The sequence below is a fragment of the Centropristis striata genome, chromosome 11 (assembly GCF_030273125.1).
Source record: "Centropristis striata isolate RG_2023a ecotype Rhode Island chromosome 11, C.striata_1.0, whole genome shotgun sequence".
Lineage (NCBI taxonomy): Eukaryota > Metazoa > Chordata > Actinopteri > Perciformes > Serranidae > Centropristis > Centropristis striata.
Window position 1 is genome coordinate 15,147,115 of NC_081527.1, and position 288,358 is coordinate 15,435,472.

Consider the following 288,358-nt stretch of genomic DNA (forward strand, 5'->3'; position numbering starts at 1 on the left):
GGCATCAACGCCAGACAAGATCAAGTTCTTTATTCTCAGCACGTGTGTGTCAATTAAAATTGATCTACTATTATTTTCAAATTTCAATTAGCAATTAATTAGTTGCTGTCAATGAAAATCCTAGGGCCTCAGGCAACCTTCAAAAATTCTCATTAAATAACTGTGAAAGGAAAATCATGCAAGTAAAAGAAAAATCTGAAAGAGACAAAAACAAACAACAACAACAACAAAAAACAGTGCAGGTTAAATATTGGCCAAAAATATATTAAATATAAAGAACGTTATATAATTTTGTGTTGACAGTATTGTTGTATTGCAACTGAAGAGGCTGCCCTACATGCTAGAAACGTTTCTGTGCACTGGTGCCTGTTTAAAAAAATATTTGTTGGCCCTTTTTTTCTTGCCCTGCCCCCCAAACAGTTACAGAAGAGGATTGGGGCCAAGCAGGAGAAAAAATAATGAGAGGAGGTTTTTTTTCACTATGCAGTTTGAGAAAAAAGTCGAAATGTCGAGAATTCGGTTGTCTGCAAGCTAAAACCTGATTTTCATTAATGTCATAAATGAGCAATAACCACAATATTTAAGGGTGTAGTTGTGCTAAAATCCTCCTACACATAAATGAGCTATTCTTGGTAGTAAGCTACCATACATGTTTTGGGAAAATCTGCTTTAATGTAATTTATGTTAATATTATATTAGTCATAATAGTGAATATATCAGACATATTAGTAGTAGGAAAATCAGATTGTAGCTTTCAGTCTACCTTACCAAACTCAAAAAGTTTACTTTATTCTCAAAATTTAAACTTTTTCTTTCTCAACATTGTATTTCAAGTTAATCCTAATGAAAATTTTCCCCTTCCTACCTGGCTCTAATCCTATTGAGTCCACCACTGCCTGCACTCTCTATATTTCCACCCTAAAGGACTATAATAAACTGAAGCAGCTAAATGGAATTCAGTCATTATTAATTTCATTATTTACACCTGTTTTTCCTACTGTGGCAGTCAAAATGCCTCTGTGAGCCTATTGTTCTCCTTCATGAAAACCTAATGGTGATTCTAATATATAAATGTCACATACATTGCTATTTGAAGCAATCAATTACTTATCTAGATAAAAAAAATTCACGATTGATGCTTAAAGAATTGAATATGTTGTTATTTTTCTTTCATGTGAACCTCATTAACCCTAATGGAAATAAGGCAGGTTGATGTAAGACGTGGGGCACAGATGGGAATATTCTCCACACACACTCTCTGAGCTGGGGTCATCGGGTTTGATGAGTGTGTTTAAGTAAGTAACGGGTCTACCAGCCTACTGTATACTGTAGGTTTGACGCTGCATCATAATTATGTAATGCTCATGCTGGCAACAGTTACAGTTATATCAGTGACGGGAAGTGGAGGAGCCATAAAACGTCTTCGGATCAGGATTTTAAATTGCACAAAGAGGCTGGAGGAGAAAAATATCAACGTTTCTTTGCTTTTTAAAACCAGACTCTGGCACTCTGGATCCGGCTGGAGATGCGGAGAATAATTTGCCACAGATTCCTCTGCATAGTGGAGGCACTATCACAGACCACGTGAGAGGAATATTCAATGACGGTCCCCGACAGACCGGTTCATCTCCGCTGGCACTCCTCTGCTGCTGACATGGACTCTTGGACACTGTATTTTCTCAGCTTCCCACTAACGGACGCGGAGGGAGGGCGACACTGTGTCTGAATGTAACCTTTGATCTTTTCTCTTCTTTTTCTGTTCTTTTTCTTTCGTTTTCTTCTTCTCCTCCTCCACAAGTCAAACAGTTAGGAGGGGGGTATGGCTTGGCCGTGCATCAGCAGAGTGTGCTGCCTGGCTCGCTTCTGGAACCAGTTCGACAAATCGGACCTGTCCGTCCCGCTCACCATCCAGAACTACTCGGACATCGCCGAGCATGAGGTGCGGTCCGTCACCAAACAAGTCTCCGCCTCGGAGCGCGCACCCGGGAATAACTACTCGACTCCGGACCCGCGTGCCGCCGGCGCCACTCATGCGCCCACAGATGGCCCGGGGACCCGAGGATCCTTCAGGGCACGGAAGGAGCCCAGTTACAAGCCCCGGGAGGACTACCACCCGCCCGGAGTGCCTTTTCCCAGCGTTACGCAGTACAAGCAGGACTTCAAACCGTGGCCCATTCCCAGGAAGGAGAATTTCCCTTGGATTAGTAACGGGGGCAGCAGGGCGGACAGTGTGTCGGACAGCCCGGTGAACAGTTACCACAGCCAGGCACAGCCGGGGGAGAGAGAGGAGCGGAGGTGGGGGGAGCAGCAGGTGACGGAGGACAGCAGAACCAGCTCCTACAGGTAGGACATGTCCCTCTCTGTTACTGCTTCAGCACCTGTCGCTGTCCACTCTGCTGGAGCACCTTAATAAGATGCGTTTTAATACTTTATTGACTTCAAGAGTCGACCCAGCAAGCCTGCATGGAGATAGGGCTCATCAATAATTCCCTTACACATTTCAGAGAGATATATGTATGAATATTTGATTTTCTTATTTTCTTTATTTGAGGTTATGGCAGGACGTTTTAGAGCAGAGCAGAGATTCCCAATGCAAGAATAAAGGTTTCTATAAAGTACAAGCAGAGCAACTAAATAATGATGCCAGATCGATAATTTAAGTAGATTTTAGAGACCTTAAGAAGTAAAACTGTGCAGTACTTCATAGTTAAAAAAAAAGAGGCATAAATATAATTTGAAATGTTTGATATTATTTTGTTAATCATCTTGTAACCCCTCATAAAAAAGAAGCAATATTACTTACAATTCTCTGCCATATGGGTTCCATTAAATTACCAGCAGTGCAACGAAAGATTGGTGACACTCATTTTGGTATATTTTAGAGACTTAAAACAGTATAACCATTAAAAATTCTCTCTTGGTAATCATCTTGCAACCCTTCAGATTTTTCTTCTGATCACTTGGTTGGTCTTAACGCCCCAGGTAAAATTATACAAATACGCTATAATTAAATAATTAAAAGTGTTTTCTGGCAATTTAGTGTGTAAAGTTGCTCGGGACACATTTTAAAAAGGCTGAGGTTGAGATTTCTGGACTTGTTCAAGCTCTAAAAACACTGGATCCTAATCCATTTCAAATAATGCAGTGCTTCCCAAACTTTGGGCAGAGGACCCTTTAAAAAGAAGCATAAGACAACTGTATTTACAAACTAAGCTCTCCTCATGACAACTAAACTGATCATTGTGTAAAATCAGTAGGAAGCTGCTTTAAGTCACACTTGCACAAACTTTTTCCTGTTCTGAGCCTCCATCAGACACCTGATGCATCTCTCTTCCTCCAGGCAAGAGTACAGGCCGTGGACTGGGGTGAGACCCGCCAAAAGTGCGAGGAAAAATCCCCCAGCTCAATACTCCAGCCCGGGGACAGAGGCCACCCAAGTCCCGCGTGAGACCAGCTACCAGGCAGCCTACAGCGGGGAGGGCCACAGGTCCATAGGGCTGCATCAGGGGGAGCACAACATCGCATCTGCTGCCTCCAACATCCAACCTGCTGCTGTCCCCCAGCCCATCCCCGCTGCCCTGCAAGCTGGCACTTCACCCATCGCCCCCAGCCTCCAGCAGAGCATCCCGCCTGAGAGGAACGAGCTCAGTAGAACGACCAAGGGAGAGGTGAGAAAAGACAGCACAATATATTGAAGCTGGAGGAATCTTGTAATGTGGGTCTCAAGAGCTTGTTGGAGGAGCTACAGGTTTAGATTGCAGCATGCTCCTCCTGAAAGTCATCTTCTCTCGTCTCCCTGGTGGCCTGTTGCTGTTGGGGCGTTTCAGAAAAAGTGATACAGCATTCTGTCCCTAAGCAGCTCAAAGTGACCCAGCTGTTTAAAACAGGCCATGTACTGTGTTAGGTAACACTCTGCTGGTGCTACACTCATTACCTTGACCTGAATAGAGCGGGCTTGATGGGAATGAAAAAGTAAACGGGTAATTCCTCCATCTGTTGTCCATTTTGGACAGAAAAACCTGTAGACGAATATACTGATGTCTGTATAAAAATAAACAGCTCTTATCATGTTATTCCAACAAATAGAAGGAATCATTTCCAGTATACTAAAAATCTGTATTTCTTTTTTGTTTGTTTTTGTTCTCACATTCACTCAAGTTTTTTAATCAAGTGCTAGAATGTCACATGACCATCTCAGTGGGGAAAAAAGCATATAAGCCCTCCAAAAAACTGTTGTACAGTATTGAAGAAATACCACAAACTGCAAGTGACCTGTGTTTTTATAAACCATATAAATAAATACATTTACTAACATATTTAGATTAAATCTTAATGTGTAAGTTGTATCTGGAGTAGAGTATAAATTATAGAACAGTTTTCTCTTACTACACTTACTAATGTGACTGATCAATCATTTCCTAATTAAAAAAGACTTTTCCTTAAGGGGCAGAATGACAACATTTGAAGAATCCCCCAAACGTTCACACAATTGTACATTTTGTCCCAGATTTGTGCTCTCAGATTTAACGAGACCCAAAGAGAGGCACACAAAGATCCAGATGTCTGATTGAAGCAAAACTTACTGGGAGGAAGCCGAGAACTCACCAGTTCAGTCAGGTTGTTCCAGATTATGGCAGGATAAACTGGGTGAGGGGGCACGACACGTCCCCCTCTCGTCTGTCCCCTCCCTCGGTGCTGCGGCTCAGGTCAGCTGTTTTGCGTGACAGTAAGTGAGACAGTTTTTGGGAATCTCCAGAGGTTTAGTGCCATCCCTCTTCCCCGCCCACGGCCCTCTGTGCCATCTGCCAGTAGATAGCTAGAGCTGGTCTGTGCTGGCCCGGGTCAGGCTGGTTTGTCTGTTTGCACACTGTGCAGCAATAAATCTTGCACTGAAAGGTATCTGGGAAGGTTACGAAATGTGTTTTTGTAGGAAAAGCTGCGTTTGCAGGGTTGTAGCTAGCACAGAGGACACTGAGGTCTTCCATGGGGTTTTAGAAACCTGGGGGAAATGTACAGTCTACTTTAATGGAGATTTTATAGACTGATTCCAGTATTTTGTAGACTCAATATAGTCGAATTTGAATACTTTTGTGATATTTGTGCTTTGGTAAAGTGTGGTACTGCAGCATGGAATCTTTCGAAACAAAAACCCACACATTTACAGTTGCATCCCAATAAATTAGAATATCATAGAAAAGTTTATTTATGTCAGTAATTCAATTGAAAAAGTGGAAATAACACATTATATACATCCATTACACATAGAATGAAACATTTCATGTCTTGATTGATTTCATTTCTTCTAATTATAACGATTGGCTTACATTTAATGAAGACCTTAAAATCAGTGTCTCAATTTTTTTTAATATTACAAAAGACCAATTTTAAAAAGTATGTTTAATATGGAAATGTTGGCCTTTTTAAGTATGTCCATCTATATGCACTCAACACTTGGTTGGGGCTATTTGACTTGAACTACTGAAAATTGACTTTTCCATGATATTCTAATGTATTGAGATGCACATGTATAATAAATTCCAGGTTAGGTTTTGTAAGAAGTTAATGAGGAAAAAGCTGTTAAAATCAGGACAACACCACAGTAACTCTGAAACCACGGTGGTGTCTAGTGAGAAGAGGGATGAATACCTGGGTAGTATTTAAACAATAAAGGTGGATTATGAGTTTGCCAGATTATAGGAGATGCTTGGACATATTCAGAAAAGCTGGTGAATCTAACTTTATGGGTACCTTTGATCTGTAATTACAGCTGCATTATTTTCCTAGCTTTTTCAAATGGAGTTCTGCTGATACAGACACTGGTTTAGAGCAGGACTGTGCAGCCAGCTAGTTGTTCATGGCCGCTTTAAGCTTATTTTCTACTTGATTTGTGTACTCTTTTGTCCTGGTAAGTGCTTGCTAAATTCTGGGACCCACAGTTTATTTTTTTGGACAACCCACTGCAAAGTTAAAACCATCTACTCCTGCAAGATTTGTGTTGTCCATCATCCAAATCCCATGCAGTCTCATATGCAATTCATGCATCCACCCCATGATTCAGCTCTGCTGTGAAGTATAATGGGATCTTCAGTGGCCTGTGCTACACCCCCCTACCACAGAGTTTTATGAAAGTCAGTCAAGTAGTCGGCCAACCAGACAAATCCAGCTTAAAACATGACCTCCCTGGTGGAGGTAAACATGTATTTTCTTTGCTAATGAGAAGGTGAAAGTTAGGAGATACACACTGTCGTTTTCATAAGAAAGAGACATTCAAGTTGGAAATTAAATTTACAGATTATACACGGTCGCCCATAAAGTTGAAATAATTTTGTTTTCAGACACAATCCTGCTAATTGTGGTTTAATTTTCAGTGTGGTATGTTTGAAAGAGATTGATGTTGTATATTCACTTTATCTGTCAAGAAAAAAATCACAATCACACAATCACATTATCATTTCATGAAAAGAGGTTCAAAAAATATTTTATCCCAACTATATGGCCGACTGTGTATAAAGTGATGAAATTAAACAAATAAAATGTGAAAAAAATCAAATCATTAAAAAAAATCTGATTATTTTTTTTAATTTTTTAATTTCTAGTGGAATAGGGACTTCCAGACTTCCTCTAGAACTAGGAACTTCTGACCTCAGTATTTCTTAAGTCCTATCTACTGCCCTGTTTGTCTGCCCTCGAAAAAGTGATTCTTACATGAGAGAAAAAAGACGTATTTGCATAATATATGGAACCATCATGTCCCTCAATATCCCATGTGGTGGTGATGGAGGTCGAAGTGAGAGATGTCAATGGCGGGACACAGACTCTATTAATAACACTGGCCCAGTTGGAGTGAGAGTTCATGGCACATTAAGAAGGGATGTGCTGCTGGCAGTATGTTCGGCTGTGGGACTGAACACTGCAGTCAATATTACACAAACACGCACATACATGTGCAGTTTTCATGCAGTTCCATCAGCTGTACCACAATCTGCCAGTGCGACACAAACCAGCCTGGCAGCAAATCAAGTTGATCTTAGATAATCCACCCCGGTCACCAGCGGCCCACTCACTGCCGACTCATTATTGACTCACCAGCCCCCTGCAGAGGTGTCTGACCAAGCATTACACATCCCACTCCAGTATGCATTACACTGGGTCATGGCGCTCTGCTGGTTTTTGTCTTTGAGGGCATTCTCAGCTTGTGATGCCACTCTGTAAAATACATGACTGAACCGAACTGTGTTACCACCAGCAGGCAACACTGACTGTATCTATTCATTAAAAGATTTAACAGTTAATTCCCAAATAAGCTGCTGAAATCAAAATAAATCTGCTCTTGATGATAAAGGACTTGGGCAGCCATGAAATTCTCATTATTGCTCAAATCAATCTGTCAAATTGTGCGGCAGACAAGTGACCTATTAGGACACGCTGATGATTTTCATGATGAGAGAGACGTGTGTTGTGATGAACTCACTGAACTCACAAACCTAATTTAAAGCATCCCAGTGAGAGGTTGTTGCGAGCTGTCGGATGAGAGGACGAACCTCTGTTAAACCTGAAACTCAGCTTGTCCCACTTGTCTGGTTTTAAATGCATGCAATGAGTGCAGTGTGTGTTAGGAGTCAGGCCCGGCAACTGCAACACAAGGCAAACAGATTTGCAAGGACGGGCTGTATAATCCGGTGAGGGATGAGCAAGACAAAACAGCTGAATGGGGAACACATTTAGGATGCAGAGAGGAAACTTAAGCGGAAATATCTTGTTATGTCATATTCTTGGTTGTTGTATAGTCAGCTTAGAAGCAGCAGCACCCTGAGATTTGGCTAACCCTGCTTAAAGGGACAGTTCACCCCAAAATCAAATATACCCACTCAACAGCAGGGCTTCACAATAAGGGATGCCAGGTTGAAACTGGCATCATTTTTGAGAACTTGGCAAGCAATTTTTTATGGAAGAGGAGTTTGGCCAGGTAGGAGAAAAAAATAATGAGGATTTTTTTTCATTATGCAGTTAGATTTTTTTTTTTAAATAAGGCAAAATGTAAAAAATGAATTGTGCACTTCGAGAAAAATGTCGAAATGTCAAGAAAAACGTAGAAATGTTGAGGATAAAGTCAACTTTTTTGTTCAGTAAAGTTGGAAAGATGTTCACAGATTTGTTGTTCCCGTGTCAATAAGTCATCAGAGGAACATTGTTTAAGAGAAACGGCGTTTATCCCAACAGTTAGGTAGACTGCAAGCTACAACTTGATTTTCGTCAATGTCGTAAAATGAGTTTTACCACAATATTTAAGGGTGTAGTAGTACTAAAATCCCCCTACACATAAATGAGCTATTCTTGGTAGTAGGCTACCATAACTATTGTTTTAGGAAAATCTGCTCTCATGTAATTTATGGGATGTTTTAAGACTTACGTATATTAGACATATTGAGGAAAGTCCGGTTCCGGTCCGAACTCAAAAAGTTGACTTTATTCTCAACATTTCTACGTTTTTCTTGACATTTTGACATTTTTCTCGAAGTGCACAATTCATATTTTCTTCTTCCTCTCATTATTTTTTTCTCCTACCTGGCCCTCATCCTCTTCCGTAATTCTTGGCCTGATGACAACCACTTTTTAACAACTAAAGCTGAATCTGCACTCCAAAACAAATACATTGTATTGTTTGTTGCATTGGTGATATTTAAATATTGGTGATACCACACTGGTATTTTGTACACCAGGAAGTGAGAATGTAAACTCATAATGAATAGGATTAAAATTCTGTAAAGTATTAGACAAACATCAAAGGATTTTACACATTTTCATGCATAACGACGTATAACTGCATATCATCTGCTTTCTCAGCAAAAAGGAGACCATAATATTAGTTTTCTCGACAAAAGGTGATGTCTTACCATTGAGTCCTCAACAGCAATGTCTCTTTTCCAGGAATCATGAGCTGCTTACTCAAGATAATCCACAGACTTTGTTGTGAGCAGTTTCATGTAGGAACTAGACTAGAAAGGAAATAGTTCCTACATGAGGCTGCTCACAACAAGGTCTGTGGATAATCTTGAGTAAGCAGCTCATGATTTCTGGAAAAAGAGACATTGCTGTTGAGATTTTCAAATGTTTTTTTGGGGGGATGCTTTAAGCACCACAAGCCAGGTGCCATCTGGTTCCGTTATATTTGAGGGAAGACAGACATCTCTACAGCCGATAACTCCAACACTCAGCAGCTCACAGCAAAACAATCAAGATTTATGAACAGAATTATATTTGTGTTTCTGTGTTAAACTGTCACTTTAACATGTAAATCCAGGACATAACAGTGCTTTGTTTTCGTATGGCGGTAACAGATGCACGGTAGAGGGGCTGAAATGCTGCCTACAATGGCTTTAAACTGCATAAAGAGGATAGAAAGCCTGCAGGGACAATGCTGCCTACGTTTCACATTCCAGTTACCTCCTTTTTCTCCCTTTGGGGTCTTACTTCTAAATATAGTATGACGGAGGGATGGATGAGGGGATTTGGCTTTCATTTGTTACACTGAATTCACAACAGGACTATTAATAACATGTTAACACATTTTGAAATATTTATGAACGCCCCCCTTCTATAAAACTGAACCCCCATCTAATTTAAATGTTTCTAAAGCAGCTGCAGCCCTTCATTCCTTCATCCATTGTTTTTTTCTCTTTCTCCGACTTTCTCTTTCCTTCCACCTCTTTTCTTTTTTAAATCCCCAAAGCCAGGCTTTCTCTTTGTATTTCTCTCCACTCGTCTTTCACTTGGACCTCATCCCTTTTCCCACGCTGCCCGGGACTACAGAGGGAGAGTTCTGTGCCAAGTTGGCAGGACTGTTGCAGACAGGAGAGGAGAGGGTTGTATTAAGAGTCGGGGAAAGGCAAGAGAAGGTTGAGCGAAAAGAACCAAAGCCAGGGGGGAAAAGGATGAGGAGAGAGGAATGAGATGCAGGTTGTGATAGATAGGTGATAGAGAATGAGAAAGGGAGAGGGGGGGGGTTTAGTGAGCACCATTTGATGGATTATCTGTTAAAGTGCGATGTTGCACCGGGTTGCAGTCTTCTTTGGCACCAATCTAATTTAGGAGAGAGGCAGACCTGGCTGCTACACAGAGCAGAAAAGCCGGAGTATGTGTGTGTGTGTGTGTGTGTGTGTGTGTGTGTGTGTGGGAGGGGGAGGAGGTGAATACACTCACACACCAATATGACTTGCTGAACAACATGAACTGCCTTCCCTGCTGCCACCCACAGCACTGTGCAGTCACATTCAAAGAGGTGCTGGTACAGCAGGCCGTCAATCTCTCCCAGGACTTGTGCTCCAAATGTCTGAAAAAAAAACTGCCCCACTCCATGGTAACACTTATAAATAACCATGATTAACAGTGCAATATAGACCCCCTCTTAAAATAATGGCCCATGTCATTTTTTTTCCAGGTTTTTCAGAAAATGCAAAAAAACTGGTGGTCAGCATCGCAAGGAGATGATTTAGGCAGAAAAAAATCATTTTTGTCAAAAAATGACTTATTTTAGGAAGGTGACGATACGTAACATTTTTGTAGTGAAACGTCTGAAAAACAACTCGTACTTCCCAAATAAATCTATTATTTTAATCAAGGTCACAGGCTTTCATTACTAATTATTTGCAAAACACCTATAATCATGACATAGATAGATGAACCAGATATTTGCTATTGAATGTCAAAATACTGAACTGTTCATTTGGTTGACTCTGGAGCAAACTGTAGAGCTGTGTTTTGGTAACAGGGAAATGGAGTATACTATATTTGTTAAAGAAATGTCTACATCTTGTCAGAGGCATTCTCCTCAGTACAAAGTGACCTTTGCCCGATTTAAATCAGCTGGACACAAACTCGACCTTTCCTCCAATTTACGAATAGCTCTAATTGTTTGGGTTTACCAGACAATAACAGCCTCCAAGGCTGTTTTCTGTGCAGACAGAAAGGTGCTTCCTGGTGCATGCATATTCAAAGACTAATCCAAAGTGTGCATAGATTTAGGAGCCATATTTAGTAATACTATGACCAACTTGACCCCCGTGCCATGCGCAAGAAACACACACAGACACACAGACACACACACACAGACACAGACACACAGACACACACACACACACACCTTGCTTATATAGAGGGATTATAATAAAAATATAATAATATAATAAAAAGTATTACCCTCACCCCACAGTAATACAAGTAAATTATTGATCATTTTCATGACAGATCCAGTAATTGCTGGATAGAACAGAATATAGGCGACTTTTTTTATTCGCCACAACCCAGATTGATTCTGGTCAGACTTTGACAACAGCTGGCATCAGCAGAACAGAGCAGCATTAAGCAGGAAATAGCAACACAGTGCAGGATGCTAGCCTTCTGACAGCAGACCTGATGCTTCTTGACGGCTCAGCCCAAACCAGTCTCCTCTCATTTCATGGGTCCAGTGTGAGCACCACAGCTGCTGGCCTCTCTGGTTACATCTCTCGGATCACCTTTAAAGCTGCCTCTCTCTCTCTTTTCTCTCTCTTTCACTCTCATTGTCTCAGGAACATCTGGTGAGGACCAAGTTCCCTCCGAACTCTTCTGCCGTCTTTCAAAGCGGACCGAGGGTCTTCAACATCTGACAGCTTCTCCGATTTCCAACCATTCCACTTTGACCGGTTTCAGTTTTAAGGAATCAACAGGGGAATGATCCAAGTCCATTCCACAACACAAGAATCTATGCAAGGGAATGTATAATGTTGTGAAGCGTGCAGAGCTGCAGCCTCAGTATCCCGAGTGGACGCAGATAGACGCCCCCTCCTTTTACACTCCTTCCTGCCCCTGTTGCTATGAAAATGAATATGCATGTAACTAAATAGTTTTAAAACAAGCTTTTTTTGCAGTTATAGATGCCCAAGAAACTGGCTGCTCTGTGTGTTTCTAAGTGAGTTTGTGTGGGCGTGTGCACCTGTGGATTTGTCCTTTCATTGTACATAATGTCGAGTCTTCTCCAGTAATGAATGACACAGCTGGTCATTCAGTGTGTATGCTTTAGATTACTATGTTGCCCTTTGGTGTTGTGCTAGAAATCTGCTAGAAAATCAGCTATTTATTTCCTCAGTATTCAATTAGTTAACTATTTTGAGAAAGTATTGTTCGGTCGATTATTTTGTAAATCTATTGTTAAAGAAAAAGAGCAAATATATATAATGGAAGTCAAATTACAATAAAAGAATATTAGGTTCTTTTTATGAGAAGTGACTTGACTCCTTTTCTGAGCTGTATTTTTTTTTTTTTTTAATAGTTTGACACAGTTCTGGGTGTTATTAGTCATTGAGAGGGTATATGAATAGAGTACTGAGTTCAATAACAACTATTATAGCTTAGGTCAGGGAATGTGAAAGACGATGTTCAAAAATGTTGTGTTACCAAGCAAAGTAATTAGGCTAATAACAGCATACTTATGCTCTCTTGGCTGGCTGGTTCTCCTTATAGTCAGTGCTCAAGGGTCAGTTCACTCAAATTACACACACACACACACACACACACACACACACACACCAAAAGTCTAACTATGCAGATGGTTTGGTTTAAAAGATTTCTGCCTCCAGCAAAGACAATGGAGGTGAATGCAATTTATGTTTGTGGTGCCACAGCACTGAAATTTAATAAAAAGGAGTAGTTTAAGTGAGCTATTTTGGTAAATAAATATTCTTGTTTGCTTGCTTTCTGAGAATTAGAGGAAAAGATCTACACCACTCTGTCTGTTTGTTAAATATAGAGCAAAAGACAGAAAGTGGTTAGCTAAGCTTAGCATAAAGACATCTCGAAGGGTTTTATTTCCTGAGATGGCAAGTCTTTCTTTCAGCTTTGGTGTGTTCATGAGCTTTAGGCCACAATGTGAAAACACCACAGCTTCAAATGTGTTGTATTTTATTCTCCGATCATTTAAATAACATGAACATTCTCTAAAACAGCTAAAATATTGCTTTACCCGACTTATTTCCTCTAATAATAACTCTACGTAGACAGCATCTAACACCCCATGACAAACTACATGCAAGCAGAAGATTAATATCTAATACATGAATTAGCATCAAGCCCACATTTACTCTTGTCTGGTATGTTTTTGCGCAATATGACATCAACACGGCACATTACGTACCATCATTTTGCAGATTTTCCATGTTGTTGTTCCAACTTTAGGGGGTGTACAGATTAGTTTTCCCAGTTGGGAACAAGTTCTCCCAATTATTTTGACACCACATGAATGCAGGGTTAACACAAGGACAAAGGGCTTGACTAGTTCTGTCCCAGATAGTTGTTTTAGGGGAAAGCAACATGCTCTGACAATTTTTCGGTTTCCATTCACACAGCACTTCCACGAAGCATCTCCACTGGCTTTACTGGGGAAGTTACTGACTTTACTTCCCCTGAACTCCAAATTGTCATTTTTACATTTTGTTGTGATACACTGCTATTCGTACGAATTACAGTCATGGAAAAAAATGATTAGACCACCTTGTTTTCTCTAATTTCTTGTTCATTTTAATGCCTGAAAGGTATGTTTGTTTGGACAAATATGATATCAAAAATAAAAATCATCAAGAAAACCATGGAAAATGGCTAGATATCAGCTCTTAAATTAAACTCTTATGAGCCATTTCTGTTATTTGTCCAAACAAATGTACCTTTAGTTGTACCAGGCAATAAAATTAACAAGAAATTGAAGAAAACAATGGTATAATAATTTTTTCCATGACTGTACGGTGTTAATTAATAAGTTTAAAAGTGGTCGGCAGAAGAAAATGTGCTTTTATGTAATTTGGGTGAACTGGCCCTTTATATTGTGCCTGCATCACTGCAGTTGGGATACTACAGTTTATTATTCACAATCTATACTAATTATGTACAAAAACACAAAAACAAAAAAACACAGAAGACAGAAAGCAAACAGGTTCAACACGACTCACGTTTTCAAGAAATAATTCAACTAGAGTTTTTCTTTGTTTATTACAAGAATATTGATTATATTTTTGGTTTGCACTGAAACATGAAAATACAATGTTGGGGTAACCTTCTACACTAATTTGGTTGAACAGGCATCACAAGCACTCAGGCCAAACACTTCCACTCGTCCAGTCATCCACATATTAACATAATGCAAAGCTCCACGAGAAACAGAATTACCAACACGAAACACACACAAGCACTCACTTACCATCAAATTCATTAAATTTTGAGGACTACTTCCACTATCCACACATATTCATACACACATACATACACACACACAGACACACACACACACACACACACACACACACACACACACTCACTACTGTTAGGGCATTATTGTTTGCAGTTATTAGATAAAAAAATAAAACAGGATTTGAAAACACCATCTATTTCATATTGGTCATATACACTGTGTACATCACATGATTGACACATTATGGTTGTTAACCAGAACACTAAAAAGCACAACTGGCTATCAAATCTGTTTCGTGAAGGAAAGAAGATAAATATTGAGAGGGATGTCTTGACTGCGCAACGATAGTGTGATTTGTTCATTAGCTGTGTTTTGTGAGAGTCAGACATTTTTCATAATCTGTCTGCAACGTAGAAATAACAAACATGAATCAGTCATGTCTCCTGAAGAACCTTACAAAACAGGGAGACTGTAAGAGCCGTAATTACCTCTGTCAGGTAACGCTGAAATACATCAAAGGATGTTCGCAGTGACGAATCATTGGTTGCCATGGCAATGACAAGGGCCTGTCCGTTTGCTTTGCCCAAAGTACACAACAGACATCAAAGTGATTGATGGAGAACTCTCAGACGTTCATGAGTGTTTTGCGACTTGCTGTAAATGTGTGTTTCACCTCTGCTGGTGAAGCGGCGTGAAGAATGAGTGAGGGGACAGCTGTCTGATGCTGTTTTTTAGCCCTGTAAGTCACTCAGGCTTCATTTCCCTGATGACTACCTGGCTGTCTAGCAGGAAACACTTCATCATTAAAATAATCTTGTTATGAGGTAAGCGAGGGCACAACAGCCTCTCAAAATCAAATAACACGAGTCCCACAATGCTGCTTCTCGATAAATTAGGACTAAAATGTTACAATAAACCCAGAGTATTAGAAACATTTGTTATTCCGCTGCTGTGCGGCTGCTGTGAGAAGCAAGCTGAGCCCTTCTGTGATAAAGTTAATGAATACAGTACATTAGTTATTACTGTGTAACCTGAGGCAGCAGGACCACAACCAGGTGTGAATATTCACACAGACAGTCTCTCTGTTGAGTTCAAACAGTCCTCAGTTCTCTGTGCGTGTCAGTTACCAGTCACTCTTGTTATGCCTCAGTTGTCCTTCGACAGGTAACCCATGTGTGTGTTGGTGAGGAAGTCACAGGTGGGGATGCTACTGACCGCCTGGTGGATGTTCATGGCTGTGATCTCTCTCGGAGTCCTGCAAAACCAAATGTTACAAAGTTTTGAGTATGGCTCAATCATAGACTGTATAATAAAGATCAACCAGGCGTATCAAATTCCTTCAACTGTATAAAAATGAAGCCAAACATGTTGGATGTAGGCCCTGCCATATTGTGCTGTTGATGCCATTTGAGTCTGTGCAGTAGTGATGGGGTCTAGGAGCTGCAGTATCAGGGTCCTGCCTATACGTCCTGACTCAATCACAGTTTTATGGAATCAAATAACTAGCAGCTGTCATACCCTCCATCTTCATATACAGTCTATGCCCTGAACATACAGGGAATATGTTTCACTCTGCCTCGGAAATCACTGGTCGGCCCCTTTAATATTTATGACTGTAATTAACTTCATGCTGAATATTCAGCTCTCAATCAAATTCAGATACTGAGGTCGGTTATATCAGCTCAGTGGTGCCCGGTGTCTGTACATGGCACAATGAAAACAAAATACTGAGACAAGCACAGTTGAATTTACTATTTAACCACAGTATATAATGACAAAAAGATAAAACAACTCCTTGGTTTTTGCAGGTGAGGTAAGCCGGTCATAAAAATGGCATAACTTATGAGTATCTGTAGGTTTATTACAGAGTGCAAAACTCATAAATTTTACTTTGATGAGTCCTTTTCCCCTGCTGCTACTAAAATAAATCATAATTACTTTTATTTGACATCTTTATAAAGTGATGTCATTGGAGCATATGCAACCACCGGGTCTCTTTACAGTATCTGTAAATGTACATTATTGATTTGAAGTTGCTGTAAATTCTTTATTTCAACACTATTCTGAAACAACCAATCTAAATGAATTTTTTATTTAAATATTTTCTTGAGGCCGAGTTAAGAATAATATGAGTAGCAAACTAGTTGTTTAGACAAACTTTAGATAAAATGAATGAAATGAAAAATGGAGAATTAAGCAGGTTGCATGTTAGAGAGACTGAGAGAAAAAAAAAAGAGGCTGACCTGTTCTGAGGGGATTTGGCGTAGGCCCCAGCCAGAGCTTCTCTCAGGATGTCACTGGCAAACTGTTCAGTAGCCTGCAGGGTACACACACGCACACACTCATTAGATCAGAAACCCACTCGCTCATACAGTAAAAGGTGAAACACGCAATACTGTGCAGGTGTATGCCTCAAACATACTGTATATTTATCATTCTAGTCAAGGGTAGGCTGAGGTAATGATGAGCTACTGTAAACGGCCAACTTTTTTTTTTCTGTTCTGGCCTGTATAGTGACCGACCTTCAGAATCATGGCTTCCACTACTGGAGCGAACACATTCTTCTCCACCTCCACGGGCTGGAAGGTTACCCCGATCTGAGAAGAAATGAGGAGTCATCATATAAAGATTGAGCAAGTGCTGCAGCTTCTTCCAGTTAAAAACTCAGTTACTGGAAGCGACACAATAACAGGATGTTAATAGTTAAATTAATCAACTCTCAGTGAGTTTTCACTTCCAAAACCCCAGAGAGGTTACTGACCTGCTGCGCTGTTTCGCCAACAAACTGGGCAGACACGCAGGGGCCCAGGAAGAACTTGGGCTCCACGTCAGCCTCTTGCTCTTCTTCTTTGACCTTTAGTTTCTGGCAGGGAGGGGTCACAGTGATGATGTCGACTATTTTGTCATCTGCCTCTTCTGGTTCGGTCTTGAGCAGAGCTTGCATCTGCTCCAGCCGCAGCACCAGCTCCTCGCAGCTACTCAGGGTCGTTGGGCACTCTGCGGAGCGATTCACATGTACATTTCACACATCAGTTCACAAGCAGCAGCACCCGAGCCAAGCAGTTAAAGCAACTGCATCAGCATTTCATTCAGCGGCTTGTTGTGTGGCTGCGTTTAAAGAAAAATTGTTAGAGAACATAATGACTCATTTTACCAGTTCAACAATGTGGCAATTAAAAATCAAGATATTTGTGCAAGGAGGAGGGACGAGGACAACACAAACACAGATTATAATATTGTCTGGCTCAGGCAAGTGTGTGACTCACTCACTAAGCAGCCACGTCTCTCACCCTTTAGAGACAAAAGACGGAATTAATGAGAACTCTCTGTGAATAAAACAACACGGCTGAACAAAAACACTGAAGCTGCACACTGGCCGCCCTCAACACTATTGGACTGCAAACACATTACTGGACCAACTGGTATCTGCAGAAGCACTACACCCACACATGCAACACTGAAGGGAGAATATTGATCCACTTTGGAAGAAAGAGTTGACTGTGAAATCGCAAAAACAAGTTATCCCTGTGCAGGAGCTGCAGTATGCAGCGAAAGCACACACAAACTCACCGGGCTCGTTGTCTATCTGCGTGAGGATGTCTTCGATGGACTCGTCATCAGTCTTGCGTTGGGGCTCGAGGTCAGGTGGCGTGTATCCCCTCTGTCGGCACCACTGCACAACCTCTCTGGTCTTTGGGGGAGTGAGGGCCTGTAGGCGGGGCGAGCGGTCCAACACATCCTGGACGACGCGCTTTACTGCCACCGCTCGCTGAAGCTACACAGAGACAAACCAACATCTACAATGTGAAACTGTACATTTGGCGTTAAACCAACAGCTTCACACTGAGCAACATTTTCTTTAGTTTGAACTATTTGCAGAAGTGGATTCAAATGGGGACTGTGTTGGATTGTTTTCTGACATGGTTATCCTTATTTGTTGGTGTTTAGCCACGTGTGTGTTTGAAGCATGTGTATGCATGTGTGAGGAGTGTGCGCACTTAAGCGCGCGTGTGTGTGTGTGTGTGTGTGTGTGTATCTGTAACTGTAATCACATCAAAGATCAAAGGCAATCAGATCAAAGCAACCAACAAAATTTGCTGACACCTGTTCCGGCACAGAGACAGCAGAGGTGGACTCTGCTGGTGAATTTCTGGCCTCGAACAGAAAGCATTTTTGGCAAAACCATAATACCTATTATTGATCCGACCGCACTTTGAGCGTTCCAAGTTCTTCCTGAACATCTACATATGATTTTTTTTAAGAAAAATTAAAAAATAGCTTTGTTAGAGCGATCTAAAAAAACTGTTCCATCTTCCTTTTTTCCAAATTCTTCCTGCGTTTTTAATATGGGACCCAATGAGGCTGTTGGTGGTGTTGGTGGCGCATCTGTGCGTCGTACGCCCAAACTATAACGCCTGGATTCCACTGGATGCGTAACGACTCCGGCAGGGGTCTGTCTGCAACGGCTGCGTATCTACGCAGTCCGTCAACACCCACCGGATCCGTCTGTGTCGGAGCTGTTGCAGACAGCAGAGTCCCGAGGACGCACGAGATCTCGCAAATTCACGCCTAATCAATTGATATAACTGGAAGATAATCAACATCTCCTCGTTAATGACTGGAGACAAATCCAGCGACTCCGTCTTAACGAGCGCTAACGAGGTCGGCCGGCTTGTTAACGAGCCGGCCGACCTCGTTAGCGAACCCGAGGTATTTTATTTTGAAAATATACCGGTGTTTTATTTTGTGTCTGTGCAAGACTTCCTGTATCGAACGATCTGCTCTGTGCTGAATTTATGCGTAGTGCTCCGTCGCCCGACAAAAATAGAAGCTCTGCGCAAGTGTTGCGAGGGCTGTCGGATGGCCCTGCGTTGTCGGACTCATTACGCAGTGGATCTGCAGTCGGTGGAATCTCACACATTGATTATAATGGGTGCGTAACGGCTCCGACGACGGATCTGCAGCCGTTACGCATCCAGTGGAATCCAGGCGTAACTCTGACAGCTTTACCAGAGGATTGTGAGTGAGAAGACAAATTTTCCTACATTTCTATGTATAAATTATTTCTGTAGAGTGGAATTTGCGGCCTGGAGCACAGTTTTCAAATTTATTTATTGAAAATTTTTTCTCTCCCTCTACACTCAGGCGATGATGTCACACACTGTGACACGAACATTCCGTGCAATACACACCCATTATAATCTCAGAATTTCTCCAAAAATGATCATGGTCATTGAACAGGGATTGATAAAAAACTATATGACCTATCGAAACGTGGATTAATACACCGATACACAAGACTTGTGTCTACTGTTTAAAGTTTAAATGGAGTCTCTAGGTGAAATTATGCCGGAGAAGTAGACGTTTAAAAATCTCCAATTATTGTTCTTTTTCGCAAATTTTTTTTCGGCCGTCCCATTCATTTCAATGCAAAATTTTGGGCAGTTTTGTATTTTGTATTCTGTAGAGAAAAGTAATAGCACACCGATCCCGATCAAACCGCACGTTTTGATATATAATTTGTCCTGCAACTCTTCAAGTTGTAGGACTAGTAGCGGGACGAAATTGCGTCCGGAAGAGGAAGAAGAAGAAATCCACAGTATAACAGTAGTGCTCAGGGCGAAGCTATTGCTGTATGGGACCAGTGCTCGGTGCGATTGCCCCGAGGCCCTAATTATGTATGTGCATTTGCTTGACACTCAATCAAGATAAGCCTAAGGGGGCGACTATTATTTTATCATAATTTCATGCCCTTATTGGATTAGCTTGCTGCCCATATGCATTTATGTTCATGAAACTTAGGAGTTAAAATTGAGGATTTTGTTCAAGGATTTTTTAATGTTATAAAATATGACTATGATGACAGACATGTGTTCCCTCATTTGAAAACCTCAACAGAACCTTTGAATGTAAAACAATAAAAAATAAATTGGTACAGTCCTACATTTGGCTGCACACAATCTCTCCAGTCCAGCAAAGGCTACCTTGCAGCCTTTCCCTTGTGCTCATCTAACGATGTGCCTTGAGTCCCCTGTCCCCTAAGTAAATTAGTGACCTGTAAGATATAAATATCCAAGCCTGGGCTCGTCTGAGAGCCTTTTATAGTCGTAGAGAAAGAGAACAGACAGCTAAGACATGTGCTGCTCTGTATGAGCTATTGATGAACCCATTAGGACGAGATGAAAGGAGACAACCGGGCAGAGATACACATCTGACCAGATAGATAGGAAGACATGAGGTAAGCAGAAAGATCGCTGAGTCAGGGGCCCCAGCACCGAGCACCAAGACAGATTACACGGACAACAAAACTGCTAACAATGCAAATTATCACTGATATTATAGACGCCCTCACTGTGGAATCTGGAAAGTAACTGTTAGTAAGTGGGTGATGTTGCTCTGAGATATTAGTCTGAATTCATAAAGTGCCAGAAAATACTGGGGGGGGGGGAGTCACAAAAAAGGCCAAAATGATGACAATTATTCTTCTCTCTACTAATCGCTGCAGCTGTCATTTGCATGATTTTCTAAAATATAGTAAGATATTTTTATCCTCTCTTTTTGCCCACAAACTTATCTTCCCAAATAATGCTAATCTCCAATGTCCTATCAGCAGTTTGACTCCACTGACACTTTATAAATCACTCAGAGGCACAGATAATGTACAGCATTCATTTCCTCATTGTTCACATACTCATGCACAAAACAACAAAAAGTCACCTCTGATGCTCGGCGCTTGCCAATGGTCCAGGAATAATACTGTTCTGTTGAAGAGGCACAGAATGGATGGGAGTCTTCAGCTGAAGAGACAAAAACAAAGAATTAAACATCTTGACAAAACCCCAGAGTATGAGCTTTCAGTCTGTTTTAATATATGGAGCTCACTTACTCTTATCTGGCACAATAAGAGGGAACTTCTTCACCACGGCTGTCAGCAGCTGCATCATGGTCTCTATGTGCTCAGTGCTGTAAAGGGAATCACAAGTGTCAGGGAATAACCAAAAAATATTCACTGAAATGACAGCTGTAGGGAAGAGAAAAGTATTCTTAAATCCTTCCATTACTATCCTGGTAGCTATTTGATAGCTTTAATAAAGGGGCATACATTAGTCTTCCCTGAGTTCGTCGAGTTAAATATAGAGATTTACACTTACAGATAAATATAGATAAAAACACAGTTGATGACTCAGTGTCACTGCAGTTGCAGAGAGTTTCTTCATTTGCACCTTTCCTGTTAGGATTCAATAAATGTGCTGCAAGTTATAGCAGCATTGTGACTCGTTTCTGAACTTACTTGATGAGGTCGTGAGCAGCATTATCTGCCCCTTGCTCCTGCTTGACTATTGTAGCTGCAGAGGCAACGTGGACAGAAGTGGGAACAGGAGCAGTCACCGGGGGAGATGGACCAGCTGTGACAGCTGTGCTTGCACCTGGCTCGGTCTTCACTGTGGCAGCAGAGAGCGACAACAGAAAAGCAAGTGTGAGAGAAACATTCATTCCATTGAATAATTATATACTATTAGTTTCAGGCTGAAGTTCATCTTTGTTATTGGTATTAAAGGATGGGTCCATTAGTTTTTGCGTTTTTTAATTTTTTTATTATATTATTCTGTAGCTTCCCAGTGAGGTTCCTTATGTATTCATATCCAAACATTCACATTTTGGTCGTAGTATGTATGTTTTGTGTCAAAATTATACTTTCCCAAGCCCTTTTTAAAAACCTTTTTCCATGTGACCAGAAGGAGGTTTTTGGATGATTATGTTACTACATGTATACACTTGTGTACACAGCAGAGTACTGGCACGGAAGGTTAGCAACATACTGCTGTGGACACCATGGTTTTTCTAAATCTAAATGTTTGTTCTGCATGGAAAAATTATTGTTTATGTCAAAGGAGTCTGGTGGCTTTGAGGAGACACAAAAAATGTATTTTAGCCAGTTTAAATCAATCTACATCAGTTTAAGTGCAAGCTATAATTAGAATATTTACCATAGTACCTTGACGTCAGACAGCCCTTTCAAATGGGGAACTGAAGCAGTTTTCTATGCTTGCTTTAAAGCCACCAGACTCCTTTAACAAAAAGTACTTTCCCTTGCAGAACACAAGTGTTGCTGGTCCATCGTAACTGCCGTCTTTTTCAGTTAGTTAGTTTGTGTTAGCTAGCGCTAGTGTTCTCAATATTCATAATCTCAACAATTTGCTATGGTTGAGTGAGTTTTTCTATTTCAAAAACCTGGTAAAGAATGCAGATAGAGCTGACCTTTTAAACATTGATGTATTTGAGAAGAGTAACATATTTTGTCCAAGCTAAACTTGGCAGAATGGAAGAAAATGGAGGTTGGGAGTAAAAGACAGAAACAATGAAAGATGCGAGGAAAGTGGGCCGAGTGGGGATGGACCCCTCTCACCTTGTGCCAGAGGCAGGGCAAGGGAGGGGGACGCCTGTCTGGCAGGACTTGGGGAGGCGCCAGCTCCAGCTGCTCCAGGGGTGGTGGAAGAGGAGGAGGAAGGAGTACTGGAGACTGGGCCTTTAGACACTACTACACACAGAAAACACATGTGCGCAACACGCACACACGCACACGCACACGCACACACACACACACACACACACACACACACACACACACACAGAGGATGGATCAATGACCCATTAGATAAATGGGCTTAACAGTTAGATGAAAAATGAGAAGGGAGGAAGATGGTTTACTGCAGAGAGAAAATAATCTACAGTTGATGTTCGAGCATCTCAAATAAATCACACCGTGTAATCATGTACAGGCAAAATGAACTCAGTTCAGAGAGACATAAAGCAGCTTTTCTGCAGTGTCTTACACTCTTAAAATCATTTCTGGAAACAAAGTGCTTCATTTCAACATTTACTCTTCAGAAAATTGTTGTAAAAGATGTGGCACACCAACAAAGCGATCAATGTCAGTGATGCTTCATGTTTTATTCAAATGCAATTGCTACTACCTTTTATCTACTTTAAGAAGAGATTAAAGTAGATAAAAGAGTACACAGCCTTTTTATCTGGATGCACTTTGGTTGTAAAGACTATATATAAACTAGTGATGACCATGGAAGCCCATTTCCATGATGAAAAGAAAAACATTCAGCAAGCCAAACTTTCTCGAAATAATGACTTCGTTTTTTCAAAATAATTACTTAGTAATTTGAAATAATGACTGAATTGCAAATAATTGCTTAATATCACAAAATAATGACACTATCTCAAAATAATTACTTTACAGATGGTTTATCATTATTTAGAACTACAAAGTCATTATTTTGAGAAAAGTAAGTCATTATTTTTAGAAAGCTTCTCATTATAACAATTTGCAGGATAATTTTTTCTCGTCACACAGCAAAATTTTCATATTATTTTTTTTCTTTTACAAGCCAAAAAGGCCTTCCATAGATGAGGCAGACTGTTTTGCTAGCTAAACTAACGTTTCAAAGGGCTGTCTCAGGCATGCTTACCTTTCCCAACAGGCATGAGAATGGTCTGCACCCCTCCAGACCCCGTGCCAACCCCCAGCTGTTTAAGCTGGTTGGCGGGGATGGTTAAGACTGTCTGCTGGGAGCTGGAGCCTCCAGAGTGAATTTTCAGCATACCTGGACAAAACACAACATAAATGTAGAATGATTTGTGGTTGGACCTGGACTGCATTTTGTCATGTAATCGAACTTGTACACATTTAAACCAGGTGAAAAATGCAGTACTGCATACCTGAGAGAGTGGCACCCGTCTTTCCTCCTCCTGCTGCCATTCCACTGACCAATGAGGCTGCAGTGACCAATGACGTGCCGCTACTTTTGGGCACACCCACCACCGTCCCCACCCCTGCACCCTTGGACATGCTGACGACAGGCATGTTGGTAATGCCTTTGGCCACTGTTACTACAGCTCCAGTTGAACCCGCAGCACTCTTTGTCATTGTGGCAGTGTTGCCAGCACCCTTGACCAAGGTGGCCACGGCCGCCTTCGACAGGCTGCCTCCCGCAGCAGCACTGGCGCTCTTGGCTGCGCTGATTACTGCCGCCTGGTTGGCTGCTACCAGGAGTGAGTGGTGCTGAGAGGCAGACTTCCCGCCATCGGCAGCCTGCACAGAATACACAAAAACACAGCTGTCAATCATGGAAACTATAAAAGAAGGAAGGGTCGTTACATCATTTAAATGTTGCAGTGGTGCCAGTCTTTGGTTCCGCTTCGGTTGAAGTTAATGGGGCCGACATGGCAAGGCCCACTATAACCCATCAAAGCTGTGTTGTTTCACCTTGGAAAGAAAAATGCTTCCACACAATAAAAAATAAAATCATTATGTTTGTTCTAGCTCTATGTGCGCATTTGAGTTCTGTCCAGCAGTCTTGACTTCACTGTATGCCAAAACTCCTTGCAGTTTGCATCAGTGATTTATGTGGCCTAGTCTTCATGCTTATTTTATTAGCTAGCACACCAAAGTCATGACAACAATCAAGCCTGTAGAGAGGCTGTAACACTTGCTCTCACTGACACCACAGCTCCGTTTGTTTCTTTCACAAGGATTGTTTCTTAATAACATTAAAAGGGTCTATCTCCAAATGAATGTAGAACATCTCAACAAAGATATTCCTGATTAACAATAGCTATACAAAGTCTAAATGCTAACTAAGTTCATTGACTAACAAATTAACAAGTACATGGGCTGTAAGTGATAAAGACGCAGATTTATAGAGGCAAATAAAATTTGGAACTTAACACCTGACAGTAATAGGAAACATTATCTTCAAAACATGGCACCAATGTGTGTTTATGCACTACATAGTGACATAATGACCCTTCCTTCTTTTATAATTTCCTTGCTGTCAATCAGGAAGTAAACAGAAAGATGCTAAATTTGGACACACAATATCGGAACAGTATCTTTTCAATCTTTGCTATCCTTTTTATAGTGTGTATGACATGTTTCCATTGCCAAGTGAGAAACAACATGGGTACGTTACAATGATATATGAATTTACATAAATCATTCATTACACTTGTTTTAATACTTTATAAACCATAGCATAGAAAAAGCACTTTATGGGTCGACATATCTCATTCTTCTGCAGTTACATGATGAGAGTGTTGACAAAAAATTATAATTATCAACGTAATGAACCTATTTAAGTATGTCAAATGGTGTTTTGAAGGAACAGATGGAGAGTTGGGAAATGTTATTCCCTGTGGCAGGACTTTAGAGTTAGTGCTAACTGTCTTTTCTTTGCTCTCATCACATTTGTTTCCAGTGCCGTGCAACTCACAGAGTGAGATGTGGCGATCAGGTCACTGGTTTTATGGAATTCTCAAAGACAAAAGAGTCAATTTCTCTCACGGAGACATCTCATAATTCAATTAACAGTCCTGAAAGGGTAATTTATCCAAAACAGGAAAAGAAGTGATGTATTCTTCTTTGTATTTGCGTCAACATCTCCAGAGCAATAAGTGTTTTTTTTCTATTACATACTGTATACATATTTGTTTTTGCTTGTTGAAGCCTCCAGAAAGCCTTTTTGTGCGTTTCCATTTCTCAAGTTAATGAGGCCTGGCCACTGACTCTGAAGCTGTAATCACCCAAACACAGAGCGCTGCTGATGGACTGCTCAGGGCTCTTCACACACCATCTAAACTCTCTGCTCTCTCCGACAAAAACACTGACCTTGCTACTGCACTCACATTGGGTCAGTCCTGTTTTCCATCTATTCATACTGCAGTGGCAAATCACCAGAACATTTATTTCTTGTGCAAAAGTATAAAAAATAAAATGGGATTATTCCTTCTTGCAAAAGCATTCAACTTCAGCATGAAAAATATTCCTAAAACCAACAAAAAAACTATTAAGACAAATTACTTTCATAATTGGAAAAATATCAAATTAAATATTTCACATAAAACTGGATTTGATGGACATTTAAGTTAGGACATCTAAACGATATAAAAACAAAATAACCATTTCACAAGCATTATAAAAAATACTTCAAAATCCATTTTTAATGTAACAGCTGTTTGGTTTGAAATGACTAAAGATGAACAGCTGTCAGGCAGAATAAAACAGCAGAATATGAAGAATGTGAAACTAGCCTGTTGTTGACTGGCTGCCGTTGCTGCAGCGTTGACAGAGCCGGGGCTGGAACTAGCAGCAGTGATGACTCCGCCTGTCATCCTCAATGTGGTCGTCCCCGGCTTGGACAAGTGGCCTGCTGCTGCCGCTGTGACCGTCTTGACAGAACCGTCAGACAACTTCACCTGTGCACCCTGGGAGCCGCCCACCACCTGTCAATCCAAGAAATCACAATGGTCAATTTAGGATCTAAAAAGAAGAGGAACCATTCAGTCTTATCTTAACGCAGAAAGCAAGTGAATTAGCTCAGTAAAAATCACAAAATCAAAATTCCAAAAACATTGTTGGAAACATTTGGCATGTTAGTACACAACTCAACAAAGCATGTAATAAAGATTAATTTAGTAGTTTAAATGCAGAAATGATACATAGTATACCTTTAATATTATTTTTCTCTTCATGAATACCATATTAAGCAACATGGATTTAATACAAATAGTTTGGTTGGGTGAAATATTAAATTATCATCTAATAGAACTCCCTTTGATCATTCCTGGGCACCGTTTCAGTAACTTGCTTTTAATTAACATCTCATTGTCAAAGAGATGTTTACATAGGTAAGCCTTTCCACCATCAGTTTGGCCTGTAAAATCTGAGTTAAGATAGGAGGGAGTTGTCAGACTGCAAGGTCACATACTATCAGAGTTAAGAGGAAAGCAAACAGAAAATTACTAAAGCGGTGTGAAGCATTGAGAAAAAAAAAATCTATAAGTACTGAAAGTAAACAGAACAGCTATGGGTGCTCAGTAGGAGCCAAAGTGCTGGCAAACACCACAGAATGTCTTGTCCTGGGGATCCCTACTGATGTACGACCAGAAGACAAGCCAGTTTAGATCAGACGGTTTGTAGCTCTTTACTGTATAGAAACTGGGCTTTAAGTGCTTGTGAAACAAACATACAGCAGTGATTACAGCAGCTTCCATTAGTATCAGACATTGTAGAGGATCAGTTCTGGCCTCAGTCTTGTTATCCATACTGACCTGAGCCAGGATAGCCGCCTTCTGTCCAGCTGTCACCCGGATGGCCTGCTGGGTTACAGTTGCTGGAGAGGACGCTGCATGACCTGCTGAACTTGAACCTCCCTGCTTCCCCGAACCCTGTGCTGGCTGGCCGACCAGGAATGTTCCCTGTGGACAAGCAGGGTTAGAGAGGGGAGAAATCCAACAACATATAACTTTGATTGAATTGAGACCATGAATGCAGCTAGGAAAACCACACAGCATATAATAAAAAAATGGGTAAAAACGGGACAAAGTAACTCAGGGAAACTCAACTTGTGTGGCCAGTGGGCGAGGGGGGCATTTCATAAGCAAACATTAATAATATTTATCAGTTAAAATGAATAGAATTTAAAAGTCCATAACTCATCTTTCTTTGAACGAAGTGCTCCCTCTGTCCCTTCTAAATAATTTTACATATTAACTAATAAACTTTATGACCAATACATCAGCTATTTTACTGCATTGAATAGCTGCAACTGCACTTGGTTTAGTTGCAGTTTCAATAGTTCATAAAACAATAAACATAGCTGGTCACAGTCACAGCCCATCCTTCAATGTTTGAATGATTCACAAACATAAACCATAAACACAAACATCTCCTACCAGGGACAGAATAAATAGAATATCTATCTTTCTTTCAGCATGAAATACATTTATGGGATCCAAATTCTGTTGGGGGATCTTCCCCTGGCACTTTTTGTGGATAAACAAGCTCTACTTTGCTGTTTTTATGCTTTTTTGGGCACCTTATTTACATTCAAAGTACAAAAAAAGATTCCCAGTGTGAATCCGTTTATTTTCAATGTGTAAATTGTAAGCTGGCCCCCAGGCAACCTATCTGGCTAGCAGGACGTAAGTTGTTTATCACTGATTTAACCAATATTATGCCACACAGTACATTAAGGAACATGCTCATCACATGCAAGGTACAACAAATCCAAGCATGTAAAATGCATCAACTTAAATATTTCAAAATACCCTACCAAAAACGTAATTGACATCTGAAATGAATGTATCATTCTTTTATAGCACCTAACTGGAATGGAGAGTGCACATTAGCTTTTTAGCTCTTAAACAAGATATACACAATACAGTAGTGTTCAAAATAATAGCAGTCCAATGTGACTTACCAGATAGCACACTAGCTATTTTTTTTAACACACCCCTTTCAACTAATTGCCCAATTGCACAGCCCTAAGAGCGTGCATATCACGAATGCTGGGTCTTGTTGGTTTTCTGACAATCTACTGCACCTACTGGTACCTTGTTTGCCATTTAGCAATAAAAAATATACTAAAAACCTAGATTAATCTGGTTAGTCATATTGGACTGCTATTATTTTGAACACTACTGTATATGTAAAAACATTTGTACACATCACACTTAGAAAACACTATTAACCTTAAAGATTGATCATTATTAGGAAACACCGCCCAGATTCATTATTTTAAATGTAGGTGGAAACCTCTGCAGACAACTTCATTATATGCTGTTGGCTAAATGCACCGACAGCACTGTTCTAAAGCTGACTGCAGGATCAATGCTGCTGTAATGAATGTGTCTAATTAGGAACACACCAGGCTCAATGTCTCTACTAGAATACAAAAATGTGAGATTCACAGAGGAAAAGAGACCCCATTTGCAGACTGTGCATGTCCTATCATGCCATAAGGGAATAAAATCTAAAATCTGTTTTTTTTTTGTGGCTGTGGTGATGAATATTAAATGTGCAAAGCACCTTCATTTTCCTGCCGACTTTGATGAAGTACTTCACATTCTGCTCAAAACATGCCGGCAAATAAATACTGATGCTGAATCCACAACACCACAAGAGACATCAAAGATATGTTTATAGTATAGTATATGTCTCTTAGGTTTGTATTGTAGTGTAGTGTAAGTGCATTTCTACCCACCTGTGGGGTCTGTTTAAGGATATAGGATGTGTAGGAGAGGTTGGAAGGCAAGCTGCTGGAAGAGGAAGAGGAGGAGGAGGAGGTCTGAGAGCCCCCAGCGCCTGCAGATGAGCTGCTCTGGGACTGCTGACCTAAATTACAGACAGCCACATACACATCAGTCTCAAATCTGAAAAACAATTCTTTATCCCAGATTACAGCTCAGCTTCTGTCCATTAAATAGGTAAAAGCATATTTTACTTCTGATAAATAATTCTGAAGCAGAGCTATACAGGGTAATGTTGGTTTATTGGTTTAAGATAAAATATGGAATGCTGCTTAATCTATTTAATCTCATTGCAATTTGACAGGAAGTTTTCTGTGTGAGGGATTCAAGCCCCCAGTACACATTAAACAAACAGCAGAAGGAAACAGATGACTATGACTGACTCACTGTCCAGAAGGTAGTGTAGCAGCCAAAATCTGTTACTGCCACCAGCATGCCTCAAATTGGAGAGTCACTTCGGAAGTGGATTTCCTGCTCTTGCCAAACTTTATGATGAGCCAAGAGCAATAACATTTTTTATACAGCTGTCTACACCTTGAGGCATTGAGAAAAGAGTCGGGGCGTAACTTATTTGGCCGGGACACTAACCCCGGATTCTATACACTTTTTAAAGTGGAGGTTGGATTACATTTGAGGTCATGATATTTTGTCAGTGTGTCTGCTGGAGTTCATGAGTCCCTTAAAGTGTCCTGGAAGCTTAACTTAACCCCATGGAGTCATCTGCTGGCTCCACAAAAAAACAGACAGTGGCAGGTCCGACAAAGACGTTTTTAAAACTTCTAACGCTTAAAAAGGGCGGCTCAGTTGGTTGAGTGGTCGCCCACTGATCAGAATGTCGGAGGTTCGATCCCTGACGATGGCAGCCTACATGTCGAAGTATCCTTGAGCAAAATACTGTTACCCAAATGGCTTCCGATGCTGTGTTCATCGGTGTGTGAATGACCTCAATGCCAATGGTGGCAGGTGGCACCAGTATGTGTGAGCGCAGTCTGTAGTGAATGGTAAATGGGGTGCACTTATATAGCTCTTTTACCCAAAGCGCTTTACACTCCACACTACTAATTCATTCCCAAACCGATGCACACAGCATCAGGAGCAATTTGGGGTTCAGTATCTTGCTCAAGGATACTTCAACATGTAGGCTTCAATGGTCGGGGATCGTACCACCAACCCTCCGATCACTGAACGAATGCCACAGCCGCTTTGGATAAAAGTGCTATATAAAGGGCAGTCCATTTACCATTTAACTATTCAAACTTCAAACTTCCTTGACATTAGTATGTGTCAATATGTGACTGAAAACCAGTATGAAGAGTATGAGAGGAGGTCATGGCTAAATAACTATTAACCAACACTGAGTTCATAAGACAATGTCTGTTTTTAAACCTGCCTGTTCCCAACAGGTCAATTGCCTGGCCTCTGGTATTACTGCTTACAGCCTTCTCATGATCCGCCCATCCAACTTCACACTGAACTTTCTTGGATCCTGAGCAATACACCTGTCATGCCATAGTTTGCGTCCCTTAGCAATGCTCGAGTATACATGCTATTTGCTCACAGCTAGCTGTTTGGGACCTGGCTATTTCTGGGACTACAATTTAACCTTTCTGGTCTCTATTTCTTCATCTGCTCTTGAATGCACTGTAGCCCTCAGTACACTACAGTTCGTACGTAATGCACTACCAATAAATATGTCCAGTAGAGCAATTCCTTGGTTCCTCAGCAATTAACCCGCCCAGTATGAAATTGAGCGGAGGACATACAGTCAAACAGAGACTCCCTGAGTCTTATAAAGATTGATATAGGATGTCTCACTTGAACTTGAGGCTCGGAGAATAGCTCCTTGTGGGATGAGAAGCAGCTTGCCCTTTCCCGAGGGGTTCTTACTGTTGGTGGTCAGGTAGAGCTTGGTGCCTGGAGGCAAATTGGCCAGATTGGCCAGGTTGTTGGCTGGCAGCTGAAGAGTGGCCATCACTAAGGATATATGCAAAAATAAATGTATTATTATTCACCCACCTCTGAAGTTGTACTGCAAATACATGTATAACAATAGATAATAAAAAATTGTGGGTTGAAGCTTTTGTAAACGACAGGTTCTGTACATAAAAAAATTGTTAGTAGAACTATTCAATTACTGGTACTATCTTAGTGTAAAGTGAACCGTTGCATCATGTGTATGTGTGTGTGAACTCTGACCTCCACTCTTGCCACTTGAACCACCGGCTGCCTTGGCAGCAGCCTGCTGACCGGTGATGCCACTGGCTCCGCTGACAATGGCTTTAGCGACGCCCTGAGCCAAAACCTGCTTCCCACCCATCACCTTGGCGACAGAAGGGTTGCCCTTGGCCACAAGAATCTGTCCGCTGCTGATAGCCACCTGTTTGACTGCAGACTGAAGTGTTGAGCTAACAGGGATGCCTAACATCTAGAAGTGAGGGAAGTGTCAAATATAGTTTTTGAATGACTTTTGACCACACATGTAAATTAACATGTAAATTGTGTTTTGTGTTGCTGTATGCAGGAAGGACTGACCTTGCTAGTTGTGTCCCCTTTGGCCCCTCCTGCCTGTTTTTGGGCCGACATGGAGATCATGTGACCTCCTTTCACTGCGACAAACTGGTGTGCTGTTGTAGCAGCAGGTTGCTGCTGGCTGGTTACTGTGGAAACCATCTGCTGCTGCTGTGTTGAAACTTCCCCTGGCTCCTGCTTGATAATAACCTGCAAAAAAGTGAGTTCACATGGAGAGAAGGACTGTAACAGGAAAGTCCATCTACCTCGAAAGTACAACAGGTTGTAGATGCTGTAGCTGTAATTGGTGTAAATTTTACTCTCGAACAAAAAAAACCCAGCAGAATTTAGTAATAAATGATACATTTTGACTGATTAATATCCTTATTTTTTCAAACAGGCAGCAATGTGCAAAGCAGTGGGAAGAGCTGTGTTGCCTAAAAGAGATTTTTGAAAATCAGCATCATCATTTATTCATCAGAGAGATGTTTTTATATTCCCCATCTGTCCCCATCTGCCCTGGCCTTTAGTGCCCCAGCAGGCGCCAGCACTCTACAACTGTGGAATCTGAGCCAATGAGAGCACCACTGTGATAAAACAGAAATTTTAAGTTAAATCTTATTATGTTCTTTGTAGATGGTGATGGGCTGATGAGCATGTGGGAGTGGGAGGATTTTACAGCGGCGTATTGACACAGAGTGAAACAGAACCGAGCATTTCTCTCTGTAAAGCTCCCTGCACCCCCTCCTATCTTTAGAGTGATGTCCCATTTAAATAGCTTGCCAAGGCACTCACATCTGCTGAAGATAGCACCCTGGCCTACTATTAATACCACCCTGCTTTATTAAAGATACAGATACTACAGGGATAGACACTTCACAGTAGTGGGAACAGATCATTTTAAAGAGATGTTTTAGCTCATAATGATTCTTGTTAAAGGGTGACACCATTCAGACTCTACCGACTCACCTTCACTCCTGAGGAGAGGAAGGTGCCAGTGTGAACTTTGGGGGCTGGAGAGCGAGCGCCTTGAGCAACAGACTGTTTGGCTGAGGGGCTTCCTGTGGAGTCATTTACAGAAAAAAAAACACAATAAGTCATGAGGGAGATGACCGTACTGCTGATGCTTCACTGCAGTTTTTGCCATCCGTTCCACAGGCATCAAGGCCATTATGGTGCAAGGTGACAGTCTCTGTCAAAAGTTGCTCAGTGTGGGTGTTAAAGGAGAGCAACCAAGTTCTGTACCTTACCGACTGCATTAAAATTTGTTTTAACCTAGGATTGGTGAATTAGCCACAACACCCACATCATCCAGCTTGATAAAACATCACTTACTGGCACTCCAGCTTTGCTGCCAGATCTGGTTGAGCTATGCATTTGTGGAGGAAGAGTGGGAGTGGCTGAGTGGGCGAGAAAGAGTGAGCAATCCAGGGGAAAGAGCTCCTGAGTGGAATATGAACTGATGCTGCTGATGCGAGCAAGTAAATGCAATAGCCTTGGTGATGTAAGATGACTCTGCTCCATGATGGGGTGACGCACAGATAAAGTGCACAATTGCTGCACCTGACAGTGCACTCATCTTTGCATGTAATTGCATACCTTGTTCATGGTGAAATACACACACAAACACATACAAAACATGATGTGAGCATGGGGTCTCATCTTCCTAATCTGGCCATTGAACACAGCAGCTCAGTCACCATGGTAACCTCTCATCCAGCAACCATCCTGCTGGCTCACCAGACGTCATACTTTGTGAGTTTGAAATGGGAACAAAAGAAAGACAGGAACAGATTGAGACAGAGGGAAAAAAAGGAGAGGAAGGACGAAGAGCCCGATAAGAAAGTGTTAGGGGGTGAAAGAGGACAAGCAAGAAAAAAGTACCAAAATAAAGAGAGAAATAGAGAAAGAATAAGGTAGAGTTAAGAGGGTATTGTTCATCATTTGTTCTGCTATAGAGTGCATTCCTCATAGCCATTTTTATATTCTATGTGGGTGGCTCAGACACCGCTTCCCGATTTTGCTGCAGGTCCACTTCCGATTTCAAGCAGCACTTTGACACCGAGTGGGAGATGTGTACCTGTGGAGGCTGTGGATGAGGAAGCCATGCCGATCACCTGACCGGGCTTGTCAACAATGATGTAAGGATTATTGAGGACTGATGAAGAGCTCTGCTTGCTGTGGACAGGGGTGGAGGTGGTGGGTGTGCGAGGCAGCGGGGAGTGGCTCGGGGTGGAGATGGGAGAGCCTGCGGGGGAGAAAGTACACAGGCTTTTAGATGGATAATTGAGATGTTAACTCAAAATATATAATATAGGAACATGTAAATTATGTCTATTCCTTCCCCTTTGTGGCCTTTCTTCCACCAGCCTACTAATGATGTCACTGGCATTACTGCTGGTCAAGTTGACATTAACGGAATTTGTGGCAATTTATCCCAGTCTGATAAGCCAAAGTCAAATAAGGTAGAAGCATTTTTTTTTTCTGCATTCTGCATTTTTTGCCTAGAACAGCAAATGTGTGCCTGAAGGAACTCATGAGAAGTCTTGTTCCCTGCGGAGTAGTACAGCATATTCCAAACAATGGCTGTATTTGAAATAATTACACCACATGAAGAATGAGCATCAATGCCAGGGAACATAGTGCGCAAAAAACACTAGACAAAACAATGGTGCTAATATTGGAACTCTGACAAACTTCATATGAGGACAGTTAAGGGTTCGCTGTCAGCGTTTCTTGGTGGAGTGCATTCATATTGCACAGAACCTGCTATAAAATAGCTTTCTAAAAGCCTACTTACTTTTTTTAAACATAGGTTTTAAGCAGCAAACAAAGCTATGAGGAATTTCTTAAATGGCCACTGGGTGGAGGCATTTACCTGAAACTATTTTACAGCTCATGGTTATTGGTTGGAACGATTTCCCAGGAGACTCAGCAGGGCTGGGTGGCTGTCCTTGTGGGACGATCTTACAGCTGGCTGTGATAGGCTGGAAGGCAGAGTTGCCATGGGATCCCAGGGTGATCCTATCGCTGACTTTAGGTCGGGTTGGGGTGCGTTCACCAACAGTGAGGCTGGAGCTATGGCCACCTGCAGACCGCCCCATCTCTGCTTTGATGAAACCTACAAGGAAATGGAAGAGTATTATTTCATTTATACTCCCTTTCTTTGACAGAGTTAAATACGTAAAACAAAAACAATGTGTCCAGACCATGACATCACTGAATCCTGGTCTGGTTTAATTGATCAAAAAGAACGTCAGTGGGGTGGTCCGTAGTGGGTTACACAGGCGCCCCATGTATAGAGGCTACAGTCCTCGCTGCGGTGGAGCCGGGTTCGAATCCGGCCTGAGCTCCCTTTACCGCATGTCCTCCCCTCTGTCATCCCCTTTCTATCTGTCTCTCGCTTTCAATAAAAGCATGTAAAATGCCCAAAAAAAAAAAAAAAAAAAAAGAACGTCAGTTGATGGGATCAAACACTTTCTGGGCAACGTTTCTTGTAAATAAGGAAACACAGCGGTCTACCGAGTGTTTAAAAAAAAAAATGTTGTCTACAATACCCCAATACACACCAACAGGCTGGTGCCGTAGAGTATTCAGTGGAGTTTTCTTGCAAACAATCAAAAGTTATGTTTCACACTGAGTTTCTCACCAAATCGAACTCTGTGTCCTTGAAGCCTAACAAATGCATTTAATAATGGATCAAACATGTTCCTCAAAGGTAGAGCCGACTTAAAAATAGTTTACACCCAAGATTTCTAGCCTGCAGTTTTCTGCTGCACTGTTTTTATTCGTGCAAATTAATGTTGTGTTTCTTTACGTTTTACAGCAAAGCAGGATGAAACCAGTCGCAGGACTGTGTATCATATCAATTGCATGCTTGTGCATGTGGGTTTTCATACAAACAAAAAAGGGACCCACTTGTGAAAACATTGCTCGACAGTGTTCCTAGCGAGACCTTTAGTCACTACTATGTAAATATATGTTTTCATGATGAATGTTTCAGTGTGTGTACCTTTGTCTACACTTGGATCATGCAAGATGGGAGAACTGGAGAGTCCATAACTTTGGGCAAGGGAAGTGGCCGACGTGGGGCTGGCTGCTCTGTGAGTCACCTTGGAGGAAGAGGGCTGAGGGATGTAGTCCTCCCCAAGAGAGTTCCTATAGAGCTCCACGTCAACCACCTGGAACAAATATAGGCTCACTTTCAAGGTAAAGCTCAGAGAGAGAAAAAAAATCACTGCAGGAAACAGAGCGAACATTTATAACTTACAGTTTCTGCCCCGAGTGTCTGCAGCCCAGTGTATGTTCTGTCCAGCTGTAGGAAAAGAACAGATAGCTCAAAATGAAGACTTTTATTGAGTTTAGGTTAGAAAGTAGAGGCAGTAAACTGGATAAATAAGTTATAAGCACTACTTATAGTCCAACACTTTATAGATGATTACTCACAATGTTATTGACAATAACTTTAAATTCTCTGGATGTTTTAAAGTCATAATTCACAGTGTGCCTACAGCAATGCAGCTACCAACTGTTAAAGTATTTTGTTAAACAATATATATGTTTTCCTAGTCCTAGGTCTATCTTTTCTGAAGCGCTTTTTTTATTTATGGTAATGTGTCCACACCAGGGACAATAAATGATCATCAGTACCTAATTTGCAATTTACAGTTCAGAAGTCATCACAAACACAAAGGACATAAAACACACCAGGATATAAAAGGCTTGGTTAAAACTTAATGTGGAAAAATACTGTCTCTCAGTCTGAAGATAAAAACAAGCTGATTGATGGTGTGTGGTTGATGATGTGGTCTGACCTTTAGCTGGTGGATGATGTCAATACGTTTGTTGCGATGGTCTTTGAAGTGGATCTGGATCCTCACAGGAAACTCGCCCCAACCACGACGTGTTAAATGAAAGGGAGGCTCACTGAGAACAAACACATGCATAAAAAGCCCTATTTAGAGTCAACAAAATAAAAAATCTGGTGGGAAAACAAATCCATGGAGGATGCAGTAAAACAACTTTAAAGGAAAAAAACAAAAACAAAACAAAACAAAACTACAATTAACACCTTGTTTGTACTTGACTTGTATGCCTCTGCAAACCAGTCAAGTTGGTTGAAATTATACGAGTCTGTCCAGATAATGCTTTAAATTATGTTGCTGCAAAGAAGCTACACTCTAAAACAAGGATTCTTCACACATGTTAAACGGGGCAGCTCAGAAGACCTTTAGAATCATCACAGTTTCAAGATTGGTGTCACCAATTCAGTATCCAATGAAATGACTCCGGTCATTGGGTTATGGAGCTGAATAATGGTCAGAAATATGTTTCTTACAGAATATCATGATTTCACAGAGAAGTTGACCTTTTGAATTTGAAATGTCACTATTTTATCTAATTAGATGTCTGTGTGAAAATAGAAAATAGCCCTTTCTACTATTTTATATGGCTGAAAAAATTGCTAATAAGATCCACTTAAAAATAATCTTGAAATGCCATGGATTCACTTGAAACTGCACTGAGGGGTTATGTAAATGGTAATGGTAAACTATCCCTTTAAAGGAACACTCCACCGTTTTTTCATATTAAAACATGTTATTCGGGTAAGTAAGACGAGTTGATACAGACCTCTTGCGTCTCAATGCGTGCACTCAATCGCCCTGGCGTGCGGCGCCACTTGGCTAGCACTTAGCTTAGCCCAGTTCATTCATTAGGATCCAAACAGATGGACAGTTAGAAGCGACCAAAGTCCTCCACGTTTTCCCTATTTAAATACAGCTACACGAGTAGTTAAACGACCAAGTATGGCGACACAAAATAAAACGTGGCGCTTTTCTAAGCGGATAAAAAGGAGAACTATAATGTATGGCGGAATAGCACTTGGGAGCACTTCGACTCGGCGCAGTAATATCATCACTCCTGAGGGGAGAAGATTTTTCAGGAGTGATGATATTACTGCGTATTACTAACTCGTCTTACTTGACCGAATAACATGTTTTAATATGAAAAAACGGTGGAGTGTTCCTTTAAGAATCAGTTAAAATCAATGACTTGAAAGTCTCTTATCTTCTCCTCCTTTTGAAGTTTGAGGTGTTGATCCACACACAGAAACTGATCTGGCTGCCTTCATTGCCAAGGGCATGTGTATGTGCATTCATATTATGTGTCTATCTTCAAATAGCCTATGAGCAATGCATTGTTGCTTTCTCATGCTTTCATTCATCCCTTCATCTACATTCCGGCTGTGTCGAGAGTCAGCAGAGAGCACTGGAACTGTGTGGGGCTCACTGGGAATGAAGACTTGAGTCAGTCAGAAGGAGCTTATGAGCGGCTGCTACGGCAACATGAGTGCCTTGTCAGCTGAAACAGCCAGGAGGCTACAGCTCAGGATAAGGATTGCTGACTGATGAAAGAGATCATTTATTCAGAAGCCATCGGCAAACTTAAATCCTTTGCCACTTTTAGAGGATGAAAAACTAAAATAAGAAATCTTAACCACAGAACCCGGGGCAAAAAGTTCTGTTCCTTCTAGATGTCTCCTAAATGAACTGTGCGACGCCAGTCTACACTAGAATTACTCCTAGTAGCACCACTGCTTCAAAATCTCTCCAGAAGCAATAAACTTGCTATCTCTACTTCAAGCAGCCAGATCTGGGGACGAGAGAGCAAGCCTATAACAATAAATACTCTTGTTGGATGATGTATTGACCCAGAAGGAATTGCGATTAACAATCATATTCTTATGAAATCAAATTAGTATTTTACAGCTGGTCCCGGGGTAGAAACCTCAGTATGAATATTATGTCTAGATGGTATGGGTAGTTTGTAATGTGTCAACAGTGAATAATGTTTGCTACTTCAGCGTTATCTTAAAATAGGGACATTAATAATCTCCTATACTAATTCTGAATTATGTCAACATTTTCAACACAAGGTCATTAAACATCTAACAGAGCTCAAACATATTTCAAATCGCTTATTCATATCATTTTCCCAAATGTGATCACTGTACATACTGCATATATTTAAATATATATATATATATATATTATATATATATACATACATACATACATACATATATATTCATACACACACACACACACACAATTAAAAAATTAAGAGCAAGAGAGGCTGGTATTGTCTCCTGTATGTGAAATGTGACAATGCCTAGCTGGACTTATTTGATTTAATTCTTGCAGGTTGCTTAATCGAGTACTTTACTTCATGTATTCCATTATTAGAGAACAAGCAAGTGGTACAAATGAGAGTATTGAAAGAAAGGTGAGGAGGACAGGAGAGCGGAGGACAGCCAAGAAGTCTGGAAGCATTTCATTAAACGTAGTTCTACATCTACAACTGAGTACAAATACATGTCTACAGCCCTTCTGGTGCCAGAAAAAATGCTCAATATATTCCTGCGGCGCAGAATAAACTACCGGTAATATGCTTCAGCACTGCAGTCGGAAAAATCCAAGGGGGAAAACTGTAAACATACCTCAGTGCTTTGGGCTACGGCAAACACATAAACACACATGTTTTTCTGAGTGACTACACGTGTAGGTGTGACCACTATTAGTCATATTAATATTGACTTGTAGTCTGACTCATTAAATGACGTCACAGACCCCACCTAATGCTGTGTGTGTACAATCTGCCTTTTCTTAGATTGACAAAAATATTGCGTTTTTTTTTAACTTTCGGTTGGGATTGATTGGAACCAGGCTGGATGATCTGCATTATCATCTAGCCACAAAGGGGCGCTGTTTAATAAAGGATTTTCTTAACAGTCTGTTTACTGCTGAGCCGGAGTTACACAATGTGAACATCAACAGGCTGTTTTTGTACAAGGCTGATCTGGAAATTGTTTCATTAAGTGTCAGCTGATGATAAGGACAGTCGCATCCAGGTGTTATTATCCAAAATTGTTTCCTTACTTCCTTCAGTTTGGCAAGTGGTGTGTGGAAAGAGGTGGGGCAAACTACTAACCTTGAATAAAAATAAAAGGTTATAAGTAAACAGTGTGACTATGGGCAACACAATACATGACAACAAACCTTATTGGAGCCAGTTTGTCGCGATCTTTGTGACTTGTATAGTTGCCAAAGGAAAACCACAAAAAAAAAAAAAAACACACACACAAGTGGCTAATTCTTATGACGAGGAGCGTTTACACACACTTTGTCTGTCTCAGATATAAAGAAAACAGTCACACACTAACCTGACTTCCACAAGGTCATTGGGTTTGTAGCTGGGATGTAAGAAGAACCAGACTTTCTTTACAAAGTGATCGATGCTGGGTTCCCTCCTGGAGCCTCTGACGTACACCATCCACTTATGGGTGGATTGGTCATTTTCTTCCCGCTTATCTGGGGGAATGTATCTGAGGGTGAACGAAAAAGAGGAAAAACAACCAGGGGGGAATTAAGAATTAGAGCAAGAACATAAAGGGATGATGTATAGTGAAAAGAAGTAAGAGGTCAAACAGAAGATTTAAGGGAGGACATGCTGCATGAGTCACAAGCAAGAGTTCAGTACAAAACATATTGACACATGATTAAAATAACTTAATGCAACAGCTTTACAAAGAACCTGTCAGGATGAAATAAATTAAATTATACATTAGCTGACAGTCTTAATCACTTCACCACTCATCATAGTATTTATCTTTAATTACCTGTCTGTGACCGTTGTGTCAGGTTCAACCCTTTTTATTTTGTACTTTTAACTGTAGCACGTGAGAAATCAGTGTCCCCTACACGTTATATGGACCATGTCAATCAAGTTTCCTAGAATTCACATGTGCTTCGTGTTACACTGAACCATAATGTCTTGAGGAACTGTCAGTTATCTGGATCATCTCAGGCCCGGGGGGAAATAGATCAAGTAAAATGGTATTTTTCTTGATGCAACTGCATCAAGACTGGGCTTGTAGCAAAAAACACGAATTGTGCCTCAGCTTCTGAGTGCAGTCACACAAAAACAAGAGGGGGTAAAAACAAGGAGCAGTAACCTCAATAAAAACAACAACCCCTTAGTGCATAGTGCATCTAAGATTTAGCACTAAACATTTAACATATATAAACATGTTATTTCCCTTGTAGTCTGGTCAACTTAATACAGCAATACATTCTACCACCATACTGAGTTATTTACCCTGCCATACCTGTAACTCTAAACATTTTTATACTTAAAATCATTTGGCCTTGGTGTTAAATTACACGTGTCTGCGTAGACACAAAGGATGCAAGTTGCTTCACCCATTTGAACTAATAACGTCTAAGGTAACTAGATTACTATGGTAAACAGAGCTGAAGTCAATGTGTGGCTAATAACTCATGAATAGATTTCATATATTGACAGACCTTTCAAATTCCTTCTGAAAAAGCTAAGACAAAAAATGTGGCTCTCATTTAAGTGATATCAGTATCTTTGACTAAAAAAACATTGTTGTTATCAACAGCCCATTGTTTTTAACAAGAGTAAATTTGGAATATCGACAGACTTTTGCCAAACAGCATGTCTCAGGTTTTCAGTTCAACTGATGAAAAAACAAACTTTGATGTTATGGCTGTAGATTTCAAACATACTGACTAGTGACTCGTCAAAATAAAAGAATGTGTGTTTGTGATCTGACACCTTAAACCTACAAAACCTACATAGCATTCCATAAAAAACATTTGAAGGGGAAGAAGAAAAATATACAAATGTGATGTTTCTGCCATCATATAAAGTGATCAATTACTCCCTTAAAGTCTCCTAGCCTCGAAAGACCTGCTCTACTACATGCTTAGTCAGAAATATGAGTGACTACAACTTTTGCTTGGTTTGGTAACTCACCTGGACACGTTCCCCACTACGATTGTCTTTTTTGCATATAGTCTAGAGGCTTCATTTCCAGTGGTGTGGTAGGTCACCCTCTGCTCTGCTCCTGAGCACAATGGCACGCCAAATGTGTCCTACGACAAAAAATGGAGAACATTACAGGCTTGAAGAAAGATAAAAAGATGCAAGATTAATCCTGCAAACCACTTTGTGTTAAGAAAGAATTTGCATAATCAAATCCCCCGCTTTATTAGCTTTATTATTATTATTAGGCTGATATTTATTCCAAAACAGACAATATATTCATTCATTCATTATTTATCCTTTTCCGCTTATCTTCACTCGCAGGGGGCTTGAGCCTATCCCAGCTGACATTGGGCGAGAGGTGGAGTACACCCTGGACAGGTCGCCAGACTATCCCAAGGGGACACATAGAACTCACCTTGCCAGTATTGCGCCCTGGTCTGCGCTCCTGCCTGCTGCCGTCCTCTCGCCATGCTCCCTCGCCATCCCTCTCAGCTCCCTCTCCTTGTTGTGAGAGGGACTCAGACTCCGAGTGGGCCAGAGAAGGAGTCTCAGAGCCCTGGTTAAGAGGAGAAGAGGACCGGGATGGGGACTCCAGGAAGCGACGGATGGCTGGATGGTTCAGCACGGCAGGGTCACTCTTTGAAGCATGCTAGGACACAGAGGAATGGGCCATTGCTGCTACTGTCCTATACCACTGCATCAGAGCAGCTGACTAATATCTGAGTGTGAATACATGGGAATTTACCTCTGGGAGCTTTGTCAATCCAGCATTGGCATAGTAATTGGCCACTATGCATGCCCTTAGCTTGTCCATCATCCTCCTGGCTTCATTGAGTCGCTGCAAAATAATGGGAAACAATTGACCAAAATGCTCTGCTTCGTACTGTAAACATACAAATAAAAATGTGTAAGTTACTCTTAGCATCATCACAGTTGTTTCTGCATTACTGGTATAAAACAAGACAAATACATATTCATGAAATGAAGAAAAAGACACTTCTCCAGTATCCTCAAGATACCTGACTTATCACATCAATCTCATGCTCTTTGTTCTTCATCTCCAAAGAAAACTGCTCTCTGATGATGGTTTCAATCTTCTGTATTGCTGCTTCTCGGGCTGACAAGACAGGAGGGACACATAAAAATCGCCCAAGCACAGTTACCTGTTAGCTGTCATAACATGTAATGCAGGTGTACAGTCTCAGGATTAAGATCATGAACTTACCATTATGTTCAGCCGCTTTGTTTCTCTTACTATTTTGGACCAGCGAGATGTCATCATAGTCGGGATCATTGCCTTCTATTTTCCTTTTAATTCCTGACATGGCTGCCTGCAAAGAATATATCAGCAAACATGCATATGAGGCAGCTACTGTTAGCTAGTCACATCCATACTCCCATGACCAGTTGTGATGGTACTTAGCATTGAATTAGCCGGCTAGCAGTGAAGCTAATGCCCACAGCTAACTTTAGCACAGAATAGCTAGCTGACTAGTTTTGCTGCTACAGCTTAGCAGACCGTCCACACTAACCACCGCTTCAAACTGCCGGCTCATTATTTAATAAAACCATAACCCCCAGCTGGTTTAAACCACACCATTATACGTTAAGCTACCAGACTGCTTCATGAAGTCTGTGTTGGAGAAATCCGCACCTATCGCCAGCACCACAGTTACTTTAGCCAACCGTTATCCTTTGCTAATTTAGCTAACGTTAGCACACATTTGTAGACACCGATTTAATCCGTTTCAAATGCAAACTTACTGGAGTGCCCTGTGCTGTGGAGCAACGTTTCTTTGTGATGCGTGTGTTTTAATTCAGTGAGAGCATATCCTTTGCGTTATACTATATTCATTTTACACACTTGTGTTTAGTAAATTGCTAAATGTCGAGGTGGAACAGTAAGCTAAGTGGTGGATAGTTAGCCTTGTAATTCACCAAAACAGCCGCCAGGGTCCACTAATGCTACAAAATACATGGTGAGGCTCAAGAGCACGCTGGGAATAATATGTATTTTCTCTGTATTTATTTTCAGACTAATTATCCCTATTTTTTTATTGAGGTTCAAGCAATCCACATATCATCCTTTACATATAATTTCTGCAGAACCATTTTTTTTTTTTACAACAAAACCAGGTAACATAGCTTACATAGACATACACAAACATAAACATACCACCAGATTGACATCCTAATTCTAAAATATGTCAGAGTCATCCATGTTACATCATTTATTGAGGAACATTGAAGCTCAGTCCGGAGGGGTCCATAATATCTAAAACTGGTTGCCATACCCTTGTGAAAGCTCCCACATTGTCATGAAGGGTATAAGTCAGTTTTTCCAGAGGAGCTATGCTCATTTCCTCCTTGTACCAATCATCCAGTGGATGAATGTCCTTATGAATCCAGAACTTGAGAATAGTCTTTCTTGCCATATACAAGAGTATACTGATGAGTTTTGCGTTGTGATTGTTCCTTGCGCTCGGCACCTTGGCAACACTGAAGAGGTGATAAGTCCAAGTTATGCCCAATCAAAGTATCCAGCTCTTTCTTGACCTCATTCCAAAACACTTGTATCTTCAAGCATTTCCAAAACATGTGCGCATAAGTACCAATTTCTCTATCACATTTATTACAGTTAGAGGAACTGAGACCAAGCCTGCCTCTCAACAAAGGTGTATAGTGGAGCCTATGTAATATTTTAAATTGTCTCTCTGACTATCTGACATTCCAAATCAATTTGCCACTGTCTTCGTACATGCTCGGTGGAATAGTTTGAGTTTACATCAAAGGCTTCATACATACAAGAAATAAATCTTTTTGGCAGAGGTTGAATAAGTAAATTTTCCAAGAAGGATGAGCTGTAGGTTTGTATGTTCTTGCCTATATAATGACGAATTTGTAGGAATCGAAAGAAAATTGGATTAATTATCCGTATTTTAATCATCAGTGTCTTTTCTTTAAATATTGAATATTATATATTGAGAAAAAATCAGGTAAACAATAACAACATTTAGAGAATGCAAAACAAGTTATAAAAATAAGTATAAAAAGGGCATATAAAAGACATATAAAGTCATTTCAAAGGCAAAAATATAAGTATATTCATTCAGAAGTGGGAAAAAAGTTCTGTAATTTCTGAAAAGCATATTACTTTTTTGTCATCTAATGAATGATGCTACACAACACCTTTATGGACCAAAAAAAAAGCAGATAAATACAAAAGATCCTTTGCTCCTACAGCCACCAGGTTGTCTCATTCTTCCAGAGTTAACTGAATTTCCCCTTGGGGATAAATAAAGTAATTTTGATTTGATTTGATTTGAGTTATTTAAGCAGAGAAGAGGTAAGAATATATAATATTGAACAAGAAAATGTCTCTGATTTTTTTTTAAATTGCTCATAGAATAATAAAATTAATCAGGTATTAAAACGTACCACCATCTGGATTATAATTTTTTTTAAAAACCAATATCTTTACAGTTAAAAGAATATACAGAGTTAGTAGTTTCAAACAAGTGAGAGTGCAAAACAATCTAAAGTTGTTTAAAAATAGGTGAAATGGATTTATTACTTTACTTATTTATTATTTAGTCTTGTCTTTTTTATGACAGATTCACTGAAAAACCCACGAGTATAGCAAAATTATAACTACAAACAGGAAATGATTTCTTAGATATATGCACAAATTTACATATGTTTATTTTGAAGTTAGGACAGTAGCTATGGCTATTGACTTAGAAGTATTACTGCTATTAATCTCACACAAGTTTACTTTATTTCATTCATTTAATTGATTCATAATTCTTATACATTTGTAATTAACAAATTTCTGTTCGCTTAAATATCTAGGCATATCCCTCTTAAGAAAGACAGTAAAGACTAATCTTGTGTTTTCTTAAACAGGGGTCCAAGCCTTACTTTCCAAACCTTGATCTGCAGTTAAAAAAAACAAAAAAACATCAAAAAACCTCTCTTGCAGCAGTGTACAGTGTGGCAACATTTTTAAAAAGGGCTTATTTGCCAAGAGATACTTCACATAGACCACATAGTTTCCTTGTCGTGTTGTACGTGCATTACTATATGGCTGCATGGAAGTTTTGCAATTCAGAAGTAAATCATTGTTACACAGTCAAATCCATCCTCTTTATCAAGAACATAAGAATGAAGCCTTCCACTGTACCCCGCTTATTAAGTCATGTCTGTAAGAGGCCCGCACCAGGATGAGTGTGGGCGTGAGGTGGCAGTTTGTTGCCAGTGCCAAATGTCTTATAAACAAGATTAATGAACTGACATGTACTAAGATATACAGTGTTTTCCTGTCTGTGAGCCTGTATGTGAATAATGTGTAATTGAAGAATGCCAAATTCTTTTCTACATTGTTTAGTGTCACTGCAGAGACATTGTGCCCATAAGAATCGGCGAGAGGAATGTTTGTGGTTTTCATGAAACCGAACCATAATATGTAGCATATAAATCACCACATAAGACAAAAAGGCCTTATGTTGTTTATTGCAGCATGAGTTGCTCAATCACAGCTTGAAGCAGTGTGGCTGGTTTTATATACTGTTTTCATGTTCAACACAATGGCTCGTTAAAATATCAACAACATGATTGATTCATCCCTTGATGAAATAAAAGATTCATCAGACGTATGGCGCAGATTGCAGATAAGAACTCATATTGCATTTCTTGTTGTTGGTTGTTAACTAAAAACTGTGACGTTTTCATTGAAATCTGCAGCGTGGTTGGTGGTGCTGTGGGTTCATTGATTTTGTGCAGTCACTTCTTTACCATCTTCCACAGCTTTACGGTGTGGAGACCAATGTTCTGATGCTAATTTAAAGGAGAATATCCGGTAATGATTGGGTCAGCTACATCTAATACATCCAGTGTAACAGCTGCTTTTTGATCTCAATCCTCTGATTTCTTTCATTTTGACTTGAAACTCAAAGCTCAAAAAAGAATTTATAATCAGGACATCTCTGAGTTCAAAAGGATGTCGCTGTATGAGGTTCTTATTCATAGTTAGTGTATTACCGCAGTAGATGGTGGTTGACATGCCTTAAGTTTGAGGAAGCAGGCAAAATGTATTTTAGCCACCTAAAAATTAATATTGAAGTTTACACAGGGTACAAAGCTGTTAATAAAGCTTTCTTCAAAGCCAGCACACTCCTTCAACTGAAAAGTATATTTATGTTATTGTGTGACTATGGTAATTCACAAAATAACACAAACTAATTGATTGAGGCAGTGGTAACTTGTGCAGTTCATGTTTGCATATATGCAATTTAAAAAAAGAAATCTTGCCTCTAAACTGTTAACATCATACCTTTAAAAAATGTCAATTTTATTTTATTCTCAAACAGTAATTTCAATGATGAGACAGACAACAAGTGTTGGTATGGAAAGAAAAACTTTATTGATGTTTCTCTTACACAAGTCATCCATTACATTTCAACATACTGCAGTTTACAAAAATCCAGAGCTTTCTCGGAGTTAGACAAGGAGCCTTTAAGGAGAAAGTAGTGTTAAAATATCACATCATACATACAATAAGAGAAGTTTATATCAAAATTGAATTCCCCACTCATCATTCTGTTATTAAAGGCACATAGGGCAGCATTCTGCAATTAACACATTAAAGCTCCCGTCTTGCATGCAAGCAAAATTTACCCATTGGCATTTTTCAGCAAAGTAACCTTTGGGATCGAATCTTAACCACTTTGGCTTATTTCTGCATTCGTATCAAAATCCATAAATCAATTTTTATCACTCAACTTCTCGGGGTTTGATTTAAGGCATGCCGTTTGCATGTGGGAGTCAAATTATCTCAGCAACAAACAGTCCCACAACTCACCACAACAATCAAAAATTTAAAAAAAAAAAAGTCAATACACAAAATCAACAATCTTATCAAAGCAATGTATGAAGGCCTCTACATAGCTAGTAATGAAAATCAATAAATCAACATAACATGTCGTCATGTGTAAATACTCAGTGAAATCACAGACGCACACACACTCAAATTCTCTCTCTCTCTCACTATTTATCTAACTCCCTCTGACTCTTTACCACATTCTTGGCCCTCAGCCTCCTCTTGTTGGCCTCCTGAGTTACCCCTAAGTATGCTACCTATGTTAAGGACTGTGGACAGGCCTGAGGATGTTTTGTTTTCAGCCTGCACTTCTGTTGAAGGAACGATACTGAGCTCATCTTTCTGAGAAAATGCCTGGAGGATGGTTTAAACTCAAAATCCCCCTACCGGTTTTTGTCAGTGTGACTGACCGACAGAAGCAAAATCTTTGATGGTCCACTGCTCTGTAGTATGAAGTTACATATTGTTTGGCAGTAACAAACGTAAACATTCATTTATCCATACCTTTCCAAGCTAAAATGGAAAGTCAAAACTCTCTTACTCAGTCTTGATATTGGTCTCTTGTAGCACTTCTTGTTGTTTTTGTTTGACTATCAGAGCCATAGCAGGTAGCGGCCAACAGGAGGAGCTGACAGGTCTTTTTACTGTCTCTTCCATACGTCACATGAAAGCAAAGAACATTTACTGATACAGTAAAAAAAGAAAATCATCGTCATATAATTCTACATTTAACAGGATTCTGTCAAAGTGCACACTTGGGGCTCTCAGTTACAGAAAAAACTCAATATGCAACCAAGAAAAAGATACATTTAAATACACGTTAAACAAAAGAAAACATATTAAAGTTGTATTCACAGCAATATCACTAGTCTATCAATGCCTACCGTAGTAAAATGTGACTTTTATTGACCAAGAGCCACACCATCCAAATTCCTTGTCATTCACACTTTTAACACCCCGTGTGACATGTAGCACTGCTACACACACCACCTTAGCTGACAAGTTAACACACATACACACACACGCTGTGTCTAAATTCACGTTCTTCCGTACTAAAACTTGCTATTTGAGTGCATCACCCGTGGCAAAATGCAGCGCACTATGAGTACCCAGACACTGTATTCATGAATAGGGCTGCACACTTTTGATATAATTGTGGTTATTTGACTGATATTGCAATTTAAATATGATCAATCAAGACATTGGAGGGACTGACCATTTTTGCATCATTATTTGTATTTTAATTGAAAAATATATATCAAAATGAGCATGATGTGATTTTTTTGTGAGGATCTGTACCAAACAAAAACATTTTTTTGCTCAAAATTTGAAGCCCGGGACATGTCTAGTGCATCACAAGACTTTGTAATTGCTAATTTACTTTCAAGAGCGTCTCTGAGACATTACAGCAATTTTTTTATGTTGGTGGAAATGATCCATCCAATTGCAATTTGCCATGCACAACAGCTGTTACGTGTACTAATGGAAGTTTCCGAATTGAGACACAGCAACATACACACCTGGAGGTTTCTATGGTTACCCCGAGTTACAACTTTTACATGTAAGGGCACAGGTGAGCGGTGCCACCATCAGTGTGAAAACCTCTGTCAATAGAAGTTAGCAGTCGTGCAATGCTTACACTTGAACTCCTTGATAAACCTCCTTGGCTCCAACACATCCAGACCAAGTCGTAAAAGTCACATACATACACACCAAACATGCACACCACTTATTCAGAGCAGTCTTCGAGTTTGATCTACAAAGGCTTCTCACATCTACAAAAACCACCCGCAAGCCCAGTACACCAGGGAACTAACATTGATATGAAATAGACACACGAAAGCTATTTATAATACAGTAAACATCCAATTATAAAAAAAAGACAAACAAGTATAACTTAAAAAGTACAAAATAAAATGTCAGTAATGAGTGTAATAACAATAATTAAAATGGAGCAAAAATAAAGCTTAAGGGAGATATCAAATGTGAGGTGATGACACAGCTGGAGGATGAAAAGGGAAACGCACAGGGGAAGTGGAACTAGGTGATAAGTGGAGGGAAAAAAGGAAGTAAGAGGGCAGAGCTAACAGTGGCTATGATCCAATATTTTTGTACGGCCTCCGCTATTTATCTCTCCTCTTCGCTCTGAGTCAATGGGTGAGAGCAACTTGTACCTTTGACCACTGTGGAAGAACAGCTGGCTGACTGTTTTCCATGTTTTATCGGGTCATTCTAAGTATCAAGGAAAAGAGTAAAAAAAAAGGAGGACTTTTTAATGATCTTTACCAGTACTTTGCTGTACCGTGTACGAATCCGCATGGAGTGCAGTGGCTGCAAGGCCCTTCATCTGTCAAAAATAAATTCATATAGTTTTTCTTCTGCTGGCAGATCATTTATGGCTCACTTTTGTAGGGGATTTTTTTTCTCTTTTTTGCCCAAATGGCATTGTTTTTGTTCATCAGCACTATCGGAGTTCATTTCAGCTCATCAGCAACCTCGATCTCTAGGTGAAGTTACTTTGCACAGTAATAAAAGCACAGTGTTGGGAAGTTCAAGTTTGTAATCACTATCGTAATAAAATGAATTATCAAAGCTCAATAATGTTATTAGGAGTTAATATTTAATCCCTCCATTATGCAGTTAGGAAAACAAACAATTTACTGATTGTTATTTAGAAACTTCAGTATTTTTTTTGACAGTGTGTACAAATATTAAAGTTTATGCTGAAAATGTTCTTCAACTTTAACCTATTTGCCTTTACATTGAGATATCAACCATATATGGTTTTTTTTTCAGTAAACTTGATGGGATATGGGTAAAACCTCTGTGAAAAGCTCAGTTTATGAGTGATTGATTTCAGAATATTGTTACCACAGATATGTAATCCTAACGTTAAGAATGAATCATTAATCATGTGTGTATTTTTAACATTATCATAATCAGTTCCCTTTACATCTGTCTTAAATGATCAATGATTGTGGCCTTACCTCCCAACCTTGTGCAGTTACTGCTAATACAAGGCACATCAGCCATGTTGATCTGACTCCACTTTAGCTCGGGTTACAGACAAGTCAATAATATTATCAACCACTGGGCATTTCCACAGACGGGCTATAACTATGGTACACAACAGCATAAGATTCACAGCACCATAAGGAGTATTGCTACATGATGCTGCGAGGAAATAAATGAGCTCAATCTCACCGTGGACTGAGCTTCTTAATGTGCCTAAAAAGAAGTGTGTTGGGGTAAACTTGAAGAGATGTAGTTTCAAAGAAGAGAAGTTCTTGAGTGCGTGTGTCTGTCTGTGTGCTCTTTCATGGTCAGGGCTTGTGGTACTTGTCGTTGTAGCGGTGGATGGTTACACAGCCGTGGTAGGAGATCGGCCGAGGCATGGCGGCCACTCCTGTGATGATGCCTGAAGAAGGGTCGTAACACAGGATCGTGTCTGTTGCTTCGCCGTTCTCCCCTCTGCCGCCAAGGATGAAGATCTTGCCGTTGCACACTGACATGCCACAGCTCTCCTGCAGGGAGAAAGAGAAACGGATATTAGAGGTTGCCGCTTCAGAGGATTCTTGCAGCAAAATTAAAAATGTCTGTTCCTCAAGTGCTCATTATCTGCATTTAATCTGTTACCTGTTTGTTGAAGGTGTGAACCACATGTATCCAGTAGTCCTCTGCGGGGTCGTAGCAGAATATGGACTTGGTGAGGCCACCGCACACATAGATCAGATTGTTGAGGGACACTGCTGTGATACAGCGCTTGGCGATGGGGATGTTGGCCCGCAGTAACCAAGAGTTTGACTCAGGATCAAAGCACTGAACCTGTGACAATGAGTTATATGTAGTTAGTTTTGTATTGTGGTAAAAGAAAGAAAAAGAAAGACTCCATGTGGTGGTGGGGGAAATACTTGCTGAAGAGAAAAAAACCTGACATATATGTAGCTCATTCTGTGGTTTAACCGAGTGTCTGTCCTGTGGGTTGACTTGAGCTTGACTCTATGTGGTTTCGCGTACAATCCAAGCATTCTCTCACCCACGTCTTTAAAAAAAGCCTCCTTCCCAACAGTGTTGTCTCTGACTGCAACTAACGTTAACAACACACTCCAACAGACCAAAACTTTACGGATCAATGTGAGACTTCAGAGATAAGTACGTAGCTCAAAGGAACGGGAGCCAGCATGAACTCTAGTCCCTTTAGGCCATGTAGAGTCAGGTTCACATTGTCAGTCATAATGTGTTAACTCCTATCAGACTGCCTCTTGGCATGTGGATGCATGTTCTCTAGCCTGCAAAGACATAACAAACATACCAGCTTTTTCGTGGAAAAGGAGCTTCTACTGAATTTTGGGTTCCCGTGAATACAACTGGCTCCCTGTTTGCTACAAGCAACATGCTGTCAGTCAAACACGACAAGCTATCCCAGTGTAGTCCTGACAAATTATCTCACCTTTCACCCAGTTTAGTAAATGTTTGATCTGCCTTATCCTGCCGTCTTCATTTTATTCCTGAGCCATTCCCTATTTCCATCAGCATCATGCCAGGGCACCTCCCTGTCATCTTATAACATGAATGCATTTCCATTAATTACTCATTGATGTGAAATTAAACCTGAAATACTGCACAATTAAAAAATTGGCGTGGGCATAATGATCAGGATACTGTTAATGCAGTAAAACTAGCTTCATCAGGATCAACCAGACTGGCCCGGGAATGGCTTTAATCATATCAGTTAAACTGCCAGAGGCTAACAATGTTTTGTCGTTTGTTCCTGGTGACTAAGAAAGATATTTTTAATTAATGAAAGTTTTATCTTTAAGGGATAGGCCACAACAGCTGACTTGGTTTACTTTTTTCTTCCGTTGCCAGTAGAAAGGAGTGTAAATGTGTCATATTAATTTTCATTCTTTGAACTAGCACATTCTATACATGTTTAAGTTTTATTTATTTTCCTATAAAGTAGAGAGGCTTAAATTTTCCGTTTTCCGCTGTGAAGTTTTTTATGCTTCTTAATTATTAGCCCAAACAAAAAACTTCAGCTTGTAATTTATAAGCCTTGAGAGGCTACTGTTCAAACAACCCACCAAATGCTTTTCACAACCATTGCATCTAGAAAGGTATAATCACTGAAAGACAGTTATCTGAGACAAAAAGCACCTCCGCTGTCAACACTATGTGCTTAATTGTGTGGTTGAGGGAGAGGCACCCATCTGTTTCCCACCTTGTCTGAGCAAGTGTCATCGTCAGGCCCTCCTCCAATGACAAAGAGCTTTCCAGCACAGCTGGCCACGGCCGGAGAGCTGACCGCCTCTTTCATGGGAGCCACCTCTGTCCAGCGGTTAGAGAAGGAGTCGTAACACTCCACACTGCTCAGGCGGCTCTGCCCATCATAGCCACCTACAGCATAGACCTGAGGGCAGACATACAAACACATATGGATTAGATGAGGCGTTCAGATTACTTACAACTGATGTGCGCCACAAGCTGTTTTACACAAAGCAAAAGTATGAAATTGAGAGTGAGGGGAATTATTGCTGTGATTACATGTGAAATACACACATTTACTAAAATAGAGATGTGTGTTTTCAAGTGCACAAGTTCATGAACTATAAACAATAGTTTCTACGTCAGCACTTACAGAACTGGTTTATCAGGTGTAAAAGAAACAGATGACATACTGCTTGTGAACAGTCCGTCCTTGTTGCTCTTATATCTGTAAACACTGCTCTGTATCAAAATCTGTTTATTCCCATTATAATTTACAATTCAAAATACTATTATTAATCAGCAGATTTGATTTCCAAGTTGGTTGATTAAATGCTGCCCCATGCTGTTATCTGGATAATTAAATCCGAACCACTAACAATAACACAAACATAAACCTTACTGGGATCTAAAGCATTACAAACTGGAGAATGGTGTTGACATGTGAAATGCACTGTAAGAAGTGCATTGTGGTTACTCATACTACTCTCCTGGAGTGCAATGAATGGCAAAATAAGAAAAAACAATGGGATCACAAAGCATGAAGAATGGGGAAAAGGCTGGTGACAGGTAGAGAGTTACGGCAAACTTCTATTTCCCCAAGTAACTGGAAGCAGATCACGTGTCAATGATAGATTACTGGTTATGAGCATAACACTGCTCATCAACAACGGAAAACCTTCAGGCTGTTCCTGTCTCCACAAAATCTGATGCATAAACAAGTACAGAGGAGAACAAGTGAGAGAGAGAGAGAGAGAGAGAGAGAGAGAGAGAGAGAGAGAGAGGGAGACAGAGCGAAACAAAGAGAAAAAGAAATATGGAGGGAAATTGTGGAACAAAAACACGGAAGTGGATGCATATTTGCATTTAACACCTGTGTCAATTGAAAACACTACCGCCTTTTTTAACTGACAAGGAGATACAAAGAAAAAAAACAACCTTGATGAACTTGTTCACTCTTTATCTCACATCTCAGGTGGTGGTTCAAAGGAATTAAATCAAATGCAAATTGTTGCTACAAACGAAAGAAGTTCAAGAGAAAGAATCGAGAGATAAGAGGAGTGTGTGACACTGAAGATACAGTTAATCAAGTTGTCAACATTGTGGGGTGAGGTAATGTATTACTTTCCTGTAATTTTAAACCAGGAAAGGTTGGATTCGCCAAGTTTTCTTCTTCTTCCATAATTCAATGGAATACAAGTTTCGTTTGTGGTGATGAAAGTGTTGGAAAATTAAACATTTTAATATCAAAGCGTTGTTCCAGAAGCAAAGTCCTGCTTATTTTGGATAACCCCGAGACCTTGCAGTGAATTGGAACTACTTTTTAACAAAAGAATAACTCCAATGAAAACTGTGGACAGTCAGGGCTGTGCTTTACCCAGAATAAAGGGCCATTCACACCAAGAATGCTAACTATAACATCTACACTGATGAATGATAACGTTCTGTGCACACTTCAGCCGGTCCCTTGTTTCCTAAATGCCATCAATTAGCTTCCAATAAAAGGGGAAGTCAGTAACGGCAGATAAAAAGCACTTGATTTACATTTAAGAGGTCACCGTTTTGATTCCGCCCTGCAAACATGTGGAGTTTGCATGTTCTCCCCGTGTCAGCGTGGGTTCTCTCCAGGTCCTCCGGCTTCCACCCACAGTCCAAAGACATGCAGCTTAGGTTTAATTGGTGACTCTAAAATTGCCCATATGAGTGAATGAGAGTGTGAATGGTTTTCTGTCTCTATGTGACAGCCGTGCGATAGTCTGGCAACCTGTCCAGGGTTTACCTTGCCTCGCCCAACGTCAGCAGGGATTGGCTCCAACCCCCCCGCAACCAATATTAAGGATAATGGATGGACTACTGTTAATAATAACAATATAAATAACAATAATTCTTGGGTTTTAACTACGGTACACAGCAAGAACAAAGTAGTCGCTAATATGCCACAGCGTTGTGGTGCAAGGAGAGTGAGAGAGAGATGCTGTTGATTTCATTAAGTACACTTTAATTTATTATATATAGAGTTTGAAAATGATGCGCTGTAAATTTTGATGGATTTTGATTGGCTGTCAGTGTTTCTTTCATTCTCCAACCTTGACCCTATCATGGCATTTAATGGGCATACTTAAGGCAAATGAGAAGAGATGTTTTCATAATTTGGGTGAACTGACCCTTTAACGTGCCATTGAAGCTATCCAGATACTAGTTTGTTTGAAGAGTTGAGGTTGAGGGAAGTTGATCAAGCCCTCTCCATAATGCAGTCACTCGATAAAACAACCCACATGGTTTCGATACATCGTGATAGTGTAAGTATATCAATATAGGCGCATTCCACATCAGCTCGATGATGGTAGCACATACTCTTTACCGACTAGTGGTATGTGGCTATCACATAAACTCTAAGCCAAACATGATTCATGACACACTTGCAATCCACTGAACAAGCACATTCGCAGCTTATTTTATGACCACATTCAACAGCTAAATGATTAACTGTCCTTAACATCCAGAGAGGTGGGAAGTCACCACAACAAGGGAAACACTTCAGGGGGAAAGTGACATAGGAGAATAGAGAGAAAGACAGAGAGGTGGACTGACTGAGAGACAAAGAGAGATAGAGAGGTATTATGATAGACTAGAACAGCCGTCACCAAGTGCAGCCATAACAGCATGAGGAAAACAAATGGTGACCTATTTTTGCTTCTACTCTTGGAAACAAGACCCGTTCAACAGGACATCACTGATTACACACTTAGTGTGTGTTCATGTACATATATCTCTGTAAGAACCAGCTTTAAAAGTTGGAAGGTGTACACATGTATAGTAAGACAAATGAGGGTGTGCTTACGTGTGCAAGACAGTGAAAAGATGTTTGATTTGTCAAGAGAATATGCACATTTTTTGTGGAAGTCATAGTTGAGGTCTTTGCACGAAAGCATGAACATGCATACATGCTCATTAGACAGCCTGTTAATGACACTCAGCCTCGTTTCCTCATTCTTGCAACTAGAGCCGAAGTGATGCACATCAAAAGGGGAAATTACAGACATAATCAGGAAATTACTGGGTATAAAATCAGGACAAATGGTAACTACATTTCCAGGGAAAATGAAAACAGAGATAAATCCTAAAGAGATTCTGTGGAAAAAAAAGCTTACATCTGAACAATCTGTGATAATATGAGGAAATGAAACATGATAACTACCACAGACACCAGAGTTCTAAGGAAAAATGATAAAGCAAAGAATTGCAAGAGATAAGAAGCACACATAAATAAAAAGACAGAAAAGAGGAAATGTGAGAAGGGAAGGACGAAAGGAAGACAAAACCATGTGTGTGACAGATACAGGAAGTGGTCGCAGACAAGAGCCTCTCCTGGGATATAACATCTCAGAGGAATGTGTTTTTCCACCATCTATGTATCACTGACTCTTCTGTGTTCTGTGTGATGCACGGTCAGTTTAACTTCTAAGTTGCAGGCCTCAGATGCAAGCATAAAAAATAGAGTTTTGAAAAAAAAACTTTAAGAAAACATTAAGTAAGCTGCAGATCAGTAAGTTTGAACTGGGTTTCCTTTAATTTTCTGTAACTTTTAGAGTCAACCAAACAGGACATGCTCATACTAGTATATTGGGTTTCCACCAAAAATATGTTAACATAATTTACTATAAAAAAAAATTTTTTTTCACCCTCATCCTTTCAAAGTGGCTGTAAACACAATTCAGAGCATATTGATACATTGCCTGCACACAGCACTCAACATGGTGTTGGCTGAGATGCCGGCACGCAGCTAACGGTGCTAACGCAACTGTGAACACTCCTAAAAACAGCAACAGTGGGCACAGAGCTTGCAGTGTAACCTGAGGGGGAACTGGCAGGTGGCTGCTACACTTCTACGACAAAGCTGTAGGTCGGATAAGTGTTATCAGCAATAACCGCTGTACGAGAGCTGTGCAGAGATCGACATTGGCAACAAAGATTATAGGTTTCCCTCATGTTAGCATGTTGCTATATGTACCAGTGTATAATGTAAACACTGCAGTAACATGCCTGGAGCAGATGACCTTATATAGGTTTGAGCTGACATCAGAGTAGAAAAACAGTTGGAAACGAACTGTGAGCAAATATACACATCATACATTTCAACATTATATGTATGAGACAAAATAAGGAAAAGTATAACAGGGCCCTTTAAATGACAGCAATTCGTCCCATCTTGTTTTCACCAGAACTCGATACATGACTCACTTTGGAGCTAATTACTGACTTTTATAGCCAGAGTGTGACCCTCCTGCTGATTACCTCACTGTTGTGGAGGAACTGTGTGTAGTTCAAATGCACGCATGTGTGTTTGTTGTTTCTGTGGCAAGGCAAGTCAGCATTTTGGGTGTTGTTTGAAGGTCATAGAAAATCCAATTCAGACTTGCCACAAACAGAGCTCCAAAAACTAAAAAGTATGTTTGAAGAACTGCTGTAAATGAAAAGAACCTCTCCTGAGTCAGGCCCTTTCTGACAAAGTAAACAAAGCGCTGTTTTAGCCCAGAGCTTTCCAAGAATACTTCCATGTCCGTGTGTGTACTTGGACTCATCATGACTTCAGCACACATGTGAGCGGTGTGTTCGCGTGAGTCATCTCTGCTCTGCTTGCTTCAACGAAGATAATCTATGGCTCCTCTTTTTTACGCAACAATAATAACAGATAATTACAGTTCAGAAACTTTCTGTGAGGTACACATGCCATTGTTGTACAAGTGATCTACATTTGTTTTGCATTATGATGGTCCTTATGACCAAAAATGCTACAAAAGTAAACGCTATGCTGTGAAGACATTTAACAACACAACATGTAGTTACATACATTTCATGTGTTAGGAATATAATTATCATAACTTCTTGTAAATAGACTGAAACATGCTGTAGGGAAATGAACAGCCTTGTACTGTATTTACAGAGTAAGTGTGCTAAATGATACCTATGCATGCAAACCCAGTGTGTGTTTACAGGGTTATCAGGGCTTCTTACAGCTATGTATGGCCACTCCAGGCTTATGTGATTGTGCAGAGGCAGATAGAACATGATACGGGCAACTGGACTAAGATAGTCCTTAACTTGGAAGTGTGAGGTACTGGCACACGTCCATTAAACTCCCACTGCCCTCAAACAAGAATGTCCACCTGATCTCCTACTACAGACTGTAAATAGTAACAGCTGAAGAGCAGAAGCAGTGATCGAGGATTAATGATCAGCTCGCATGTAGACACTACATGTACTCAAATATTATAACCAAACTGGCGTCAGATCACTTTTTTTAATCTGACCCTTGAGATACAGCATATTTATGTAGCTCGGGTCACATGTGTATAGAAAAGAATGTGAAAATGCTTAACATTTCTTAATGAGAAATAAAAATAGAGTAGCAAATTCATAAGAAAAACTTCAAATGATGATTTTCCATTGTTTTACGGTAGCTAAGGAACTTGTTTATGGCCGTTTTAAATAAAGGCAAACTTCCTTCTCTCTGTTGAATCTGCTTGTATGTATCCAGGATGTGTGAGACGAGCTGGCACCAGTCGTTTACAAACCCTGGGGCATCGCACGGATGCGTCATACACAAAAATAATGCACGCTCCTTGTCATAAGGAGGATCACTGATGAGCAGAAAGCAGGCAACTGTCAAACATGACTACAATTCCTTCATGTTTCTGTCACTGACGAGTCACTTGGGTCTAAGTGATGATTGACACAAAGTATCAAGTCTTAAGTATGTAAATACCCTGTGTTTAAAAAAATCCTTCAAGCCTGCAGGTAAGGGAATATGTCTAACAGTGGGATGAGACATATCATTGTGTAAGGTATGAAACAAAAGCAGTCAAAAAGCTTGATGCAGTAACAGAGCCCCACGTGTAGCCTCTGTAGCTGCACTGCAGTTTCTGTGGTTTAATAAAAGTGTAACTAGAAGATACCTTGTTTGGACTGCTAAAACTGTATCTGGCCAACTTTGGTGGGTGTGATTTCTTCTACTCATTCTCATATATAAACTAGCAAAAAATATTTTGAAAGGAACCTTTTACGCACAGTGATTGGGGCTCCATAGTCTTTCTCGATCATATAGTAAATGAAAGGCTTTAACCTGACTACTATGGGTAGCTACCTAGATTTATCGAGGGCAGTGTCGACAAGTGAAATCTGACAGTAAATTATAAATGAACTGCTACAACAGAGGCATCAGTGGTGGAGTAACCAAGCACCCTGATACATTAATCGGGCTTGAGGCTCCCTCCTTACCTTGCCCAGTAGAACGCCCATCTTGTGTCTCCAGCGGCCCTTGTTAAGAGAAGCCACTCTGATCCACAGGTTGAGCTGGGAGTTGTACATCCACACATCTCTGCTGTTGATACGACCACCTGAAAGCATGAGGGACAAACATGCAAACAACAGTCAATACTAAGGACAATAGCTGAAACTATTTTGGGTACAGTATTTTTAGCAGTGGACAGATTGTTTTCAATTGTAATCCATTTGATCCTACATGAAAGAGAAGTTTATCTTGTGCCGAAGGTGAAAACAAAGCAGCTGTGATGTCGCTGCTGATTAAAACAAATAAGAAATGCTTTTCGTGAAGAGCCAGCCTTTGTGTGTTTATGTCAAAGTAATGCTTTATCTTCTAAGTGGGGCAGAGTTGTAAGTGTCTTATCTGACTTTGACCTAAGCTGGGTCTCAACAGTTCACCTAGCAAATAAAAGGTACACACACACACACACACACACACACAAAGCAAGCTGGCTATTTAAAGGTAAACACAGAGACACACACTCAGTAGTATCATGTGTCATTATGAATAGCAGGTGTCCATTGTCCGTTTTTTAAATATTTTCTCAAGTAAACACACTATAATCAGGATCTTCTGCAGCTAATAGAGTGACTCCTACTACAGCAGTATAACTGTCTGTTGTCTCTGAGTAAACATGCACTGTAAGACATTTTTGAGAATAATACCAGGCACCCGACCAGGTTACGGTTTGACACAACACATTTTTAACAAGCCCTGACATGTACTCTATCCTTCTCTCAATAACCCCACCATCACTCCACCACCATCAAATACTTACACACACCTGTCTTTTGATTCTCCACAGACTAAAGAAAACACTAAGGGAAAATCCAAACTGATCCCTTAAAAATACTATGAGTAGCACATGCTCAATTTTAAGCATAGAGGACAGACAAAGATGTGATTAAATGTAGGTTAACCAGTCAAAAGCTAAGAATCTATGTCAAATTTAGGTTAAATAGGGGGAAATGTAACATTATTGCAAAGCCATTTGAAAAACAAGGGGAATTTTGTAGGCACTTGACTGTTATTAGATTCAGTAGCAGTTATTTGCTGGCTTTTATCCAACAATAAGTTCAGAAGAAATAGGGTGAGGCATGGATACGGACAAGGCTCAAGCATATAAACAGAAGAGTCAGTGACAATCTGTTTTATTTCACATACATGTTGGTGGTATGAGTTAGTAAAATACAGATTATGAAAATTAATAAGAAACCTCCTGCCTTTTATACGCTGTGCCATTCAGAGAAGAGCAGAGTTCTATTTAACAACAGGGATTAAAACATGACAATCTCTTAAGGCTCGAATAAAACCATTTCTCAATACATTGCATTTTATTGTGGTAGTGCCAGCAATTTGTCTAGGGGTGTTTTCTTTGTACATGTGGGTGGTTATATGGAGCAATGATGAACGCATAAATGAAACCTGCCAGGGTAAACAAAGGTGTCTAGGCCTCTTCTTTATATGCAAACAAAGCAGCATTTTTTTCTGTATTGTTAGCTGGCTGACAGTCAGACTAGACAGGTGGGTTTAGCTATTGAAAGCTCCTTGAAAGATCATCAGTTAATAAACTAGTGGCTATGCTGGGGTGACATGTGGTAACTAATGTTCAGTTTGTTGTAAATTATACTGGAGCACACAGATGAGAGGAGACAACCAGGAAGTTGGTCGCAGCATGTGTCTGCTCCATAATCTACTGGAGAGTAAAAGAGCCAGACAGTCTGCTGCCCCGAGGATTTGCATAAAGCAAACGTTTACGGGGGACGATCAGTTCAAAGACAGACTCACAAAGCTAGAAAGCCTTTTGAAGAACTACTTCCTTTAGGGGCATCATATTTTCACCCAAAACTCCAGTCCAACTGGCTATGATGGAGTGCTGCTGCAAATCACTGTTCTTAAGCAACAATAGGCAGTGTCTTTGGGAGGCACAAATATGATTTATGTGACAGCTGTCTGAAAGTTACACATTGATCACAGTTGCAAATGATCTTTTTTTATCATTCCTGTCGTCTGAGAAAGCAACTAGGGAAGTCAGGTTACTAGGAATTCTAATGCTCACCCCTCTGTAATGTGTGAGGCAAGCATGTGCTTTGCCCCTCATTAGCTCATATGACATTATCCAAATGTGTAGCAAACAGAGGTTAATTATATGCTTCTACATTAAATCAAGTATGATTTAACTTGTGAGATCAGATCATAATTGAGATCATGCTGACTGTAATCTGACTTAAAGTACTGCTGAACTCAAAGCTTCTCTTTGTTTTTCAGTATGCACACTCTGGATCTGACAAAGAGGCAGGGCTGGTCAACTAATTGAATTTCATTTTTAAATATAATTGTGGCTTTCAAAGAATATGAAAGCAGGATAATTATGATGAAACTAATTATTGTGCACATTCAGTTTTAGAGCAAAGGGACAATTATTTCCTTTATATATGATGGTTGTTTGTCTTTATCATTTGCTGAGTTACTGACTGGAATATGCTGAATTTGAGTTTAGTAGACCTGTCTAAGGTGTACCCCGCCTCTCGCCCAATGTCCGCTGGGATCGGCTTGAGCCCCCCGCGACCCGTTTAAGGATAATGAATGAGTGAATGAATATGTTGAGGAGTTTTCAGTAGGTTGAGGCAGTGTATTACAACATATTTGGTGTAAGTTACTTCGGCCTATACCAATAGGAAAGGAAGGAAGAAAGTCCACTGTTAAAAAGAAACAAGTTTTACAAGTTCAATAAATGTATGATGTCTACAAAGTAAATGAAAAATTGCATGAAATAATAATGATCTCGTTATTGACAAAAATAATTCTGATAATGATTTTTGCAAAAATTGAGCAGCTCAAAAAAGAGGCTCATTACAAGGCCGTTGATGTAAAAAAGTCAATGGTGGCCAGAATCCCTCTCCACTCAATTGAGGCACAACCTATTTAAGACCACAGCTAACTGCAGCTGTGCTGGAAACTGGAGGCCCTCCAAGGTATTTGCACCAGTTCCCAGTGTGAGGAGAGGGGCAGACAGACAGACAGACAGACAGACAGACAGACAGACAGACAGACAGACAGACAGACAGACAGACAGACAGACAGACAGAGAAAGAGAGAGAGACAGACTGAAGGTATGTGTAGGAATAGAATTGCGAGTGCAAGACAAAAAAAATAAAGCTGAAACAACTGGATTAACTTGTATCTAGGCAGATTGGGCAACAAAGAAAGAACGTGGGGCAATATAGATCATAATATGACATAAAGCAGTGGTGTCTATGTGTGTGTGTGAGACAGAAAGAAGGGGGGAGGGGGGTGTTGACTTTTCCAAGCAGCGCTTGAGGGCAGATTGATAGCAAACACGTGAGGACTTGGCACAGCGAGAGCATAAAAAAGCAAAACACTGCACACTCTTTGCTGAAGGGGAGAACTTTTTTTCTTTATATCTCCCTTATTTTTTTAATCTTCCAACTGCTCTTTTTGTCCAGTAATGTTTTGCAGCCCATATAAAGCATGTTAGAGCATGAGCAGTCCTGCAGGCACATTTGAACTTCTGTCGATGCATATTCTTGGCAACAATTTCACAAAAATATAAGGGAAAACTCAACCTCCATGACCTAGATCCAACAACCATATAAGAACTGCATGTTGTTTGCAGCTCATATTTATATCAGTGTTTGCCTTTAGAAAGTACCTTCAGCCTGACTTCATCAGTGAAAATAAAATATGTAATACTAAAGTCTTGTTTAATCTAGAACTTTTTTTCACAGAAGGGGTCTTACGCCACACTTGGCCCATGCTAAGTTCCAAAAATGGAGCAGTTTTGCCAGGAAGAATTTAGAGTTATAATAACTTAGATTTGGGATTATTGTAAGCTAATCACATCATGACCTACCGATGCATTCTAAAATCAAAATGGGATGCTAGATTGTTGCATACAGAACATCCTAGAAAGCTGCTGAACCGAGGTAAAAGGTGGTGACCCCTGGTGATTGGCCAGTAGGAAGAGAGAGGGACTGAGCTGGCTAATAAAGGCCTCTCTCAGCATTGAGCCTGGAGACTGCGTCCAGATGTTACTGTCATATTTTCCTCCAACTCAAACAGGCTGTCGCTGTAAAAATAACACAGGGCAAACAGCCACCATGGCCTTTCCTGCCACTCCACTGGGGGATTAGATCGCAAGGCAAGCCAAGAAAGACACTGACCATGTTCCTTAAGAGTGTACTAGTGTTTTTTTTCTTCAGGGTATGGCACAATCTTAGTATAATTAAGAGAAACTGGACTTTGTAACAGCCAAGATCATGAGTCTAACAATATAAAAAAGTCAATGTAATGTTATCGGTGCAATGCTTGAAATAAACCTTTTTAAAGTTACTAGTCATTCTAAATTTTCAGAAGCCAAAATGATATGTTAGGTAATTTGTGACACACAATAATCTGACGATATCCTGTTAAATTTATTTACCAAAAACAAAAGCTGTTAAAATTCTCCTTGCCTACCAGTACATCTATGTTATGTTTCAGAACAAGAACTCTTTATTTTCTTTAAACTTAAGCATTCAAGAGACTCCCAGTTAAACTTCAATGTAGAGACATTAAATGGGTAAACATTCAGGTTCTCTCCACTGTCTATGCATCTTTCGTTTGTTTTCTTTTTGAGATGATATAAATACCTGATAATGTAAAATTGCACATCGTCAAAACAACGTAAACAATATTACCGTAGCTTATATACATCGGCCACTTCTAATCAATATTATGAATTTCATTAAGAATCTGTAACTTGCATGATTTGCCTAAGTTAATGGATACCTGTACATTCTAGTCAAAGTCCTGTGTTTGTTTGACCTGCCTAACCATTTCGACCTCCCTTGTTGGACTTTGTCTCTCTTTACACTATATCACCTGACAATAAAATATTGCTTCCTAACAATAAATGTATATGGGTTGCAATAAGCTGCTTGCACAAACAACCAATAGGGTTGTTTTTTGGGGGAGGACTGTTTCAATAATTTCAAGCCTTGAAAGAACCACGTTATTGAATGATTCGTAACAAATGTAGCATGGTCTTACCTGACACGAGGATGTCATTGCGGAGGGCGCAGACAGCATACTCTGACTTGGTGAACTCAGGTAGTTTGGCCAGTGATTTCCACTCTCCTGTGACTGGATCATAGCATTCAGTGTAGGGCAGGTTGAACCCCCCTACTCTCTCACAACCCCCCACCACAACGATGACCTCAGAATAGCCAGTCGTCCTGTAAAAAAAGGGAACAGACAAGGTAAGGCTGAGGGAAAGGCATGGAAAATTTAGAGATGGAGGGGAAACAAAAACACAGCTGAAACTGTTATGAAAACATAAACACAAGATGAGCATGTATAAATTAAAAGGCTCCTTACAAGAATGTACAGGTTACAGACATAGTATCTGATGAAAACACTGTATGTCTGTAGAAGGGATCATAGAGGACATATAAACATACACATGTCAACACGAGGAGGGATTTCTAATTACAGAGGCCATAAATATGTGCCAGGGTAGGAACAGAGGGGTGGTTTCCACAGGAATTAATTCACTAATCTTAAAGGCAAAGTTCGAATTACAATGAAGGTATCAATCAATATAACAAAAACACTCCGGGCTAGACTTAAGCTGTATTTCCATGATCACAAAGCTTTCCTATTTGGCTGTTCAACAAATGCCGTAGATATGACCACATTTCCTTGGGGGAGCTAATTAACTACAGCTTCTTTTCATATTGTCCTATTCTAAAATACTTATGCCAGATAAAGACTACTAGTGATTTATCTGCATAAAAAATGCAGTACATTCTGGATTGACGTCAGTACAAATCTGATGTAAAATATGTTTCTTTGCACTTTCCCCTGCATTTCTCTGTGTACTCAGTAGTAGGTCAGATGCAGGTGGGAGATTAGGGCTGTTACACGTGCTTGTATACATTCATGAGGCAGTCTAGCCCAGAAGCATTTTAGCTTAATATGTGTGTTTGCATGCGATGTGTGTGTGCATGTGATTAATTATATTCTAGACGCTTCCCAAGAGATAAAAAGGTGCCGATGTAGACACAGAAAGGGGAGAACAAGGCATCTGTTTTGAGCAGGAGCAGATTTGGCCCTCAGGGCAAACGAAGTTGACGAACTGCCTCATTGGCTTTCTGAACAGATCTGCCTGGATACTGACACAATACACCTCAAATACACGTCACACAGCCTTAATAGCTGACAACTGGCACTTTTGTCAGTTGTCTAAGACACAAAGGCAGCTGTCCTGTTGTTTGTTGTACAGCAGGCTGGCATATGGTCCTTTTCAAACCTCATTCACACGTTTTCAGTGTGTGCCAACTTTGTCCTTTATCAGACACTACTTTATAACATCACACTGGACACTCTTGAAACAAAAACAGCAGAAATAAGAGAACTTTTGGTAAACAGGTAAAAAAAAAAAGTGAACAGGTGCAGATACTCAGAACCTGAAACATGAGCAAGGTGAGTTACACTGCTGATAGGATGACAAGACTAAACATTTCATGATTGCAGTTTCTTGCATCACATCATTTTTTTTGTCTTTCCAGCCAACCGGTCTGTGTAGGAACATGCCTTGCCTCCCTCATTATCATTTCCATTTCAAAATAGGGCTACAAAACACTGCTTAGTCAATGACACACTTGTCTGTTCGGTACAATAACACTCCCTGTCTTTCTCTCTCTCTCACACAGACACGCGCACAGACGCAACAACAACAATTCCAAGTGCAGCAGGTTCATGCGCAAGTTTTGACTTCTGGCTCCACAATGGGGATATAAGATTGACTACCTGCATAAAAAGACAGGTTTTCTTATCTCACTCTGACCTGTCATTACAGTGAAGGGTGTTTTAACTGACAAAATGGCTGTCAGGAAAGATTAAAAACTTTATGTCTAATTCATGTATGACAAAGCAGAGATAACAGTCATTTATCACTCATTTGACTACACCACAGCATATACTAAGAGTTTAATTCAAGCACTTTCAAGTTTCCTAAACCAAAAATGTCCAGCCCCTTTAAGCCTTTATCATCACATCTAAATTGTTACAATAAATGATAGTTGAAAAACCCACCCAAGATGCCGCAGAATTGAGAAATACCTCTTTTCATTTCAGTACCCACTCCCACCCAGTCTGCTCTGCCTCTTGTGTGAGATGTCAGGTGAAAAAAACAAATGTATCAGATTTTTAGTGAACATGAGTTATTGTGTAGATGAAACACCAGATTATGTTAAAAATAAAGCTTTTTTCAAGGTATATAAAGTATATTAAATTCAAGCATATTCCTACGTTGGTCATTAAAATGAACCATTTGCCTGACTTTTCAGACTTTGTAACCATGATTTCATCAGAATAACAAGTTGCACTACTTCCACAAGCCAATGCTTTGACAGGATAAACTGATTGATGGATCAGCGTCTGTTTCCTGTTGTGACATTAGGTTACATTTTCTGTCACCTTCCTCATAACTAGACAGTTAAAATTTTAGTTACCTGCGTGGACGAGTTCTGGGTGACATCATTTCATTTCCAAGCACGTGGTAGCGTCTGGCCTCGTGGAGCAGCTGGTAGCACTCTGGTGCATTCTGGATGAGATGGTCTCCCTCCACTGTCTGGACAAAGTAGTTGGGGTGCAGAAGGGGCAGGCGCACATGGTGCAGCAGGTCCTTCAGCATGGGCTTCCTGAGTTCCACATTGTGGTACACCCATCTCATCACCGCCTCAAACACCACCTCCTCCTTACCAATGGACAGCTCATCACTTTCAGTGTACTCTTCCAGCTCTTCTTTGCGTAAGTCGAGGAACTCCTCATGCTGAGCCACCTCCGAGAAGCTGGCCAGGGCAAAACTGCGGCAGCGGCTGGCTAGCTGCTTCAGGGAATGGGCATCTGCAAAGCGCTGGATTCCCAGGCAGTTGCAAGGGTCCAACTGATCCTCCAGGAACTTGGCACAGGCATCACGCAGTGTGTAGATCTGGAAGAGACTTGATGTTTCGAAGAGGAACTGGACATTCTCTGTGGTGATTTTGGCGCGGCCGGTGTAAACATAGGTGAGGAAGGAGTCCATGGCCTCAGCCAGGATGCCGTTGATCTCGACCAGCATCTCGCGGCTCTCGCGGTGATCGTTGCAGAACATGGCTCTGAAGTAGGAGGAGCAGGCAGAGAGCACAGCACGATGGCAGGGGAACTCACGACCCTGCACACTGATGATAACATCAGTGAACAGGCGGCAGTCGCGAAACTCATTGAATACCTGCAGGATGCCCTCTGAGTGGGATGAGCCAGAGCAGAAGTCAAAGACATCCTGGCTGCCTAAGGTTTTGGAGTCAACCTCGAACACCTTAGGAGACAACACGTATAAAGGTTTGTACAATTTGTGACTTTAATCAGTTAAGTCAAAGCTGGGAGATAAAAAGGTGTTTGACAGCACCTTGCGTTTAACAGCTGGTGAGTCTTTGATCCCAGAGTCCTCCCTGTTCAACCTTCTTCCCAGAATCAACACCATGGCTGCAATGTTCAACGTAGACCTTTTTTTTAAACCTTAAGATGACCTGAAGATGAAGAACAGGCAAGAAAGTTTTATTACAAAAAATGTTTGCATTAAATATTACAATATACTATTATCATGTCATCCTATCAGATGTGGTAGGAGGGAATAGCCAGTTCATGATTTCATAAATAGCAACCTAATTGGATCACTGTAGTGCAAATTAAGAACATTCACCATGAACAAACAAAGCTCTCACAGAGCAAAGCCACAAAGCATGTGAACAGAAGAGGGAGAAAACTCGTGAATTCCAAGCCCATGGGGATGCACTAAAATGTCTTGCAGCACAGTTTAAGAAAAGTAGTTTCAAGGAAAAAAAATCTGAGCAGCACACAAATCTGCGAGTCAGTTCTTCTAGCGCCTCATCACTGCTGCAAAACAGTTGTACCCTACAGCATAATGAACTGCATGAGACGGATGATGACAAAGAGACAGGCGGGAGAGAAGTTGAGCAACGGTAGGAAGGCCAACCTACATTTCAGTCAGGTTTGTTTTGAATGAGAGTGGGGGAAGGGATGCTATCAGACACCACATAATCACTGTTTGAACAACAAGTGCAAAGTCAATGCTTATGATAACCTTGAGTCATATTCTTGGTTTTAGTTAAACCTGTTGTCTTAAGACATTTGTCTACTTATAGCAAACAACCAACGTGTCCCATGAATTATGCTCTGTTCACATCCACAAGACTGTGTGTATATTTAGGACAGCCAATTCTCAAGTTCTTGAAGACAATTCATCAGAACATTGAACCCTCATATCTATGACCATACTGCGTAAGTTAACGTTGGCAGCAGGTCTTGCCTTTCCTCCTATGAGGTCATTTATCTCAGGTTATTTTTAACTGTGGCTCAGCCTCGCTAACCTATTCACGTGCGTTATTTGTCTGTAGCAGCACATCCTTGAAGTCATGTAGACCGGAGGACAGGTTAAGCCAGAGGTGTCTGACGCACGAAATCTTTACTTTGTGACTAATACCTACTGGGGAGGAGTAAAATATAATGATATAATATAAAAACAAATGTCATAAAATCAAAACAAGCTATTTTGTAAAAAAAAAAAAAAAAGAAAGAAAAAAAAAGATCTGACCATTTGCTGCTATGCATATCCATATAAGACAAATAGAAATTGACAGAGGCTTATGAAAAAATATTGATATTTTAAAAACACTGAAATATGGCATTATATTGCACTATTTAAATATTGATTATAGACAATCAAATAAAATGCATTTATGTAAAAATTTAATAAAGTCGTTTTTTAAAATCTGACAATTTTCTGTTATCCATGTGATATAAAGTAAAATAGAAATTGACAGAGGCTTTTGAGAGAAAAAAAAATACATGGTATATTTTGCTATTAGAAAAATAATCAACAGTTAAACTATGGCATTATATAAGTGTAAATTACAGAAAATCTGATCAAATATTGTTGCTGCCAGGTAACTAAAAAGGCATACACAGACAAAGGCGACTTGCCTCGCGCCGACCACTAGCCCTTGACAACATACTAAAAAAAACAACAACAAAAAAACGAGCTAGCTGAGCCGTAGCTTTACTCAACATACTGTGACAAATTCAGCTAAAAAAGTAAGAAATAACTGTTAATTCAGGACCCATAAGCTTATTAACAACACCCTTTGTTATTAATAAAAGTTGTTACCTTGCGCAGACGTTTCCAGATGAAGCTTCCTCTTCAGTTATAAGTGGACAAAACAAAACAGAAAAAAAAGTATGGACAAAGATAAATCTCTATCCTGAAATAGTTTATCAATATCTTTTACAATATCTGCCCTCGAAGAGTTATGGCAAACAATGTAGGCTGTAATATAGTCGGGACATTTTGACTTTCAGGTGATGACAAAAACAAAGAGCTCTAACTAGCTAACAGTAAACACAGAACCTATATATACTTGCCAGGCAAAAAAAAAAATCCAGCCCACTGCGCCCACTCAGCTGGTGCTGCCGGTGCATCATGGGTAATTGAGTTCAAATGGTTGTTTTGGCGTATGCTTTTTGCCGAAGGAGAAACAACACTTCCCGAGTGCCCATCGGTCTCCACGTGGCTGTCCTTTGTTTGCAAACAAACCCAACTTTTCGTGGAGAAAAAGTTCACAACAAGAAGTGACAGCGGTTGAGCAACACAGGCAAAAACAAAAACAGCTTTATTGCGTTACTTTTATGAACCTTTAGAGGACAGCTAGTACGACCATGTTCATCGTACATTTTATAGGAAACGCCGTGAAATAAACTTTACTAAATTTTTTTTTTTTTTAAACTGTGTTACGAACGTGTATTTACGTAGTTACATCGACATTAAATGTCACAGAAATATACAAGGTTAAGCGTTGTGTGCTTTTCAAAAACATATATGTAATGTGATCCTGTAGACACGTGAAAACAGGATGAAACGCAGCATGCTACGTTTTTTTCCAGGTGAGGAGGAAGGAGGAGTTCAGTTGAAACAAAGGATGTCACAACTTCCTCACCGAGTTGCAAAATATTTCTGAGAGCTCCCAACTGAGTTCCCTGAAAGTGTTGACGATGTTATCAATGGCCCAGTTTACATTGTTTAGAAGTATGTGCGTAGAACATAGGGGAATTGTACTCTTTATACATCATACTTCCGCTGTCAGTGAGAGACAGAGTTACCTGTGTGTACTTCAAAATATACACATATCTATATATTTATATTTTAGATGATAAACATACAAATAAGTGAGAGAATTCTGAGCATCAAATTTCCCATATTCAGCTAGACAATTCACTTTTGTAAAATTTAAAGCTTCAAGTTTTACATCTATCTATATGTCTGACTCATCTGTGCATATCTATACGTCTGATTTTGAGAACTTTATATTAAATATATTCTGGAAATACATTTTTGGAATTGCACAACCTGAAAGTGACTATTGAAAATTCAGAAAGATGGTGTTCAACATCAAGTATTCAGTAGTGATTAAATGTGATAACATTCCCTGTCCAGTTATTATGGCAATCATTTTCATCCAGACAAGTCTGAGTGAGGATTTCTCCCATGTTTACTGTATGGCCAACAAGAGGAAATATATTTATCAAAGACATACAGTGCTATCTTTTTTTTTTTAGTCACTAATTTATCTTCCAGTCGGACCAGTTAAAGGTCTCCATCTCCGTCATCTCTCCATCCGTCAGAGAGGCACAGTGAAAATCCATCAATAATACACACTAACTGGAACATTCACAAGTTGAGACACATCAGCAACTCAATGACCAACTTCAGAGAATGGATGAAATAGGCACAGCTCAGAACAGGTGAGAATACTGCACATGACAGGTGTTTAACCCTCAGGCATGTCCTCTACAGGTTCCACGAAACGACAGACTATGAGGAAAATAGAGACTAAGTATCACTGCCAGGAGCAAACAAAAAACAGGTAAATCAGTCAACACAGGAAAGAATCAAACATATTGTATTATTAAAGTTGTGTACAAAAATGGCAAGCAATATCAAATGTGATATTTGGACGTTCCTGATCCACCTCCAGTTGTTGAAACGATGACAGTGAGCACCAGGAGCACATGTTTAGTGGATGTGTGAAGAGAGCAAGGACCAGTGGCTTTATACCAAGCAAACACACTTAAACTAACTGCAGGAAAAAGCAGTGACGCAGAGCCAGCGGACAGACGAATGTGTCCCTCTGCTGTTGAGTTGTTGTACCGGTTACACATGACGCACAGCGGAGACAGAGATAAGTCCCTGCAGCCAGGATGTCTGACTCATCATTATCCACCACACCTTTCTTAATGAGGGATGGTGCTCCTTTCTCTCCTCTGAGGCTTTAAATTGCCAAGTCAGGCAGCCATTTGTTAATGATCTTCTTGGACATCCATTTTTAGACAAACACGGCTTTAAGGACAAATGGAGTTAAGTGCTTTGTTACTACAGTGAGCTCATAAAACTGAGGCTGAGTGTCATGTCGGTGTCAGTGGCATGGCTTTTACATTACATAATGATGATAAAAAATACATGTTTTGGTTGTATAGTTTATTCTTTTAAAATTAAAAGATTAAAATGTCTCAACACTGGGACATAAACTTGGAAAGCAAGGGGTTTTTTTTGGATCCTCACCATAGTGAGAGCTCTTGTTATTGAACACACAAAACATCAGACAACAGTTGGCAGGGATGTTGAAATACCAATTTACTGTAGCCATGGTATGCATTATTGAGAAGAAAAGACCAGAATGACTGAGAGGTGAAGCAATGGAAAACATTGACAGGGCAGCAACAAGGACTGAGAACGCAATGGACATGTCCTCAGTATTCTTTCTGGGAATTTGGGGGTTTTAACGAGCTGAGGAGGAGTTTATGCTCCAAATTTAGACACAAATTACACGTGGTGTTTTAGAGTGACTATTCTTAAATTTTCCTGCAGTATGCCAAAAAAAGCAAGACAAAAAATGAAGGAATTTCAGTGTTTCTCTACCAGAATTAAATGGTATTTGGGGGAAGCTTTTGAAACATTTAGACAATATACAACAACATAACTGAACAATCAGTCAACGATTAATGCCATTTTAGAGATAATCTGCATCGTCAAACACATATTGGTCGACCATTAATCCTGGAAACTGCCCTTGCAGGTACATTTGTGTTTGTTGTAGGGCAACCACATGTAATTCCATTGCAGAAGTTTAAATAATAGGCAGTTCATTAGTGTCATCATTTAACTGTGATCGGGCTGAGTTTTGTGTGCTGCTGCAGCAGCTGCATTAGAGTGTCAGAGATCTCCCTGTACCTCAGCCCATACAGGTATGGAGCAAATGCTCTTGGCAGCAACATTAACACGCACATATTGACTGTGCTGACCCACACACGAACATCCTGACTTTTGTGGTTCTCTGTTGTGGTTCTGAACAAGAAGAGCTCCAGGGTGAAAACGAAGCCGGGGACAAAGTAGAGCAGAAGAAGAACCCCATGGGCCAGCAGCGTGACGCGGGCCCTCGAGAAGCGACTCTGCCAGATGCCTTGGGTCCTTGTTACCATGTAGAGCCGGATGTAGCAGAAAAAAATGAGCAAAGCACAGATAATCGCAGCTACAAAGAAGTAGATGTAGATCGCCACTGTGTTCTTGAGCTGAATGAAGCCAAGGGAGATGAGGACCAGACACACAGACACACTTTGATGGGGATTTCCCCTCTCCACCTCCATCATGATCACAAGGCTGAAAGGGTACATGGCTGCCAGCACCCACACTCCCACAAGTATACAGTGGGTGCGGGCAGGTGGAAGAATATCATGGTAACGGAGCGGCCAGCGAACCGCAGCGTAGGTGTCGACCACCATGAGGGTGACGGTGAGGATGGCACAGCAGTAGGAGGTGACAGTTATAGCTGTGAGCAGTTCACAAACCAGCCAGGGAGTCTGAGCTCTGACGGTGTTACAGATCACTGTGATCAGGTTGACGATGAGGAAGAGCATGTCCGCTGCCAGGGTGTTGGCCACCAGCAGGTAACGTGTCTCCTGACGCAGGGCACGGGACATGAAGATGCACGTCAGGAGAACAGGGTTGGCCACCAACGTGGCCAGAGTGATGATTGTGGTAGGGATGAGAAAAAAATCAAGCTGCCACCTCTGCAGACTCTCCACCCAGTCCTCTGTGAGGTTTGAAATGAGCACTGATGGTGTCATTTTGTCTGTTAGAGTTAGGGCGGCACAGACGCTCCAACTGAGGTGTGTAGACTATTTCCTCCAGCAGCTTCCTGTTAATGAAAGGACTCAAATTTACATAAAGCTACACATGAGTCAGTGCACACAAAGTAACTCTGAATTATGAACTTTGGTCATACAACATTATCTCTCAAGCTTTCCATATATCCATCACTATGATGATGATGTATTACAAGCTGTGCAAACCTGTAATACATTTTTCATGCATTGCTTTGGCTGACTTAGTCTTAATACGCATTTATGCACTTTTATGTGAAGCATTTTGGTATGGCTCAGCCGTCTGTAAATGTGCTATAGAAATTAAATTGACTTGACTTGACTTAATCAAAATGACATTGATGTAACTTTTATAGTGTTCCTCTTAGTTCTAGTACAGCCGATGTAAGCCCAGATCATTAGGAAAATGAGAGGCTGAAATTAAAATATGCCCATACAGTAATGGACTATGACCTTTCAGTGTTATCTTGCAAATGAAAACAAATGCAAAAGAAGAAGCTGAAGTTGTTAATTATTAACTGCTAAAGAGTGGGAAACACAATTAAAATATACATAGACAATGTTAAAAATGACTTTGGTTGCAGTTTGGATAAAAAAATATTTTGTGAATATTACTATACATAAATGTACCTACAGTAAACATTTGTTAATAATACAAACACAATAATTATGTCACCACCACATCCCTAAATTACTCAAAACACTTGAGACAAAAACTGAAAATCACTTGGTTCTGTTCAAACTGAGCATACACTTATTGACAAAATATTGATTGACCAAAGGTACGTTTTCTTACTTGATATCCAGAGTAGAAAAACCTCTCCGTGTTCCACATCCATTAGGCTCAACGCTCCGATAAATCAATGGATGTTTTGTATGACTCGTCTCACCCGCTGGCCTTATCTGATCAACCTTTTGTTGACTCATACAGATAATATAGGGATGGAGAAAGCTACAGCCACTTTGCTGTCACATAGTAACGGGGTGGAGCTTTCATCCCCTTAGCTGCTCCTCACGCTGTAACTTTATCTGCGTTTTCTGTCCAGGATGTTTCAAATCAGATTATCTTTAAATCATTTGAAAACCATGTAGATTAAATTGATTAGATTCACAATTTCCTTTTAATTTACTGCAAGCATCAAAGCAGTTAGGCCTCTGAAATCGCCTTTACTTGTGGGGTCACTTAGAGGGGAAGTTCAGTTTTTTAAGTGGGATTGTATGCGGTACTTATATATAATCAGTGTATTACCTACATTACCTACAATAGTTGAGGTTGACACTCAACTATTGCCATGACTCCCAGCCCTTCACAAGGAACTGAATCCATTATGTTCTCATTAAAGCCACCAGACACCTTTGACAAAAACAGTAATTTTACCTTGCAGGACACAGGTGTTGCTGTGTAACTTTGAGAATCTGAACTAACCCTTCAAAACATGAAAGTTGTACAATAATACAAACTAACTAACTAACTGATTGAGGCAAAGGCAGACCAACAACTACCGTGTTTTGTGAGGTAAAATGACTGTTTGGTTAAAGGAGTCCGGTAGAGCCTGCCCGCTTCTCTAAACTGGGAGCGTATTGTTATTACACTGTGGATAAGTAAACAAGGTACTTATTACTTGCAAGTTCACCTAAAAAAATCTAAGGTAACCCTTTAAGCAAAGTTGAAAACAGAATCTGAACGGCAGAACGTTTACTTTGCAGAAAATATTCAACATGCTCACACATGACAGTTATAATTCTTCCATACATTGAACTCATCAGCCTAACCTCAGAGGGCATCAATGTGTGGATCCCATCACATCTTACGGCCTGAGGCAGCCACTTATAAAAACACAGAAATCAAATTCAAACTGGAGAGTTCAGTCAGTTCAATCCCTTGGTGTCATGATGAGTTTCAAAAGAGAACGAGTAAACAAGTGCAACATAGTTTCCACGTGTTTTAGATAAGAAATTACTATAGAACAAACAGGTAATATGACACAGTTTATTGTTTCATTTATCACCATCATCACTCCCATGATCATGTAATTTCCTCTTTCAATAAGTTCACTCAGTCCCTCTCACATTGTCAAAGTCATTTCTTTCTCCTCTTATTGTACCCACTTCTCCCTTCAGTCTCCTCATCATCTTCATCATCATCATCATCATCATCACCACTATCATCATCACTATCAGCTTCAATTCTTCCCTGCAGCTCCTCTTCCTTGCACTCTCTTGCCAACAGTTTCTTAAAAACCTCATACTCCTCTTCTGACGCTTTGGCCACACGTGTGAGGAAGCTGTCCTGGTCCACTTTGAGGATGCTGTCCAGTGCGGGGTTGAGGATGCTCGTCTGTCCTTTCTTGTCTGGGGTTTGATACAGACCCCTGCGCTCCAGGAAACAGTGTCGACAGCGCACCTCGTCCAGAGTGAAACGGAACAACCTGGACTTCACCATCGCCGCCTGTTTGACACCCATTCGAAAGTAGACGTACTGTGGAAAGATGAGTAAATATATGCTGTTATAAACAACAACAATTGTAATATTAGTTTTTTTAGATACAGTGTATTTACAGCAAGAGAGTAACTTAAGCTTTGAGTTACTGACTTTAATAAGATGAATATAGTTTACCCAAATGTTGAATATATGTTTAGGAACTGTGGTAATTACTACAACTACAACATTTCATCAGATTTGTTTTGGTCCAATTTATTTTTGTTTTATATACTGAATATATGTTTAGTAGTTTTCAGTAGGCTGTGGCAGTGCAATAACCATACAATTAGAATAGGATAGTATTATAATTATTGCATGATTATGACCTAGTTCTATGGCACTAACATTACAACAGTTTCTTTCATAGTATCTTATTTCATTTTTTATCTAATTTCTTTTCGTTGAGTATTTTTTATATTATACATTTTAATGTATACATATTTCTATATTATTTATTCATCTTATCTTTTAAATGTATTTTTTAAAACTTACTTTTCAATTTAATTATATCTGAAGTAGGAAGTTCAAAAGAGAACATTTTCATATATTATTTTAAACTAAATTCATGATGTTTCCAAAGTCAATGAGTAATCATGTTAAATAATTGAGATCTCAAAAGTGATAACTGATCAAAAATAATTGCGATTATGATTTTTGCCATAATCGAGCAGCCCTGCCACTTAATAACACTGCCACTAATGCCCAAGAGATGTAGTTTAATGTAGAGTTTAATTATGGCCACCAGAGGGAGTAGGGTAGTACAGAAGTGTCCCAATCACATACTTCTCAGCAGGTAAAGAGCATTTGGAGCATTATTACTGAAAAAAGTCAGTATGTATACTAAACATGGTTTTAACTGAGCTATTAATGAACAGCATAGTTCCACAATGGAAGAAAATAAAAAATAAAAAACAGCAAAAAAATAGTTAAAGCAATGGTGTTGAAACAGCTACAGGAACCCCTCTGGAAAACTAATATATATATATATATATATATATAAAATACTGTCCGTTTGTGAAGTTTAAATAAGAGACTGACGAGCAAGTATCATTTCCTGTTGGAGTAAAACGATAAAGTATGTTGATTCCTTGTACACTAAGTGGAAAAGTAAATAGTGTATACTGTATGTAATTAGTGTCTAGTTTGAACTGGGACAAAGGCTATGTGAACTGTTATCTTTTACAATGAGTGGCCTTTGATGTGATGTTTGGTCAAGTTTTGAGGAAGTCAATAAATCTACAGTCATACAGAGATAACAGCGCTGTACCATGGGAGCTGTTGCCTGTCTCTGGAAATATTGAACTTCCACATATTTCGTTTAGGCCTGCATCTAATTATTATTTTAGATTCTACTTTGATTTATTGATTAATCAACTATTCTATAAGATGTCTGAAACCAGTAAAAAATGGTCAATCAAATATTTCCAGAGGTTATTCCTTTAAATTGCTTGTTTTATCAAACTAACAGTCTAAAACGTGAAGATCACAAACTGAGCTGGAACCAGTGAATGACCTGAAATACTGACCTGAAACTTGTACTCCAGCTGATCCATGTTTTCCAGTACTACGGCCGGACTATCTCTGAGGATGTCCGTCACCTGCTGGACAGTAAAGAGGCACTTCTCTCTGAGGAACGCCACCGTATGATTTACTTTCTTCACATGCACAGTCAGGATCTGGGGGTAATAGGACACAACTCTCTGAAGACTGCCTAAGGGGGATAAGGGGAAATACTGGTTTGATTATTATAGAGAACATCACATTAATGTTGAGTACTTTGAGCATGAAGTATATAGACCTAAAACAATGCTTCAACAATGTTGTGATAAACTTTGCTGCAGAGATCATCATCTCACCTTCAACTAAACCTAGTTTCCGCATGTTGGCTATGCGCTGCTGGAGCTGTGATTCTTTGACAGTGTAAAGTTCAGGACATTTTCCCAGCAGTTTCACCACACTAGAAGGATTGAGGCCCAAGATAAACAGCTCTGTGAGAGTTGACAGGGCATTTGTGGCAGCACGTCCTCCTTTGAGTTTGGAAATGGCTTCAGATATGTGCTCTGCCTGGGAGTCTGTGAATCCCATATCCAACAGAGAGCTCAGGGACAGATGAGTGACTGGCTTCGTGGAGAGAGGATGGAGGTCATGGTTGTGTTGTGTGGACTCCAGAGTACTTTTGCTGCTGGTTGAGGAACAGAGCAACCTGCACCCGGTGCATAGAGGCTGGCGGTGGCATCTCCTAAACTGAAGTGGACTGAATACATAAGAGGTCCACTGAAGAACCTGTGGGGAAAAAACACCATGTTACGTCCGTGTTTTAATCTAAATTGAGGATTATGGTCAGAGCAGAACAATGGTCACTGTTAAGGCCGTACAGCAATTACAGAAGATAAGTTGGGCGAAGACATGCTAATAAGACATCCCTGATATCATTAGCATAAGTTAGCAAACATGAAGGTTATAGCGAAAGCTTGTGGGCTGTCAGTACGTTCTTTGGTATTTTAAAAGTATTTGACTTATTAGAATAAATGTTTTACAATTTAATTATTGTATTTTAAGTTGAATAAATAGAAAATCGTCATGTTTTGTGGCATTCTCATTCACCTGACGCGCAGCAAGTCGAGTACCCATGCTTGTCCGTCGTACATATACTTCCGTCTTTCAGCCGAAACAGGTTAGAAGACAAAGGTTCCGCTTGCTCGAAGAGAACTGCATATACTAAGTAAGAGGTTGCACGGCAGAAGTGAAAATCAATCATTTGAATAATTCATCTTTAGACGGTTAGAAACCATTACTGATGGTTTTACAAAAGCGGAAACGACACGTTTTAATGACATTCAATACCATTAGATGGATTTGGGATTCCCCAGAGTACTCTGTATACTCTAAAAAGTGGACCACTGTAGCCTGACAGTTTTTGTTGATTCATTTTTGTGATTTGTGAGCAAACGGACTAGAATAAACAGATTCAGATCATTTGGGTTTTTTTAATCAGAATTTAATTACACATCTATTGCTTTATTCTAACCCAAACCTTACATTGTATTAAGCAAAGAAACACAATATGCTTATTCTACATGATATACAACAATCTCCTTATTTATAAGGGTATAATATACCAAGACAAGGCAGGTAGGCAGAATATTATCAATTACAATAGTTTTTTTCAGTAATTTTTCCCCTCAAATTTCTGACAAATTAAATCCAATATAGAGCTGCAGTTTGAATCAGCCAGGTCAAGCAGCTGCTGTGTTAGCTATCTGGTACTTCACCATGTTTGAAACAGCAACGTGACACATTTTTTACAGCACCGTCATTTAATAATTTACTGTTTACTGATTGCATGAAGAACATAAAATTAAAATACATTAACAGCATTAGTGTTTGAATGACCAAGGAACCTTCTACAGTTCTGATCAACAGGTAATTCCTTAGTCATATAAAAAGGAAAAGTTTTGGTCAAATATTTTTTAATGTAAAAAAATAAATAGATAAAATATTGTAAAATATACTTACAATTTCTAAATAAAACACTAAAGACTAAAAACATGAACATAAAACTCTTAAAATAGTGGGATCAACAGAACATTTCCCTTCAATCAAACCTAATTCCCCATGTGGTTTCTCTGAGGTAAACAACTCAAGGTTGTAGTCACTTGTGTGTTTTGGTGGCAAAGCTGAAACAATTACTGAAACATTTACTATTCAAAATTTGCCTCCATCAAAGAATAAATAAAATAGATTACATAAAAGGAAAAAAAACTGCTACATTATGATGCTTTTGCTTTCACTCAAGTAATCATGAATATGTCAAACACGCACATTTTGCCTGACATTGTTATTCATTACACCTGATAGCCAGTTGTGTAAATTCATAAAGGCAAAGGTACATTTGTCTCTGAAACACTCTACTCAGTAGAGCTGGGTTATGGCCTTGGACTAAGACAAGCTTCCCTTTCCTTATTTAGCACTGTATGTCCTCTTAGTACTACCACACAATACACGTTGGACGGATGGTTGGGCTCCACTTCCTTTAAATTCAGTTGTTAATCTTCATGGAGATACTTCTGAAGCTCAGATTCCAGGGCAACCATTGACAACCTGTCATCCTCATCTTCCTCCTCCTCCTCCTCATCATCATCAGGAAGAGTCTCATCATGTTCATCTGGGAACAAGCCTTGCATGACGAACAGTTTAGGACTGGACTCCTGGGGCTGTGGTGAGCCTGTTAAAGGAAGAGAGGGTCCTGAGTACATGATGAGCAATCACAGCCTTTACTTTAAAAACAGAAACTACAGATCGTACAGATTCTTTATGGTAGCATTAACACAAAGAAAAGGGTGGCATAAAAAAACACTCATTAATGAGTTATATGTATTTAAGAACCACTAAAGTTAAACCAATCAAAACAAGCCTGGCCAAGGCACATGGCTGGTCATTATCAGTCGATTACCACTGCATGGTATGGCTTTGCTCAACTTGACTCAGCTCACTTCAACACGATGCTGAATCCTTTTTTATCTGCAACGATGTCTGTACTTTGAAGTTCTGCAGGCTGTCAATTTAGAATTATGAATCTGAGTGATTTAAAATATATTGCAACCACTATCGATGGTAGTTTGCAGAATGTACAGTGTTATGCTAGTGAAGATTCTCTCTGACATATCAGTGGTTAGTGGTTAGCAGTATTTTAACCGTGTCTTCTACAAAGAAAAAAAGAGTACTCACAGAAGCTCTGAGTTGCAGGGACCACCTCAGTCCAGCTGTAATCTGCCAGTGAAATGGGCTGACTGATCCAGGACTGCAGCAGCAGCTGGTCCAGAGTCATTCTCTGAGTGGGATCCGGGTGCAGCAGCGCACTTAACACATCATTCAAGTCTGAGAGTGCATACAGATAAAATTTCAGCACATACAATTTTGGAAAATAATGACTAATTTGTCACCTGAGTGACAGTAAATAAAAACTATTAGCTGCCAAAAAACCTGCAGTATACCTGGAGAGAGCGGGAACGGAGGCTTTAGTTTGGCATCCAGGATCTCCTCAACACCACAGAAAGGGTTCTCACTGAACAGCAGAGTGTACAGCAACACCCCGAGAGACCACATCTCCAGCTCTGGACCCTCATAGCTAAGACCAAACATGGAAACAAACAATCAAAATAAGTTTATAATGATAACATTGAAGCATTTTATTTGTCTGTTAATGATTTTACGATCAATATATCCGTGAATCTACATATAGTTTAACGGTACATTGTAAAAGTACAATAGGTCATAAAAGTCATACAGGAATATAAACATTTCTTTGACCTTAATTCTGTTTTCCCTTGATTGAACTGTGCAATTACTTTACCACCTATAAAAAGGGGACCAATATGAAATTTCTTATTTGTTGCTTTATGAAAAGGAACAAAAAATACCACGTCATTTTCAGGTATTATGTACTTACGGATTTCCCTGAAGCACCTCCGGGGAGCAGTACTCAAGCGTCCCACAGAAATTGTAAAATAGCTTCCTGGGAGCCATCATGGCAGCAGAGCCGAAGTCTATTAGTCGAATATGGAAACATTTGTCAATAATGATGTTCTCGTCTTTTATGTCCCTGTGAAGGATGTTCTTAGTCCTCAGATAGAAGACAGCGGCCACCAGCTGGGAAGATAAAAAACATCCAGTTTAGTAAGGACCAAGAGAACGCTTCTCATTTTAAGAAAACATTCTCCGGTCAGATGCATTTTCTTTGCCATGTTCATACCTGTCTAAAAATGTAGCTGGCTAAGGGCTCATCCAGCCTTGGCTGCATGTCTATAAACTCAAAAAGGTCCAGGCCATCTCCATGTTTCTCCATCACCAATTGGAAGTAACTCCCATTCTCAAACACCTCCAACACCTAGTAACACAGAAATAAGATGAGCTTAATAATTGAGCTTGATGATTTTTTTTACAATCTTTTGTCTTAAAGGGACAATTCAGAATTTTGTGTGGGCTGTTTGAAGTACTCATCCGTAGTGTTATACATTTTGCTACTGCCCCATACACAGCAGTATATCGCTTAGCTTCTGTGTCGGTACTGCTGCCTGCTTCTCTAAATTAGGGACCAAGGATAAGTACCTCTTATACAACTCCATTTCAAAACTGAACTATCCCTTTAAGAGGCTCTGACGCCATAATGCAGTTACCTTGACTATGTTGTGGTGCTGTACTCGTGTCAGTATGGCAATCTCCTGGCTGACTCGTCCCAGCATTGGATCATCTACCCAGCAGTCACTCACTATCCTGGACTTGCTGATGAACTTCACTATAACCTACAAATATACAGCAAGAGGCCACTTCATCACAACAGTCATATCACCCTTGCAAATCTAATGGTTTATCATGGTTTTTATACAATAACAACCGATGTCAAATATTTCTACATAGAAAATTGCTGAATATCTTATCTTCATTAATGGGATAGGTTTCCGGATTAATGTTTCTTACTTCCATTCCATCACAGCGTCTTAGTGCCTTCCAGACAAAACCAAAGGCTCCTTTCCCAACAGCTTTAAGAGGCTGGTACTCTTCTTCAAACTGCCCGTCACAGGCTCGAGACTGCTCCAGGTCCATGGTGGAGCGCAAAACCTCCCCATGACTGGCCTCACCAATCCTCTAATGTAGGAAAGCAGAAAAGAATTAAGTTGAACATAGAAAAACACTTTTCATATTTGATAAATAAGGATTAAGTGCCATGCTAACATATTACTAATGACTGCCACTGACCTCTCCTAGACTGACTCCTGATTGGTTGTGCAGTGATCGATCTGTTTGAAACAGTGCCCCCTGCTGGCCAGGCCTGCTCATCCACACACAGAACAGGGAGCTTCCATCAGGGAGCTTCGTCCTGCACACATCACACTGTACACCTAGAGAGAAAAATAGGCACTGGGTGAAGTCTTTTTGTGTACATTTTTGAGGGAAACAAACGTTTTCAGTTGTTGCAGTACCAACCTACTCGTGTGCCATCTCTGTGGTACGCGCTTCCTTCATATCGACCCTCCAGTATCTGTGTAGTGTCTGAGGACTGGGTGTGCCCATTCACCTTCTGTTTCTTGGGAGTGGATGTGGCAGGAGCGTCTGTCATTGACTGAATCTCGCTGTTGGTTTGCATGCAGAACTCTCTGCTCTGTTCTTTATGAATTGAAGAGACAGCTGTCCACTGACCCTGCTCGCCCTGGTGGTTGTTTTCTATTTGCTCTTCACTTGAGTTTTTTAACTCTACCACAGCGTTCCCACTCTCTACAGGCTCTGCTTCCTGGTCAGACTCTACGACACATGGGGAGGGAGTACGCAGGAGCTCAGCTGTATCGCAGGATGTCATGGAGTTTTGGTTATCATCATTGTACCCTCCACCGCTGAGAAGCTCCACACTACCACTCAGATCTAGATCAGCCAGGGCCCGGGTCACCAGATCACCATTACTAATAAGGTCCAGGAAACAGCTGGCAGAGTCCACTACGTGTGCTGAACGAGAGTCCTCTGTCTGGCCTGGATCAGAACCACCATGCCCAGCAAACTTTTCACAGAAGCCAGATGATGACCTGGGAAAATGAGTTTCAATAAATTGATGAAAAAGAACAACTGATGGCACTAGATTGGCAAAATGTTTCCCGATTAAACAAATCCAGATGGTATTAGTTTATCAAAAGGAAGTGGGGAAATATGATCATTTCTGAATAATGTTTGCAGTTTTTCTTCCAATCCCTGGCATGTCATTGACAATTATAGCTGCACCACCATTTGCATCACTAAAAATTCTGGCCTATTTCAGTGGCTACTTGCCTGTAAATGATGCAAGTCAAAAAGTGATTCAGTCCAAATAAATCCAATGGCAGAACTTCATGCCAGGACAGATACTTTCTCTCAACTTCATTTTAGTATAACTTTAGCCACCGAAAGAGCCTAAACAATTTGAAGGCACTGACACTCAAATGAGCAGATGGAGAAAAATATTTTATTTTCTTCAAAGATGTAGTGTGCAAAGCAGTGCTAATTTCCCCTCATCTATTAACCACTGTTGAAAATTAGGTAAAGACAGTGATATATTTGGTGCTTAAAATGTGGTGAGTAAAATGTCTCATGAGAAAAAGAAATGCAACTTTCCCCTCACCTGCTCTCCAGTGAGATGACCTCATAGCTCGAGTCCTGGAGGACAGAGGCACATGAGCGTTGGTCTTTGCCTAGATCAGGTGCGGTGCCAACAGCACGTCCATTTTGATTAGGAGTGTCTAAAGAGGGGAAAAAAGAACGCAAAAAATACATTTACTCATTTAAAGCCATTTCTCACTGTAAACATTAAAATCCCTCCACACAATGTGAAGTTTCAGTTTCAGAACCCATTCCAATATAAGCTGCAGTTTAGGTTCTGTTTCACAAGGAAGGACTACAAATATATTACAGTAAATGAAACACAAAAACTACAACAGTTTATACCTCATCATACCTGGGATAATATTGATGGCAGATGGATTCTTTTTATCAACTCTACTGCCAAGCGGCTGTTCTTGGTTGTGGTGTAGTGGCTCGGCGGGAACCATGCAGTAGGTCTCTTCCTCTGGAGGGTCCACCCAGGCAAATGTCTTGAGGAGTGCCTGAGTGGTATCAGCACTGTCTAGCTGAGTAGCACAGGGAGCAACCTGGGCTGCCTCCTCCATCAGCTCTGTAGTGTCATCAGCCCTGAGGAAATAATGGCTGGATTATTGAAATCGCAATCAGGATCAAATAGGAATGAAAAAAAAATCATACTCAAGAGCAGGATTCATACCGCTATTTAAGAGTAAAGTATAATCACTTTTGCATGTTCAGGGTACCAAAACCAAAAATGTCCAAACTCTTGAAGCCTTTATTGACATTGTTTTTTTACCTACTGTTTATAGTATTTGTTGATCATTGTTATTTCTTGCCTGCAAATTTTCTGGATCAAAAGGAATTATCTAGCAATGAGCTAAATTAGCTTGCTTGGTGTGAGACACCAGACACAAAAAGTAATATTTGTTGTTGTAATATTCATTTCAGCCACAAGAGGCTGACGTTCCCCACTACTCCATGTTCTATAAGACTATAAGCTTTCATGTTTTCTTTCAGGTGAGTTTTATTTTCTCCATGCGCTCTTGTGTGCTAAATATAAAACCTGTACTACATAATTGTTTTAGGACCTTAATTACGTATCATTCATCAAAATGTAAGGGAGATTTTATCAACACTGTGGTACATTCATTTCTCTTGGTAGTGTTGTAAATGACAAAAATACATACATAACACAACAACAAGTTTTTTTATGGGGGAAAAAACTTTCTTCTAAGCACTTGATGTCACATTCACCTTCTTCACTAAATCTAAAAATTGGTAAGTCACTATAAAAAAATACTGTAAATCAAGATGTATTTTTAACCAAACATGCTGTGACATTATTCCTCCAACAGATGGCAAAAGAGGGGAGTATTAATATATTGTAAATTCACATCTGAAATCTTAATATGACAACATTAATGAATCCCTTAATGATCTTTGCAACATTTTTTTTTTTAAATTTGAGAAATGTTTGCACAATTAGTAACTGAAAGACTGTTTTAGTGTTTCTACTGGCTGGTTATATACACGGAGAAGGTAGCAGGGACGACCTTAGTGTTGTTATGTTTTTATATATACTGCAACTCACATTAAATATACATGCAGTTTGCTGCTTTTAGGTCTCTGGATGTGGCTACTGCAGCTTTTGTCTGGGCCTTTTTTTGTGAAAATATAAATCATAGAAAGATTTGTTCTCCTTTTTGCTCGACATTTCTGCTGACATATACATTTCTTTGCAGGTTAAACATGGTCACATTCAGGAAGACTATCCTTTGGTAGCTACTAGGAAGTCATTGAGTTCTTGAGTAAAAACATTCAGGTGGCTTATGACAAGGACACAGGGATTGCTACTTACATAAGCACTCTTGTGGAGGTGACAGCAGGAGGAGAAAGTGTAGACAAAGCGGTGCCCTGTTTCTCCAGCCTGGTGCTGGTTCCAGTGAATATCTTGCCCCTCCCTGTGGAGGTTCTCCCCTGGACAGCCCGATTCACCATGGCCATATCACCAGCCACCAGCGAGGAAGGGTCTTAAGATTGAGAGGTAGAAGGAAAAGTAAATTAATTTGCTGTATGACAAGACAGGAACAAATTTAGAGGAAAGTAACAGAATAACAGCACTGGCACAAAAGGACACCATTGGGGGCTGGATATTTGGAATAAAAGCTTGGTTGGACAGATATGACACATCACATATTTTTTTGACTACATAAACCTGTGTATTTTTCTTATTTTTACCACAGTTTAGACCAGATGTTTTGAAAGACTGATACTGTGCTACCTCACTTCATAATGTGAAAACCTCTGGTTTAGACTAATCACTGCAAATGGGTTGTGAAAAATCATGTACAAATCACAAATACAAAAGAAATGCTCACCATATTTCCCTGACATTTTGGATGAGGCTGCACTTCTATTAACCTCTGCTTGAGAATCACAGAAGGAGATGTTCTTTCTGTCTGACTCAGACATCCATCTATAGAAACCGGGCATCAGAAAAGTGACACTCTGTTGATGACAAAGCAGCAGAGACAGAAGTGAGAGTTGGCACTGCTGTCATTCCAAACAGCCCTGTTCAGCTGGTCATGCTGGCTAACCTTTCTCAGTAGCTCGTCCTTGTCGTAGCCAAACAGACTGAGAGCCAGGTGGCTGTGGATGCTGTAGATTGAACCATCAGGGTGGAGCAGGAGGAGACCGCTCACAGGAGCAAACGCCCAAACTGTTCCGGAGTACTCCAGTGCAGGGCTCTGGGACAGGACAATGCTGCCCACTTTCACTTCTGTACAAGTTGAGACATACAAGATAAGTCACTACACTACAATATATGATGAATAACACTTTTTAGTGTACATTATTTTACCCTATAGTGATCATTTTGCAAATGGGATTGGTAAACCAAGCGTATGGTTTCTTCAGATGTAGTTACATTTTCATCAGGGCTTTACATGATTTATTTTTCTGAATATAAAAGGCTGAATGTTGTAAAATGCAGGATGTTTAGTGCTTGAGCAGCATCACACATACAATGATAATGCACCAGAATAATATTGAGTGTTCTTTAATCCCTCTCTGACCTAGCATTAGGGTCTTTTTAAAGAACAAGTGAACACCTTACCAGAGGATGGCTCTTCAGGGTTAGCGCCTTCTGACTTGCACACAGAGGAGGTGAGAGGAGAGCATGGCTGATTGTCCTGAGAATCTGATCTTTCAAGACTCTCTGTTGGGCAGGTGCAACCAGTCCCATTGTTCTTGTGTTGGGGCCTCCCACATACCACTGCCCCCTGAAGTTTGATACACAGTGGGACTAATGCACTCCATCTGCTTTTGCCATACACTCTCTGAACCCTTAGCATCTGAAAACGTGAAGGAAAAGCAAAGTTAAAGATGAGGGACTTACAGAAATACCTGAACTTAAAACGTTTCAGGATATAATTTCTTTTTCCAACTGTCTAAGAAGCATATTGGTAAACAGAAACTTGAAAGCAAAGCTTAAGAGAGGGAGCTTTCCTTAGCTGAGTGGGACAGTTTTGGCTGTAAAGTGTGCTTACTTTGGGCAATGCATTACTGTGCAGGGGAATTTGTAGAGAGGGGATTAGCTCCTTCACAGACACGCCTTTTAGTTCGTCAGGATGGTGGTATCCGTGGAGATGGGCTAACGCTAAGTCACAGGTTAGGACAATGCCCTAGAAATGACATCAAAAGTGTAAAAAAAACTGTTCTAATAGGTTAGAAAATAGTAATACTACCTAGTAGCATGTGCTGGAAGATAGGATAAGAGTAATACCATTAAGTTGTAAAAACATTTTTTGAAAATGACAAGAAAGCAGGAATTCACATGAAAAAAAAAATCACACTACTGAGGCAGCTTAATACCGACATACTTACGTCTTGTGAAAAGGACAGAAAGGCTGATACTCTCTCTACACTTTCCATCATTAGAAGCCAGTGCTCTTCATTTTGTGGCTGTCTGTGGGTACACACAGACACTGGCACCTCTCCAGATAATGTCACAGCATCCACCTCCAGAAAAAAAGCTCATTAAACACACAAGGCAAACTCTTTAACTCAATTTAAGTCTTTTAGTCAGCATATTTCATACCACTTTTCCAGATATAGCTGCAACAGTTCCATCTACAAGTGCAAAATCTTCTACCAATGCTTCTTCCAGGACCTGACTGGTTTTCTTCAGGAAACAGGAGAGCTTTTTTCCAATCAGCTCATTGGTGGTGCACTCAAACAGTTTGCAGGCCTGTTCATTTGCTGACAAAATCTGAAAAATTTAGATAATACACACTTACAGCATACAGTCTAGTTGCAGGGCTGTTTGATCAATTCTGCTGAGCATTAAGTGCACTGCTTACACAGTACCTCTCTGGTTTTATGGTCGACAGTAAGAATGACTTTGTTTGGGTTGAGGGCATATGGAGATCCCGATAGACAAAAATCTCCCGAGGTCAGCTGACTGAACAAGCTTTCCTCTGCCTCTGACATAGTGGGCGGGTGTGGCAGGGCGACAGCAGAAACTTGGGAGGCAGGATGTAAGCTAGAGATCTGGAGGTTTCTCGCTGCCACAGAAGTGAAAACATCCAAACTTTCACCTGTAAGCAAACAAAGTCAGGGACATTTAGAAGGACATTTAAAGAAACAAAAACACTTTATTTTCCCCATATTCTGCAGTGACATGTTTACACAGCTAGTCCCAAACTCAAATGTCAACTTACTAAACAGCAAAAACACATTAGGTCTTTTGACTGATGACTCTTCATTTCCAACCAAATCAGTTACACTTACCTCTCAAGGAGCCAGGGTAATAACGACGTTGCAGTGCCCTCAGGCCCCTCTTGTACAGCGGTCTCTGAGTACATGGGTAGGACTTATTCAGGTCGAAGTCATCCTCAAGGCGATCAGAGGTGATGTCGTCAACCACACAAATAGTGCTACCTTTAACTCTGCTGCCTTGGCTCATCCCAACCTGAGCCTCAGTCGACAGCGACATTGCTTTTGGTTATCCAGCTGGGATTGACAATGATTGACCCATAGAGAGATAATTAATGCATTGCAGCATTGTAACAAGAGTGTTGCCAACAGGTTAACTGATTATCACAGGTTCAGAGGGATAATTAATGCATTGCAGCATTGTAACAAGAGTGTAGCCAACAGGTTAACTGATTATCGCAGGTTCAACTGTTATTATGCGTTATTAGTACGTTGAGTCTGATTTGAAGATTAATTACCAAACAACTCACCCCAAATCACAGTAAGAAGCTGCGCGGCTTGTTTCCTACCAGGGCACAACAGTTTCAGTTGACGCTTGTTGACAAGGTAACGTAACCTCCCCTGCGCTATCTGGCTAGCTAGCCATCTGCTAACGTTCCAGCCGCTACAAACAAAACGATGCCGTGCTGTGTTTGGTTCTAAAACTGAAGTTTTGAAACACTTTCAACGACTTTACTCCGAGCTGACGTTACTGTGGTGTTGGCACGACTTCAGCATCACCCCATAAGGCTAGTGAAAGTTAAAAAATAAGGTCTTATGTTTCCTTCTTTCTTGCCTCGTCCAGCAGTAGTTTTTGTAAACCGCGGGCTTCGAGCGGCATCATAGGAGATTCAAGGAAGTCCTCTGGGGCCAATCAAATATCACCCCTCTAAACAAGAACACCTCATTGGATGATTTGCCGGAAACACCCGCCCTTGTTTCCATGGAAACCATGTTACAAAAGCAACAAAATAAAGGGGCCTAATTTAGTAGTGGAAAATGTTTCGAAAATAGTCTAGAAGTCCTGTCAGTCAAAATAAGTGTCTTGACATTATCAATGTATTGACTTATAATGAGAAATATTCTCAAATAATTACTTTCTAATTGTCTAACAAGTTATCCATTTATAAGATAATACAAACTCATTATTTATAGTTAGTTATATACCATACAGTAGGCTAATTAACGTTATCTCAAAACAATGATTTTGTATCTCTCAAGATAATCAGGAACTAAAAAAATACCAATTATTTTAAGAATGTTTTTCATTATTTTGATATACTGAATTATTATTTTGAGGTACTCATTATTTAAATTCAGTCATTATTTCTGGAAATGTTCTATTATAATAACAACAGGAATTTTTAGGCAAGTTTTCCTCTTATTATTTTCTTTTACTGGTGGAAATTGGCTTCCATACAAAAGAGTACATACATTTCACACATCAAATAAATAATTCTCACATTATTTTATTATAAAACAGGAAGACACAGACAAACCCCAACAGCAAACAGCATTAACTACAGCAGAGTGTTTCAAGTCACAGGTTTTTACTGCGGTTTACAATGTACTCAGCAAACAAGAAGTCTGCTCTAGCTTTGTTATTTCAATCCATAAGGGGCGAAAATTAGAAGGCATCCATTACATTAATAAAAAAATTACTATAGTCTTTCTAAAACGTATAACATGAAAACTAAGGTCTTTATTTGTATGTACAAATCTGATGGACACCAAAATACACATTTGAACAAACAGAACATAACAAAGGTCATCCTATTATGTAAAACTGGCATCTGAGAGAAGTTGGGTAAGAGTTCCAGGTGCAATGATGGCAGGGGTCCATATGGTTTTATTTATTTATTATTTATTTTTAACTGAGTCTCTTCATTAGCTACATGGCTTTGTTTGTTAAATTCACAAGCTCCCCCTCAGGAGGATCATCTCCCCAACTTCGACTAGACAGAAGTTTTAGCCACAACACAGACTAAAATGAAATCAATCAGACATTATCGTTACTGACAGAACGTCTGGCATAGTCCAAATTAAAATAGGTTAAAAGGGGGCACAATAGGGAAGTACATTATGCTGTACTTTTGCATAAGTCAAAAAGAAAAAAAAATACAACATGAGGACATGAGAAGCTCATTCTGACATAGCTGCTTAATAAGGAAAATACTGTATATATAACAGTCAGTACAGATGTTTTTAAAAAATATTTTTTTAGTTTAACTTAGCTCTCTTGGTATTAGCGGCAACATTGTGAGAAGAATTTTAGTTAATCCAGTACTGAAATAATTTATCACATTGACAGGCCAGCTCCTGCTGCAATGGGAAATGTAAGCATATCATCCAGTCTGCTGAACAGGCCCAATAACACATCATCATTGATTTTTTTTTTCACATCACAAACAATTAGTAAGGTCTGTAACATTTGGTGCATTTTGATACACCTAATCTTTTTTCATGTATTTATTGCACTTCCGTGAGCTTATGTGATAATTTGTTTCTCAGGTTTTCTTTTCTTGATGCAATGACACCCTTAATCATAATTGTAAGCAGCACATGCTAGTGGTCAATCAGCTTGAGCTTGAGCTTGAGCTTGATCGTGCAGTAATCTATGTCACCATAATGTAATGTGATGCTTCTTTAAATTTGTGGCTCAGCAGCTTGACTTTGCTCCAGAAATCATCTTGCTGGATCCTCTAACTGTTGTTCCGTCCAGTGGCCGGCTGCTATAGCTGTAACATGCATGTTTTTTTATCAAGTAGCTCACTTTACAACAATGAGTACTGGTTGATCTTCATACAGACAGGGAGCCAAGCAGAACACTTTACACAGTCACACATACAGTCATACGCGCACACAAGCAGAGTTGGGCACGCACTTATGGTGCCATGGCTGTGAGAAGTGAGCTTTGATAAGCTTTTTTTGAGCATAGTTCACTAAAACAGGGTCCATCCTAATGGTGGTAGTCCTTTTTATTGTGAGGACGATTTCCCAGTATATGATCCACTTCTGTGGCAATGCCTGCTGTCATCTTTGGAATTACCTGCAGTACACGAAACAAAAGAAGAACACACGATCAATGCTTATTGACTAGACCAAGTAATAAATAGTTATACAGGTCTATTGAGGCGTAGGAAATTGTTTTTATACCTGAATGGCTCCCAGGTTCTCTGTTAGCTGGGTTGGATTGGAGGATCCCAGCAGCACTGAGCTCACTCCCTCATTCCTCAGGCACCAAGCTAAAGATCAGGGAAAGGACAAGTTTTTGACAGGCACTATTATGTTATCAAAGTATCAGACAGTATGTGGAGAAACACAGAATTTGGTTGTGAGGTACAATTCTTTGTGAGTGGTTGGAGTTTTTAAACCCTTTAAAATTTCATGGAGATTTCATGGAGCTGCAGGACTTATTTATGGTCACACATAAAGTTGCAATAATTTTGTTTTCAGACACAATCCTCTGTTAATTGTGGTTTCATTTTCATTGTGATATGTTTGGAAGAGATTGAATTCTACACTTTTGAGAAGATATACGCTTTATCCGTCAAGAATAAATCACATTGTCACAGTGTGTACATGGAAAGAGGTAAAAAAAATGTTATTCCAACTTTATGGGTGACCGTATACATTGCAGTGAAATACAGGGCCACAGTAAGCAAAATGTAAAAACAAATGGCTTGGGGTTCAAAAGGTTAAAAAGCTTGTTGGTATTGTTCTAAAACAGAATTACTTGGTTTTGTTTAGACACCGAAACTATTTGGTGGAGGTTAGGAAAATAAGATCAGGGTTTGATTAAAGAAACTATTTCCAGACGTAACTACTGGATGCAGTTAGTGACATAGATGTAGCTACGTATGGACGTTAATTTTCAGGTTAACTTGAAATAAGAAAGTTGACTTTTGGTGTCAAAGGTGCACAAACAATAGTCTTCTGGATCAAAGGACTGTCTTAGTTTGACAAGTATTACTTTTCATACATATAGCTACAAACAGTGGATAAGAACAGCATGAGGATGTTCATAACGTCTCTTACCTATGGCTAGCTGCGGCAAAGTACATCCGAGCTTCTCTGCGATATGAGCCAGGTCCTTTAGCTTGGCTTGTTGTTTTCTCCCATCCTCACTCATTACTTTCTCCCTTAACCACTGGTATGGCTAAATCAGCAGGAAATTAAAGTAAAAACTTTAATTATTACTCAAAATAAGGCAGAAAAAAACTTGATTAACTTTAATTTTTGGTATTGTACTTGGATAAGACGGTTTGGCAGGTGGTTAAAAGAATTTAAGCTGTACCTTCATTGAGGCCCTGGAGGATTCTGGGACGCCGTTCTCGTACTTCCCAGTGATGATTCCACAGGCCAGAGGGGACCAAGATACCACACCCACACCTGAGATACAACAATGTCCACTGAGCAACAAAATCTCCCAAATCTATCACAGCTCCGAATCTATTCACATGAAAATCTAACTATAGACTTACCTATCTTATGGTAGAGCTCTGGCAGCTGAGTTTCCACTTTCTCCCTCTGGAAGAAGTGATACTCTGCCTGCTCACACACTGGTGGAATCAGGTTGAACTGCCTGGCCACAGAGTATGCTTCCTAATTGAATGTGAAGAGGGAATAAAAAGATTGTGAGAAATGTTCATGAAATGAGGAGCACTGACCTTTATGTTTCAAGATGTTTCTTTTTTTTCTCTCCCACTGCTCGGTATGTCATGAAGCATTTCAACATTTCAGGTCATTTTGGAATTCAATGTCCCCTTCTAAAGTACAAAAAAAAATACTCTTTATCATTATAGATTCATTTTAATAATTGTTTAGCCATTTGAAATTACATGGGAAGATGTTAAGCAAATTAAACTGTGTAATAAAGTAGTAGTGATGATTTAACCCTCCTGTTACGTTCATTTCTCAGGAAAAGCAATCATCTTCATGGGTCAGTTTGACCCGCGGCATGTTTGATTATTGAAACCAAAAAATCACAATAAACATTGTTTATATTTCCATAATAAATCGATTACTAACCATTTAAATCAATATTTAGTGCAATGGTGTTCTCTCACAGATCATGGTTCAATGAGAATAATTCATTCGTTTATCATAAAAAATGCATGTTAAAACTTTTTTTAATGTACATTGGAAAGACCTACATATTAAATATAATGGTTTTACATGACATTGACTTTTTAAAATGTATTTAAAACATTTTTTTTAGATTTTTAAACTTTGGAATGGGCCAATTTGACCCGCAGCATAACAGGAGGTTTAAACAGCAACTTTGTTTCTAGGTGTGTTCCATGCCATTAAAAAAGGTTCCAACACTATGATAACAGGGTCGTAGAAAAAACGATTATAACTATATATTTTCCAGTCCTAAAAAGATCCCAGTTTGCTAAGAACTATTTGTTTTTTTCTCTCATTCTTTGTGGATTGTTAGAAGAAGGACAAATACTTTCTCAGTCACTCACCATGATCTCCATGGCAGACCACCGGGATGTCCCCCAGTACATGGACATCCCCTGGTTGATCACATGTGTCATTGCTCTCACTATTTCTGTACAAACAAAACATGAAAGAACAGATATGCACATTGTCAATGATCAAACAGTAGGTGGCGCCACAGGTGCAACTTATATAACATGCAGGGAAGAGCTTTTTAAAAAAACTCTACTTACATTTACATTGATTTAGACCTTCTTAACTTACATTATTCAAGTCACAGTATACACAAAAAGTCCAGGAGAATTTCATATTTTCTTAAATTATTGGATTAAAACCATTCTTAAACAAGACTTAAACATGGTTTAAAGAATACTACAATAAATTTAAAAAAAGCCTTTGGTAAATCTGGCACCTTCAGGAAAGTAAAAACAAAGATGATGCTAAAAAGGTATTCAGCCTCTTTGTGAGAAAGGCTTGGATCCTTTCAAACTAATGTGTAAGCAGACTTTCATTGGCGGGGATCATACGACTTAACATGGCCCAAACGCTGCAGGGTTTAAATAAAAAGGCTCAGCCATCCTTGGCAGAATGTTGCTTGTGCAGTTGATAAAAGCATCGTTACAGCTGTAGGGGGTGAAATCAGCCACAGTGGCCTTTAGTGGTTTGTGTATTTGTGCCTGACGAAGTAATGCTGGGTGGAATAATGGATAAGCAAAATTATATTTGATGAAAACAACTGTGAAGTTTTGTCTCAAAGGAGATTTTAACTGAGGACATCTCACAAAGGGGGAGGCAACACGGCTATTATTTTGAATGAGGGTCTGTTTTATGCCGTGCACAAACTCTCTAATTACTGAAGAAAACAACAACAAGGCGGCAATAAAGTTAGTTATGTGTTTACTTTGGATTATAATTGCTTGCTTTAGTCTGTAATTGTACTTAAAATGCATTAATGAAACTTCTACGAGAGCAATGTAAATTGTGAATGCAGAATATGAAGCATGCAGACTGAAAACGAGGGTAAGGAGATGAGACCACAGCAGAGTGTGATTAAAAAAGAGCGATTCCTTTTCATCAGTAGTTCTCTCTCTGGACCAAAATGTAGCTCAGTGAGAGACAGAGAGCAAGTGTGTGTGTGGGTGTGGGTGAAGCAGGTGGGAGGGTAGAGGAATAACAGTGCATCTGCTCCGTAAGCAAGGGAGGGAGGAAGAGATTTTAAAGGGATGTAAGGACACGAGCAAAAGAATTATGAACCAAGTAGGCACCTCAGAGGCTCACGCAGTTCAAAAGAGTTTGTGAATAATCCACCTCAATGACAACTTGACAACTTGATCCACAGCAACATCCGCGCTTACCCACTGGCCAGTCTTAACATAAATTTTCTCCTCACGAGGCCGCAGTGAGTCATCAACTCCAACACCAGATGCCACACCGAGGGAAGTGCTCAGGTGAGATATCCAGCGAACACCCTCAACACCCCACTCACATAAGCCCACTGTGGGTTTTCAAGGAGGATGATGTGGGTGAAGTTGTGGGCACATGCAAATGGTGTGCATGTATGAACAACATGTACAGTTAATAGGCTCTTGAATGCATTAGAGTGGTGCACAATTTAGATGAGATCTGTGCAGTAAACACATGGATTCAGCCAGCAGCTTAGCACAACGTATAGAAACAGGGTAAACAGCAAGTTTGGCTCTGTGTGAAGCCAACAAAATTCGCCTACCAGCATCTCTAAAGCTCACTAATTATCTTCTTTTAAGACTTTGTGAAGCTACTGCCCTCACCAAAAAATACACATAACCCACCATGTCATTCTGACTCTGATTTGTATATCACATTAAACAAGCAAGATATAATGTCTTAAGTAGTAGCTTAAAAGTTAAAAAAAGTAGCTTTTCTTATTTACTTATTTAATCAGGTAGGTCTTGTTGAGATCAACTATATTTATTTTACAAGGGAGACCTGGTCAAGATATCAGCTAATTAAGTAACAGGCAACAACAATAATCACAAGAAAACATGTGGAAAATATTAAAATGCCTATGCACACTGACAAGTACCAACTGACTATTGCACTTATAGGAGCTTAAAAATCAAGCAGGGAAACCAAATGTCTTAGTTTCAAGTCATTTTAAAGGCTATTCCAAGTGAGGGGAGTGGAGCACATGAAAGCTTTCTTTCGCAGTTAAGCTTTAGAAGTGTTGGATGGTATATTTTGTAACATTTACATAGAACTGGGCTAGCTGTTTCCAGTTTTTACATCAAAGTAAGCTAAGGTAACTGTAGTTTCCAATGCATGTCCAATGCTAAAGTGCCTTAAACCTGCTTTCCTTTTAATGGCCAGCTGGGGGCGACTCCACTGGCTGCAGAAAGAAGTCACATTGTAAAGAATGACAAAACAAACCTACTTCTCACTTCATTCATTACCTCAGTGAACATTTTCCTAATGAGTTCATGGCCTGAATCGGTAGTTTCACATTATATTAATTTGGTAAATGATGTTCCCATTTAAGATAAAATAGACAATAATGAGGGTTTGCTTTTTAGCGGAGCGCTACACATTTTTGTGTCTCTGTATTAGGACGTGGAGCCTTTCACAGTTCATTTAAACAAAATGCTGAACAACCTTGCTGATAATTTTGCAACATCTTTTTGTCCAAATATGGTCACGAGATAGCCAAGTGGGCAAAATGCCAACCTTGAGGGGTCAAAACAGTAGCACACAAACCAATGGGTGATGTCACAGTGACAATATCCACTTCATACATACAGTCTATGGTAGATCTATATTAACCTACAGACACTGGAGTGGTAAACATATTCTCATCTAATTCGTAAGTAAGTCAGTAAACTACAGTATGTGTTTTTCTTTTGTTTTTGTGTGAGAGCATGCATGAAATGTAGGTCAAATTCTGTTTGTGCAAATATCCGCCCGTGCTTGAGACCTCTTACAGCAGCAGCACTCCACTGAGTCGGGAACATTTGGTCAACTTCAGCCAGCAGGTATCACAGCGCCCTTCTGCAGAGTGCAGCAAGGAATGTGGAATAAATCACTCAGCATCACACACTGATGTCCACATTTATTTGGATGGATGTTTATGTAGATATTTATAGGTTTATTTGACAGTTGCTTCGCAGAGGGGTTGTACTCATTTAGAAGCTGATATTGATCCTCCTCATGCATACAAACAAGGCGGTGATCAATATGTCACACCACAAGAGATTTTCAATGGCCAATGGAGCCCTTTCTTAGTTCTCTGATCGTGGGAAAGAAGGTTTTGAATGTGCAGCCAAAAGGAGGATAAGTATTGAGGTACTGAGTGGGTGAGCTCATCCTGCATGCTGCTTTTTATTGCTGAACATTTGAGGACAGAGGTGATATTCTGGCACTTGAAGGAACATCCTGAATGGATGGCTTTAGGTTTGTGTTCAGTATGCTGTGACAGTACCATTTCATTTTCCCCTGGCTAGAGGGATTGTTATAAAGTTTATTTATTGATGCCATGTCTGGTCTTTTCCTCCGCCTGTGTATCCCATTCTTTATTCACTCTGTCTGTGGGATTTTCATATTCAGTTGATTGAATGGATTCAATTTGCTGCATATTGCTCTGTCAAATAAAAAATGATGTTGAGTGACTGAATAGTAGCATTGTGCTGAGATTTGAACAGTTGACTCTGCAGGCTATAGTGTGCCCATTAAAACAATGAATTGACAATGGCACAGATGGCTCTCCTTAAGGCACATTCTCACCATATACGCTTTAATGTGGGCGCTTTATGAACTATGCTATTTAGCCACATGTGAGACGATATTGCAAGTAGGCCTTTGAGGGGATTGTTCCGATTTTTGAAGTGGAGATTGTATGAGGTATTTATCCAGTGTATTACCTACAGTAGATGGTGGTCGGCATGCCCCCAGTTTGGAGACGCAGGCTGACAGTTCTGACATGAAAGCTAAGCAATATACTGATGTGGAAAAAGGCTACAGCAAAACGTACTTCAGCCACTGGAAAAAGTTCCACCCAAAATAAATCAATATCAGTTTAAGTGTGGGATATACTGTATTTACAATATTTTCACTGCTTGACCTTCTGTCAGAGAGCCCCATCCAACAGAACTGAAGTCATTATCAATTTTCTCTTCTAAATCACCAGACATCTTTGACAAAAATAAATGATTTTACCCCACAGAACACAGCAGTTGCTAATATACCACTGCCTCGATTGTTAAGTTTGTGTTACTATCCCTTTAACTCCTCAGGGGAAAACGTCTACACAGTGTCATCACAATGAGTGACAGATGCAACGGTAACAGAGCTGCTAATATATGTGGAAATGAGAGGGGAGCCAAATTCACGAAAGGATGGAGGATGTTGGATATTTGTGACACAAGAGGAGTCTGTTGAACTTGATTTTAGCCATAAGACAAAGCAAGGAGAAGTGTGTATGTGTGTGTGTGTGTGGGACACACACACACACACACACACAATGAGAAGGACGAGTGGATGAGAAAACGAAAGCGATGATGGTAACAAAGGGAGACTCTGCAGCCATGACATCACTTTTTAGGTCCCCAAGGGGACACGCGTTGTCTCACAAAAAGTCGGAAGCTTTTAAAGTCACAGGAACACGAATTCTCCGCCAATGCATGCACACACACCTGTTAGTTAACATTGCTATAATACATCATTTTGAGTTATGTTTTTTTGTGCACTGAAATGCTGGTTAATCTTGCTTTAAGTGTCAGGAACATGTGGGTGTGTGAATCAATATCTTAGACATGTGCATAACAAGTCCTATGAACTGCAAATGCCCACAGAGATGTAGAAGTTAGCATTGCTACTTCATCCCCAAGAGAGGCTATTTAGAAACTCTTAGTTTCAGTTTTGTAAGAGTCTGTACATGCAGTCCCACTCTCTCTTGTGATGTGAGAAAAGTGACTGACCCTCTGCACAGTGATTTATGGGAGTGGCCTTGCTCCACTGTAATGAAGGATGAAGAAAATGCGCACAATGATTAATGGAGTGACTGTGGCACAGAGTTGCTGAAAGAAAAACAGCCTATCTATCTTGATATGTAGCTTTTTTTTATCTGTCATGTCTCTGTGCAGTTTTGATCATTCTATAAGAATCTCAATCAATCAATCCATCAATCAGATTAGACTTCCCTACATCAGTTGTCAATGGTGAAGTGACTTTATCTGCAGAGACTGGTTACTAGATAGTTTGACAGAGCAGGCTGCAGGGTCTGCCTGCCAGTCTCCAGTACCACCAGTGACAGCAAGGCCCCGGGAACGATAAGTATGACAGATTGGCCTCCCACTGGCACACAGGGGAGGAAGCATGGGGGGCAAAGGGGAACTGGAAAATATTTTAGTGAGCCCAGTCTGACTCCATCCTCTCAGTCAAATACTACCCTGTGGAGGAAGTTAGGACTGGATAGAAGACAGGCCCAAGTATCGGTGATGGCAACCTCACAAAGAAGTAATTAAGGAAAAAAATGGAAGTGTGTAAAAGAAATAAATAGTCACATAAGGTAGATGTGTGGGAAAGGCAGCACTCCAGCGTTGAAGGAATGGAGCGCACAGTAGGGCTTGTATCTAGTGAGACCAGCCCAAAAATACACCAGCTTCCCCCTGGGGGGACCAGATAATCCTGCTTCTGAAGAACAGGGAGGGCTGGGAGCCTGTGCAGCTCGGAGACCCTGTGGAAACTAGCGATCCCACAGAGACGGAAAGAGAAAGACAGGGAGAGTGGTAGACTAAAATAGAGGATGAGAGATGAGGCAAGATTGTCAGATTACTTGTAATGTGTTTGCGTGTGTGTCAGAGAGATACACACGCACCCCAGACCACAAATACAAACCCCTTTGGTCAAAGGCAAAGAGTCCATTGAGGGCAGCAGTCATGTCTGTATCTCTCACCTTCTCATGTTACAGAATAACATGCATTGTCCCCACTAGCCCCCCCGGGATCTGGTCAGCCATCACTCACCCTCCATGGGAGTGTTGCTATCCGGCCGGTTGGCAAAAACCACATCAACATACTCAAGTTGCATCCTCTGGAGGGAGCCCTTCAAACCTGAAGTGAGATGAGAGAAGAAGTTGAGAAAGATATAAGTAATTCAGAGAAAACAGTACATAGGAATCATGAGCATTGAGCATATTGGTTGTAGTGCTGGAATAGATGTGATACCAACCATAGCATTAACACATCGATAAATATATATATATAATTTCCAAAAGGGTGATTTGACACACTCAAAATTAGGATTCAACACAGCCCACATAAGCTCCAAGTATCATCCTTCTACTAATATATATTCTGCTAATACCAGTGGACCAAGGGGACTTGTTATGCTATCATTTAGACATGCTAGCAAATCTTGTCCCTTGATAGCTTTGGACATGGACACGTTGGCCTGGATTTGCAGAGGAAGAGTGATAATCGGCATGTGCAGGCATCATCCTCCACTTCTCCTTGCTGTTTATTTGACAGTTACTGTATGTTGATAAGCTAAAGTGATGACTTTAAAGTTAAAACTGGATAGTTTGAAGCATAAATAAGCAATAGCTCATTTTTCTTGCCACCATTCATTGTAAATATATAGATTATTCTTCTTAACTTAAATATTTGTGAAGGTGCCCCGCTCAGACTACAATGTGCAAAAAAAATTCAAGTGTGCTCTTTTTTTCATTTAAGCCATGACATCAGGTAAAAGGAAAAACAGGGTGAGTAAGATCCTGGGGGACTGTTCATAAACATGGCAAAGTGACAGTTGACCACATGTGACTCAAGGCCCAGCAGCTGCATCTGGCCTGGCACATCTTTCGATGCAGCTTGCACACAAATCTGAGTTGTCATATTCCGTCTTGTTTAACTACAGTAGGAGTCATGGTTATGGGACTGCAAGTCCCATGTACCAGACAACAAAATACTGCATTGTAAGCAGAGTAAATGCAGTCTTAATGAGCTCAAATACGTATCTAATGTCCCTTTAAGCGGCACATATTGCTGTTTCTGACCATTTAATTTAATAAGAGACTGAGTTTATGATGAAGTAAAGACAGTGTTTCAAACTCTAGGCTACAGTATATGATGGTTCTGAATATGAGGAATTGCTATTCCACTCAGAGTTACGCAGATTAAAAGTCTCACGAGTTTTCCTTTTTCAGTTTAACCACCGAATTCTTATCGGCTTTATGGCCAGCAAAAGTAAAGCTGCCATTAAGCTGCAGAACATGGTTCATTAAGATGAGACAGGTTTTGTTAATAGACCTTTTTCAAAGGAGACATTTTGACTTGTTGTAGCAGCAAAAACCACAGGTGTAAGTAATAACATTAATCATGGCTCGACTCTGTAGAGGAGTCACAGTAAGTCACGACATGGTGGAAGGGAGCATGCATGCACAACAGCAGGAACAGCACCTGATTGGAATTCAGCCATTGCTTATGTAATTAATGCAGTATATTCCATTCAACACTGGTGAAAAATATCACAGAATAATCAGTGGTCTGGAGTGTTGTAACTCCACTTAGTATCGGCTCAGTTCGGTTGGAAGTACCTAAAAAAGTGTAGCCACCAGTGGTGGAAGAATTATTCAGATCCCTTACTTCAGTAAAAGTACTAAGACCACACTGTGAAATTACTCCACTACAAGTAAAAATCCTGCATTCAAAACTTACTTATGTAAAAGTACAAAAGTATCAGCATCAAAATGTACCTAAAGTATCAAAAGTAAAAGTGCTTGTTATGTAAAATTGACCCACTCAGATAGTTTTATATATTCTAAATATATTATTGGGTTTTTTTCTGCATTTATTTAAGCAGTGTTTTAATTTAGAAAAGACAGGGCTCATTTTAACTACCTTATATACTTTTATGAGGTATCATTTAAAAATAAATGTCTAATCACTTTAAATTTATGATGTTTTTCATGTTAAATCTTGACCCAAAAAGTAACTAGTAACTAAAGCTGTCAGCTAAATGTAGTGGAGTAAAAAGTATAATATTTGCCTCAAAATGTAGTGGAGTAGAAGTATAAAGTTACATAAAATGGAATTAATCAAGTAAAGTACAAGTACCTCAAAATTGGACTTAAGTACAGAACTAGAGTAAATGTACTTAGTTCCACCACTGCTAGCCACAACTTTTGCAAATGGAAAACCAAAAAGGAGTGAGTTGAGTTGAGTTGAGTAGACCCATGCTGTGGAAATATGGCAAGTCTCCCTTTAGTCAATTGGACTCATTTCTGACAGTAAATGTGGTTGACCCACTTACACATACAAGAAGTGACTCAAAGTATTAAATTAAAATTGACATTTTCCCCCCTTTTAATGTTTAAATAAGTTAACTAAATAAAGGACCCTTAATATTCCTTTTCATTAGAATAATGGAACTGTTTGGATAATATTAGATTTTAGGCTACTGTAAAAAAATTAAATGATAAGTTGTCCCCTTTCCACCGCTAAAATAACATATTTTTCAATGCAGAAACACTCATCATATTTAGTTGATGATGAATTTTATAAGGTTAATCAGTATCAAGCTGAGTTCACACCACTATCTCCTGGTAAGAAGATCTAGATGGAAAAATCCCTGCATCTGTGGAAACTTTTATCCTTGTCACATAAATGAATGCTGTTTTGACAGGTAGTGGAGGAACTAAACAACTCAAAGCTGAGAGGATGATTAGGAAGGTGAGGGATCAGGAAAAGTGTTCTTTCTCTCTCGCTTAGCTTTCAGTATTTGAATGAAGTGAAACACTGTATATTGAGGAGAGGACAAGAGGCGGCAACAAAGTAGTGTGAGCAGATCAGGCCCCATTCACACACAGAGAGAAGACCAGATGAAAGATGAAAAGCGTACATAGGAGACTGTCACAAAGGAGGACAGCAGAGTAATAGAGAGACAAGGCAAAAGACACTCTTGCGTTCTTGAGTATGTGTGAGTGTGCATGGCAGATTAGTGCCAGAGGCTTCATCACTGCCCGCTAATCCCAGCTGAGAGTTATGCTCTCCCCACCGTCGTTCCAACCACTTATTCCTTCCTCTGTCATCTGCACTCCCACGATCCCAGAAACCCCCATTACATGGATCCTAATCTGAGCCTGCACCGTCATCACCAACAGTTTCCGCTGTCTCGTAGATTAGCTGGAGTTTTTTTTGCTGTGAAGGAAGTCTATTTTTGGAGCTGGGAAAAGATGTTGAGCAACAAACTATTCCACAGGCATCTGCTATGAATAATGCATTTAATTATGTCTTCTACGAAAGTCTCTTTGAAATGATGAAATTGTCAAGGAGTTTCTTTGTCCTGCGAGGAAACACCCGTGCTCGTTGCTAGTTGACGTTTCCTTGCACCTCAGAGCTCATCAGTGCTAATCCCTGCTATTAATCATCACATTTGACATCCCATCATTCCTAGTAAATGTCACTTAACCAATCAAATGAGTCATTGACTGGCCTGTGGTGGGGTGTACAAGCAGTAGTAACGATGATGGTGTCAGCAGATGTTTAACTCAGCCAATTTATTACCCTGTGGTGACATGTGCCACACCACTAGTGACAGGGACCCTGCATCCTCATGGACCCAACCTATCATCTGGGCTGTAGCTAAGTGGTGGAGGCACCTCTCCTTCCACTTTTCCAGTCTGTGCCCTTCTCCTCCAGAAGTATTATCCCCCCTTGTTTGGGGGGAAAGTTGCAGAGGCTGTGCTGAATGTTAATAACGTGGGAGAGAGCTGAGTCACTGCTGGAGGTGCATTGCGCTGTGGACCGGATGGTGAGTTGTTAGGGAAGTGGGGTGGAGCGGGCCAATGGGACGAGAGAGGCATGTCATTAAAAGCTTGAGCCACACCATAACTCTTCTAAAAGAGGAGAGGAAGAGAGTATGAGGATGTCAGATAGCTTGTAGTACACTGTGATGCCACACCTTCCTAAAAAGACACCCGTGGAGGTATTACAACTGAAAAGACTAAACATCTGTCAAGGTTTGATGTACAATTGGCTAATACGACTTTCAGATTCAGCTGGGTACGCATGTTGATAAAAAAAATCAAAGAGCGGAGACAAGATGCAGACAGGAAGAAAGAGGGGCGGAGGAAAGAGATAAAAGAGGGAGATTACAGGAGTGCAGCGGGGCTCCGAGTGATGGGGTGATGTGAAGGACAAAGCAGCGCAGAGGAAATCGACTTGTTACCTTCAATGATGTGCTTTCTGTTGAGGCCTCTCTCTGTCTCTGCTCTGCAACAGGAGGGGAAGAAAGTGCATGTCAGTGCACATGCATTCGTGCACATAGACACAAGTCTCACGAATTGAAGCAGATCATTAAACATGCCAAACAAGAAGCTGCATAACAAACTACCTACAAATCACTAAAAGAGAAAGACACCCACTCGACGCTCTGCAGTGTGCCCGCAGCTATAGAACAAGCTGTATCTGTGCAGCGGGCAAACACAAGGCTTGTCGTCACTGTCTGTCCTGATCGTCAGTGATTTGCCAATGGCCTGCAAGTTATCAGGGATGTGGTGATTTGCAAGTGAAAATAAATCAAGCAAAAACTGGACAGTCCTTTGGTTGATAAGAATGGAACTTGGAGAATGCAGACCTCCGCCAAGGCTTACCTCATCTCACAATGTTAACTGACTTGAGGGGGGAATTACGGGAATTTTTCCAATTATTCCAACACCACATGAATGCCACACAGATGCCCTATCTTGAAATGTTAATGAAAGTGAAAATGAATTAGTTCATCCGCCCCGTGATTTGGATCCATTCCAAAAATGTAATGGGTTTCTTGCCGTGGCCCATGCTACACCCGTCTACCAACTTTTGTGAAAATTGGGCCAGCATTTCTTTTTTTTGGGATAGCTTTTGAAAGACATACAAACCAGCCTGAAAACATGATCTCCTTGGCATAGATAAATAATATATAGCTTTAAGATGCAAGTTAATTTACTCAAGTACTTATGTTTCTATTCAGTGCAGTAACTTAAGTAGTTAAGGAACATATTTCATGCTCAAATGCATGTATAACAGTATAAATAGGAATACAAAAGGTTTGAAGCAAATAAAAAATAACCACTTACTGTGATTTCTTTTTTTTCAGTGCAAGAGCAGCAGACCAACATTAATTGCAAGAAGTAATTTTGTGCATTTTTACACTGCCCTTTAAGATTTCATGCTCAAATGCATGTAATTGTACTGAGCGCCACCTCAAGTGAGGCTGCGGGCCGTATGCGGCCCCCGGGCCTCCAGTTGCCCATCCCTGATCTACAACATAAAATGTATTTTTCAGGTCAATAATTGAAAGCCCTTTAAAAGAAGCCATTTAGTACTTTTGATATGCACATGTTGTAGCTAATACGTCTGTGTTTTTACTGAAGTACAAATGTGAATGAAAGATTTTTACCTGTAAAGTTATTATGGTATTTTTTAGATAGATATATTTTAACCAGCTTTTTTACTATAAGCACACTTTAGGGTTGTCAGACTTTATTCTTTTAAAAGTCTGTTAGTTTAAAAGTCTTCTGGTTAATAGTAGACATATAACCCCCTTATAAAGTTGTTATGTTGACGGAGTTAGCAAATAATTGCCTGTTTGCACATCTAGCCAATACAGAGCAACATTAACATTCATTTGAAGTGTTTCTGTCTGACAAATGTAAATCAATATTCACTCTCCTTTTTGATCTGGTTTGGTCTCCACCAACTCCCAAGGGAAATATCTGACTCACTAGCTGTGAAATTCTCCACTGTGTTGTTGTTAACTTTGTCTGTCTGACATGTAGCGATGAACATATAGTTTACAGTGGGTTTATGAGAGCTGTTTTTCTGTAAAACAAGTGCAGATTGATCTAATAATGACCCTGTTTAGAGAGTTAAAGTCAACCAAAACAGGGAAATTGTGAGCCATGAAACCAAAAACACCTGCAAAACTGTGCATCAGCGATTTGTCAGTAGCCCCACCTGTGCTTTCTCCGTCACTTTCAGATTTTCCCCATGCCTGCATTTTCCTTCTCCACCTAATTCCTTTTCTTTTCTTTCTGCTCCAGTGTTTCTCTCGTTGCTCATTCGCCTGCTATTTGTCTTGTTCTTGCTTCATTTCACACTTGCTCTTTCTGCCTCCCTCCTTCCTGCGGTGTTCCCGCCTGCTTTGGGTTATAATAGTGTAGTACAAACACAAAAACATGCTGTCCTCATCATGGCTTCTTACCTTCTGTGCAAAAGGGTAGGGAAGTGCTATGGAGAATAAAGTGTGCAAATTTCTATTATATGTTTGGGTGATGATGTTTGACAGGCCTCTCAGGCAGTCTCACAGCTCGCTCAGCAGGGGGTTAAGTAGTTGTTCTCTAAATCCATCCGGCGTGGAGACCGATTTTGTATGATGTTTGATGATCGTCTGAGCGGATGAGCTTAAATTAAATTTACACAATCGCACATGGGCCCTACTCTAGTGATCTACATCAGATACCTTAAAAAAGACGAGCAGAAGAAGAATAAGGATGTACTAATGAAGCTTCTACTTCCCTCGATACGAGCCTAAAGACTTTTAGAAACAGAGGGATTGTGACTAATGCAGATTGAGAGCAGAATACTTCAGCATGACAGAAGAAGCAGATATGACTCTTGGCAGTTTGGCAATAAGGCTGACGAAGGGTTTGAAGGGAAGTAAGAGGGGGTGAGAACACAGCCATGTTGAAATCTGTGTCTGTGTGTGTCACTCATTTTTGGAGTGTGTCCTCCATGTCTGTGTGCCTGTGGGTTTCCCAAAATGGTTGATGCCATGTCACGCTTTGTAGCCTGTTGTTGGTGAGATAGCCCGAACATCTGAGGGGAAAACCACACATGCTGGACGGCGTACACATGCTTGCAGGCACAGACACTTACTTTCCTCCCCAATAGAGCTTTGTGGTGATCACCAAGCTGGATCTCCTAAGGGAAGACAGATAGACAGAAACATCAAAAAGTCATAAAAAGGACTTTAAATCCACCATGGTGTGCACCATGCAAGTGTATACATATCCTCCAGTGTACGATGGCAGATTTATCAAAAATGTAACTTATTTATTACAAAGAATCACAGATAGACCTTTTTCTCTGAACTCTAACAAGACATCTCCCTCCATAGAAAATCCACCATGCTTGTATGATCAATAATTTACACAGACCCAAAAGTTGAGGTGAGGACAGGCTGAGAGCTGCAATGACTTGTCGAGAAGAGCACTAGACATAACTGAGTCCTATCACAGTGTGGCAGGGCATGCAGTATAGATGTATGAAACTGATATTTTCTGTGGTGCAGATACAAGCTCACTCTCACAAGCATCTGCTGGCCACTATTCATTTGTGAGTCTCACAGGAAAATTACTTTAAGCTAAGAAAGGTGGGGTATATGCACAATATGCACCTTCTACCACCTTGACCCACCATATACAACGCATGAAAGCAGACATACATGACAAGCATCTTGCACACAAAACACCATGAGGCCAAAACTGGTTCAAGACAGTAGCAAATGCGGTAGTGCCATGAACCTGTAATGGCCAGCAGGGGGCGACTCCATTGATTGCAAAAATAATCTGTATTTTAAACTATTTAATGGATTGGATGTGCAGACATTCATGGCTATCAGAGGATGTAATAACTTTACTTATTTTTTAATTTTATTCCTCCTGCACCATCATCAGTTTAATTATGGTTTGAATATCTGCAGAAATAATTACATTTCCATCTTTCATTCATTATCCTTAACTGCTTTTCAGAACTGGGGTCGCTTGGGGCCAGAGCCAATAGAAGCTGACATTGGGAGACATATAGAGAGAGACAACCATTCACGCTCTCATTCACACTTACGAGTAATTTAGAATCACCAGATCAACCTAAGCTGCATGTCTTTAGACTGTGTGAGGAAGCCGGGAGCACTGGAGAGAACCCACGCTGAGACGGGGAGAACATGTAAACTCTACACAGAAGCTGCAAGCCGGATTCCAACTTGCTGTGAGGTAGTGTAGCACGTTCCCATCAGCTTGAGCTAATTTGTTTTTAGTGCTAATTAGCACATATGCTAAACATTAACATGCTAGCACAGGTCTAAGTACAAGTTCACAGAAATTTCTTCATTTGATACGACAAGCCAAAAAAGGATTTGGACACCCATGTTAGACACTAGAGCCCTTCCACATTTAGGGCAACAGTTTCCTGAAGGCCCTCTGTTGTTCAAACATGACAGTATCATCATTCACAAAATTTGTCATGAAGAAATGCTTTTCTAGATGGAAGAACGTTTCAGGCTTACAGAGATCCCTGACCTCATCCCCATCCAACACCTTTGGGATGAATTGTAATTGCAACTGTGAGCCAGGCTTTATCACCCAACATCAGTGCCTGACCTCAGTGTCCCTGTAACAACAGAAGAATGCATGTATTTTGGAATAAGATGCTATGGAACATATAGCCATATATTTTGTTGGCCTTTCAACATACTTTTGCCGTGTAGTGCACACAAACATACACTATCTAAAATCTATTCATGGATACATTTAGAATCTTAAGAGACAGTACTTTACCTCCAGCATTTTTTCTTGATGATGTTTCCGAGGATTATCTCTGCTCTGTAAAGAAGAAATAGGAGATGATGAGATTATATCTCAAGCTGCCAGTTTCTCTGAGAGCATGTAAGCGTGACTGTTATCTGCCACACATCTACAGCATGAATATCTGATTAAAAATCAGTAGGAGTACAAGATAAAGGATAAACGCCTGCATTGTGTGCTTGAATTTCACCAGCAACCTTGAAATTAATATTCATCTCCCCATACAGCCACATCCTGTCCCGCAGTATTCAGCGAGACAATGTCCAAGCGCATAAAGTTAGATTGAGCTATGAACATAATAGGGAGCCTCCAGTGATGAATAAGATTATGTAAATCACTTTAGAGTCAAGCTACCTTTCGTTTTTGGCCTCCTCAGGTAAATAATTCCCTGTTTGGGGCTACACCTTGTTAACATCTGGTTTCCTATGGGGGAAAAAGCTGACAAGGCCAGAAAATTGCTCTGATGGTGGGAGGTAGATAAGAAATCTGAGACAGCACTCACTTCCCCCCAGAGTAGACTTCAGCCGTGTCGAACAGGTTGACCCCACTCTCGTAGGCGATAGTCATCAGCTGCTCTGCCACCTGACCGGGAAAAAGAAAAATTTCCCTTCATAGACTCCAGGGTGGTATAAAACACGACTATAAATATTACCCCAAATTACACTTCAAAAAGGATGGGCTGGGGAAATTCCCACAAGAAGCTCAAGGAGAGTAAATCTCCTTTTCACTGAGAAACACATCACCAGGAAAAACTGTTCTGGCCGCTTGTTGATTAAAGTTGTTTACTGCTCAATATATTTCCCAGACTATTTTGACCTAGTTCTTGTGCTTGCAGTTTATTTAGAGCCATATACGGGAAGACCAGTTTGGTCATGATGACTTTGCCTGTCTGTACTCAGATGCTGTTTTGTTTTGGTGAGTTTGTTTGTGTGTCAGTTAGTCCCAGTGGTCATCAGGCAATGATGAGCTGTGTCCAATTCAGTGGCTTCCCCCCTTCCAGGCCAGATCAGGGCACTGGAAGAGGTCTTCTGCTTAATAACTTGTGACAGGTAGCAATAAGACCGGACCACTTGGCCTTGGTTGAGCCACCAGGGACTTAACAGCCTGCTGTGATATTGGGAAATTGATACCAGAATGATTACTGCGGTCTACTCACATTCATGCCATTATACAGCCAGTTACACTAAATTGCTCCCATGGGCGCTACAAATTGGGTGTTGTAAACTGTCACTAGTTGTTTTTGCAGGGTCTGAAATGATAGAAGCCAACATTTGCTCACGAGCTGTAATGACTGAATGATGGATTTGACATGACGTCTTACCTCATCAGAGATCTGACCTCCAAATGTTACCCACGTGCCTGTTGAAGGAAACATCAAAATCAAAATTTTGGAACAAACTAAAAAACATACAAGACCTTTTAAATGGTAAACCACACACAAAACCATTAATTATGACTTTGACATTTTGGCATGGACACATGAGAAAACATCCCTGTCCTAAAGCCATCACAGCCAAATGTCAGGGTTGAGCGTTCAAAAAAATGTTCACTGCTATAAAGGATTTGTTCTGTTGATGACGGCTTTCATGACTTTCTTAGGTGTGAGCTTCTATGGGCAAAATTGTTTAGAGCAGTAAATATAATAGTAGCTTTCTGTGTTTTATGTTTGTTCCTGGGGGGAATTTTTAGCCTGTGCATACATTATATTTGTGCTTGTCAAAATACATTTCCTCATTTGTCCCAAAGGTTGTCCCAGCTCCTGTCATTTGTTAAGTATTAAAGGAGGCTGTGTCAGTAACAGCAGTATTGAAAAGCTATCAATAAACATTAATGCATTAAGGGTCAAAATATTTCTCATTATTTTCCCGTTCTCGCTTCCCTCGTTTGACACTGGTGTGCCACAGGGATCTGTACTGGGAACACCTCTATTTGATAAAACTTTATATTTGGTCATTTTTCTCAGCTCATGAGTTTTTGTTGATATTTGTTCAAACATGTAGGTGCTTTTTAAACATATTTTAGTTAAACAGATGAAAATAACCTTTAAGGTCAACTCATTTACATCAATTTGTTTCTATTGAAGGATGACTTCTGTCAATAGAGTAAATCCATACACACAGATTGCACAAATGTATTGTATTCTTGCATATAGATACAGTCCTAGTGTCTGCTCCTTTGTCAAGCACAGCCTGGACACTGTTTTTGTTAGAATTGTATTCTCCTCCAAATCTCTTGTTGCCTAATCCTGCCACAGGCTGTTTATCATCATCTCACAATAATAGGAAATAATGCAGTGAAGTGTAGCAGCAGATTGGTGTAGGTTTAGTCTGATTTTTCTAAGCTGGCAATGGTCAAGCAAAAAATGAATCTACAAAATCATTAGGTGCTGCCCAATTTTAAACATTTTAGAAACCCACATCCTGTTTTCTTGCTTCACTCTAAGGGGCAGAGGGGTGGAGAAGAATCACTGTATTGTTAGAGTACACAAATCAAAGTTTGTCCTCTCTGCAGCTCTCTGATGACAGGTACTCCGGTTTTATATTTATGTTTTATTTTTTACTTCCTCATTTTCCTCTCATTATGTTTAAATCTCAATTTAAGAAATACCTCTCAAGGAGGCATTTTGTATATTTTGACGCCACCTTTCTTCTCCTCATTCTTTCTTTCTGGTCTCAGACAGGTTGGTGCAGCCTGACAGACAACACCTGTCATGTGTCAAAAGCTAAAAGAGACATGATAAGTAATAGCTGTATTGAAGCTATCAATAAACTCCCCTCTATCAGGGTTCACATTCAGTCTCAGGTCGTGCATGTGACAGGTCCTCTTACAGTGCCACACAAGTGAATACAAACACAACTGTGTCTACATGCACAAGCACAAACTGCAATGGTGCAGGGTATTATTATACTTTATTTGTCTCTGTTCGTCCTCCAAACGGCTTAGGCTGCATTTTTAGATTATTTTTATATTCTGTTGTCTGATCCTGTCATACGCTGCTCGTTGTCATCTGTTAAGAAATAAAGCAGGTTCTGGTGTGAAATCTATAGCCAACTGCACCAGAAGTGTAGCAACAGATTGTTGTAGGTTTAGCTTGATTATTGTAAACTGGCAATGGTCACGTAAAAAAATAAAATAATTATTACATGCTTCCCAATTATAGAGAAGACTATACAGCAGAGACAGTGCAACCCTGAAAGCGACATAAAACAAATCCTAAATTGACCAGTTTTGGGTGAAAATCTGTTTTCCTCCACTACAGAGCACAACAGTTAATTGGGTTCATGTTTTTGTTCTTTTACTTTCATATTTTCCCCTCATTATTTTTAAAAGCTCAATTTCAGAAACATCCCTAAGGTAAGCATTTTGTTTCTTTTGTCTTAACCTTTCTTTTCCACATTGTTTCCTATTGGTCCCAAACAGCTTGGTACAGAAAGACAGACAGATAACACCTGTTATTTTTCAAAAGCTAAAAGAGACTTGATAAGTAAAGCAGTATTACAGCTATCAATAAACTCCCCTCTATAAGGGTTCACATTTAGGTCAGGTGAGAGGTCCTCTTACAGTCGCCACACACACGACTGTGCATACATATGCATGGACTGCAATAATGTACTGTATTATAATACTTTCTTCAGAAAGAAGCAGTTGCAGCCTCTGTTCATCCTCCAAACAGCATAGCCCGAACACAGTCTTTGTTAGAAATTCGATATTCTTTTTACACTCTTTTTTTTCCCCTGTTGCCTGATCCTGTCACATGCTGCTTGTTGTCATCTCCCACTAATAAGAAATAATGCAGAAGCTGGTGTTGTCTGTAGCCAACTGCACCAGAAGTGGGAGCAGATCCGTGTAGGCTCAGCCGGATATTTCTAAACTGGCAATTGCCAATTAAAACTGTATTTTCTTTGAAATGAGCTGCTTTATCGCCATTATAATCAGTTACATAACTTGAAAGGATTAATTTGACATTTGGGGAAATTGCTTGATTGATAACACCACTAATATGTAGCTAGAAACAGAAGCTGGTTATCTTAATTTAGTATATAAAAAAACTGGAAATGGGGACTTTAATGTGACTTTAACAAAATCAGCCTCACAAAACCATTTAACCTCACTTATTTACACACCATGGTGTATTTGTATAATCCGTTCAAATTCAGGTAGAGGCTAGAATTTACCCACTGAACGTGAATATAGAACGTTACTGGTACACTGTGCAGGTGTCAACACATAGACGATTATGAACCTTGCTATTACGTGGTTGAATAAATATGAGGCCAAATTCAGCAATTATCTACTTTATAATGATCTAATTAATTGTGCAAGAAACGCTGTCTTAACCTAAGATGACACATTCAAACATAAAAAATAGCCTGGATTCTTGTTTTCGCCGGTCAAAATAATACATTAGTCTCCATTTACAGATTTAAAAAAAAAAAAGTTAATTATTGTTAAAAAAGGATATACGTATCACCATTTCTGACAGATTTTGTGACCCTTGAACAGAATTTGGTGAGCTGTTCCCCCATCATTGTGCTAAGCTAAACTAAGCTAGCACTACTGAGGGTCGTATCTTAAGTCTCATGAAAGCAAGTTAAACTACAGTTTATTATGCAGTTGAGATGACACCCACATAGATCTGAACTGTGTTGAACTCCACCATGAAATTCTCATATTCTTTGCACTCCTCCTGAAAATTAGAACAAGGAAGAATCAATGTTTTGCTCAAGGGCACTACTGCATGGCTGAGGCTTGCCAATATCAAGGCTTGAAACTAATTCCTTTAGGTTGAAGGATGGTTACCTCTTCACTATTCCTCCCTGTTGCTGAATGTGCTGGGGCTAAATCTTACTACAGGGTTGATTAAGTCACTCATTCACAGATTTTCCGTTGCACAGTATCTGCTGGACCTGGACAACACTCATTCCTTTGCTCTGTCAAGTTGTTTTGTCTTCAGAGACACACTCCTATCATGCAACACACACACACACACACACACACACACACACACACATGCACATACAATGATACAACCAGCACAAACACAAACAAGATATTAACTAAATTAATCCGTCAAGATGCATGAGGGTGTTTACCCTCTAGTGTGCATTGGATATGTGCGATAATTGAGCAACTTGTTTGCTGAAACCAGTGCTATTGATTAAATATTAACAGGGAAAATATTAACACTCTGCAAACAGCTTTGTGCTGCCTGTCGTGACTCTCCATACGTATAAAAGATGCATGAGTTTTAGAATGGGGTGAAATAATATAATAACATTTAAATTACTCCCCCCTTCTGCTCGGCTCTCCCTCTTTAAAAACACATACACACACAGATGAGTTGAGTTTGCACTTGGATGCTTATGAAATCATTAGACAATTGCCTCTAATGCTAATTAAATACTCACCCAGCCCCAGACAGGAGACACGCAACCCAGATTTCCCCAGGTTCCTGTGAAGAAAAACAGACAATGATTTAAAAGGAAAAACAGCATTGTTTAGGCTCAAGATGTCATCAGTCAAATGTGATTGCAATTAGTGTGCAGCTGTATTTTTTTGCTCGGGGCAAACAAAGATTTTCTGCCAAGACAAAGCTAAAATCTATCTTGTTTCCACATCATAACTCCAGAGACTGAAAAGAAATGACAGCAATTTTTCTATTGAGCTCACACAATAGGCAAAGAAATCAATTGTGCTTGCAGTATGCAGTGTTAAACAATAACAACCGAGGTTAGCTTTCATGTTTGAACGAGAGGAGAATCACTGAATATGAGGGTCACCTCTATCACACCTGCAATCATGAATAAGAACTGAAAGATTACAGGGGGAGAGGATACAGTTGATTTATTCCATCAATATGGATCCCACCTTCTTTGGAAGAAGAGGATCGCCCTATAAACACCCTGAAATGAATTCTACTCATGATAAAAAAAAATCTAATAACTGTTTGTACTGCTGCACTGGGGATTGTGTAACATATGGAACAGTATTAGGGTCATTTATAAGGGAATGAAATGAGGAGGAATCTTTTATTTTATTTTTGTATTACGAGAATAAAGTCAAAAATTTAGTATAAGTTTCAGGTATAAGAAAATATAAGCGTGAGATTTTATTTTAAAAATGTTTTTAAAATGACATTTCAACATTAAAATCAAACTTTTTTAAAAAGTTGACTTGATTGTGGACATTGCAGCTTTATTATCAAGATTTTGACATTTTATTGTGAATGGTCGGACTTTATTGTAACCATTTCTACTATACTCGTATGTCAATCGTAACACTAACTCAACTGAGATTATACTGTAAAGATAATGTCAAGGAGTTCAATGTTTTATGTTTTAGCCATTGCTTTGTGCTTCAATAAGTTTAGGATAAAATTAAACTTAGTAATTCATGCTAGCAGGGTTTGACACAGTAAGCTAGTTTTTCTCAAATAAATACTCTTGTATTTCTGTGTGTTTTATAATTGTTATTGCAGCTTTCAGTTTGCACACTGTAGCTTTATCCAACTTAATTCTAAGCTCATTGGCTTATTTATGTAAGGCCGCATAACTGAACGATTGGCCTTGTTTCAAGTCAGTCAGTACTGATACCAGTCATAGATAAAATTTAAATTAAAAAATATGCAGATCGATTAAAAATTCCACGTGATTGACCAAATTCTTAACGACCACAAATCGATCATCGAATAATTATTCCCATCCCTAGTAGGTAGACTACTTTTTAAGTGTTGCCTTGTGTTTCTTTCCCCTCAACCCTCACTCAATGACCTCTTCTTTTACTCTGAGCCCTCAACATCATCCTGCTGCAGGGAGCACTTCAGTCCTGAGGCTTTTTACTGTTATTGTCTTACCCACAAAATGCAGACAACCACGCTCCCTCTCAAGCACTGAGGTTCTATCATATCAGCATTTCTCAAGATAGCTCCTGAAACATCCACTCTTTCTTTCTCTGCGATCACTCTTCCTATTAACTGTGTACACCTCCTGATATGTCTCTCCTCAATAACAGTTAATTTATATCCAGCTGATCTGGGGCAATCCAATACAGCACTTCTGACTCTCATTAACACAATGGAAGATAAAAGGCGTCAGAGTTCTTGCCACCCTCGACTCAGAGTCTCAGCGCTCCACTTCACATCTAGATTTTACAATCTGTGCCACATCATGTCCAACTGAGAGGGGGACTCGTGTTGTGCAAGTGTTTGATGACTTAACACAGTCGATAACAGTTAAAGCAGATTGTTCTCCCTCCAGCCACCACAGGTGTCTTCCCACAGAGTGATGCACATGGACCGTAGGTGAAAGAAAACTGCGTCAAGGTGATGCACAGCCCTGCGAGGGCAGCCATCTGATGCAGGAAACGATTTGAAGCACAACACTGTGAAATTAAGACACATTCGTTTGACAGAGCCATCAAGGCCACATGCACACATACAGAGCCACACACTTCATCTTAAGAGAATATGTCTTAACACTTATTTCTTGACATAGAAGCAACCTCCAATTATGGTCCACGGATTGTGCCTTCTGCTTGGTTTTGCAGGCATTTACTCATTACAACGAATGAGGATGTTAAAAAATGCCAGCAGTGGTTTTTCTCGTGCCTGACAACTAATGGCCTGTGCCCGTCGAGCTGAGGGCGGACTAATCCGAGCCCGTGCTATGTAACTGTGCCCTCAGCCAATTCAATTAGGTGTTTAACATGGGGAAGCATCAGTCATCGTGGCAGTAGTTCAGCTGAGCTGCCAGGAATAAGGAGGAACACGTATAAAGCAAAGTGTTTGCATACAAACATTTGATCTGGTATGGATTCTTTGATGTGTCGTGTAATTAAGGCAGTGATGGTGACATGACAGGAGACAGATCTCTCTGCAGTCACAAACCGTGGGATGCGTTCTTGTCTCTGATATGGTGGAGGAGTTTGGATATTGTGTCCTCCGTCTCTCTGATGTATTATAGAGTGGGAGCTCTGATCCATGAAAGTATGGGGGAGGGGCTGTACTGTAGGTTAGAAGTGTGAAACTGACTGAATCTGTGTGTCTGTTCGGTCGGGGGGTTATCGGGGACAAACCGAGCTGATGATGGGGAATGTTCACTGCTGCAATTATTGCAGGGAGAAGCACACTTAAAGGGACAGTTCAACCCAGAATACAGCAATACCGACAGTGCTATTTATTCTATCTAGATACTATTTATTAATCTAGATCAATAAATAGTTTTAGAGATATTGACTTTAGAGATGTCTGCCTTCTCTCAAATATAATTACTATTATGAAACAACCTTGTTGTGAGCAGTTATAATTCTTGTAATTCATTCATTATCTTTCATCTCTTATCCGCACTCGGGTGACGGGGGGCTTGAGCCGAGAGGCGGGGTACACCCTGGACAGGTTGCCAGACATATAGACAGACAATCATGCTCTCATTTACACCTTTAGAGTCACCAATTAAACCATGCATGTTTTTGGACTGTGGGAGGAAGCCGGAGTACCCAGTAAGGACCCACACTGACACAGGGAGAACATGCAAACTCAACACAGAAGCACCGGAGTTGAACAGGCAACCCTCTTGCTGTGAGGCAAGAGTGCTAACCACTACACCATCATATACGCTAAACTATATCTTGACTGCCATATTATTGTGCAGAAAGAAGCGTGCATGGATGAGAGGCTAGCTCCGCTAGCTCCAGCCAAGGAGGATGTTGCTGCATGTTGCTGCCTCTCATCAAACTGCTCACAACAAGGTGTGTGGCTTATCTTTAGTAACTGGGTCATGATTTCTGGAAAGAGACATTTCTGCTGAGTTTTCCAAATGTATTTTTTGTGGCAGTTTGAGCACCACAAGCCGAGTGCCATGTAGTTTCATAATATTCACGAGAATGCAGACATCTCTGTTGCCAATATAATCTCACACCAAAACAATCTATAGTAAGTTGATAAATAGCACTACACATATAGATTTTATTTTGGGAGGAACTGTCACTTTAATGCCCCAGTTGTAAATTAAAAAGTCTTCATTGAAACTGTTTCCATGTTTACAGTGGCGTGTTCATGCACACTATCTACACAATTTACAAGCCTGCAGTTGCATGAATGTTCCATTTCCAAGTAGAGCTGTCTGTCTTGGACAATTGCTAAGTTGTTTTTTGAGATCCTCCATAAGCTATATTTGCTGTGTTTGTGTGATGCTTTAAATGCATACAGGATGTCTTAATGATAGGAGAAGAACAGAGCTGACGTTCAGCTGGCAGAGAAGCCGCCTCGCTGCTGTATTCTTGTCCCCAGTGGAGCAGCAGCATCGGCCATACCTGATTATTAACCACTCAGGCGACTATAACACATTAATAGATCTGCCCAGGTCTGGGAAGTGGGTGCCGGGCAGCGGAGGCACGTTGCTAAAGAAGCTAATGATTCAGGGGATTACAGGATGTCATTTGCAACAAAGGGACGAAAATGAACAACTTTGTGTTTAAGAGAAAATGGGTGCTTGTGTGTGCATCCTGGAGAGAAATATAGGGCTGCTAGGATGCAGAGGCGCAAGATCTTTATATTGTATTGTAAACGATAAGATAAATACACCCTGGAAAGGACAATTTGTCTGTACAAACCTGCACGTAAACAACTTTGCAAGCCAGTGAGTGTGGCTCGGTCCCTCATGCTTGGATGGTGCCCAAAAGAAGCCTTGAAGTAAAATGACAAATGAGTCATTTGAAGACGCCCCCTCACACAAACCTGTCACCGCTTATGAACATCCTGCGAGCTGCTACTGTATGTAGCTCGTTTCTATTCTTAGTGGATCCCCAGTTGAAATAAAAAAAAAAAAATCAAATGAACATCTGGCTACATTTATTGTGCTTAAATCTTGGGAGGAAAGACCTCTTATTGTGGGAGTTTGTTTTCTCCCTGGAAAGCACCTATACAGTTCTCAAGTCACACCCGGGCATTTCTTATATTTTATTGCCTGATATTGGATTGCTCAAATCAATATTTGTCAGCTAGCACTTGTCAAGGTTGTGAGTAAACAGATAAAACTCCTCACTCGCAGGGGATTAATGTAGACTAAAGTAAACCCACACAAGCCAACCTTGATGGGCGGAGGGATTAGACAACGCCCACCTCCTCGGTTCACACCGCTCTCCTGATGGCAACCATAATGTTGTTATCAAAATAATTCAGTGCAGGGGAGATAGGCGGGTCATATTCTAAATATATCAAAGCCAGGGCCTGCGTGGGCGGGAAGAAAGAAGGGAAGTGAAATCAAGCACTTTGAGGGAAAAAATGAATAGATTAAGTTTGAAGGAAAAGCTTCAGCAGAACTGCTTGGGGGGGGAAACTGATGGAGCCGGAAGCAGGGCTCTTGGTTGAATCTTGGCCAATGCCAGGCGAAGGGAAAGGGATGGAGGAGAGAAGGAGAAGCTATAAAGAGAGACAGAAATCAAGAGACACTTGCAAGCGACCGAGGCTTGCAGAGTTGCAAGTCCAAGCCCCAAGTCTAGGCAGATCAAACGCCCTCTACAGATAAAGCATTCTATATGACACAGAATGGGAAATAGGAAATGACAGCTGGCTCCCTACAGGCCCCTGCACAATGCGCATGTTTGCATGGTGTGTGTGTGTGTGTGTGTGTGTGTGTGTGTTTGTGTGCGCAATAAAGAGCCAGAGTCTGGACATGACTTTTTGCTTTGTTTTTCCACAGGGCCGAAGTCGACATTGTTTCAACTCCTTTTCATTTTTATGCACACTAACTAGGGCAAACACTCTTATGTGCTCACACACTGTTATTTTTACAGTGATATGGAAGGCTATTCAAGCGCTCGGACATTTGTTTTTTTCCAAACCAAATCTCACACACAGTAACTGTGCTTTTCGGCAGAGACACATGATTGAAGCTAGTGGCCTGTGGGTTGATCCTGTATTGAAAAACATGTGGGCAGATCTGAAGTGGTTGATTCAGAACGTTGGAGAGCTTAGCAATGTGGGGAAAAAAAATCATGTCATGATAACTGGAAAATCTTCATACAGTACTGATAGAAAGTATATCACAGTATTTTTTTTAGGTTAAGTTTCTGTTCACTGGCATACAATTGAAAAAAATCAAACTAAAACGTTGTTTCAAATTTGCCTTGTAGTGTTAATGCAACACCACATATCAATTATGATAAAAAAAAAAAAAGTATTTTGCCAAGCCTGAATTTGTGATGCAAACTGTCTTTTTGCTGATTTTGCAGGATTTCTGTCAGTGCTGTCTCCTGAAAATGATGCTCCAATACAACTGCATTGTCAATTACATTTTCAGGGAAATGTCTGTTCTCCCAGATTACATCTGTTTTGTTTGAGTATCTTAAATATGTTTCAAATCAAATGTTTCGGGAGGAGATCGAGAATTGGTCAAACAAACAAGGGACTTTCACCTGCTGTGTGAAACCAAACGTCAACACTGACTTATTTTAAGTTATATACATAGAACCACAATCTTTCCCTAAAATTAACCAAGTGCTTTTGTTTAATTTCACAACATTTTTCATGTAACTGTGACTATAATCTAGGAGAAAATATGCTTTCCTCAAAACATACTTGAGAAGCAGTTTTGTTGGATGGGCTGTTTCTGTGGGGTCAGGTTCAGCAGTGTTGCCTGATAATAAGTGAATTTGTACAAGATGTTTTCCCTCTATATGATGAACGATGAATGATGCCAAAATTGTATGATAATTTCACCCCTTTATCTGGCTCACGGAGGATGTGGAAGCCACATTCAAGGACTCGGAGGTGGAGCTCAAGTTTTTCAGTGAGGTATCCTATGCTATTTGAATCCACCAGAATCACCAGAACTGTGTTGATGCAAATTAAAATAGGACTAAAATTATGCAGTTGAAATTGAGCTTTGTAATAGTAGGCAATTATAAAAAATCTGATGAACACATACGGTTAAAATATGTGTTAAGTAAAATTACATTACATTTCTCTCGGTTATAACTCTTGTATGATACTTTTCCTCAATATACAATAATTTTTATCCACACTGATACAATAGCTTAACATTTCCCCCATGGCAAATGACAAGCTTACTATAATAATAAAGAGAGATGGGGATATCTCAGATTTCACAGGTAATGTTTATCTCATTATTTCATGTTTTGCTTTTTTCAGCCCAGCCAGCAAGAATGTGTGTGTTTTTAATTTAGTAATTTTATTGTAGTAGGGCCACTGTTATGCACATGCAGCAGTGTTTTCTTTCACTTTTATCACTTCCAATGATCTTTGTGATTACAGTCTGTTTACGGAGGCCACTTAAGGAGAAAGAGCCAAGATTGCACTTGCAAGGCAACACTATTATAAAACCATTATGCTCAGGGATAACCGTTTTAGTTGTGACCTTTAATTAAAATGCAAAATCCATGCAGAACATCCTGGCTGTTTAACTGAGAGATTGGGCGTATCGTATCCTTGGGGGCTTGTTTGGTCTTTAGGCAGAGTGCAGCTACATGCCACAAGGCTCCTGTTGTGCAACACCCTGGCTCATATTATTAGATCTACACATCTTATAAGGACGGCCAAGAACTGAACTCAAGTTAATGATGTTGGAACATAAAACACATATTCTGTTGTGGGGTGATAAGGGTTTTAGATGAAAAACTGGGTAAAACAACAACCAAAAAAAGCAAGTGAGAGAGCTGGGTACACGGTGCCAAACAGTGTGTCTCTGAGTAAAAGCAGCATGATGGGTTTATTTGAGTGCAGACACGCATCAAGTCATGCGAACACACACGCATGTATGCACACGCAGGCACCTGCGCATGCACACACTGCGTTCGCTACGAAACACAAACATAAACACACAGAGAGCGACAACAAAGCAAATTATGATTTATGTTGCAGCCTGACAAGTGCCACAGCTGCAGAATATCTAACGTCTTTCTGTGGACAGGCACATAGAGGTTGAATCAGTCGTCACAATGCAGCGGTTATAAACTGCAGCCCTGTGTATAATCTTCAGTCACATAAGCCTCACCTTGTCTAATTGCTGACTTAAAACACACCTGCAGTGTATTGCCTATCAAACAACTGTAATGGAACTGAACTGATTAAAGGCAAATAATAACAAAGTACCTACTGACAAGAAAAGACTGCATCTTCGACAAAACGATAGCGACTCACACCAGTGTTTTTGCTTTAAGGTTTGATAGCCCATTGGTTTGTTAAATTGAGGGACTGAAAAGAGGAAATTATTTTTAATTAATAAAATCAAGCTAGAGGCTCAGCAGAGTCATCCATGGCTGCAAAGATGGCATTAGCTGTGGGACTGCTTCACTCAAACAAACAGGATGGAAACTCTTCAGGTTTCTTTCAAAACTTTCATTCACTCAACTCTGTGTAACTGTGCAAGGAGACAAAGAGTGAATACCCCAAAATGGCCAGTATGAAACACATACAGCACTGATTAAAAATGACTGTATCTTTTCTTTTTTTTTTTACTCAAATTTTATTAAATGACTGTAAATTTTCAAGTAGTAAGTAGTAAGCATCAAAATTAAAGTTAAACTGACAAATGTTCAAGTGCATGATTCTGGAGGAAATCACGCTTTGTAGTGTTCATGTGACACTATATACCAATCGACATACAAAGAAAGTGAAACGCTGTGCAAAATATAATAAAAATCCAATGCAATGATTTGTAAATCCTTTGTGACCTACATTAATCTGCATATAGTACAAAGAAGATATATCTAAAACTCAAACAGTGATACATTTAGTTTTACAAAATACTATATGCGCTATACTATATGCGCTGATGCATGCAGTGCAAGTTTTTTGGAAGTCAGGGTTGTAAAAACACCTCTCTAGTGACAAACTTTGTACACATAAACATCAGTTTAGGCAAGGTCAGACATTTTAGGGGTGATAAACATGGAGGAGGACTTTCATATGGCTATCAAATCTTGCCAAACCCTAATTTCTGATGCAAACAAGCTATTTCGTGTGCACTCAAACCCACCACACACACACGCTCTATATGCCTGCTCTGTGCATTACTCACACTGTCAACACACAGATGTATACACAGCAGAGAGTGCCTCCCTCTCTGCTGGCCGCTGATAAGCCAGCATCCGAAGGAACGGACAGAAGGGATTTTTGCATGCCCATCTGCAGCGCAGCCCTGAACCAACAGAGTGGAATCTTCTCCAAACCTCCTGGACTGTCAAAAGGCCTTCTGCTGCCTAATGACCGTTATGAACATCAATCCAGACGACCAGGGGCTCCCTACCAGGAACCAGAAATAATCTGCGCAATTTGTGAATCCTGCAACAACAGCATGTTTTGTTGCATCACATATTTTGGCGAGCAGTGGGTTTGTGTATTATTTTAAGAGCCAAAAAAGAGGTCAAAAAGCATCGGAAGGCTGCAAATAGGGGACACCACAATTCATCAGACCTACACTATATTTGGCTACACTATACAGTATATCACCATGACAACTAAAATGCTGCGGATAGTGGTATTATTAGTTTATGCTCGCTCGCTCTGCACACTACATCTCCTGCTTCAACTTGTTACGCCTTCAGATTTTCCCAGTGCGGAGCCTCTACGCCGAACACTTCTAATGCATACATGCACTCATGTATGTAACGCAGTGTGCCAATACATACGCCCACAAACACACAAACGCTTTGTGCAAAGGCGCTTTCATTTGTTGTCGCACAGAGAAAACTTCAAAGGGTTTGTACAACACAGATTTACTTGTGGACTTGGCTTCTCCTCAAGAGAAAGTGATTCCCTGTCAGCAGGCAATACAAGCATCTAAATCAACCAAACAGCTTTTTGTCAGTGGTTTGGAAAAAGAGGGAGGCAGAAATACAGCACTGGAAGAGAGAGGGACATAAACTATCAGACAAAAAAGAAGCAGAGCGATTTCACCCAACATGTGCCTCTCTGTGGTGGAAATAAGGGATTTGCTGAGGGCTTGCAGGAAGCTTTATCGCTAACATCCTCCACCTGTTTTTAGAAAGAGCTACAAGAACGAGCAAATCCTCATGACACAAACCAAAATAAACACTTTTTTGAGGCCCTGCACTTTTGCGTCACTCCTGCATCTGTACTGCAATATTTTTGTATCAGTTGCTCTCAAGGCAAACAGAAACAGCACTGAAACAAGTATGGCATCTAAGTTAAAATGAGGGAGTTGAAAAATGCAATAGAAATTAAAAATGTATCTTCTCAGTTAATGGAAAAAATCTTTTGTGAATGTTGAACCAGTCAGCACAATGGAGTCTTGTTTGGTGCTGGGAACCGATTGAAGTTGGCCATTTCAATGTTGTTATGGAAACGAGATGAGATTGTGTGACAAGCAGACACTTATCACATTTAGCTGCTCTGCATCCAATCTGCTGAGATTCTGCTAATTGCCTCTTTTATGTGAACTGACCCGCGTGCCCCAATTTTCCCTTTCATTCACTCTCTAGTCTTTCTTTCTTTCTTTCTTTCTTTCTTTCTTGCTTTCTTTCTTTCTTTCTTTCTTTTCTTCTTCCTAACTCCGTCCCTTCCCATCATCCCCTCTTTCTCTCCTTGTGTCTCACTTGATCCTGACACTGTAAGCGATGATGTCACATTCTCCAGTGTGAGGTGAAAGCTACTATTTTGCTCCTGCGGTCTGGGTTAAGAGCCCACTCACTGAGATAAGAGAGCATTGTTTACTTGGCCCAGCCTTGTTACTACTCCCACACACACACACACACACACACACACACACACACACGCTCACACACGGAGAGCTCTACAGCACAATCTGCTTGGCTTTTCTGTGACACTTTACAGAATGTACTGTACAGTCGCGACCAGTTATGGAGAACTGTATGTGGCGCAGTCGGAGTCTTAAACTCATGCTGGTGGTGTTAAAAAGACCTTAAAGAGTAAACTTTGACACAGTGAGGTGTTGTGCACCTTATCGGGTGATTTATTCAGCTATATGCAGTGTAATTCGCCATAATATCACTTATACATTTCACTTTTATCTATTTATCTATTGGTTATCTATCTATTTATTGTTAATTGCAATACTCTTTCTTGTGTGCATTCAAATTGTTTTGCTTCTCCTGATTAAAAAAAACAGCATTATGTTAATTTTACCATACCTTATGGTATCCATACTGTACTGCAGCATCAATTATGCTCCCACATTTGCCACCAAACTCATCAAAGCCATTTATAGACAGATTCTGTCAGTGCAAACAGCTGGCACAGATGTTCACCACCACTATTTTGGTCATTGCTATAGAATCTCATATTTGTATTTTTCTTTTATACATACATGTTGTTAAGACTGCATCAAACTATGGTGTGTTATGATTAGCATGGGTAGAATTTTATTGTTTATTTGTTGTAGGGCTGAATGAATAATCCTAATTTTATCAAAACTGCAATATGGACTAAGTGTAATATTCAAATTTATTTTAAAGGAAAAATATGTTTCAAAATACCTGAATGAAGTATTTTAGTGCTACAGAGAAGTCCCGGCCTAAAAACCATATTCTACAGACTTAAGAATACTAAATAAATAATAATATTTATATTAAGGAATATTGATTTAAATATTTGTTTGGTAGAGATCCTTGGGAGGGAAAAATAAGTTATTATTGCGATTTAATATATTTTCCCAAATGATTCAGCCCTAATTTGTTGGCCATTCCATTATGTATAGAATAAAGTATTTATTTTTTTAAACTCATATGCCCAACTTAAAAAACTTTTCCTTAAACCTGAAAAACACAATCTCTGTATTTTTATCCATCACCAAATACTCTTATCTCTCTTTTTAAATTGCATTTGCAACAGTCCCAGATCCTCGTTTGCTGTGGACACTATTAATTGAGGTTTAATTAAATTGAGGTGCCAATAAATCTGCATCTTGGAAAGATGTATTTTTTCTTGACACAAACACACACAACATCCCACTCATCACCTGTCACTGCTCATGTATCTCCATCAGGGCTCTTTTAATTTGGCCTAACTCTTCTCAATTTGGGCATCTTGTTTTTCTACCATTTTCTACCATATTACATTGTGTCGCCATATTCGCTTATTATTTTTCTTTCTCTCACTTGCAGAGTTGTGGCAGGTTTTCACAGCATATGCTGTGCAGAGGAGAGAAAGAAAACTTTAAATACACCTCCTCCTTTTTTTCCTCACTCCACTTTCTCACACAGTCTGCACCATCAGTCTACGTACCGGTACTTCATGCCGGTGAGCTTGGCGGTGGATTCCTTGAGGTTGTGGTGGTAGCGGTGGGTGAAGGAGCCCAGGCTGCGAGCTATCAGGGCCACAGTGCGGAAGCGGGCGCGAGCCTGGCTGGCTGTGTTGGGGCTGGTGGCATTCTGCTTGCTGTGCTCGCCGTTACGCGGGGCCTTCAGCCCGTGGTCCGTACATGCAAAGGACACCTGCATGGCTGTTGGCAAAGGCCACTAGAGCTGCTCCGAGACAAACAAAGGCTTGTTTGTGTCCTTAAAGCACTTAACAGTCCTTTTTTGTTTGTAGATTTTGATCTTATGTGAAGTAGAAAGTCAGTGATCCGGGCCAGTTCTGCCTTGTGCTGCTAAATCTCATATGGAAATCACAGGCAGGAATGATGGGAGCATAGGATCTGTTTCTTTTAGGAGAAGAATCTCAAGCTGATGCCTATGTCAAGATCAGACATAGCAGCAGTGCAGTCCTGGTCAGTGTGTGAGGAGCTGAGACGGGGATCCTGTGCCGGTCTGACTCCACCTGAATATATGAGAGAGGATGGAGATGGAGGGAGAAGGATGAAGGAGAAGAGGCAGTGAATGAGTCGCTGAAAGAGTCGCCCACTTGGGTTATTGGGGGGAGGGTTAAAGGTGTGAGAAGAAGAGGAAAATGTCCTGCTTAACCACAAAGATGAGAAAAACCTCTACTTTCTTATCCCGGGCTTTTGTCTCTAGTTTTCTGTTCACATCTCTATACTGCTTCGACGAGGCAATATGAAGAATGAGAGCAATTCTGCCCTAGTTTTTCTTGCCTTTTCTCTTTCTTCTTTCCTTACCTCATGCTATACAAACTGCTGTGCACTTATTTTGGATTAGTGAATTTCGGTTCCAAATCCTTGCCTCTAATTCCTCTTTTAATGCGTTTCTCTTTAGGGTGTCTGGAAGGTTTTGTCGGCGGCCAGGAGTTGTGAGTATCTGGGGAGTCTTTCATGCCCTCCAACCGCGGCTAAGCCTTTTAGTCAAACACCTGGAGTGAGGAGAGTAACACTGCACCACAACACTGGGCTGTTTGACACTGTACACACTTTCACAACCCCACACTTAATCACAGACACCCTCTAACTCCTGCCACGAATCTAACAATATAAGGTCATGCTTTCACAGAAAAGCAAATGAACAATCACAAATCTTGTCTGGCATTTGCCTCCACTGAAAACACACACAGTTAAATCTTGACTGATGCAAGTGTTCTTACACACAGTGAGTTGAAACAAGGATGAGATTCTTGATTGACGTGTGCCCTCCTGCAACTTTGAGAGGAATCAAGCGTTGTTACACAGCAAGCAGAGGCCCCGCAAAGATCCGCATCCCAACAGAAAGCAGCAGCAGCGTTTCCAGCAGCTGTCCTCAAGACCCGGCAAACAGCCTTGTCCCGTCTCCAAAGTCCTCGGACGAGTAACACAGCTTTTATGGTCCCCGGCTTTGCAGCAAAAATGCCCTGTTTGATAAAGGGACCCTGGAATGGTAAGAGACAAGCGGAGAGGAGAAGGAGGAGAAAGCAGGATGCATGGTACCTCACTTCAGGGAGAAGAGGAGGACAGATGCAGTGAGGAGGCGAGGACCAGCGCGTGCTGAGCGTAGGGAGAGTGAGCCAGGCACTGAATGAGGGAGAGAGGCAGTGTGTATAGGCTACTGGCTCTGACTGACTGGCTGAAAGAACTGCAGTGTTTTTCACTATGGCGCCACACACTCACAGAGAGAGAGAGAGAGAGAGAGAGAGAGAGAGAGAGAGAGAGAGAGAGAGAGGAAGAGGTTTATTCTGAATGGGAACCAAGGGAGCTGAGTTGATCTGTGTGTTTGTTTACTTCAGGCATGATGTTAAACTAGCATATGGTGGTTGATTACAGTAACCTACATGTGAACATCACAGGCACGCTTCACTTCACTGGTGATGACTTATGAGGCGTAATACTCTTTGTGTTGTCTGCCATTATAGTCAATACGCTCTTCACACTGCAGTTACATTTACAATCATGTAATAATCACTTACTTCCAATCTAACTGTTGTGTAAGGGTTTACACAACAGCAATTCATGTTTTGTACTCTGGTGAAATTTAAAGCTACAAAGAACCAAAAGGAGACCGACGCTGACACTAACGTCTCAGAGCAGATGTTAAGCTGCACAGTGAAATAAAGCAAAAAACCAGTGTTCAGGCAGCGCAGCTTCTTACTTTCCTCCCCCACTGAGCAGTAATGTGACAATGCAGGATTTCATGGTTCATTGAGCATCCACGATCCTCGAGGCCAGCACAGTTTTATTTATATCCTTGTGATTGCATCTGATAACAGCGAAAATCAGTTCGGCAGGGAGGGCCCCGTCATTTTTGATGCCGAAGTTGGCTTCTGGGTCAGTGCGGGGTGATTCAACTAAAAGGCTGTGTGATAAAATGTAATGTAGCCTATCTGAGTTCAAGTTATACCTTATTACTGTCTTTACAGACACTGTAGACTCAATGGTATGTTATGCTGCTAAACCTCTTTGGCACATGTCGTCCAGAGATCAAAATATGTGAAATTTGAGCTAATATCATGACTGGCGTTGACTTGTCTTTTTGGAGCTACAATAACTATTGAATTTTAAGGGATACTGCTCAATTTAACAATTCATAAGTCGTGTATTTAAGGCCCCAGGTGGTTTTTTTATGCTACAAGACATTAACATTTCAAAATAGGCAGCACAGATTAAACATGCATCAAGACTTCTGCACTACCTTTTACACTGCACCTTTCAGCGTACTGTTTAGCTGTAGTTAGAGCTTTAGTCTGATAGTTTTAGTCTGGTGTTAGTAGTCTAACAGAAGATGCTATAAAACTACAACTGTTTTCACAAGTACACTGATCTTGATGTGTAAAATCCTTTTACAAAAACTATAAAAAAGCAGTGTGCTGCCATTTCCACATCTTCTAAAGTGTCTTTGCCTGCTGGTAAACCCTGCTAAATCGTGTTCTGCAATGGTCTGCAGAGATATCCGCACAGTTGGACAAAGTTGAAAAAACATCCATATAATGTCAGCTTAAAGGCTACAACTTTCCTCCTGTCGATCCCATTTAAAAGTGTGTCAGTCAAAAGCGTCAACTAGAACTGTTACATTCTCGGCTGGAATCCCCAACAGGCGATAGCGCTGTTACCCTGAGGCAAACCTCTCTGCTTTAATTGCTCCAGTAAGAAGCTATAATAGAGTTCTGAAACTCTGTTGCTAAGACACAAACCTCCATACGGCGAGTGTGCACATGTTGAAATAGATGAGGCACCATGACGCTGCACTGAGGAGAGATAAAAACCTCTAACCTTACCCTGGATTCCCCACAGTGTGAACATCTGTCAGCTTGATAGCACTGACAGTGATGCTTCTATACATATGCAGAGAACAGTGATTGTTCCCACCTGTAATAGCCACTCTCAGCAACATTGCATCCCATGTCACACAATTACAGCTCGGTAAACTCAAAGTCTGCTGTTTGACAGAAGACAGTGTTGCACATTTAGTCTTGTGTTAAAAAGGCTATTCGATGTCTGAAAGATGCTTGTCCTTATCAGCACTAACCTCCTGTTGAGAGAATGAGAGATGATGAGGGGGAAAACCTTTCCAAGCTGTCTCTGACGTCACTGCTGCAGTCTCTTCTTTCTCTATGTATTTTCCTCTGCATTCCCCTCTTTTCGCTCACATCTTCTGTCCGTCTATTATCTCATTTCCCCCCCACACCTCCTCTCCCTTCTCTCCTCCCTAAATCACAATTTAACACAGCACGCTCCCTCACTCCAAGTCCATAGTCTTCCCCCCTGTGCTGCAGATTAGACCGGCAGCGCATATGATTGTGATGCACTGTGCGTACAACACCACAGAGGAAGAATTGGTTGTTTAATAAGCCCTAATAGGGTGATACTGACTCTGTATAGACGTAATGGTCACAGTTATTAAGCGCTACAAATTTCACTCCGGGCCAGCAAACATGCATGAAATATTGATGCAGGAGCTTGACTCTGAATCTGACGGGAGGGGACAATATGAGAGGGATTTGCCTGAAAATGCAAGGTCATCGTCATCACCGCCATCCTTCACCAAGACCACCACATTTTTGTCAACTACTTAATATATAACGTCATCCACCATTGTGGCATTTCCCATTATCACCATTGGCATCATTATCAGCTTCTGCCACGACCTCAGTTTGAAAGCGCCGCATACGGTGACACTGATGGAGGCTGACATCTGTATTGTAGCAGCCCCTACAGAAGCCTGGTGACCTTATGCATCTGCCCAGCAGGCATATGGCCTCACAGAGAGGGATATTGAATGATAAAGGAAGGTGGATGCAGAGCTATTTATTTTCTCATGGTGAAGCACTTAGTGGCTCATAGATTACATATTGATGGAATGTTTATGTTCATGCAGATTTTTAACCTCAGGAGAAATGGCTTAAAAGACCACATTGGAGTTTTAGCCTTTAGATTAGATATAGATTTACTTTAAACATGTAAAAAAAAGGCAATTTTCCACCTCAGTGCCCTGATACACACCTCAAGTCTAACAGAAATGAAACATGAAAAACAAAAACAATTCAATCAGTTCCCCTTCTCCGAACCATCCATTTCATATCTATTCAATATGTTGTATTGCATCTTATAGGTTTACTTTTTCTTTTACAATCAACTGAAATGTGCAGAAATTGAAAAAGCTGCAGAAAAAAACCTCCACTGTGGAAAACAAAAGTTTGGGATTTGCTGTGATTAGGTTCAAAGAGATATACGATATATGATTGAATTTATAAATTGACAATTGATTTATTAATTTCTGAAAAGATCTGAAAACAAACAACGCTTTGGTTTTATATGGATGAAACAAATGAGATGTTACATGTTCGTTGGTAAAAAATAATGGTAAAAGCAACAGATTCATTTTAGTAATGTTGGATGGAGCAAATCCAGCTGTTCCCCCCTGCTGCCAGTCTTACGCAAAGTTAAGCAAATAGCCTACATCTGTTTTCTTTAATGTCAGTATATTGAACAAAATATGTGAAAAATTAGTGTCAAAGGAAGGTAATTGAATGACATATCTGATCATCACTGCTGAAAGCTTTCTGTCTTCCTGCTTTACCATGACAATTAGCTCAACCATTAGCCCTATACTTCATTACTTATTCAAATCCTCAGTCTATCCACAGCACTGAAACCTGCCGAAGGTTTGGTGGCCTCATGTGCCTTAAACGTCAAGTCTAATTGCAGCTGGGAATTAGTGCTCAGTCTCGCTGTGCTAAGAAGGACTCTTTCTTATCAGGAGATGATGAAAGCATTAGGTATTTAACAGGACAGGGACCCCACTGAGCAGAGTTAAACTTTAATCCTTACTTCCAGTGGTTTATAAATGACACAAATTGGCAAACAGACTGCTGTTTACCCTGATTGGCCTTAAGTGCATAGTTTGGATTTTTTAAGTTAGATTGTTCAGAAATCAGAGTATATTTATAATATACATTACTGTGCAAAAGTTTTAGGCAGGTGTGAATAAATGCTGTAAAATAAGAATGCTTCAAAAATAGAAATGTTAATAGTTTATTTTTTATATATTAACAAATGCAGGGTGAGTGGCAGAAAAAAAATCTAAATCAAATCAATATTTGGTGTGAGGTTTTTTTTTTACACCTGAATATGACTTTTGCACAGTACTGTATGTATGTTGTATAACATTTATTTAACAATTACGGTTGTAGTAGACCATCGTCTCCTGTTTAATGCAAGTTAGAATTGCTGTTTTACCAATGGAGTCTGGTGGCTCTGACGAGGGCTCCAGTCTCTCCTGTGTAATAAATGAAAAATAAATTTCTGCTGTCCCGGTCCACAGCAGTACATTGCTTAGCTTTTGTGTCATTACACCGTACGCCTGCTTCTCCAAACTGGGGGCGTGCTGACCGCCATCCACTGTAGGTAATAAACCTACTATGGGTCAGTACCTCTTATAATGTCACTTCAAAAAATCTGATATATCCCTGTAAATTCTAATTAATCATTTAACAGATCAATTAAATTTACAGTTCATTCAGCAGGATCAACATGATGCAAGTAATGTAAAACTGTAAATCTCCAACTCATAATGCATCCTGGCCTGAATTTATGGCATTTATGCACTGAATCCATTTGAGTTTTTAAACCCTTCTTCAGAACATAATATCCTACCTGAACACCATGCTGGCTCTAGGTTGGGTAGCTGCCTGGAAAAAATGGCTGTGCACTTGAAGAAGCTCCTCCAAACCCTGCTGCTCTCGAGGTCTGCTGGCTTCGAAGCTTCCTGGAAGGCAGCTGGTGGGGCTCGAAGGGTGCACCCTGGTCCCTGCCCCCTGCCTCTGCTGGATGGAACTGGGGCAGCGATCCAGCCTCGGCCCCCCTCTCTGTCGGGGCACGGGGATCTCACTGCATGCTGCCTTGAGATACATGTTTTAGAAACAGCCTTGTCTCCCACAAGCTGATGGGAGACTTTCTTTAGTTAGCAAAGCCTTTTCAATATATTTAGTAATCCTGCGGAGAGAATGCAGCCTAAAAACATCTCCATGTAAGTACAATGCAATGCTGGTCATGCGGGACCACAAAGGTTACCCGAGGTTTGCTGGAGAGTTTTTTTGTCATGGGTGATTTGGAGTAATACCACAACATAATTTCCACAAATATATCAGACAAAGTAAACATGTTTAAAGACAGCAAGACGAGCAGACACAGATGCACATAAATAAAATTAACATACTAAAAGTATCAAAGGAGACAAAAGAGAGGGAGCCAGAAACTCTGCGTGCCATACCTGTGATGTCAACTTTATTCTTAGATGATTGACAAATTAAAAGACAAAGGCAGCTTTTGTTTGAGCTCCTGGCGGCTCCAGCGAGAGAAGCCTGTTTGTCTGTGAGGCAAGCCGAACAAAGCCAGAGGGATATTTCTGTCTACTTGTACTTGTCAGGAATACTTTCTTAATACATTTGTTGCATGTCCAGCTGATTCAAGTTACAGCGCAGAGCAAAATCCTACTCCGGGAATAATCAGTCTTAACAAATAATTACATGATGACAGAAATGCAGCAGGTCTGTTGGGTTAATTCACTGTAAATACACAGATACCACAATCTTTTTTAAGAGACACATGAAAATAAAACACCATGTGTATTACCAACAATACAGATGTGAGATCTAATGTTTGGTATACAACATTTAATGTACTCCGGTGCGATTATATCCCTTTCAGAAGCATTATAATCCAGCATGGAACAGCCTTTTTAGAATCTCAATAAAACCAATACACTTTTGTGAATATAAATCAAATATTTCATATATTTCAAATTAAAAGGAGTTGTTATTGGCAGAAGATAACCCGTGATGCATTCAGTTGACTCTGTTGACAAATCAGAGACCATTTATGTATGTCTATGACCAGAACGAGAAGTCAAACTGCAGTCTTGTATGCAACACGACACACAGCCCTTGAGGTAAATTCTGGGATAACATACTTATTTTAATCCAAACCATGATCTTTTCCTAAACCTAACCAAGTGATTTTGTCCCTAATCCTGGCCTGGACAGTGCAGTGGTAATGTGCAGAAACAAAAAACCTCAGCACCTCTAGTACTTATAGTCAACAGGTTTTTGTTACATGCCTGAAATAAGATCTGTGGTTAACACAACTTTAAGAGTTTTTCACGTTTTGTGCTATGCCAAAAATAGGTAAATAAATAACTAATACATTTTTAAGCCTTCAGTCTTTTACATTGTCCAGCTTCTATCTCACACTGACATGCCGTCACAGTTTTTGTATGCTCCAAATATAGCATAATGATTGTTATCAAGTGATGTTGCTAATGGCAAACTTGGCGAGAGCAAACCACACTTAAAGTCAGGTCAGCATTTTTATTGATTTTTATCGACTTCTTGTTCTGGAACGCGGTAAACTTAGAGGGGACGTCATTCCAAGTTCTGATTTCCAAGATAAAGGGAACGCATAATAATAAATCAAGACTATGTCACTTTTCAAACAAGAAATTACAATAATATTGGAAATATTCCTCTTACGAATAAAAGTTGAATTTAAAAGCATTAAACTGACCGTTGTTCATTTCAATATATTGGAGGATTTTGCTGCTAGGGGCTTATGTGGTCTACTATGACCAGAAGCTTATGGCAGCTTATGTTAGAAAACATGAGAAAAATATTGATTTTACTGATTTTATGACTACTGATTTTATGACTCTTTATCTTAATCTTATTTGTGCACTGTTACACCACTTTTAAGCAAGTCACGGGTAACATTTATATTTATTTTAACTCTTTACTGTCCATAAAGACTTCATAAATCTGGAAGTTTAGGCAATTTTTCGGGTAAAATGCTTTCTATGAACACATTTTTTTACTTTAATTATCTACTTAACAGCTCTCTTATTGGTAGATTATGTCACACACTGCTGTCACTTATAAACTGTGTAAATATTATTATTATTATATATAAAAGTGTCTTGTTATTCTCTGACCTCTTTGTGGTCCTAGTTTAAAGTTATATTTTTTTTTAAATTAAAAAATAAAGACATATTTTAGCTTTTAGCTTTTATCAACCCCACGTAAAACCATTTGCTTGCCTCGTGAATGCATGAATTTTGTAATTTGTCTGCATTATTTGTGGGTAAGGAAGTGGTAGAGTTAATTTTCTAAATGTAAATATATTAATGTAAAGCATATGCCTACAGTATATCTTACAAGTTAAGTTACATGTGAGTACCCCCTCCTCTTATTGAGTTGTACCGGTCTGCCCTCTTGTGAACAGAGAGAATACAGCAGCCTGATCTGAGGAAACATTCAGTTTTTCTTTCCGATGCAGTATCAAGCCCGAAGAGTCATATTTGTAGATTTTGTACTTTGCTAATCCAGAAAAGGAACACACAGCATTACAGAAACAATCAAAGATTAAAGTGGATCCATGCACACACAGGCCTACCAACAGGAAACACACTTCATTCATTCACAGGCCCAGGCGTACAAGTAAATAGGCTAAAAAATGGAAATAAAATGTGTGGGGGGGGAGCTGAGAGCACCTCTGTGTGTCTGCTGTGTCCTCCCACTCAGCGTGCAGTGTGAGAGGCAGAGCATTTATTCCATTTCAGTCCCTGGATATGTGAGGTCTTTTCTTCACTGTTCCCTCCAAGACCATCATGACTTGGTTACAATCTGACTCCTGCAGGCAGCGAGGCAACGCTACGAGAAAAATCAGACTCTAGAATCGGAAGCAACTGTGGTCAATCACGTGCAAATGCCTTCACTTACTGTCAGGGATCGGCACTTGTCACGTTTTAGTGTTGATTTATTTGCAGCGTGTTGTATCACATACTGTCTTATCTTTCTCATAACCTCTTATATGGTTATTGTTTTATATCTTGTTTTTCCTTCACTTACTGTCAAGGATCGGCATTTGTCACGTTTCAGTGTTTGTGTATTTGCAGTGTGTTCCTGTATCACATACTGTCTTATCTATCTAGTAACCTCTTATATTGTTATTGTTTTTTATCTTGTTTTCTACCTTATCTTAGTGCCACCATAAAGCACCACGTGAAAGTTATAAACAAATAAATGCTAAAGTTCAGAGACGAATATTCAAAAAACATCCTCTTCATATTGTTATATGTGAGTAATACTGAGTAAGATACGATTTAATTGTTCTGAACCAACTAATCAAAGCAAACAGAAATAACTGAATAATAGCCTCTATATGTCGCCGCTGCAACCTCAGTTAGGAGAAGCAGTTATGGATAGTTGAATGACTGTTGATGAAAGCAGATCATATGGTCTAGAATCAGTGCAGGTCAAGAAGAATACCTGTGATTATTGTGTAAATTGAAAAAATGTTGATTCATTGATATATTGTTGACTTTTATAGTGTTTTGATTAATAAAGCAACAGAGAACAGAAGGGAAATTTGTAAAAAAAATAAAAAAAATTAAAAAAAAAGATAACCAAAGACACCTTTGGTCAGCTACTTTCTTACCGTATCCTTTATAGGAGATTGTTTTTTTTGGTTCAAGAGCAGAAATGAACAGCTTTTGTTTTCTTGTTAATTTAAGGGTATTTCCTTGTTCGTGTGGTATATAAAGCAAAGTGTGGAGGAGGAGACAATGGCACAGAGATCCCCACCATGGAGCCGGCCTGTCCCTGTGCTGATGACATAACTGGGAGCCAGAAAAAACATTTGACCACTTGTTGTCATCTGAAGTAAACTGGAGGCCGAACTGAAAAACATTGAGAACACTGAGAAACAAGGATCTGAGGGTAGAGGTCCAAGGTAAGAATATACACTAACTAAGCCATCATTTTTTATTTTGCTGTGTTATTTCTATTGTTTTCAGCTTGGATCAGTTGTCTCTCAACAAAATACACAAGTTCTCTCATCCATTCTTCCAGTCCTCTCATACCACAGGACCGTTTCATATATTAGTGCCCCCACCAGTTCTCATACCTAAATGTAAAGGTTGCTGTTTTAAACAAGTGGTTAACATTGTCAAATTGTTGGGTTAGGTTTAACAACACTACATGATTAGGCACAGGAAAAGATTGTCTGGTGTAAAGTAACTGATTCTGGATGCTGCTAGCAACAAAAACAGTCCTACTCAGGCAGCCACAAATCAGGCAACTTTACATACAGAAAAGCCTTGATTTTAATTTTTTGGGTCAAGCGTTGAATATAAATCTTGATGGAAGCCAAAATCCTAACTATGACTCAAGAGTTACTAAACTGTTAAACACAATAGTAGCATAATTTCATTTGGTTTATTAATCACTCACTTTATGTTTTTTTTTGTGTGTTTCTATCTATCTATCTATCTATCTATCTATCTATCTATCTATCTATCTATCTATCTATCTATCTATCTATCTATCTATCTATCTATCTATCTATCTATCTATCTATCTATCTATTTAAGAGTGACTTGGTACCATTTCATGTTTTTACGGCATGACCTTGTACATGGTCTTATCTGAATTTAAAACAACTGTATGATTAAGAAGTTATAACTGGAAAACTTCATATGCTTGAAGTACTAACCAGGATGAATTTTGTAATTTAAGTATGATACAAACAGTAATAGACCAACAATAGTCCCCTGTGGCACCCTGTTTCTGAAGGGAAGAGTTTATTTTTATGTTCAATAAATATTAGCAATATGTACTGATGAAGAAACAAACTTTTTTTTTTTCTGAAATCAAATAACCTTGCAACAAACTTGTTTTTATCACTGTAAGTTAATTCAACAACTTAAAACGTACATTTATATTACACTATAAACTCTACACTATTTATTATTTGGTGACACTTCATACTAGGGGTGTTGCACGCAACATACAGATATACAGTTATCGATGCAGACTCTCACTTTACCTCTCTATAATCTTATTTATACTCATATTTTTTTTGCCAAAAAAAGAAACAACAATAAAGTTAAGTTAAATTTGACGGCTTCTTTTTTTCCAAATTACATAACTGTTATTATGATTTATTTTATTTATTATAGAAATATATATTATTTTTCCTACCAGGACGCTTTTTTCCCTACTACTACTACATGGTCATTTCATGTAATTTTGTGAGATCGGGTTGGATATTTATTTTTTTTTGCAATATCATGCAGTGTCAATCTGATCATCAATCATGACAGGCCTACTTCACATACATCAGTTTTTAGTTTGAAGAGCTTGATTAATTGTGGTGTACATGTAATCACCTTAGATCTACAACTGCAAGAAAATCCTGATTGATGTGTAATTAATTGTAAGCTATTGGTATTAGGGTTGCAAAAAAAACTTTCCCTGTAAATTAACTGGAATTTATCAGAATAAATGTGAATAAACCGGGAATTTACTAAATTGAAGCTTGGCCCTTAACAGGGAATTTAAATATAGACGGGGAAAAGATATTTTAACATAATCTTGACTGAAACAGCCAGATTTCATGCAAGTACACTTCTGTGCTATTACTGCAGTACTACTGAGGCCACGCCCCTATAAAGGACACGCCCCCTACATGCAGTGTGCATTCCTCTATCTCATGTTCAACATTTACATGTTCAATTCAACATTTACATTGTTAATTAGACTTTTTTGGAGGGAGAGGGGCTCCTTTCATTTGACATTTTAAATGGTACTTTTCTGGGGATTTTTGGAGGCGGGAGTGGGGTCATTTTACTTTTTTAAAGGGGTGGGGTTCAATGACAGAATTGATTGTTCAATAAAATAATTTGAACTTGATAAAGTTCTACTTACAAATAAATCTGTTGAAATGTCTTTTTTTATTTTTTATTTTTGAATGTTTCCAAAATTCACCAGCTTAACTTCCCATTTTCCACCCCTTTGCAACCCCAACTAGTATAAACAGGACTCCATATCCTTATTTCTCCTCTTCAGCTGTACCTGGCTGCCCCCTTGTAGACAGAGAGGCTACAGTAGTCATATCCAAGGAAACATTCAGTTTTACATCCACATATTAAGCCTTAAGAGTCTATAGTTTTATTGGGTAACATTTGTTAATTATATTTCTCAACATGTAAAGAAACATGCAGCCTTTCAGAGACATGAAGGGACCTCAAATCATGAAGATGGACATGGATGCATGCACACACACATACACACACACATACACTTATTCACAGGCCTAAGTGTATATGCTGAAAATGGAGATAAGATGTTTGATGAATGTGGGGGAGCTGAGAGCACCTCTGTGTGTCTGCTGTGTCCTCCCACTCAGTGTGCAGTGTGAGAGGCAGAGCATTTAATCTATTTCAGTCCCTGGATATGTGAGGTCTTTTCTTCACTGTTCCCTCCAAGACCATCATGACTCATCCACACTTGTACACAATCAGACTCCTGCAGGCAGCGAGGCAACGCTACGAGAAAAATCAGACCCTCAAATCGGAAGCAACTGTGGTCAATCACGTGCAAATGCCTTCACTTACTGTCAGGGATCGGCACTTGTCACGTTTTAGTGTTTATTTATTTGTAGTGTGTTGTATCACATACTGTCTTATCTTTCTCATTACCTCTTATACTATTATTGTTTTATATCTTGTGTTTCTCTTCTACCTTATCTTAGGGCCACCGTAAAGCAACATGTGAAAGTTATAAAGGAATAAATGCTAAAGTTCAGGGAAGAATATTCAAAAAAACATCCACTTCATATTGTAATATGTTAGTAATACTGATACAGTTCTGATCCACCAGGGCACAGAAAAACTGATAAATAACTGAATAATATCCATAATCTCATTTTCATGTAACTTCTCATGGTAAGTCGGTGGCATTTTGGAGTCTTTATCTGTATGTTAGATAGGATGGGCCTTTTAACACTGACATCACATTGACCTTTCTGACGTCTGTCAGCTGGGATTGGCTCCAGCACCGCAACTTGAGTTAGGAGAAGCAGTTATGGATAGTTAATGATTGAATGTTGATGAAAGCAGATCAGCGGGTCTAGAATCAATGCTTCAATCAATGATTAATGTGTAAATTGAGAAATGTTAATTTATTGATATAATGTTGACCTTTTAAGTGTTCCTATTAATAAAGCAGCTCTGATTGCAACCAGAAAAATGCTGCAATCATTAATAAAATAACTTGCCTGATAAACATTCAGCCCCTATCTTTTAAGTGAAGAGAAATTTTTAGCTTTTATATAACCAAAGACACCTTTGGTCAGCTACTTACTTATCGTATCCTTGATAAGAGATTATTTATTTGGGTTCATCAGTGAAGAAAGATCAGTGCAGAGAGCCGATCAAGACAAACAGAAGCCAGTGAAAGATAAAGGTAAAGGTAACTTTATTTGTACCCGAGGGTAGATTTGGTTGCAGTTAAAAAGAATTGGCTCCTTACACACACACGCAGACAACATTGACAGCATCGACAGACAGTGACATGAAAGTGACAACAGTATCCAGACATGGGAACATGGATTAAAAGCATACAAAAAGGTATTACTATCAAAAGATAAATAAATACTGAATACAAGTCATCATGGCAGATACAAAAAACAAGGTCAGAATAAGTAAGTAAATAAATAAATAAATAAATAGATGAAGAAGGCTGTACAGTCCATAGGTTAATAAGTTAGTGTATAGCTTAATTAATTACTTACTATTTAATGTTTTGACAGCTGAGGGAACAAAACTGCCTCTGTATCTCTTTGTTTTGCAGGCAGGCATTTTGTACCTACGGCCTGATAGGAGAAATTGAAATTCACCATATAGTGGGTGGGATCCATCTTCTAAGATAGACCCAGCTAGTCTCTGTAGCTGCCTTGTATGCAGGGATTCTGGGTTCAGCTGTGGCTCTCCAATCAGCCTACTAGCCCACCTCACAATTTGGTTCAGGGAATTCTTATTTTTTAGGGATAGGTTACTGAACCAAGACACCAGGCTAAAGGATATGACAGATTCAATGAAGCAGTGGTAGAACATGTTTAGCATTTTACTGTCAATGTGAAATGAGGAGAGTTTCCTCAGACAATATAAACGCTGAAACCGCTACGAGACAGCAACCAATGGCATGACTGGGGACAAAACACTCCCTGAGGGGAGCCAGTGGAGGAGCAGATCTGGTCAGACAGTACTCCATTGTGTCCTATTGGTTAAAAAGTCTAAAACCCAGCCAACAAGATTTTTACTCAAATCAAATTGCTCTAAAAGTCTTTCTGTTAAGATGTGGGGTTGAATTGTATTAAAAGCAGAAGAGAAATATATAAATAAAAGCTGAGCATGTGTTCCTTTACCTTCCAGATGTTTAAAAAGCATGTTCATCAGAGTGACTGTGGCATCCTCGACACCTCTGTGTGGCCTATAGGCCACATATCAGACTCTGTTTTCTTTAAAATTTAATTTCTCACTAATTTTTCAAAAGCTTTCATGACAATAGATGTCAGAGCAATAGGCCTAAAATCATTCAGAATTTTGGGGCAGCTTGTCTTGGGAACTGGAACGACTACCGCATCTTTCCAACATTTTGGGACATGCTGATTTTGAAGGGATTTATTGAAGATGTAATGAAATATTGGACTAAGTTCTCTAGAACACGAAGATGAAGACCTTCGTGGCTGTGTTGACTTTCTCTCTCGTCTACCTCAGTGTGGCTGAGGTTCAGCAGCTGGATCACCAATTTGTTGTCATCTTGAGAGAACTGGAAGAACAAACACTTTATTTTTTTCTGTGTGTGGGTTTAAAAAAAAATGTTTTCAGCTTTGATCAGTTAACTTTGAAACAGGTTAAACAGGTTTGTACGATATATGAAAAATGCTGCCATCGTTAATAAAAACTTGCCTGATAAAAATCCAGCCCCTATCTTTTAAGTTAAGAGAAATGTGTGACTTTTTTTGACCAAGGGTAATAAAACAATAACCAAAGAAACCTTTGGTCAGGTACTTGCTTATCGTATCCTTGATAAGAAATTGTTTATTTGGGTCAATCAGAGCAGAAATAGCAGCTTATATTTTCTGGTAAATTCAAGGGTATTTCCTTCTTCATGTGGTATATAAAGCAAAGTATGGAGAGCTGATCAAGACAAACAGAAGCCAGTGAAAGATGAAGACCTTCGTGGCTGTGTTGACTTTCTCTCTCGTCTACCTCAGTGTGGCTGATGTTCAGCAGCTGGATCACAGAGCAGGAGAAGACAATGGCACAGAGATCCCCAACATGGAGAAGGCCTCTGCTTGTGCAGGTGGCCTTACAGGAAGCATTTTGAGAGAACTGGAGACCAAACTGAAAAACACAGAGAAACAATTAGAGGATCTGAGGGGAGTGGTCCAAGGTAAGAACATACACTTACTAAGCCATAATTATGTTCCTATGTGTGTGTTGTTGTTTTTATCTGGGGTTTTTTGTTTGTTTTTTAGTTTGGATCAGTTAGCTTTAAACAAAATACACAAGTCCTCAAACTCATTATTCCTGTCCTCTAATACCACAGGAGTGTTTCATAAATTAGCTGATGCTGCATGTGACAAATAAATGCAAATACACATTGTAATAACTTGCTGTACAAACAACATGGTGTAATTTTTTTGGGAGTGTAGTCTCTCTCAATTAATAAACATTTTAATAATTCCTCACTTTCATATTCCTTCGCAGGTAATCGCGTGGCATTAGAGGATCTGAGGGGAGTGGTCCAAGGTAAGAACGTACACTTACTAAGCCATAATTATGTTCCTATGTGTGTGTTGTTGTTTTTATCTGGGTTTTTTTGTTTGTTTTTTAATTTGGATCAATTAGCTTTAAACAAAATACACAAGTCCTCAAACTCATTATTCCTGTCTCCTAATACCACAGGAGTGTTTCATAAATTAGCTGATGCTGCATGTGACAAATAAATGCAAATACACATTGTAATAATTTGCTGTACAAACAACATGGTGTAATTTTTTTGGGAGTGTAGACTCTCTTAATTAATAAACATTTTAATAATTCTTCACTTTCATATTCCTTCGCAGGTAATCGCGTGGCATTTGGAGCATCAATAGACAACAATGGAAATATTGGACCTTTTAACACTCACATCATACTGACCTACAAGAATGTGTACTCAAACACAGGCTCATACAACCCTGCAACAGGTAAGCTTAAACTGTAAATAAATACTGTCTTTAACTCTGGATGAAATTGAAAGTACAACAGATGTAACTCTCTGTTGATCGTCCACAGGCATCTTCACTGCTCCAGTCAGAGGAGTTTATTACTTCAGCTACTCTGGCCATAATAGTTCATCTAGACCAATGGGGCTGCACCTGATGAAGAATGGAGCACATATGGTTATGGTGTACAACCATGCTGCAGGAAACCGCTGGGAGACAGCAACCAATGGCATGACTCTACAGCTGGAAGTTGGAGATCAGGTGTACATGAGACTCATTGCGAACACCTGGATTTTTGATAATGGTAATCGCCACAGCACCTTCATTGGCTTTTTGTTATTCCCTCTGTAAGTGAAAGGGGAGTGCAGTGGTTTCTATCTAACCTGATGGTGTTAAATGAAACATTCCATTTCATTTTAAATGTGTCCAACATTTCCAGCAAGATGCTCTTGGCTGTGTTCACCAGCCACTCTGTAACCTTCTCTGTTAGCTGTTTGGTGCTGGGCAGATAATGTTGAGTGTCTTTATCCAAGATTTGTGTAAGTAAATGTTTGCTTAAGTGTTGATGTTGAAGGTAGAATCATTGTAAATATAAAAAATAGTAATGCATATCAAGAGGAATTCCTGTTGAAATGTGTACATTGAGGAATGCATATTCATTGATATTATGTTTGCATTAAAAGTGTTTTTTATCCATAAAGCTACTCTGACTCCAGCCTTTCATTTGATGTTAGCTAAAGTCATGATATAATTGTAATTAATAACAAAGCTCCAGTTTGTGTTTTCACTGATACACTCTTGTCAACTTCAGAAAACTGGAGACCAAACTAGAAAACAATGAGCCAGAGACTTGACTGAAAAAAATATCCAGCCTGACCTGTCTATCAGGGAATAGATAGCCTTCTTCCTTCTTCCGGAGTGTGCAGAGATCTGATCAAGACAAACACAAGCCAATGAAAGATGAACAGAGCAGGAGAATGCAATAGCAAAAACTTGAAATAGTACAAATACAATAACAGTTAAAGCACTTAACTCCTTGTAAAATCACAGAAAATAACCTAAATTAAAGAGAGTTTAAAGAGTTTAAAATAGTTGTGTCAGGCTGACGTTTCAAGCCGCAAAATTTACGCCTCTGTGATGTTTCGCCTGATGGGGGGTCCAAGTGATCCCGGCACTGAAAGGCCTTCGGAGGTAGAAAGAGAGTTAAAATTGGTGAGACTGTTCAATAACCTAATAACATAGGTAATACAATAAATTAAAGTGTTCTAATAAACGGGTTTGTACGGTATATGACCATTCAATTCACAATATTGATGCCAGAAAAATGCTGCCATCATTAAAAAGAAACTTGCCTGATAAATATCCAGCCCCTATCTTTTAAGTGAAGAGAAATGTGTGACTTTTTTTGACCAAGGGTAATAAAACAATAACCAAAGAAACCTTTGGTCAGGTACTTGCTTATCGTATCCTTGATAAGAGATTGTTTATTTGGGTTCATCAGTGAAGAAAGATCAGCTTTTATTTTCTGGTAAATTCAAGGATATTTCCTTCTTCATGTGGTATATAAAGCAAAGTACGGAGAGCTGATCAAGACAAACAGAAGCCAGTGAAAGATGAAGACCTTCGTGGTTGTGTTGACTTTCTCTCTCGTCTACCTCAGTGTGGCTGAGGTTCAGCAGCTGGATCACAGAGCAGGAGAAGACAATGGCACAGAGATCCCCAACATGGAGAAGGCCTGTCCTTGTGCAGGTGGCCTTACAGGAAGCCCAACAAACTTTTGCCAATTTGTTGTCATCTTGAGAGAACTGGAGACCAAACTGAAAAACACAGAGAAACAATTGGAGGATCTGAGGGGAGTGGTCCAAGGTAAGAACATACACTTACTAAGCCATAATTATGTTTTTCTATGTGTGTGTGTTGTTGTTGTTGTTGTTGTTGTTTATCGGTTTGTTTGTTTGTTTTTTAGCTTGGATTAGTTAGCTTTAAACAAAATACACAAAAAGTCCTCAAACTCATTATTCCTGTCTCCTAATACCACAGGAGTATTTTATAAATTAGCTGATGCTGCATGTGGCAAATAAAAGCAAATACAGGTTGTAATAACTTGACGTACAAATGACATGGTGTAATTATTGAGGGAGGACAGTCTTTGATAAACATTAAAATAATTCCATATTGTCATATTACATCTCAGGTAATGGTGTGGCATTTGGAGCATCTATCGGCAATGTTGGAACTATTGGACCTTTTAACGTCGAGATCACACTGACCTACAAGAATGTGTTCTCAAACACAGGCTCATACAACCCTGCAACAGGTAAACTTACTGTAAATAAATACTGTCTTTAACTCTGGATGAAATGGAAAGTACAACAGATGTAACTCTTTGTTGATCGTCCACAGGCATCTTCACTGCTCCAGTCAGAGGAGTTTATTACTTCAGCTTCTCTGGCCATAATGTATCATCTAGACCAATGGGGCTGCGACTGATGAAGAATGGAGTGCAGATGGTTACTATGTACAACCATGCTGCAGGAAACCGCCCTGAGACAGGAACCAATGGCATGACTCTACAGCTGGAAGTTGGAGATCAGGTGTACATGAGACTCAGAGCAAACACCTGGATTGTTGATAATGGTAATAACCACAGCACCTTCATTGGCCATTTGTTATTCCCTCTGTAAGTGAAAAAAGAGTGCAGTGGTCTCTATCCAACCCGATGACAGTAAATGAAACATTCCCTTTCATTTTAAATGTTTTTAAATAAATACATTTGCTGGAAATGTAAACATTTACAGCAAATTGCTCTTGGCTGTGTTCACCAGCCACTCTGTAACTTTGTCTGTTAGCTGTTTGGTGCTGGGCAGATAATGTCGAGTGTCTTTATCCAAGATTAGTTTAAGTAAATGTTTGCTTAAGTGTTGATGTTGAAGGTAGAATCTTTGTAAATATAAAAAATAGTAATGCATATAAAGAGGAATTCCTGTTGAAATGTGTACATTTAGGAATGCATATTCATTGATATTATGTTTGCATTTATAAAGTATTTTTATCCTTAAAGCTACTCTGACTCCACACTTTCATTTGATATGAGCTTAAGTCATGATATAATTGTAATTAATAACAAAGCTCCAGTTGATGTTTTCACTGATACACTCTTGTCAACTTCAGAAAACTGGAGACCAAACTAGAAAACAATGAGCCAGAGACTTGACTGAAAAAAATATCCAGCCTGACCTGTCTATCAGGGAATAGATAGCCTTCTTTTTCCTTCTTCCTTCTTCCGGAGTTTGCAGAGATCTGATCAAGAGAAACACAAGCCAGTGAAAGATGAAGGCCTTGTGGTTGTGTTGACTTCATCTCTCTTCTACCTCAGTGTGTCTGAGGTTCAGAAGCCAGTTAACAGAGCAGGAGAATGCAATGGCAAAAACCTGAAATAGTACAAATACAATAACAGTTAAAGCACTTAACTTGTTGTAAAATCACAGAAAATAACCTAAATTAAAGAGAGTTTAAAGAGTTTAAAATAGTTGTGTCAGACTGCCGTTTCAAGCCGCAAAATTTACGCCTCTGTGATGTTTCGCCTGATGGGCGGTCCAAGTGATCCCGGCACTGTAAGGCCTTCGGAGGTAGTCGAGGCATAAAATTGGTGAGACTGTTCGATAACCTAAAAACATAGGTAATACAACAAATCAAAGTGTTCTCATAAACGGGTTTGTGCGATATATGACCATTCAAGTTAACATTGTGAAACTGACACTGTCACTGATTTTGTTAACTTGTGAGATCTTCTCGGTAAGCCAACAAAACAGTGAAGTAAAGGTTATTAAAGAAAAAATAAAATATACAAACACACACCCATGTTTGCTTGTAACATAAGAGGACCTTTGTTCAGAAAAATGCAGTCATTATAAAAGTATTTGCCTGGAGCCATGCATGACACTTAGCTACAAAAAATAGGTCACAGCTTCTAACAGATATTTCATTGATCATGGGTTTGTTACTCATGTAAACCCAAGATTGCTTCGGCCATAACCAAGCGTCTGTATCTGACAAGTTGGGGTGACGGTGCGTTGTCTCTCACATCGCTTGACTTTGAGAAAAGTAGTGGCGGTACACTGTACACCGTACATCGTCAAGTCTGTCAGTGCCTCGCGTACACCCTGACCACAGTTAAAAACAGTAAAAGACAAAAATAAAACTTACTCAACATTAAAGAATGTAAATTTATAGGGGTTGCATCGGCAATCTCTGCCTCAGAAAGTACTGTACTTGAGTTGTTGTTAGCAGACAACTCTGTAGAGTTGTGTAACTGTGACATCATGACATTTAATGAAATTATGAAGAAGCAGTGGTGCAGATATGTTGCTATAAAGGCGACAACTTGCAGTTCACTCAGGTCCTTTATGAATATTGCTCAGGAAGCCTCATGCAGAGAGTGCAGAAGCGCAGATGGGTTATAAGAAATGCTGCTACGCAAGAAAAGTCGGGATACCGCTTATCCTTAACCTCTAATCCAAACTGCAGGGAGCTGATCCCAACTGACAGTGGGCGAGAGGTGGGGTACACCCTGGACAGGTCACCAGACTAACACAGAGACAGACAACCACTCATGCTCTCTCTTCAGGTGTTTGGGGTTTTTTTAAAATATATTTTTGGATAAACTATACTATTACCATGATCAACGTACTATTATAAATAGTTTTTAGGCATTTTAGGACAGCATCACTAGTGCCATTTAGTTTGAGCGAATGCTGAAAACTTCAACCAAATGAAAAAATGGTTATGACACTTGTCAATCCTGCAGACTTGGTATGTATTTCCTTGTTCCTCGTTCCAAACGTCACAGGAGCATGCAGGAAAACACAACATAAATCAGCAACAAGATTAGGGCGAACAATGGGGACATGTTGTCAAGGTCAGTGAGAGAACATGTTCAAACTGCTTAAATGAAGAAATGGCATCCTTTACAGCAAGGATGCATCAGTTTAAACCTTTTTAATCATTTAAAGGTCTCTGAAAGAGCTCACAGTTGTACTTCCTATGTCTGATCTATTATTTACATTATATTTGCTGTCACACAATCCTCTGTTAATAGTGGTTTCATTGTTAGGAACTATGTAAGGTCTGGACCCAAATCCACGACTCAGAAGGCAGGTATCAGTGCAACCACAGTCTTTTAATGATAAAGAATCCAACATCAGTATGATATCCTGAGGCGAAAATCTAGCACAGCTCTTTATGGCAATAAAACGGGACATTCGTGGGACCACACTCTGAAAGGGGCTTATGTGTGTGTGTTTGTGTGTGTGTGTGTGTGTGTGTGTGTTTTGTTTTGTTTTGTTTTGTTCTGTTTGATTTTACAGCATTAAACGTGTTTAAAACTGCAACCCAGTGTGTCAGGAGTAGGGAATGAGAACACACAGTTTAGAACTGTTGAGACTATCTGTGGTTAGCAGTAACATACAGCGCTGACATTTATTCAGGTCAATTGGTTGACAAATAGGGCGACAAAGTGATGTAGTGGTTAACTACACAGCAAGAGGTTGCTGGTTCGACTCCAGCATGTTTGCACATGGTTTGTCAGCCTGGGTTCCCTCCAGCTTCCATGCTGCTTAGGCTTAATTGGTGACTCTAAAATGCCCGTAGGAGTGAATGAGAGCGTGAATGGTGTACCCCGCCTCTTGTCCAATGTCGGCTCCAGCCTCCCCGTGACCTGAGTTCGAATAAGCGGTTATGGATGGATCAATGGTTGACAAATATCCAGCAACCCTTATCAGAAGACAATGGCACAGAGATCTCCAACATTGTGACATTACAGAAACCCTGATAAACATTTGCCAACTCGTTATCTTGATAAATATCCAGCCTGACCTGTCTTCAAAAAATGCCGTCGTTTTCCTTAAATTCAAGGGTATTTCCTTATTTGTGTGGTATATAAAGCAAAGTGCAGAGAGCTGATCAAGACAAACAGAAGCCAATGAAAGATGAAGACCTTCGTGGCTGTGTTGACGTTCTCTCTCTTCTACCTCAGTGTGGCTGAGGCTTACAGAGCAGGAGAAGACAATTGCCTGATAAACCAACGCCAAATTGACGCATTCTCAAGAGAACTGAAAATCACCAAGAAACAACTACAGGATCTGAGGGGAGAGGTCCAAGGTAAGAACATACACTAACTAAGTCTAACTTTTGTATTTGTGTATGTATGCTTTTAATTGTTTACAGGTTTAGTTGTTTTCAAACAAAATAAATAATTTTCCTCATTTTCATTTTACCTCTCAGGTAATCGTGTGGCATTTGGAGCAGCTATCGGCAATGTTGGAAATGTTGGACCTTTTAACATTGAGATCACACTGACCTACAAGAAAGTGTTCTCAAACACAGGCTCATACAACCCTGCAACAGGTAAACTTACTGTAAATAAATATTGTCTTTAACTCTGGATGAAATGGAAAGTACAACAGATGTAACTCTTTGTTGATCGTCCACAGGCATCTTCACTGCTCCAGTCAGAGGAGTTTATTACTTCAGCTTCTCTGGCCATAATGGATCATCTAGACCAATGGGGCTGCGACTGATGAAGAATGGAGTACAGATGGTTACTGTGTACAACCATCCAGCAGGACACCGCTACGAGACAGGAACCAATGGCATGACTCTACAGCTGGAAGTTGGAGATCATGTGTACATGAGACTCAGAGCACACACCTGGATTGTTGATAATGTTAATAGCCACAGCACCTTCATTGGCCATTTGTTATTCCCTCTGTGAGTGAAAGGGGAGTACAGCTGTTGCTCTGTAACCGGATAATCATTTTGCTTTTGACTGTTCTTCAGTCGCTCTTAAGTTTTCTCTGTTAGCTTTTTGGTGCTGGGCAGATATTGTAGAGAGAGTTTATCTGAGCTTTATTGTTGGGAAGGGTTGCATATAGGGGTTGCTGATGATAGCAGCTAAGGAAATTTAAATCAAAGTAATTATTTTAAAAAATGCACATTAAGAGGAATACCTTTCATAATTGCATATGTTACAACTGCATATTAATTCATATCATGTTTGCTTTCATGTTTTTCATTAATAAAGCTTCTCTGATTCTAGCATGAAAAATGTTGTCATTAGTTAATAAAATGCAAATTGCCGTTTTCTTTTTGTTTTCAGTTGATACGAGCTCAAATCATGACTTTTTAAAATTCAAATGCAAAACAGAATTAGCATTTTTACTTCCTTGTTCACTGAACATATCCACTGATTTGAAACTGTACTTCTTGGTACACTGGAAAATCCATAATTTGTTAGTGGACTTTTACTCTTATTCACTTTATGGTAGTGAGAGCCATTTATTTTTACAGTCATAATAAATAAGTCAATAATAACAACAATAATACTGGCAGTTCTGAACTTCCATTAGCCTGGGTATACCCAGACTGCCTTGCGCGCTCGAATTTGATTTCGAACCTCCAGGCGGTCTGGAAACGAGGCGATTATCTTAGCCCTGTTTTAGGGATCCAATCACAGAGCGGGGAGGGACGGTGAGACGATGACGCGTACTACTCGGCACTTGGAAGCTTTCCTGATCCAACATGGCTGCTGCGGACGCGAAACTCTCTTTAGCTGTAGATGGTGTTTTAAATAGTTTAGAGCGAAAGTTGAAAGGCGAAAGGTCTCTCGGCAGCTCCGCTGTCCCCCGGCTCGTAACGAGATCACCGGTAGCGGGGCTATTAGCGCCGCACGGGCGGTTTCTGCGGCTCGTTGCGCCGAGCCGGTGAGACCGCCGGTCACCGCCGGTGATCTCGCTCCGAATCGGGGGACAGCGAAGCCCCCAGAGACCCGCAGCAGCTTGTTTATTGCCCATAAAATCAGTGGATGTGTGTGGCTGAATGACATGAGGGGGAATAAAGCGTGAAAATAAATAATCTTGCAGAAAGCGAGAACTGGAGAAGCAAAGCAGCAGCAACACTCTCTCACAGACACACACACAACAAACATCCATCTCTGTTGCTCTACTACGTCATCTGGTATAACTGATCTGATTGGCTAAGAGCTACCTACAGACGCTTTGATAGACATTCTAAGCGTCCAATAAACGGCTCTGGAGGATCGTAAACCACACCTCCTCTACGGAGAAATGCATTGTAGGTGTCCAGACCTAATCTCCAATGAGATTTGGTCTGGTGTTAGCCAGGCTAAACTTCCATAGTTATGGACAACAAACATTCTTTAATTGTGAACTATAGGTTGATTTAAGGTTGACTGTATAGGATTCAGTGGCCTTTTGTGGCTTTTCAGGTCTCTGAAAGAGCTCAAAGTTGTACTTGCTATGTCTGATCTATTATTGACATTATATTTGCTGTCTTTGTTGCTGAGTTTTGCTAAGTACTTCAGTCACTCAGCTACAGAAGAAACTGAGGTTTGTCATTCTGCTCATCTAAAGAAGACAATAACACTGGGCATTCATGAATGAGTCTATTTTGATATATGAAAATGACTTTGGAGAAAGGACTAAAACAAAAAGGAGTCAGGAAAATCCCTGCGGGGATTAATAAAGTATTTCTATTCTATTCTATACTAATCCAGTGGTTACTGCCTAAATCATTTTTTACTCAAACCCTTAAATTCTTGCTAAACTTAACCAAGTAGTTTTGTTGCTGAAACTTAACTGTGTAGCTTTTGTTTGTTTTTACAGCATTAAACATGTGTTTAAAACGCAGCAGTTTAGAACTGTTGAGAGTCATTGTCCCTCATTTATCAAACGAGCGCAGATCTGTGATTTATCAAACGATTGTATCTCTCCAATCACAGCGTGAGAATGATCGGCTATTGATAAATGTGGCTGCTGGAAACAAGCGTCATTTAAATGTCACGCCCTAATACACTGTAATAAACTATTCTGTAGTCATTTCGTTTTACTTAATATATTTGATAAAATGTATTAAATATAAAAGCGTACTTGATTTTGAGGCAGTTGTTGAAGTAATTTTAATATACCAATGTTTGAGATAGAATCTACTTATTTTGACCACATTAAATATAATCCTTGTGTGTATGTAATTCTAAATCAAGAGAATTTTGAATCAATCCAACACAATTGAATAAGTCCGTTTTTAATTGACAGGCACTTCCTGTTAAGTTGTTATTAACTCAACTTGTAACGTAGTTAGATTTAATTAATAATTTTGCATGCAATCTGTTGCCTCAATTTTACTGAGTAGCTATTGTTTATCTTTTTTTACAGTGTATATATCCGATTCAGATGGCTCGCATCCAGAGTTTACGACAGTGAAGGGCGCAATACGGCCAAAAATAGTTTTTTTTCCTTTCCTTTTTTTAAGTCATCTTTATTAGCAAAGTGCAACATCACAAATAACAACAGGAGCAAAATAGACATTTTACAGTGATACACAGTGATGGAGGTTTATTAAATAAAAGTACTTATAGCTATACTCAAACAAGTTCAGTGAATATTTTACATTTGGTTGCAACCAGGAGGTAAACAATATTTTAAAGTAAGTTTTAATTCCAAAAGAAGAGGAATTTCTCAGAGGCAGAAAGTCCAACAGCAGCAACAGAACAAATTGGTTTTGTTTGGCAGCATAAAAAGTGAAAAGAAGGGAAATCAGTGCCGCGGTCAGCAGAATAGCAGTGGACTATTCAACTCCCAGTGAGGTTGACATATTTCATTTATACATCGTGATATATGAAGCGTAATAGCCTGTATCTTATCCAAATATTGTTGCTATTATTATGGTGGAGAGATATTATTCACTTCTTTACATTTACTAATAATTCTGTCCCAGTCAGAGGAGTGTGTGGCAGGGCTGATTGGAAATGTTTCTATCAGGGCATAACCGCTGGTGAAGGAGACGCTGACTCTCCGGTGTCCGAGCCGGATAACGATAAATAGCAGAAGACAACAACATTTAATAGTCTCGCCAAGTATTCTGTTTTAAGAATTTCACGGCCGCAGGGTGTATTTATTTTTAATCAGGTTTTAGTGATAAATGACGTAACCTAAACATGCTTTGGTTTGTCGCCATTAAATATAAAACACCACAGAGTTTTATCAGCTCCAGGCATCGATACAATAGTCTAAGATCAATTCTCCATCTCAGACGTGTGGACTTCACGCTGACTCAGATTTGCGTACACGAGCTGAGAGAAGACGTGAGATCTGACCGTACCCTCCGCTCAGGTCCAAATTGATAAATGCCGAGCCTTGCGTGGAAATGATCGTGCACCCACTTTACACTCACTTTCTGTCATATGCTCGTTTATAAATGAGGGCCATTGTATCTGTGGTTTGCAGTAACATACAGCGATATCATTTATTTAGGTAAATTGGTTGACAAATATCCAGACACCCCCATCAGAAGAGAATGACACAGAGATCCCCACCATGGAGCTGGCCTGTCCCTGTGCTGGTGACATTACAGGGAGCCTGAAAACTTTTGCCAATTTATTGCCATCTTAAGAAAACTGAATGCCAAAGTGAAAAACACTGAGCCAGCAACTTACTTGATGGCGTTAAATGAAACATTCCTTTTCATTTTAAATGTGTCCAACATTTCCAGCAAGATGCTCTTGGCTGTGTTCACCAGCCACTCTGTAACTTTCTCTGTTAGCTGTTTGGTGCTGCAGATAATGTCGAGTGTCTTTATCCAAGATTTGTGTAAGTAAATGTTTGCTCAAGTGTTGATGTTGAAGGTAGAATCATTGTAAATATAAAAAATAGTGATGCATATCAAGAGGAATCCCTGTTTAAATGTGTACATTAAGCAATGCATATTCATTGATATTATGTTTGCATTTATGAAGTGTTTTTATCCATAAAGCTACTCTGACTCCACCGTTTCATTTGATATGAGCGAAAGTCATGGCATAATTGTAATTAATAACAAAGCCCCAGTTTGTATTCTCACTGATACACTCTTGTCAACTTAAGAAAAACAGGAGACCAAACTAGAAAACAATGAGCCAGTGACTTGACTGAAAAAATATCCAGTCTGACCTGTCTATCAGGGGGAAAATAGTCTTTGTTTTCCTTCTTCCTTCTTCCAGAGTTTGCAGAGAGCTGATCAAGAGAAACACAAGCCAGTGAAAGATGAAGGCCTTGTGGTTGTGTTGACTTCATCTCTCTTCTACCTCAGTGTGTCTGAGGTTCAGAAGCCAGCTAACAGAGCAGGAGAATGCAATGGCAAAAACCTGAAATAGTACAAATACAACAACAGTTAAAGCACTTAACTCCTTGTAAAATCACCACTTGTAATATCATTATATCATCATATCATTTATTCAGGTCAATTGGTTGACAAATATCCAGCCACTCCTATCAGAAGACAATGACACAGAGATCCCCACCATGGAGCCGGTCTGTCCCTGTGCTGGTGACATTACAGGGAGACAAGCGTTTGCCAACTTGTTGTTATCTTAAGAAAACTGGATGCCAAAAACATTGAGCATAAAGAAAAGCCTTCATTTTCGATAAATACAGGGGAGAATTTCCTTATTCATCTGGTATGTAAAGCAAAGTGCAGAGAGCTGATCAAGACAAACAGAAGCCAGTGAAAGATGAAGACCTTCGTGGCTGTGTTGACGTTCTCTCTCTTCTACCTCAGTGTGGCTGAGGCTAACATTTGGCAGATAAACCGAAAAATTGACGCAATCTCAAAAGAACTGAAAGTCACCAATAAAAATTACAGGATCTGAGGGGAAAGGTCCAAGGTAAGAACATACACTAACTAAGTCTAACTTTTGTATTTGTGTATGTATGTTTTTTAGTTTTTTACAGTTTGGTTCAGGTTTAGTTGTCTTCAAACAAAATAAATAATTTTCCTCATTTTCGTTTTACCTCTCAGGTAATCGTGTGGCATTTGGAGCAGCTATCAGCAATGTTGGAAATGTTGGACTTCATAAAATTGACATCACACTGACCTACAAGAATGTGTACTCAAACACAGGCTCATACAACCCTGCAACAGGTAAACTTACTGTAAATAAATATTGTCTTTAACTCTGGATGAAATATAAAGTACAACAGATGTAACTCTTTGTTGATCGTCCACAGGCATCTTCACTGCTCCAGTCAGAGGAGTTTATTACTTCAGCTTCTCTGGCCATAATGGATCATCTAGACCAGGGATTCCCAAAGTGTGGTGCGTGCACCCCTGGGGGTGCGTGAGCTGCTGCTAGGGGGTGCGCGAGATTAAAAATGTAATGGCGGTCTGATAATTACACAATTACATTTTTCCCCCCCCACACAATAAAGACGTGTTATTAATTAATTAATAAATACAGGCTATTCAATTTTGCATCTATTTTTTGGTTGTTTGGTCAATTTGTGTCTATTTTGATCATTTTGTGTCATCTTTGGTCATTTTTGCATCTATTTCTGGTTGTTTTGTGTCTTTTTCTGTCATTTTTACATGTATTTTTGGTCAATTTCAAAATGCACTTCATCTTATAATGAAGCGTAGAAGAAGTTATCTTCTTCCATTTCCTCTGAAAAGTGGTGATTATTTTATTATATGTGTGTTCTGGTCATTTGAGCATGATTAATCATGCCACCTTTTATATGGCTATAAAAAAGTCTTATTGCATTTTGTTTTTTTGAAGGTGTGGGGGATTGGGGGTGTGTCAACCTGGTGGGGACATAGAAGGGGGTGCACGGCTAAAAATGTTTGGGAACGGCTGATCTAGACCAATGGGGCTGCGACTGATGAAGAATGGAGCACATGTGGTCACTATGTACAACCATGCTGCAGGACACCGCCATGAGACAGCAACCAATGGCATGACTCTACAGCTGGAAGTTGGAGATCATGTGTACATGAGACTCATGGCACACAGCTGGATTTTTGATAATGGTAATAACCACAGCACCTTCATTGGCTTTTTGTTATTCCCTCTGTAAGTGAAAGGGGAGTGCAGCTGTTGCTCTGTAACCTGATAATCATTTTGCTTTTGACTGTGTTCTTCAGCTGCTCTTAAGTTGTCAATTTTAGCTGTTTGGTGCTGGGCAGATAGTGTAGAGAGAGTTTATCTGAGCTTTATTGTTGGGAAGGGTTGCATATAGGGGTTGCTGATGAGGTTTAAATCAATGTAAGAATCTAGAAAAAAAAGCACATTCAGAGGAATGCCTTTCATAACATGTTACAACTGCATATTCATTCATATCATGTTTGCTTTCATGTGTTTTAATTAATAAAGCTTCTTTGATTCTAGCCTGAAAAATGTTATCATTTAAAAAAAATAGTTTTGCTTTCATTCGATACAAGTTCAAATCATGATTTTTTTATGTAGTTATTCAAATACAAAACCGTATTTGCATTTTCACTTCCTAGTTCACTGAACATATCTGCTGATTTGCTGGAAAATCCATAATTTGTTAGTGGAGTTTTACTCTTATCCACTTTTTGGTAGTGACAGCCATTTCTTTTTACAATCACATCAAAAAAAATCACACAATTTATTTTTCTTCCGACTAATAATAACTAATACTGGCAGTTCTGAACTTCCATAGCTGTGGACAAAAACATTCTTTACAGTTTTTCTCAGTCGCTTTGGTGCATTTCTAACAACAGTTAGTTCAACCTCCACAACATTTAGTCATTTGTGGTCATCATAGTAGCAGTTTCTCATTCCTTTCAAGAAATTACAAATGCTTTTGGACATGCATCAAGTGCTTTCATACAACTCTCTGATGTTTTATAACATTATAATTTGCTTATGTCATGTCAGTCAAAATTAACTATACTTGTGAATGCTGAATAGTCATTCCATATAAAACTAATAGTCCTAATTTCATTGCTTGAGTCATTACATACAAAAATGTTGAACTTGAGTTGAGTTGTTGAGTTGTCAAAATCTGTCAAGCAAATTTTATATATTTTTTTCTAAATCTTTTTTTTTTCCTGAATATGTCTCCTAAATTGAATAATTTCTCTCAGGTGAACCTCAGCTTTCAGTGATGAGAAGGGCTGTGTGAAGCAATAGTTTTAACCAATCATAAGCCACTTCTCTACAATCACTCAGAGCTGAATCCCATAAACCCATAAACACTTTACAACATATATGAACCAAGCAGGACATAGAATGGACCATTTCTACAATACTGTGACACAGAAATGGAAGGTCATCCTCATGGAAGAGGGGTGAGGGTGCGGGGAGGAAGTGGATGACATGTAATGACATCACAGCAGAGTCCTGCAGAGGGTGGATTCGGAGATACTTTGCTCGCTGCATTGCCAGAGATGATATTGGCAGTGATGTAGATGAAACTATGTGGCCAGACAGAGAGGAATGTCTGGATGTGCATGAATGATTTACAGTAATATTTATGTTGTATGTTCAGTTCCAACAGCTGTGCACAGCTCTACCCAAGGGAGTTTATATTTGTTGTAAATAAGGGTGTATTTTTTCTCTTGCACAATGCTGTAAACAAATTAGAATTGCAAAGAGCAAACGCAATAAAAATGTGAAACACACATATTAAGTGTGTTGTACTCAGTTACCTCACTAAATACAGTAATGTGTAACTTTACTGTAGTTTTCAAATGGCTGTGCAAATAGTATATAGTGCTGTCTGGAGCATTTTCAGGAAGCGTCACCAAGATCTGACTTTTTAGCATTGGAAAACATTTACAGAGTAAACTGTCATAATGAAAACATGACCAAGCCATTTGACTTTCTCGTTCATAAACATGGTGTCAGGACTTTTCATCTTGATGTCACTGACACTTTCATTGACATGAATACTTGCTTTTGAGGAATGAGCTATCCATTTTGAGCAAGTGACACGCTTCTGCAGGTTATCAACTAGGTTTTGCAGTTTGTACTAATTGTTTTGAGAAATGCATTAACTGTTGTGAAAATGTAAAGAACGATGTGAGTAATGCACCAAAGCAACTGAGAAAAACTGTAATTGTGAACTATATGTTGATTAAAGGTTGACTCTATAGGATTTAGTGGCCTCTGGTGGTGAGGTTGCATATTACAACCATCTGAATCCCCCTCTGCTCACCCCTCCCCTTCTAAGCATGTAAGACAACCTACAGTGGACTTCAGAAAAGGTTAAAACTAGCTTCTACTTTTATTGATTCCACAAGGTTAACTGCATGTTTAAAACTGTATCCCAGTGTGTCAGGAATAGGGAATGACAACAGGTCGCAGCAGTTAAGAACCAATGAGATTCAAGTGTTTTGCAGGAACATACAGTGCTAACATCTATTCAAGCAACTTGGTTTACAAATGTCCAGCCAGCCTATCTTTAAAGTGAAGACAAAATACAATTGTAAATACAAATGTGTGATTTTTGTTTTTCCAATGGTGATAAAATAATAACAAAATAACCAAAGACAGTTACTTACTTATGTTGAGTGTCTTTATCCAACATTTGTGTAAGTAAATGTGTGTTTAAGTGTTGATGTTGAAGGTAGAATCGTTGTAAATATAAAAAATAGTCATGCATATCAAGAGAAATTTCTGTTTAAATGTGTACATTGAGCAGTGCATATTCATTGATATTATGTTTGCCTTTATAAAGTGTTTTTATTCATAAAACTAATCTGACTCCAGCCTTTCATTTAATTTCAGCCAAAGTCATGATATAATGGTAATCAATAGCAAAGCCCCAGTTTGTATTTTTACTAGTTTACTCTTGACTTTTGAGTTATACTGTTATTTGCCTTCTGAGTAAGATCACATGATTGTGTGTCAAAAGTACAGATATTGAGCCAGACATAAGTGGCTGAAGCCTAAAGACAGGTATAAGAAGAGGTTGCAGCAGTACAAAACTGTTGACATATCTGTTGTTTGCAGTTGGATACAGAGCCAACATTTATCGTGACATTACAGGAAACCTGACAATCGTTTCCCAACTTGTTGTCATCTTAAGAAAACTGGAGACCAAACTGAAAAACACTGAGCCAGCAACTTGACTGACAAACATCCAGCCTGATTTGTCTTTCAAATGTGTGTTTAAAACTGCAACCCAGTGTGTCAGGAGTCGTGTATGAGAACAGGTCCAGCAGTTTAGAGCTCTTCAGATTCAACATTTCTGTGGTTTGCAGTAACATATAGTGCCAGCAATTATTAGAGTTAATTGGTTGACAAATATCCAGCCACTCCTATCAGAAGACAATGGCACAGAGATCCCCAACATGGAGCAGGCCTGTCCCTGTGCTGGTGACATTACAGGGAGCTTGACAATGGTTTGCCAACTTGTTGTCATCTTAAGAAAACTGGATGCAAAGGTGAAAAACATTGAGCCAGCACCTTGACTGACAAATATCCAGCCTGACATTAATCATAAAGAAACACCTTCATTTTCGGTAAATACAGGGGGGGATTTCCTTATTCATCTGATTCTAACCTGAAATATATCGTCATCATTTAAAAAAAAATCAAAAGCCATTTTATTTTTGTTGTCATTTGATACAAGCTCAAAACATGACTTTAAAAAAAAAAAGTATTTAAATGCAAAACCGAATTTGCATTTTTACTTCCTAGTTCACTGAACATATCGACCGATTTGAAACTGTACTTCTTGGTACACTGGAAAATCTATTATTTGTTAGTGGAGTTTTACTCTTATTGCCTTTTTGGTGGTGAGAGCCATTTCTTTTTACAATCACATCCACATCACAAAAATGTTTTTTTTTTCATAACTAATACTGGCAGTTCTGAACTTCCACAGTTATGGACAACAAACATTCTTTAATTGTGAACTATAGGTTGATTTAAGGTTGACTGTATAGGATTCAGTGGCCTTTTGTGGCCTTTCAGGTCTCTGAAAGAGCTCTCATTTGTACTTACTATGTCTGATCTATTATTGACATTATATTTGCTGTCTTTGTTGAGTTTAGCTAAGTATGTCAATCACTCAGCCACAAAAGAGACTGAGGTTTGTAATTCTGCTAATCGAAAGAATATAATAACACTAAGCGTTCACGGATGAGTCCATTTTGATATATGAAAACAGCTTTGGAGAAAGGACCCTCCCCTCAACCCTCCCTTTCTAAGCATGTAATAGGGTTTTTCACCTGAAGTGGTTCCCGGCCGGTACCCTGCCAGTGTCCAATCGGTTCTTTGGTTTTCCACCTCCGAAGAGCTGGCTCCCAGCCAGGAAAAGGGGTTCCACAGCGGCTTCAACTCTTCGCTGGTCTCGTGTATCATTCATTTATTTGATTTGTTTAACTGCGATGTGATTGATATGCACTAGCAGGCTATCGGGTCAGTGCTAGCCAGCTAGCATTAGTTTACAACAAAGATGAACATTAACATCTTACGTTAAGTGTTAATGAGAATGTATTGGGCATCCAAGGTGATCAAGGTGAGCAGCACAGATGTGTTGTAGAGACATGTAGATTGCCATTGTTATTATCCCTGCCAAGAGGGCGGAGACATACAAACGTTAGCAGTAATGCAATGACGTGGCTCTAGAGTCTGTGGAAAAGCAAACAGGTTCGGAGCTAGTTCGCAAGTTGAACTAACTGCGAACCACACGAGCACTGGCACCGGCACCCAGTTGAAAAACCCTATCAGACAACCTACAGGGATAAAACTAACTAAGTTGTTATATTTATTTATTATGTGAACAGGTTGCAGCAGTTTAGAACTGAGATTCAACATATCTGTGTTTTGCAGGAAGATACAATGCTAACATCTATTCAGGCAACTTGGTTGACAAATATCCATCCAGACCATCTTTTAGGTGAAGAAAAAATAACATTGTAAATACAAATCTGTGGTACTTTTTTTCCAAGGGTAATAAGATAATAGCAAAATAACCATAGACATCGTTGGACAGCTACTTACTTATCATATTCTTGATAACAGTTTGTTTTGGTTCATCAGAGCAGAAAAAACAGCCTTCGTTTTCGGTAAATTCAAGGGTATTTCCTTATTTGTGTGGTATATAAAGCAGAGTACGGAGAGCTGATCAAGACAAACAGAAGCCAGTGAAAGATGAAGACCTTTGTGGCTGTGTTGACTTTCTCTCTCGTCTACCTCAGTGTGGCTGATGTTCAGCAGCTGGATCACAGAGCAGGAGAAGACAATGGCACAGAGTTCCCCAACATGGAGAAGGCCTGTCCTTGTGCAGGTGGCCTTACACGAAGCCCAACAAAATTTTGCCAATTTGTTGTCATCTTGAGAGAACTGGAGACCAAACTGAAAAACACAGAGAAACAATTGGAGGATCTGAGGGGAGTGGTCCAAGGTAAGAACATACACTTACTAAGCCATAATTATGTTTTTCTATGTGTGTGTTGTTGTTGTTGTTTATCTTTTTTTTTTTTTTTTTTTTAGCTTGGATTAGTTAGCTTTAAACAAAATACACAAAAAGTCCTCAAACTCATTATTCCTGTCTCCTAATACCACAGGAGTATTTTATAAATTAGCTGATGCTGCATGTGGCAAATAAAAGCAAATACAAGTTGTAATAACTTGACGTACAAATGACATGGTGTAATTATTGAGGGAGGACAGTCTTTGATAAACATTAAAATAATTCCATATTTTCATATTACATCTCAGGTAATCGTGTGGCATTTGGAGCATCTATCGGCAATGTTGGAACTATTGGACCTTTTAATGTCGAGATCACACTGACCTACAAGAATGTGTACTCTAACACAGGCTCATACAACCCTGCAACAGGTAAACTTACTGTAAATAAATATTGTCTTTAACTCTGGATGAAATGGAAAGTACAACAGATGTAACTCTTTGTTGATCGTCCACAGGCATCTTCACTGCTCCAGTCAGAGGAGTTTATTACTTCAGCTTCTCTGGCCATAATGGATCAACCAAACCAATGGGGCTGCGACTGATGAAGAATGGAGTACAGATGGTCACTATGTACAACCATGCTGCAGGAAACCGCCCTGAGACAGGAACCAATGGCATGACTCTACAGCTGGAAGTTGGAGATCATGTGTACATGAGACTCAGAGAAAACACCTGGATTTTTGATAATGGTAATAACCACAGCACCTTCATTGGCCATTTGTTATTCCCTCTGTAAGTGAAAAAGGAGTACAGCTGATGCTCTGTAACCTGATAATCATTTTGCTTTTGATTGTTTTCTGCCGCTCTTAAAATGATCTCTGTAAGCTGTTTGCTGGTGGGCAGATAGAGTGGGTTTTATCTGAGCTTTATTGTTGGTAAAGGGTTGCACACAAGTGTTTATGATGATAGGAGCTCAGGAAATTACAATCAAAGTAAAAAATAAAAAAAATACGCAGTTTGAGAGAAATGCCTTTGCCTTTATTATGTGCTTTTATTAATAAAGCTTCTCTGATACCAGCCTGAAAAAATGTCATCATTTTTAAAAAAGTAGACATTTTATTTTCGGTTTCATTTGATACAAGCTCAAATCATGATCTTTTTTTTTTTTTATTCAAATGCAAAACCCAGTTCACTGAACATATCTACCGTTTTGAAACTGTACTTCTGGGTACACTGAAAAATCCATAATTTGTAAAAAGAGTTTTACTCCAATTAATTTTTCGGCAATGAGAGCCAATTTAGTTTTATAATCACATCCACACAAATCACACAGATGGTTATTTTCCACTAATGATAACTAACACTGCCATTCTGAACTACCATAGCTTGTGTACCAATGTTTTTCCACTGTGAATAATATTGAGTAAAGCTTGACTGTATAAGATTAGTGACCTCTGGTGGTGATGTTGCAAATTGCATTCAACTGAATCCACCCTTCCTTTCTAAGCAAGTAAGACAACCTACAATAGCCTTCAAGTCATGTTTAAAAATAATTCATGCCCTCTTTTGAGCCAGTGTTTGGTTTGTCTGTTCTGGGCTACTGTAGAAACATTGTGATGAAACATGGGAGACTCCTTTAAGTATGTCTATCTGCACCCTCTAAACAGTCACAGTTATGTTAGGTTCAGGTGCCAAACTTTCTAATTAGGTTCAGGAATAAAGAAGCAAGCTTTTAGTTCCCGTACAGCTTCTCTCCTCTGCAGTTACAGACTATTATTGCAGAACCCGAGCCAAGCTTTACATACACCACAGGAGATAAAAGAAGACATTCTTACTTCCACATTTTCTCACATTCTCGCTGCTGGGGTCAGACTGAGTGCGTGTGTTGCCTGCTGTCACATTGGTTTGAGTTCATATAGCAGTGTTTTGAGGAAATTAGTAATTATTATTCTATTCGAATGTCCCAGGCTGTGGGTCCAAAACACTTGTAGATAACCAGCGGTGGCAACTACTGTGAATTAGTATCATATGATCCTGTTGGTTCCTCAAACCAAGTCACATGGAGCCTTTGCATGCACTTCAGCCACAAGTAAAATCTATTCATCCTTTTTCCCACCATGTCCCTCTACTTCATTTTCTATCAAACATTCTAGAACAAACGACTACAGGACTGGGGTCATGTCCCGTGTCCCAGAGGGAGGACAGGCATGACAATGCAAACCATTTATTTCTAAATGGTTAAGAGGAACTGCAAGTGTGTTTCAACATTTCATAGATCTGAGGTGAAGTTACCAGAACACAGGAAGCACTCTTTCATCCACCCTTCCTTTCCTCCATACGTACACTTAAAAAGACCCAACGTATCACTAAGTTGTGGTTGACAGATTTGCATGCAATGCAAGGCTAATGTAGCGCAGGTTCGAGGCTTCAGACTGAACCGGTTAAATGATGCAGAAACTGCTTGTGTTACACATGTTGTACTGCTGTGCCTTACAGATTGGGAAATTCAGGATGAACAGTAAGGTTTGTGTAATATTATAGTAAGCAGAAATTGGTGGCAGAACCAAAAGACATACTAGAAGTTGTACATTTGTATTTTATAATATTATGTGTAGTTCTATACAGTTAAAGAAGAAAGGGCAAAATCCTATGAGCCACTTTTTCAGTGTACAGTATCAAGATTTTCTATTGGTACGAGTATATAAAACTGTAACAATCAATTGATAACACTGATCAACGTATAAGTAGCATTTTACTGTTGTAGCTGGTTAAGGTGGAGTTTGTTTTAACTACTTTATATAGTTATAGATAGTTCGGTCCAGCTTCCAGTGTTTCAGAAAACAAATCTGCTTTAAATCTATGTCAACATGTATTCATATTTTCCACATTTATGCCAGATATCAGATTTTTTAAATTATTATTTAAAAAAACAAAAATTTTAAGCCCTCAAAAATAATTTGGATAAAATCATCTGAGAAGTTTAAAGGCCCGATAAGGCACTTCCTTTTTGTAAGGTTTCAGAGGCCAAAAATAATAATAATGATAATAAAATGTGGATGTGAGTGGTTGTGTGATAGTCAGGTGATATGTCCAGGCCACTGAGATTGGCAGCAGTCCCCTGACTGCGATGAATAATTTATCTTAGAAGCTGATCATATGCTTTTTAAACCTCACTATACAAAATATATATCTGAAATGTATAAGCATACAATCATACAATGTGAATCCTCTAGTAAAGTACAACTACCTCTAAACTGTACATAAATACGGACATTTTTTCTTTTTATTTTCCATTGATAGTTGTCCTGCTTTGGCTCATTCTAGTCTTTGAGTTGCGCAGAATTTTACATCTGTGAAACAACACATTTAGGCACTTGCTAGAATAAAAAAATCAGTAGCTAAGCAACTAGCTAAATCTGTTTGACACATTTATCTTACAGCTTCTTTTGTGCAGCCTGTTCCCTTTTTATCTTAAAAAAATGAAAGTGATCTACCTCATGTCCTCATATATTGCTTTTTTAATGACAAGCAAAGATCTGACCCCTAAATGTGCACTTCTGCTTTGTGTGCATAAGACGTTTCATTCATTTTAAAGCTAATACATTACACACAAACTCTGAGTACTTTGCAGTGATCAATAGAGTCAGTGAAGGTTTCCAGTAATCTCTAATATAAGGATAACTGTTTTAGAGTTGTAGTTGTTAGATAACCATGCACTGACAGTTGCAGCTACTAATGGTCATTATGAACACAAAGTATGCATTGCTTGGCCCATTGAAGCAACCCTTTCTTCACATCAGTCCTGAATAGTATGGGCATGTCCTAAAATTGAATTTAGTAATCTGACCATACATCTCTGTGGTTAGAGGGACACTTGGGGCAGCAGCTCATTGGCTGGTTTGAGAAACGGCTTACCAAATACCAGTCTACAGTATGTATGGCTGATTGAACTTGGCTGCAGACACAAAAAGCCCTCTCTGTCCTCTGCTCCACAGCCTAGAAAACATGCGGCGGGGAAGAGGGGAAACAGCTCGCCCCAGCAAAACACACTTACTGGAAACCTAACCCTCTACCCAAACAACTGGACTGAGAGGTTTTTTATTCACGTGGCCCACCATCACTTACTTAATAATACTAACAAGGTGTTGAAGGCTATTCACCCTCACATGAACAGTAAACATTTTATATTTTTAGATAGATAGATAGATAGATAGATAGATAGATAGATAGATAGATAGATAGATAGATAGATAGATAGATAGATAGATAGATAGATAGATAGATAGATAGATAGATAGATAGATAGATAGATAGATAGATAGATAGATAGATAGATAGATAGATAGATAGATAGATAGATAGATGGCCGAAATCTTTCCTTATACAGTTAATATATTATCTTGATAACTATATAAATCTGAAAATATCATGTTAGACAATATGAAACAACCACATGCTGTATAAATGGTGCTCCATATTAAATATCAGCAAAACAAGCACCCCTATGCTTTGCTTTAGCTTTACTCCCATGTAAAACGATCAGAACCTAAAGAATGTGTGTGTGTATATATATATATATATTATATACACACACACACACACACACATATATATATATATATATATATATATAAATATACACATTAGACATTCTATATTGTATGACAATAGATAGTCATATCGGCCAGCCGTAGCTGCAACTAATTGTTTATTGTTGTTTAATCTGCATATTTTATTAATTTATTTGTGTAGAAAGATTTCCATAAGTAGTGGAGATGTCTTTAAATGACTTGTTTTGTGTGAAAACCAATACATATATATATAAAAAAGCAGCAATTTTTTGGCCTTACAACCCTCATTCCAAAAATTTGGGACGCATATGGTTATATATAGGCTCATTCTGAATTTAAATCATTTGGTTTTTATTTATAATTCACACAGCATCCCAACTCTTTTGGAATTAGGTTGTATTTTACTTGAAGTACTAATAAATTCTAACTTGCTTTTCTATCTCATGACTCATCAAAGAGTGGAATTTCCTTGTTTCAGCTCTGAAATGGTTCACAGGGACAGTCACATTCAAAGTACCCCAAACTGTAGACACTTTATGTTATCAGCAGAGACAAGCACAGCACACTGCGTTACGTAAAATGCATTTTGTATTACAAGTCTTTCAAACTGACAGGTGGATGGCAGAAGATTTTGTCCAAAGGGAGTTACAATAAGTCAAAAATGTCACTTTTTTTTTTTAGAAAAGAAAAAAAATCTAGATAATACAGACAAACATGGCTTGCCATTCACTGAACCAAAATCCTAGTAGGTTAAAGATACTCTGTTGTTCTTGGTGGACTAATACCTCGAGAAATGGCCTGAATCTGACCCTGAAACAGCAGGTTTGACACAAGCTTAGCTTCCTGACAGTAAAACAGGAAGATGCTCTTCTCAATTTGACACCAAACGAAACTAGATTGTTTACTGAAAACTGCTAAAAAGTTCTGATTGCCATCAAGACGCACTGCAGAGGAAGTAGAGCTCATCAGTTGGCACAGTCACAGGAGTTTTCTTAGGAAGGCACTTGACATGGGGCCGTGGCGTTCCCCATGCAGCGACAGAAATGCACTAAGGTCCTTGTTTGTGCACACTGAGGAGGGACACCGTCAGCTAAGTGCAAGTTCCATGATAAATCCACTTTCACCAGATTGGGGAGGGGGGTTAAAACAAAAATATAAAGTCGCAACACAACTCCACCACAGTCCACAGCTTCATATACAGTATCTTAGCAGGTGGGCGTCTGCACCTCTTGGATCACACTTTACCTTCTGGGGAAATAATTTGTAGAGATCTGATATGAGTAACCTGTGCAAGGCTTGAGTGGTGATTGATACGTTTATGAGGGATTTTAAGCACTTTCAGGCCTCCTGCCCTCTGACCCAAGAACTGACCAATCGCAGCTCTGTCTGGATTTAGCATGACCCCCACCACTCCCCCAAGACAGATGGACCCAGCCTAAAAGATGTAACAGTACAACTCAACAAATAAAACCACAAAAAATAACCAGAAAACAGGTGTCTCTTAGGTTTCACAATAAGACATTCCCATTGAGGCACATTTCCAGAGAAGTGTCATATACAAAGCTATAAAAAAATCCCAAAACATTCAAGTACTTTGTCATGTAAACACTTTTCCAGACTATAATACATAATCGATTGTTGTTGTCGTCGATTTGTGTGCAACAATAAGACAACAGTGTGAGGATAGAGAATAGTTTAGCTAAAAGCCTGCAGGACAAATTAGAAGCTCAAATTCAGCCCGGATGCACTGTTTCTATTATGATTTGTTGTTGTTTTTTTTCTTTCTAGAGCAGGACACATGAACAGCACTGGTCACCACCACTGGGAACAGTTGAATAGTTCATCTGTCTGACTATTTCTGCAAACAGTTCGTCGACTGATCCTTTATTTTTGGCTGAAGTTTCCATAAACGGGCAGTTCCAGTCCTGGGCCAGCGCCTTGCCTTCCCCGGAAGACACCTCTCTTTCCCCCTCCAGGTCCACCTTGTTTCCCACCAGGATCATGGGCACCCTCTCGTATCTTTTCACCCGGATGATCTGATCTCTCATCGGCTTGATGTCCTGGAAGCTCTGCTGGTTCACCAGGCTGTAAACCAAAATAAAGCCCTGCCCGTTCTTGATGTATAGGTCTCGCATGGAGGCGAACTGCTCGGTCCCCGCCGTGTCCAGGATCTCCAGCACCGACGGGGACGAGTCCACCTCGATCTCCTTCCTGTAGAAATCCTCTATCGTGGGGTCGTACTTCTCGATGAAGGAGCCCGTCACGAACTGGACCGTCAGTGCGGATTTCCCGACTCCACCCGACCCCAAAACAACCACTTTGTACTCCCTCATGGCTGAAAAAAATAGGCAGACACCTCCTTTTTTCCGCGACGAAGCCTGCTCTCTCTCTCCCACCCGCTGACCAGCCCCGATGTTTTCAAACCGAGCAGGCTGGGAAGGCTGCCCTCTCGCTCGGATAGCAGTCAAATCCGACGCCGGCAAATCCTCCGAGCCTGCTCTGTGACGGCCGCGGGGTGCAGATCCGAGGAGAATGAGCGCTCCTGGACATTAGCGTGGAAAATTAAAGCACATTTTTTTTAATCGCACTGTATTGTGCAACCGTGCTGGAAAGCGTGATCGCTTCTCTCCTCTTGCATGGCGTTTCCTGCCCACATCCTCAGCGCGTCAAAAAGCCGAGGCTCAGTTCCGTTTTCTTAAAGGAGCCGTCACCCGAAACACTCAGTCACAGACCGTCAGATGACCAGACACATACTGCAGGCGTGTGCATGTCTGTGGCCCAGTCTGCATGACCTCTGCCCTCATGCAGGCCCACATTATCACGGTCATTGCTCTCAACAAGAGGCTCTTCAGCTACCCACTGTCCCTGTAATTATCATTTTACATAAGCATGTATGCTAATGAGGTCACTCATTAAGCAATTTACATATGTCAGCTTACTTATCTGCACCACATGGGCCAGTGGGGGAGGGAATACTCAGATCTTTATCAGTGATGAAATGTAACACTTAATGGTATAAAAGAACAAACATGATCTGCTTATAAAACATGATGCAATACTATACCATGTATCTACCCAGTAGTATACAAAGTAGAATATACACAGTTCATACACTTTTTCAGTGGTCAAATTCAAGCACTTTTCAAGGACTTTTAAGGTCCATTTTCAAGCTTTTCCAGTACCTGACAACGGTTGTAAGTTGCATGTTTTAGAGGAGTACTTACATGCTACAAAGGTTATTTCACTCAACCATACCAACATCGACGGTTTTACACTTTTTACAACCAAAAGTTACAGTTTGCTAATCTCAATATTCAATTTAGTATTTTTTTCATTGAACATGTGATTATCTATAGTCAGATTGCACGAGAAATACAGTAAGAATTTCAAGCATTTTCAAGCACTTTATCCAAAATCTGAGCACTTTTCAAACCTTGAAAATACAACATTAGAATGTAAGAATTTTCAAGGATTTCAAGCATCTGTATGAACCCTGAATATATCTATAAAGGGCTCCACGTTGAGGAACTACAATATTAACCCTCCTGTTATGTTGCGGGTCAAATTGACTAATTTCAAAGTTTAAAAATCAAAAAAAAAAAAAATAGTTAAAAGTATTTTTTTATAAAAAGAAAAATATTAAAAATGTAAAATAATTTTAAATTTTTTTTTTTCAAGTTAATCCATTGTATTTTATATGTAGGTCTTTCCAATGTACATAAAACGTTTTAACATGCATTTTTTTAAATGTAAAAATAGTGAAATATCCTCATTGAACCAAGATCTGTGAGAGTAAAAGAACACGATTGCACTAAATATTGATTGAAATGGTCAGTAATGGAGTTATTAAAGAAATATAAACAATGTTTATTGGGATTTTTTAGTTTCTGGCACTTTTGGATAATTAAACATGCCCTGGGTCAAATTGACCCACGAACATAATTGCTGTTCCTGAGAAACAAACATAACAGGAGGGTTAAAATGCCCCTACATGCATTTGCTAGTGATAAAAACAGAATTAAATATCATAATAAGCCTATATGAATGTAAAAAGAGCCATTAATGAGTATTTTTACTTTTTTACTTTGGTACATTTTCTAAAAATACTTCTGAATAGGTCTTTACCTGTAATTGAGTATTTATAGACTGTGGTATTTCATCAAGATGTCCTTAAAACACCAAAAGTAAAAGTGTATTACGAAGTTGCATTAAATGGAAATAAAGTACAATAACCTCAATCCCACCACTGCCTGTAATGATTAAAAGCAGCAATAATACATTAGGGATTACAAATAAAAGTCCTACATTAACTTTAGAGTGATAATCATAGGAGGGATATTTTTGATGTATTATTGAATAAAAGTATGGAGCATTTTGTTAAATGTCAAAGTCGAGGTTCATTTTAAGCTAACGTCGATTTTTTATATACTGTTGGGCAGTTTAACCTATGACAATGCATCACATTCTATAAAGTCATCATAAACACGGTTGCCCATAATATTGGAATTATTTTGTTTTTAGACACACAACCCTCGGTTAATTGTGGTTTCATTTTCATTGTGATATGTTTGGAAGAGATTGATTAATAAGGTAAGAGACTTTATCTGTAGAGAATAAATAACATTGTCACAATCATTTCATGGAAATAGGTAAAAAAAAAAATATGTCATTCCAACTTCATGGGCAAACGTGTACTTTGTATATCGTGTTTACATGACTAAATTTGTTTATGCCAATAAATCGGAAGTGGGATCAAATAAGGGTCACTCATATTTTGATGTGAAGATTGTGAACGAGTTAAAAAGTTTTGCAGCCTAAAGTATTTTGGTGATGTATTCAATGTGTTTCATGTGTAAAAAATGTTGTAGCTGTAGAAATATTTTATGTCTCACATCAAACACTAATTGTATAAATATGCCACCCACACTGTAATAAATTATTCTGTAGTCATTTCATTTTACGTAATATATTTGATAAAATGTATTAAATATAAATGCGTCCTTGATTTTGAGGCAGTTGTTTAAGTAACTTTAATATAAAAATGTTTGAGATAGAATCTACTTATTTTGACCACATTGAATCTAATCTTTATGTGTATGTAATTCTAAGTCAAGAGAATTCTGAATGAATCCAGCACAATAGAATTAGTCCGTTTTTAATTGACAGGCACTTCCTGTTAAGTTGTTAACTCAACTTGTAACGTAGTTAGATTTAATTAATAATATTGCGTGCAATCTGTTGCCTCAATTTTATTGAGTAGTTATTGTTTATCTTTTTTTTTTACAGTGCATACCCCTTTTACTTCATCTTCTCTCTCTGAAAGATAGAAAAGGAGGTATATGACCCCTGACTACATCATCGTGTTGCATGTAAATTCATAGCACTATGTGTGGCATGTTGAGTGATCATATGGGCTTCATCTGACTTTTGATCCAGATAATCCACACTTTATGAAAATTGCCCTGAGCATAATGAAGTTAACCTTGCACATCTGTCACACATCAGTCTCTGTGGAGCTGCTCCAGTCTTTCTGACATTGCGCCCTCCCTCAAGGTGACGAGTTTCTCATAAAGCCCAGAAAAATATCTAATAAACTCTCCTATATTCTCCACTGTACATATTTATTAGGCCAAAATATAATGGAGATAAATACCTGTAAATTGACCTGAAAAATAGCAGATTTGTGTTTACGTGTGAATAATTATTAGGTTTGATGTGAAGACCTGCTGTAAAGCATTCACTGGTACCTTGACTCACACATCCGACACACACAGAGGCAGTGACCACACACCTGTTGCATGAGCAAATCAAATATTGTTTTATTCAGATTTCAGATTCAGATTCAGAGTCAATTATGGCAACAATTAAATGTGCATAAACAAATCTGAAGACAGAATAGTACATTATTGTGTGGCAACTGTTAGCAAATACATAAATGGTGGTTGCACTTACAAGTAAAAAGCAGTCAAAGCATACATGTGCCCCCAGCAGGGAAGAGAAACCACGGTTCCAGCCGGGAGACTGAACATGCGGTTTTTTGAGAAAATGGTGCTTTGGTTCTGTAGCAACTAAACACAGCAGCCTCAAGTCAGAAACATGTTGACCAGTGACGGTTACATTCATTTCAAAGGCTAATTTGCCAAATATGCATTTGGTGTGGTGAGCCTTCACCTGCTGAGTGCACGGCTATGATGGCAGGAACAACTTCCCGTGAGTCAGTGTCCACTGTAATTATATGGCTATAAGAAAGTATCTGGGGTGGATGAGTGCTAATATCTGATCTTTTTTTTTAAATAACATGTTTGCTTGGAAAATATTTTTAACACACAAGAGTAAGATGACTTGTTTTCAAAGTATTATTTCTCCCCACTGTGGATGTTATCTACTGTATGTATAATTTGAAAAAAACATATTACTGTGTATTCTGTAATCTGAATGTGTTATCTTTCTTTACATAACTACGCAGTTTATTTTGTTTACATGTTTGTACTTTTACATGCAGTCAAATCAAACTATAATAGAATACAAATTTTTGAAAGTTGTATGTTTCAACTGTACCATCGGAGCAGCAATACTGCATGACCAAGTCTAACAAATGATATATGGATATTATTGGATATGTCATCCCACAGGAGGGGTGGAGTTAGCATGACACGGGGATATCCATTCCCCTTCGACATTCCCTGGCAACACTAGCCACTGATAAAATAAGACAAAAAGCGCATAGCTTTCTCTGAATGCATTGGCCAAGAAACTAGTGCCCTTCCTTGCAAGCAATTTTTTAGCTGGTCTTCTAATTTAAGAATTTAAATTAATCTAACAAAATTCCTTATAATTATAGATCTTTTTTTATTCAAAATAATATCTCAATATGATACACATTTTTTTCTCTGTTCATTTGACTATATACAGAAGTGCAAAAAGTCAACCTTCGTCCCTTAGGTTAGAACTCATCATCTGCAGCATTTCTGACCTCTCCAGTCTGGAAAAGTCTTTGCCTTCTCACTCCTAATCTCACTCTCCACCAAAACATCCAAAGACCCGTCAATCTCACTGCTCGTTTTGGCCTGACATTCAGGGCAAACTTAAGAAATATTCAAACAAAAGTACATATCTGTTTTGAAATGGATACAGTAGAAAATAATTTGTACTCTAAAACATGGACAATCTATATTTCAATACAATATATTTTCAAACATGATCTGGACATGTTACAAGGAAAATTTAAGTTGGTTAAACATTAGGTTTTTTTGTCTGCTCAGAGATGCTGCAGTGGCAGCAAATTATAATGATCTCATTCCTTGTATCAAAAAAGTCTTTCATCGACAAAATTAACTGATAATGTAACATCATCTGAAAAAGACATCCAGCTATATGAATGAAAGTGAATATTTAAAACTGACTCAACACATTATCATTTATATGGTTTGAAAAAGTTATGAATGTCATACTACCTCAAAATCTACAACGGCTATATCAATGTTGTCAAGTAATATATAGTAAGGCAAAAAATAAAAGAAAAATCTACAACTACATACCTCAAATAGATTCAAATCCTTAAGTAGTACATAACACAGAAGTTCAATGAAATTTAAGAGAGTAATTGTTACTTTTACATAGAGAGAAAGAACAAAATAAAAGATCATAAGCGGCATGTGAGAGAACTATAAAACATCATTGGTGTTCTTTACCTGCATGGTGATTGAAAGTACATTTGATTGGGCTGGGACCCATTAATTGTAATCTAAGGCTTCGTTAGGTACATTACAATCGGTAAAGACACACTACACACCTCTGTGAAAACAGAAAAGGGACGTGATCATAAAATTGACAGATGAATGAAAGATGATAAACCTTAATTTAGCCTCTTGATAGATGCTTCTGTAACCCTTTGTGAATATGATTGAGAGAAAAAACTGTGCTTTGGTTTCCGTAGTCAGATCTACAAGTGAGAGTGAACCTTGATGTTTTTCTTGGAAATACAAACACAGAATGTGCTATATTTCCTCAGAAGCGAAAGTTTGCTTAGGATGAGGTGTGATATTAAAACAGGGTGACCAGACAAACAATCATTCAAGTGCACATGTGGTTTAAATGACCTAATAGACCTTTGGGTCTGTTGTTTTTAAATTCCCATCAATACATGGCTCAACAGTGCTTCTTGGAGAAACAGTTTTTCGAGTCGCTCCTCTTTAAAAGAGGGAGAACAAGGTAACACAACGTCAATTGAAATACACCCTCAACTTCACCAGGCTTTAGAGTCGATGGACTTGAGCAACAACTTAATCCCAACAAACAAAAACACTAGTCTAGGAAAAGAGGTATGACAAACTTTAGAAAAACCCTCCATTTCTGATTTCAACAGAACAAAAACATCAAAATTGAAATCCAAAATAATTGGCGAGAACCCCACTTCTAAAACTGATTAATTAGAGAAATAAAAAGTAGAAAAAAAACAAAACACTCACAATGGAGATTCTGAAAACAAAACAATACAAAAAAGAGCCATACAAAACTTTTACCTTCGGTAAACAAATAACACTGCTGAGATAACACTCTGGTTTTAGCTGTATGGCCTTGATGGCACATGACAAGGTGAGAAAAGCTAGCCTGGCTGTGCTTTCAAGGTACACAGGTATGTTGGTTTACCCAGAACATTCATACGTCCAAGACCCTCATTCCAACATCTAGTTTCACAAGTAGCCGTAAAAACACAATACTGTACATGCCTAATTCTTTTGGCGATTAAAATTCCTGTTAAAATCATTGTGCCTTTCAGATTTCAATTCAAATTCAAGGTGCATTTTTGCATTACACTTGTAAACTATGAAATATGGCTATCAATTAAAAACAAAATAAAGCAACAACTAAAAAAAAGGAAAAACAGATCTTGGTCTTCTAACGTACCAGCACTGGATGTTGCTTTAATGCAACCACGCTCTTGACCTTCTGTGCGTGCAGTAATGATAATAATTAGAACAAATTGAGTGCTATGATTTAGTCGGACACAGAGGTGTAATGTGAACGACACACTGACCCCGGCGCCAGGATTTCCTCTTCTCCCTGCTGGACGTTGAATTTGACAACAAATTCTTCTTGACATTGATATGTGGGTAGATGGCACAGATCATGTGTTGCACCTTTGATGTTTACACGTGTGATGAGACCATCGTCGTGGACCGGCTAAGAGATGGCAGACCCTCCTCGTCCCATTGCTTGACATTCTGAAGGTTATTTACATAAAGGCTGAACTCTTTTGGCTTGGACGGTGCCAGCACACATTCATTTGATCTGTAAGACATGATGGATTTCACATGAAAAATGGATTAAAGGTCTGTGAGTTTTGCTACTGAGAGAGAGAGAAATGTTCAGTCTATGTACACACATATTCAGGTATATTTTAAAGGGGACCTATTATCCTTATTTTCTGTCATATAAACATAAATAATGTTACAAAGCCAGATGCTGGTGTCAAGTGTTGCCAAAGTCTCAAATAATCCAGTAAATATATGACACAAGTAAAAAAGCAAGAAATCTCAGATTTCCGGCTGCAGTGTTTACCTTACATACACTGCTACATGTAGCTACATGCTAAAACGAGATAAACCTGCGATCTTAGTTGCTCATGATGTTCATTTCTGCCCAATTTTGGATCAAATTCCAGCTAGAACATGTTAGATTATGTCGTTTTTGGTTTTGAAGCTTTTATGACTGACTTTCACAACACAAAGTGCAGTTACAGGCATTCCAGTGCTACATGTAACTACATGCTAACACAAGGAAGACCTGTAATCTTTGCTGCCATGTTCATTTCCTCACAATTTTGGATCTGGTTCCAGCAGGAACATTTTTGATTGTACATTTTTTTGTCTGAGTCATGCCCAGTCATGGGCAGTGTGAGGCTAAAGTGTGTTTTGAACATTAAAGCATGTAAACATGTTTGAGTAGAAGCCCATAACAGTGAACAAGTACAAACTTGAAAATGAGCATAACAGGTTCCCTTTAAACCAGAGCTAGAATGAGCCACTCAAAAATGAACAAACTTTGTATTGAATAGAGGGAATATGAGGATTGAAATAGGAACTCACTGTTCTTGAGAGGAACTACATTTGAGTCAAGTACTTGTGACTACTCAGATGATCTGCAGATATTATTGGAATCTGAGGGTAGAAAACAGACAGGGATCAAATGAAACATCCAAAAAAGAAAACACTCAAAGCGGACATTGGCCGACAACACAAACACAGATCAACACATTTTAACCACATCCTCTCACATTAAGACGAGTTCATTACTGAAAAAGGACAAAGAGGACAAAATAGAAAAAGCACTTTGGCCGCAGTTTCAGTTGCCAATAAGAATCAACAAACACTTCTGGACAGCAGGGAGGGGAAGAGGAGGGCTGACGGGAAGGGAGGGATGAGGGGGGCAGAGGGAAACTGTCAGTGAGGTGGCTCCCCCATGCAAATCTAAGTCCTCCATGTTGTTGACCTGCACACCTAAAATGCAGAGAACTGGTCCTGGATCAAGACTGCTAACATGATGAGTCATCCTACATTTTTACAAGTCTTTACACTGGTATTATGAAATTGTGCAACGTACTAACTGCTTACAAAATGCCTTCAACAGAACTGAAAGCAGAATGTTGCAAATCTTTAATAATGAATATGTCCAGCTTTTTAAACATGAAGAACATGGTAAAGCTTTGCTTTACAAGCTGGAAGCAGCAGCGAAAAAAAAGAAAAGCGAAGCACCAAAGGGCACAGATAGCGACTTTTGCACAAGCTGTGCGAATGGCTCTAAAAATTTTGAAAAAAAAACTACCTCATACATACCAATTGCATGTATTCGTTGGTAGTCAACTTTGATAAGGAAGAGTCCTCAAAATGGGAAAGGACAAAAATCGAGGTTACAATGAGGACAAACATTAAATACAATACAGTATGTTTCTTTTTCTTCAGAAAGACAGGTGGACCTAAGAATGTATGAATGCATCTAACAGTGTATGAATGTTGTGGTAGGTGTTAAAAACTTAAAGCCCAGTATGATATGTGCACATGTTGGACTCTAGTGTAGGCCAACAAGAGGGAGTACCCAACCCACCCCTCGCTGTAAGACACAAGCATCCCCAGATCGTCCATGTGCATTGAAAGACAGCGATGAGTGAGATAGATAGATAGATAGATAGATAGATAGATAGAGAGAGAGAGAGAGAGAGAGAGAGAGAGAGAGAGAGAGAGAGAGAGAGAGAGAGAAGAGAGAGAGAGAGAGAGAGAGACTGAGACGGTAGAGGTGCAAACCTGATTGGTGGAGGCAGTTGCGAAGGGGCTTGTGGCAGATGTGGTGGCTGCAGACACAGTGGCGGGAGTACCACCGTGCATCATGGGAACTTTTTTTGGAAGGAAAATCATGTAAGCAAAAATACACAGAGGAGCAGTGTAGCCACATACACACCAGGCAAATGAGGGAAGGAGAAGGAGAGAGAGGGGGAGTCAGTGAGGGATTCGATTTAACTGGTTCCCTTTCTTCCCTCTGCCAACACTGATAAGAGGTCTTGTGATATGAGAACTCGATGTGACACAGTGGAGCTGCAGCAGTGTCTTACTTCCACATTTGTGCATATTATTAGGGATAAAATTGCCACTGGGTGAACACCGGGTGAGGGAAAACTTACAAAAGTTCTACAAAAATTACACAAATAAAAGGGCTGCCACATAATGTCACATGAGGCTTGAAGGCAGAGGAGATACGGGGGAAGGTTATAATTGAACTCCCTCCATTTAAAATAATTGTTTTAAAAGAGTTTCAATAGGTGTCAGGTTAGACCAGCCAAAAGCCAAGTTTAGAGCGAGCATGAGAACAAGAGTGGTTAAGCAAAATGTAGTAGGTGTACATAGAAAATTAACAAAATAGATGTCAGTTAATTGATTATGAACAACAAGCTGTCATACAGGTAATAAACAACATTTGAATTTTTGTCTTTCCTTATGTGGACTCTTGCGTTATGTTTCAAATCACAAAAAGTATCTTCACGCAAAACAGTGACTCTCAAGTTATCAAAATCGCTATAAGTCAAACACAGAAAATTTCACAGGATGGTTCAGTTTCGATGACGTGCGAGTCACAGACATGAGGTTACAGACAACTGAAGAAGGAAAGCTGGAACCTACCAACGCTGGCTGCAGGTGTCATGCACAATATTGAGCCTGCCCATCATGCAGTGCAACAGGAAGTGGATTGGATAGGGAAGAGAAATCAAAACAGCCCGTCACAAGGTTCGTTAGAGTGAGGGGAGAGATAAGGTGGGAAAAAAAAGGTTAATATCTCTTGGACACAGTCATCAGTGATTGGAATAGGCGAAGTGGTGAACGCATCATATCTGTTAATCAAATGAGAGTGTGAATCTAAACTTTTGTCTCAAGTGCATTGCATATGAATGTGTAATACAACAAGAGGGATAGTGCGGTTTTTATAACAAAGAAGTATTAAACATTATATACACACTTTAGACAGAAGTGAGGAGAACAGCAGATGTGAACAGAAGCCAGACTCTGCAGCCTGCTGTTTGTCACCATTAAATCACCCATCCAGCCCCATTCATCCAAGCCCAAGCCAAAGCCCCATCCAAATATGACTGATCACACCATGGACACTTTAATCTAACAAACTAGTTACTGAGTTCTGTCCTTTCTCTTACAAACATCCATACCTTCCTCATTCAGCCTGCCTAAACTAGGAGTAGCAGCGTTTTATTAAAGCAACTAGTAGGCAGAAAGACTAACCCATTCTTAACAACTAGTGGCCATGCAATGCCAAACAAAGCACACAATTTTAAAAGCATCCTTATCTTTTCAACTGCACTGACATACAATCAAATAGAGAGCCAGGGTTCCCACACATTTTTAGCAATGAATTGTAAAAACTTTTCCATTACTTCATTTCAATAGTTTAAAATAGCGATGGTAGGGTGCAATAATGAGGCTCTTCCTCCAATGTGCTATGCCCTAAGACAGGCATTGCAAAAAAAATGTAGCATGGAACATTAGTGTGGCCTATGTATGCAGGTCCAGATGCTGGCAGTGTGTTTAGTGGCCTTGTTGTTGTCTCGATGCTTTTCCTTTTAGCATGGCTAACCAGAACCGCTTTCCCCATGTTGTAAATGTCAAACGTTTTGGTGCAGAGCCTAAATCCAGCATGGCAAGGGTCAGCCTCTCCCTTGAGCCATGTATTAAATTTTCCGTTTGAAAGCTAGACATTGTTAAACACGCACTACTCAGGCTCTTGCAGATAATCAAAAATGACAACGCTTGCTAACTTTACTCTGCATATATATACAAATGTGTATCATGTGATACTAGGGATGTTTCAAAAGTAGCACAGCCCAGCACTCAATTTTAAAATAGTGTTACAAGGAACTTATTTAGTGTAATGTTAGATATGTTTTGGGATTTTCATAAACATATTTTAAACAGCAATTAAAATAATGTATGTTCAAAAAATTTCCAAAACATTTTATGAATTCAAAACCATTTCCAGTCCTTGATTAGATTTTCCAGAGGAATTTCATGACCATGGGAACCCCGTAGAGCTTTTATGTTATGCTACGTGTGAATATCTTTGTAATTTCCCTGTGTCTCAACACAAATAGTCCACAACCAAACTGTTCTGTACTGCAATCTACCACTTTGCCCAATCCCAGAAAAGCAGGAGCCAGGTTAGACTGATCCAGGCATCCTCTGGGTGGTCAGAGCACTAGTGGTGGTTGCTTTGGGAGCCATACCTGATGGGAGGAAAGCAGTCTGCTGCTGAAACTGCATGCTGGCCAGGGCCTGTTGGTACTGGAGCATGCTGGTGTTAAGCATGGCAGAGGCCCCATTGGCCTTTTCCAGGGCTGCCCGCTTGGGCAGGGGAGCCATGACACTAGGGGCGATGCCCTGCCCAGCCAGACGGAGGTGAGAAAAAGAAAAAAAAACAGATAGAAAGAGAGAGAGAGGTGCGTGGATAAGAGAGAAAGGGTGTGTTGGAAAGAGGCAAAAACGGGAAAGAAAACAAAAAAAAGTACATACGTTAGAGGACATCGTATAAACAGCATCACAACATCCTTGTGTGTACAACAACAACAATATCATCATATCATCAGTAGCAAGCAAGCAGCAGTCTGACACAATTACTACACAAGCAGGAGCATGGTGCCTACTGGAGCTACTGGCTAACAAGCATTCATAGATTTATTATATTTCATCAGGAAGCTTATGTTGATTATAAACTTTGTTCTTTGCTAAGGCTGTCTAAATGCAACATGAGCAAGCATTAACTATTAAAACAATAAGGCTGCTAACAGGAGGTGGAACAGGTAGTAAGCACAGAGAGAGGGAGGCTGCACTGCTAGCTCCATGATAAACTGTAAGCCATGTTTAAGTGATGGTTCACTCTCAGACAAATGTCAAAAATGGTCTCAGGCCAACAGACATGAGTCAGATGTTAAAAGGTATTTTTTCCAGGGTGAATATTTACACCATAAAACACTGTATGTAGATTTTGTCTTGGCATGAGGCCACCCTTGAGGTCTGAATAACTGTGACAAGATTTGATGATGGAGTGAACTATCATTTGAACTGTAATCATCATCTGTTATGGCCCTGTATGGTTTTAAAGACTGTTCCTCTTAGCCCCACCCTTATCTTTGTGACATGCACTAGCGACACAAACATGCACACATTTGATTGAGCTGCTTCACAACACTGACCACTGACTTAGACGTAAGACTGAAGCCATGCCACCGTTATAGAAGCTCTACTCTTCTAGCCCTTGCTGACTTTGTTAAATAACCTACAGGTGATGAATTGATTGTGGCTCCTTATCCCAAATTCCACATCTGAATTCGTGTTTGAGGTCATTTCTACATGAGGAAAAGGTTGTTTGGTGTTGGATGCAACCAGAACCTGGAAAGCCACAATCATTTTATCACAGGCAATAATGACAGATCAACAGGAGGAAAAAACAGACATTGCACTTGAGACAACGACAACAAAAATAGCTAGGTATCTTTGGTTAAAACACTGCTCTACAACAAAGCCACATGCCAAGCTAAAAGGTGAAAGGTCATAGTACCAGGTCAAAGGTTGCGTCGAGGGGTCGCTTCAGTGATTTGACAGCCGACTGAGTCTTAATTAGCAGGCAGCGAGCACATGATGGCAATGGGCCAATGGGGTTCAAGCGCATTAACATAAACCAGCAAGCAGAGGTGCATCATGGGGGCAGCAGTGCAGTTTGGGTATAGGTGAGAAAAAACAAAAACAAATAAAAAAACAAATCATTGGAATGCAATATACAAGGGGATAACAGGACTAAGGCATGCACAGTGTGGACACTAGCTCTACTGCTCAATAGTTAAGTGATCATCAATAATCAATGATAACTACCAATCTACATTAGTTATTGTCACACAAAGATGGATGAACATAGCCATGAGAATATCATTCAAACATTTCGGTAAGTGGGTCTCGGGTGTTGTATCGGACAGAAGCACGATTCACAGGTTTCTGTTTCACTGTGCATATCGTAGTCAGTGTCACATGATGGTAATTCAAAGCTCTCGTCCTCACTATAGAGTGCTGCAGGGTTAACGTATTTTATAGGCCAACATAGCAGTTAGCATCATCCTGGTACCGTCTTCAAAAAGACAATGTGATTTTTCCATTGAATTTTTGATTATTGCAGAAAATAAGCTCTGTGGCAGACAAAAGTTTACGATATGTTTTGTTCGGCAAGATAATCTTCACAAAAGAACACCACCATCGCATGACTTCAATGCCACCACAAATACAGCTAAAATGGAACTCCAAGTACAATAAACTGATACATCTACAAGTTGGAATCTTTGAGTTAGAATAGTTTCCAAGAGTGCATCTATAGATTCGCTGTGTTGCTGTTTAGAGTCCCTGATAACCTCTGTAGTCTCATTCAGCTACTTGTTAGTAACCTCCCCTCTAAGACACAGTAAATACCTCACTCTTGAAATTTGAGGCTTTTAACAACGTATTTTATGTTGTAGAACAAAACATGAAAACCTCTCAAGCTTGTGTAAACCACAGACATTATTTTAGGCATCTTACCAAAAACCCATAGAAAAACAAGACATTGACTTCCAGATGAGGGAACCGGAAGTTAAAAAATGCCAAGTCATTTATGGGATTTAGGAATCATTTCTGCAGCACTCTATGTCAATAAGAGCATGTAGATCAACGGACAAGTGTGGCTGCACTATTACGCACAGGTGCTGTTACTTTGAGCCAGTACAATGAGTCCTTTTTCATAATGTCAAGAGGAAGAGAAGTAATAGATAGGAAGTACAGAAACAATGGTGTTACAAATAAGACCAGGCCATCAGACAGAGAGAGAGAGAGAGAGAGAGGAACTGCTTCTCTGCTTGTGGTCCAGGATGAGATGAACAAGGAACCAGACAATTGGGTTTTTTTTTCTGATTAGGAAGGAAAAAAAGTTAAATGTGCTCTTGGGGAATAATGTACCATTGTCCGACCCTTCTTCATATCATCCCGTTCTAACCGAAACAACTGACACCTATAATCTGACCAGGCCAAAGCAGAACTGAAAAAGCTAAATTCAACCAGGAAGGTAAGACACTTTCAAACATGAATGTGAGTAGTATGAGCCATAGAACATACTGTATAGTAGATAGCCCTGATATAAATGCAAGAAGTTTCTCAAAATTTGCTCCTTCTAGCCTGTTGTGTGGGTGTGAAGTGTGACCACGCTTGTACAGACTGCTCACCATGGCCGCGGCGGCTGTGGCCTGGTTCACCTGGTGCTGGGCAGCCTTAATTTTGGCCTGCAGATGGGCCAGCGGGTGGAAGTACTTGCACTTTTCCCGAGAGCACCGACCCTTGATGTAGTCCATGCACACGGTCACGGTGTTGTCGTTGGTGTCGATCATGGTGCTGTCCGCGGGGTGGGCGAAGCGACAGTCATTCTCCCCCCGAGAGCAGTTGCCCCTTTGATATTCCCGACACACCTGGAAACGAGGAAGAAAAGACACAAATTCAGTACAACATGTGGCTACAACACAAGCAGTCTCGCTGGGTGCATTTATGTCTTGCATTTATGTAGAATATATCAAGAATGACTCATCTAGCCTTTACACTGTCATGATAGAGATTGCGTAGTTGCAAAGATCCATTAAACTTAAAAATGCATGAGACCTGCAGTCCAATAAATAGTTTAAATTGCTTTGCAAGGTCATATTCCTCTTGCTGTGTTAATCATTTTCTGCTGCCTTCTTCTGTAAAGTATCATTTCACACCGAGCACCAGATCTGTACAGATATATGCAGTGTACTTCCTGTTTAACTGGAACTGTTAGGTGTAGAGTTCCTGTGCTTCGTTGTGAATAAATAGCACACTGAAGTGTTCACACTTTATACCAGAACAAAATAATATATTTTTTTGTTTTTTATAAAGAACTGTGATGTGTTGTTGGAGCATGAGTCTCAGACATTTCTAAAGTCTATATGTGAGACACCAGAGGGCAGCACCTTCTTGTAAATAAGATGTATCATGAACGAATGGGTTTTACTTAACTGCAATCTACACTGCTTTTCAGCTCTGAGTGTGTCAGCAGTGTATGCTTGAACTCACTCATAATGTGTTCTATGAAGACAATACAGTTGCATTTATGACTCACTTTTTAATTTTTACTGAGGTGATTTAAAAGGGGAAGCACAGGCTCTTCTAAACGCACAAACGTGGTTTCTGATGAGGACCCTTCCGTTTCTGTATTGGTGGTATGGTTTTGAGATTTTTTCCCCCCGACAAACTAAGAATAACGGAAAGTAATATTTTGATATTTCCAAGAAAAGCAACAACAAAGTTTGATTGTGGTGAAGGTCTCTCAGAATCAGAGAGCAAAGGCCTCTTTATAGACTCAACAATCACACCACCAGCCACGGCAGAGAAGAAAGACAGAGTCATTTCTCTGCTGACCGCAGCCACAATAGACCAGAATGTAATGCTTTGAGCAGGGGGGGGGTGACAGTTATTTTATTTGACTAGAAAGAATGTGTTGTTGCTATACTGTTGCTATACGGGTGCTGTGTAAATTGCTACTACTCTTTCCACTCAAATAAATATTCAACAAGTTCAGGCTCATCTTGTGCTTGTCTAATGGTAATTTGTGAACCATACTGTGTGAAAAAGCACAAACTGTACTGGAACTAGATGAGGAAGATTGAGTGAGAGTGAGTTCATAAAAAATAAACAACTCGTAATTACAAAGCAACACTTGGAATGCAGTCGGCATCAGTCAGCTGATGAAATATTACAGTTTATGAACTTCTGACGGCTTTATTGCATTTTTTTTAAAATTAGCTTCTTCTGAGCATAACGGTATCTGCTATTGATATTATAATTCAGTTTCGGAAACGATTTACGCAAGTGCAGTAAAGGGATGCCGTTATTCCTATGCTTGTTAAACTACTTGTTAACAACACTTGTCTTGTTTACAGGCTCATTATCATCCTGGGTGACTCCACTCCCACTAAGAAACACATCATGAAGTAGATTTTATTAGAGTTTTCCTGGAACTTGTAATGAGGAGTGGGTTGATTTTGTATGCAAGATAAAGTGTTGAGAAAACCAGGTTCCATTCATCAGTCAGTCTGTTACCTCAAGTCTGTCTGTTCTCAGCAGTTTCTGGGCCGCAGCAGCGGCAGCGTTGGGGACTTGGCTGACGTTGGGGCTGGAGGCCATGAGGACAGGGGTGCTGGGCATGATCTCTTGGGGCATCAAGCCTGGTGACATAGGGCTCAGGTAGGGATTAAAGGCTGCGGCTGCAGCTGCTGCTGCTGCACTGGCGTTGGTGGCCAGGCCTGGCGCCATCGAGAACATGGGCTGGAGGAGAGCAGAATAAAAGCAGGGGAATTAAATGACTGTGGATAAAGTGTACACAGACACGACAAACCGTGAGCTTTTTGTGTGAGAAAAGAGAAGGGCTGACGTGAAAAAAAGACTGAAAGAGCCACGCACACAGTGAGGGAAATGTGCAAGCTTTTACACGTATGTGGTCTCACCATGGGCAGTAGCTGTGGTGTGTTCATACGTGTGTGTCCTCTCACCATTGGTGGTAGCTGCGTGCCAGGCATCATGGCGTTGGCGAGCTGCATCTGTTGGGCGAGCATGGCCATGTTCTTCTGTTGGATCAAGTTGTTTCTGCCATTGATCTCCAGCTGGGTCTTTAGGTGGGGAGGAGGGTGCAGGTACTTGCAGTTCTCCCTGGAACAACGGCCCTGAAGGAGGCACATGGAGGTTAACAACACAGTCAGGACGACACATATACAGAAGGGGTGCATTCATGTCTGACTGGTGGTGCGGCCAATATTACCCACATTGTCAACATATTTCATAAACGTAACATATGTTTCCAACGTCAATGTGAACATTAAAGTCGTATACAGCATTAACAAATCTCAATTCAAATATGGCTAATAGCAAGCATGTTTGTTTTTTGTTAATATGTAACATCATGACATCAAAATGGCGTGAAGGCTCAATGCCAGACACTCAAGTTCCCATTATGTCTGGGCTGAGTCAAGCACTAATTGTTAACGGCTTGCTATTATTGTCAGTCCAGCAGGGACTTGTGTACGTGTGTAGGTTTGGATGTGTGCTAGCCCCAGCAGGTCATGACGGACACTGTGGTGCTGCTCTTCAGACACCCATCTTAGCTACATGTCTGACTAATGCTATAAATACTGTCCACTCATATGATGCCTATATTGTATCAGCAGTCATCCTGAGGTCACTCCTCAAAGTCTCCAAATTATCTAAGACAGGGATCCCTTTTAGCTGCCTGCTGTGAGTATCCAATTATACCTTCAGTCTGGAGAGGAGGAGTCTAGGAAGATGTCTGGCACACATGTTCTTGTGCAAGCAAGAATGCGTACACATTAATGCATGCACGTCGGGGTCAGGTTCGGCTAACAGGTGGCAGATACACGTCACCATGAGACAAACGCGTGCGCAAACACGTCCGCAGTTTAAGATGTGTATTTACTTTCAGCCCCGTGGCACAGCTGAGCTGACTGTGGCAGCCTGTGCTTTCCCTCACTGACAGAGCTGTCCCCACTGGGATTGATCTTTATACCCAGTCATGACTTCATTCTCTTTTCCCAACGCCTTCACTTTCACTGACACTGGAGCACCGGACAGGTGCGAGGGAAAAGGGTGGGGGAATACGGAGCGGAGGGGGACACTTAAATGGCAGGGGGGGCCTCTTTAAGATTTTTTATTTAGTCCACTTGGCTGAAGTTTCTATCTCAAGCACTGGCGGTTCTGGGGGGCCAAGGCCGGCGTGACTCTTGAAGAGGGTGTAGGGGGCTTTGTTTTAAAGAGTAGATATATATTGGTATCATATGAAACTAGATGACCTAAGGTAACCCACCAATCATATCATGCTAGCTTATCGGGTGGGGAGGTAAATAATGCTTCAAAGTTCAATTTTGGTTCCCTTGACCTCTGATGTCAAGATATCTGAATGCAAATGGGTTCTATTTATTTATGTGTGATGTTATTCCCCACAGTAGCCATTTCATTGCAGTTAGACCATTGTCTTCATTGTATAAAATGACTTGTTCTGTTTCTACTGACAATAAGGGCTATTTGGTAACCCTAAAATCACATAAGGACACAGCCCGCCCCCATGTGAAATGGACTAGAACCGCCAATGTTCTCCAGTTCTCATTGGATCTCCTTTTAAAACAATTTCCTAAAAATTGTGTTGCAAATGTGACAGCAACACACAACCATTCTGCGTCCCTGTTATCTTTCCATTAACATCAATATCTTTATGTCTTAATTTTAAATCAAGTCTTTAAAGATTCCTGGCTGAAATACTGTACAAGAAAATGTGCGTAAAGAGAAGCATGAGATATTTTTTGATGTAAAGCCAAAAGCACACACAAACACTTCAACATAGAGCCCTAAAAACAGCATGTCTGGATTCAATAAGCAGTGAACTGAAGATACAAGAAGATAAGGAGTTTTTTGTATAGTATGGAACAAAAGTTAATATATAACTTTATATCAACGTGGATTGATTAAAGGAATATTCAACAGAAGCATAACTTTCCATACTGAGGTGAAGGTTTCCTGTTAACATCCAAGACTGACCAGACTGTGCACCAACCATGTGTACATAAGCTGAGCTGGCATTCAGAAGAATTCTGACACTGACAACACTCAGAGGTGTGTGTGTGTGTACGTGTGTGTGTGTGTGTGTGTGCGTGTGCGTGTGTGCGTGTGTGATTGTGTGTGTATGTGTGTGGAAAGTGGGCGAGTGTGCCGTTAATGTGTGTGAGACGAGAGGAGCTGAAAGCAGGTTCTAGCACTCATCCACAGAGTGACAATGGCATGCAGCGAGTGGAGAGTGAGAGTGTGTGTTACGTGGGTTTGCGTGTGTGTGCGGAGGGGGCTGTAAAGGCATGGAGGATCATGTTGCATTCACCCCGTATGACCCATTCACAACTGCAGCAGTTTATGTGCGGGTTAAGGTGGGAGGGTAACGTTTGAGAGAGAAACATGTGGCTTTAACTTTAGCTGACTACATTTGCCGTTCGGCCAAATCACGCAAAGAAAAATGCCTTTAACCAACACAGGCAGCCATTTTGGAACAAGAGTCAAGTCCCAGAAGAGGAAACGCCAGGCTCTATAAAGAGAAGAGAGTCACAGTGACTCTATAGTGAGAGTCGGGCTGCGTCAGGGAAATTTTAGAACTTGCAGAAGAAGTGATTAGTGTGGGCCATCACATGCAGGGAGGAGAGAGAGAGAAATAGAGATGCAGAGAGAGAGAAGGAGAAGAAAGACGTCGCCCCTCTCACATCATGTTATTGTGACATCAGCGGCCTTGAGGAGCAGCTAGAGACGGTGTCCACGGCAACAGACCAGCCAGACCCGCCTGCTCTAACAACACAGCGATTCCTGGAACATTCCCGATCGCTGGCAGATACAGGCAAAGACTATACTACAGATACAACCGACCCTAAAGCCACAACTATCCCCAGACCAAAGGGCATCTAATCACCCTTCTGTCCATTGTTCTGGCCTTTATTTGTGTCTGTGCTGCTAATACAACCATCATGAACAAAAAAGCTGATTCTCACTTGCAGATGAGAGATGAAGATATCATCTTTAACATTTCTTATCACTGAATGGCTCTTTTGTTTCCATCTAGGGATTCACAACTGGAAAAGAGAATTACATAATCTCATTATAGCAACACAATTTAAAGGTAATTATGCAAATAAAAAATGGAAACCCAGACAAGATTTCAAATCACATTGTTCACGGCACAGTGAGAAAATGCTTGATGACAATGTGACTATAGTGAATAAACTGATGACAATGAAGCGAACGGCTTCAGAGCGCCTCATCCCCGTCATTAACTGATTCCCCAGTGTCAGTGCAGGTTGATGAGCATTACTTACATAATCATCTTCATCATTCAAAGTGTGTTTTCAGATTGTTTTTTCCACTTCAGGTGATAAGTTTCACAACTGCATACTATGACAACATGACCATATCGTTTTATCAAAAAGCGCAATTCTTATAGGACAAAACTGAAAGATGCTATTAAATTATATTAGAATATTTCAAATTAATTGGCTATGTATAAAAATGACGATAGCACTTTACAACTCAGTTATCATATGATAATAGTGGATCAACAGTTTGATAATAAAGAGGTATAATACATAATACAATTAGGTTTTTGCTATTTTTAAGTGTGTCCCATTATTACCATGTTACACAAATGTCAGTCGAATATAAACTAGATTTACACATAGTTAATACCAATCAGGTTATTTCTATGGTTATTATTACATGATTTACTTTTTATTATTGAACAATAAAGATGTTATTACTTAGCTGCAAAATAACATGCAAATAAAATGACTACTAATATGTACAAATTGCAACTAAATAATAACTGGTTCAAACTACAGTACAATTGAAATTACAGTAGTAATTAATGTAATGTAGTAATGTAGTATATTTTAATATTGAATCAATATATATGTATACATATATATTGATTAAATATTAAAATTATTTCAGATCTCATTTTGTAAAATATTTTACATTTACTTGTCATTATTACTTTGATTGATGGTAGGTCACAAAAATAACTTAATATAACACTAACTTGATAGTGACCCTGCTGTGTTGTATTATCAGTGGGGGGTCTGTGTTTCTCCTGGTGGGATCAGACTCCAGGACAAACAGGCTACAATAATCCCACTGGCTACCGTGCAGTGTGATTGATGATAAATTGTAATAACATGTCCCACCCTGATCGCTCTCTCGTCTAACTGTGACCCGTACACACACGCACACGCACACGCACACGCACACACACACACACACACACACACACACACACACACACACACACACACACACACACACACACACACACACACACACACACACCCTGCTTTTGTGACTGTGTGGGATTCAAACAAACAATGAACCAATGTGTAAAGAATGCTGGGTGGGGCTGCATCCCATCCTTTGGAGGAGAGATGAAGCATGCAGTAAGATGTATTAAAGTGCATGTGTGTCATAGAAAGAGAGAGAGAGAGAGAGAGAGAGAGAGAGAGAGAGAGAGAGAGAGTGAAAATGTGAAGAAAAACTGGCTTAGAGAAAAAATATGGCCAATAAATCTTTCTTACTTGCAAGCCCTCAGTTCTGTGGGTTTATAAAGTCTGCTGTTACATTATGAACCATCCAGACCTCTCAGGTCGTTTAGTGTCCTCGGGGTTAAAATCATGGAGAAGAAATCAGATTGTTTTATTTTAATAATTAATAGGGGCCTAAACAGGGACACCTCTCTAATAATTCATAAAAAAGTAAAATAATAAACAAAAATAGAAACATTTTCATTGCAGAAATAAGTGTTTTGTTTTCCTAACTTCCCACTTTTAGGTTTTATGCCCCCTTAAACGTATCTTATGACGCTTGGAAATTGTAACAAACATCAATATAAACTTTTCAGATGGGCTTTAGACTGTGGCATAAACATTACCCAAAATTGTCAAGGATAAAAAAACTTTGAAAGTATTTTTTACGCCATTTACTTTTTTAACAAATACTAATACTAAATATGCTGAACCTGACTCAAATAGCTGAATCTGCTATCAGTGACAATAAGGCCTATTGAATTAAATTATATATTTATATACTATATACATTATATGCAGATATTTTAATTCCTGGTTATATTTTGTCAATTTTGTTGCTGCATTTAAATTTTTTTCACTTGAATTGTGATTCCTGTTGAATTATTATTAACATCTATTTACATATATGTGTGTTCAGCTTATTAAACACTGGAATCAGATGGGTACTTTGTATCGACCCATGGTTTAGTTATTGGTGCTGGGACTGATAAAAAACGATCTGTGCATCTCTGATATGAAGCATTACACCAATCCTGCATGTCATAATGTTCATCATTACATCTACAATGTATCCTAATATACTTTCCTTCTTACATTTGATGCTCCGGTGTTGTGTTGTGATGTTATGGTGTGAGCCTCTGTCGTGTCGGGCTCTGGTGTGAAGCTACACTGTTCTCTGCCCTGCGTTCCAGTGACTTCTGTGCAAACATACGCAGAGATGAAAGCCCTTTCTACTCACACACGCTGTGAATGAAGCTTTGTTTTGCTGGGGATCAGCAGAGAGTCAAAGGGCCAGGCCCGGTGGTTGGTCTCTTTGTCTACTGTGTGCTCAAATGTGGCATGAAATATAAAACATATAAACTCAGTCGGTAATCTGACTATGTGCAGATCATTTCCTGAAATAGCGTTCGAATGATGGGAAGCAGAATGTTCGAGAAGTGCTTGTGTTGTCTTATTTGAAAGTGAGCCACCAAAAGCAATGAGCAATTCATAATCAATACTACCCTTTTACAGCAAAGTACAATTGATTATCTTTTTGTTTTTAGCTACTTAATTCTGCTTAAATAGTTTGTGAAGAGGCCGAAGAAGACATTAGAGATCTGCGCAGTCTTACGTGATGTAGGGTTGTTTCTCTCAGTGGCTTGCATTTCTATAAAGCACCACAAACGCACACTCATAGCCTTATGATTATGTCTATATCTCCCTGCACACAGTGATCCATGCTGCAGAGCTTAGTGGTCAGGGAGCTGATGTGACTGCTGGAGCTTATTGAGATATGGAGGAGGGAGGGAGTGTTAATCTATGATAATAGTTACAGTATGCCCCCGGTGACGCATTACCACCCTCACAAAACAACGATGGAGAGAACAGGATTACAGGCTACAACACAGACCACACAGAGCGTGATAAGGTCAGCCAGATCAGTCAGAAACATGTTTGTGTGGGCGGAGCATTCGAGTGGATTTTTTAAAGTTTTGGGCAATAATTTAAAGACATACTGCGCAAACTGGAGATGACAGTAGTCTCAGAGCATAAACACACATACGCATTAGACACAGTGGCAGCCACACAAACCTCACTATTTATATAGACACAAACAGACCGACACACACAGCAATGAGTTATTCACACTTGAGAGGGTGTTGGTTCTCAGAAATGCCTCAGGTCAGATGTCACGTACACAGGAGCCCTGGATCCAAACTTAGACCTCTTCGTTTTTCTCCTGACATGCCCCCCCCGTATCTCTCTCTTGCTATCTCTCTCTATCTCTGTTCGCACTTTCATGTGACTTTATTTATGCCAGTTTTTCTCTACAGTCTCTGTTCAATGCAATGCTGCTTCTTCTTCTTCTCCTGTAAGGGCTAACAAGGTTAGTTCCGTACTTTTCATTATCAGTAATAACAGAGCAATCTCGCAGGTATCGATTTGAGCAGCAGCACTTTATGAAAGCCATCCCGTACTTGCAGCGTGAGTGTGTGAGGAGGCCTGGGAACGCTCATTTAATCATCTACGAGCTTCGCTTGCAAGTAGGAGTGAGAAAGAAGAGTCATTGCGCAGAAATCACAAGGTCCAGGATGCAGTGAGGCGTCAATAACAACTGTATTGTTTCTGAAAAGACTGAGGTGTGTTTTCTTTTCTCAGTGTCTGTAGGGCCTCACAGGCTGAGGACCAAAGTCTGTCATATATTTTAAAGAGCCATTTCAAAGCTTGACTGACTGACTTCAAAAGATGACTGACATGTGATATTAATGGTTAGACTTTGCTTCCAGAGCCTTAGCAGAACATATTTTCATAGCAAATGCACTTTTATGGTTTCTCACAACATAAATGGATGCCTTACGATGAGGATTAACAGTTCTGAAAAGGAGTGTTATGTTTCTAAAAATCCAAAATTTGATTATAATTTAGATTTAAAAGCCATAATAGGATTTTCAATTTAAACTTTCAGCACTGAAAGTTGTGCCATTGTTAGACTTCTGTCTATGTACTTCCAATGGGGCTGGTTGGCAAAAATGCACAACATGACTTTAACCATGAATCACCTAATTTTGCAAAACATTTGTGTGCATTTAAACACATTTATTCCTAGCTGAAACCAAAACCTTTAATTTTAGAACATTGCATAAATTATGGAAAAGAAATATCGAAAATAGGGAAAAGTGTACCAACCAACCCCGGTCTCCCCTACTTAACTCACTTGTGCTGACTTCAGTGAAGCAGGAGAATTTCCCAGTTCTGCTGTTTTTTCGTCTTTTCTGGCTCCAGCAGTGGCCATATTATTTGGAAAAGTTCAGCTGCCGGCAACTAGTAAGCTACGCTGTGTCCTCTTTAAAGTGTTTTTTTATGCGCATGGCAGCGGTGGGGTGTTGCTTTTGTTTCCATGGTAGTAACTGAAAGTTGATCTCAATTTATTATCAATCTAGAATCAAAATAATGACACCACTAGTCCTGAATAGCTGTAAGAATCACATTAACTCAAAAGTAACAAAGGCATATGGAAAGAAAAATCCTTTCACCGATACAAGAAAATATGCTCTATAAGATGTACTACCGCCCCATCTTTCTCATCTCGTTTTGCAGACTACATCCTTGTTCCTACCTCTTCAGAGTGGCATCTAAAACACTTCAAAAGATTTAAAAAAGTTGAGAGGCATGTCACTACTCCTTTTTCTCTTTCATATGCCGTCCTTTGATCCCGATCGTCTGTTCTCTCTTTCTAACTCACACCACTACCACCGTTATCCGCACAGGGTTCATTTCCTTCTCAGTTTTGTGACACCTGGACTCTAGAAACACACAGAAAAAAATCCCTTCCATCAATAGCCAAGTAATAAACCACCAGGCAGATGATTAATTTGGTTTGCAGCACTAACAGATTTAATCTGGCATGTATAGTGCTAATCTGATCTCACAGACTGTAATCCTATCCGCAGCTCTAATCCCACTGTCAACTGGCCTAATCCTGTTTTCTGTGTACGATTATCTCCGTCGAACTTGGCAGTAGCACAAGCAGGATGCTTTCACCCTCTCTCTATTTCTCTCGTATTGCATTTTAAGAAGGGATTTTGCCTCATATTAACTCTTTAAATTGTTTCTTTCTTGAAAGGTAAGAAAAAACTGACAGCGGGATAAATCAATTTGTTTCCAAGGCTACTTACAAAGTCTATTCAGGCGTTGATGTCCTATAATAAAGCAGGAAAAGCACCAAAAGAATGGATTCTAGTTTGTTTATTTCTATTCTATAAGGATACTGCTAGTTTCTTAGCAACATAAATGTACTCTGTTTTGTTCTCAAAAATAGTCTGAATCCTGTATAATTGAAGAGAGAGTCACAGTTACATCTAACCAACAGATCAGCCCAAAGTCCAGTCCAGACTCATTAACGGACAGTGTGTGCATGCAAGTAAAGCTAGTGCAAATGCTACTCGTTATAAAATGCAGTATTATGGTGCCAGTATTAGTAATAGACAATGCAGTGCAGTGCAGTATGAGGCAGTGTGAACAGAGCAGTCTGTGCGTGTCAAACGAAACTAATCAGGGCTAACACTAATTGGACCTCAGGTGGTGCCACTGTTTCAGGTCAAAAAACAAGGACACATGATGGATCATGACTAGCCAAAATGGAGACATCATTTGCGAGGATGTTGATGATGTGTTTACTGCCGACCTGCGTCACTTCTCAGAGTTTTCAGCTCAATGTCACAGGAAAAAAACTTTATAGCATGGGTATATTTTGCAATGTTAGGTTTGGAATCAGAAAAAAGGTTATACTGATTAAAACCAACGATATTGGTTCGACAAGCCCAGACACTTTTATTTTGAGAAGGAATGTACTTGAAAAAAAACAGCAAAGACAGCAACTGAGGGAGTGAAAAGCAGACTATTAGCTATGCCTTTCCTTGTTGCCTCACGCTCTTGTGCCTTTCACTTCTCTATAACGTTTTGGCATCAACATAGAGATGAGGGGCAGGGTAGAGCTGACTGATGGACCTAACAGCTGGAGAGAGGGAGGAGCAGCATGAAAAGGTGTTGAGAGAGTTGGGTCTAAGTGAGTAGCTGTGCCCCGGAGCTCCTCTCTTCTTCTCTCACCTGTCTAATGGGAGGATAATGGTTGAGCTGACTGACTGGCTATGTGACTGTAAGAGGTAATGAAAAAGCCAACAAGAAAGAGAGAAAAACAGAAAGTTAGAAACGGAGATGGATAGAAGTCATTAGGAAAAGCTGAGGGAGATAAAAACTATTTCACCCCTTATCATCCAGATTTCCCCTTTTAGTTTCCATTTACTGCCTTTAAAGTACCTTCGATTCCTTTACCATCAAACCCCATTTTTGATACTATTCTTGCTCGCCATATTGTCTGCGGCACCAATTACATACATTCACATTCAGTAAATATATCTTTATATAGCTATCTTTATTAGTTGTGGAAGATTCCACCATTCTTGTGCTGGATTAAGATTGCCAAACTAAATTATACATGTATGTAATCTGGGAGAGGCTACGTGTTTGTCAGTATAGGAACCTGCAAACCCAGAACAAGCCAGTTTTAGCATTTTTTCTTCTTTATCTGGCTGCACTGTAAACCAATACACCATTTGCTCTTCAGTTGCATCACTTACAAAGTAGCTGTAGTGTTTGCTGTAGTATTGAACTGCACTTTAATACTTAAGTCATATTCCACACTATCTGACATTATCATATATATTCTGTGGTGGCTTGTTCCAACTCTTTACTGAAGTTTTATGATGTGTACACTGAGTGAAGTCGTCTCATCGCAGCGACATGTCATTAAAGGGTAATACATGTATTCTAGATGTAAATGGCTGTTTAAGGGCTGTATATTAGATGTAAGTGCTGCATTTAAAAAAATGTTAAGTATAGAAAAAAGTTTTAAATAAAAGTATGTTTTCATGCCTATGTCTGCAGGATGGAGCAATTCGTAACATCTACCTTGAAATTCATATCGCAAGCATTGAAAAGTTGATTTTTTTTAATGATTTTTTTATAAAAAATAAATAAAGCACGATAAGGGCCGATTTCATTCTACAGTGTGTGCATATAAATTACTTTACTTTTATAGATTAAACTTTTGAGTCAATGTAAATGTTTGCTCTGATGTAGTTTAGTAAGTAGTCAGTAATTGCTTGGAAATCGATATGTTTTATCCAATAAACTCCTGCATATAAATCCACTAAGACAAATAAAGTGACGGCATGTATATGTATGTTTTATGAGTTTAGATCATGTAGCACTGCAATCTCAGCTTTGATCTGTCAATATTTGTTACTTGGTGAAGCAAAAAGGCCCTCAGGATATGTGAGGTTTTATGGTATGTCTGTATGTTAAAGGGTGAAACAGAGAGAGCGAGAGACGGAGGGAGGCGAGAGAACTAATCATTGTATCAGTGGTGTTATAAAGGGGCCCAGTGTGATAGAGGGACAGCGACGGCTGACACTGAGAAGAAAAGACAGGCTGTTGTCGCTGATCTTCCGTCACATAAGCTCACAGAGAAGACGCACAGCCAAACTGATCTGACAAGGATGCACACACCATGGAAAGAGCAGACCAAAGAATGTCTCTGTCTATGTGTCTCTGACTCTGTGTGTGTGTATGTGTGTAGGCCTGGATTAGTCTGGTCCAAACACAAATCTCTCTAGCATGAAAGTGAGACAGACGCAAGAATAAACCCCTCAACACAATGAGACAGAGACGTAAAAGATCCTACTTACAAAAATAAAAGCCCATGCAATGTGACTCAGCTCTTATCTATTGAAACCTGCCCATTTTAATCAGAGAAGGCTGAGCAAAGCCAAACAGACGACACTGTGATATGAATAGCTCTCTTCTAGTAAAAGCCGAATGTTACGGATGACTGAATCCTTGCCTTGTTAATTTAAAGGAGAGAATTTTTCATTGTGGATGCACACACAGATATCCCATTAAAAATCCAATTAGGAGGGAGATCCCATGCGCTGACTGCAGAGGTTAGAAGCCCATATGGATCCAGGAGAGAGTGTCTGTCTGAACTATAGCTTCACTGCAGTACCCTGACTTGACATTAGTGCTCAGTGCTGCTGAAAACAAAGCTCGCTGATCGCAGGTGTGACAAAAATTCCATCCTGAAAGCACATTTGTCTTGGTCTGTCTTTGTAACACGGTGCACAGGTGTCCTATCTCCTTTTCTCCTCAATGTTTTCTTTGGACGTCTAACTTTTGGCGAGAAGCCAGTGGAGCGAGCGATGTGAGGATCACACGACTATAAGTGGCTTTGGATTCCACATGCCCATCTGCGGCTGTTGTGCAGATAAACAGTGCATTGAAATTACGTGGCGCAGATCCATTTAGACAACATCCAAGGAGTAAGTTTGATCTGATCTTATACTGTAGACAGTTTTAACATGTCAGATAATTCCCTCTCAGGTTTATTCTAGAATCTAGAAAAAAGTCTTTCAAGGTTCATCCCTGGCCGAAGAAACTGTTGCCTACACGTGGCCATGTGCAGTATGTCTTTTAATGCAGTGTGTGACAGCAGTGTCAAATACACATTAGCCTTCTGAACTCATAACCATATGCCTACAACACAGACACACAGAGTGTGACGTGTTTATTTTACTGCCCAAAGATTGGATGGATAATTTGTTTGAAATCATAAAAAACACTGTCGACTAGCAACGTGGCTAATATTTACCCCACATGTCTGTCTGGCCGACCGCCTCTCAGTGCATGTGTGTGTGTTTAACCTGATTGTTCCATCTAAACACTGAACATGCTGTCAAAATATGGTCAGCGAAATGAGAGGAAAGACAGATAGAGACAGAGACAGCAAGACAGACAGAGAGACAGAGAGAGATAAATAAGAGGTATTTACCCGCCCTCTGCTCTACAGGAATGTAATCTTGGCTCACACCAGTGTGGTAACACAAAGAAACCCGCTGCAACAGCACTACTAATACAGATACAATACACACATGTGCACGCGCATGCACTTGGTCTCATTTTTTCTCAGAACACAGACATGATGACAGTGGGTGTGTCGGCCTGGCAGGTAGACAAAGTACAAGGTCTATGCCGTGTGTGTATGTGTGTGTGTGTGTTCAAACTGTTCTCCATGGACAGTTACCACTCCTTTTTTTATGGCAGGGACAGTGGTGTTGGGGGCAAACAAGGACCTGCTGCTGCTGCTGGGTTCACACAAGGTTGCTTGTTGATGTCACTCTGCCACATAAACTCACGCTATATGGGTTTCTGTATGGGACTGTGTGTACGTGTGCGGGTCTGCCAGGGTGTAATGTGAACCACCCAGTCCAGGGATGGGTGTGGCCTGAAGTAAATGAGGCAAACACCAGACTGAGCGGGAAATCAAGTAGAAGGAGCTACCAAAATGGGAGGAGAATGAAAACAAGCAGCGGCGGACTAGAATAGGCTTGCACCAAATTAAAGTGGGATGGTACAGGACTTGAAATAAGCTGGCAGTTTACCTCTGCGTGGGTGGGGTGGAGCTGCAGTGTTACAGTTAATTTACCGTAGAGAGTAACCCATATTATTTCAGATTCATTCCTGTATAAACTAATGAGGCAGGCATTAGCTGGCTCGCTTCTGCAACCTGAGCTGACTATTATATTCCAATCTGATTAGGAATGCTATAGTGAAGCAAGTAGAGAACTCGAGCGATTACAAGTACTGAAGATTAAAAGTAGGTTACTTCCTCAACGTATCATCTTCGTTTTGAAATGCTGGTAGTTTTGTCAGATACAGTGCAGCTCAAAGGAGCATATGGTGCACAACACTTTCCACCTGCCTCATCGTTTATTCTGTTTGCGTTTATGTTCGAGCAGATCTAAATATTTAGCTGCAAAAAAGGAATCGTTTATGCAGATTTAGAATCAGCGCCTGCTTCGAAGTTAATCATTAATAGACAAAGTTACAAAGCTGACTTTAAATCAGGGAGTTTTGGCAGCCACTATCCACTATCCAAATATTTACCCCGCTTCGACATAGCTGAGCCGTCAGTGCTGCACCAACCAGAAACACAGGCAACAGAAAAGGGCTGTGATCTGAGGTTAAGGCCTCAGTCTAAGGACAGTGAACACCCACACGTGTATGTATATTGTAAGCGCATGGAGACACGCACACACACACACACACACACACACCATTACCACTAAGTTTCAATTCTGTGGCCTAGATGAAAACTTGGTACTGATTGATTGTCTTGCATGGGGGTATATCATCCACTGATCTGATTACTGCCATGAACATCTTCCCATGAAAAATGGTGATTTGACTCGTTTTGCTATTTCTGGTACAAATATATTCCCTGCTCTAATTTCCTCGGCATGGACTCTACAAGAATGGTTTAGTGCAGGACACATGTTTTTGTGAGGCCATCTCTCTCTGTGTGTGTGTGTGTGTGTGTGTGTGTGTGTGTGTGTTCGCCATTTAAAAAGGAGGCCAGAGAGAGAGAGAGAGAGAGAGAGAGAGAGAGAGAGAGAGAGAGAGAGAGAGAGAGAGAGAGAGAGAGAGAGACTGAGAAAGAGTGGCTGTTGGGGAAATGACTGGGTTTGGGTGTGACCTCCTCAGCTATGCACTGGTGATCATGTGAGACCTGTTCTAATTATACACTTCTCAAGAAGAAGGCCGATCCTCTCTCATGGGCAGAAAGTGTGTGCACATGTGTCCAAGAGGGTGCTGTGTGTGTGTGTGTGTGTGTGTGTGGGTGTAAGGGGTGCATGACTAGTAATCGGGTGCGATGCGGCTTCATGTAACCCAACTAAATCGAAAATTTGTTCTATTTCAACCACTGAACCTGTGTGAAAATAGAGTAGGACATGTGATTTTTCAGTATGTGGGTTTGTGGGTCTGTGTAAGAGGAAAACCTTAACATGTGGTGAATGTTTCGGTGCTTATATGTTTGTATTTTAGCTCTTATAAGTGCAACTAACGGTCCTCGCTTCTGATTTCCTTCATCCTCTTTTGCTCACTCTCTCTCTCGCTTTCTCCTGCTGTTTCCACTGCGGGTTTTAGAGACCTGCTCTGTTTTTCATTACCAGTGGAAAAAATGGGGCGTACAGTTAAAAAAAGTATCACCCATCTCCATTAATACACAAGTCCTAGTGGAAATTGAGTCCAAACCACTAAAATAGGCCCCTTGGTTCACTTAAAAAGCCTCTATTTATCTGCCAGCTACTCCTTTCCAGTGGCTGACCTTTACCTTAGCGAACGACAATTTAAACATATGTTCATGTATTGAGATCCTTCCCCTGTAGATAAAAGCTATATTGTGTTGCCAGTGACTGCCTACATGTGACCTCTGTGTTGAACTGTGGGGTCCATGACATCCAGATAGTCAAGAGAAAATTTGTGCTCCAGTGTCTTACAGTTTGGGTCTTGTTTTATAGTTTTGTCCGCTGTTTCTATTGGTTATATTAATACATTTTTGACATCTAGGACATCATTTCAACGTTGTCTGATTGGGATGGGGGGAAAAACCCCACTATGCCCTACTCAGGTAAGATTATAGGTTATAAACAAGCCCAGAGCTGAGCTAGATTGTCTTCTTCTTTATGAAGAGGTAAAGCCGAAAATGAGTACACCAGAAATTGTGGCTCCTAATGACTCACTACTTAGGAAACTTGTGTGTGTATACAACTATGGTAAGTATGATACATTGAAGCAGAACCTGGGATGTGGGTAAAGTATGATGGATGGTTACAACAGACAGTTTGGATAATAATTTTACCCTCTTTGTTTTTTCTTCCGAATAACTGGCTTAACTCAGGGTTTATTTAAAAGCTGTATGATCACATGACTTGCGTTTCTTGGAAGATCTCAGGAGATTAGAGTGAATAATGGTGGCAATCTCCATCGATAGGAACGATGGCCAAAACTATGAAAATAGGACTGAAGAAGTGCTAAACAAAAATAACTTAATTTGGCTTGCGATTTTGTCGATCACACACACACTCATGCACAGGCGTTAGCATATTGTGGGGAAACTTGGAGAGGGTTTAGCATGAGCTTGACAATGTTCCTCTGTCCACATCTGGCTATAAACACTGTTCTCTGAGTCGACTCACACACGCTGTCCTCATCCTAACCCTGTCCTGTTCACACACTGCCAATGACCACGAGTCACTAATGTCTGCAGGGGCAGAATACAAACAGAAGTTTAAAAAAACACGCAGCCAAACATGGGTGTGTGTCAATGCTGGAAACTTTGGGTTGAGTTCCGCCCATCTCTGGAGATCTCATGCTCCGATAGAAAGACAGATTGTGAAAGAGAGAGCAAGAGAGAAAGAAAAAGAGGTGTTCACTATTTTGCTTTCCTGCTCCTGCTAAAAATGGAAAATTACTGCATACGGTGCCCCAAATCTGCCCCCAACTTTGCTCTAAAACACACACACGCATAAAGAGACACACACACACACACACATACACAAACCCCCTCTAACTGCCCTTAGGCCTCTGCACAGGAAGTGGTTTGACTGAGTGAGATCTACATGATGACGCTATCGCCTCGTTCCTCTCTAGCTGTTGAAACGTGTTGTGCTCGGGGCAACCATATGAGTTTGTACATGTGACAGCCTATTCATCTGTGTTTTCCTGTTTAAACGCTGCCACACACAGCAGTGTTTTTCACCTCCAGAGGGACTGTGCTGATTTTGTAAATTCATGAAATGCTGTTTACGTACAGAGAAGTGAGTGGGCATACGACTGAATCCCAAATTACTGCCGAAATAAATGCAGTAAACACCCGCCAAAATACTTCAGCGTGTCATATAAAATTCCACAGTGCAGTGTTATAAACGTCTGACTTCTGCTTCCTGAAACTTAAAAGCTGCAACTCCCCCCTCCTCCTCTCTGTGTCTTGGTGTCACATGTTCCAGTCACCTGACCAGAAATACAGAAGACCAAGGAAAGCACATGCCGTGGCCAGATGGTGCGCTCTAGCATGATGTGTAGACTGTAGACAACTGCTATTTCCAGCTTGTAATTCCATATATTATCTCAAACTGCCTGTCAGCCTGAAAGAACCCAGTCTCTTATCTGTGTCCAATCTCTCCATCTGTCTGAGATCTGACCTCCAAACTTTCCTATTCACCACTTTTCCTTTCTTACCTTGAGTGAGTCGAAGCAAGCGATGACCCGTCCGTTGTCCACCTGACAGCTCTTGGCCGGATGAGCGAACTTGCACTCCTGGTCCGAGCGCGAGCACGTGCCCCTCTGGAACTCCCTACACACCTCAAGTGTCAGCCACTTTGTGTCGCGGATGTGTGCCATGTTCATCGTCATGGCAACACGATGGAAAAAGTTATTCCGAGTTGAAATCTGTTCAAGCGTGAATAAAGTACCACTAGTGTTTTAATCCACAACTTTAAGGGTTTTTTGCTGTTAAAGTCTGTGATATGTGTATGTGACGTTGAAATGGAACAATCACGATAAAGTTCCTGTTGATTGAGAGGGCTCCTTTTCCAACGTGAAATGTTGCAGGATGAATGTTACTGGATAATTTTCCTGATCAATCAACCAAAGAGAAGTGTTTATATCCAGCAGACGGCTTAGCTCTTGGCCTAACTTTTCTCTCTCTGTGTTGCTTGCTGAGCAGGCTCACCTACAACATTCACAGGCCAAGGAGGCAAACAGATGAAGAGGCCAAACTGAGAGCCCTCTGGTTAGGTGCAGTGAAGCAGGCAACGAAGGTGAAAGTCTGGGTGTAGCCTGCTACAGGTTGGTTAAGGACACTGAGGACCGAATGGAGGCTTTGAGGGTTGAAGGCGAAGGTTAAAGGCAGGGTGGGTGAGATGCTGCTTGGGCCTGGTGGTGTGTTGGGCTGCTCTCGTAAGGCTTGTCAGCAGGTGGAGGGAAGTTGGCAGCGGGGCCGTCTGGTGAAGAGAGCTGAGGCTGGCGCCCGGCTGCGAGGACTGGATGGTGATGGTGGTGGATGGACGAGCAGGTCGGAGCGTAGGCTGCGGGGAAGGTGTTGATGCTGTCCTTGTATTCGTGTTACTGTGGCAGCAAGCGAGCGAGGCGGGGGGAAGGGGAGGGTGGAGCTTCAGCTGTAGAAGCAGGTCGAAGCTGCAGCAGACATCAGGGAAGGCACTTCCTCTGGGGAGAGAGAGAGATAGAAAGGAGGGGAAATTAGGCTGATGATACACATCCAAAGTAAACTTTAACATTTGTTTCTCTTTCATTTATCTTTCATGGAAGAATCTGACCTGCCGCATTTTTAATCTGCTGCTAAACTATGCAGCTGTGGGAATGAAGAATATGTAAAAATGTCAGAAATGCAGGGGTGTCAGCTAAAACAAATAAAACTTTCACCCACCCTGCGCTCTAAACACACATGGTGTGCACACATGCTCATCACGGCACGCACACACACACACACACACACACACACACACACACAGAAATGCACAAAGCAGCCATTCACAACTTTCCACCTCTTCTGGTCAACGCAGGAAAATCTGATCAACTCCTGTATCACTTACAGTCGAGTACAGCAAGGCCGGCCATTGCAAATGTGTTTAGAGGTGAAAGAAAGCAAGACAGTGAAAGCAAGAGGGGAAGTCGAGGCAGGGCAGGAGGGAGAAGAGGTTAGTCATTTCCCTTCTTGCGAAGCGGTGTGAGAGTGGGGACCAATGAGAGTTTGCAGAGTTGCAGCAACATTCTGGGCAGAGCGCCAGGTGAGAGCAGGGGGAGGAGCAAAGAGGAGGCTGACCTGCCTGCTGCCAGAGGAAGAGAAAGAGAGAGACGGGCTGAACTAATCACTCAGCTCAGTATTTCTATGACTACCTGATTTCTCACAAACAAATGATACATTTCTTTCAAACAAACAGCGTTTCATGAAAGATCTCTGTTAATATAATTCTCCATGATCGGAATCATTTCTAAATAAAAAAGTATCATCATGATCACAGCAATGCTGTGATGATCTCACACGGATATGCCTGCTGTGATAATATAATGTGTTTTTTTCACTCATAAACACAACTACGCATTTATTCAATGCGGAGGAGTTTTTTCATGTGCGCATGTTGTAATTTTGGCAGTTGCTTCTATTTTTGGTGAATCCATTGTACGGGGTTTGCTCAGGGAATTTGAATGATTGGGCTCCCGCGGGGCCAGTCGGCTCTTATCGCACAGGCAGGGTAACTCACCACACCCTGTGTAGAGAAATCGCTTTTCCCAGAACAGCATGTGCACCTTCAGCAATGCTATGAACCGCTTCTAACTTTACAGCACTGCAACACTGCAACACGCTATATCAGAGTCCTGCAGCAGTACAGCCCAGGTCATGATGACCCAGCAACATAGATATACGTTACAGAGTGAAGCAGGGGAAACTGCTTAGCCTCACCTTGGATGACCCCTACGCTAGCAAATAGCATTACTGCTACAAATGACCTTTGGAGTGTAAGCATAATCATAACACAAACGCTACAACTGCCCCACCCCCACAATATGCAGGCACACACACAACTTAAGCTAGTGATCTTCCATATCATGCACTTATAAATAAATATATAAATAAATGAACTTTTCAATAACATTTTCAAAAAAACAAGAGCTATATCACCTCACTGCTAAATATTTCAAATGGCAGATTATAAAGTTTGATTAAATGCTGCTATTTCTAAATAACAACCAGAAATGTTTCTTTGTCAGTTTTACAGTATTTTCATGCCAAAAAACATTTTGAAGTGTGGCTTGATTGAATGTCTTGTTTTGGAAAGAAACTTCATAATGTTTATCTTCATTGCTGGGCTAATGCCTAGATTAGCCAAGTCTAATCTCTCTGCGTAACCCTGCCTGCCCTCAGATCTGTGTTTTTAAGATCATATAATGTTGACGTTGCGTGTATTTATTGCTACAGCCCAGTCTGATATGGGCTGATGGCAACACACTTTTACTGCCCAAATATACTTTGCAACAAGTTGAGTTCAGGTGAGACAGGATCATCTCTGAACTCCTCAGACTGAACTCAAGCCACAGCTGGACATGAACTAATGAGCTGGAATGGAGATATCTATTTTAAAATGTTTTAAATTGAAGGTGCCAGGGGCTGTCTTCAATCAAATGGGAGAATGTGAGGACTTGATGCATGAAAACGCCCCCTGCGTTCTGTCTGGCTACCTAATCTGTTTCTATGGTTTCTATTAGAGTCGGATGAGCACATATCTGTTAGAGAGAGGTGATGTGGTATGGTGTAAGACAGTGCCAGTGATAATGAGCGCTCATTATGATCCATCATGTCTGGACATGGGTGTCCTTCCACTATTGATTTCTTCATCTCTATGGTCTTTCTTGTCAGTATGCCACTCCCTCTATCTAATTCCACTTTAACAGTCGGTGCTCTTTGTCTTCAAGGCAATCTATTTCAAGTAGACGACTGTGTCATACGATCAATTTCTCTTCTCTAACTACAGGATTTATACTGTTTTAACTAGTGCATCCTACTTTACTTTGGCGTTCCTGTTTTTTTTTTTTCACCCTCCCCCAACTCCATCCACGCTTCTGCCTTTGTGCCCTCAATGTGACTGTCTGGCCTGCGTTCTCATCCAGCATCCTCAGCAGCAACTCCCTCAGACTCCAAGGTCTTCCAAGCTGGTGCAAGGTCAACCACACCGGAGGAAGGGAAGATAGCGAAACAGAGAGAGAGAGAGAGAGAGAGAGAGAGAGAGAGAGAGAGAGAGAGAGAGACCGTATGCTTCCTATCACCCTTTTAGGACACGTGGCAGAAACATTACATGGCTGCAAGAAGAGGAAGTGTGTGTTTTCAATATCAGCACATCACCATCAGCTTACGGTCATGTGATACCAGCATATGCCTCCAAGTACAAACGGTTTCTGACATGAAAAGCAAGCCTGCCCATCTTTTACTTTCAATGGTTATGAGTCACGAAACAAATCTGTTCTCAACGAGTCAAAGACGCTGCTGAAATACACTCTTCGCCTCCATTGAAAGCGCACTCTAAGCATAACTGCCACTGATTTGCATGGCGGACTGTGATGGATGGCGCTCAGAGTTTTTTTTTCTAACACAAAGAGCTGTATTGTTATTAAGGCATGCCTCAACTGATTGAAAAGTTAGAGCAATCACAACAACATGCTTGCTGTTAACCTGGGCTGGTCTTGAGGTTGTCACTGTGACTAACTGCTAAAGACAAGAGGGAGTGGTACATAGTTATGGTTAGACATCCTGAAAAATGAGTGGCACATTATTTGTCCAGTTTAGCGTACTGTAACACCATGAGTTACTGGATGCTCTGTTCTGCATAACTGCATAAGAAATAATACATTGGAGTTAACGGATGTAGTATCGGAAGCAAAATACTTATTGTTATCTCGCAACATCTGTTATGGCAACCTAACAAAAACCATTGCTTCTCGTCGGAGCTACGTTTTTCAGCTTTGACTGCAGAAAAAGAGGCGTCCGTCGTCTTTGGTTTGCTGCTGCTCAGTAAAAGGAGTTGTTTCAGCATATTGACAGAGGTGGAGTCAGGGTGACAGTGTGCTGAGACAGGTCATCTGAGTGGAGGACGCTGGAGGAAATGCAACACCCCAGGCCTCGCTCCTGCTGCTCCATGTGCTCAGAATATAGCATGTCAATATTGCCCTCACTGACCTTTATGTACACACATACACACCGCTGCACATATGGACACGTGAGCATGTTCTCCTTGCTGTCTCTTGATCTTTTTCATTCTGACACACGCATACCGAGAGGCTGAGGGCTGCTGCTCTGTCCACTGTAGCTCTTTCTATATCACATACATCCCTGAGTTTAATGCATATCTTTTGATGATGCAATCTTTCATGTTGGTTGGTAAGGACTGCGTAAAATGAGCGTTAGGGCTAGGGCAACAGCATGAAAGAAATAAAAGAAATGATGAAAACACTTTTAAATCTCAAACTTTATTTGGTTTGTTATGAATAGAGGTTTTATATGAAAAGAGCTCCCATGGGCGGCCATTATCCACACAAAAGTAGGATTTAGTCATTTCTTGCTCATTTTTGAGCAATCAATGCTGGTATTGTTTTTGACCTCCTCATCGTTATCAGTAGCATGTCGTCATCTCCTCTAAACTATTAGTTTAACTGACTTATTTGTCATCGGGTTAAATAACATGGTTCCGAAAGTGAGTCTTAGGCAGGGAACTCACAACAAACAATGCCTATTGATTCCTCCGAGAGCAAACCTCTGGAGACAATTAGATCTCTTGTTTAGCATACACGGACAGTGCTATTCACACACACACACACACACACACACACACTGACATGACACACAAATGCAAACCTATACAAACACACAAACCTCTGTGTCATGACACCGGGTTTTCTTAATCTGTGGTGAATATATGACTGTGTGTGCAACACAGCATCTTTGTGTGTGTTTGTAAGGATGTGGTGAAGTCAACGGACAGTGAGGATAATGGCTGGCCTTATGGTTTAATGAGTGGTTCATTGGCTCACATTTATATTGTCTGTGTCAATGTGCTGGGACGTAGTCAGGCTGCTTTGCACATATACAGACAGGTTACAAATTTAAGAAAAATGCAAATAAACGACATGATAAACTAATGCAATGGACGAATGGTTTGGAAAGTACTAAAATGATGTGAGTCATGTGCCGTGACCTTAGCAGTCACAAATTGAACACCTGTGGTTGAATTGGTAAAGGTTTATTAGATGAGAGAGTGTGTTTTGGAGGGATGGTGCTCATCCCTCCAGTAGAGACGTGTAACAACTATCCATCATACTATAAATGTACATACATATAGAACATAATCTTTTTATTCCAGAGCGTACGCCACTGTGGCTAATCATGTTTGCCAGTACCACAAGGCTGTGTGTCTTGGCATATATGATTAGACATGTTTCTTAAGCTTCTTTATCAGTATATTACATGCAAACATACTTCACCAGTGACCAATTTTATCTGCTACACTAGCTATCTGTATAATTTAGTCAATCGTTTTCATGGATGACAAGCTATGCTAATGTACCCACATCCACTGGCGTATGTTGGGACCTGCCTCTCATATATCGATGCAAACAGACCCAGTGCAGTCACAATTAACAGAAACCAAGGCTAGGCAGAGGTGGCGAGAAAGAGATTGAGAGTGAGAGAACGGCACTAGTGGGGCAGGAGTGTGTTATTAAATGTTATAGCCATCTATCTCTGCTTCAGAGATGGAGAGGTTTAAGATGTCAAGGCTGTAAGCAGGAGCTGATGCTACTGGGGTGAAGAAAAACAAGGAAAGGCTTGTGTTGACACGTGTACCTCTGGACAGAACAACAAAGAAATAACTAGACAATTATTACTGACTCCACGTACAGCAGCTTCGACATGCTGCTCGCCCTGCTTATTATCCCTGTTGTGTGGTTCAGATACAGGTGGACACTGGCTTTGTTCCTCTATACTGCAATATCTGATAAACAATTATTTCTGACTACCTGACAAGAACAGATATAGGTAAATATTATGACAAATTAAAGACTCAACTGTGTCTCTGACAGTGGTTGAAGTCAATTCATTGTAGCTTAGCTTGGAATTCTGTTAAGTGCAAGGTGTCTTACTCAGCCAAAACTGTGTCAAACTGTTTCTCAGAGGGGTTGAAATGTGGTCACAACACAGTAGGAACATACAGAGCAGCCCTCCTGTAATAAAGGCTTAACCTGTCAGCGCCGATTCAGCCATGCACATAATCCTGTCTGTAGGGCAGATCCTAGATCATTGGTAACACACATAAACGCAAAGCAATTTGCACCTGAGTTCACACACATATACAACAACATACAGAAGAGCAATGTCACCTTTGGCATCATTAGATATAATATTCACAACAACAACACCACGTTCCTGAGGCTTCTGCAAGACAGAAATTGATAGTCTACCAGCAGAAAAGCTGCCATAAGGATTTTAGAAACTCTCAACAATGCAATCTGCCACACATCTGTCTGTGTTGCGCATGCTTGCATGTGTGTACACACTTGTGTGTGTGTGCTACTGTCTGAGCCACCCTGAATCCCTCTAAGTCACAACAACAACATTCCTCATCATCGCCCCAACCACGGACACACCACCAAGAGGAAACCCAGAGAGGAGCGAGGGGGAGGAGGGCAGAGGTGGTGAGGAGAGGGACAAAGAGAGAGAGAAGGAAGGCTAAAGTTTAAACTCTGAAGATTTACCAGAATCACGTCCTGCTGTTATACAGACAGTTTTTGGAGGCTCTGTAAGAAAAAATGCTTACAAAAAACTTTGAAATTATTTTTTCGGACAAATAGCCAGATATTATCGCACATAAGAAAACACTTTCAGTCTGTTTACCTAAGCATGATCTACACAGACAAACCTAACTCCTGAAAGAAAGAAAAACATTGCAGGGCAATCTTACATTATCTCCCAAAGACTTAATAAAGTACAAAACTACTTACGTTTACTCCACTTTAAACATCGACAAGTAAAATCCCTCCATTTACTGAGCCTCCTTCTCCCTGTCTTTCGTTTCTGCCCCTCTTTCCTTCTGTCTTCAACTTTCTTCCTCTCTCTCAGTTACTCCCCCTCTGTCAGACGCATGAAAACACTCACTTAGTCACACACATACACACACACACACACACACACACTAACGCACACACTCCCACAGACAGAGTCACCCTCTCACACACTCTCTCCTCCCGCGACCCGGAATGCTTGGCAAGATCCAACTGTACTGAAATACTGTGCTCACCATATAAGGTAGCAGCAGCTTCACATGTCACACGTAATTTACATGCAGCGGGGCGGGAGTTCGCCTGGCACACACACGTAGAAACACACATGCAAAACCATGCTTCCCCCTTTAGGCTGACGCAGCAAAGGGAGGGAAGAGGTACAAGAGAATCAAATTTTACCCTTCTCCTTGTTAACCAAGCCCTGCAGGATAACTCCCAACATGTCCAATGTTGAGTCAGACGGACGGAATGAAAGCTGAGTGGGCGATCTATTGATCCTCTCCACTGCTTCCTGGAACAACCGTGGCCCTCAAAACACACACACTCACACACGCGCACACACACCAGCAAATTTTCCTGCTAACTAGCGCTACCCTCAGGAAGTAGCTATTGTGTGACAGTCTGCTTTGAGCCAAGAATGTGCCTTACTGTGTGTCTGTGTGTGTACGTGCATGTGCCTATATCTATAAAAACAAGCCGTAACAAATCAATGTTAACCCTGTGGCCGACATGCTGAACACACACACACGCAGCAGACACTAAGACAAGCAGTCCCCATATCTCTACCTATGTTCCAATGCACAGGCGCTTACTTTGGAAAGTAAAGACTGCAGCACACACAGGAGGAAAGATCTAGATCAACCAATGAGACAAGGAGGAGGGTTATGAACCAAGCTCTTACCTCTCACATTGCTCTCCAGTTTGTGTGTGTGTGTTTGCTTCCGCGTGTCCACTGACTCTGTGTTTATGCGTGTGTTCAGACAGGCCGCGACAGCAGACCCCCAGGCACCGGCTGGACCATTCTCAGGCAGGCAGAGCGCAGCAAGGCAGAACGACTGGCAGAAGACAGGCAAGCGAGTGAGCGAGGGAATCAGCAGCGAATGAGTAGAGGAGCTGTGCAGAGCTGAGCACCAGAGTGAGAGAGAGACGGAGAGAGGGGAAGAGAGAGAGAGAGAGAGAGAGAGAGAGTAGGAGTGTTTGTCTGTGTGATTGTGTGTGTGCGTGTGTGTGTGTGTACGTTGCAGCGTTGGCTGTGTGCGCTAGTGTCTCCCCTCCCCTGCCTCTTGAAGTGGCTGTGCTGAGCTGTGCTGAGACGGGCTGGGCTGTGTCTCTACTGACTCCCCAGCCTCTGGATCGTCTGTCTGCTGCCCGAGGAAAGTGGTGCTCGCTGGGTGGCAGTAGCAACAGCTGTGGAGGAGGAGGAGGAGGAAGAAGAGGAGGGGGGAGCCCTGACTGCACTGGGCATACAGATCCTGCAGTCCCCTCTCCCTCCCTCTCTTCCTCGCTGAAGGCTGGCCACGCCCCCCCTAAAACAACACCAGGAAGTGCTGGTTCAGTTACAGCAACACTGCCCTTGCCTATCCAGTGAAGCTGAGGAAGGAGAGAGAGAGGGAGGACGGAAAGGTTGGAGAAGCATAGCAAGAAGATAAAGAAGGAGAAAATAAGGGAAATTAGTAACAGGATAAACAGAAGTAAGAATATGCCATGAAATGTGACGAAAGGCGTCAGAAATAAAAGCGTGGGATAGTGATGTTAAAGAGAGGAAAAAGTGAGACAGAAAAAAGGTGAAACAACAGATTTAATGAGGTTAGGACAAATAAGGAGAAAAACAACAATTGGAAAGAATGAAGAGATTTAGGGGTGTGAAGGAAGGAATTATGGGAAGAAATTCATAGGGAGTTGCGACAGATTCTGTCAGTCTGGCTTCTGTCAGGTTCCCCCATTCAGGCATGCAAACCTCAGAAATCCCAGCTCAACCTTACACTCATACCTCTTGCCCACACTAAAAAAAAGCAGGACGCATTGAACTGCTCTTAATCAAATTGTACTATGCTAGTAAGTGGCTATACATTCAGAGTAACACAGAGCGTGTAAATACTCTGGGAAAATGGCTATTAAAATGCTGCAGACCAGTGCAGTTTGGTTGCAGTTCAGCAACATATTATAAAAATGGCTAACCGAGACAAGACTGAGGCAACTGCTGCTGCCAACCTTCCTGTATTGTTGTTGACTTAAGGCTTCTGCTGCCACAACCCTTGCATCCAGGGGAAAGCCAGAGAGGCTAAAGAAGCCTCCAAGAATTTGATTTGGACCTGATGCTGCAATATCCGGTAGCCATGGAGATAGTGGCCTTGGCATCTGCGGGAATCTTTACAGATTTTGAGCTGTATGGATGCCAAATTTTCTGTCTGATCCTGCATATTGTCTATGACTCACATCGTTTGATTGTGATCAAGGAGAAAGTGCATTTATAATGCTGCCTGAACTGAAAATAGCTTTTCAATTTACAATAAAGATAGCAAATTCTACACACTGCAGCTGAATTCACTTTGACTGAGATCGCGCTTGCATCCATATAGTGCAGAGATGTAAGAGCCTTTTCTTTCTTTGGTGTAATCCTGCCACAACATATCCTAATGCTTCTCCTATGTAAAACCGTCACGGCTGTCTTTCTGTTCCACGCTTCCTTTTCGATCTGGACCAGATTTCTATTGCTGCACAGCTCTGTTTAATACAAAGCTGGTGATAAGTCATCTCTAATTTACACAGCAGGCCCCTAAACCCCGGGTGACAATCTGTGGTAGAGCCCCAGCTGCAGTGCTAACCCTTTACCTAGCCAATATTCTGGTGCAATGTGCCTGTGTACTCAGAGAGAACAGAAAACATGTTGTATTCTGCAAAGAAAAAGAAAATGTCATTGGATGCCATAGTAGTATCTTTATAATTTGATCAAATTTAGATAGACAGCGCCATTATTGGCTTTAACAGCATGCCTTGATTTATTTCAAACTGTCATTTATTTGCGATGGAAGGAGATCTATTTCCAACCATGGAAACAGCCCTGCTAGTAGACATACAGTATGTCTTTTAGATTAGCAGAGCATTCTGTTCGACTGCTGATCAATGGACGCAGCAGGTCAGTCTAACCTCCAAATGGAGTTTTTCCTTGACCCATAATGAAGAAACATGGTGATTGATGTTGTTCAGACTCAATAAGAGACACATTAGCAACGCCTCCAAAGATGTGGGCTTTCTGCGAAACTCAGACACTGACGTGGAATTTCCCCTCTTCTACTGGAGCTGAGTGGATGCCAGTGCTTCTGCTGCTTTCTGTCTATGCGTCTTTCTTTTACTCCTCTGCCCCGCTGGTCCATATTTTCTATTCATTATCATTCTTGGTATGTTCTCTATGAGTCTCTGTTTTCATCACTTTGTCTCACTTATGACTAAATCGTCCCCAAATTTCCCCCCCGAAACAACCACAACCACTTGTCTATTTGTCATAACCAACAGATTCATATTCCCCTGGTCCAATTAAATATAGAGCCAAGCTTTGCAGTTACCAGATGGTTTGTTAATTCGCCTCTAGTTTGATTATTATGCATATTCTGGTCAAATGACGAACAGGAGCTTATTTCTCCTTTTCTAGTTCTTTATCTGAAGTCAAATCAGTCACATATTTTAACTTCCTGCTCCACATGTCTTGTGTCTCACAGATAAAAGGATGGTGTAACTGCTGTTCTCTATAGGAGATCAATGCGGCTGTCGAGCTGTTTAGGTATGAGCAAAGAGCAACGAGAATCAACTTCCTGGGGTTGAGTAAACTGTTTGCACACATGCTAATCTTAACCAACTGAAAACAGGAAGAGGTGTGTGTGTGTATGTGGTTTAGTTAAAGGGGAATTCCGCCAATTTTACACATCAAGATCTGTGAACTAGTCATGGGGAGCAAGTCTATCAAAGTAACCCTAATAATGTCGTTATCAAAGGATTTTCTGTTGCATTTTTAAAATTTACATTTTTTTTTTAAATTTACAAGCCCTACTAATTTATTAAAGTGAAATACTAAAAATACTAAAGAGTAATTTTGCACCCTCACATTCTTCATCAGTCACATTACCCCTATACCAACACAGTCTGGCATTCGTGACCTATCTGCCTCTGTCAAGCCAACGAGTCCTAACCCTTCACCTTCGTTCACCCTTATTTTCTCTCCCTCCTCCCTCATGAATGCAACTTTCCACCTTAAGCTTCCCTATCATCTCAGCGCTCTGCTATTTCCCAGCACTCTGTAAATGACACTGGCTGGCTGATGTGAACTCTCACTCCACTGAGGAAATGTCCCAGAGCTTTCGTGTGCCAAACTCTGACGGCTCATCTATCACTAAGGCCGCAAATACACATTACACTCCCATTACAGACCATCACAGCAACAACTGCAACAGTACACAGTCTTGCAGAAAGGCCCACAGCAGGGAGCTGCACTCAACGTCAGCCATTTCACTTTAGCTGACTTTGGAGACTGCAGAATGAGAAAGCAAAATATTGCTTTGAGGTCATTTTTACACTTAAAACAACTTATCTGCTACTTTATGGGTATCCAACATAAACAAAGATGGTAGAATATACTACATAATACTAAAAATGAACATGAAAATGGTACAAATTTTAAATTTGTGTATGCTGTCAAATACTCCATTTTTAGTGTGCATACTTGCAGTCATGTTTCCCTGCTGCATACTTGTGGTTTTCTCTTAACTTCTCTCTACTTTGACGCAGTGAGGGGAAGCAGGTGCAATTCAAGCTGTCGAGTTTGAAATACAGAGAGAGGAAATAGCACACTGTCTTGTCCCCATCTGACACCATTGTGCGTGTGTGTGCACGCGCATGTGTGTGTTTGTGTGTATGCACCATTCAAGCTTGAAGCTTATCTTGGAGATAAAAAGAAAACGAATGGAAACACCCTTTGCAAAGAGGCCTTGCACTCCAGCTTCCAGCTATTTTCTGTCTAAATGTACCCTGCAGATATACTGCTGCAAATATCAAATAAACTCTCCTCACATCCCGAACCTCTTACCAACTTTATATCACTATACAAAGTTGGATAAAGAGAAAAATACTGCAGATGTTGGTTTACCAGAGCTGACAAACTTCCATTTTTGCAAAGTATCAGAGAAAATTGTTGAAAAAAAGGACCATTTCCAATGTTACAATAATATGAAACCTCAGATAACAAATACATGGAAAACACTGAATAATACCAAAAGTTGAAAACAGACATTAATTCTACAGAAAGTTATTTTAAAACCAGTGAGCTTACCTGTGTGTTTGTCTATCGCTGTCGTGCCACTGGAACCGACACAGTTACTTCAACATAGGTCACACAAACGCAATGCACTATGGGAAGAACTAACATCTTCATTTCTCTCTTTCGCTACTTCTCACTCTCATCTCTCTCTCTCTCTCTCATAATAGCACCTTCTGCTTGGCAACGGCCATACCACAAATGTGGTCAGGTTTACAGCGAACCATCACTGCGCAACATCAAGTCTCCATGACAACCACTCCTTATCTAATTTGCATCTTCTGCTTGCATTATCTACTGACGCCAAATATGGTCACCTTGTTATTTTCCCCGCCTCTCTCTGCATCCCCTTTTGATAACTTCCTCTTTCCCTCCATTTTCACAACTGTGAGTGCTTTGAATCGAATGTATATGCACACACAGACGTGCACTCGTGCAGGGAGCCTGTGAGAGTGTGAAAAGAGGAAGTGCAGGTGACATTAGACCAGTTCACAGCCCGAGAGATAAGCAGTGAAACAGCTTTTAAAATGAGGAAGTGGGGTGTTGTAAAGGCTGCTGTTGAGAGACTTAAAAAGAAAAGGGCATGCGGTATGTTATCACAATCTTCCCATGGCAGGTACATCGTCAGAGGATTTCACTTACCCCCTCAGTTCTTCTTCTGTGAAGTCGGCGCAGGCATTCGGCTTCCTCCTCTTCTTCCCCTAAGGACTGTGTCTATCAAACTATCACTGGAATGTTGAACCAGGCCCCTGGAGCCCACACATACAGCAGCACTCAGCAGCACTCAGCACCTGTCTCCGACTGCCAGCACAGAGAAAGAGACACGGTCAATCACACTGGACAGCACAGCAAAGAGGAAAGAGCAGCGGAGAGTGGGAGGCAGACAAGCATTTTATTAGCTGAAAAAGACACACTGAGCAGGTTGCATGTTATATACGTCACAACAAATGATGGTTAAAGCACTTTATTTGTTGAACATAGCATATCATTAAATCGATAGTGAAATCTTGGCATATGTGTTATAAACCACAATAGACAAGTTGCAGCCTGTGTCTCATGCCAGTGTTTTTGTGTTCCCCTAGTATGACATCACATATTATAAAAATCCTGCACATGTTGTTTCATGTTGCAAACATGATGTTGCTATTGCACAACATACTTGAAGCTACTTATACCAATACACTGGCTACAATGAGGTTTTTAAAGACCATTATTGTAAAAATGTTGGTAACTTTTGTTTGGGTGCAAAAAACAAGAATTGCAATGTTGTTTGCTTAGTGCAAATAATACAAATACGCTATCTAACAATATTTCACAATAAAAAAAAGTAAAGGAAGCTTTTAACTAGTTATGAAACAGCCTCAATTTAACACTGATGCCTCTACATGACCTAAATAAGCAAACAAGACCCACAGTGAGAATATTAACAATTTATATAGTCCAAAAAAATTGTTTTCAATCAATATATGAATTTACACAAATGTGATCAGATATAGATAAAGCAATGGTTCCAACCCCTGTAAAGTCCATATAAAATACATAAAAAGCAAATTTCTGCCTTACAGAATCATGTTTTTTGCTTTTACAGCTTTTTTTCACCCATTTTGTAGGCCTTTTTTTTTTTGAGACAGAATGTGTCCACACTGAGGCCATAGCCTCATTTTAAGGAGTCACAAGCTTAAAAAGGTTGGGACCTCTTGCCAACCTAGCAATATTAGCAGATTTGTTTTTGCAAAAAAAGAATTAAAAGTAATTATACTATCACTAAAGTATATCTAGTAATGAATTATTGATGTTAAAATGCTAAAATGAGATTATAGAACCTATAATGTTATTCATGATTTTTTATTTTATTTAGTAGAATATTATCAGGAGATGCAACCTCTCTTCTCAAGCTTTTTCGACAGATCATCCCTCCACCTGGCACTTTAACTTACCCAGGCAGTGTCTGGAGGATCTCTGAGGAAGTATCAGAGGCCCTGAACGCCTCCTCTGGGCTGCGGGGCTGCTGAGACTCTGGGGATTGGAAGTCAATGAATCCAGGCCTAATTTAGCCTCCACTGCTCCACAAGCTGCCAGGAACCAGAGTGAGACTCCTTCCCTTTTTAGGGCTCCCTGGACACTGCGGTCTGCAAGTGGCACTACAGCATTCCTAGCTGCACTAAGGACCTGGAGAGGGAGACATAGGGAGGTGACAGTCAAAAATGTGCCATTTTTAATTATTATCCAGGTCTGAAAGACACAAACTTGCACTGTGGGAACAATGCAAATATTTTTAACAAAACCCTAATTTATTCAAATTACTCATATTTTACACCACTTTCAGTAGCGAAGAAAGACTGCCCACTGTCCCAACAGCTTGCAATAAAATCGCACCAATAATTAGGTGTGAAAGAAGAACTTATCAGAGTCTGTACTTACACAATCCACTCAGCCAGGGCCTGACACTGTGTCATGTAATCTTTAATAACCTCAGCCTGCACTGAAACTAGATGCTGCTGGCCAGGAAGTGTATTTTTTCTCCATCGTGATCAGCCTGATTTTCATGTGACAGAAAGAGAGAGAGAGAGAGCGGGAGAGAAAGAGTAAACACCTATCTTCCATTACCACAAGACACATACTCTAGTATTTTATGTCAGTGTCTACGTTTCAAAATAAATGCAATTCCTCCCAATTTGTTTAGTATATATAAACCTGCAACTAAAATAACAATGTAAACTGACTCTAATGTGCAGTAATTTGCTAAAAAAAAAAAACATGGATTAAAAATAAAATTATACTTGTTGATGTGTGTTTCTTTAAAGAAGTAAAAAGAATCAGACCAAGGCAGCCGCACTCATAACTATGATAGACACGTCACTATTTATTAACCGTGGCAGCCGATGTATTTAAAATAAATGGATTAGATGGGGATTACTCATTCAGCCTCCACTCCCTTCCCATCCTTGTGTTTTCTACTTGTGATATGACTACATGTGTATTGTAGAAAATAGTGATCACATAAGCCATGGTATGGAATATACAATAGGATTATCCATGGTGGAGAGACTAAGTCTCATCTTCACCTCCCACTTCTACAGGGAGCACGCAAATACATGCCAGCCGCTTTACTGTGTGGAATAAGCCCGGCAAAAACAGATTCAAACTGACACGATCCCATTAGTTTATCCAAGGTCCCTGTCCAACCACCCTGCATAATGACAAGATAAAGGCTACTAGGGCAATATCCATTAGTAACTGTTTTTTAAAAGAGCATTACCAATGTCTCTTATGTCATGGACAACTATTAATTAAATTAACATCCCCTCACAAGAATTGCACGTCATAATTTTTAAAAGAAAACCTAGTGTTTTGTTTTCTGTAAGTCAACACTCTCAGCAGCTGTTAGGATGGTTGTTGAGACCTGTTTATCCTGCCTCTCCCATATCCCACTCCCACTCCCCACCTCCATATATAGTGCAGTTCACTGGAAATCTTTGCAGCTCCCTGGAAATCCTTCTGAAATAATTTATGTGGACAAAAAAAGTCAGTAATCCCCTCAACATGTAATTAAATCAGAACTAAAGGCATCAATAAAACATTAAATCACAGTCTTCTGTATTTAAGTTATACCTGTCTTTTTTTTTTTTTTAAGATTATTTTTTTGGCATTTTACTGCTTTATTAGAGAGTGACAGTTAGAAAGGGGGAGACAGAGTGGAAGACATGCAGCAAAGGGACCTCTTTAATATAAGTTATCCAACTGATCCTGTAAATATGAAATATTTCAATTTAATAATGTCTTATGCTACTTCATGTGTTCAACCTCCGGAGCTGAAAAATTAATCCAGTGAGAAAGTGTCAAAAACTGCAGTCCGTCAAATGTCCACTTGAGGCTTGCCCCAAAAGTGTGTCCCCATAAACCGTGGCAGCCGGAAGCACCATCAGAACCAGATCCATTGATGCCTATGCCATATACAGTCTATGCTTTTTTAACTATGAAAAAGATCTGGGAATATTTTCATCAATTATTATCTAATGGAAAGGGGAAACTGAGAAAAAATATTGAAGTAGTCAAATATCAAACAAACACTATTGATCACATATCAGTCACCATCTGATAATATGGAGGACAAATAGCAGCTACTGTACATGTCAGGCCATTTCATTCAATGCTGTGTAATGCACCATCAGAACACTTGATGTTTTTGCTACATCAAGAGATTAAAATAAAGGTTCAAAAATGTTCAAGTATGTCTTGAAACAACAGTCTGCTGCCAGTGTAATGTAATGTAAATAGTTTCTGCTTGCTGTAATCATTTCTCCTGTTTATGCTGGCCTTTAAGATAGCCCTCCATTAAGTGCTTCCAGTGTAAGTGAGGGGGGAACAGTCCTCGTTCGAACAAACTCCAGGATAGTATCTGGTCTCATATAAATCACTAATGAAACACTTCCCAGTATTAACTATTCCTCATTGGGGCTGAGGATATGTACGGAAAAAGGGTTTAACCCTCAGACATAGGTCTATATCAAAAATATTTCATATACAGTACAAGACCCTCCACTTAGTATCATAGCAACCAGTGAACTCAACACGGCACCTATTGTAATTCTAAAACTAGCTAAGCTGAGCGCCTGACATAATTATATCTCTACTCAACCAATCACAGAAGCCTGAGACCATAAATAACAGGCTGCTCCCCTACAGAGCACCAGTCTGTGCCGAAAAGTCAACAAACACTTTCTCCAGTAGCGGCTCTTGCTCACTACTGGATTTGTCGTGCTCAGAGGAGGACATATAGATGGGGAGAGAAAGACAGAGGCCTACAGGTTTACAAAAAGAAAGAGAAAAAGAGATAGAGAGAAAGAAAAACAAATGTAGCCTATGATTACTGAGTCATAATGAAGGCTGTTAGACGGGACTGTGGCTATGAGCTATGTCATTAAAGACAGTGCCGAGTGTTCTGGAAAACCTACAGATCTCCATTTGAAACACTGGCCTGCTGGAAGACATAGCACAAGCTTCAAAGTCCTTTCAAGCAGCTTCTACAAAGTTATTACAACATTTCACAGATATTACACTAGTAATCACAATAGCAGAAGCTCTCTTGTAAATGGTAAGGGCTCCACTTTCAAGCCTTATTACCCTGTGTGTGTTTCTGCCAGACAGCTACCGCAGCTCTCTGCGAAACAGCTTAGTCCCTGGGGCCTTATATTTAGATTTTACGACCAATATTGAATTCTGACCTAAGATATTTTCACCAGTGTGATTTAAGATGTCACCTCGATAGGGCAACAAGTTATGGCTGCAATTACGTTCAGATAGCATCACATCACATGGCTGCGAGAGGACGCTGGTACATTTGTTCCCTCTGGGTGATGAAAGATGGGAATGGGAATGTGTCTGCACATAAGACATGTTATAAAGCAACACAACACATGCTTTGCTTAAGGGATTTGCAAATTTATCCAACCTCTTAATGTCACATCATCATTGAGGTGACAAGTCACAATGACAAAATGGCTGCATGGACACAAAATGACCAAGCATTTTCTGAGAGATCAGATAATATCACATTTTTAACTTGCTACAAGGTTTTTTAAAACATGCTCAGATTTTAAGGAATGTAATCTTATCAACAGAGATGCCACTACATCAAAATATGAAGTCTTGTCACATATCTCCTGACATATGTAAGCATGACATCATAGAAGCACCATCCTTGGCATGTATCACATAATAAAAGCAGATGTGCCCTACATTTCTCCTGCCCTCCTGCTATTTGTTTTATCTGGCGCCTCTCATCTGGGAAGGTGATACTTTCTAGACTCCAGTGTGACATATCCAGTGAGTCATAATCTTATCCTTGTTTGTGACATATAAAGCTTACGTATAGGTGCACATCCTGAGGATTAGGTCATATTGGCCTTTTACTGAGTGTTTCGACCAGTCATATCATATGTTACCATGGGGAAGTTAACTCCCTGACAACAACTACAGTCTTTTCCACTTTGAGGGGGTTACATTTTTGAGAAAGCACTGCATACTTGTCATTTTGCAGATTTTTGGCCAGCTTTTAGCACAGTATTGGCCTTTAAAATGTTAGTCTTGATTATGATTTCGAGGTTTTTATAGTTATGATGTTATTATTATATAGTTATGATGCTATACACAGGATATTTAGACAAAAGCTAAAATTAAACAAGTGATTGGCAACATTATCACATTAAATGTCATTATTCCCTACCCACCTTCAAAATAATATTATTTATGCAAAGCTGAAGGACAAAAGTATCCCTGTAGAGGTAAGGAGACTGTGATGCTACAGGCAGAGCAGCCTGACCTCTCTCTCAGCTCCTATGACGTTTTCTTCAAGCCTCCCTATTGGGATTCTGGTAGCCTACATTCCCTGCTTCAAGGTCGGCAGCAGTGGCAAATTAAATTACTTGTCCTGTTTTGTGGTGTTGGCGCTGGGTCAACAGCAACTTGGCTAAAATGATGAGTGCGGGATTCTGGAGGGAGCCGCATTTGTCCTGAGCCTCTGGTGTCATGTTTGCAAAGCAAGTCGCAGCGATGAAAAGAGCTGAAATCAAAAGCAGTGTATTAAATTCTGCTTCTGTAATCACTTGCAGAAAAAATCAATTACCTCTGCTTTCAAATGCACCACTTTATACTGTTGTCCTTTGGGTTTACCCTGCTGCTGGAGGACGTCATGTGCTTGCACATGGAGTGAAGCTGGACTACATTAGGCCAAATTTGTTAAACTCACACCACAGCACACGCCACCTGCTGGGCATCTTGGGTATGTTACGTGGCAAGCAAAAGTGAACGTTAAATATGTTTTGTATTAATGCTAATGTTATTGTGGTTGAGTGATGACTTTGTTTGTGCCCTAACCACAAATGTATCACAGTTAATTTAACATCGCTTGACATAAACGTCTTTCACTCTGTAGTCTTCATTTCTACAGCCACAATACATTTCTGTCATGTAGGCTGTCAGCGTCTTGTGTTAGCTGTCTCTACAGCAGCATGTGGAGTTTATCTCTCAGTTGCTGAGGGGGTTGTTATCAGCAGACATACAGCTTACACGCCACACTGAGGAATGGGAGGAACTCGGAGTATGTAATGTGGTGTCAAAACACAACGCGCGCAAACAGACAACTTGATATTATGAAACTCAACAGTTCAAATGTGTGTCACAGAGGTCTGTTTTCATTGTGATGTTATAGGTCAAATCAGTCACGAGTTAAAACATATTAGATATAGGTATTTCTCTTACCTCTGGAGGATGAAGTAAATTGGCATTTGCCCATGATTTCTTCACCTCCACAATAACACTAACATGACCTCTGAACTCACACAATAGGGCTGTAGCTGTAGCACTTCCTGTTCACCCCAGGTCACATGTTGTCAATATCAGAGAGCATAGCCTGAAAAAGTACAATTCACAGCATTTTCTCATCTGATATGTATGCAATACTCTTAAGCAATCATTTATGATGTATCATTGTTACATGAATCATGGCGAGGCTGAGGACAAACATTGCGATGGGCGATCAAGTTTTCCTGAGAGGAAGAGAGAGTGGACAAGTGCTGCAGGCACAGTTAGCCTCATGCGTGGCCATTAAGGTAGTGTTTGCAGCAGAGGGTTTACTGGCATGTCTACAGGAAGTACAGTCCTATAGTCGTCTCGGACAACCACACAACATTTGTAGTAGCTGTAGTTGAAGTGTAAGCTGCACTAAACTTCATAAAATCATAAGATAGACTCTCTATGCAGCAAAGCTGAAACGGCATAATACATCACAGTAACTTAAAGCATTATATAAAACTACAAAGCCTCCTGGTTTAATTTAGAATAATGATTCTAAAAAGTGCCCAGAAACCCAAAAGATCTGGCAAAAAATGTGTAAAATGAAATTGCACATCCAAACAGTGCTGGCTTCAGTGAATAAACTATTCTTATTCTTTAAGTGTTTATGTGTCGATTACACACATCTATAAGGCGATGAAGTGGACCTAATGATATGGAAGTTGTGATCAGAGTGTGTTCAGTGCATGTTGACATCACTGTTCATTGTAGCCAGAGGTCCTATACTGGAGATACTTGACAGTTTCAACCAGAAGAGGTCAGTGAAACCGTCCTTTTCTGCTTGCTGTTACTAGTGTTACTGTTAGACACTAGAGAGCAGCAGAGCAGCACCAAACAGACACTCACTAACTCCTACTCTCATTTAAATTATGCATATATGATGTGTAGTGAATCAAATTGTGTGTGTGTGTGTGTGTGTGTGTGTGTGCAGTTTTTTTAAGACTTTTGTGAATAAAGAAAGCATCAGCATTGTAATTTGGGGAGAATTTTGATATCATAATATGGCTTAAGTGACATATTTTGTTGGTTTTTAAGGCTGCATTATAATAGTAATTTTCGGGACTTGTCCCTGTTCTGTTCTATGATTTGATTTCACCCACTTTATCATTGTAGCCACTTTACTGATGATTATTTATTTAAAAATAAATAAATAAAAGTTAAAAAAAAACGTATTGTGATAATATTTTTGTGAACTCACCCTACAATATTTTGGCAATATTTAAATCAAGGTATTTTGTCAAAAAGTGATATTTGATTTTCTCTATAACACACAAAGATCAGACAGGTCTGTTTTGATAAACCTCACATACTGAATAAAGTTGGGACTTATATTTCCCTTTTAGCCATATTGAGAAGTAGTCTGAATTTAAAGGGGGAAGTGGCTCACCCTTGACACAGACGGTTAGACCAAAGGCAACGCCTCTCCCAAGTACCTATTGTGGCTTTATGTTGACAGAGTGGATGAATATTTAACAGGAGGAGGGAAAGTGGTAGGCATCAGATCACTAAGAAGAAAATAACACTCTTCCCATCATGTGACCAGACTATCAATGGTGTGATGAAAGACTAGATTGCTGCTTTTGATTGGCTGCTTTTTTTTCTTTGCTGGCCCAATGTTGAGCTTTGAAATAAACTTTGAATGAAAAGGGACTCAGGTGTAGACTGAATTGTCTTTATCTATAAGTGTGTTGGGTCAGATGGGGTCCTGTGGTGGGTTGCATGGCTGTAAGAGAGACGCAGGCAGGGTGGAAATGTGTGCGGTTTGCTCCATGGATAGTGAACAGAGGCTTATACAGGTGATCAACGCAATGCGGACAGAAATCAGAAAGCTGGAGCTGGAGAACATGGGCCTGAGGAGGACAGCTGGAGCTCATCTTCGAAAGAATGCAACAGTTCCCATCATGACACCAGAATGCAGAGGTAGACTCATATATACTAGACTATAATTAGCACCGTGTTGGCTAGACTGTACGATGTGCGTAGGCCATATGTGATTACATGAGTTGTACTGTTTTTATAGGAGTGGGCTCACCTGTTTCCTGTGATATTTCTCTCTCTCTCCCATTCAGAGAGCGTCGTCATGACAGTGAGAAGATATTCCATCTTCCAGCCGTTGGTCTATCATCGGAATTTGCAGTTGGACAATTTAAAAAGTGATACGTGGACTGGAAAACTGCAAAGATGAAAATTAGCATGGTGTTAACTGTATCTGACACGGACAAAGAATGGTTATATATGCTTTCTGTTAAAAAGAAAAAAGTACCAGCTACTGCCTTGGGATGGTGGCCTTTCCCAGGGGGCGATAGTTTAACTGTTAGCATAACCCTTGGTAAAACAAAAAACGTGTAGGCTATCACTGTCACCAAATAAAGTTGGGGTTCTTTCCCAATTTATTTCGAGTTGAACCGCTTATTTTGACTTTAAATTGCATTAGGTTCTTAAATACTTACAGCTTTTCGTCTACATATTAATATAAAAATGGAGCAAACGCCACTGTTGCCGCTATGATATCGTCACCCTGTTAAAATAATCGCCTAACTCATTTTTGTAGTTTTTTTTTTGCAGGAAACACAAAAAAAACTTCACCAAAAGTGTAACATATGACATTTATTGATCATTTCACTCAAAAAGGATGTAACAAAGGATGGCTATTGGCAAAGTAATAACACTGTGTGTAAATTATGTAACTTAAGAGAAATAAATGACTTAGGCAATTTTTTGAACATGCCTTTGTGACTTAAGCAAGATATATCTTGCTTAAGTCACAAAGGCATGTTCAAAAAATTGCCTAAGGCACATTTTATTTTTACTAAGGTATAATATATCCGCTTAAGTCGCACACCTGACATAGACCATTATCTTAAAGGGGTAAAATCACATGATCTGGTCAACTGAGGATGTAGGCCATTTTACCATAGGTGGCCGGCGTCATGAGGAGATGATTTAGGGAAAAAAAAGACAATTTTGACAAAACAAGACTTATTTTTAACAATATCAAGATATGAGTTGACTGCTAATTTTCAAACCTGTGGAATGCACCTGTCAGTATAGTGTCTTCACTCTCGCGAGATTTCGGCGTTGCGCAGTGGAGTACAGCCGTCCGCCATCACTGCAACCAAGCTAACGTTAGCCGAAAACCAGTGAGAAGAGAGCGAGTGACAACAACACAACAGACACACACACCGACCTAATTCCTGAAGGGGAGGTCGCTGAGTTTCCCTGCCGCTTTCCTGGCGTAGAAAACAAACTAGCAACTGCCTTTCATGTAGTCTTTAAGTCAACTTAGAAACGAAAGTCGTTCTAACTAATCATGTCCAACCTCAAAGGCGGCACCAAGAAGGACACCAAGATGAGGATACGAGCCTTTCCTGTAAGTATTTTCCGAGTCTGTGAGCACTCGGACGCTAACTATGAGACTCGAGTACCGGGGATGACAGGTCTCTAGGCTAGCAACTGCCTGCTAGCTAGCTGATCAAACGAGAAAAACATGTCATTGTCAAATAATAACTTCTATTAGCTGGACAAAGTGTCTGAGGAACATTAGCTTTGTTATAAGTTCGGTTTATTTAACGTTAGCTAGGTTATTGGTTTGAAAACGCTATCGTCGTTTAGCACTAGCTAACGTTAGCATATGTAACGTTAAGCAAACTTCTTCAGTAACAGACTAGCAAATGGTTGCTAGCTAAGTAGCAGGCCTAATAATGTTAGCTAACTTGACGCTAGCTAAGTTGCAGTCAGTCAGCAAGTATCATTACGCTATGGTAACGGCAAGCTCTTTTGGCTCTTGCCTGTTGGCTGTTATAGATGGCAGTTAAAACATTATCATGTAGTGTTATTTTGGAAGCTAACGCAACTTCAGCCTAACGTGACACTACAGTAAACATGCCTAAGGTAACTTGAGTAGTTAATGTTATTGACGCCAGTCCTGCAACCTACTTCTAGCACTACTGCCACACAATGATTTCAGCTACATCCCCAGAGCACTGAATATTACATATCGTCACCCTGTTAAAATAATCGCCTAACTCATTTTTTCAAGTTTTGCAGGAAACACAAAAAAACTTCACCAAAAGTGTAACATATGACAGTTATTGATCATTTCACTCAAAAAGGATGTAACAAAGGATGGCTATTGACATAGTAATAACACTGTGTGTAAATTATGTGACTTTAGAGAAATAAATTACTTAGGCATTTTTTTGAACATGCCTTTGTGACTTAAGCAAAATATGGTAACACTTTATTTTGAAGGTGTCTACATAAGAGTCATACAAGCCTGTCAGAAACATGACATGACAAGTATCATAAGCATTAATGTTACTTCAAAGTGTCATTAATGTTCATGACACGCTCATGTCACTCTCATATAGACACCTTAGAGTAATGTGTTAAGAATATTAGTGTCAACAATAAACTAAACTGATAACTAAACAATCTCCCTCTAGCTCTTCTTTGCTGGGTTCTTATCTGATGCCTATGAATGTGGCAAATTGTCAAAGAAGTGATGATCTTAAAGGGGTAAAATCACATGATCTGATCAACTGAGGATGTAGGTGATTTTACCATAGGTGGCCAGCATCATGAGGAGATAATTTAAGCAAAAAAAAAACAATTTTGACAAAAAATGACTTGGGCGATTATTTTAACAGTGTGACGATATTCACCCAGTCAATTATATGTGCAGAGTCAGTTATCATGCTGTGGGATATGCAGTCTAGTCTAAGTTGCTTGGCCTTTACAACATAATTAAATTCCTTGTTGAGATTGCTAGTGTGAAACACAGACAAATGCTTTTTCTTCAGTTGGATATCCAGGGTTATGAGTGGGTGTCTGGCAGAATGAGTCAGTGAGCAGATGAGTGAGTGAACACAGTTAATCCTTCCTCAAATGTTGAGTTTGCATGCAAGTACAAGTCCAGCTCATTAGACCACAGTGTAGACACTACCAGGTGGTCTTAGTCAATAAAATTCTAGACTTGAATTAAGTTGAATTGATCCCATGGCAGCTGTTGTATATATACTAGCTATTGAGACATGCTTATCCTGTGATCTGAAAACAAATTTATCACCTGGCCTTACTAAATGTGCCTACCCAAAATGTTCTACCCTGACACTACCCCAGTGGCTACTAATCTGATACCAGTGCACTCTCTACTTCAAATGTATCACCTGTATACCTGTTAGTATACCTATAAGTAATATGGTTAAAACTGTGTTGAAAGCCGGTTAGACTCAAGTGATGTAAGCTTAAACAAGGAGTTTTATTATTGAATTGGCCAGGAAACGGTAATGATTGTGAATCAGTTATCTGACTGACACCCAATCAGCTTAATAAAGTCAGTATTGGCAACAAAATGTGCATCCTTACTTTTCAGTAGATCTCTGTGTGGCAGACAATGTAAGTCCCCCCTTCAGGTGTATGCTGAGATACCCAGAAAGTGACTCCGAAAGTGACTTGGTAATTTGGTAGACATCACAATATATCCTGATTAAAAAATGAATGACTTCCTGCTTACCTTTTGCTCTTTTGACCGAATCACGGCTGCCTTTTTACCATCTCTCCATTTTCTGTACAGCTTTGGAGGTACAGTTTGAAAAACTCAAGGGCATTGTGTCTTGGTTTACTGACTATACCTTTTTCAATCATTCATTGTGGACATTCAGAAAAATGTAATTTGTTGGCAGGGGGTTTGGTTACCTGTTTGCTGGAGTCAGGCATCACTTGCTTTGTCTGTAGGATTGTAAAGCTTTTCATGCAGTGTGGTCATGACAGTGGAACAGTGTTCATGGTCTCAAGCCTTCAATTTAATATGTAATGAGTAATGTTTCCCCTTGAATATTGAGAGGCAAAATATCACCACACTGCCAATATTATGGTGATTTGTCAGTGTTTATTGGTTGATGCTTGATTTTGACAGCTGTCTTATTTTTACTTTGCTTTTTTATGTTGTTTTGGTTTTGTTTCATAACCTAAACAACACAATGTATGGCTTTGTCTAACTTTCTCCTCGCTACTTCCTTAATTGGTTTGTTATAGCACCATTTCTTCCACATTACATACTAAATAGATCTCTCTGTTGCTGTTGACATTTCTCCACACCTATAAAATATTGATTTGATCATGGATTTGCATTAATCAAAGCTATAGCTCCTCTGCAACTGCATTGAGACCCTGATCAAATTTGTTTTATATGCTTGCAAAGTTATCTGACAGCTGTCAGAATCTTTCAAGCATCACACACACTATATCACAGAGGGAATTACAAGTAACAGAAATATGGCTTGTTTACATTCCTGCTCATTTTAGTACCCATGCTCTACTGTGAAAGTCATCAATCGAACATCTGTGCGTTCAAAAAGCTGTACCTACCCTGTATGTGCTGCAGATGTGTGTATATGTTTATGCATATGTTTTGAAAACTGAGTGGACATAGCTTTACAAAGCCGCAGCTCTATTACTCATCAACAACACAGAGCATAACTGGATCTGTAATATGCCTTGGATCTTTCTCACAAGTGGTCTTCTATTTTATGATTGATTGTAATGCAAAGTATAAAAAAAAGATGTTGCTCTCGTTATTTGCTCATACCATGTGGAAATAGTGAGAATTAGACAGTTTTCAAGTAACCACAAATTTTTCGTCCTGTCCGTCCTAGATGACAATGGATGAGAAGTATGTGAACAACATCTGGGACCTTCTAAAGAATGCCATCCAGGAGATCCAGAGGAAGAACAACAGTGGGTTAAGCTTTGAGGAGCTGTACAGGAATGCCTACACCATGGTGCTCCACAAGCATGGGGAGAAGCTCTACACGGGCCTGAGGGAGGTCGTCACTGAGCACCTCATCAACAAAGTAAAGAAACCATTTTCTCTCTAATGCAGCCCTTTTTTGAAAATCACCAGGAGAAAATAATTAAGAGGGGAAGATGAGTCAAATTTGAGAAAATCAGTGACAACTGGTTACAGTTGTGTCTCTTAAGGCTACTGTTAAAATGGTCCCATGCTGGAAAACAAATTAATGTGAAACCCTTAAGAACAAATTCCATGCCTGAAGGATGTTTCATTGTATTAACAAACAAAAAACAAGCTTATACACTCATCTTCAACCAAGCATGGTACACCAATGGACTGTGAATGGACTTTGGATAGTATATGTCTGACAGCTATGACGTCCAAAGCCACCCTAAACTCTCCTCTCCCTTTTAAATAATTTGAATTAATTTCACAAGTGTTCTGTTTATCAGTTAAACCAGAAATAACTTGATGTGTCCTATTCTGTCAATCTCTTTGTATTTTCAGGTACGGGAAGATGTCTTAAACTCTCTGAATAATAACTTTCTGCAAACACTGAATCAGGCCTGGAATGACCATCAGACTGCCATGGTTATGATCAGAGACATCCTCATGTACATGGTAATTAAGCCCTTGCGCTCTTTCTGTATAAATCGTTTTATAGCAGTAGATGAATGCTGTACATTGATCTTAAACATTTCATAATACTGTGGTGGCTGTTATGTCAATTGCAATGTCAATGTTTTTATGTTTGTTCGATGGGTTCTGTTGCCTCTGCAAGTGGATTATAATGCCTGTTTGGCGTCATGAATAATTTTGTGTGTTTGAAGAAATGGCCTTTTGTTTCCAATTCGAGCCAACCTTCACCTACATCTGATTCTGGACTTTGTAAGGTGTTGTTTTTATTTGTGGTCCTAACAATGAACCTCTGTTTCTGTATTTATTTTTTGTTGGAAAACTGGCAGGACTAGTTGATTTACTTTAGCAGCAAGTCCAAAATGTTTGTGGGGGTGTGTGTGAGTGAGTGAGTGAGCCCTCGAGATAGGCACAAGTGTAGGCTAAACAATGGCAGAGTCAGTACAATGACTGCACAGCTCTCCTGGGGTTCTTTTGTTCTGCACTCTCCTTTTTCCTGTCCTGGCCTTACCCCGGGCAGTTGGCTTTCCGATGTTTAGCTACGGCAGACTCACCACTCTCTGCAATGAGAGCAGCCTCCTGTTGTCTGCCTACTGACCTCTAGAGGAGAGCCAGACAGGTGTAGCAAGTGTGACTTCGCTGTTTTCACCTGGTGTTTTTACCTCTTTGGAAGCCACTGCCTCTCTTAATGCCCTGGAGGTATTATGTATTTGTTTAGGAGAGGTAGGGCAAATGCACATTTTAATGCATGATTCATTCGTTTTAATCCTAAGTATACATATTTATGTTTTGTTAAACGTTAGCCCCTGTTACCTGCTATTTATTTATTTTATATAGTAATTTAATTGAAGAAACATAAACTCATTCACTTCTCAAATGAAGAAGAAAAGAAGTAGAGCCATCACAAAGCCAAACCCCATAAACTCATAAAACAGGCTTTTGGAAATTGGCAGGACTAAAAGTGAGTGCTCTTTTACACAATAAAAAAAATTGCCATGCAAATCACATTATGGTGCCATGTAATGGGTAGGTAGAAACCACCTCCTATAATTTTGCACTGGCTAATATTTATAATTTTGAATGTCTCTTTGTAATGTCACATGTTTTTACTGAGTGGCATTGTAAATATTTTATCAACTACACCCCCCTTGAATATTAATGCTTTCTGGAAGGGGCTTTTGTCGTAACCTTGTGTTTTCTGGGAATCATTCAGACACCTACGAGTCCTTTTCTTCTGCCACTCTAATGCCTTCATAAAAGCTTAACACCCTGTCAGTGGGAGTGTATAGTATATAATGAAAGGTTTGCTGGCATATCCAGCCCCAGTAAAAAGTACTTTTCATCACATTGAATTACAGTGGATGGAGCTTTTTCTTTTTAACACTGTTAAGCATATAAAATGCTTGATATGCATACTTGAAGTGAAGTAGTTTCACCCCTGCTTCTAAAGCTTCTTAACATGCATGTGATTATATGAATGGAATTTAGTCCGTTTGGGCCATAGTACTTTTTTTTCCATTCATACAGTATTCAATGTCTTTTTCACCCCATTCTCTCTCATCTCCCAGGATCGGGTCTATGTTCAACAAAACAATGTGGAGAATGTGTACAACCTCGGCCTCATCATATTCAGGGACCAGGTGGTGCGCTACGGCTGCATTCGAGACCACCTTCGACAGACGTTACTGGACATGATTGCTCGCGAGAGGAAGGGAGAGGTTGTAGATAGGTAAGCTGGAGTACTACATCACTGCTTGATTTCTGCTCCAGGATGCACCATATTTTGGTTGAATTAGTAAATTGGGTGACATGGAGCAAGTTTCCTAGATATTTATCTTGATCATTGTTATGCATAATCATGCATTTAAATTTGTTTCTAATTTTTTTAGTTAATTTTATTGTGGTAGTTTATCATTTTCCTAAAAGTAACTTTTAATAATTGTTAATATGAAAGCCTCACCTTTTTTTTTTTTTTGTGTTATCCGTTGCAGGGGCGCCATCAGAAACGCCTGCCAGATGCTGATGATTCTCGGACTTGATGGCAGGTCTGTGTATGAGGAAGACTTTGAGGGTCCTTTCTTAGATATGTCAGCAGAATTCTTCCAGGTAAGTCTGCGGTGAATTCCTGGTGTCTTTCTGTTTTTGTAACCAATGAAAACCTTCGTTAAAAAACAAACACACAATATGTTTTGTTTCAGATGGAGAGCCAAAAGTTCCTCGCAGAAAACAGTGCCAGTGTCTACATTAAGAAGGTAGAGGCCAGAATCAATGAAGAGATTGAGCGAGTCATGCATTGCCTGGACAAGACTACAGAGGAGCCCATTGTCAAAGTGGTTGAAAGGGAGCTCATTTCTAAACACATGAAGACAATTGTGGAGATGGAGAACTCTGGCCTCGTCCATATGCTGAAGAACGGCAAGACAGAAGGTAGCAGCTTTGGCTATTTTAAGTCCCTCATTTAAATGAATTATGATTTTGAAATAAAGATCTAAGCAATGCATTTTATTTCAGAATCAAGAACTCCAATGGTGTCCTTTTTCAGGCTGCCCTCAACAGTTTGTTTTTATTTCTCTTGATCTTTCCCCACCATGTCTCCCTCTCAGATCTGGCATGCATGTACAAGCTGTTCAGCCGTGTGCCAAATGGCCTGAAAACGATGTGCGAGTGTATGAGCTCTTACTTGAGGGAGCAAGGCAAAGCTCTGGTGTCAGAAGAGGGAGAGGGCAAGAACCCTGTCGACTATATACAGGTATGCTGGTTGAACACAACTTAAGACACTAAAGCCCTACTCAAAATTATGAATGTGAGAGAGATGTTGCTTGTTATCGGTTAAATCACCTCTATGTAATTGCCTCCCCCACAGGGTCTGCTAGACCTGAAGACACGATTCGATCGTTTCCTCCTTGAATCTTTCAACAATGATAGACTCTTCAAACAAACCATAGCAGGAGACTTTGAGTATTTTCTCAACCTCAACTCCCGCTCACCAGAGTACCTATCACTCTTTATTGATGACAAGCTCAAGAAGGGTGTCAAAGGGGTATGAAGTGTCTTTCAATGTATAGCAAATATCTGCATTTTGTGAGATTTTTTTTATTACATTGTCCCATTTCTCTTTCCCTATCCTGTCTGACCAGTTGACAGAACAGGAAGTGGAGTCAATCCTTGACAAGGCCATGGTGTTGTTCCGGTTTATGCAGGAGAAGGATGTGTTCGAAAGGTACTACAAGCAACATCTGGGCCGCAGGCTGCTCAGCAACAAGAGTGTTTCAGACGACTCGGAGAAGAACATGATCTCTAAGCTCAAGGTAAAGGAATGAGAATGCTTTGGATACAAATGTTTATGCATGTTATGCAATTTGTACTGTTTTCCATTATTTCTTCCTCTGTGCTCTTGTTTTCTTGTCTTCACCCTGTTTAAATCAACTGTCCGCAGTTCCAGCTCACTGTTCTGTTTTTATCCTTTGCAGACAGAATGTGGCTGTCAGTTCACCTCGAAACTGGAAGGGATGTTCAGGGACATGAGCATCTCCAATACTACCATGGACGAGTTCAGGCAACACATACAAACCACATCGGTAAGGCAGTCAGACACCTTTTCAGAGAAACAAAACACTAGTTATTTTAAACGAGCACACAAATTCATGAACTCAATTTGAACTAAACTGGTGGAATTTCCACTGGAAGAGAGTCTTTAATCATTAATACATGAGATGTTTTGTAGCATTTATTTTGTAATCGAGATGTAATAACTTTTATGTTATGTCAAGATGTATATTGCTATAAATTCTTTGAAAAAAAGTCCATGAATCTCTTTCAGGCATCTTTAAGTGGTGTGGACCTAACAGTAAGAGTTCTTACAACTGGCTACTGGCCTACACAGTCTGCAACACCTAAATGCACCATCCCCCCTGCTCCCAGACACGCCTTTGAAGTCTTTAGAAGGTAATGCTCCTTGAAATACTCTCAAATATTTGACTGTACATGGGGAGACTCGATGCCCTTCTGTGTGGTTTCTAAAGAACTGGGTCCTGCCTTTTTATATGACAGGTTTTACCTCGCGAAGCACAGTGGTAGACAGCTCACACTGCAACACCATATGGGCGGGGCAGACCTAAACGCAACTTTCTACGGAACTATTAAAAAGGTAGACACAATATGTACTTTTGGCATTTGATTGTAAAACACTTACATTTCTAAGTTTGGAGTATCATGTCGACTTCCTTTCTACTGCATTTGCAGGAGGATGGTTCAGAGGTGGGTGTGGGAGGTGCTCAGGTGACAGGCTCTAACACCCGCAAGCACATCCTGCAGGTCTCTACCTTTCAGATGACCATCCTCATGCTCTTCAATAACAGAGAAAAGTGCACTTTCGAGGTGGGGACACAGTAAAGCACCTTTATAAGAACATTAGATTTGTCTTTGTATAGGTTATTTTTGCTTACTGTATGATTTGTGAGGACAGAATTTGACAAAAATCCATGTCCCCCTCTTTACAACCTTTTCACTCATTCTGTCCCCGTCTAAAGGAGATCCAGCAGGAGACAGATATTCCTGAGCGGGAGTTAGTGCGAGCGTTGCAGTCTTTGGCCTGTGGGAAGCCGACACAGAGAGTTCTCACCAAGGAGCCAAAGTCTAAGGAGATTGAGAGCGGCCATGTGTTTACAGTTAATGATCAGTTTACTTCCAAACTGCACAGAGTCAAAATACAGACAGGTGGGCAAAGTGTTTGTACAATCCCCCACTATTGTGTTTCAGCCTTTCAGATATATGACATCCTCTGTTCAGAAATGCACTGTAACATGGAACTGGGGTGGGATTCTTCCTTTCTGCTAATATAAAACAGTACCTTAAGAGATTTTCTACATTTTCTCTTGAAACCTCATCTTGTCTCTGTATTACACTTTCCCAGTTGCTGCTAAACAAGGTGAATCAGACCCCGAAAGGAAAGAAACGCGGCAGAAAGTGGATGATGACAGGAAGCATGAGATTGAGGCAGCCATTGTCCGAATCATGAAGTCAAGGAAGAAGATGCAGCACAATGTCCTGGTGGCAGAGGTAAGGAACACATGAGAATACAAATTTTGGTCCATTTCACTTTAATAATTGGCAGCCATTTTAATCCAGTCATTTTCCATCTTTCACACTTCTTGATCCAGAAACTCCTAAATGTTTTTATTGCAATTTAAAGGCAACTTTAATGTTAAAATGTCCACTTTTCTTACATTTTGTGACTTTGTGTCTTCAGGTAACTCAGCAGCTCCGGGCACGTTTTCTTCCGAGCCCTGTCGTAATTAAAAAACGTATAGAAGGACTAATAGAAAGAGAATACTTGGCTAGGACGCCAGAAGATCGCAAAGTGTACACCTATGTTGCATAGAAGATGAACTTTGGATGGGAGGAGGAAGAGACTGGATGGGGGGGAATGGGATTTGTTTGTTTTCTTTGGACTGTTGTTACGCATGGACTGGAAGTTTCTTTTAAAGACAAATGCTGGGAACCTGATTCATCCTCCCTTACAAAAACACAATAAACAGGCATAAATGGGAAATAAAAATGTCAGCGCAGAAATAAAATCCATCAAAAGTTGTAGATGATTTTTGAATCGGGCCCAGTCTTCCTATTCCCTGTGAGTTTTAACATGGATGGATCCAGCTTCAAGCTTTTCACTGTTTTACCCTTGTAGAGATCAAACTTGCAAAGAATCCCTTGGGAAAAATGTGAATGCACCACATTATTTTTTTGTTTCAATACTGTATAAAAATAATAAAACTATTAAAAACAGCAAATGTGGATTGTTACAAAACAAAAATAAAAAATAATGAGTATTGATGCTCTGTAGTTTTTCACAGAAACGGTCTGCTACATTTGACTATTACCGTACATATTTTTCCTCATTCTGATTTTCACATTGCAGTCCAAATACTCAACCACAGTTTTTCTCCCAGAGGACCCACAACAGTTTTATCTGCTTCGGTTATAGTTTCTTCTTTATTAAACAAAGAAAAGTAAAATGTTGTCAGCCATTGTCTCTTTGTAAAGATCGGGACATTAAAACAGGAGCACATAACTAATATGTCACATTCATTAGACTGAGCAAACAGTTAACTTCATAGGTGTCAGCACAAAGAGTAACAATATCTGCTGCTTATCTTAAATGCAAACACTTCTGATGATTGCAGTGCAAGCAAACTTTTCCAATGTTTCCATCAAAATAACATTCAGCAGATGACCCAATAGATGATTTTTATCATCTGGATCACTGGTTCCCAACATGGGGCCCCCACTAGGGGTCTCCAAAGCCTTGGCCATCAGGCTGCATTTTATTTTATTTTTTAAACATGAACCTGAATGCAAGCTCTATGTAGAGAGGGAACTGCCTCATTCTGCATTAAGGACAGGGTTCAAACAATGGCCAAGCATATGGAAGAAGACAAAATAGAATTGTCCAAAAAAAAGGCACCTATTTAGTATGTATGATTATTTAAAAAGAAAAAAAAAACGATAAGAGTATTAGAAGTCCCTCAAAATAAGAAAAAACTGATCTCTGATGCAACTTTAACAGAAAGTCATCTGTTGAAAATGTGTGCAAATAACTATTTTATACAAACTTCCTGCAGTTACTGGGTTTACTATTTGGGTTATTGTACAATCTCATCTGTTCTGTAATGTTATTGTAATGCATTAAATGTAATATAAAATATCCAGATGTAACTTATTCAGGGGTTGTCAGTTTACTCGACAACAGGGGTCCCTTAAAGAAACAGGCTGCGAACCACTGATCTAGATAAACACAGGCATGTTTTACCATGTGTTCCTTAACTGCTGATATATTCAATTCAACTATGTTTGTCTTTGTCAATAGTTTGTAACATTTTCAATACATACAGTCCAATTACCACATGTTGACATCACAGATAAATCAGATAACACTGAGCTATGCACTGTTATGCACATATGGCTTTGTAGAATTAGGAGATATATTAGACAAATCACAGAGATTGATCCTATTATAACTAAAGCTTTCGTTTACGTATGGTGTAACATTTGTGTCAGAATTCAGACAAATTGAGGTCTGGAGGGACTGTTGAGCTCTACGTCAGGTTGTGACTGAATGGATCTGGTCAAAGTCTCCAGCTGAGTCATGAAACTCTGAATCTCTGCAGCAGAGTTGTGAGTCCAGGCCAGAGGCAGATGGGCAGGAACAGGCACACGATCTGCAACGCCAACACTCCGTCAGAATTCACATAAGAATATTGAAAGAAAAATTGAAAGGGACGTCTCTGTATTTGTCGTGGAAGAAAGTGCCACACGTCATGCTGCCCACCTTGAAAGAACTGCCCGCTGCGTGTTCTGGCAGCAGCTTTGGACAAGGCCAACCACACAACAGTGTCAGCTCCTTGCGCCACACTGCGCAGCCTCTCTCCCATCATCTGGTGAAACTGAGGCATTGATGTAGAAACAGCTGGACACAGGGAAAATCAAACAGGGTGAGTAGTGTGTGTGTACCTTGGGTTTATATTCCCAGCAAAGAGTGACCAACTTGTTTTTTTTTCTACTTCAACAGATGAAGGAGAAGCAAGGTCTCCTCTTCAGACATACTAGAAGTAATTATGAATTTGAAGTTGCAGTAAAAGCCAAACTGAAACTGAAAAGTTCATTTTAAAAAGTGGTTTCACAAGATTCTCTTAAAAATATTAGGGTAATATTTCACAAACTGAAGGTGACAAAAGTATGATTCAAATAAATAAAAATATTTCCTTTAAATATTTTCTTCCACTGTAAATCATTCTAATACATGTTCAGTAAATGTTTACAATAAAGGTGATTTATATCTCATGTCCTCAAAACCACAGCTATTATATATATATATATATATATATATATATATATATATATATATACATACATATATATATATATATACAGATGTAAATATTACACATTTTCGCACATTTTTGCTGAATTATCAAAACAATTCAGTGGTGGCAGGAGTATTCAGATCTTTTACTTTTCACAATTTACAATTTGATAAGATTGAAATCTGAAGAAAAAAATCCTGCATTTAAAACCTTACTTAAGAAAAAATATGTAAATATTATCAACAAAATGTATAACAGCCGAAATGGACTCTGTAAATGTTAAATCATTACATGTTATAATATTTAACTAGGACTGCAAGCAGTACTGAACGGGCCCTCGCAGTACACGCGTGTCGGGGCATGCTGCCGTCGGGGTGTGTGCGTTACAGGGGCCAGTCTATACCACCCCAATGAGTTTCATTGCTTTAAGTGTTATAGTGTGGCCACGGTACCAAATATGAAATTAGACTGCCACCACAGTGCCACCTAGGGGCCGATCAATAAAACCTTAAAGGGTTATCCTCAGGAGGGCATTGACAATAACTGTACCAAGTTTTGTATAATAATGCACAAACTATCCCTTTAATCCTCATACAGTGTCTGAAGGAGGACTCTTAACTGATATGTATAAGTTAGAAGAGGCAGGTAGCAATGATGGAAAGTAACTATGTACATTTACTCAAGTACTGGACTTAAAGTACAATTTTGAGTAAGTTACATTTTATGTAACTTTATACTTCTACTCTACTACATTTTGAGGCAAATATTGTACTTTTTACTCCTCTACATTTAGCTGACAGCTTTAGTTACTTTTCAGGTCAAGATTGAAAATGAAAAACATGATACATTTAAAATGATTACCCATTTTTCTAAATGAAACCACTTAAAAGTTTATTAGGTAGTTAAAATGAGCGGAGTGGAGTCATTTCACAGTGTGGTATTAGTACTTTTACTGAAGTAAAGAATCTGAATACTTCTTCCACCACTGTCCTTTTTACTTCTTTACTTTTTTTTTTACTTTTTAAAAAAAAAAATGTTTTAACTTTGCTTTTAACTTCTTTTTTTTTAACTTGTTTTTTGGACTTTTTTTTTTAAACTTAAAAAAAAAACTTTAAAAAAAACTTTTTTAAACTGTTTTAACTTTTTTAAACTGTTTTAACATGCGCGGCTTTGTTGCGCACTGCGCATGCGCGGCTTTGTAGCGCACTGCGCATGCGCGGCTTTGCAGCGTATTGCGCATGCACGGCTTTGCAGCGTATTGCGCATGCGTGGCTTTACTGCACATGCGCGGCTTTACTGCGCATGCGCAGTATGCTGCGGGACGCGCATGCGCAGGCCGCTGCAAAGCCGCGCATGCGCAGTACGCTACAAAGCCGCGCATGCGCATTGCGAAGCGGGGCCGCGCATGTGCAGTACTCGACCTGAAAAGTTAAAAAAAAGTTTTTAAAAAAGGTTTTAAAAAAAAAGGTTTTAAAAAAAAAATTTTTTTTTAAGTTTTTCAAAAGTTAAAAAAAAGTTAAAAACAGTTAAAAAAAAATAAATAAAAAAAGGGAAAAAAGTTTTTAAAAAAACTAAAAAAAAAAAAGGCAAAAAATAAATAAAAAGTTAAAAGCAAAGTTGCATTTTTTTTTTTTTTAAAGTAGAAAAAAAGTAAAGAAGTAAAAAGGACAGTGGTGGAAGAAGTATTCAGATCCTTTACTTCAGTAAAAGTACTAATACCACACTGTGAAATGACTCCACTCCGCTCATTTTAACTACCTAATAAACTTTTAAGTGGTTTCATTTAGAAAAATGGGTAATCATTTTAAATGTATCATGTTTTTCATTTTCAATCTTGACCTGAAAAGTAACTAAAGCTGTCAGCTAAATGTAGAGGAGTAAAAAGTACAATATTTGCCTCAAAATGTAGTAGAGTAGAAGTATAAAGTTACATAAAATGTAACTTACTCAAAATTGTACTTTAAGTCCAGTACTTGAGTAAATGTACATAGTTACTTTCCATCATTGCTACCTGCCTCTTCTAACTTATACATATCAGTTAAGAGTCCTCCTTCAGACACTGTATGAGGATTAAAGGGATAGTTTGTGCATTATTATACAAAACTTGGTACAGTTATTGTCAATGCCCTCCTGAGGATAACCCTTTAAGGTTTTACTGATCGGCCCCTAGGTGGCACTGTGGTGGCAGTCTAATTTCATATTTGGTACCGTGGCCACACTATAACACTTAAGGCAATGAAATTCATAGGGGTGGTATAGACTGGCCCCTGTAACGCACACATCCCGACGGCAGCATGCCCCAACATGCGTGTACTGCGAGGGCCCGTTCAGTACTGCTTGCAGTCCTAGTTTTTATTCATATTCACACATTAACATATAAGCAATGTTGTAGCTTCCATTAGAATTCATTTTATTCATCTTCGGATGGCTTGTTTATATTTCCAGTAGCACCACCACCATGAGAATAGGCACTATATTTTAAGGACAAATGTGCTCTGTAAGTACAGTATATGTGTAATTTTTTCAAAGAAAAATTATGAGCAGCAGCAATAGTTTTGAGGCGGTTTGGGTGAGCTGCCTGATGAGTCATTACCTGGTGTGTCTACCCAGCCTGGATGCATTGCAGAAAAGTGAATGACTGGGTTAGCTTTGGCCCACTGTTGTGTCAGCACCACCTGCTGTCTCTGAGAAGAAAGGACACGTTCTTACTTCTGTTTAGAAATGTGCCTTTGCAGTTCTCACTTCTTCTGTAGATGCATTTTGTATCACTGTTGTATTTATTAATTATTCTTCAGTTTAATCACATTACATATTCAAATCCAGTGAGACATGCAGTTACTAAGTAAGGGCAACTCGCACACAGGCATAGTTGTTTTATAACTTGGATTACATTCTCCTCTCCTACCTTGTTCTGGGCGTAGACCATAACACCATCAAAGTAGCCCTTTTGTGACTGCAAGTCATCGACTCTTAGTTTCTGTACAAGCATACCTCCTGAGGACACAGTGATCTAACAGGCAGGGAGAAAAGAGACATAGTGTGCTTAGACAACAGCCACTACAGCTTGGACAAAAGTGGCATTATGCTGTCCACATGATGCAGATGAGCACTTTGTTTGCGTGTGTCTGTGTGTGTTCATACCACCCTTGGATCCCGGCTCTTTTGTAGAAGTGGTATAAGAGTCTGGGTGAGGATGTAAACCCCTAAAAAGAGAAAGGAAAAAAAGTCAAATTTAGAAATGTTTCATGTGCAGCAGCTTTGGTCATCAGAGTGAGGTCTCACCCATGGTGTTGGTCGCAAAGTTCTTCTCCAGACCCTCAGAATTTGCCTCTCTCTTGTGCACCATGCATCCTGCGTTATTTATCTGTCATGAAGGAAAATATAGATAAGTCAGTTCATACGGCAACAACATTATGAGCTGATAAAGATTTGTGATCAAGATTAAAAGTCCCTCAATGTAAAAAGTGAGATTTCAACAAAGCAGGTTTAAGTGCTATAAATACTGTGAAAGTATTGAAAACCCATGGAGAAATGCACACAGCCCGTATTCTTTAAGGAGCTGTCAGGACTTTTTTTGTATGGTTATGATGTCACAACTACATTATATATCAAGCCATTCAGGAACAGTGCTGGGCTTTGAAGCCAATTTGACAAAGTGTCAACTGTGAAATTACAACTTCAGAATTCCTCACATGATGCCATGGGGCCCAAAAACACTTCCCATAGACTTACATTATGAAAGAGTTGTTTATAGGTCAGAATTATTATTTTTTTAACATCAACAGGCCTTATTTAAATCATTCTAGAAGTCTGTCTTCAAGTTGATGTTGTTCAGTAATGGCGGGTAGGTTAAAAAAAATGCTGCTACAGTGCAGTTACAGGCTGCAATAATGGTCCCAGAAACACTGGCCAATCAGAATGGGCATTTGATCTCTTCAAAGAGACAGGCGCTAAAATTGAATGTTTTAGACAGAGGGAAATTGCAGGTATATTTAGACAGACAGTATGAGGAAAAAAATGTTTTTGAACATTAAAGCATGTAAACAGGTTTTAGTATAAAACTTTAATTCAGGTATAAACCTTAAAAAATTAGCCCAATATGTCCCCTTTAAGGGAGAGACCTACCAACACGTTCAAGGATGAATACTGCTTCTTAAAGGCCTCTGCAAACTCCCAGACTTTGCATGTCTCTGACATGTCCACAATATGGATGTACACTTCCTAGAATAATCAGATACATATCAGTCTCTTACACAAATCATACGATATATGTTAGTCATGGTCAAGGAGAACAACACTCACCGTATTCCCTGACTCACTAACAATGTCCACTCTGGCTTCTTCTGCTTTATCTCGGTTCCTACACACCATGTGGATTGTCCCACCTGAAAACAAAACATCAACGTTTATTTGCTATTAATAAGAACCCTTAGACAGAGAGCATACCTTTTTTTTTTTATTATTTTGCTTTTTTTTTGTTGTATTATACCTTTCTTGGCTATAGCCATGGCTGTTGCCTTGCCAATTCCACTGTTGGCTCCAGTAATCATAAAAGACCTTCCCACAACGCACACATCCAGGTCCTGGGGATCAAAGTGTCTAAATGCTGCCTCATATCCTTTCCTATAGCCACATGGAAGAAAAACACACTAATAAATATTAGCAATTTTTTAATTCTTTAAATTTTAATTTCAGTCGAGTCAGGTGATGTGAATGTCATCATCAAGACACATCAGCTGTCAATGAAACGATTGTAATTGTAAATAAAGGGCAGCTTGTGTGGTGATGTGTGCCATCCGGTGATCAGACCGTAGATAGTAGATATTACTCTGTTGATCATTGTTAGATAAATTACATAAAATACATTTAATAAACAATTATTTTCAGTCAACAAGTAGGTAATAATAATTTAATAAAATAATAATTTAGACTATATACTGTATACACTTACTGACAAAGCACTCCCTGACAACATTTTCTTATGATATCTAGATAAGCTCCAAAATAAAAGACCCGCTATGTTGACTGACCTTGTATATTGGTTGATTCCATTCAAAAACCAGATTGCATTTCGGTACAGAGACATGTCATCAACTGGATAACAATCCCAAGAAGAGCACTATCTTGCCGGTCCTTGCCAACCACTGTAACAGATCAGCATCACATGAAGCAGTCAGAGAGGGAGCACTTGCTGCTCTCTGCCGACTCTGTTTGGAAATAACAGTTAAACACTCACCCTGGCAGTCAAGTCAAGTGACAGCCAGTGAGTTAAAGTTTTATCAGCTCATTCATTAAAATGCTCTGTACACATCACGTGGTAGATCTTTAACGGCAGCGATGGGCTTCATCCCTGTAAAACAAACCTACTTTAACCAATCCAGATGCTGGCGAGGTGTGTTGGTGGTGACGCGTCCAGCAGGCACCGCTCCTCCCGGCGGCCAGGAGGGCGGAGTTACCCAACTTTCACACCGACTGCTGGAGTGAACGACGGACAGATATGTGTTCAGCCGGACCAGTTGACCCTTTGTGAGGGTCAAAGTGCTTATTTTGTAATTTTTTGATAGCGTTTATTGCTCTCGGCGCAGCGTCAAAATGGTAAGTTTCTGTTGTTTGTTTTCTACGCATGTCTGAGGCTGTTAGATAGCGTCAGGCGGTTCACCTGTTGCACCTGTTGTCGCTAACAGGTAGCTAAAGCTAGAAACTACACCTTTAAGCCACTTTTTTTTTACACCGAGGCCCGTTTGTTCCTGTCAGGCCGCCAAGCAGCAGCTGCATTTGGTTTCTATTGCGAGGTTTTATTGTGTTTATTGCGTGTATTCACAGAAGCGACAGCCGGAAGTAAGGTGTACTATTCCCCAACCGGTCCCCTTAGTGAAACAGGTTTCGTCACTTTGCGTCGAGTCCTGCCCTGGTGGCAGTTCAACGCTTTCCATATTAATTTGCCTATGGGCTAGGATCGGATACACACCTGGAAATACCAGTATGAGGACTGGTAGGCTTTCTGGTTTTCTGTGACAAGGTGTAATATGGTTTTGTTATCCTGGTGATGTCTTTCTGGCTGTTAGGAAACCCATTTCCGCAAAAAAAAAAAAAAAAGAGGGAATAAAAATAGTAAGATGATAACTTAGCCTTGTGATGAGAAGAAACTATCGAAATAATATCAATATAATGACTTGTATCTAAAAAATGATAATCGTTCTCAAAAGATAACAACTAATTTTTAAATACTGGCCCATTATTTTGAGAAAGTCTCTCTTTTTGTTTTGTCATTATTTAAAAATAATACGTCAGTAATTTGGGTTACTGTTATTATTTCGAGAAAGACTTCATTATGTTGAGATACTATGTTATTGTTATTATTATGATGCTACGTTATAATTTTTGATGTACTACGTCACTATTTGAGATACCAAATCATTAATTTGATATACTTTATTTATTTCAAGAAAGTTGAAAGAAAGTATATCTTTAAGAAAGGTTCTCCTTATTTTTGCGATACTAAGTCTTTATTTTTGAGAAAAGTTTTTCATTATAATTACTACTGTGCTTCTTGAGTGTTCTTTTTCTGTCCACTTCACAGTAAAAACACATTTTTGTGAAAATCAATTAAACTGGCATTCTTCTAAAAATCCTTACAAAGTTAGAGAAAATATGTCCGCACTGTACAACAACATCCCATAGTTAATGTATTGTTTTCTTCATCAATGCATTGAATCTATGTGTTTTGTTGTGTGATACATTCAATCCTAAAAAATCCTTTTATAATGGCTGCAGCATCACAACACATGGAATATAATATCCTGTGTATTACAATATTCAGACACCCTTATAATAACTCTCTTATTAGCTCTTTGTGTTTTGTTGCATAACTTGATTTTAGAAATATACCTTTCACTTTTCAAGCCAGTAATCTCAAATTTCTCTCAGAGGTGCGACACAAAACACCCTCTATCTTTAGACCATTAATCAAAAAGAAAGTCCATTCATCCTAATAGCCTCTCTTAAATCAACAATGAGAGGAAGACTTAAAGGAAACTGTGTGTCAGTGTGATTCCGATAGAGATGGGGGAAAATTAATGTCTATTTTGATTTGTAGCCAAATCTATTCCCAATTCTAGGAAGCACATTCTGTAAACATCCGAAATCCAACTTCTGAACTCTCTTGAAAATCACGTGTAGGAAACTCCAGAGCTACCTCTTCCTCAATCGTTTGTGACCTTCACATTTCTGCCTGTCAAGCCTTTCCCCCCTCTTTAGTGATGTGTTTGGTCAGTGTAGTTACTCTTTAATAACAGCAGTGCACCACTCGTTTGACCCTTGGTTTGTGTGCTAGAGGGTAGTTAATAATGTCTTCTGTGTGCAGACGTGTGTGTATGTGTACATGCATGCATGCATGCATCACGGTTGCCCCTCTAACCCTGCCGTGTGTCTGTGCTGTTAGATGCGATTCCTGCTGCTCTTCAGTCGCCAGGGGAAGCTGCGTCTGCAGAAGTGGTTCACCCCCATGTCAGAGCGTGAGAAGAAGAAGATCACCAGGGACATGACCACCATGGTATTGGCACGGCAACCACGCTCTTGTAACTTCCTGCACTGGAAAGACCTGAAGATTATTTACAAGAGGTGGGTGCTGCCCCTGCATGTTTGTTTAACTGGTTTAGACCGATTTACAGGACCACCAGTCTCTCTGTCTACTTACAGTTTCACTTGCTCTATATCTTTTATAACTCCTCTCTATTTATGACAGCTGAGAGTCATCACTGTGTCACCTTTTCCTCAGGTATGCAAGCTTGTATTTCTGCTTGGGCATAGAGAACCAGGAGAATGAGCTGATAGCCCTGGAGGTTATTCATCGCTACGTGGAGCTGCTGGACAAATACTTTGGCAATGTATTGCATTGTGTTTCCATCTCTTTTAATCAATATAAAACTGTAGCCTCAAGGGTAGCTCATAAAATGTGATGGTAGCTTAAATCAAGACCATGTTGAAGGGATACTTCACCTGCAAAATGACCTTTTTTTTAACATCAGTAACTCACCCCTTGTTACCTTCAAATCTTAAAGAAAATGCTGTTTTTTTCACATGCCATCATGTTGAATAAAATAATCCAAATACTGAGAAAATCCTCGATGAACTGCAAAACTACGGCTGGGTCCAACATTCCAGACTAACATGCTATTTAGCATGTTAAGTAGAATGCTAGATTTATTCGTATGTCTGAAACCAATAGTACAATAGCCAATTCCATTCTTAACCTGGTGAAATAGACACTACACTGGCATAAATGTGATTCAGTAATGATAATGATGTTCATAACAGACAATGGTGGAGAGTAACCAAGGCCTAATATATTTATTTTATGTTATACTTGATTTTAGTTGCCTTTTGTATTTTGCCAATGCTTGATCTGCATGTGTGTGATTCTGATATCTTATTTTGAAACCATATACTACTTCTCTCAGGAAGTGACATCATAATTTCAGCTCAGTGCATCCCAAAAAAAGAACATACTACTGTTTAAGTACATAAAAGTATGTTATACAATAGTACGCATATTAAGCATGTGTTGCATAGTATGTGATTTTGGATGCAGCACATCAAAACGTTAGGTTACAAGGGTAACCCTGGTTCTCTGACAACCGAGTGAGGTATCTCACTGTGTGATGCACCCTCCCACAACTCATGCGGTATAATCCTCATCAAGTCTCATTTATCCAGTAGTATGCTCAGTTCTTCCCAAACACTTAAACAGCATAAACTGTCTCACGCTTGCTACGGTGGGCTACTTGTTCATGCAAAACATAAATGAGACTCAAACTGCACATAGCATGTGACACTTTGTAAATGGATGTTTTGATAAAGTTTTGCTGTTTTACGCGGCCCCAAATTAACTTCTATTCATCAAGAATTTTTCGCTGTTTTTGTATTTGACACCTCAAGAGTCCAAGAATCTGATATACAAATGGTCATTTTGTAGGTGATGTGTTCCTTAAACTGTTCATATTATGCTTTACATAGCAGCTTGAAGAAGAAATATAAGCAATCTAAGCACATTTTGCACTGTTTTATAATAATGACAATAACCTCCTCCCAGGTGTGTGAGCTGGACATAATCTTTAACTTTGAGAAGGCCTATTTTATCCTGGATGAGTTTCTAATGGGAGGCGAAATACAAGAAACCTCTAAACAAATAGTGAATCGCTGCATTGAGGCTTCAGACATGCTGCAGGAGGTGAGATGCTCTGACACACTCTCATACACTCAAACACAAAACAACACAAGGCGTGGCTTGCATCTGTGGTGCGAGCGTGTGACATCTGTTGCATGGCTCGACATAACTAAAGAAACGGTGGTTTGAATGTAGCCTAGTGTTGATTGTATCTTTTTTTAAAATCTCGGCTGTGGGGTACTTAGACAGATCCAGATAGCTGAAACTGGTTCTTTATAACACTTATCATGAATCAAGCTCCAGTATGGGAACTTGTTCGAGTGTGTGTGTATGTGTGTGTGTGAATTTACAACAAGTATTCAGCGTCATAATGAGTTCAATTAACAGTGGTGCTGAGTCTCGGGTGTGCCTTTCTTTCTCATAGCTTATAGGCTTCTAGTCATTAGCTCCTTTTTGTGTAGATTTGTGTTTGTGCTGCTGTTTCTCTCCCCCTTCTGTGTGTGTATCTCTCTCTCACTCTGGCAGTGTTTTTGCGAGTGAGAGACAGATTTCCCTGGAACGCGGCGTAGGTTTAGTGTTTGGCTGATGCTTCCCCGCTCCCCCTGTAGGTTCATGGCTCTGCGTGGTACAGTAGTTAACTGGGGTGTGTTGTTCTGTGCTTCTGAGTAGGGCTGACTAACACTTTTTAATCAAGAGTTGGATTATGTGCAGCGTAGCCTCCCATTCATTTTGACCATTATCGCTTCAGGATGACAGCAGTGAGTGGTATGAGGTGGAGCTGTTTGGATGACCTTGAATATGGACAGAAAGGTTAGATGTTCTGCTTGTGTTAGTTGGTGTGCTCAGCACTTAATATCAGGTGGTGTGTAGACGTGTGCCTGTGAATAATAATCATAGCATAATGCAACTTTACAAGTTGTAGAAGCTGATTTTTAAACTAAACTCTTTGTGCTTTTTTTTCCCCAGACCATGGAGGAGTATATGAGCAAACCTGCATTTTAACCCGTGGGACAAAGAGCATAAAGGAAGCGCGGGGAGGAATACAGGAACCAAAATGTACTGTATAAGAGTCAAAGGAGTTTCTGAATATGGATATGGAAATGACTTCGATTCTGTTGCACATTTTCAAAAGAAGAAATGGGCCTATTGAATGTCTGCTCGCCTTCTGCCTGAAGCTTTGCTGCGATGTAACTGCATTTGAGAGTAAGTCTAATACTTCTTCAGAGTCATGCGCTCAACTGAAGGAAGGGGGAGGGGGTTTTTTTCACACTGAATGCAGTTATTGAAATGTAAATGAAGTAGCAATAGAGGATCGGGGATGTAAAGAATGATTTTGAATTTTAGTCTATAATTTAGTAATGTAATAATATAATGGAAGTGAATGATTTTATTCCAAAAGTACAACCAATTGATTTTGGAAAAAATGTGCTAAACTGCAACTCCAGTTCATAACTATATATATATATGTATATATATATATATAAAAAAACATAATCCCAGTCTAAAAATTAACAGATTTCCAGAGATTGAAGTGAGAGTGATAATGATGAATTTCTACTGTTTAAAAAAAATCTGAATAGTCTGTTTCATGTGTGGGATAATTAGTGGGAGTTGTTGCAAGTGTGGGTGTGAATGTCACTTTTTTTATTATGTGCAATTTATAATATGATGTCTGAGCTTATGATTAAAATGTGTATTTTGATAAACAGTCTGATTCGAGTAATAATTCTTACCCCAATTGTGTATCTGAAATTACCAATTTTTTAAAAATGTGTTTGTAAAATGTGGTATTATCAACATGATTTTAAAAGTTGTTTGACTGACCTTTGCTGTATAGTGTATAGTGTGTTTTTAATAAGGCAACACAACTCAGCAAGAAGAAAAATAATACCGCTGATGCTTTATTCATCTGTGATTCATCACACATTATTGAACATGTACAAAATGGTTTAAAAATGAGCATACATAGCACAACCACTGGTAGGCCAACAATACAGAGCTTCGCAGTATGAAAGGGTTGGAAGGCAGGCGACGGTCTGATAATTAGACTTGGAAATAATTATCCATAATAATAACATTAAATCCACTAACCCTGAATATATCACGAGTCACAACAACACTCGTTCTCAGTCCGGCACGCTGCCCTAACGAAAAGTCCCTATAATATTCCAATAGTACCCCTGTCAGTATACTGTGTTCTTGTGTTTTTAAAGGCCCAGTCAGCATTATAGTTTACAGATATATTCACATATGCAAATGTATAGTTTGACATAGATGAAAATAAGTTTTTTACCATTACTCAGTTGATTATAATTGAAAATAACTGCCTGTTTACAACACCATTAATGTAAACAAACCTTTAACAACATCACAAAACTTTAATAACTTTGATTTTATTCTGATGTTAAAATCAAAAGTGTTTTGAGGATACTTTTTCTCCTTTTATGCACAGACTGCACCCTTAATCTCCTATGATATCAATATAATATTTCTATAATGTTTCTTGCAGCAAGTAGGGACTAGAATATTTTAAACGTTTTGGACCTGTAAGATTGCTATAGTTCATTTTCGTTAGGGTGATATTACCAGCTATAGGTCATATGATAGAAATTTGTAAACTAGATCACGTCCACCAAACTTTATTTTTGAGACAGTATAAATACTATATTCATAATTTCGTGCGTCTTGCAGGGCATCAGGCTACATCCCAGCCACTGGTTTTTCACGGTGCTCCTCCTCTTCATTCACGGTCTGTGGAGCCGAGGTCTTGGCCGTGATCTCCTCTTTCCCCTGCATCTCTGTGGGCTCAACTTTCTCCTCAGTGGCCACCTCGGTTTCTCTCTTCGCCATTGGCCTTTTTTCAGTGTCCGCTTGCCCCAAGTAGTCCTTCATCACGCGCTCGTACAGCTCGTAGGGGAACTGCCCCTTCAGCTGCGCCTGGGTGTCCCTCTTGGAGACGGTGTTGGGGTACTCTGTGAGGATTTTGGCCGCCAGGTAGGTCGTCACCTCGTCTTCCACGTCGCCACCATCATCGTCATCATCAGCGACATCAGACTGGCGTTTCAGGGGCATCTTGTTGAGCTCGGATAAGAAGAGGTTCTCTCTGCGCCCGGATGGAGGAGGGATTTTAACTGGACCTGAATTGACAACAGGATTGGACGCCACTGGGATTCTGTCCGAGGAGGGAGACGTCTTCATGGGCCTCTGCAACACAGGATACTCGTTACTGATCGTCTCCACGCCGATGATGTCCAAAACGTCCTCGCTGTCCATGTCATCAGGGACGGGCTTGCTCTTCAGAGGGAGTCTGCGGCTGTAGTACCTGATCTTAGGAGCCTGGCCGGTGGTGTAGCGAGCTGAGCCTTGGGGGTCGCGGTGCAGCTTCCTGAGCTCCTCTGTGAGCAGCATATCGATAAGGTCCTGCGGGGGGACGTGGAGCTTCAGGGACAGCTGCAGCAACTCCTTCACTGTCCGAGGATCCAAGATGGAGGGGCGGATCAGTCTCTTTCTCTGCTCTCCGGTCTTGTCCCTCTTCTGCGTCTGATCGGTCATCTCCAGGACCTTCAACAGGTAGTAGTCTACCAGCTTGGTGTCGTCGTCACCCTCCTCTTGGTTCGCCCGGCGTTGCATCTCCTCCCTCTCTGCTTCCTCCTGCTCACCGAGCGCCCTGTCCATTTCTTCGTGGCTCCCGTTGACCATCTCCTCCGTCTCCTCCCTCTCCTCCACGGGGACCCATTCCTCTCCTCCGGCCACATCCTCATAGGCCTGGCTCCTCAGGCTGAACCCGTCCTCTTCCTCATCATCGTCATCCCCGAACACGTCTCTCTTCTGGCCACCGAGTGTGGGCATCCTCCCAAGCTCTTCAAAGATGGAGCGTAAATTGGCGAGGCTCTGGGGTGTGTACTGCTCATCCAGGTCCTCCGTGGCCCGCTTGGACGCGTCAGTGTTCTCCTCGTCCTCAAACATCAGCGGGTATTTTTTGTGGGGTCTGGGGAAGTTGCCGTAGTCTGCCGGTGGGCTTTCGGGCGCTTCAGTCTCTTTGGTGCGGTGCCTGTGCGTGCGGCGGTCGTTCCGGGGCGCAGAGACGGGGCTCATCTTCGCTTCTTTTCCGGCCCGATCCTGCAGAGACTTGAGCAGGGCTTTCATCAGCTGCTCAGCGGTAATGTCCTGCCTCTGCATGCTGGGAGCCGGCTGGCGGTCCCCGGGATTCTCGTCCTGCTGCGAGGCGAGCTGGAGCAGGACCCTGAACTTTTCCACCTCGTCGTAATCCACGGGTTCAGGCCGGCCCCCGTTCCTCTGCTTCAGGTTCTCTATGTACTCCAGGGCTTTGATCATGTCGGAGCTGGGCGGGTAGGCAGCCGGCTGTCCCTCACTCTCCCCGCCCCGGAGCCTGTAGTGGCGGGGGAGAGACGCAGCCTGCACGGCGCATCCATGGAGGAGGACGGCGAGCAGGACCACGGCTTCCCCCGCGGGCAACTTGTGGTGGAAATGCAGCATTATAGGCAGTTTATTACCTGCAAATGAAGAGAAAATAATATCAGTAAAGGAATAAACAAAATATGCCAAATTTAAGAGGATTTCTACTAATATATAGGCCTATATTATTATTATTATTTACATTAAATTAGGCCTACTCGCGCATAAACGTGCAGTGTGTTTTTATCCGGGATTTATGCCTATCAGGGAGCTACGCTCCGCAAATTGAAAGATACGATGCTGTGCGTGAGGAGATCACTGGATGACTCATTCCCCGCGTTGTTACGGGCAACCTCAACATCCGATTCCCCCATAACAGCACAAACAGCACATTAAAAACATTCCCTTCATCGTTATTTTACCACATCAACATCACATTGAAATAATCGATGGTTGAGGACGCGCGTTTTTATCACATTGATAACCCATTCTGACAGAAAGTGTCGAGATCTGCGAGAAACGACTGCGAAAAACAACAATTTTCTTCCAATCTAAGACAATTAGATATTCACTTTAGCTATTAAAAAATGTATAAAAACATTTAAAAATATATGTGTCTTACCTTTGGCAATAAAGCTCAGACAGCAGTGAAGGTGTATGGCATCTCCTCAGGAGCGGAGCTGTTCTCTTCTGTTTTCAGCACTTGGACAGCTCCCCTCGTTATATGAGGCAACACCTGACTACCGCGTCATCACATAACACACGCAATAGCCGGTCCTAAAAAATCCATATAAATGATTCAGGTTTATGATATGGCATACTAAAAAGCTCGCTGCATTAAAAATAGTTCTCTGTGCTGGCAGTTGACTGGAAAGATCTTTAAGATCTATTTTGTGCAGGGCAGCTCTCTCACAAAGAGGGGTGTGTTTATGTGCATTCTCATTCATGTAAACTGTTGTTGAATTAATTTAGAGAAGAGCAATATGCAAGTAATCATTTCCAATTCATGCAAATATAATTTTTAGGCACCAATTTTACGAGACTGTGCAATCTTCGAAATATACCACATATTCCAGAAGTTATCTTTCATATTGACACAGAAAAATGCACTTTTGGTTATTTTTGGTGTAAAACAACATGCAGTTTTATCATCACTGATGGCACATGAAGAGTTAAACCCTCTAGCGATGACTCACAGGCTAAAACCACCGCGGAGTTGCTGTCGCAGTTCTCTCTCTCTCTCTCTCTCTCTCTCTCTCTCTCTCTCTCTCTCTCTCTCTCTCTCTCTCTCTCTCTCTCTCCTCTGACAGAGACAGTGATAAACACCCTCCTGTCGACTGGGGGCCAAAGCTCCGGCATTCCGCAGGTCGACAAGATAAAGGGGCCACAGCACAACACCTGCAGATAAAAGGTCATGGATGGGTTGGTAAAATAGTTTATTGTGAGATCAAAAGCACCAAGTCAGTCACATTAAGACATGTTTTTATTTTCATTTCTTGAATTTCTCAATGGGCACGCAAAACAAAAATGCCCAATCGCCTTAAAATCTTTGACTTATTTCAGTAAGAATAAAGCTTTATGCTAACTAGCCTACAGCTTAGTATAGTATGCTTAGCGGGAGCCAAGTCATTAATGCTCTAAGGCTAATATTTACATTTAATTTAATGATTACTTCATGGTAATGGAATATGAATTATCATACATTTCTGCATAACTTAATGCATGAAAAATTACAAATAATGTAATGCTTCAGGAACTATCAAAAATGTACAAGAATGAATGGGGTCACAAGAGTTAATGCAAAAACAATATGGTAATTAATGCAACAATTACGGTAATTAAATCATCAGGATTTCTGAGTTATTAATGATGTTCATGTCTTCTTCATAATCTGTAGTTAAAGTTACCACAAAAAACAGATCAGCAGTGCAGCATGTGTTCTCTTTAACTCCAGGCAAACGATTAAGCATGACTTCATCATGTTTTTAATAAAGTAGAATCCATCTGCAGCACTGATAAACAGCATATGATTAATGGTGTTGCATTACCACTTGTTGCTTACAAACTAATCATCTTTTTGACCCCTGAAATTTAGTCAGCTCTTATGTGTATTAACACAGTATAATTAACAGTAATTAACAGTCTTACATTAACTCATGCATGAGAACCATTAGTTACTGCACATTCTTGACAGTTCATGAAGTACTACATAGATGACTTTTTACATGAATTCATGATAATTCATATTCCTTTACCATAAAGTGTTAACACATTCTCATTCCCATACTCTTGTTTCATGCTTTTAATGTTTAAGTCTCTGTTGGTTTCTCCCTTCAAACCAACCAAATGGCCAGTCAAATACATTATGATGATTTTATGCTTCAGCAACATCTCAAATCTCCTTTGTACCCTCTAAAGTGATTCTAACTATTGAGCTCAATGCCCTGTGACACCCCATACACATAAGTGCTCTTCCATTTCAGCCCTCTGACTGCCCCGTGCTGCCCACCCCCATAGCACATCTAATTGCATCCATTGGTTCTTTATTTGTTTCATGTTCTAATCCATTAAACTAGTAAAAGGGGGTAAAAAAATGTCCACTTGATCTTTTCACTTCAACCTCGGTGCAGAGCGCATGCTGTGTCATCTAATAGAGACGCCGACGTTGGAGGTGCTTTTGAGTTGAATGTGCCATGAGTTGTCTGCTCTCCAGGGCTGAAGAGCTGCAGAGAGCCTCCTGACGTTAAAAGACACATCCATCTGCCTGGCTGCTGCTGTGTGCTGGCTTAGTTCATCTTTGTGTGTGTGTGTGTGTGTGTGTGTGTGTGTGTGTGTGTGTGTGTGTGTGTGTGTGTGTGTGTGTGTGTGTGTGTGTGTGTGTGTGTGTGTGTGTGTGTGTGTGTGTGTGTGTGTGTGTGTGTGTGTGTGTGTGTGTGTGTGTGTGTGTGTGTGTGTGTGTAGAAAAGGGAGGGAGGGAAAGGGAAAGTAAACTGAATCACAGATCAAGAGACTGATAGAGAGCGAGAGAAGGAGAGGCGTGGTGTTGTTTATAAGATGTGTTGTATAATCCCACAGCATCACTCCTCTGACATCACATCTCTCCATTCAGAAACAGCCTCCACCCTCAGGGACGGCATCAACTTCAGAGGTCACGACAGCCAGCCAGCACACTGTAGCATCAATCATTTAAAGGTTACATTCTCCTGCATGCCCATTAAAAGATGGATAATAGAATATGTTCATTGTCTGCTATCAATTGAAGTCGGAATGGACAAGCGAACAGGAGCTATTTGAAGATGAATTTAATTGTTCAGGTCATTTTATGACCAGGAGGCCTCTGACTGATGAAAATGTCATACTTATTGGAAGAATTAAGGTAATATTTATTCACCTCAAGAGCCCTTTAATCTCTGGGTACTGCCCAAGAGCTCACTCAAGTAAAACATGGACACATATTATGTGTCTCAGTCAGAAATGCTCAAATGTTGCTGCTTTTTTCCACTGCTAAAAATAACTTGTCATATGGTGGCTGGGATGCGTGTGGGTAAGTGACTACACAGCACAACAAACAAACAGACAGATATGCAGCTGAAAGAGATATGCTATTTCTAGCATAAGTGTCTAATCTATGCGCCAGGAAGAAAGTATTGGTGGCTGGATGGCCATGAGAGCCAAGGGTATCTCTCTCTCTCTACATCCAGTGCTGGAAGAAGTATTCAGAGCCTTTACTTAATCAAAAGCTCCAGTGCATTATAAAAATAACACACTGTGGGTAAATGTCTTGTACATTATCAGCAAAATGTGCTTAAAGCATTGCATCAAGGTACTCATTTTGCAGAAGAAGTTACCCCTGTGATATATATTTATACATATTAATACTGATTTCCTAATGCAGATAGAGCTGATCTTTAGAACTTTAGATACCATTGAAAACATGCTGAATTGCCATTCCATTCCTTGAGCCTTTTTCTGTAAGCCTAGTGCGCCATCTAGTGGGGTTAACCAATACAACTAATGGTTCATGAGGCATCATTTAGACATACCTGACACTAAAGGGACAGTTCACCCCAAAATCAAAAATGCATAATTTTCCTCTTAATTGTATTGCTATTTATGAATCTAGATTGTTTTGGTTTCATGTTTCCGAGTGTTGGAGATATCAGCCGAAGAGATGTCGACCATCCCTTGAATATAATGGACCTAGATGGAACTCGGCTTGTGATCGAGCACCAGAAATTTGGGAAACAGTTTTTAAAGTTTTTTTTAAATCTCATGACAATTCAATCTGAGTTCCATTATATTCAAGAAAACACATCTCTACTGCCAGTATCTCCAACATTCGGCAACTCACACAGTAATAATCAACATCAGAGTATTATTATTACATGATAAAATAGCATTACAGGCAAAAGAAAAAATGTGTTTTGGGGTGAAGTGTACCTTTAAACTGAGTCTACACTAAGGCATGTGACAGAGCAGAGTACACAAAAACTACAAATTCCTGTTATGTTCTCTCCTTAGATTTCACTGTACCAATTAAGGTTTACATCTTGATGAATAAAATAGAATTACACTGATGTCATTAAAAGACATTTTATGTCTCCATCTTCATGTGCAATCTGAGCTTTATCAGTTCTATCCGTCTATCTATTTTTTAATCTGTTGTTGTGTAAGTTATACCAGCCCCCTGGGTGCTGGGAGGATTCTGAGTGATGGATCAGAGGTTTTTAAACTCCCAGCAGGTTCGTGGTGATGGAAAATTCACTGTCTGAATCCATGATTCCTCTCCGGGGCTTGCGGTGCGCTGTCTGTGTGCATCGTTCCACACAGTGACTTCAGACATTAAAAAACAAGTGAAAGTGATTGGTACTGCTGGGTCCCTTTTCTCTCTATCTCTCGTTCTCTCTATTTATTGATAGGAATTACAGAAGGGAAGAGGGAAAATCACAGTAATTATATTAAGAGTCCTTACTGCCACTCTCACTCTATGACTGGCTTTGTTTTCTGGTTTGAATTACTTTCTTTCTAAACAAGCTTTATTGCTATAAAATACATTATTAGTTGGCAAAGTACTGATGACATGAACTGTCCTTTCTGCTTCTGTTGGTTACACAGTGGAGTTCACATAGAGTGGAATTGTTTCAGGGAGTGCCTTAAACATTTTTATCCAGGTCCAAATGTACTCATCAGGTTTAATTGTATTCTCTTTCTTTCTCTCCCCTAAAAACAATTTGTATAATTTTGTCTCTTTGATCACTATCTACAGTACCTCCCTCCTCCTTCAGTCTCCAAATCCACAGCAGGCATTTGGGACACTGCTGCTGTTTATCCAAATGTCAATCAAAGCTGCGGGGAGAGAATGATATCAGCTCAACAATGGCTTATGTGCGTCACGATGGCAAAAAAAAACAAAAAAAAAAACACACGCCCATATGTTCTTGTGCATGTGGTCACTGACAGCTGGCTGCAAACACTCACATCCTCATAATATTTATTGTTGTTTTATTGATGCTTCTTTCTATTTTTGCTATACACTTTTGCTGCTGTAACACTGTAACATACAACATTTCCCTGTTGTGGGACTAATAGAGGAATATCATATCTTTAAGCTGCATCTTGGGTCTTTTCGATCTTCTGAGTGTCTTGCGTTTATATTATTATATCAGCTCAAAATTCTATAATTCAACCAAGGTTAAAGAGCTGCAAACACTTCAACCCCAGGTTGATGGCATGACATTTAAACCTCATGCTGTCACTTCAACTTGTGGTAAAAAAAAAAAGATGGTGATCGTAATGAAAGATAAAGAAAGGCTCCAAGGCCACATGTGGTCGTTCCTCCCCCGCTGCTTTGTTTGTTTTCCTCCTCACCTCCTCACACCCCTCCCTCGCCCCGTCATGAGGCGGGGAGAGAACGGCACGCCTGTTGTCATGGCTCACCTTCTTTTCAACCAACGTCTCCATGGCGACGCCGCCTCACAGCCTTTCATCTGCTTCCACCATCATCCCTTCCCACATGTTGGTATCCTCCTCTCCTCCATTAGCCGCTTTCTTTCTTAAACTAGACATTTTCTTAGTGGCTTGCATTCATTACTCATCTCCTCTGTTGTACCCGTCCGGTTCATCTGTCCCCTTGCGCCAATTACGGTGGTTAAAGCATGGTCCTTGTCCTAAGGAGGCAGGTGGTTTCAGCCAGGGACAGAGATGGGGGTGATTAGGGCTGCAAGATGTTGTCTGAACCATTAGGACAGAGGAGCAGAAATAAGAAGAGAAGTGCTGTCTTAAGCAACATAGGGAGGAGAGAGGAAAATTGAAGGAGAGTATGAAAGGAATGAAGGCCGAGATTCTATACAAGTTTAGCCTTTTTGAAAAGGGCATGTCCACGTAATGTTACAGGAATGCAGCAAAAACCTGTGGGAGTTCACCAACTGAGCATCTATCTTTTACTAATGGGCATCTTTTGATTTCATCTCAAGGCAAAGTCTGACTTTTGGGACAAACATTTATTGACTTTCTTGCTGAAAGTTAAATGAGATTTAAACTTTATTTCATATGTAGCTGGAGCCAGCAGCTGGTTAGCTTAGCTTAGCTATTTCCCATAATGTCCCCCTCTGTTAGGGTCTTCATTTCTGAGGCTGAGACATGAAGTCATTGCAAAAGTACCAAAATTTGCAGTTCCTCAAACGGCCATTTGAGGCTGGCTCCAAAAGTGAGTCAATCCCCACAGAACCTGTATATATATATGTGTGTGTGTGTGTGTATATATATATATATATATATATATATATATATATATATATATATATATATAATAAAACTTTTAAGCAGAAAAAAAACATGCTTACAGCCTGGCATAAAAAACATTTTGGGCATCTATTGTTAATTTTGCCATTCACAAAAACTTTACAGGGGTTAAATGTTTTTTTTTATAAACTCACCAGTTTAAATCATATTAAGACGTAAAGTTGTGCATAATTAAGGGGTGGCCGATTTAAGATGTCACATGTTTCAGCAAACAGGCTTAATTTTGGACGACCTCAGCTCCACATCGAGCAGAAGGAGGAGTCAGGCACTGCCAAAATGGTGGTGAATGGAGTCACCACATTGAACGTCACAATGGCTGCTTGTAGGTAACGTCACGGAGACTACATTCATGTTTTATAGTCTATGGTTAGGGTCAGATTTAGGAAGAGAGGGAACATATCGACGCAGAAATAAGTCTTATACACAACACCAGCATGACTAGCGCTACTGGCAATTCATACCACATAGCTACTGATACTGCTGAAGCCACATCACATGAATATTTGAAGAAGTTTTATGAACAAATCAGTACAGAATCCAGTTCTGAAAAAACAAGTCCCATCATCTTTACATTGAAAAAAAGAAAGCAATGAACATGGAAAAGCTCATTTTAATCTGTGTGTATACTAAACTTTAAGCTAACTTGTGTGAAATATGAACCTGCGTAACACTGCAAGTTAAGCACAGTAAAATATTGGATTGGTGTTTTTGCACTTAAGTTTCAGAGTGATTTTCCTTCAAGTCCTTTTGACAGAGCCAGGCTAGCTGTTCTAATCTTGCTAAGCTAACCAGCTGCTGGCTACAGCTAGCTTCATATTTAGCATAGTAATCTTTCTGCAAGAAGTATTCCTTTAACTCTGTAAATGTGTCTCAATATAAATAGATATAAGAGACATGTACTATTATTAGGGTAGACTGTGGGGAGATGACAGGAAATGAGGAGAGAGAAAGTTTGGAAATGGCAAAGGTGCCCGCCCTCAACGCCTACAGGAAACCAGAGCTCCTCATCTTTTGCAGTTTCACATAAATTTCCACTCTTTTCCATGCTCCTTTTTTACATTCCAACTTCGCTACCTTCAAGTCCCTATTTCACTCACAACTTGCCTCCACCATCGCAAAACCTAATTCTTGTTCTTTCACACCAAACATTCCCCACATTGTCGCACTATATTCTGCCTTTCCTAAACTTATCTCCAGTTTCAGCTCCTTTTTCTGCTCTGCCTCCCACTAACCTGTCAACCTCCATTTTGCTCATTATTATTACCCTCCACCCCCTGCTTTTTTTACCCTGTGCATATTAACGGCTGCAAGTGTTCACCTTGGCGTTCTGAATCATCCTGTTTCAACAAACTGACAGCGTGCGTGTGTGTGTATGCGTGTGCTCACTCCGTGTGTGTATGAGCACACATGCACAGATTGTGTTCGTGTCTGTGGTCGGGGATGCGGAGTGACGCACTGGCTGACGTCATCAGAGGCAGAGGCAGGATGTGCTTTTTAATGAAGGAATCTTGTCAATGAAGGGAGTGGAATGAGAAACTGACTATACCAGTGATAATGCACATATTTGCAGCAAGTATGATACAAATTATAATCACATTCATGTGTCGTAAAGCTCCAGATTGGATTTTGCTTTTCTGGACTCCCTAATTGGCTGTATGTTTCACAGCCTCACTTGCAATGGGGGAAACCATGGTGATTTTTATGTTCATTAAAGTCTGCCACCTCTCCTGTCCTCCTCTGCATGACTCCATCTGACCATTATCTGAATGTGAGGCTGCAGGAATTGTGTGTTTTTGCAAAGATCTAAGAATATTGGTCACATAACAGCTCAGATGGAGATACTTTATATGTGTTATTATATCCAAAACCCAGTATGCCCAATTGTCATGTGTCCCCACACGTTCTGAGTATTAATAAGGAGTTGTCTCTGCAGTGTGGCACGCCCAGCAAGATTGTTTTTTATGTGAGATTCTGTTTAAATATGCTTTCTCTCGTGCGATTGCTGTTCTATTTTTGTCTCCACTTCTAGTCTTCACAGTTCATCCTCTCATCTTTCCATTATGTTCGATCTCATTCATCCACCCTCCCCTCCCTTGCTCCCCACCTCTCCTCCACTTTGCCTGTCTTCCAACCTCCTTCTCCTGCTTTGTCCCTCCCACCATACGTCTCTCCCTCCTTTTTTCTTCTCTGGTGCTTCATCTCTGCGGTCTCTATCTCTCCCCCTTCCACCACTCCCTGTCAGCGGTGCGATGATGCCGTCCTGGCCGCCTCCCAAACCGCTTGCCCCCTCGCTCCTCCACCCCCACAGCTCCCTCCCTCCCTTCTGATGCTATAAATACCCAGCATCGGTGAGTCATCGCCTAGACATATCGGTTGCCTCTCCCTCTGCCTCTCCATCCTAACCCCCCCCTCTCTCTCTGCTCAAGCTCATTGCCAGACCTCACACGTTTCCCCACCTCCACTTTGGCCCTCACGATGACCCAGCTGAGCTAAGCTGGGGCTGTGCCTGGCACGATGCTACAGGGCGCAGCCAAAGGTCAGCTTGACACTTCAGGACCAAAAACAAAATCAGCAGGAGCGTGCACAATATGGGGAACACAGTCAACCAAAAAGTAGAGCGTCTCAGTTACTAACTTTCCAATTAAGTGATGTGTCTCTCCTTAAATGCCCCCTAAATAGCTTCAGATTGAACCTTTTTGCTTGATCAGTTCTGCTATATCACATTAAAATGTGAAATACTGGAATTTGTACAGTACATCAAAAGAAAAAGTCACATGTTTTACCTTTAATGTTGTGTATTTCAACACAACATATTTGCCACCTTTGGATGCTTTTGAATGTGGATTTCAATTTAAACTGAGGTTCCATGTGTTTAAACAGAGCTCTATTGCACAATATGAGCAATAATAGAGTTTTAATTGGTAAATGCAAAAAATACATGACATTTTAGGGAGCTACTTCACAGATAAAGTGGCTTTTTTTTGTTTTTAAAGAAAGGGCAGCGGAAAAAGATAGAAGGCAGCTCACCCACATTTCATATTTCTAATCAAGCCTACTGTACCATAGGGTGTCTTACATATAATTTCAGTCTAGTGTCACATCTCAGTCCTAGTCCTCGCTGTACCACTATCTCTCCGCCTCAGATGTAATTATTCCCAGTTCTCTTCAGCTACCACCCACCTCTCCAGAGTTATGAGGCAGCTCCAGTTCAGCTCCGCTCATCCTTGGGTAAACTCCAGTATGGCTTATTGGCTCACACTGGAGAGTGCGCATAAAGCAGATAAAAGTTTTTTTGCGCACTTCTGAGTCATAAGAAGACAGGAAGAGGGAGCGAGCGAGGGCTCGACAAGGGAGAGAGAGAGTAGGAGACAGAAAAAGTTGGAATTAAGTGTCAGAGAGTAAAGAGAAAACAGTCACAGTTACACACAAACCACATTCGTACAATATGGAGGATGTCCTTCACAGTTTCTGGCTTCTTGCTGCTGCTGTTGTTATTGTCTTTGTGGTGGAGACACACTGTGTGTGTGTGTGTGTGTGTGTGTGTCTGAGTCAGAATCAGTGGGCTAATGAAGGGAGCATTATGCCTCTGACGCACTCTCAGGTCCCATAGGGTTGGATGGAGGGAGAATAGAGGAGAGGAGGGGTGAGAAGAATCACTCATCTCTCTGTGGTCTTATAGCTGCTGTTATCTGAAATGAAATGCAAAAGCAGCACAGACAGAAGCATCATACAGGATGTTAAACACTCCTGTTCTGTCTGATTGCTTTTGCATGTGAGGTTTGTTTTGGTCAGTAACAGATTCCTTCCTGCATACATTAAAGGTTCAGCACTAAGCTTTGATTTCATCACACAATCAATAGCTTGAAATACACTGCAACATGTACAATCCCAAGTGCAGAATGTATTCACTTGCACAACGTGTATATGTTGTATTTATGTTCTTTTGTACCAGTTGTTTAATCAAACCTTTTATAGCCTCATACCTCAGAGGTGTGAAGCAGATAATGACACAACATATCAAATTAATTAAAGTAATAACAACTGCTGATTACAGCTGAAATAAAAGTTCTGTTCTGTTTTGATAAACAATTATCTACCATTTTTGGCTGTTTTTAAAGGGAAAAAACCAAGAATTCTCAATTTTTTTAATGACTTTATGATTTAATGTTTTTATTTGTATACATGCATATTATATTTTTTGTGGGCAGTACATTTTATTTATTTTATTACTGTTCTATTATTTACTTCATCTCTTTGTATTGTGTTATCTATTTATTGTTGTGCAGCCCTTTGGAAACCTTGTGTTTACTAAAATTGTGCTATATAAATAAAGTGGATTGGACTGGATTGGATTATTTATTATTCTCTGATGTGAATATTTGCCTTTTTTAAGTCTTCTAAAACAGTTAACTATTTTCTGTTTTTTTACAGGGTTTTCGGGTTAAATGTCTAATTGGGCTCTGGGAACCTGCGATGGAAATTTTTCACCATTTTCTAACATTTAAAAAACAAACAAATAAGACCGTAGTGTGCAGATAATGAAAATAACTGCAGCCCTAACTGTTGATAATATCAGGGCCTCATATCCAAGATTCATTTATCCTAAGAACACGCTTCGTACAAATTTCTAGGGGTAAAATTCAGGCACTTTCAAGGTGCCTATAGCAAAAATTTCAAGGCTCTTGAAGCCTTAATCATTACATCTAAATTATTGTGAAAAATGAAGTTTACAGGATTAATATATATCCACAGCAATCAAGGCAAACAACACTTTATTTTACAAGTTGTATAATCATTTGAATTGTATATTTTGATCAAGTATTATTTATTAATTGCATGGGTGATTGTGTGGATGCAAACACCACATTAAAAATCAAGCATTTTTCAAGGAATATATTCCAATTCAAGAAGCACATTCCAAACCCTGTAAGAAATGCAGATGCTGTGCTAAAATGCTGGCTTATTTGGCCTTATTTAGGATAGCAAATGTACATGGAAGGCACAGGAAGTCAAGCTTCTTCCTTCTATGAATCAAATTATTTTACAGCTCTGAAGCCAAGGCCAACATGTGTCTGACAACATGACTCCTGAGTCTGTGAAAGGAAAAAAAACAAAAAACCTTTTGTTTACTAGCTCTGATTGAAGGTTGACTCCCAGGACTGCATGTTCTGTTTGCGTCCGTGCACCACACAAGTCCTTCACAAACCACATCCACTCGAACACTCACGCACAGACACACTGGCCTTGGTTGCCATAGAAACTCTGCTTTCAGGATGATTCTAATCAAGCCGCTGATCGAACCAGTCACACTTTGAGCCTCGCTCGTTGTGTTCAGGTGTTTAACACACAGAGACCATCAGTAATTACAACACAAACTTTTTTTATTTCATTACATGATTTTCAAGGCCAAATCACAAATAAATAAGGAAGGAGACACTTGCAATAGCCTGGCTCGCAGGGCCTTTAACCACAACAATCAAGGACCCCAAAACTGGTCAGTAACAAAGATTATTAAATATGTTAATAGGAGACTTTACACCTGTACAATTATTGGTATTTTGATTGAATCCCCTCTCGACATATTTACAATGCAAAGTGAAAACAGCAGGAGACGTCTTTTGCACCTCTGGCTGTTTTCGCCTCACCTTTAGTTCAAATGGATGGAGCAGGACACGGCATTGTGTGCTATCAACAGAACATTGGGGAGTGCTTCACATTCTTAAGACCCCTGAAGACAGCTCATGTGTGTCACAAGGCAACTAGCCGCCTCTAGCCAGGCAGAGGAAGAAGCAGCAAACAGCACAGTAAGCTACTGACTTTCCACTGAAATGTCAGGAGAGAGAACTGCTATAAAAAAGAGGAAGGGGGGAAGAGCTCGTCATGATAGTTCTGTTTTTTTGTTTTGTTTTTTTACATGCTAAAATAACTCTTCGGCGTTAAGCGGGTCGAGAAGTAGTTCGAGTACCTGGGTGTACCTTTATTAATGCTAAATGTCTGTCAGTACAAGCAAAGCAAGAGACGCATTCCAAGAGGGCAGCTGTGGGAAAGATTAGGCCCTTACGAAGGACCACTGAGCAAACATCTTGTGCCCGTCGTAGATAAGAAATAAAGACTGAAGCAAGGGTGTCGCTGATGCCTTCAGAGGATTTCACCACCAATCTGAAAACCTACAGTATTTAATCTATCGTTTATACATGACTTCAAACAGTTGAAAGACCCTTTGTATATACATTGCACATACAGTGTCATATACATAAATCAAGTTGAAGATACAGAAATGTAATCTGCTTTCTATATATGAGGTCTTGTGAGATTATGCTATACACCCACGCTTAAATAAAGGAGTGTGTTCACAATTAATTTCTTCAGTTGTTCGACTGGAGCGTGATCCTTTTCATTTCTCTCTCAAATATATATTTATATTCAAGAGCTTTGGTACAGTTGCACTTTCCAACATGCAAGTTCTACCATGCCAAATATAACATGTTTCACTTGACAGTCTTATTAAAAAGCATTACATTGTTTAGCACAGTACGTTCAAATGGGCTACATCTACACGTCCCCATCAGTGTCTCTCTACCGTCCTCTCCTTTATTCTTATGCAAGTGTTTCTGCAGGTATTCCAATATCAGTAACAGGCCTAAACATTCATACACTATGGAGGGGCTGCTGTATGTGCGTTTTTTTTCTTCCTTCCTACATTAAATTTGTGTATAAATATTGCACATTCATTTGTATTTCATATCCATAAGTAAAAAAGACAAAAGTAACAGTAACTAGATCTATGTCGAGAATGGATAACATATACAGTTGCGCCAAAAAGTAACCGATAAAAAGCTAACGAATGTAACTATTTTTCTAGGCTGGGCTAAAGTTCCCTTGGAGACATCCATATGGTGCATTGGTCATGACTGGAGGAATATGTGGCAGATGTGGCGGGGGCTACGGCAGGTCAAGGAACCAACAAAATAATCAATAAGACACAGGTTGGGAGGCATCCAGGGGCTGCTAAAATGGGGGGAAAAAATGATGCTGAGGGCAAAGAGCAGGGATAGAAAATGTCCCAACGGATGCCTTTTACAATTGATGTTTGACCCTGCTGCAAAGGCCGAAAGCAGAAGGGACAGAAGACTGAATCGCCTCGACTCGTCAAGTCAGTAAACAGACACTCAAATGTACAAACTTTGGGATGCGGGCAGATAAAAAAAAGAGTGGAAAAGACAAAAAAAAAAAAAGCTTTTAAACAATGGTCATTAGAGTATATGAAGTGTAAACAAATTGGCAGTATAAAACAGGAGGATAAAGAAATACAAAATTAAATAACAGTAAGAAAAACAGTAATCAAAAACATCTTGCTGCTCAATCTCTCATGGCTTTGCAACACAGATTTCTCGTGTACAGAAATACTCGTCAAATGGGTTTCAAAGCTGATAAACCAAACAAGAAGGAAACATAACGACAAGTAAAAACAAGAGAAAAAAAAAAGAAAGATAAATGAGATCTCTGCGAAGAATCCCACCTGAATGTCACTTACAGCCCAGGAGGGACCCCTCTATCAGGCTCATGCTGCCATGTTTCCCTGCCAGGTATCTGCACTATGGGTCGACGACCACGCTGAGCTGGTGGAAGGCTCCAGAGAGCAGGGGTGGAGGAAGTGAAGCAACAGATAGGGCGCGCTGACATTGATCCAGATACACGTCTAGCCTGGCATTTGTTTCACTTTCGAGTCAAGCGGACGTCTGACTTCGTGTGCCGCCTCGGTTGTCATGGCAACTCGAAGGGCTAAATCCATCAAAGGGGGAACGGTAAGTTCGTCCGGATGGTTCAGTCGTCTGTGTGTCTACTGCGGTTTGGTCTTGACAGAGAGCTTTAAGCTGGATTCAAGAGTTTTTCTCCCCCTCTTTTGATCGAAGCTGGTCGCAGGGAAGCCGAGGAGGAGGCGCATGAGATGCTTTATGTGTCTGTAATATGTGTTTCCTGTATCTAAAGTATTACTCCTCTCTGTGTATTCCTGGTAGTGGCTTCTGAGCTCCTTGTGTATGTGTGCAAGTATATATATATTTATTTTTATATATATATATATATATATATATATATGTATGTTTGTTTGTTGTTTTTTGTAGGTGTTATTTTCCTCCGTACATTCTCTCAATGTCTTCCTGGTAGTGTGTTTTGAGCTCCTTGCGTTTCAGTTTGAATGCGTCAGTGACCAACCCAGTCTCTGGTGTCCAGGGCTCAGGACTCAGACGGATCTTCTTGGGGATCTCAAACCGCTCCATTTTTGCTGGTTTGGGGAAGAGAGCAGAATCACAGGTCAGATGGTGACAGATACAGTATGATAGTAGTGCAAGTCTAGCACAAGACAGACACCAACACGACCAAACTGAACTGTCAAGTTAAGACAGTGAGCGTTAACACTTTAATTACACATTTTGTCTAGAGAGTGACAGCTGTTGGATTTTTGAGACCAATATCGATACCGATTTCAGGTCGCTTTCAAATATAAAGTCCACATTGTTGCATTTTTCATTATGTTTGGTTTGCTTTTACACTGTGCTTTCAAGCGCACCAAAACTGTAAACAAATGTCACGCTGTTGATGCTTTCCTTCATCTATTGGACAGAATGTGTGAGGGAAAGAGCTGCTACTTTTTTGCAGCAAGTCATCAGACCACGTCTGTCCACAAGACATTTTTCAAGCCTGCCAATACCTCACCTGGTGTTTATTCTCAAATTCTGCTCAAATTCAATTCAGAATGTGCCGTTTTGATTCGTTTCCTTCCTTTGTTTTGGACTGCGTTCTGACGTGCAGTGAACTGAACTCTGGTGCACTTGGAAGCGAACCGAGACCTCCGTTTTTGAGCGGACCAGAGTTTGTTTGTTTGTTTTTTTGCTGGTGTGAATGCTCAGACTATCCGACAAAACGCACCAGAGTTCGTTTCAAGCGGACCAAACAGCTCAAGTGTGAAAACACCCTTTGAGGGGAATATTCACTGATAATCGGTATGGTGGCTGATATGGCAAATTTTTGAGCTGGACAATAGTATAGTGGACATTGCACCAATTTTTTCACTAATATGGAGGTACACAGAAGGCTCAATAAAACTCAAGATATCTGTCATTTGTTACATATTGCATCATTATGACAATGTGGTGATGCTATATCGTAATCAATACAGTGCACTGGGAAAGAAAAGAGATGTCTTGGCTGGACAACGCGGGAGTGCCACAGTGTTTCTGCTGGTATGTTTTGAAACCACAGCAGGAATTAAATCACCTCAGAATTCAAAACGATCTGTAAGCAGCATGGGAAGCAAATGAGGTCATTATAAGCCTCTTTTTCCCTGCCATTCGATGTCTTAATATACTTTTATAACGCCAGCTGGTGCAAATGGCTATCGGCAATATGAGGCTCCATGTGTGTTAATGGCAGCATTGTTTACACTGGCAAGTATAGCACAAGTAACTTGAACAAATTTTGCAACAGACTGGATGAAACTTGTTTTTAAACTTAGCTGATTCCTGGAAATGCCTTTGCTATGTAACTAAAGAAGCTGTTGACTTGGGGCCCCTACCAGCCGGAGGAGTCGGTTAAGAGGAGCAATGAGTCAGAATCCAATGACGATATAAAAAAAATCTATGAAACAGATTCATCAAAAATTATGAATCAAGCTATTTTGAGAGGTCCTTGAGCAGATAGTCATAAATAACTGAATAAAAAACAAGTCTAAGATTAGCAGCTGACAGACAGGGACCAGACTGACAGACGCATGCACACACGTGGCCAAACACATGATCCCCTCCGGGCTTAGGCTTAGATAATAAGCAAAAAAAAAAAACAGAGGCTTGTTTTCCCTACCTGAGAGAGCAGCCTCAGTTATGATGCGGAGCACTTCTTTCTCTAGCAGGGAATTGTTGCACATCTCCTCCCATGTGCCCCTCACCTGCATCTGCTGCGCCAGCGCCATTAGCTGCTTGTGGTTAGGCACCACGAAGCTGATCACATACGACTGGTCGCTGAAAAATGTGAGTACATAAGAAAATGAGACACAAAGTGAAAAAAGCCACTGGCCTGCACTTAATAAAAGCACTTGAAGTCAATAGTCTGAAAGAAACAGATTCAGAGGGAGTGTTTGCAGGATTTTACCTGTTGGCGTAAGCACAGATGTTGTCTATGAGTGAGCAGTTCTTCAAAACAGCCTCCACTTTTCCTAGAGAGACATACTCGCCCGCCTGCAATTTCACCAGGTCCTTCTTGCGGTCTGTTGGAAGAGAACACGCGTCACAATCCTAATAGACTCATATCACACACATACACATGCAGTAGTTTGTGGATCTCCTACCAATGATCTTAAGGCATCCGTCAGAGTGGAACTCTCCAATGTCTCCGGTGCAGAACCATCTTTGGCCGTTCTGATCCACAAAAAAGTCCTCCCGGTTCTTGGTTTCATTTTTGTAGTAACCCATCGTTACATTGGGGCCGCCAAGCAAAATTTCCCCCCGTGGGTTGGGCTTGTCTGTGCTGTAGTAACCCCCTAGAGGAGCACAAACCTGCTTAGAATATCAATGTTTTTTTTTGCCTTCACTATATTTGAATTGTTTCCATTTGACTCACCCTCCTCCCAGTCTTTCAGTGTGATCTCTGAACAAACCAATGGAGCACCAACCCGCCCTGTGCTGTAGTCCCAAACTGAAAAAAAAGGATGCAGATTAAGATGTAGGTAATAACTACAAATCAAGTGCAATTTTGTATTTGCTTGTCTTTTAATTTCACAGAGGCTGACAAAAACAACTGCAGTTCCACATGAAATCCTCTCTCTTACTCTCGCTGATGGTGCCAGCTCCACAGGTCTCCGTCAGCCCGTAGCCCTGCCCCACGGGGCAGCACAGACAGATGTTCATGAAGCGCTGTGTGGCAGCTGAGAGTGGAGCTCCGCCAGAAAGCAGCACCCGCGTGTTCCCTCCCAAGAGTGCACGCACCCGTTTGAACACCAGACTGTGGAGGAGGTGGTGGACAAAAACAAAAATACACACAACATGTTGAGATGATGGCTGACTCCAACAACAACTCACACAGAGACAGAAAAAAATCCATTCAGAGTATTAAAAAGTTAACCCTCTGAGCCCTGAGCAGTTTTACGGCAAAATATAGATTATAAATCGATATGTAGATACACAAGTCCTGCACTTCTATGGAAACAGCACATTCATTTCTATACGTATGGAGAAGTCAAAAATATCTGTTGTGCAATAAAACATTTTACAAGCATAGAAAAGTGTATATGTAGAACAATCCGTTTCAAAGTGCCTACAAGTGTTACCAATATTAGACAAAAATGGGGCTCTACATGCTATACATATTGAATCATTTTCATTTTTGCAACCTTTCTGTAATGTTTTTTTAAACAGGATCTGGTTAGTTGTAGAATAAAGGATTTTAAAGAAACATCACTAATTTAAGCTTAGATTTAGTTCTCTTTTCTTACAGAAGCATCCATTACTTATGATTTGCTCTGAGAAAGTTGGATATTTAAGAATCTGACAATTAAATTTAGTTTATAGTTCTAATAAATGGTGTATTTTTGAAGATTTTTTCCTGCCTTTCAAACCCACCGTCAGGTTGTGTGGTTCAGATGGTTAATAATTCTACATAGCATCCAGATACTGACTAATACTGAAGAATGCCCTGTGCAAACACAATATCAGAATCAATATTATGCAATGACTCACATATGCTACACCTTTTATAGAGACTCAGTGTTAACAAGAATTCAATCCAGGCGATGATTAACCATGCAGTAACAGTTAATGTTTGCTCATTTTTCACAGGGGACGCAAATGTGTTAACATGTGTTTTACCTGTCGCAGAGAGGTGTGCTGTAGCCCTTGGAGATCTGCTCCATCTTGTAGTTGTAGGCCAGCACAAAGAGCGTCTTCTGGAGTTTGCTCATTTCCTCCACTTTGGTCATCACATTCTTGTAGATTCGATCCATGATCTCCTATACGCATCAGACAGGAAAACTCTCAGTTAACACTGTGTTATTGACTGGAACTGAAGGTCTGAGTGGACTGCATTGATGGTTTGTGCGGTGACAAAACACTTACTGGTACAGCAGCCATGAGAGTAGGTTTCAGCACACTGGTGTCCCCTTTACTGCCCTTCTTTATCTTGGTAGACTGTGAAAATGAAACAAAACAAACTGTCAACTCTATTGACTCGCTAATTTATGGAGGTGTCTGAACACGCACAATTCGTCTGGAAACATAAAAAACAAAACAGGATAGGAGTCAAGTTTTAAAAGATGAAAGCAAAGCACTCTGCTAGGATTTCAAGGATAATTAGTTTAAGGTTAACTTTGGTATTTTTCAACCTGGATCCTATTTTCTCATGTTTTTGTGTCTAATGGGGACAAAAAAATTTGAAACTGGCCCAGTATTGAGTGAAATCGCTGCAGCAGCAAAACAGGATGCAATGTTTACCTTTGGCGCATTTGCAAAAAGTCAAAATATTTTCAATAAAAGTGCCTGTTTTTTGGCACTGACAGGCTGAAATTATCATTCTAAGTTCCTGAAAGTTCCTTTTAAGAGAGCTACAAAAGACTAAACAAATGCATTCCATCTCAGCTGTAGATACGAGCATGTAAATCTGGTCATGTATATATATATGACATACAACACTGACCGCCAAGCAAGTTGTGTATGTGTGTTTATACACTGACCTGGTCAGCTAGGGTCTGAGGGGAGGAGTAGCCGATGCGACAGCCGTGAGAGATGCACACCAGTTCAGCGCTGAGCTCCAAAACATGCGCCAATGGCAGGTAGCCAATATAGGTGTCTGTTTCACTGCAGTCACAAAACAGCAGGTTAATTTAAAATACAGACACAGAAGAACATAAAGAGGTGGTGGCAATTGAAGAAAAGATGGGAGAGTGTATGTGTTTCAGAGACATTTTGTAACACAAGAGAAAAACAAGAGGGGACGTAAATCTGATGTTGCCATACTTGAGGTTTGGGATACGCTCAGCCATGCCGGTGATGCCAGCTATGATGTTGCCATGGGAGATCATGACTCCCTTGGGGATGCCAGTGGAGCCACTGGTGTACATGATGACCGCGATGTCCAATGACTCTGGCTGTCTGCGGTCTACTGCTACTGGAGAGACAGAAGAGCAGAGAGGTGATGGTTAGAGAGGAAATGGATCGTACACCAATATAAACTTTATTAGTATTAATACGTTATTATGAAGAATTGTGCTGCTCGCTAAAAGACACAAGTGAATGCTTCTCAAACAACTGTATTCTATAAAAAGGGTCTGATATTTTCACGAATGATAAAAATATTCAGAAAATCATCTATAAATTGTTAAATAGCCTATAAAAGGGTGAAGATCCTTGAATTGCTTGACCAACCGTCAATATATTTTATTTATGATGATATAAAAAAGGTAAAAGCAGCAAATCCTCACTTAAAAAGCTTACATTTTTGCTGATACTATAATCAATTAGCATTTTCTTGTTGTTAGCTCAAACCCCTCCATCAATTTATCTTAACCTATACATATTTAAAATAATAGCAATCTCCTCTGCAATTCTTGTTTTTTTATGAAACTGAAGGCTAAAATGAATTAAGAAAATATTTCAAATATAAATATGCTTCAATTTGCAGCATCCAATCTCTTATAATATTCCACTGTTTTCTTTATCAAATACTGTTAGAGGAAAAAAACAAGATAATTAAAAAAGGCTTAAGTGATTGTTAGAGCACAAACACATCATTTTCCTAAGATGTTGCCCAATATCATCACGGCAAGTGGAGGATTTGACCTCTTTTTGACTCTGTCATGCACAGCACATTACTTCAATTACACATCAGGGTGTTGGCTTTGTATTAAGCCTCCATCAGTGCACTTCCACCCCCCCCTGAAATTAGAAAACCTTTTTAATCACAATGCTCAAATACTCACTGTTGTCAGGCTTGGATCCCATGTCCTTCACAGCGTCCATGTTGTAGATCATGATGCCTCTGGGGATGTCTGGCCAGCTTTTGGGTTTACTGTCGACTACAATGATATACTGCAGCCTCGGCACATCGCACAGGATAGCCTGGGAGTTGGATGAAGGAGGGAGGGAGAAGGAAAAAGTAATTATGCAAATGAGGCTGAGCTTCTTATCACGCCCTACTGTAACACACAATAAACAGCCTGTAATTCAGAGACCCATCAGTGCATTTAAAGTGCAGACGGATAATGACAAAGCGGGTACCTTGAGACGGGTCTGAAGCAGGTCTTTGCTTGTGATGATGTGCGTGATCTCCGTCTCGTTCAGGCCGTGAGCGATGGCCGTGGGTCCAAGAGTGGCATACAGGGTCACGACTGTCAAATTCAGAACCAGTTAAGTTTGATCATCTCAGGGGCTTTACTTTAAATATACACATTTGTCTTTCTCTCACTCACGTGGGAAATTGTACATAAAGCAGGCTTGTGCTGCTACAATCCACTCTGCTCTGGTCTCACAGAAGATGGCGATGTTACACTTAGGCCTCTGGCCGAGCGCTGCCAAACCACTGCCAAAACACTTTGCTGCCTCGTAGGTGTCCTCGTAAGACAGCCAGTTATAGTTCCCTAGAATTACCTAACACATAACATTCAAAGGTTATGTGCAAAATTCAGAATTAATTCCACATATTTCACCCAACTAATGATGTCAAAAGCATCAATACTTTTGAAACCAAAATAATACAATCTCTGAAAGTGCCGATGCTATAATAAAAAAAAAAACCTGATGTGTGTACATAAGTTCTACTGGCCTGGGTAGCTTCAGAGCATCTTTTCAGGAGCAGTTTTAGTCAATATGACAAATATGAAGATGGTTTTATGAACCTTACATCCATAGGTTCCACACTGGTGGATTTATGAGCAATGCATATCTGTATCACAATAAAAACATGAAACTATTTAATCTGAAAGATCTGGTGTTATTCCCAGTGCAACATCAACTTTAATGTGCAGTCCGTTAGCACCATCTATAGGGCTGTTTGCAGCCATGCAGGTCCTAATGAGGAGGCTCTCAGCTGTGAGAGAAAGCACCAGGAACACTGCTGCTCTTCCACCCACATCCCTCACACTGTGCAGTGTCAGACTGCGCTGTCAGCCTCACAGACACAAGCAAACGTCCTATAATCCCACACATTCCCCTCATACAGTTCTAAATCTAGATGTGATGAGCGGTGCTACCCACTGACTTGACTTTATCTTTGCTCCTGAAAACAAAGTGAAACATTTGCACGATGATAATGGCAAGTCACCGTATCGGCAGATGAAGATAAATATCTACATATATCGACTATCTGCTAAAATAAGTCGCAAAATATTGGATATCTGGAAAATTCAATATTGGTGCATCCTTAATTTCATTAAATAATGAATGTGATACACAATCTATTTCATGTGTGCAACAATGACAGAACAGCTCACCTTCTTGAAGACCTTGCCATTTGGCTGGATCTCATCCTCCTCACTGAGCACCTCTCTGGTTCCCAGACAGTCCCTCTTTGGAAACCGACTTGCAGCATATTCAAACATTTTGTCAATGGTGTCCACCTTGGGGTGCAGCCATGCCACCAGCTTCTCTTGGCTGTTGGTGGCCCTGTAAGGCCCTGCTGGGTGTCCACTGATTGAGCGGGCCTTGATCCGACCGGCCCGTTCCAAATTGGAGCCCGCACCGGAGAAGAAGTACCAGGGTATGAAGGTGATGACCGAGTAGACCCAGACCACAGAGCGGAAGACCTGCAGCAGCAGGGGGTTCATATCCTCTTTCAACTTCATCTTTGAGGATTAAGTCAGTGCTGGAGATGAATCAAACCTGACAAGCAATGATGCACTGCACTTGTCACTGCTCTTCAAATATTCTGACACGCCGCTGTAGTTGAAGGTTGCAGGCGGTGCTTCTTTTTACGCTGCTAGTCAAGAAGACCTGTAACACAAAGGCACATGAAGTTTTATTCGTACAGTCGTGAATGAAAGATGTATCAGCACATTTGGAAATATCGAGCAACAGAAAATGTGTTACTGCCTCCTGGTAAGTGAATCCTTGCTTGCCCGAGGAACATATTTGCCTATTCTTAGGCTCTCTCAGTCAGCAGCACTATCTATTTCACCAGAAACGCTGGCCCCTTTGCACGCTCAAAGAAAGCACAACTATAGGACACTTAACGTCATCAACGATTAATATTAATGCTAGTAAATAGATAATGTTTGCAAATGCAGTATCACAGCATGTGTTATACTTGTAACTGGTGTCATTTGTTAGGATATACTTTAAAAAACCTTTGCATCAACTGATTGTCTACTGGACTCGCATGCACCCTCAGGGCCAGAGTGTAATTTGCAGTGTAGAGCTGTAACCACCAAGCCTGAGCATGCTAGAACTAGCGACGGGGATTCATTCTGCAAGAATGAGAAGAATCTAGCACTGACCGATGAGGTGGGCTGCTCCTGGTCTTATGTAAACATAAGCTACCTAAATATTACTTAACAATTTTAAAGTTATAGTTCTGATTTTTTTTTTTAAGCGAGGAGTTGTTTTTAACCTTCGTCCACAGCAGAACAGTGCTTAGCTTCTGGGTTCTAGGTAATACACTATACTATGGTAGTAGTAACTCATACAGCCACAATTCCAAAAATCTGGACTATTCCTTTAGGGAAATTTTTTATTTAGATAAACTTTTTTTTTCTTCTAACATGCTACACTTGTACTGAAAACAGTAATATTAAACTTCAGTGAGAGGGAGTCCTCAGTGAATGTCCAACTAGGCTAACAATAAAACAGCCCACTGCACCACTCTCTCGTGCTCCAGTAAGGACTGTGACAGTGTAATATTACACTGCAGGGTCCAATATGCTTCTACAACAATAGATAATTGCCTCTCACTACAGAGTTCATTATAAATTCAAAGCAGTATGTTTAGGCTAGGTGTGAGTGTGTGCACATGGATGTTAATCCAAGTGCTTTAAACATCCTCATCACTTCTCTTAAAAAAATATGACAATGAAAAACTATGATTTCTAAGTGAGTGCAAATAGTATGTCACCCCATTTATATTATCAAACTGTAGTTATATAGTGTTTCTATGTAAAAGGAGGCAATTCTATTTCTTTTAGTGAATCGACAAACCGCCTTTACCACCAAGTACTGAATGCACATTGTATAAACCATCGCAACCTTTCAAGTGAAGGTCGTCTTACCTGTTGTGCAGCAACTGATACCATAACCAACCGACACAATCAGTAGATTTATTTGGACAGACCAAACACAAAGAAGTAAAAGGCAAATCAGGAGGGTAAATTCTGCAACACTTGCAACACAGGTTCAGTCGATGTGTACTTTAATTGGAATGAAGTAGCCACACCTGTTCTTAGTTAGTATGCCAATAGCAACATAACCCATGTTAATATGAGCAAATAATTAGAAAGTAACACAGTTGTAATACCCAACATATTCAGTTCTACATGCAATATTCCATGATACATATATCACTACTGTAATGCCAGCACTTCTATTCAGGTTTGTCATGTCAAATAGCTGATTTGAGACCCACATGCACATTGTGATGAATGCATTTTTTAAGCATACACACACACACAGATAAACAGATAGATAAAGGTTTGATACATACATACCGGAGATGAACACCACATATTAAGGTAGTAACCCTAGAGCATTTTATTTTTGCCCAACAATCTATACTGATTTTTATCCAGCTATAATTGCATACTATATATATTTTATCCACAATGATGCCAGTATGAGTGAGCACCAGAATAACAGGATGATGCTAACCTACACAACTTTCCCTCTATGACTTCAATCTGGTGACAAACTTCTTAAATCAGATAATGCCTCTTTAACGTGTATTGTTAGGGAGATGTTAAAACAGATTTGGGTGTATTTATTTTAGACATACGCAATATTAAGATTTAGGATGCGAACACATTGTTATGATAACCTGTACACTATTCCAGATAGAATATGTGATGCTGTCAAAGCCTAACCGGGTCATGAGGGAGTATTCATTTTAATCAGATAATATCAGGACGTTTTTCACTCCGTCCGTGCCTAAAGCTATACAGAGCTAGCAAAGCAGCACCAAGATTAGCAGCTAGCGGTGAGCTCAAAGACGCGCTGGTAGCTAGCATACCGGGGTAGCTAGCATTTAGCGCCTCAGCTAACCACTGCAGCTGTTATTGGCCGGCTGCTGGCGTAGTAAAAATCTGTCTATTTGTCATAATGCGGTCAAAAGGCGACACAGCCGTCGTATGATACACACATGTAGAGGCAATTAAAGGCGATCTTGGTCGCGCTGTTGAGCAATCTGGTCGCTAGCAACCAGTCCCTCTCATCAACATCTGCAAAGCGATACATTCTCACCTCTTTTCTCAACCGCTAACTGGAGCCGCTGTGGGACTGGAACAAGCCTGTTTATCCTCGTAACCAAAGCTCTGACATGATATTGATATAATCTATTTAGTGTGTTTATAGCAGTAGATTACAATAGCTGGTCTGTTATAATACAAAATTGAGTGAAATGGTAAATCTGAGCATCGCGCCGGGCCAGTGCTACCAGCCCGGAAGCTAATGAATGACGTCGGGACAGCTCTCTGTCAGCGATTGGACCGCTGGAGGTGGCGCGTGCTTTGGGCAGCCGGGACGTCAGTGAGGTTACTAGAGTTCACAGCTGGTCTACACCATAGACCAGGGGTCTCAAACTCAAATTACCTGGGGGCCGCTGCAGGCAGTATCAAAATGACCAAAAATAAGACACAAAATGACCAAAAAAGACAGAGCATGACCAACAAAGACACAAAACGACAGAAAAAAACTAAATTACTTAAAAAAGACAGAATTACCAAAAAAGACACAGCATTACCAACAAAGACACAAAACTACAGAAAAAAAAAATAAATTACTTAAAAAAAAACGAATTACCAAAAAAGACACAAAATTACCAAAAAAGTGGTAGTAATTAAAGTGACCTTTCACACACAACACGGTAAAGTGCCTTTCATATAAAACTCACATTAAACTTTCATATCAAGATGAGGGCCACAAATTATCGTCATGAGGGCCGCGAGTTTGAGACCCATGCCATAGACTGTATATAAATAAGGTCCACACCGTCGGTCTGAGGGCGCAGAGGCCCGGGTTATGCTACCTATACACAGGGCCAGATTAACACTTTGCTGTACCCTGGGCAACAATATTCAAGGGTCCCATCATCACAACCCCAGAATCACCATAATCAGGCAAAATATAGAACAAATTACAGTAATATACAGTTAATATACTCAATACATCAATAACTAACAAGTGCATTTTCATGTACAGATGTGCAAATAGAACTCAAAAAGCTCATAGAACTACAAATACACCACTATGTCCTCTTGTCAAGGCCACTCACTCACATATGATGTTATGAAAACAAAAGACATCAGCATCCATATAATCTGGCAAAATTGACGCACTACATAGACTGCAAATCTTTCAGGGTAACTATTTACAATACTACAACTAGATATTTTTTTTTAGCATTTTTTACCTACCATGCAATTTTTCCCCCTCATCATGCTCTTAGTAAAAACGTACAAACTGGAGGAGAACCAGCTTTTGGCTCCACCTGCTGTAGTGTGTGCAGTGGTTTGTGTTGAAAAAAAAACCCAACAACAACAAAAAGAAGAGAAGACGCCACAAAATTCCCCATCACAAAGCTGAAAAAGAGTTCCTGTTTTTCTAACATGAAAAGTTGACTATTTTACAGTAAAGATACTAGATATAAGGGAGAAAAAAAGGAAAGGAAAATTTAGAAATCAATTCATGATATACATTTATGTCCTATTTAATTGTAATGTGTTTAATTGAATAGTTATATTTATCAGCTCTATCAACTTTCATTCAGTTAATCATACATTAATTATCGCTTATTTATTACTTATTTATGTATAGGCCTACATTTATTTATACATTTTACACTGGGTCTCCTACTGTTCTCTTTAGGTTCGAACCGGTCCAGTCGACCTTGCTTCGATGTTTATTCACTATTATTGTGTAGTAACAATATCATCACCCTGTTAAAATAGTCGCCTTACTCATTTTTTCAAGTTTTGCAGGAAACACAAAAAACTTCACCAAAAGTGTAACATGACATTTATTGATCATTTCACTCAAAAAGGATGTAACAAAGGATAGCTATTGGCATTGTAATAACACACAGCCACACAGCAAGCACAGCTCCCCCCAGTGGCATGGAGCCAAATTGAAATGAACATGACATGACATGACATGAAATACAAAAATGAATATGGCTCATACACTGTGTATAAATTATGTAACTTAAGAGAAATACATGACTTAGGCAATTTTTTGAACATGCCTTTGTGACTTAAGCAAGATATGGTAACACTTTATTTTGAAGGTGTCTACATAAGAGTCACACAAGCCTGTCAGAAACAAGACATGACAAGTATCATGAGCATTAATGTACTTCAAAGTATCATTAATGTTCACGACACATCCCATGTCATGTTTATGACATGCTCATATCACTCTCATGTAGACACCTTAGAGTAAAGTGTTAACAATATTAGTGTCAACAATAAAACACTGATAAACTAAACTGATAACTAAACAATCTCCCTCTAGCTCTTCTTTGCTGGGTTCTTATCTGATGCCTATGAATGTGGCAAATTGTCAACGTTCGTTCTGCGAAGCAAAATCGCGCATGCGCAGAACGAAGCGAATTCGCGCATTCGAGCGAAAAGTTTGGCGTGGAAGTTTTGGTGTGAAAGTGTTTGTGTTTTTCCTATAGGCAAAGTTCTTATGGGCCAACTCCGTTGCATTTAGCCGTTGTATAGCGAAATTTGATATGGGCTTATCCACAATGGACTTTATAACCGAAACATGCCCACTTAGCTTGAAGCTACCAAGCTAGTGGAGGCTACCGCAGCTAACAAGCTAACAAGCTAGGCTACATGCTACACCAGTGCGGACAGCAGCCGGCCGGCTCGCTGACTAACACTGCCGTGATGTTCCTGTCTGTTGGTGTCCCAGCTTACACTGCTTAACTCATGGTAAGTTACTCTAAAACTTTACCACAGCAGCTTCAACTTGTTTTAGATATATAATTAGGGTAATTTGAAATACCGGTTTTGTCGAGACTTGCAGTCATGTCGCCAGTGTTACCTTGAATAAACATAACCTTTACGGATACTTACATGAGGCAAACATGTTAACCTGAATTTTAATTTAATTTTACTTTAGCTAGAAGTTGTTTATTTTGGATGACCCTTAATTAAACTTTATTATGAGCTGAGTGATATGTAATTAGGTTAGTATTCTTATCTTAGATCAGGGTTTCAAATGAGTGGCTCGTTATCCAGTCACTGCAGAGCTTGATAACGAGCTGATCATTTGAATCAGGTGTGGTGGAGGAGGGACACATTTAAAACATGCAGGGCAGTGGTCCTTGAGGACTGGAATTGAGAAACCCTGTCTTAGATTGGATTGATACTGGCATATAATTATATATTTTTTGCTTATTAATAACTTCTACTCGGGTATGATTAAAACAAACTTATTACATTAGGAAAATCTGCGGGTTGTTTCTCAGTGTAGATGTGTCAGGGCGTATCGGTTAACGTGTAAAATGATAATCCCCCACAGCGCTATTAAACAGTATGCATTTACCTTTATGATGTGACACTGACAGACTGTCCGGGATTATTATCTGGAATATCAATTAAGACAGGCCATTTTATATTTACTTATTTCAGTACATTTGTCAATAAATTTAACTTTCAGTCTTGGTAACTTGACTTTAGACGGCTGACATTATGATCACATTATCTGTCTTCAAAGGACTACAAAATAAATTAATTTGATTAATGTTTTATATTTTTGAGGTTTGGATCCCTTCTTCCATTTTATCCTTCACATGTCACACACTAGTGTTTTCAACATTATTTAGACACTCTTCATAGCTTTTTGTTATATATATTGTTACCTGAAGCATTTAATACTCATTTATTTTCCTCCCATAGTCAGTGTGAATCATTGGTGACAGCTCTGTGTCCAGTGAGCTGCTGGACATCAGCGTCTGCTGGTGGACTGTGGTGGAAAGACCTTCTCCCCTTCTTTGAGGAAGAGCTGCCCAGATGTCTTCTTCTTCCACTGTGATGGCAGCAGCAGCAGCATGGGGGAGGTCAGCAGGTCAAGCTGCTCACCATCATGGAGAACTTTTCTAGACTTAAATATTGTCCACCTTGTTGTTTTTTATGCATTTTTATTTACATTTGAGCTAACGTTGTCTTTATTGCTGTGTGAAAATGTTAGATTTAAAATATCTAATACAACACAGATAAAACATTCAGCATTTATGTTCAACTCTTATTCCAGTTGATATATGTCTAATTTAAAAAATGTGAGAATACAATCAGGAAGCTGATAAATGTGTGCTTTTAATAATATGATTTAATGCAAAAACGTAAAAACACTACAGCAGCAAAAGATTTAAGTCAAACTACACATACATAAAAACATCAATATGTAACCTCAGATATTGATGAGTTGTTGATGTGTTTGAGTCCAGTTGTGTCTTCTCATGTGGAGCATCAGAGGTCCACCTTGTCTGCATCACCTGCAGAGGAAAACTTTACACAGACAAATAGAGATGTAAGTAAAATATGTGTTACAACGGACAGGCTTTATTTTCATTTCAGTTTTATTATACTGATTATTGTTTAGGATAACGAAACACATTCAACAGTATTAACTACTCTCAATATAGCCTGTTAGTAAACGTTATCATGCTTTGCACAGTTCCTCCTGAAAGACTTAACGTTATGTGTCAACTAAAGTCGACCACAATCAGTCGGTTTCTGGAGTGTTTTAATATTCAAATGCCTGCTTTGATAATGATATTAAATAAAAAAAAGTCTGGGGTCCTTCGCCGTCAAATTTTACGTTACTGAATATTTCACAGTCCGAGTCTTTATAACAAACTCCGTTATTTCTGAACCATGCTTAAATGTGATGCTTTTTAATTACACAGACATTATTGTAATTACACACAGATGAACACGTTAAACTGGGCCGAGTGTAGCGTTAACTTGATGCAATGGTAAATTTAGTCATCATTTCATAACATTGCATAATGTTACCATACTAACATGGTAAAGCTTTATTTTCCAAACACACATACGTTGTGTTTGATTCCAAGTATTACAAAAATAAATGAAAATGTATTACTTATGACTTCAGTCACCATACCGGTTTAATAATATCTTCTTTACTTCACTCCCGTTAGCATCGAAGGCAGCATTAGCTGACTAACATACTACTGTAAACGCTAATAAATGATCATTTATATATAAAATAAAACGAGAATAACACTCGCCAACAACTAGAGCCTGGGCTTCTTGTGGAGCAGTGGTACAGCTCACCACACAGCAGGTGGTGTTAGTAGTCCGATGTTTGCCTGTAAAACTCTCCGACAGCGAAAGTTTCCAGTGAATTAGCCACGGCGCTAGTAGCTACACACAGCTAGTAGCTACACACAGCTAGCAGCTACACACAGCTAGCGGCTAGTGCCGTCCGCTACGTCACCTGTCACTCAGAGCGGGGACCGCTTCATTATGCAGAATTTTCGAAACTTAAACTAATGAGATATAAAATAATTCACCCCCCTCAGAGTTGTCATGGAAGCGGAAATCAGCTTTTGAGAGTAGAGGCATCGTTTGAACCAGGCGGTAAACATGTTTATTTCTACTGTGAAATCGGACATTTTAACATGAGAGTCAATCTAAGTTGCTCCCTTCTGCAGCCTGCCTCAAGCGGCGAGTCGAGGAATTGCAGTTTTTGGTACTTGCGCATAGGCTTCACAGCTCCGGACCGGAGCTTGCCGCTTGGTCTATGGCCTAGCCACGCACTTCCTTTCCTTTCCTACAGAGACAGAGCGCCCACCGGAGGGGAAAACCATTCATCGCTCTCCACTAGCTTGAATGAAGGTGCCTCCTTGTCAATTCCGTCTGTTAGCAAACAACATAAAAATCTATAAAAGCTGCTGAGTTGAAAAACAATACCAACAGTGTAAAGGACCCATAACAACGGGTTTTTTAATCTGCCAAGCCGAAAAGCTGAACTTTTAAAGAGAGAAAAAGTGGATACAGACTTTAGTAGTTACAAATACGGAAAACTGACTGCAGACTGGTTCAAAACACTGTGCTGAGGCTTGTTTCGAAGCTCTGTGATCATGTGACCGATGAAATTTGAATGATTTGAATCTTTGGCGCTGCTTCATTCATTAAAAGGAGACGCAAAATGATCGCTGTTCCCCCCTGCTTCATAGCGTTACAAGAGATCTTTAATTGCATAATTCCCTCATGTACACAAGCAATTCATTTTCACACTGTAGCAGAAGCACAATATTCACTTTTTTCAAATTGTGGTACAAGGAAGTCCTTCAAAATCATTCAAACAAAAGTACTTTTACATTGTTGAATTTGAATATTTTCATATTATTTGTTCCAGCACATTCAAACATGTTATGAGTAGCCTAATGACATTTCAAAGTGTAACACTTTCATGTGAGGACAATGATTCTCAGAAAGAAGACACAGCTGCTTAAGACTGATTTTATTGTTTTTGTGTTGGAAATGGAATCAATAAGATGTGTGAATCATTTGGAAGTTTGTGGCTGCTATAATTGCAGCTGACCACTAGATGTTACTGGTAGGGTCTGTCTGTCTTTGAGGCTTTGAAGCTTCAAATCTTTTTTCAATACAATCAGGAAAAAGCCTCAAAAGCTTCTAAAGACTTCATCTGCCCATCTCTAATATTAGCCTACGTGTACAGCACAGTTTGTCACTAAATCATATATCCAATGTCAGTATTAAACAAAGGTAGAGTTGGTAGTATCACTGATCTTTAATAAGAATAGCTAATTCAGGGGATGTAAGAGGTGTCTGCACTGCTGTCATCTGTTTCTGGAAATTTGGTGGAGTTTGGATTTACAATGCAGTGAAAATTCCTCCCAGTTCTGGCCTTGTTTCTGTTCCAGTCCAGTTCTGTCCACTTGTTTGTAAGGGGGGGGGGGGGGCGATCCAGATTAGAAAGATGGGTGTGGAGTTAGATAAAAGGACAAGAAGGAGGAGGGCAGTCCTTGAACCATGTGAAGCACTATTCATAAAGTTGAAAGATAAAATTGACGTAAATCTTCATATACACAGGATGATAGAAATACTTTTTTTCCCCTTCTGCAATCATCTGACAGGCACCATCCCAGATAGAGCGGTCTGCAACAATGTGCTGATTAGTCATACTGTAACTGTTGAAAATCAATATAATCTGGTCTCATGACAGTAACTGGTGGTGGTCATTTGAAAAAAAAGTCATTGGGTACAATGCACCAATGACTGCATAGTTTGCTTGTTCACTTAACAATGTAAAAAGAAGCAGCTACCAAAAGTAGCTGATAGCTGCTATTAAAGCTATTTTAGCTTTCATTATCCAAGACGCTGAACCTGAAGATATCTCTTGAGTCACTGCACTTCATTGTCCTTTGGCCACAGTTGTTACTTTAAACTTTAGTCAGTTACTGGATCCAAATTACAGGGCATTTATTAAATTAGAAGGGTAGTCCATTGAATTACAAAATAACATGTAATCTCATCTGTCTTACTTCAAAATCAAACATTGACAATTTTTCGCCCACGATACACACAAAAAAAATGGATGCAGACACAAAAATGTGATTTATTCCTTTATAACTCCTGTGTTACTATTTGAACTAGATATTTTTACAGAACGGTGTGCCACTGGAGGCCATTAATATATATATAATTCATTATTTTGTAATGAAAACAGTAGGCATGTGGTTTTTTTTCCCTTTGTTGCATTTTCACTTTGATACACCAGAGGGAGTCGGTGCACATTTTTTTAATGAAGGCTTTTCACTGTGCACTCTTTCACAATGCTGTTTGTTTCAACTCAACAGAGAAGATCAAACAGTTCAAGAAAGAGGGAAGTCTTCTTTGACATGTGAAGAGCGACATAAAGAAGGTGGCATGGCTAGGTAAGATATGTTTGACGCTTTGACCCTGGACATTGATCTCTTCTCACTGGTCTTTATGAGTATTTTCATGCTTGTTAGGCCATATGTCTGTGCAGACATATCCTGACAAATACATACATACATGCATGCAAACACAAAAGTTCATGCCTTTTACATCTTACAAACACACGCCATTCACACAAGCATGTGATCACATGACGAGGCAGAGTGCGTACAGACTGGTGATAATCGCTCTCCTCAGGCTATGTCTGAGGTCATCTTGATGGGACACAAACCATCAGAGGGCAGATGTTATGACCAAAAGGAACACTTTCATGTCCTCTGTGAAATCCGTGTGTCCAATCTGATAATGACACAGGGACACACTTTGCACACACTTAACAGCAAAACACAGGAAGAAAGGAAATGTATCCTGGAACTGTCTGTCTCTAGAGTGACCCCGTCTTTCTTAACAGCATGCACAGAGACTAATCGCTGTTCCCTTGGGATCCAACACTGACAACCACTGACCAGTGTCATGTGACTTGTTAGGGTGTTTACTTCATGATATGTTTCTTTAAAGTTTGCCACTCTCAAAGAGACTTCCAAACATTGAAAAGACCAAGAATAGAGGACTTAAAGGAATATTGTACCCGCAAAATGACCGTCTGTATATCTGTAACTCACAATGTGTTACCTTGAATTCCTGAATCCTAAAATAGAGGAAATTCTCGATGAATTTAAGGAAATTGATGGCTACATTTAAAAGCAACAAAAATATTTAAAACAGCCTTTTAAAAACTCACGTACCTTTTGCACTATAATCCAAGTGTTGATGGTCCGGTCGTGCGCTCAGTACTTCCCAAACACATGCATTTCTCTGAAATAATACTTGTTAAAATACTTCAGCCACTTCTGTGTCTGCTTTGTGCAGGCACGCTGCTCGTCCTTGTAAATCCAGAGGAAAAGTGTTCTTGTGCAAACATGAGACACGTAATTAAGATTTTTGGCAAAATGCATGTGTATGACAACTAATGAGCACCCAATTGGAAATTAAGACCTGGATTAAGCCTGGGCTATATGGATAAAATCACATATCATGACATTTTTGACTAAATACCTCGATATTGATACTGCAAAGACCTGCAGGGTTGATTATTGGTGCTTTCACAAAAATATTTACACTGCTAAATAATCGTCAGTAACGTGGATGTAATGACAAAGTGTGTAAAGAAAAATAGTAGAAGAGCTAGAACAGCCTGGTGTTGAGCAAGGCCCCTGTTAAATAAAGTAAACTAAACTTAACTCAAATAAAACCATTCTACTGAAATGCAGCCTTAAACCCAAGAAAACGTCACTTGTGATATCATGATATCCAAAATCTAAGCTGATATCTGGTCTAATATCACGAAACTGATGATAATAGTTAATATTGATATATTGCCTGGCTCTAACTTTGATTGTCCTGTACAATTTGCATGACAGTTGGTAAATAGATATTTTGATATAGTTTTACTGTTTTGAAACACAACCTCCGTTTACGTCAATTCACAAGGAATTTGTTCTGGTTTTGGATTCTCTATTTAACATGGAAGCATGTGGGGAAAAAAAGTTTTCTTCTTCTACAAATTCACAAGAATTGGTATACACATTTTTTGGGGGTAAAGTGTTCCTATAAATGAATGCTTTTAGGTGGATCACTGTTGCATTCCAATCCTTGAAAGTACAACTGCAGTAATAACTATTGAGCCTCTGGCTGATTATGAAGCCCTGATGTCCAGTTGGATTTATAAGGAAAGGGGGGGGGGGGTGGGGAGGCTGTGTGGGGATTAGGGAACAAAAGGATCCTTCTCTGTCATCAAAGAGGATCTGCTTCCAACTCATCCCCTGCTCTGTGGCGACAGCTTTTTATTTTTCGGAAAGAGGGAGTGGCGGCTGTAGGGAGGAGGGAGTTTGATGGTAGGGGATGCAGATTTCAAAGTAATCTTTAACTTTAAGCCCTGCAGTCTCTGTGAAATGAAGCCCTCTGCCCCAGACACAGTGTTGCCTATGGCTCCCAGTAGAAGCCTACCACCCCTCCTTCTTCTTCTCAAGCTTTTGTCACGGTGGCATTTAAGTGGCATTACTCACCGACTGGATGACCAAGTGAAGGAGTCCCTTTGAGAGACCTGAAAGAGATGGATTTTATCTCCCGAGACCAGTGTCGCCTCTTAAAACAACACTAAGTGGAGATAAATACCCACTGTGTTTTTGTGATTCAGCTAAAACCAAATGGAGACATCTTCCTGAATCATAACTTATGTAGTAACCCAAACCTGGTAACTTAACAGCAGTGTGCTTTTCTTAAAGGAATGTAATTTATATCAAACAAATACACAAATATTAAATAAACCCACATTTTCTTGTACACTTCACTTCCCTGTAACCAGAGACCTCTGAGAGTGATCAGGGGGCGGAATAAGTTGTTAGTGGAGTTTACATATTCTTGTAGTTTTTATGACTGGGAAAGCAAACTTAAGCCCGTTGTTTGATTTAAAAACCATAGGAGGTCATCTGCACTTCCATTGTCTCACTACTTTACAACAATAGTTAATTTGGCACCCTACCCTAAAGTTATTTCTCTCATCTTGGGAAGGCTCATGTCCCCTCAGGGTCATTGGCCCGGAATCCCCTGCTGACCTGCTCCACCATGGGGAGTCAGTGTAATCACACAGAGGTGGTTACGGGGTAAGCAGGTTCTGTCATTGGCACAATGGGTCATGTTGTCAGAAATGGCAGTGGCACAAGAAGATTATAATAAATCGGTCAAATACAATCGGCTTGACACATACAGTACACACATACACCTGCTTGCACAGTAAAAATTCTTCCAAGCGCCTGAAATCTGTCATGTAAATGTTTTTTTAAGTGTGGGAGGAGAGAAGGGGAGGATACTGCTGTCACAAGCAATCTTCCAATTATACAAGTCGGTGTCTGTTAATGTTTCCATTAGAGGGGCATGTCAAAGTCCTCTTTTAAATATTTTTAGTCTTCAGTGGAAGCCTTTTGTCATGACGTGCTTGTACATATTATCACAGTTGCATTTTACTCATACATAGCAAGAGATTAAGGCTAAAGTGCATTAACTTTAAAAGGAGTAAAAATAGAGACATAGAGAGGCGAAGTCCCTTTCCCAATACACATACTGCCATAATCCCAGCAACATATATGTCTAATGCATTATGCCAAAAATACCAGGATGTCCTACATCCAGTCCCATTTTGCAGTCTGCAAGCTAGCATGCTTTTCTAGCTATTCTCCAGTCTAGTCGCCATTATATATATATACTGCATGCAACAGTATGTACTTTGTTAGGGCAGCTGTAGTATTTACTGAAAGCAAAAGGGAAAGAATGTGATCTGGATTGCCGCTCTTATCAAATATGTTCAGTGGTCAATGGCAAATCATTTTTCGATCCCCTCTGAATTGTGCCATAAGTTACACATATGATGTTTGTCTGTGCAAAGTATATTTTTGCAAGTCAAGACAGATGTCATGAAATTGCTGAAGTATATGACTTGGAAAGTATGTAATTAAAAAGACATCTGGCCTAAAAGCTGCGTAAGTGACATCATAATTTTCTCTCTTGCTGAAGCTATGATGCCTGCATGTTTCATACTGGGATTTACTCTCAAGAGCAACAGGTCCTGCTCAACCCAGCTGATAAAAGTCACGCGAAAAAAGTTGCTGGGTAGAAAAAACACAAGATAAAATAATGTAATGTGAAGTGAGGAGCCATGTTTGTGTTTGTTACATATAATGTGCAAGAAGAGAGATGTAGTTCAGAGTAGTTAAATGGTACTACAACAAACAGCACCTTTTTTGACTTGCAAAATTATCTTTAAATTTATAAACAATTCAAATAGGCTCAAAAAAGGATTTGTCTCTCACCGCAGAATACTGCATGGCAGAAAGGGAGAAACTTTACATCTATAGAGTTGCATAAAAAGATGCACTTTCTAACAAAAGCAAATCAAATGGTAAGCCATTAAAGCTTCACACATACCCAAGCTCAGGGTATTTATAGTTTACATTTATTCTATTTTATGTTTGTTCACAAACTAAAAAGTTCAACAGAAAAAAAGCCATTTTTTTAAATGAATAAAGAAACAGCAGTCAAATTGTTTTTTCCGTGAGTACACAATAAAAATTGTGTGTGTGTGTGTGTGTGTGTGTGTGTGTGTGTAAATGTATATCGATATCTTCTTAAAACCAACCAATACAAGTTTGATTGATATTCATTGGGTTGCAAAAGAAGAAAAAAAGATTTAGGAAGACAAACATAAACAGAAACATTGAACCCTTTCTATAAGGATGTCTAAACACAGTGTAATAAATAAACATATTTCCCTTTAATAATTCAGACCAGGCTGAGCTTGTGTGTCCTAGCTGTGCAGGCAGAGGATCACATTATAGTAGATGGGGGAACTGGAGTTGCTTGCTTCAGCACCTATATATGCACAGTAACAAAGTGAAAACGGTCGTCGCGAGGAAACACAAATGGGCAAACAAACAGATGTTTTAAAGGGATTTTTCATAATGAGGAGGACAACAAACACGAACAACACAATGGCCATGCAGGAGAAGATGGCGCACACGCAGACGGCCACACACGCATGTCTTATGCAAGTGTGACAGCTGCAGTCGATCACTTCAGAGCTGAGCGAAGAGACGGTCGGACTTCTCTGGACATCTGTGTTTAATGAGTCCTCGGGCTTGACATTTATAAGCGGAAGCGATACAGTCAGCGCGCTGTTGTCGGGGAGCTTGTCAACCCGATATTCCGGCACCGGAGTTCTGTTTCGACACACCGGGCAACCGACTCTCCATCCTCGACCCTCTCCGGAGTGCATCGCGTCCAGGCACTCGCGGCAGAAGGTGTGGGAGCAGCTCAACAGTTTGGGGGTGTGGCGGCCCAGGTCAAAGTAGTTGTAGCATATTTTGCACTCGTAGTCCTCGCTGCTGAAGCACTCGTTCACGTCAGGCGGAGCTGAGTCAAAGTCGCCTCCTGTGCCGCCCGCCTCCGCCATGTTCCGTCCAAATGGGCTGCAGAAACAGCAGGGTGATCAAGAGCATATTGTGGACTGTTTCCGGTGGAGAAAATGCCCGGATGGCTACAATAAACATTTCTCAGAATGAGTCAGTCCCGTGAGGTGTGATGAGGTGGATCAGACTTTTTGCTTTACAGGAACATCG

The 288,358-nt window shown here is 40.0% G+C and overlaps 17 protein-coding genes and 1 long non-coding RNA gene across 47 annotated transcripts in view; 5 read left to right on the forward strand and 13 right to left on the reverse strand.

Annotated features, from left to right (window-relative positions):
• Nucleotides 1-1,320: 1,320 nt before the first annotated feature.
• map6d1 (MAP6 domain containing 1) lies at nucleotides 1,321-12,260 on the forward strand. Its single transcript, XM_059343844.1, has 3 exons — nucleotides 1,321-2,343; nucleotides 3,341-3,668; nucleotides 11,568-12,260. The coding sequence occupies exons 1-3, from the start codon at nucleotides 1,820-1,822 to the stop codon at nucleotides 11,643-11,645; spliced, it is 930 nt and encodes a 309-aa protein (XP_059199827.1). The 5' UTR covers nucleotides 1,321-1,819; the 3' UTR covers nucleotides 11,646-12,260.
• A 1,737-nt stretch (nucleotides 12,261-13,997) lies between these two features.
• Nucleotides 13,998-43,618, reverse strand: yeats2 (YEATS domain containing 2). The gene is made up of 30 exons (XM_059345041.1): nucleotides 43,445-43,618; nucleotides 42,906-43,011; nucleotides 42,700-42,797; nucleotides 42,426-42,518; nucleotides 42,096-42,329; nucleotides 41,669-41,787; nucleotides 40,050-40,211; nucleotides 36,640-36,751; nucleotides 36,096-36,140; nucleotides 35,838-36,006; nucleotides 34,704-34,946; nucleotides 33,906-34,073; nucleotides 32,795-32,886; nucleotides 31,850-32,035; nucleotides 31,514-31,742; nucleotides 31,133-31,291; nucleotides 29,272-29,402; nucleotides 27,338-27,484; nucleotides 26,318-26,509; nucleotides 23,948-24,320; nucleotides 23,698-23,832; nucleotides 22,623-22,754; nucleotides 21,507-21,657; nucleotides 21,102-21,178; nucleotides 20,933-21,012; nucleotides 17,786-17,990; nucleotides 16,977-17,212; nucleotides 16,738-16,812; nucleotides 16,459-16,532; nucleotides 13,998-15,470 (listed from the first exon to the last, which is right to left on the reverse strand). Exons 2-30 carry the CDS (start codon nucleotides 43,003-43,005, stop codon nucleotides 15,362-15,364), a joined length of 4,326 nt encoding a protein of 1,441 aa, XP_059201024.1. The 5' UTR covers nucleotides 43,006-43,011; nucleotides 43,445-43,618; the 3' UTR covers nucleotides 13,998-15,361.
• Nucleotides 43,619-47,077: 3,459 nt separating this feature from the next.
• On the reverse strand, nucleotides 47,078-69,928 carry klhl24a (kelch-like family member 24a). The gene is made up of 8 exons (XM_059345008.1): nucleotides 69,599-69,928; nucleotides 67,820-67,940; nucleotides 66,885-67,729; nucleotides 64,420-64,604; nucleotides 59,322-59,440; nucleotides 52,780-52,968; nucleotides 51,195-51,383; nucleotides 47,078-51,082 (listed from the first exon to the last, which is right to left on the reverse strand). Exons 2-8 carry the CDS (start codon nucleotides 67,892-67,894, stop codon nucleotides 50,882-50,884), a joined length of 1,803 nt encoding a protein of 600 aa, XP_059200991.1. The 5' UTR covers nucleotides 67,895-67,940; nucleotides 69,599-69,928; the 3' UTR covers nucleotides 47,078-50,881.
• Nucleotides 69,929-72,639: 2,711 nt separating this feature from the next.
• LOC131980267 (probable G-protein coupled receptor 148) lies at nucleotides 72,640-73,608 on the reverse strand. Its single transcript, XM_059344486.1, has one exon. The coding sequence runs from the start codon at nucleotides 73,606-73,608 to the stop codon at nucleotides 72,640-72,642; it is 969 nt and encodes a 322-aa protein (XP_059200469.1).
• Nucleotides 73,609-75,620: 2,012 nt separating this feature from the next.
• mterf4 (mitochondrial transcription termination factor 4) lies at nucleotides 75,621-78,884 on the reverse strand. The gene is made up of 4 exons (XM_059345260.1): nucleotides 78,731-78,884; nucleotides 77,983-78,409; nucleotides 77,653-77,837; nucleotides 75,621-76,123 (listed from the first exon to the last, which is right to left on the reverse strand). The coding sequence occupies exons 1-4, from the start codon at nucleotides 78,755-78,757 to the stop codon at nucleotides 75,725-75,727; spliced, it is 1,038 nt and encodes a 345-aa protein (XP_059201243.1). The 5' UTR covers nucleotides 78,758-78,884; the 3' UTR covers nucleotides 75,621-75,724.
• A 214-nt stretch (nucleotides 78,885-79,098) lies between these two features.
• On the reverse strand, nucleotides 79,099-89,818 carry pask (PAS domain containing serine/threonine kinase). Its single transcript, XM_059345259.1, has 21 exons — nucleotides 89,473-89,818; nucleotides 89,018-89,239; nucleotides 88,595-88,824; nucleotides 88,326-88,496; nucleotides 88,112-88,246; nucleotides 87,775-87,909; nucleotides 87,342-87,579; nucleotides 86,824-87,005; nucleotides 86,605-86,734; nucleotides 86,085-86,256; nucleotides 84,603-84,835; nucleotides 84,270-84,387; nucleotides 83,111-83,700; nucleotides 82,883-83,025; nucleotides 82,604-82,771; nucleotides 82,303-82,428; nucleotides 81,879-82,013; nucleotides 81,576-81,775; nucleotides 81,121-81,254; nucleotides 80,855-81,004; nucleotides 79,099-80,351 (listed from the first exon to the last, which is right to left on the reverse strand). Exons 2-21 carry the CDS (start codon nucleotides 89,220-89,222, stop codon nucleotides 80,173-80,175), a joined length of 3,774 nt encoding a protein of 1,257 aa, XP_059201242.1. The 5' UTR covers nucleotides 89,223-89,239; nucleotides 89,473-89,818; the 3' UTR covers nucleotides 79,099-80,172.
• A 618-nt stretch (nucleotides 89,819-90,436) lies between these two features.
• Nucleotides 90,437-132,726, reverse strand: kcnab1b (potassium voltage-gated channel subfamily A regulatory beta subunit 1b). 4 transcript variants are annotated; one of them, XM_059344614.1, is made up of 16 exons: nucleotides 129,843-129,923; nucleotides 127,492-127,752; nucleotides 126,244-126,777; nucleotides 114,431-114,474; nucleotides 110,344-110,381; nucleotides 109,525-109,604; nucleotides 108,996-109,040; nucleotides 107,317-107,361; nucleotides 104,627-104,670; nucleotides 100,423-100,509; nucleotides 94,456-94,541; nucleotides 93,466-93,586; nucleotides 93,279-93,373; nucleotides 93,020-93,140; nucleotides 92,138-92,226; nucleotides 90,437-92,030 (listed from the first exon to the last, which is right to left on the reverse strand). In XM_059344614.1, the coding sequence occupies exons 3-16, from the start codon at nucleotides 126,456-126,458 to the stop codon at nucleotides 91,941-91,943; spliced, it is 1,200 nt and encodes a 399-aa protein (XP_059200597.1). In that variant the 5' UTR covers nucleotides 126,459-126,777; nucleotides 127,492-127,752; nucleotides 129,843-129,923; the 3' UTR covers nucleotides 90,437-91,940. The 4 variants fall into 4 exon arrangements, with proteins under 4 accessions (XP_059200597.1, XP_059200596.1, XP_059200595.1 ...); XM_059344613.1 differs by lacking the exon at nucleotides 129,843-129,923 and having other exon boundaries at nucleotides 127,496-127,900; XM_059344612.1 differs by lacking the exon at nucleotides 129,843-129,923 and having other exon boundaries at nucleotides 127,492-127,900.
• Nucleotides 132,727-136,416: 3,690 nt separating this feature from the next.
• LOC131980838 (complement C1q-like protein 2) lies at nucleotides 136,417-143,630 on the forward strand. Of its 3 annotated transcripts, XM_059345146.1 has the most exons (5): nucleotides 136,417-136,597; nucleotides 141,926-142,104; nucleotides 142,422-142,463; nucleotides 142,781-142,903; nucleotides 142,992-143,630. In XM_059345146.1, the coding sequence occupies exons 2-5, from the start codon at nucleotides 141,990-141,992 to the stop codon at nucleotides 143,270-143,272; spliced, it is 561 nt and encodes a 186-aa protein (XP_059201129.1). In that variant the 5' UTR covers nucleotides 136,417-136,597; nucleotides 141,926-141,989; the 3' UTR covers nucleotides 143,273-143,630. The 3 variants fall into 3 exon arrangements, with proteins under 3 accessions (XP_059201129.1, XP_059201127.1, XP_059201128.1); XM_059345144.1 differs by lacking the exon at nucleotides 136,417-136,597 and having other exon boundaries at nucleotides 141,865-142,104; XM_059345145.1 differs by lacking the exons at nucleotides 136,417-136,597; nucleotides 142,422-142,463 and having other exon boundaries at nucleotides 141,865-142,104.
• Nucleotides 143,631-148,849: 5,219 nt separating this feature from the next.
• Nucleotides 148,850-149,804, forward strand: LOC131979853 (complement C1q-like protein 2). The gene is made up of 3 exons (XM_059343906.1): nucleotides 148,850-149,080; nucleotides 149,204-149,326; nucleotides 149,413-149,804. The coding sequence occupies exons 1-3, from the start codon at nucleotides 148,909-148,911 to the stop codon at nucleotides 149,691-149,693; spliced, it is 576 nt and encodes a 191-aa protein (XP_059199889.1). The 5' UTR covers nucleotides 148,850-148,908; the 3' UTR covers nucleotides 149,694-149,804.
• Nucleotides 149,805-166,222: 16,418 nt separating this feature from the next.
• Nucleotides 166,223-168,432, reverse strand: LOC131980844 (ras-related protein Rap-2b-like). Its single transcript, XM_059345153.1, has one exon. The coding sequence runs from the start codon at nucleotides 168,046-168,048 to the stop codon at nucleotides 167,500-167,502; it is 549 nt and encodes a 182-aa protein (XP_059201136.1). The 5' UTR covers nucleotides 168,049-168,432; the 3' UTR covers nucleotides 166,223-167,499.
• A 3,186-nt stretch (nucleotides 168,433-171,618) lies between these two features.
• LOC131980636 (muscleblind-like protein 1) lies at nucleotides 171,619-214,033 on the reverse strand. 22 transcript variants are annotated; one of them, XM_059344895.1, is made up of 12 exons: nucleotides 214,012-214,033; nucleotides 201,306-202,292; nucleotides 184,800-185,015; nucleotides 184,396-184,620; nucleotides 182,508-182,747; nucleotides 180,827-180,880; nucleotides 179,496-179,649; nucleotides 177,886-177,921; nucleotides 177,016-177,104; nucleotides 176,551-176,595; nucleotides 175,804-175,875; nucleotides 171,619-175,006 (listed from the first exon to the last, which is right to left on the reverse strand). In XM_059344895.1, exons 2-11 carry the CDS (start codon nucleotides 201,477-201,479, stop codon nucleotides 175,819-175,821), a joined length of 1,290 nt encoding a protein of 429 aa, XP_059200878.1. In that variant the 5' UTR covers nucleotides 201,480-202,292; nucleotides 214,012-214,033; the 3' UTR covers nucleotides 171,619-175,006; nucleotides 175,804-175,818. The 22 variants fall into 22 exon arrangements, with proteins under 22 accessions (XP_059200878.1, XP_059200874.1, XP_059200879.1 ...); XM_059344891.1 differs by lacking the exon at nucleotides 214,012-214,033 and adding an exon at nucleotides 209,593-209,842; XM_059344896.1 differs by lacking the exon at nucleotides 214,012-214,033 and adding an exon at nucleotides 209,593-209,841 and having other exon boundaries at nucleotides 176,551-176,577.
• A 1,976-nt stretch (nucleotides 214,034-216,009) lies between these two features.
• Nucleotides 216,010-225,128, reverse strand: LOC131980641 (uncharacterized). Its single transcript, XR_009395232.1, has 4 exons — nucleotides 224,537-225,128; nucleotides 224,376-224,458; nucleotides 223,382-223,522; nucleotides 216,010-216,165 (listed from the first exon to the last, which is right to left on the reverse strand). It is a non-coding gene; the product is annotated as an uncharacterized LOC131980641 (long non-coding RNA).
• LOC131980635 (cullin-3-like) lies at nucleotides 224,444-234,532 on the forward strand. The gene is made up of 16 exons (XM_059344890.1): nucleotides 224,444-224,719; nucleotides 228,006-228,203; nucleotides 228,650-228,763; nucleotides 230,347-230,507; nucleotides 230,770-230,884; nucleotides 230,977-231,205; nucleotides 231,382-231,527; nucleotides 231,642-231,818; nucleotides 231,916-232,086; nucleotides 232,249-232,356; nucleotides 232,599-232,723; nucleotides 232,829-232,925; nucleotides 233,021-233,155; nucleotides 233,308-233,494; nucleotides 233,691-233,836; nucleotides 234,027-234,532. The coding sequence occupies exons 1-16, from the start codon at nucleotides 224,660-224,662 to the stop codon at nucleotides 234,156-234,158; spliced, it is 2,301 nt and encodes a 766-aa protein (XP_059200873.1). The 5' UTR covers nucleotides 224,444-224,659; the 3' UTR covers nucleotides 234,159-234,532.
• Nucleotides 234,533-234,750: 218 nt separating this feature from the next.
• On the reverse strand, nucleotides 234,751-242,734 carry LOC131980639 (dehydrogenase/reductase SDR family member 12-like). 2 transcript variants are annotated; one of them, XM_059344915.1, is made up of 11 exons: nucleotides 242,609-242,734; nucleotides 241,671-241,784; nucleotides 241,130-241,263; nucleotides 240,943-241,025; nucleotides 240,766-240,861; nucleotides 239,923-240,004; nucleotides 239,782-239,843; nucleotides 239,546-239,650; nucleotides 239,234-239,324; nucleotides 236,106-236,243; nucleotides 234,751-235,995 (listed from the first exon to the last, which is right to left on the reverse strand). In XM_059344915.1, the coding sequence occupies exons 2-11, from the start codon at nucleotides 241,724-241,726 to the stop codon at nucleotides 235,838-235,840; spliced, it is 1,005 nt and encodes a 334-aa protein (XP_059200898.1). In that variant the 5' UTR covers nucleotides 241,727-241,784; nucleotides 242,609-242,734; the 3' UTR covers nucleotides 234,751-235,837. The 2 variants fall into 2 exon arrangements, with proteins under 2 accessions (XP_059200898.1, XP_059200897.1); XM_059344914.1 differs by lacking the exon at nucleotides 242,609-242,734 and adding an exon at nucleotides 241,877-241,997.
• Nucleotides 242,082-247,279, forward strand: ap1s3b (adaptor related protein complex 1 subunit sigma 3b). Its single transcript, XM_059344916.1, has 5 exons — nucleotides 242,082-242,235; nucleotides 244,082-244,260; nucleotides 244,418-244,526; nucleotides 245,732-245,869; nucleotides 246,773-247,279. The coding sequence occupies exons 1-5, from the start codon at nucleotides 242,233-242,235 to the stop codon at nucleotides 246,806-246,808; spliced, it is 465 nt and encodes a 154-aa protein (XP_059200899.1). The 5' UTR covers nucleotides 242,082-242,232; the 3' UTR covers nucleotides 246,809-247,279.
• A 407-nt stretch (nucleotides 247,280-247,686) lies between these two features.
• scg2b (secretogranin II b) lies at nucleotides 247,687-251,045 on the reverse strand. Its single transcript, XM_059344666.1, has 2 exons — nucleotides 250,845-251,045; nucleotides 247,687-250,320 (listed from the first exon to the last, which is right to left on the reverse strand). Exon 2 carries the CDS (start codon nucleotides 250,301-250,303, stop codon nucleotides 248,507-248,509), a length of 1,797 nt encoding a protein of 598 aa, XP_059200649.1. The 5' UTR covers nucleotides 250,304-250,320; nucleotides 250,845-251,045; the 3' UTR covers nucleotides 247,687-248,506.
• Nucleotides 251,046-262,382: 11,337 nt separating this feature from the next.
• Nucleotides 262,383-275,639, reverse strand: acsl3b (acyl-CoA synthetase long chain family member 3b). Of its 3 annotated transcripts, none has more exons than XM_059344669.1 (15): nucleotides 275,449-275,639; nucleotides 272,496-272,994; nucleotides 271,476-271,653; nucleotides 271,285-271,394; nucleotides 270,987-271,125; nucleotides 270,025-270,172; nucleotides 269,742-269,865; nucleotides 269,128-269,199; nucleotides 268,882-269,021; nucleotides 267,846-268,018; nucleotides 267,638-267,712; nucleotides 267,366-267,557; nucleotides 267,170-267,284; nucleotides 266,882-267,039; nucleotides 262,383-265,307 (listed from the first exon to the last, which is right to left on the reverse strand). In XM_059344669.1, the coding sequence occupies exons 2-15, from the start codon at nucleotides 272,844-272,846 to the stop codon at nucleotides 265,150-265,152; spliced, it is 2,133 nt and encodes a 710-aa protein (XP_059200652.1). In that variant the 5' UTR covers nucleotides 272,847-272,994; nucleotides 275,449-275,639; the 3' UTR covers nucleotides 262,383-265,149. The 3 variants fall into 3 exon arrangements, with proteins under 3 accessions (XP_059200652.1, XP_059200650.1, XP_059200651.1); XM_059344667.1 differs by having other exon boundaries at nucleotides 270,025-270,175; XM_059344668.1 differs by lacking the exon at nucleotides 275,449-275,639 and adding an exon at nucleotides 274,266-275,382 and having other exon boundaries at nucleotides 270,025-270,175.
• An 11,771-nt stretch (nucleotides 275,640-287,410) lies between these two features.
• LOC131979788 (RING finger protein 208-like) overlaps nucleotides 287,411-288,358 on the reverse strand; it is a 960-nt gene continuing 12 nt past the window's right edge. The window contains exon 1 of the mRNA XM_059343808.1: nucleotides 287,411-288,358. This exon is cut by the window's right edge and continues 12 nt beyond it. Coding sequence (XP_059199791.1) covers nucleotides 287,548-288,192 — 645 coding nt within the window. The 5' untranslated portion in view covers nucleotides 288,193-288,358 and the 3' untranslated portion in view covers nucleotides 287,411-287,547.

Coding starts and splice junctions, on each gene's coding strand:
- map6d1 (XM_059343844.1), top strand. CDS start 1,820: ATGGCTTGGCCGTGCATCAGCAGAGTGTGCTGCCTGGCTCGCTTCTGG. Junction 2,344..3,340: donor AGCAGAACCAGCTCCTACAG/GTAGGACATGTC, acceptor CTCTTCCTCCAG/GCAAGAGTACAGGCCGTGGA. Junction 3,669..11,567: donor GTAGAACGACCAAGGGAGAG/GTGAGAAAAGAC, acceptor TCATTGTCTCAG/GAACATCTGGTGAGGACCAA.
- yeats2 (XM_059345041.1), bottom strand. CDS start 43,005: ATGTCAGGAATTAAAAGGAAAATAGAAGGCAATGATCCCGACTATGAT. Junction 34,074..34,703: donor GAGCTGTAAAATAGTTTCAG/GTAAATGCCTCC, acceptor TCTCCCCCGCAG/GCTCTCCCATCTCCACCCCG. Junction 17,991..20,932: donor GCAAGCGCCGAGCATCAGAG/GTGACTTTTTGT, acceptor GTCTCTGTGTAG/CTTCAGCGAGCGGTGGCAGT.
- klhl24a (XM_059345008.1), bottom strand. CDS start 67,894: ATGGTGTTGATTCTGGGAAGAAGGTTGAACAGGGAGGACTCTGGGATC. Junction 67,730..67,819: donor CACCAGCTGTTAAACGCAAG/GTGCTGTCAAAC, acceptor TTGTCTCCTAAG/GTGTTCGAGGTTGACTCCAA. Junction 59,441..64,419: donor CAATGACATCCTCGTGTCAG/GTAAGACCATGC, acceptor TCATGCTTTCAG/GTGGTCGTATCAACAGCAGA.
- LOC131980267 (XM_059344486.1), bottom strand. CDS start 73,608: ATGACACCATCAGTGCTCATTTCAAACCTCACAGAGGACTGGGTGGAG.
- mterf4 (XM_059345260.1), bottom strand. CDS start 78,757: ATGGGTACTCGACTTGCTGCGCGTCAG. Junction 77,838..77,982: donor GAAACTAGGTTTAGTTGAAG/GTGAGATGATGA, acceptor TATCCCCCTTAG/GCAGTCTTCAGAGAGTTGTG. Junction 76,124..77,652: donor AGCTGGAGTACAAGTTTCAG/GTCAGTATTTCA, acceptor ATCTTTCCACAG/TACGTCTACTTTCGAATGGG.
- pask (XM_059345259.1), bottom strand. CDS start 89,222: ATGTCGCTGTCGACTGAGGCTCAGGTTGGGATGAGCCAAGGCAGCAGA. Junction 87,580..87,774: donor ACAGTAATGCATTGCCCAAA/GTAAGCACACTT, acceptor TCACGTTTTCAG/ATGCTAAGGGTTCAGAGAGT. Junction 82,014..82,302: donor AGCACCACAACATAGTCAAG/GTAACTGCATTA, acceptor CTGTGTTACTAG/GTGTTGGAGGTGTTTGAGAA.
- kcnab1b (XM_059344615.1), bottom strand. CDS start 132,726: ATGTATCTCAAGGCAGCATGCAGTGAGATCCCCGTGCCCCGACAGAGA. Junction 100,510..104,626: donor CAGAAAGCACATCATTGAAG/GTAACAAGTCGA, acceptor ATCTCACTTCAG/GTTTGAAGGGCTCCCTCCAG. Junction 93,141..93,278: donor CCTCCAGGGCCTCAATGAAG/GTACAGCTTAAA, acceptor CTGCTGATTTAG/CCATACCAGTGGTTAAGGGA.
- LOC131980838 (XM_059345144.1), top strand. CDS start 141,879: ATGAAGACCTTCGTGGCTGTGTTGACTTTCTCTCTCGTCTACCTCAGT. Junction 142,105..142,421: donor TCTGAGGGGAGTGGTCCAAG/GTAAGAACATAC, acceptor ATTCCTTCGCAG/GTAATCGCGTGGCATTAGAG. Junction 142,464..142,780: donor TCTGAGGGGAGTGGTCCAAG/GTAAGAACGTAC, acceptor ATTCCTTCGCAG/GTAATCGCGTGGCATTTGGA.
- LOC131979853 (XM_059343906.1), top strand. CDS start 148,909: ATGAAGACCTTCGTGGCTGTGTTGACGTTCTCTCTCTTCTACCTCAGT. Junction 149,081..149,203: donor TCTGAGGGGAGAGGTCCAAG/GTAAGAACATAC, acceptor TTTACCTCTCAG/GTAATCGTGTGGCATTTGGA. Junction 149,327..149,412: donor CTCATACAACCCTGCAACAG/GTAAACTTACTG, acceptor GATCGTCCACAG/GCATCTTCACTGCTCCAGTC.
- LOC131980844 (XM_059345153.1), bottom strand. CDS start 168,048: ATGAGGGAGTACAAAGTGGTTGTTTTGGGGTCGGGTGGAGTCGGGAAA.
- LOC131980636 (XM_059344895.1), bottom strand. CDS start 201,479: ATGACGATGAACATGGCACACATCCGCGACACAAAGTGGCTGACACTT. Junction 185,016..201,305: donor CTTGCTTCGACTCACTCAAG/GTAAGAAAGGAA, acceptor TGCCTCCTTCAG/GGCCGTTGTTCCAGGGAGAA. Junction 177,105..177,885: donor GACACCTGCAGCCAGCGTTG/GTAGGTTCCAGC, acceptor TTCCAAAAAAAG/TTCCCATGATGCACGGTGGT.
- LOC131980635 (XM_059344890.1), top strand. CDS start 224,660: ATGTCCAACCTCAAAGGCGGCACCAAGAAGGACACCAAGATGAGGATA. Junction 231,528..231,641: donor ACCCTGTCGACTATATACAG/GTATGCTGGTTG, acceptor CCTCCCCCACAG/GGTCTGCTAGACCTGAAGAC. Junction 233,495..233,690: donor CAGAGTCAAAATACAGACAG/GTGGGCAAAGTG, acceptor ACACTTTCCCAG/TTGCTGCTAAACAAGGTGAA.
- LOC131980639 (XM_059344915.1), bottom strand. CDS start 241,726: ATGTCTCTGTACCGAAATGCAATCTGGTTTTTGAATGGAATCAACCAA. Junction 241,026..241,129: donor CATGGCTATAGCCAAGAAAG/GTATAATACAAC, acceptor TTTTGTTTTCAG/GTGGGACAATCCACATGGTG. Junction 240,005..240,765: donor ATTCATCCTTGAACGTGTTG/GTAGGTCTCTCC, acceptor CCTTCATGACAG/ATAAATAACGCAGGATGCAT.
- ap1s3b (XM_059344916.1), top strand. Junction 244,261..244,417: donor CTGAAGATTATTTACAAGAG/GTGGGTGCTGCC, acceptor CCTTTTCCTCAG/GTATGCAAGCTTGTATTTCT. Junction 245,870..246,772: donor CTTCAGACATGCTGCAGGAG/GTGAGATGCTCT, acceptor TTTTTTCCCCAG/ACCATGGAGGAGTATATGAG.
- scg2b (XM_059344666.1), bottom strand. CDS start 250,303: ATGCTGCATTTCCACCACAAGTTGCCCGCGGGGGAAGCCGTGGTCCTG.
- acsl3b (XM_059344667.1), bottom strand. CDS start 272,846: ATGAAGTTGAAAGAGGATATGAACCCCCTGCTGCTGCAGGTCTTCCGC. Junction 271,654..272,495: donor ATGGCAAGGTCTTCAAGAAG/GTGAGCTGTTCT, acceptor GTTATGTGTTAG/GTAATTCTAGGGAACTATAA. Junction 265,308..266,881: donor AACTGAGGCTGCTCTCTCAG/GTAGGGAAAACA, acceptor TCCCCAAACCAG/CAAAAATGGAGCGGTTTGAG.